Raw genomic sequence first — 285,052 nt, forward strand, 5'->3', positions numbered from 1 at the left:
CTAAAAGTGAAGATGTTTTCTCTGTAGTTTCAGGAAATTGTTTATTGATGTGGAATGTGGAACTGCATGGGGTTCATCATTGGAAAGAGGATTCAGATCAGATCAGATCAGATCAGTTGCTCAGTAGTGTCTGACTCTTTGCAACCCCATGAATCGCAGCACGCCAGGCCTCCCTGTCCATCACCAACTCCCGGAGTTCACTGAGACTCACATCCATCAAGTCAGTGATGCCATCCAGCCATCTCATCCACTGCCGTCCCCTTCTCCTCTTGCCCCCAATCCCTCCCAGTATCAGAGTCTTTTCCAATGAGTCAAGGGGAAAAGCTAACAGCAATATCAAGAACCATGATGTCTTTTATGCTTCTTCAGTCCTGCTCTCTGGCCTCATCAGCACTTGGGACCACAGAAAACAAGGGCAGGAGTCTTGCTAATAGAGTGTGAGGAAGAAGCCTGCCTGCATCATAAAGCAGGAAAACCCATGTATACTGCTTTCAGCTACCACAACTACATCAATGTAAATAAGCTCTGCAATCGCTACCAATGACTTGGATGCAGCAGTTTCTCATCCTTGTTTATAATAATAGAACAAGTAGCTGTGACAATAGAAAAAGAGCATAATCATGAACAAGACAAAGGACAGTGCAAAGCTGAACTTCCTAGAGTTTTTTTCAGAGTCTAGAGAGATCTCGATCTATCTCTTAACCCCACCAGCCCTCTTCTGATAGCCAAAGAGCCTCCCAATTGCATCTTTCATATCCTTATTTCTCAGGCTATAGATAATGGGGTTGAAGAAGGGAGCGAGGATAACAAAAGTGACAGCAATTGCTGTGTCCCAAAACACAGAGTAGGTGGCTGAGAATCGCAAGTACATGACAGCCACACTGCCAAAAAACAGCAAGAACACAGCAAGGTGGGCAGCACAGGTAGAGAAAGCTTTGTGGCAGCCTTCAGCCGAGGGCATTTGCAGAATCACCACAATGATCCGGAGGTAGGATAGGGCGATGACCAGGAAGGAGGCCAGGATCTCCACTGCATGGATGGCATCCATAATGACCACCAGGGATGTATCTGTGCAGGCCAAGCTCAGCACAGGGGTGAAGTCACAGAAGATCTGCTGGATCTGATTGGAGCCACAGAAAGGCAGGGCGCCAATCCATGCAATTTCAGGGAGCACCAGGAGGAAGCCACAGAGGCAGGATCCAGCTGTCAGATGGACACAGAGTTTGGGAGTCATAATGTTTGGGTAATGGAGGGGGTTGCAGATAGCTATGTACCTGTCGATTCCCATTGCTGTCAGGACACAGCCTTCTGTGATGCCAAGTGAGTGGAAGAAGTACATCTGCAGAAAGCAACCAGCAAGAGAGATGGTCTTTTGCTCACTGACTAGGCAGGAGAGAATCTTGGGGATGGTGGTTGTGGTATACCAGATCTCCAGGAAAGAGAGGACACGGATGAAGAAATACATGGGAGTGTGCAAGGCCGCATCCAGCTGGGTAATAATGAATATCATTAGGTTTCCAGTTACGATAAATCCATAGATGAGAAGCAAGAGAATAAAGAATAAGAGGCCACCTTCATGTAAATGCGGGAACATAGAGAAGAGGAACTCAGTCACCCTTGTCTGATTCTCACTGGTCATCACCTGTGTCACCTGGGAAGGGAAGAAAGGAGACCAGAACTCCTGAAATTGGGATGGTGATTACTTATTGAAAATTGCTTTGCTCTTTTCTGTAATCAGTTACTTAACCTGATGCTGGGGCCCTAAACAGGCCAGTTAGAAATCTCTCCAGTTGCACCTTTATGCAGGAACATCTGAAATGTTTGCTTTTGCACCCCTAAATGAATCTTTTTGTAAACATCTTCAAATGATATGAAGAAAACACAAAGCAGCACACAATTTTAATTCTCTTGAATTATTTTCTGGAGGTGCAGTCAATTTTTTTAATTTCTGAGGTTTTTGTCCCACTCTGTGTTTAGCTTTAAAACATGTACCTTTCTTTTTGACTATTGTCAATTTCTGTTATTTAGAAAAGCAATTAAAAAATATAAAACACCATCAGAAACATTTCACTCATTAAGTCTTCAGTTGGTCACTCATACTTTCTAGCTCTGCTATCTAATCTAGGATTGGCTACCTTTATCACTCTGCCTCTCTTCTGTTGGTTTCATAGCAGCAAGTCTATTTTCCATTTAGAACATAGGAACCCAGACACAAGAAAGCATCCCTCCTCTCCTCTGCTTTCTCTGTAACTCCCTCTCCTTCTCTTCTCTCAGTGGTTGATATTGATAGGTGCTCAGATAAAGAGTCTCTTCAGAATCACAGTATATCTGAAAAGTGGCCATCGAATTTTGGACAAACATGTAATTTCAACCTTGCGCATCCCATTCCTCCTAGAAAGACCACATCTAAGAACCAAAGGGAGGAGGAGATCATCCTGACATAAAAAAAAAAAAAAAAATAGCTTCTCGAATAACTTTGGCAATCTTGGGAAGAAAATGTCACAAAAGTCAGCTGCAATAGAAATCAGGCCAACATCTAGTTGTTTGGAAGAAAGGGCAACTAAATTTTTTGAAAGGCTAATTAAACTTAAGTATAGCAGTATGCTTACCTATTAACTATTTTAACATCTTTTTGACTGGTCTTACCTACATGAAGTCATTCCACAGATGAATATTTCTATGCATGGTCTTACTGTCCCTTGTCTTTTCAAAAACATTAAAGGATAAACCCAAAGATCATAGCCTTACAGGTTCCAATCAATTTTTTTCTTTTTCTTACCTTTTATGGATTTAAATTTATTTATTAATTTTAAAAAGTATTGAGGTGTAGTTACTTCATGATGTTGGTCAGTTTCAGGTGTACAGCAATGTGAATCAGTTATACATATACATAGATCCATTATTTTTCAGATTCTTTTCCCAACTAGGTCACTGGAGAGTACTATGTAGAGTTCCCTGTGTTATACAGCAGGTCTTTATTCAGTTCAGCTCAGTTCAGTTGTTCAGTCGTGTCTGACTCTTTGTGACCCCATGAACTGCAGCACGCCAGGCCTCCCTGTCAATCACCAACTCCCAGAGTTTACCCAAACTCATATCCATTGAGTCGATGATGCCATCCAACCATCTCATTCTCTGTTGTCCCCTTCTTCACCTGCTTTCAATCTTTCCCAACATCAGGGTGTTTTCAAATGAGTTAGCTCTTTGCATCAGGTGGCCAAAATATTGCAGTTTCAGCTTCAACATCAGTCCTTTCAATGAACACCCAGGACTGATTTCCTTTAGGATGGACTGGTTGGATCTCCTTGCAGTCCAGGGGACTCTCAAGAGTCTTCTCCAGCACCACAGCTCAAAAGCATCAATTCTTCTGCGCTCAGCTTCCTTTATACTCTTACATCCATATATGACTACTGGAAAAACCAAAGCCTTGACTAGATGGAACTTTGTTGACAAAGTAATGTCCCTGCTTTTTAATATGCTGTCTAGGTTGGTAATAACTTTCCTTCCAAGGAGTAAGGGTCTTTTAATTTCATGGCTGCAATCACCATCTGCAGTGATTTTGGAGCCCCCAAAAATACAGTCAGCCACTGTTTCCACTGTTTCTCCATCCATTTGCCATGAAGTGTTGGGACCCGATACCATGATCTTAGTTTTCTGAATGTTGAGCTCTAAGCCAACTTTCTCACTCTCCTCTTTCACTTTCATCAAGAGGTTCTTTAGTTCTTCTTCGCTTTCTGTCATAAGGGTGGTATCATCTGCATATCTGAGGTTATTGATATTTCTCCCGACAAACTTGATTCCAGCTTGTGCTTCCTCCAGCCCAGCATTTCTCATGATGTACTCTGCATATAAGTTAAATAAGCAGGGTGACAATATACAGCCTTGATGTACTCCTTTTCCTTTGGAATCAGTCTGTTGTTCCATGTCCAGTTCTAACTGTTGCTTCCTGATCTGCATATAGGTTTCTCAAGAGGGAGGTCAGGTGGTCTGGTATTCCCATCTCTTTCAGAATTTTCCACAGTTTATTGTGATCCACACAGTCAAAGACTTTGCCATAGTTAACAAAGCAGAAATAGATGTTTTTCTGGAACTCTCTTGCTTTTTCAATGGTCCAGCGGATGTTGGCAATTTGATCTCTGGTTCCTCTGCCTTTTCTAAAACCAGTTTGAACATCTGGAAGTTCACGGTTCAAGTATTGCTGAAGCCTGGTTTGGAGAATTTTGAGCATTACTTTACTAGTGTGTGAGATGAGTGCAATTGTGTGGCACTTTGAACATTCTTTGTCATTGCCTTTCTTTGGGTGGAAATAAAACTGACCTTTCGAGTCCTGTGGCCACTGCTGAGTTTTCCAAATTTGCTGGCATATTGAGCGTAGCACTTTCACAGTATCATCTTTTAAGATTTTAAATAGCTCAATTGGAATTCAATCACCTCCACTAGCTTTGCTTGTAGTGATACTTCCTAAGGCCTACTTGACTTCACATTCCAGGATGTCTGGCTCTAGGCGAGTGATCACACCATCATGATTATCTGGGTCATGAAGATCTTTTTTTTACAGTTCTTCTGTGTATCCCTGCCACCTCTTCTTAATATCTTCTGCTTCTGTTAGGTCCATACAATTTCTGTCCTTTATCGAGCCCATCTTTGCATGAAATATTCCCTTGGTATCTCTATTTTTCTTTAAGAGATCTCTAGTCTTTCCTATTTTATTGTTTTCCTCTATTTCTTTGCACTGATCACTGAGGAAGGCTTTCTTATCTCTTCTTGCTATTCTTGGAACTCTGCATTCAAATGGATATATTTTCCCCTTTCTCCTTTGCTTTTCACTTCTCTTCTTTTTACAGGTATTTGTAAAGCTTCCTCAGACAACCATTTTGCTTTTTTGCATTTCTTTTTCTTGGGATTAGTCTTGATCCCTGTCTCCTGTACAATGTCACGAACCTCCTTCTATAGTTCATCAGGCACTCTGTCTATCAGGTCTAGTCCCTTAAATCTATATCTCACTTCCACAGTATAATCAATCATAAGGGATTTGATTTAGGTCATACCTGAATTGTCTAGTGGTTTTCCCCACTTTATTCAATTTAAGTCTGAATTTGGCAATAAGGATTTCATGATCTGAGCCACAGTCAGCTCCTGGTCTTGTTTTTGCTGACTGTATAGTGCTTCTCCATTTTTGGCTGCAAAGAATATAATCAATTTGATTTTGGTGTTGACCATCTGATGAAGTCCATGTGTAGAGTCTTCTCTTGTGTTGTTGGAAAAGGGTGTTTGCTATGACCAGTGCGTCCTCTTGGCAAAACTCTATCAGCCCTTTCCCTGTTTCATTCTGCTTTCCAAGGCCAAATTTGTCTGTTACTCCACGTATTTCTTGACTTCCTACTTTTGCATTCCAGTCCCCTACAATGAAAAGGACATCTTTTTGGGTGTTAGTTCTCAAAGGTCCTGTAGGTCTTCATACAACCATTCAGCTTCAGTGTCTTCAGCTTTTCTGGTCAGGGCATAGACTCGGATTACCGTGATACTGAATTGTTTGCCTTGGAAATGAACAGAGATCATTCTGTCATTTTTGAGATTGCATCCAAGTATTGCATTACTCCATTTCTTCTAAGAAATTCCTGCCCACAGCAGTAGATATAATGGTCATCTGAGTTAAATTAACCCATTCCAGTCCATCTTAGTTCGCTGATTCCTAGAATGTCGATGTTCACTCTTGCCATCTCCTGTTTGACCACTTCCAATTTGCCTTGACTCATGGACCTAACATTCCAGGTTCCTATGCAATATTGCTGTTTACAGCATTGGACCTTGCCTCTATCACCAGTGACATCCATAACTGGATATTGTTTTTGCTTTGGCTCCATCTCTTCATTCTTTCTGGAGTTATTACTCCACTTATGTCCAGTAGCATATTGGGCACCTACTGACCTGGGGAGTTCGTCTTTCAGTGTTCATTTTTTTTTTTTTTTTGCCTTTTCATACTGTTCATGGGGTTCTCAAGGCAAGAATACTGAAATGGTTTGCCATTTCCTTCTCCAGTGGACCACATTCTGTCAGACCTCTCCACCATGACCTGTCCGTCTTTGGTGGCCCCACATGGCATGGCTTAGTTTCTTTGAGTTAAACAAGCTGTGGTCTGTGTGATCAGATTGGCCAGTTGTCTGTGTTGTGGTTTCAATCTGTCTGCCCTCTGATTCTCTCTCTCAGAGCCTAGCATCTTATTTGGGTTTCTTTTACCTTGGATGGGGGGTATCTCTTCATGGCTGCTCCGGCAAAGCACAGCCGCTGCTCCTTACCTTGGACATGGGGTAGCTCCTCTTAGCCACTGCCCCTGACCTATTTTATATATTTTTGAATAACACAATAGTACTGTGTCTATGTTAATTCCCATCTCTCAATTTATCCCTCCTGGCCCCCTTTCCCCTGGTAACTATACATTTGTCTTCTATATCTGTGGCTCTATTTCTGCTTTGTAAATAAGTTTATTTGTTCCAGTTTTTGGATTCCACATATGAGCAGTATTTGTTTTTCACTGTCTACTAGTCAAAGTTTTAAGCCAAATATTTTTCTATATGCTCATCAGCTCTGCCATATAGGACCAATTTCCTGCATTTTATTTTTATATCATTCTTTTTTCCATTTTCTTGATCTCTTCCTATTGGAATCCAATTACCAATATCCAGTAAATGGTCCCATTATCATAAAAGTCTCACTAAGTCTCATTGCCAGAAGTAAACATTCTCTCTTAAGAATACTTTATATTTTATTGTTTCATGATATTTAACACATCTTTTTTCCATTTCCCCCTGGTGGCTCAGATGGTATCTGCCTGCAATGCAGGAGACCCACATCAGACAGCAAAGAATATGCCAGCAATGCCGGAGACCTGGGTTTAAGTCCTGATTCTGGAAGATCCCCTGGAGGAGGTAATGGCAATCCACTCCGATATTCTTACCTGGGAAATCCCATGGACAGAGGAGCCTCATAGGCTATAGACCATGAGGTCACAAAGAGTCAGGCATGGTTGAAGCAATTGAGCAGGCATGCATGCATGCTAGGGAGATTATTATTGTTGTTTTACAGGTAGAGAAATTGAGAACCAGAGGGGAAAAGTAATTTCCCAAAGTCACATAGCTAGGATCCAAAGCAATAACTGGAATGTTGGTCTTTGGGCCTTTAGTCACTATTATTATCTGTGCCACACTGGGCAGTTTCGATCAGGGTTCAGCATTCGCTGTATTTCCTTCTCTGAGTCCCACTGTGTGTTTACGACTGCCCTAGGTATGAGATGAGAGAGCTAATGTGTTTTTCCCCAGCTCAGGTCAAACAGAGGTTAAAACAAATGTATTGAAGACTAGGAAAATTAGTTTTAGAAGATGCCTCTTACCTTATGTCTCAAGCCTGGAGGAAGAACGATAGGAGAGCCAGGTTTTGGAAGGGAGCAGGCACCAGTGAAGTAGAAGGGCAGAGGGCATGGACTGAGAAAGGTGTGAGCGATCTGAGTTTTCTCTGTTGGAAGCAGTCACATTTTTGTCTCTTGTGTGTTATCTTTTCTCAGCCTAAAGTCCCAGAGAATGGCCATCCTGAGTAGTCATTATAGAGAACACAGATGGATAAAGTAAGAGACCATGGAGCTATGAAAAGTGGAATTTTAGAGCTAAGTGGCTTAACTAGAGTGACTATTTCTTACTTTGAGTGAGTATCTTCTCACTAGCAAGTTTACATTGTTATCTTTCATCTGTACATCAGTTCAATTACATTCATATATTTATTGATCCTCTGCTAGGTGCCAGTCACTGCTGAAGGTTTGTGCATAAGTGTGTGCTAAGCCACGTCTGAGTCTTTGCAACCCAATCAACTGTATCCTGCCAGGCTCCTCTGTCCATGGGATTTTCCAGGCACAAATACCAGAGTGGGTTGCCATACCCTACTCCAGGGGATCTTCCCAACCTAGAGATAGAACCTGTGTCTTTTACATCTTTTGCATTGGCAGGCAGGTTCTTTACCACTAGTGACACCTTGGAAGCTCACTGAAGCCTTAAGGGCTATATAAAGTTGAATAAAACATTAATTTTTGCTCCTGAGACACATAAAGAACATTTAAGAAAATCCTAAAATGACAGTTAATCAGCAGTGCCCAAGGAGTTCAGCCTAAAGATTTTCATTGTAGAGTAAAAAGAGACTTGAATTAGATTGCAGTCCTGGAAATAAAGAAGTAAAATTCTCTTTAAGTCCCCAGGAACCCACAATTCTTTGGACTTTAAAATTTTAGTGTTGGAAAGACCTTAGATATCATTAGTATCTTCATCTGTTAGATGAACAATATTCTTCCTAATATCCTGTCTAATTTCTTATTCTAATTTCTTTACTTATTCTAATTTCTTTACTTATATAATACAGTTCTAAACATATGAGGTTTTACTCCATATTCTGAGAAAATTTTACCATGAAAGAAAATTTAACTTGAAAAAACAGGTTAATTTGGGTACCAAACGCAGGTTAGCATGCTCCACTGGCTTACCACGTACCTTGCCTGAGACCACAAGAATGGTCCTCAGAATCTCTGTGACAATCTGCCCCTTCTGCTAATTTGTCAGTGAGACTATAGATGTTTCTGCACTCTCTTTCTGGAGTATCTAGAATGGAAAAATTATCTTGCTTGGGAGCTTCTCTTTAGATAACACAGGATCTTTAAAATGTGATGCATCTCATTCTCCACTCTAAGGGACCTATTAGAGGAAGCATGTCACATGGTAACCAGACATTCCTGAGGGGGTCAGGTCTCAAAACTTTCCTGTGGCTAAATAATCTTATCTCTCATAGGGGAGTATAGATCTAGGCACTGGGGCCCAGAATGACAATGGGTGTCAGAACAGACTTCTTTCAAGATCACACCTCTCTGAAACAGACCACCAGCAAACACTACTTTCTTCTCAGCCTTTCACTCATTTTTCACTATGTTTTCCACTTTGGCTGAGATGATGATAATGATGATGATAATAATATATTTTTGAAGTTTTAAATACACATTCATTTAATTCTTTTTTAAAATTTATTGTTTAATTGGAGGATAATTACAAGGTGCTGGTTTCTGCCATAAAACTATGTGAATGTGTCATAATTTTATATATTTGATTGTGGCTCAGATCATGAACTTCTTATTGCAAAATTCAGACTTAAATTGAAGAAAGTAGGGAAAACCACTAGACCATTCACGTATGACCTAAATCAAATCCCTTATGATTATACAGTGGAAATGACAAATAGATTCATGGTATTAGAATTGATAGAGTGCTTGAAGAACTATGGACAGAGGTTCCTAGCATTGTACAGGAGGCAGTAACCAAAGCCGTCCCCAAGAAGAAGAAATGCAAAAAGGCAAAATGGTTGTTTGAGGAGGGCTTACAAATAGCTGAGAAAAGAAGAGAAGTGAAAGGCAAAGAAGAAAAGGCAAGATATACCCATTTGAATGCAGAGTTCCAAGAATAGCAAGGAGAGATAAGAAAGCCTTCCTAACTGATCAATACAAAGCAATAGAGGAAAACAATAGAATAGGAAAGATTAGAGATCTCTTAAAAAAATCAGAGATACCAAGGGAACATTTCATGCACAATGGGCACAATAAAGGACAGAATAGTACGGACCTAATAAAAGCACATGAGATTAAGAAGAGGTGGCAAGAGTACACAGAAGAACTGTACAAAAATGATCTCAGTGACCCAGATAATCACAATGGTGTGATCACTCACCTAGAACCAGACATATGTGTGTGTGTATATATACACACACATATCATCTCCCTTTTGAGCCTCCCTCCCCTTCATTTAATTCTTTAGAAAAAGAATTTGTAAGTTTAAAATGATTAACATGGTAAATTTTATATTACACACTTTTTACCACAATTAAATATAAAAAGCTGTTTGTATGAGATAGCCAAGACAAGAGTTATTCCCATTTTACAGATGGAATAATTCAGAGCAGTTAAAGGCTTGCTCCAGTTCACATAGCCAAAAAATGCAAGGGCAAAATTGAACCTTGAGCCTCAAAACTCAAAATTAGCTAAAGATTAACCTTTCCCTTTGATTGCAACTTTAATTGTTCCCAAATATATATTCTCCAAAATGATCTTTCACTTAACTTGCAGTATCATTTAATAGGACTTGGTTTAACTAAGAAGAAAGGCAGGGAAAATAAGGACATTCCTGGGCTTTTGCTTGACACTTTTCTATTTTCCACTCTATTCCTTGCATTGAACTGTAAGTCCCAGCAACCAAACTGTAGCCATACTCTCACAATGCTATTTTGATCTCTCATGCTTTGGGTTTTTTCCCTATTCTTCCCTCTTCCTGAAATTTCAACCCTGCCTTTCTTCTTTGCACCCAAAATATAGGCACACACTTCACCTCTGTAATTCTTATTAATTTTTCAAGTTTCAGTACATTACCCTCTTCTTCAGGAAGCCTTTCTTGGTTCCCAGGTTGTTTTGGGGGGTCTTCTTTTGTGTTCCTAAAACATCTGGTACATACATATCTTGTTGAAATTATCTAGTTATATGTCCAGATTCTAAGAAATTTAATGGTGATCTATAATTATCTATTCATATTTGAATTTCTACTACACAGCCCAGGGACTTACATGGAACTCAAGTAACATATGCTTAATGAAGAGGATAAACAAAGGTCTAGCCATGAAAATACAAGAACTATGTTTGTAGGATATTAAATATATTTCACTTGAAACAGAGGGCTTGTAGAGTGAATCAGTGGAGAAATGGCATTGGAGGATTAAGTTAGGTAGATTTGGAGATCTAGAATGTCAAGTGTTGGGATTTTTAAAATATGTTTTGCAAGCAGTATGAACTTATTAGGTAATTTTGGAGTGGACATTAATGCACAAAATTGCACTTTAATGTGTAGAATACAGAGAAATTATGGAAGTGACAAATGTAATGAATTTATTTAACTAGCATTTACTCATCACTATTCAGGCATCAGACTCTTTTCTGCAATGGTCTGGAATAAAGGCCTAAATAAGACAGTAATAATGAAGCTAAAAGGATCAAAGGGATACAAATAAATATGAATAATCAAAAAAGTCTGACAACTGACTCTATATAGGGCATGTTGGAAAGAAGAGCATTAAAGAGACAGATTTTAAGTTTGAGTTAGTTTGTCAGGCACCATTATTGATAAATACAGTAATAGCTAAAGCAAAAGCTAGTAAAGGGGGGAAATTATAAGATGAGTTATAGATATGTTATTCTGAGTATGTGGACAAACTTATAAACAGAGATTTCTTATTGCCATTAAGGATGAAGAAGTGGACTTCAAGAGAGATGAAAAGTCTATGGACTTAGATACAAGTGTTAAATAAAGATTATAATTGAACTATGAGGATGCACTAGATAGTTGAAAAACAGTGTCAGAAATAGCAAGAGAGGCTGGAAGATTATAATTGGTGGGTGGAGGAATATAATACATAACTATTATTTACTGGGTTAAGTATGTGCTAAAAATGCACCAAGGCAATTATATATTTCTTATAATTTCAGTATTTTTATAAGTTACTCATTATTATCAACCAGTTTAAAAGTGAGGAAACTAAAGTTTAAATGACTTATGTATCATCCCCATAGTCATGTAGCTAAGAAGGTGACAAAGTCAGAATTAGAACCTAAGTCTATCTTACTGTCTTGTTGCAAAATATCCAGGGAACTAAGAGAACAAAGACACAGCTGTGTCATGAAAATCAAGGCAAAAAAGTACAAGAACAAATAAATGATCAATGAGTGAGATCTGGAAATGATCTAGTTTTATTATTATTATTCCTTATTCTCAATGTCTTAAAGTGTTGGAAGTGTTAGTCGCTCAATCATGTCAAACTCTCTCTGACCCCATGGACTGTAGCCCTCCAGGCTCCTCTGTCCATGGAATCTCCAGGTAAGAATACTGGAATGGGGAGCCATTTCCTCCTCCAGTGGAATCCTCCAGACCCAAGGATCAAACTCAGGTCTCCCACACTGAAAGCAGATTCTGAGCCACCAGGGAAGCCCACCAATGTCTTAAAACCACCTTGGATATATTTGCTGAGTGAATATTTGCAGGGAAAATAAAAACTGGAAAAATGGCAATAAAATTTTGTGGTTAGAGGATCATTGGCAAATGAGGAGTTAATATAATTTTAGCCATATGGCTTCTGCATAGTCTTGGAAGATGAATGAATAAAATTAATACAAATGAACCAACCAATATGGATGATGTTTGAGACATTTGATAACGAACAGATGGGAGAACTAGAGCAGGTAATGTAATCAAGGATATCTTTCTTTAAGTTATAGTAGATATATAGTTTCTTAGACACTATGCTGCTGCTGCTGAGTCGCTTCAGTCGTGTCCGACTCTGTGCAACCCCATAGACGGCAGCCCACCAGGCTCCCCCATCCCTGGGATTCTCCAGGCAAGAACACTGGAGTGGGTTGCCATTTCCTTCTCCAACGCATGAAAGTGAAAAGTGACAGTCACGTCGCTCAGTCGTGTCTGACTCTTAGCAACCCCATGGACTGCAGCCCACCAGGCTACCCCGTCCATACTATGATATAGTAGTAAAATGTGCGTGCTTGGAAGAGAGGGAGAAGAGTCAGTAGTTAAAAAGAAACTAAAGATACTGAACATCAAAGAGATAATAACTAGAGCAAGTCGTAGGAAACTGGGTCAAATAGTTTAATAGTAAGTTTTATCTTGCAGTCAAGGAATGTTAAATCCTGACCCCAGCTTTTGGGGCCATCTGCCTCTGGAACCATTGAAGTCAGTGAAATCTCATGCACGTGAACCCCTCCTTCCCACCACAACTGCTAATGGTCCTTTAATACCCTAGATCCTTCTGCAGAAGTTCTGCTGAGGTGTGCTGCACAGCTGCTGAAAGAATTTTCTACAATATACTTCAGAGTTGTGCTATGCTATCACTGAACTGCTCTGAATCTGTTTCAATGAAGAGTGAAGAAAATCCTTCTGCCTTTGAACCACATTTTGTTAGCTTAGCTCCTCTTGTTCCTTAACCTTCCTCTGTCTCAGCAGACACTTTTTATACAAACAATTCTTTCACAGTTTGTTCAGAAAAGAAACGAAGTATCTCCTTCCTTCTGATTTCTAGCCTGATTCAAAGACCTAACTTCCCATAGGTATGGCAACTCCCTGAAAGGGAGCATGGCAGCAATGTTTTCCTAATTAACCACATGGGAAGTGGAGTTGATTTCCTCCAGGCACTGAGGGAGAACCCTACAGAAGCAAGCCATTCCCTACCCTACTAACTAGTCCCTGAGAACCTAGATTTGTGATTGTGGCTAGAACCTTCTGATTCGCTGGACTGCAGAACAGTAAAAATGAAGACATTTGGGAAATAGGAGGGAGCCCTCTGAGTTTCTGGAAGAGGTAGGTATGGGACGAAGGGTGGGCTCTGTACTTTGGCATATGGGTGAGTGCCCTACATAGGGGAAGAGGCACAGAGAACCAGATTATTTTTCTGTTGGTTTTAAATTAAGACTTGTAGAAGATCTGTTGACATTTTGTAGGCGTGTGAGGTAGGGGGAAGGATAGTAAATAGTTCAGAAATGAGGGATTTTGGATAATGTGTGCTATAGGACTAGAGATGGTCATAAGATAATCTATTAAATTTTTTCTGGTACATTAGCCCTTGAGAGATCATTTTTGTCTGGGCCACTAGAATTATGACTCTTTACCTCTGCTGACTTATTTGTTTATTTATTTAAATTTTTAATAATTGAGATATAATTGACATATAACACTATATAAATTTAAGGTGTATGTGTTTATTTGATGCATTTATACATTGCAGTCTGATTAACATCATAGTGTTATTTATCACTCCTGTCACATCACAAAATTACACACGTCCCATGTACAAGAGCTAAATTATCAGCTAGTTCATTGAAGGCAAGTCTCAGAATTTTGCCAGGCACACAAATATTTACTAACAAGCAGGTACAAAAACCAATATCAAACCTGGTTTTGGAAGCCCAAGGAAGTTCCAACTCTATTCCTTAGTCTCTCTGATTAGAAAGAGTGAAAGGTTCTATCAAAAACAAAATGTAACCAAATTCTCACTGGAGGAAAAGCTAACATGGTGAAATCATGTGCTAGATCCTCTGCTAAGGGAGGAGCACAGAAATGAATGAATCACAGGTCTATTCCACCCTTCCACACTGTATAGACAGCATGACAAGCTCTTATTCTAATGCTACTTCAAGAAACGGTTTAGGTTTATTTCTAGCCAGGCCACATATCTTGGTCACCTGGTTTTTAACTAAAAAAAGAAACCTAAAGTTCCTTATGCTGGTGATTTTCAGCTGGGGCAATTTTTACTCCCACTGTTCCCCTGCAGAAATATTTAGCAATTTCTAGAGACATTTTGTTTATCATGACTGAGGAAAAGGTCTGGGCTATTGATTTCTAGTAGAAGCTAGAACTGATGCCAAATGTTCTACAATGCATGGAAAACCTTTCTCTTCCTCATCCCTAGCAAAAAATTATCTGATACACAATGTTAGTAGTGCTGAAGTTGAGAAAACCTGCCCTATGCTAATTAATGAATCCACTTTCCTGAAGGCTCAACAGTTAATTAATCCACCTGCAGATTTGGTCCCTGGGTCAGGAAAATCCCTTGAAGAAGGAAAATGGCAACCCATTGCAATATTCTTGCCTGAAAAATCCCATGGACAGAGTGGCCTGAAAGTCTAAGTGTTAGTCACAACCCCATGGACTGTAGCCTGCCAGGTTCCTCTGTCCATGGAATTTTCCAGGCAAGAATATTAGAGTGGGTTGTCAGTCCCTTTTCCAGGGGATCTTCCCTACCTAGGGATCGAACGCGGGTATCCTGCATTGTGGACAGATTCTTTACCATCTGATCACCAGGGAAGCCCCTAGAGTAGCCTGGTGGGCTCCAATCCAAAAGGTTGCAAAGAGTCAGACAACTGAGCATCTAAGCACACATGGTGAAGATGCCATTCTGGATACTTAGAACTATCTGCCTCTGGCTATGGACTGCTAATCAAAGCTTTTGAAATGTCATCAAACCACTCCTAGAGTGTGATTTCTCAATTAGTATATTTCAACTATTAGCTAATGCTCTTTACCACTGACCATTAACTAACCTAGATTAAGATTAATTTGCACACAAAGGTATATTGCATGGGTCTAAGCTGTTGTGTTTTAAAGTAAATTGAATTCAGTATGATATTTAGTTCTCTTTACTCTATTTTTCTAACTATGAAGCCAGCAAGGGAAGACAGTACCCGCACTTTATTTTTAAGATACCCATTTAAAAATAGTTTTTACTTTTATCCACAAAGGGGATCATTTTGTCACAACTCATTTTGTGTCTCCAATATTTAATATCAAAAATAAAAATGTCTACCTATTTAAGGTGTTTCTAATTTGCTATTATAATAAATATTCCAGTGAATATCCTTGTATTTGTTTTAATATTTAAAATTATTTTCTTGGGCTATATGGTGAAATGAAGTCTCTAAAAAGTCTCAAAACTCTTAAAAAAGATTGCCAAATTGCCATTCAGGAGAGTTTGTACCAATTTAAATGTCCAAATAGCAAAACTGTTTGCTTAGTTCTCAGAAAGGTTGATAATACAATGTGTTATAATTACTAAAAATGTATTTGCAAGTTAGACATACTCACTTTATAATTTGCAAAGCAATGCACATAAATATTTTCCTTAATTTAATCAACCTCATTTCAAGGCTGATGAGCTGCTTAAAAAGAAAGTTTATATTGGTTATTTAAATTAGGTAGAGTTCTGACTGTTTATATTTGATTTCACTAGCCAAGTGAAACACCTGAAAATATGGATCAGGAGAATCAGACAATGGTGACTGAATTTTATTTCTCTGATTTCCCTCAGTTTGAGAAGGGCAGTCTCTTATTCTTCATTCCTTTGTTCTTAATTTACGTGTTCATTATTGTTGGAAATTTCATGATCTTCTTTGCTGTCCAGCTGGATGCACGTCTCCACAATCCCATGTACAATTTCGTCAGCATCTTCTCCTTCCTGGAGATTTGGTACACCATAGTGACCATCCCCAAGATGCTCTCCAACCTTGTCAGTAAAGAGAAGACTATTTCTTTCACTGGCTGCCTCCTGCAAATGTATTTTTTTCACTCACTTGGGGTCACAGAAGCCCTAGTCCTCACAGTGATGGCCATTGATAGGTACATTGCCATTTGCTACCCCCTCCGCTATGCAACCATTATGACCCCTCGACTATGCATCCAACTCTCTGCTGGTTCTAGCATCTTTGGCTTCCTTATGCTACTGCCTGAGATTGTGTGGATTTCTACTCTTCCCTTCTGTGGTCCCAACCAAATCCATCAACTCTTCTGTGACTTTGAACCTGTATTAGGCTTAGCCTGTACAGATACATCTATGATTCTGATTGAAGATGTGATTCATGCTATTTCCATCCTAACTTCTGTTTGTATCATCACCCTTTCCTATTTAAGAATCATTGTTGTGATCCTGAGGATTCCCTCAGGTAAGAGCCGTCAGAAGGCATTCTCCACTTGTGCAGCCCACATCACTATTTTCCTCCTGTTTTTTGGCAGTGTGACACTCATGTACCTGCGTTTCTCTGTCACTTTCCCACCACTACTGGACAAGGCCATTGCACTAATGTTTGCTGTCCTTGCCCCACTTTTCAACCCAATAATCTACAGTCTGAGAAACAAAGACATGAAAGATGCCATCAAGAAAATCCTCTGTTCTTGGGGCTTCACTGTGGTCCAATGGTTAAGAATCCACCTTGCAATGCAAGGGATACCAATTCAATCCTTGGTCCAGGGAAATCCCACATGCCATGGAACAACTAAGCCTGTGTACCACAACTACTGAGACGGCGCTCTGGAGCCTGTGAGCCACGACTACTGAAGTGTGCAAGCCCTAGAACCTGTGCTCCGCAACAAGAGAAGCCACCACAATGAGAAGCCCACACGCTGCAAGAGTAGCGCCCCGCTGCAACTAGAGAAATCCCTGTGCAGCAACTAAGACCTACCACAGCCAAAAAATAAGCAAACAAATAAGTAAATCTTAAAAACAAAACAAAACAAAACAAAACAAAAACATAAAAAGAAAGTCCTCTGTTCTCAAAAAAACGTTCAGTGTCTCCAGAAGCCAATGAAAATTCACTTTATCTGTTCAAGCATCTATATTCATAAGTTTAAAATGCTAACAAATCAGTTTTTAAAACTACTGGGCATAATTTATCTTTATGTAGTAGTTTGGGTATGATTTCCACTTTTCTAATGTAAGAACTATTGCTTAAGCTGATAAAGGAATTTGTTGGTGATCTACCTATCTTTATAACATTTATAGATTATTATGGAGTATTTTGTACACTTTATAACACCAAATCAATGGAGATACTGAACTAAGTAATAATCATATTTATTTCTTGCAAATCGAAAATTTTCCCTTACTTTTCCGTTTTATATTCACGGTACTCCTATATCATTATTATTATTAATTTATTTATAGAAGATTAACAAGATATGCAGCAGTGAAGTAGTTTAAGGCAGAAGAAGAAACCTGGCTTCCTAACATTCATCTAAGAGACATTTATCCCTCCATAGGTTGTCTAATGATAGATAACAATGATTGTGCAGTCCATATAGTCTTTGACCTTGGGATGTTTGTGTCCTGCTGTTTTTATTAACTTTTTTGGGTTTTGTTTTACATTGTTCAGAAAATTCTCGACCAAGTACTCTTGAAAGCTTGAAGGTTAAATAGACAAAATATATAGGCTTCGGATCAAAAACTTCCCATAAATTATGTAAATATATATAATTATATCTGATGTGCTAATCTAAAAAAATCACTATGACTATATAAATAATGTTCTATGTTATGTTATAATAAAATGCTGGGCCGGTCTCACACCTCAGTGTCCCTCTTCTTATTGCCTTTCTGCTCTGGAATGTTTCTCTCTTTCTTATTTTCTGCCTTGGAACTTATACTCAGCATTAAAAACAAACAAACAAAAAAAATCCACACACACTTTTTTCCTTCCCTACCTCAAACTTATTTATTTTTAATTGAAGGAAAACTGCTTCACAATATTGCATTGACCTCTGTCTAGATCAACATGAGTCAGCCATAAGTATACATGCATCCCCTCCCTCTTTGACCTCTCTCCCATACCTTCCCACCCCTCTTGGTTGTTATAAGAGCCCCAGTTTGAGTTCCCTGTGTCATATAACAAATTTCCATTGGTTATCTATTTTACACATGGTAGTGTATATGCTTCCATGTTACTCTCTCCATTCACCCCATTCTCTCTTTCCTCTCCCCCACCCATGTCCATAAGTCTGTTTTCTATGTATGTTCCTCCATTATTGACCTGTAATTAGGTTCACTGGTACCCCCTTTCTAGATTCTATATATATGCATTAATACACAATATTTGTTTTTCTCTTTCTGACTTACTTCACTCTGTATAATAGGCTCTAGGTTCATTCACCTCATTAGGACTGACTCAAAAAATGTGTTCCTTTCAATGGCTGAGTAATATTCCAGTGAATATATGTACCACTGTTCCTTTATCCATTTATCTGATGTTGGACATCTAGGTTGCTTCCTGTGTCCTCGCTATTGTAAATAGTGCTGCAATGAACATTGGTGTACTTGTGCCTTTTTCAATTTTGGTTTCTTCAATATATATGCCAAGTAGTGGGATTGCTGGGTCATATGGTACTTCCACTCACAGTTTTTTGAGTAATCTCCATACTGTCTTCATAGTGGCTGTATCAAGTTATATTCCCACCAACAGTGCAGGAAGGTTCCTTTTTCTCCACACCTTCTCCAACATTTATTATTTGTGAATTTTTTGATGATTGCCATTCCAACTGGAATTCACATACATTTTATCTTCTGGGATGAGTCCATGCCTTCCTCCTACAAAAGTGCTCTAGTGATTTTAGGGGTAAATTGTCTCTAAAAAAATTTTTTTTTCAGCTCCTGTTGAAAGCAAACCAATCGTCTCAGTGGTATCACAAATAGAAGGAAGACAACCACAGGTGTGAGAAGAAGAGAGGTGCCAGAAAATAGAAACATCAGTAGTATGGAACATCAAAACAAAGTTCAGTCAGCTTCGATCAGGGAGATAAATTCTTAAATGCACTTGGGTTAAGTGTTAAGGTGGAAGACAGTGCTAGCTCTCAACTCTGGATCAGACCCAGGCCCCGTTTCCGCTCATGCCTCATGGAGCCAGTGCTATCCTATATCCCCTCTCTCTCCAGTAACTGCAAATTATCTCTTACATTAATGTGAGCTTTTTGATACCCATTAGAAAATTTTGGGGAGTAAAGAAAAGTATATAGACTTTTCTTGGTTATAAAATTAAAATGAACTTATTTGAGGTTACTGTTTAGAAACCTAGCCTTTAGACCTTTGAACTCCTGGTTTAAAAGCTTAGTATTCCATTTATAAATCTAACAGATTTTATTATTCACTATTAAAGGTGTTTGACAAGTATTTGGTCTGGTTTATAAACTTGGCAATTAAATCATTTTAAATTGCATTTAAATATGGTATACACTGGGCTTCTCTGGTAATTCAGCTGGTAAAAAATTCGCCTGCAAGCAGGAGACCCCTGGGTCAAGGAGTTTGATTCCTAGGTCAGGGAGTTCCCCTGGAGAATGGATAGGTTACCCCCTCCAGAATTCTTGGGCTTCCCTGGTGGCTCAGGCGGTCAAGAGTCCACCTGAAATGCGGGAAACCTGGATTCAATCCCAGAGTTGGGAAGATCCCCTGGAGGAGGGCATGGCAACCCACTCTAATACTCACTCTAACACTCTTCCCTGGAGAATCTCCATGGACAGAGGAGCCTAGTGGGCTTAAATAGTCCATGAGGTCACAAAGAGTCCGACGTGACTAAGCACAGCACAGCACATGATGTATACTATTTTGCTTTTAAGTACTCGATTTTCTGACTCAATAAACAAAGACTCCACAGGTTTTAAAAAACAATCTTTATAATCTTAAAAAACTCTCCAAAACTAAAAAGTAAGTTATAAATATGGCTTATCCTAAATACTTTTAAGTGTTTTAATGCTGTGACAAATATAGTAGGATTTAAATTTTAAATAATAAAGTGTAAAATCTTGATTTAATGTGTGTATTTTATAAACTATAAATTTTTTAAAAAAGTAAAAGGCTTCCCTGGGGGATCAGTGATAAAGAATCTGCTTGTTAATGCAGGAGACACAGATTTGATCCCTGGTCTGGGAGAATCCCACATTCTGTGGAGCAACTAAGCCTGTATACCACTACTATCAAGCCTGTGTTCTAGGGCCTAGGAACTGCAACTCAAGCCCATATGCCACAACCACTGAAGCCCACATGCCCAGACCCTGTGCTCTGCAACTAGAGAAAGCCCACACTGCAATGAAGACCCAGCATAGCCAAAAGTTAATAAATAAAAAAATTTTAGATGTATAAATTAATTGCTCAATTAGAAATCTAAAATTAGAATTACAAAGTAGATTTATTATTCTAATAGGTCAAATTATCTTAAATAATGCAACTGCATAAAATACTGCTGCTGCTACTGCTAAGTCTCTTCAGTTGTGTCCGACTCTGTGCGACCCCATAGACGGCAGCCCACCAGGCTCCGCTGTCCCTGGGATTCTCCAGGCAAGAACACTAGAGTGGGTTGCCATTTCCTTCTCCAATGCATGAAAGTGAAAGTGAAGTTGCTCAGTAAGTGTCTGACTCTACGTGACCCCGTGGACTACAGCCTACCAGGCTCCTCCGTCCATGGGATTTTCCAGGCAAGAGTACTGGAGTGGGTTGCCATTGCCTTCTCCGGCATAAAATACTAAATATATACAAATTCCTTAGTGAAAAATACAGATAATAAGTCTTGATTCTATCAAACATTTCTAAAACCTTGTTGAGTTTAAAAGATACTAACCAACTAAAGAAATAATAATATGATCCATTTTGTTATTCATACAGCAAATGTTTACAAAGGTTACTATGCCAAGCACTGGTTTAGGTGCTTGTGATAAGACTAAAAAAGTTCCCTGTCATTATACAACTTGAACTATGATGAGGGAAATTATCAAAAAAATATTAAAAATAAAAAATTTCCAAAATAGAATAAAATCATCTGGTCTCTATACAACAAAAAAATAAAACTATTGCAAGATAATAGGATTTAGTGTGGGTAGGGAGAAGGAAATGGCAACCCACTCCAGTGTTTTTGCCTGGAGAATCCCAGGGACGGGGGAGCCTGGTAGGTTGCCATCTGTGGGGTTATACAGAGTCGGACACGACTGAAGTAACTTAGCAGCAGTAGCAGCAGCAGGGATATCATAATTTTAAATAAAGTGGCCATAATTGGACCTCATTATAAGGTTACATTTGAACAAAGATTTGAATAAAATTGTGATTCATAGGAATATGAGGAGATAAAATAATGAATAATCTAGGCAGCAGTAAAAGCTAGTGAAAACCTGACTCAGAAAACATGATCAATAAGATAGAAGAACAAAGATAAAGCATTCTGCAAGTCAAGTGAACAGAATACATCAAGAAAGAAGTGATTGTTAAATTCTGCAAAATAGTCAAATAAGGTAAAGACTGAAGGTTGACTTTGAACTTAGGTACTTGGAGATCATTGTTAAATAAATAAGAGAAGTATGCATGAAATGGTGACAGTAAAAGCCTGACTTGAGTAGTTGGATAGAAAAGAATCAAAGAAAAATTGGAAATTTCAATTACAGATAACTCTTTCATGGAGTTTTACTACTACTGAAAACAGAGAAATAAGGTAATAAGGAGCAAGTGGAATCATTAAAATACTTAGTTAAGGGTGAGTCACAATATATTTTAAACCATAATATAGGATACATATATCTACATAAATGTATATTCACATCCATATTTATAGCTAAAACAGTGTTTTTACAAAAGAATACTTATGCTTAATCCATATGGTACCTCTTATCTTTTCTTTACTTCCTTTCCCCATTCTATTTCTTTAAATCATTTTTGGAACTGATTTCACCACTTCCTAATGGATTGTGATAAGTTTGAAAAATTGATGAAATTAGGTCTTTAATTTTTGCTGTCTTTGGATGAGTATTTACTAAGCTGTTTCTATTTTAACTTTGTATTTGCTTATAGTTTTCTAATTTATTTATAATAAAGTGTTGCAATTTATTAAAAAAACAAGTGCTATTTTTAAAAATGATGGCAATTTTAATATGATGAAGAAAATAAATATACACTCTCTGACAGTACTGACATGATGTTAAAATAGTATAATCTTTTCTAGAGCAATTTAGCAATATGCATCAAAAGAATTAATATATCTATTTAGAAGTAGTGACAGAGAGTGCTCTTTTGATGAAGTAGCATTTAAACTGACAGTTGAATACTGAGAAGGAATCAGCCAGGAAAACATATAAGATAAAACAATTGTGCAAATATCTTGAGGTTAGAAATAGCTGGGTTTCTAAGAAAACCATTTTAAAGGAACCAAATGCATATGTGCAAATGGAACTCAGTAAGAGTCATGAGATGAAGATTAGTAGCAAAATATGCAAACTTGCAGCGCATATTATGATATATTGGAATTTGTTCCAACTGAAGACACTGAAGTAAGATATTAGATTCTTGGAATAACATCCCTGCAGTTGTATGAATGCAAATTGTGTGCACGCTCAGTCGCTTAGTCGTGTTCAACTCTGCAACTCCATATGCTATAGCCTGCCAGACTCCTCTGTCCATGGGATTATCCAGGCAAGAATACTGGAGTGGCTTGCCATTTTCTTCTCCAGGGGCTCTTCCTGACCCAGAGATCAAACTCCTGTCCCCTGTGTCTCCCTTATTGGCAATTGATTCTTTACCTCTGAGCCACCTAGGAAACCCATGGATACAAGTTGGAGTACAGCAAATGTGGAGGTGGAAAAGATGAATTATGGGAACACAGTAATGCTTCTCTGTTACAAAACAGTCTGCCCCCAGAATTAGAGCTTGAAACAGAAACTATCTCTCTGTCTCTTAATTTATGGGTTAATTTTCACTGGAGTCAAATAGCTAGTTCTTCTGGTCCTGGTTCCCTCATGCATTAAGAGTCAGCAACTGTTTGGTTGGAACTGACTGAACTAGGGCAATGCTCTGTCTGGCTAAGACAATTATACTCTCTCCCATGTCTTTCATCTTGCAGTAGACTAGCCCCTATTGTGCATATAATGGCTAGCTGGAGTGCTAATATAGAGGCTGAGTACATGGGTTTCTAGAGACTCATTTCAGAACTGGCACATAAATCCTTCTGTTGCATCCTACAGCCAAATCAGTTTAAAAGGGGGACTTGTTCAGTTGCTCAGGAGTGTCTGATTCTTTGCGACCCAGGGAGAGAAATAGTGACCCCCACAAAAGACTGTGCCAGATCTGCCTGTGAGGGTTTGAGGGTCTCCTGCAGAGGCATGAATCAACAGTGGCCTGCCGTGGTGACACAGGCTCTGGCAGCAGCAGTCCTGTGAGGTATAAGTCATTTTGGAGGAGGTTGCCATTAGTCCTACCATAAAGCTGCTACCTGGGTGACCCAGAAACTAAAGAACAATTATCCAAAAGAAGTTCTCACACTGTTGCAAAGGATCTATGTCCCACGACAGACTTCCCAACCTGGAGAACTCTTAAAGGGACTGGGAATCCCCAGGGAATCTGACTTTGAAGGTCAGTGGGATTTGATTACAGAACTTCTATAGGACTGGGGAAATGGAGGCTTTGGAGGGCACAAACCAAACCTTATGTGCAACAGGAACCCAGGGGAAAGGAACAGTGACCCCACAAGAAACTGAGCCAGACTTGCCTGTGAATGTTTTGGAGTCTCTGGCAGAGGCATAGGTAGACAGTGGCCTGCTGCAGGGTCAGGGGCACTGGCAGCAGCAGTCTTGAGAGATGTGGCATGTTGGCATAAGTCTTCTAGGAGAAGGTTGCCATTAGCCCTACCATAGAGACTGTGAAAGTGAAAGTGTTAGTTGCTCAGTCATGTCCGACTCCATGATCTCATGGACTGTAGCCGGCCAGACTTCTCTGTTCATGTAATTTTCCTGACAAGAATACTGGAGTGGGTTGCAATGCCCTTCTCCAGGAGATCTTCCTGACCCAGGGGTCAAATCCAGGTCTCCCACATTTTAGGCAGATTCTTTTCCATTTGAGCTAATGGGGAAGCCCTTATAGAGACTATAGCCCTACCACAGAGACTGCAGATTCCAGGACTGGGTAGCCCCAGGCCAAAATACAGGGTGGGAGTACATACCTACCCATCAGCAGAAAATTGGATTTACTGAGCAGGCCCTGTCCACCAGAGCATGACCCAGTTTTCCCAACAGCCAGTCTCTCCCATCAGGAAGCTTGCATAAGCCTCTTATCCTCATCTATAAGACGGCAGACAGAATGAAAACCACAGTCACAGGAAACTAACCAAAATGATCACGTGGATCACAGACTTGTCTAACTCAGTGAATCTATGAGCCATGCTGTGCAGGGCCACTCAAGATGGCTGGATCGTGGTGGAGAATTCTGACAAAATTTGATCCACTGGAGAAGGGAATGACAAACCACTTCAGCACTCTTGCCTTGAGAACCCCATGAACAATATGAAGAGGCCAAAAGATAAGCCTCCCAGGTCAGTAGATGTCCAACATGCTACTGGGAAAGAGCTGAGAAATAGCTCCAGAAAGAGTGAAGAGGCTGAGTCAAAGTGGAAATGATGACCAGTTGTGGATGTATCTGGTGGTCAAAGTTAAGTCTGATACTGTAAAGAACAATTTTACATACAAACCTGGAATGTTAGGTCCATGAATCAAGTTTGATTTGATGTGGCCAAACGGGTGATGGCAAGAGTGAATATTGACATTTTAAGAATCAGAGAACTAAAATGGATGGGAGTGGGAGAATTTAATTCAGATAACCATCATATATACTACTCTGGGCAAAAATCCCTTAGAAGAAATGGAGTAGCCCTCATAGCCAACAAAAGGGATACCTAGAGGGGGGAAAGAAATTTCACTTCTTGGTAGAGTGAGTAAGTGTCTGAATGCTCAGTCATGTCCAACTCTTTGTGACCCTGTGGACTGTAGCCCACCAGACTCTTCTCTCCATGGAATTCTCCAGACAAGAATCCTGGAGTGGATAGCCATTTCTATCTCCAGGGGGTCTTCATGACTCAGAATCAAACCTGAATCTCTTGTCTCTCTTGCACTGGCAAGCAGATTGTTTACCACTGCATTAGAAAGAGCTGCCAAATTAGCTTGCAAAAGGCATGGATACAGGGAAGAGTTAAGATTGTGTGATTTTCTTTGCCACATAGAGATGATTGGTATCCCCACATTATGCTAAAATTTTCACTGGAACCACTGGAACTAATCCTGTATGTGTGGGCTCAAACTGAAAGGCAGTGGTCTATATTTAGAGCTTGAGTAGAGGAGTATCTTCAGCAAAGTAAACAAGTTTATCATGGCATAGTGTGCTACAATTAACAATTCTATTGCAAATGATATTTTATCTTCCTCAGGGAAATTCAACAGGCCTGGAGAAAGGCCACTATCCTTTCAGAGAATAGTTAAAAACAAAAACAAAACAACAACAAAACACACCACAAAAAAACACACCCCAATTCTGTTGAAAACAATTCTTCAGAATAATGGTATGCATGTGTATTGATTCTGAGCATATCTATCAAAAGTGATCATAGTTAAGGAAGAAGACTCTTGGAGTTCTTAACAGAAAGGAGAACTAATGAGAAAAGACCAGAGGAGAAGGGTTCTACTAATTAACCCATGGGGAAATAGAACTGCTGTTTTTCTTCAGGCATCAGGGGAAATATTTTGGTAGAGAAATATCCCCAAGAAGATTTTAGACAGGTATAACAGACCTACCTGAGGAACTGAAGGGACTTGAACTGCTTAAATGCAGGAAAGGGAAGGGACCTCCTTGTTTCTGCCAAAGGTAAGAGGAAAATGCACACAGTCCAAGATGAGATTGGCCCAATGTTAATGAGAAAGTCAATTTCTTCCCAAGCAGAAAGAAAGGACACTTAGCTAGTGTCCTTCTGTTAACTTAAATACCAATATTTGTGGACATATTTGAGATTGCATGAATGGAATTAGGATCAGATGGGAGGCAATAGATTTAAAACCAGTGATAATGTTATGTTTTATCTGAGGCATGATGGGTTGAATAATTAACACCTTTTCCCTAATTATTATGTTTCTCTGTTTTCACACCTTCAGAGTTTCTCTAAATTAACTCTGGTCCAAAAGTAAGTCATTTTACATACTGGTTTCTGTTCCCAATGAAATGAATATAAACCAAATGAGAACATGAATAAAGAGAGATTAGGTAGGATCAGTAGACTATTACTGAAAGTCATATCCCAGAGTATTGACTCAAATTGACTAGTCTCTAACTCCAGATCAGTTTTTTAATGCATATCTTCCTTTCTCCAATGGAGTTGGGTCAGCTCATTTCTCTTCTCCCAGTCTCCAATAGATAAATTTCATATGAAGCTCTGTAGAGGACAATACTGATTTTGCTAAAATATAAACACCTGGATTCTATTGACTTCCCTGGTGGCTCAGACAGTAAAGCGTCTGTCTACAATGAGGGAGACCTGGGTTCGATCCCTGGGTCAGGAAGATCCCCTGGAGAAGGAAATGGCAATCCACTCCAGTACTCTTGCCTGGAAAATCCTATGAACAGAGAAGCCTAGTGGGCTACAGTCCATGGGGTCGCAAAGAGTTGGACATGACTGAGCGACTTCACTTTCACTTTCTATTGAAAGGATTACTACTAGTCACTTAGAGGAAATAAATAGAGGAAATAAATAGAGATGCTAGAAACCCAAGAAGCCAGCAGCTGTGACTGCTTTAGAGGTCGAAAATGTCTCAGTTCTAAGGAATTAGCAGTAGTCATTTCTCCACTAATTTGTAAACGGAGCTCATGTAACTCTTCTTTGCTCCTTCCCTTAATCTCTTCCTGAGTTCAGCTGATCTAAGAGCATTGAATTGCCAAGTGTCCAGACGGTGGGTTAAAGCAACAACCGAAACAAGTGAGAGTAAAAGTGAAGCTTTGAATCACTTACCGTGAAAGTGTGACTGGAGAAAGGACCAATTCCCCCCATCCCAACCCTGTTTCATATCTCCTATAAAACTGAGCATCAGTCAAGCATCAGGGTTATCAACACAGACTTGGAGGTCATTTCAGTGTTGAAGGGGCTCTGAGCAAAAGACTGTAACATTTTATAGACATTGAAATAGAGGGGAAGTCACAGAGTGAGCTAAGTCAGAGAGGAGAAAAGTATCTCAAAGATTTTTCCTTCTCTTCCCATAAGGAGGCCTCTGTAGAGATACCTGAGGATGACTTTGGTACTTTGGTCCAAGGCTTCAGCTAAAGGGACTTAGGAATGAAAATGCCGGGTGAATGTAAATGTTCAAAAAGCATGAATGACCAGGGGAGACTGGGTCTTTTACTGCAACTCCCTTCAGAGACTGTGATGACCTGGCTGTGCACAAATTAGGAGTGGAAAGGGCATCTATCCCCTGGAGAGTCTGCCGGGAAACATCCGAAGACTCATCCAGGTTTTTCATCAGGAGCCAGTTTCTTCACTGTCCATGTATTTTTGAGGTGGAGGGTAGAGCAAAATGGGTCTTCCACTCTCTTATTATCTTATTCCTGTACATTAAACTCTTAAATCCACTTCCTTTATTTAAAAGTGTAATTCTTTCCTTTCTGATTCTTTCCCTTTGGGTTTTGGGATAGCCTAACATTTCCGTGAATTTGAAGTCAATCTTGTTTCTTTCCTTCTTTTGTGGATTTCTCCAAGACTTTCCTAATATAGCCTTGTTCCTACTAATCCCAACTAATACCATTCCTTCCTATTCTTTCCTATGAATACCCAGCAGCATTTTTCCCTTGGCAAATAGTCTTCTCTGTGTCTGTAATGTCTATTTACCTTCTTGCTTAACTGAAGTGAATCTCTTTTCTAAAAACAATACCATTTTCAGATGAAAGTTGCCAACTCTTCCCACTTCCCTTGTGTTTCTAGGCTGAGAAAAGTTCCACGGAAAATGTTTTATTGCTATTCTCCTTTTCCTTACATTGCTGTTACCTAAAAATTATTTTCTTTGGCACATACTTTAATACCTTCAATCTTAGTTGTGCCATGCAAAGACATTAAAGTTTACAGGAATGACTCAGTTAACAACTTTTCTCATAAACTTTTACTATGAATTTATATGATTGATTTTCTCCCATTCTAGGACTTTCGACATATAGTAATTATTCTACCTTACATATTTTAAACTCTAATATATCTGTCTTTAAGAATATGACCTTTTATCTCATTATTATTTCTGTTATAATTTCTCTTGAATTTCATGGGAGTATCAGTTTCTAGGCCTCCATTTCCACATAATTATCAATATCTTATTGTCTTCACATTCTTATACATCCATCTTAAACCCCTAAATCCAAAAGCTAAGCAATGTATGTCATTATCTTTGAGTTTTTTCCTTGAAGCATTTCAGCCGCTTTCTCCAAATCTACTAACCTTAAAGTTCCAATTCTAATATAATCACCTTTTTTTTTTTTTTTTTGTAATTCAGCTAAGAAAACTGAATAGGGAGATAGTTATTCATTCAGAATCTCTTCTTCTTTTCAATATCTCTAACAGATAGATGTTTTAGGAGTCTGGTTAAAAAGATTTCAAGAACCAGATTCCCAAGAGAGAGTCCACAGTTCACCTACTGGGCCTCCTTCATACTTACAAAATGCTCTAGTGCTGAATTTTTCACCAGTCCTTTCATTCTTTGGTGGCCAATTTCTACTAGATTTACTTTTGCTGCTGCTGGAGTTTTCTACCAAATCTCTATATCGATATGTGTGTCTGAAAGCCTTATTCTCTTCTCTAGCTACACTCAAAGCTGCTCTGTGGCCTGATAAAGAAGCATAATATTGGAAACTGGGGATATTCCAGAAAATGCAAAATTCAACTTTATGATGATTACATCATTGTATGAACTAAAAGTTTTGATTTTTCTAATCTATAGCCAAGAGTCATTAGAGAATTTAGCATGTGATTGATAGTGATTTTGTGAGTTCTTATAAAAATGTGATTATTAATAGTACCCCTAATATTCTACTTTATTGTAGTTAATATGGCTTATAAACATGACATTATTAATACTTTATTTGCTTATTATCTGTCTCCTTAATTAGTATATAAGGTTCATGAAAGTAGAGACTATTTTCTTCACTACTGAACTCAATAAACCTACCGTTGTGTTTTGCACGTGTGTGTGTGCTCAGTCACGTCCAACTCTTTGCGACCCCATGAACTGTAGCCCACCAGGCTCCTCTGTTCATGGAATTCTCCAGGCAAGAATACTGGAGTGGGTTGCCATTTCCTGCTCCAGGGGATCCTCTCAACCCAGGATCAAATCCACTTCTCTTGAATTTCCTGCATTGGCAGGAGGGTTCCTTATCACTGCCTCACCCAGGAAGCCCAAGGCACACACTAGGCACTAAATGAATACTTGCTTAATGAATCAAAGAATGATAGAAGTAAATAATTTACCTCAAGTGTTGTTCTTTGTACTCATGTAAGGTAATTGACCCGATCCTTCACACTTCATCTAGGGAGTGAGTTGCGTCTTTTTACGTATGACAATTAAGGCTGCTGAGACCATGGTGAGAAGTAACCAAACGTCTATGGTGACAGAATTTTTCTTTTCTGGACTTCCCGAGCTTGAAGATGGTAACCTCCTCTTCTTTATTCCTTTGTTAATCATCTACATATTCATCATTATTGGGAATCTCATTGTGTTTTTTGCAGTCAGGATGGATACTCATCTGCACAATCCTATGTATAATTTCATCAGCATATTCTCATTTTTGGAGATCTGGTACACCACAGCCACCATTCCCAAAATGCTCTCCAATCTTGTCAGTAAGAAGAGGACCATCTCCATAACTGGTTGCCTCTTGCAGATGTACTTCTTCCACTCACTGGGCAATTCAGAGGGGATTTTGTTGACTACCATGGCCATTGACAGGTATGTTGCCATCTGTAATCCTCTCCGCTACCCAACCATTATGACGCCCCGGCTGTGCACTCAGCTCTCTATAGGCTCCTGTATCTTTGGTTTTCTTTTGTTGCTCCCAGAGATTGTATGGATTTCCACACTGCCCTTCTGTGGGCCAAACCAAATCCACCAGATCTTCTGTGACTTTGAACCTGTGCTATGCTTGGCATGTACAGACACATCCATGATTTTGATTGAGGATGTGATCCATGCTATTGCTATCATCTTCTCTGTCTTGATAATTGCCCTCTCATATATCAGAATCATCACTGTGATCCTAAGAATTCCCTCTGCTGAAGGCCGTCAGAAGGCCTTTTCTACCTGTGCATCTCATCTTGGTGTCTTTCTGATGTTCTATGGCAGTGTATCCCTCATGTACCTGCGTTTCTCTGCCACTTTCCCACCAATTTTGGACACAATCATTGCACTGATGTTTGCAGTTCTTGCTCCCTTTTTCAATCCTATCATTTACAGCTTGAGAAACAAGGATATGAAGATTGCAATTAAGAAGCTTCTCTGCCTTCAGAAAGTATTTTATGCATCTGCAAGTTAATGCTAGATCCCAAGAATTGATTGATCATTAAAATCTCTTAATTTGATTGTCACTGTAGTGTTCTATATCCTAAAATTAACATAATACTAATTTATTTCCATACTGATATTTTCTGTTTATCCCAGTTCTTCTTCCTATGTACCTGTTTATTACATTTATATGTATTCAATTAAGATATCAATAACTACCTGTATAGACTTGAACAGATAGATAAATAATAGAAAGGAAATACGATGTTTACACCATCAAAATATATTTGAGCATTAATTTTATTGTTATTTGCTTTCTTGAACATTTATTTTATTGTTTATGAACATCAATTTTATTTTTAATATGTTTTAAAATTATTATATTATTATTATAATGTTATAGGCATTAGTAACAACTGAAAGTTATAAAATATAGCAGTTAAAAACATAAGATCTAGAGAAGAGGGTGAGGTCCATATTTCACTAGTACCACATACTAGCTTTGAGACCTTGAACAGGTTGTTAATTAATCACTCTGCATCTTAGTTTCATCATCTACAAAGTGGGTATAAAAGTAATATATGTTGAAGGTAGAACTTCATATAGTTTTATAAAAACTGAGTGAATTACTCTGTGAAAGTAATTAGAATGTTTCATAACATAGGGCGAGTGCAAAAATAAGTGTTAGCTATTACTATTATTTGCCACTAATTACTTGCATTTATTTTGGATGTTTTAAAGAATGCTATAGTAAAGAATGATATATTAGAAATGAAATCTCATACATGTATCTATGATTATTATTCATAGAGTTTTGTTAATATTGTTTTTCTGGGGCCAAGTGGAATCAATCTTCACTTTAACTATTTTGGTTGAATTTGACCAATTTGATTGAATTAGACTGTTTGATTTAATGTGATTTCAAACACACTCTGAAATGATAAAAAGTAGATAGATGATGAATAGAGAGATAATATATATAATTAAAGACACAGAGCTTTCTGAGCTACTTCTCTTGCTTTTATTTTTGTTCTCTTTGTGTTGTCCAAGGACATTCATAAAGGCTATTTTTATACCTTGAAATACCATATGTCACATTCCTTTCAAGAAAAAATTAATATATTTGATTTGAAGTGTCTAAAGGACCAGCTGAATCTGTTGGGTAGTCCAGAAATGATCAAAGTTGTATATATAAAAACTACAGTAAATCAGAACATACAAAAAGTAAAATAATATAAAACCAAAATACTATAAATACTGTAAAAAGATTGCCCTTAATTTATCCCTAAACTTGAATTGTTACCCCAGTATGCATACATACAAAGTCCAATTGAAGACCATACTTATCAACAGATATTGATAGAGGAAATAGGATAAAAGAATCTAGGGATGAAAATGGATACAATTCTACATATAAGCTATGAAAAAAAAATGATCAAAACTTGAAAAAGCAGATGCTGAGAAGTCATGGTGCATTAGGAAGCTCCAGATACAGGAAACAGAATCAAATAGAATCATAGTGGAGCTGTCCCTTGAGCTGTGTTCAGAGAAGTGTATGAAAAGTAAGTCTGAAATACACAAGCCAGAGAAGTGATTAAATATCCAAGTAATCTCCAGCTGCTAAAACAAAACCAGAAATATACAACTTCTCGGCACAGAAACAGTCATCTACAGCTGATGTCAGACTTCATGGCAGATGCTTCCATGTTTGTGATGAGCCATTAGATCATCGACACATTCTTCTCTAGTTAGCTTTGTATCTGTGTATGTAGTCACCTACACGAACACACACAAATATACCCACACACCCAGATTATCCTTTTGTAAAAAAATTACTTTAGTCTTCCCCTACACTGAGTGCTATAAGACCATTAAATGTGTTTAATGCATGGCTCAGTAGTTACTTGAAGAATTACTATAATTAAATAGAGATAGAGATTTGAGGATTGGAGACAAATGAAACATAATAAATCTAATTTAAAAAATAAGTAAAATAATTTTTATTTAAATGTTCAATAAGATTTGTGAAAATAGTATTAATATCTATTAGTAAAAATACGGGCAAATGAAAAATACAAAAATAGAATGTAATAGAAATATTGAATAATTGAATACTACAAAAAAATGAAAATAATGACTTAGAAGAAAGCCTAAAGGACATATTCCAGAAAAAAAGGACCAACATGAAAAGCCTAAGATTAAATGTAAGGAAAGAAATATATATGGAATATATTCACTTATTCTACAAACCATATATTGTTGTTATTGTTGTTCAGTAGCTAAGTTATGTCTGACTTTTTGTGACCCCATGGACTGCAGCTTCCCTGTCTTTCACTGTCTCCTGGAGTTTGCTCAAATTTATGTTTATTGAGTCAGTGATGCCATCCAACAATCTCATCCTCTGCCATACATATGAATATATAAATTCCATAAAGAAACAAAGTAGAAGAAAAATAATAATTGAAATTAAAGGAAATTATTTTTGAGCTAAAGAATAACTGAGTCAGCAGATCAGAAGAGACTGTTTCACATAAGACCTGGGACTGTAAAATTCCTAGAAGAAAACAGAGGAAAATACCCTTGGCATCAATTTTGGCAATGACTTTTTGCGTATGACACCAAAAGCACAGGCAACAAAAAATAGACAAGCAGGAAAAAAAATAGACAAGTGGGACTACATCAAACTAAAAACTACTGTACAGCAAAGGAAATAATCAACAGAACAACAAGGCAACTGACAGAATGTGAGAAACATTTGCAAACCATATATCTGAGGAGGAGATAATTTCTAAAACATTTGTTAGTCACCCAGTCATGCCTGACTCTTTGCAACCCCATGGACTGTAGCTCATCAGGCTCCTCTGTTCATGGAATTCTCTAGGCAAGAATACTGGAGAACACTGGAGTGGGTTGCCATTTCCTTCTCCAGGCAATCTTCCCAATCTAGGGATCAAACCCTGGTCTCCATATTGCAGGCAGATTCTTTACTGTCTGAGCCACGAGGGAAACCCCAGAATATATAAGGACCCCCTCAAATAACTCAGTTAAAATGGGTAAAGGATTTGAACAGATATTTCTTCAAATAAGACATACATTTAGCTAACAGGTATATTAAAAAAATTTCAACATTAAAACATTACAGTGGCTCAGACAATAAAAAATCTGCCTGCGCTTCAGGAGACTTGTGTTCGATCCCTGGGTCAGGAAGATCTCCTAGAGAAGGTAATGGCAACCCACTCCACTATTCTTGCCTGGAGAATTCCATGGACAGAGGAGCCTGGCAGGCTATCATGCATGAAGTCACAAAGAGTCAGATGTGACTGAGCAACTAGCACTTATTAACCATCAAGGAAATGCAAGTCAAAACTACAATGAAATATCTTCTCACACCAGTTAAGATGGCTATTAACCAAAAAACAAAAGATAACAAATATTGGTGAGGTGACAGAGAAATTGGAACCCTTGTATAGTGGGTATGTAAAATGGTGCACAGATACAGAAAACAATATGGAGATTCCCAAACAATTAAAAATTCAAGTACCATATGATCTAGTATTCCCACTTCAGGGTATACATCTGAAAGAACTGAAGTCAGGATCACAGAGAGATATCTGCACTCCTATGTTTATTGAAGCACTATCCACAATAGCCAGGAAATGGAAGCAACCCGAGTGTACATCGTGAGATAACCTGATAAAATATTGTGGTATACATACACAATGGAGTGTTATTTAGTTTTTTAAAAAGAGAGAAACTCTGCCATTTGCAATAATGTGAATAAATCTGGAAGATATTAAGCTAAATGAATCTAAAAACAGAAAGTAAAACACTGTATGATTCCACTTATATGAAGTATATAAAATAGTCAAACCCACAGAAGCAGAGAATACTATTATGGTTGCCATGAACTGAGAGGTGAGGGAAATGAGGAGTTGTTCAGTAAGTATAGAGTTTCAACCATGATACATGAATAAGTTCTATAAATCTGCTGTATAACATAGTGCCCGTAGTTAAGAATATGACATTGGGCATTTCAAAATTTCTAAGGGGTAAATCTCATATTGTGTTCTTCACACGTAACACAGAGAAAACCATAACAAGCAAACTACAAACTAAGGGGTATAAGGAACTTCTAGATGGTATTGGATATGCATATAACCTTTATTGTGATGCTGTCAAGGGTGTTTGCGATATATTCAAACTCATCAAGTTGTACATATTAAATATGTGTGGTTCTTTGTATCCAAAATTTTGTTGTTCAGTCACTCATAGTGATCAAGTCTTTGTGACCCTATGGACTGCAGCACACCAGCTGCAACTTCCCTGTCCTTCACTATCTCCTGGAGTTTGCTTAAATTCATGTCCATTGATTCGGTGATGGTATCCAACCATCTCATCCTCTACTGCCCTCTTTTGCCTTCAATCTTTCCCAGAATTTTTTTTTTAATACAAATTATATCTCAATAAATCTGAGAAAGAAAGATGGTTTCTTCCTATGCTAACTTATTAAAAAAACAATTTTGCCAACTGAAAGTTTTTAACTTTAAGAAAAAATATAAGAAAATAGACAAGGGGGGGGGAGGAGCCAAGATGGCAGAGGAGTAGGACGGGGAGAACACTTTCTCCCCCACAAATTCATCAAAAGAGCATTTAAACGTCGAGTAAATTCCACAAAACAACTTCTGAATGCCGGCAGAGGACATCAGGCACCCAGAAAAGCAACCCAACTCTTCGAAAGGAGGTAGGAAAAAATATTAAAAACAAAAAAAAAGAGACAAAAGAGGGAGGGACGGAGTTCCGTCCCGGGAAGGGAATCTTAAAAAGAGAGAAGTTTCCAAACATCAGGAAACCTTCTCACTGCCGAATCTGTGCCGAGCTTTGGAAGCACAGAGGGCAACATAACAGGGAGAAAAAATAAATAAACAATTAAAACTCGCAGATTGCGAGCCCTACGGTAACTCCCCCAGCAGAGAAGCAGCGCAGACGCCTGCATCCGCCATTAGCAAACCGGGGCTGGGCAGGGAGGCGCGGCGTGGGCTGCATCGCTGAGAGTAAGAATCTGGCCTGAATACCCTGAGCGCTATCTGAGCGAAATAATTTGGGCTAGCAAACCAGACTGTGGGATACCTACCACGCGAAAAGCCAGCCCTAACCTAAGACCGCCAGGCCCGTGCACGGAACAAAGGACTGAACAGAGATAGCCGGCTGCAGACCTTCCCCCTCCGGTGACAGGCAGCCAGAGCCGGAAGGGGGCAATCGCAGCCCCAGAGAGACATTATCTATAAAACTGTAAACAGGCTTCTTTGCTAACTAAAACTTCTTGGGGGTCTGGACGGTCAACATCTGCCTGAGAAGGTGCGCCGGTTTTACATCCAGATAACCGAGTGGCGGGGAGGCGATAAGTCGCAGCATTGGCGCTCGCCTGGGAAGAGCAAATTGGCGCTCGGACCTGGGAAGAGCACAAAACGCAGGCCCAACTGAGTCTGCGCCTCTGAGGACTACCCGAGTGCCTGAACCTGAGAGGCTTGGACCTGGGAGGTGCATGCAGCCCAGGGCCAGCCTCGGATTGTTCCCGGCGGAACAACCTAGAGTCCGAGCAGTGTGGACAGGGAGGCTACACGCGCCGTGAGCCGGGGCAGACCCAGGGTGGCTGAGGCACTGCGAGCCCACCCCAGTGTTATTTGTTTGCAGCATCCCTCCCTCCCTCCCCACAGCGCGACTGAACAAGTAAGCCTAAAAAAAAAAAAAAAAAAAAAAAGTGTCCTCCACCGTGCCCTTTGAGTCAGGGCGGAAACCAGATACTGAAGAGACTAGCAAACAGAAGAAGATATAACAGAGGGAAACGCCTTGGAAGCTACAGGCAATAGATCAAAACCCTGTGGTTACTACGGACTACATAGGAAGGGGCCTATAGATCTTGAGAAATATAAATCTGACCAAGGAACTAGCCAAAAATGAACTGAACCCACAACACCCACAAAAAAAAAACCCCAAAAAAGTCCTAGATATATTTTTATTATTTTTACGATCATTCTTTCTTTTTTTTTTAATTAAAAAAAAAAAATTTAAGTCCTCTATTGTTCCTTTAATTTTCACTTTTATAACCTATTACTTTGCAAAAAAAAAAAAAAAAAGACCCTATTTTTTTCTTCTTCAGCAAACTTCATATATATATATTTTATAATTTTTTGACCTTGTTTTTTTTGTTGTTGTTTTTGTTTTTTTCTTCTTTTCTTTAACATTGTATTTTTGAAATTCCAAACTCTACTCTAGATTTTTAATTTTCACTTTTTGGTATATGTTATCAATTTTGTACCTATAGTTTTTTTTTATATAATTTCTGTGACTTTTTTTTTTTCTTCTTCTCTGTTTCTTTCTCTTCTTCTTTTATATAACATTGTATATCTGAAATTCCAAACTTTACTCTAGATTTTTAATTTATGCTTTTTGGTATTTGATATCAATTTTGTACCTGTATTTTCTTTATAATTTTTGTGACATTGTTCGTATTTGTTTGTTTGTTTTCTCTCTTTATTTTTCTTCTTCTTCTTTTTTTTTTTTTTAACATTGTATTTTTGAAATTCCAAACTCTACTCTAGATTTTTAATTTTTGCTTTCTGGTATTAGTTATCAATTTTGTACCTGTACTTTCTTTATAATTTTCGCGACCTTGTTTGTTTTTGTTTGTTCATTTTTTCTCTCTTTCTTTTCCTTCTTCTTTTCTTTAACATCGTATTTTTGAAATTCCAAACTCTACTCTAGATTTTTAATTTTCGCTTTCTGGTATTAGTTATCAATTTTGTACCTGTACTTTCTTTATAATTTTCGCGACCTTGTTTGTTTTTGTTTGTTCGTTCTTTCTCTCTTTCTTTTCCTTCTTCTTTTCTTTAACATCGTATTTTTGAAATTCCAAACTCTACTCTAGATTTTTAATTTTTGCTTTTATGTATTTGTTACCAATTTTGTACCTTTAAGGACCCAATCTTCAGGACCAATTTTTCACTAGGGAGTGAGATTACTGGCTTGACTGCTCTCTCTCCCTTTGGACCCTCCTTTTTCTCCACCAGGTCTCCTGTGTCTCCTCCCTAACCCCTCTCTACTCTACCCAACTCTGTGAATTTCTGTGTGTTCCAGACGGTGGAGAACACTTAGGGAACTGATTACTGGCTGGATCTGTCTCCCTCCTTTTCATTCCCCCCTTTTATCCTTCTGGCCACCTCTGTTACCTTCCTCCTTCTTCTCTTCTCTGTATAACCCCGTGAACATCTCTGAGTGGTCCAGTTGTGGAGTGCACATAAGGAAGTGACTACTGGCTAGCCCACTCTCTCCACTATTGATTCACCTCATCTCATTTGGGTCACCTCTAACTCCCTCCTCCCTCTTCTCTTCTCCATGTAACCCTGTGAACCTCTCTGAGTGACCCTCACTGTAGAGAAACTTATCATCTTTAATGTAGATGTTTTATCAATGGTGCTGTATAGAAGGAGAAGTTTTGAAACTACTGTAAAAATAAGACCGATAACCGGAAGCAGGAGACTTAAGTCCAAACCCTGACTCCAGGGAACTCCTGACTCCAAGGAACATTCATTGACAGGAGCTCATCAAATGCCTCCATACCGACACTGAAACCAAGCACCACACAAGGGCCAATAAGTTCCAGGGCAAGACATACCAAGCAAATTCTCCAGCAACAAAGGAACACAGCCCTGAGCTTCAAGATACAGGCTGCCCAAAGTCACCCCAAAACTATAGACATCTCATAACTCATTACTGGACATTTCATTGCACTCCAGAGAGAAGAAATACAGCTCCACCCACCAGAACACCGACACAAGCTTCCCTAACCAGGAAACCTTGACAAGCCACCTGTACAAACCCACACACAGTGAGGAAACGCCACAATAAAGAGAACTCCACAAACTGCCAGAATACAGAAAGGACACCCCAAACTCAGCAATTTAAACAAGATGAAGAGACAGAGGAATACTCAGCAGATAAAGGAACAGGATAAATGCCCACCAAACCAAACAAAAGAGGAAGAGATAGGGAATCTACCTGATAAAGAATTCCGAATAATGATAGTGAAATTGATCCAAAATCTTGAAACTAAAATGGAATCACAGATAAATAGCCTGGAGACAAGGATTGAGAAGATGCAAGAAAGGTTTAACAAGGACCTAGAAGAAATAAAAAAGAGTCAATATATAATGAATAATGCAATAAATGAAATTAAAAACACTCTGGAGGCAACAAATAGTAGGATAACAGAGGCAGAAGACAGGATTAGTGAATTAGAAGATAGAATGGTAGAAATAAATGAATCAGAGAGGATAAAAGAAAAATGAATTAAAAGAAATGAGGACAATCTCAGAGACCTCCAGGACAATATTAAACGCTACAACATTCGAATCATAGGGATTCCAGAAGACGAAGACAAAAAGAAAGACCATGAGAAAATACTTGAGGAGATAATAGTTGAAAACTTCCCTAAACTGGGGAAGGAAATAATCACCCAAGTCCAAGAAACCCAGAGAATCCCAAACAGGATAAACCCAAGGCGAAACACCCCAAGACACATATTAATCAAATTAACAAAGATCAAGCACAAAGAACAAATATTAAAAGCAGCAAGGGAAAAACAACAAATAACACACAAGGGAATTCCCATAAGGATAACAGCTGATCTTTCAATAGAAACTCTTCAAGCCAGGAGGGAATGGCAAGACATACTTAAAATGATGAAAGAAAATAACCTACAGCCCAGATTATTGTACCCAGCAAGGATCTCATTCAAGTATGAAGGAGAAATCAAAAGCTTTTCAGACAAGCAAAAGCTGAGAGAATTCTGCACCACCAAACCAGCTCTCCAACAAATACTAAAGGATATTCTCTAGACAGGAAACACAAAAACGGTGTATAAACTCGAACCCAAAACAATAAAGTAAATGGCAACGGGAACATACTTATCAGTAATTACCTTAAATGTAAATGGGTTGAATGCCCCAACCAAAAGACAAAGACTGGCTGAATGGATACAAAAACAAGACCCCTACATATGTTGTCTACAAGAGACCCACCTCAAAACAGGGGACACATACAGACTGAAAGTGAAGGGCTGGAAAAAGATTTTCCATGCAAATAGGGACCAAAAGAAAGCAGGAGTAGCAATACTCATATCAGATAAAATAGACTTTAAAACAAAGGCTGTGAAAAGAGACAAAGAAGGTCACTACATAATGATCAAAGGATCAATCCAAGAAGAAGATATAACAATTATAAATATATATGCACCCAACACGGGAGCACCACAGTACGTAAGACAAATGCTAACAAGTATGAAAGGAGAAATTAACAATAACACAATAATAGTGGGAGACTTTAATACCCCACTTACACCTATGGATAGATCAACTAAACAGAAAATTAACAAGGAAACACAAACTTTAAACGATACAATAGACCAGTTAGACCTAATTGATATCTATAGGTCATTTCATCCCAAAACAATGAATTTCACCTTTTTCTCAAGTGCACACGGAACCTTCTCCAGGATAGATCACATCCTGGGCCATAAAGCTAGCCTTGGAAAATTCAAAAATATAGAAATCATTCCAAGAATTTTTTCTGACCACAATACAGTAAGATTAGATCTCAATTACAGGAGAAAAACTATTAAAAATTCCAACATATGGAGGCTGAACAACACGCTGCTGAATAACCAACAAATCACAGAAGAAATCAAAAAAGAAATCAAAATTTGCATAGAAACGAATGAAAATGAAAACACAACAACCCAAAACCTATGGGACACGGTAAAAGCAGTCCTAAGGGGAAAGTTCATAGCAATACAGGCACACCTCAAGGAACAAGAAAAAAGTCAAATAAATAACCTAACTCTACACCTAAAGCAACTAGAAAAGGAAGAAATGAAGAACCCCTGGGTTAGTAGAAGGAAAGAAATCTTAAAAATTAGAGCAGAAATAAATGCAAAAGAAACAAAAGAGACCATAGCAAAAATCAACAAAACCAAAAGCTGGTTCTTTGAAAGGATAAATAAAATTGACAAACCATTAGCCAGACTCATCAAGAAACAAAGGGAGAAAAATAAAATCAACAAAATTAGAAACGAAAATGGAGAGATCACAACAGACAACACAGAAATACAAAGGATCATAAGAGACTACTATCAACAATTATATGCCAATAAAATGGACAACGTGGAAGAAATGGACAAATTCTTAGAAAAGTACAACTTTCCAAAACTGGACCAGGAAGAAATAGAAAATCTTAACAGACCCATCACAAGCATGGAAATTGAAACTGTAATAAAAAATCTTCCAGCAAACAAAAGCCCCGGTCCAGACAGCTTCACAGCTGAATTCTACCAAAAATTTAGAGAAGAGCTAACACCTATCCTGCTCAAACTCTTCCAGAAAATTGCAGAGGAAGGTAAACTTCCAAACTCATTCTATGAGGCCACCATCACCCTAATACCAAAACCTGACAAAGATCCCACAAAAAAAGAAAACTACAGGCCAATATCACTGATGAACATAGATGCAAAAATCCTTAACAAAATTCTAGCAATCAGAATCCAACAACATATTAAAAAGATCATACACCATGATCAAGTGGGCTTTATCCCAGGGATGCAAGGATTCTTCAATATCCGCAAATCAATCAATGTAATACACCATATTAACAAATTGAAAAATAAAAACCATATGATTATTCAATAGATGCAGAGAAAGCCTTTGACAAAATTCAACATCCATTTATGATAAAAACTCTCCAGAAAGCAGGAATAGAAGGAACATACCTCAACATAATAAAAGCTATATATGACAAACCCACAGCAAACATTATCCTCAATGGTGAAAAATTGAAAGCATTTCCTCTAAAGTCAGGAACAAGACAAGGGTGCCCACTTTCACCATTACTATTCAACATAGTTTTGGAAGTTTTGGCCACAGCAATCAGAGCAGAAAAAGAAATAAAAGGAATCCAAATTGGAAAAGAAGAAGTAAAACTCTCACTATTTGCAGATGACATGATCCTCTACATAGAAAACCCTAAAGAGTCCACCAGAAAATTACTAGAAATAATCAATGACTACAGTAAAGTTGCAGGATATAAAATCAACACACAGAAATCCCTTGCATTCCTATACACTAATAATGAGAAAACAGAAAAGAAATTAAGGAAACAATTCCATTCACCATTGCAATGGAAAGAATAAAATACTTAGGAATATATCTACCTAAAGAAACTAAAGACCTATATATAGAAAACTATAAAACACTGGTGAAAGAAATCAAAGAGGACACTAATAGATGGAGAAATATACCATGTTCATGGATTGGAAGAATCAATATAGTGAAAATGAGTATACTACCCAAAGCAATTTATAGATTCAACGCAATCCCTATCAAGCTACCAACAGTATTCTTCACAGAGCTAGAACAAATAATTTCACAATTTGTATGGAAATACAAAAAAACCTCGAATAGCCAAAGCGATCTTGAGAAAGAAGAATGGAATTGGAGGAATCAACCTACCTGACTTCAGGCTCTACTACAAAGCCACAGTTATCAAGACAGTATGGTACTGGCACAAAGACAGAAATATTGATCAATGGAATAAAATAGAAAGCCCAGAGATAATTCCACGCACATATGGACACCTTATCTTTGACAAAGGAGGCAAGAATATACAATGGATTAAAGACAATCTCTTTAACAAGTGGTGCTGGGAAATCTGGTCAACCACTTGTAAAAGAATGAAACTGGACCACTTTCTAACACCATACACAAAAATAAACTCAAAATGGATTAAAGATCTAAACGTAAGACCAGAAACTATAAAACTGCTAGAGGAGAACATAGGCAAAACACTCTCCGACATACATCACAGCAGGATCCTCTATGACCCACCTCCCAGAATATTGGAAATAAAAGCAAAAATAAACAAATGGGACCTAATTAACCTTAAAAGCTTCTGCACAACAAAGGAAACTATTAGCAAGGTGAAAAGACAGCCTTCAGAATGGGAGAAAATAATAGCAAATGAAGCAACCGACAAACAACTAATCTCAAAAATATACAAGCAACTCCTACAGCTCAACTCCAGAAAAATAAACGACCCAATCAAAAAATGGGCCAAAGAACTAAATAGACATTTCTCCAAAAAAGACATACAGATGGCTAACAAACACATGAAAAGATGCTCAACATCACTCATTATCAGAGAAATGCAAATCAAAACCACTATGAGGTACCATTTCACACCAGTCAGAATGGCTGCGATCCAAAAGTCTACAAATAATAAATGCTGGAGAGGGTGTGGAGAAAAGGGAACCCTCTTACACTGTTGGTGGGAATGCAAACTAGTACAGCCACTATGGAGAACAGTGTGGAGATTCCTTAAAAAACTGGAAATAAAACTGCCTTATGATCCAGCAACCCCACTGCTGGGCATACACACTGAGGAAACCAGAAGGGAAAGAGACACGTGTACCCCAATGTTCATCGCAGCACTGTTTATAATAGCCAAGACATGGAAGCAACCTAGATGTCCATCAGCAGATGAATGGATAAGAAAGCTGTGGTACATATACACAATGGAGTATTACTCAGCCATTAAAAAGAATACATTTGAATCAGTTCTAATGAGGTGGATGAAACTGGAGCCTATTATACAGAGTGAAGTAAGCCAGAAGAAAAAACACCAATACAGTATACTAACGCATATATATGGAATTTAGAAAGATGGTAACAATAACCCTGTTTACGAGACAGCAAAAGAGACACTGATGTATAGAACAGTCTTATGGACTCTGTGGTAGAGGGAGAGGGTGGGAAGATTTGGGAGAATGGCAATGAAACATGTAAAATATCATGTAGGAAACGAGTTGCCAGTCCAGGTTTGATGCATGATGCTGGATGCTTGGGGCTGGTGCACTGGGACGGCCCAGAGGGATGGTATGGGGAGGGAGGAGGGAGGAGGGTTCGGGATGGGGAACACATGTATACCTGTGGCGGATTCATTTTGATATTTGGCAAAACTAATACAATTATGTAAAGTTTAAAAATAAAATAAAATTAGAGAGAAAAAAAAAAAAAGAAAATAGACAAGGAAAATAAGCTTCCAAGTCACAAGAAGAGTTGTTAAACAAAACTTTCAGAAAAAGAATGTCTTCCTATACCAAAATATATTTCCAAAATCTCATATTAGGTCATCTTTTAAGAAGATTACAAGATAAAATCAACTACATTTGGAAAAAAAAAACTTTGAGTTTTCAACAGAGCAGTAGATTAAGTACACAATAATCTCATGAAAAGGATAAGATGTTGACTGTGGTTGACAGGACTAAAGAGAATTGTTTAAGGTTGGAGAGATTCACATACATTTGTAGCATAAGAAAAAAAAATAACATTGTTCCTTCATTTCAATATTGGTATAAAATCCTAATTGCATGATTATTTTAAAATCATCTCATTTTCTATTATATATATCTTTCAAGATGTTTTACTGGTGTCAGCATATTCATTCAAGACTTTCTATATCTCTTTGTTCATGTAATAACAGGACTATAACAAAACTGTTCTTTACAAGGTACCCTGTAGCACAGCTAAGGACAATGATCGTAGGGCTGGAGAAAGTAGCTTCCAATGATCAGGATGATGAGTGCAATCAGGAAATAAATATTTATTGAAAACTTTGACCTGTAAACTAATGAGAGGAAAGTACAGTGGGGAGTTTTCTGATAACTAACCCCATGAGGGAAAGTGATGCTGTCTGCTGCAGTGCAGGGCAGAAGTCCCGTATGGAACCCATTTCCCTTTCTGTTATGCCCTGAGGTACTGGCAAATATAATTGCAAGTCTGCCTTTTGAGGGACTTAAAGGATATCAAGGATGAAGAGACCCAGATAAATAGAAGAGTTTCTGTGGTCTTTGGTAGAGGTAAGTGCAGAAGACTCAGGCTTGGAAAGAAGGTATTCACTCACTGTGCATGAAAAGAATAATCTTATTCCATGAAGATTGCATTATTATATAATATGGATTATTATAGATTGCATTATTATTACATTGAATATAAAAAATTAGAGGCTTTGAATTTTGGTGAGAGGCAATGGAAAGTTTAGAAGAAACTCTGCCTACTGAAATACTAGGCCGAGGTATATGTGAAACAGAATACTCCATTTATGATGCCATCTTTTGAAAGATTACTTTGTCCAGACTTGATTGTGACTCTCATCAAAATTGAGTTGTCATACTTTTCTTTCCAAACATTCCTCAGTTTTCTTTGCTAGATTATTCATGACGGTCCTGTGGGTTTAATCATAATTGCACGTGGTGGCCTTGCTCCAAGTTGATTTATTTGACACCAACTCATATTTTGCTTGTCAACCCTTTTCAGGAGGAACTCATGCTTGAGAAGGTAAAACAACCAAGTTGTAATACAATAAATGATCCTTATGTCATGCCATAAATATATGTAATACAATAAATATAATGATGATCCTTATGTAATACAATAAATATAATGTGGACACTCCAATGTAATGGTGCCCAATATTTTGGAGTGTTTAGTACATTTCTAACATACTTTAAGCATTTAAATATATTTACTTTGTCTATGCTAGGTTTTCTCATTTGTAAAGTGGGGTTAATAATGCTATCTTATTAGAGCATTTTGAGCGTTAAGTGAGAAATATATACTTATGCTAGTCTCAGTTAGTGACTCAGTACTATGTAATACACTACTGACTTTGCACACAATATTCATAACACTATGTAATACAGTACGGCCTTCCCAGGTGGCACTAGTGGTAAAGACGGAGAAGGCGATGGCACCCTACTCCAGTACTCTTGCCTGGAGAATCCCATGGACCGAGGAGCCTGGTAGGCTGCAGTCCATGGGGTCGCGAAGAGTCGGACACGACTGAATGACTTCACTTTCACTTTCAGGCACTGGAAGAGGAAATGAATTCTTGCCTGGAGAATCCCGGGGACAGGGAAGCCTGCTGGGCTGTTGTCTATGGCGTCGCACATAATCGGGCACGACTGACTCGACTTAGCAGCAGCAGCAGCAGCAGCAGCAGCAGCGGTAAAGAATCAGCCTGCCTATGCAGGAGACTCCAGAGACGAGAGTTCGATCCCAGGGTTGGGACGAACCCCTGGAGGAGGAAATGGCAAACCCTCCAGTATTCTTGCCTAGGAAAGCCTAGGAAATGCCTGGGGGAGCTACAGTCCATGGGGTCACAAGGAGTTGGACATGTCTGAGTGATTGAACAATCAATGCAGTAATACAGAATTCACAATATGAATCGTATTATGCTATATTATTTTTATTATGTTTAACCATTCTCAGAAACTTATGAGCTAGTTTCTATTAGTAATTAGCAGACAGGGTGTTATTTAACATAGTCAGATGAGCTTCATGGATTAGTAGAGGAGGAAGCACAAAGCAGAAGTTAAAATAAAATGACTTTAGTGTTATGAATTGGACTTTAGTCAATGCAAAAAGAATACCCAGCTGTGGATGTGACTGGTGATAGAAGCAAGGTCCAATGCTGTAAAGAGCAATATTGCATAGGAACCTGGAATGTCAGGTCCATGAATCAAGGCAAACTAGAAGTGGTCAAACAAGAGATGGCAAGAGTGAGTGTCGGCATTCTAGGAATCAGTTAACTAAAATGGACTGGAATGGGTGAATTTAGCTCAGATGACCATTATATCTACTACTGCGGGCAGGAATCTCTCAGAAGAAATGGAGTAGTCATCATGGTCACAAAGGAGTCTGAAATGCAGTACTTGGATGCAATCTCAAAAACGACAGAATGATCTCAGTTCGTTTTCAAGGCAAACCATTCAATATCACAGTAATCCAAGTCTATGCCCCAACCAGTAATGCTGAAGAAGCTGAAATTGAACGGTTCTATGAAGAACTACAAGACTTTTTAGAACTAACACCCAAAATAGATGTCCTTTTCATTATAGGGGACTAGAATGCAAAAGTAGGAAGTAAGAAACTTCTGGAGTAACAGGCAAATTTGGCCTTGGAATACGGAATGAAGCAGGGCAAAGACTAACAGAGTTTTGCCAAGAAAATGCACTGGTCATAACAAACACCCTCTTCCAACAACTCAAGAGAAGACTCTATACATGGACATCACCAGATGGTCAACACTGAAATCAGATTGATTATATTCTTTGCAGCCAAAGATGGAGAAGCTCTATACAGTCAGCAAAAACAAGACCAGGAGCTGACTGTGGCTCAGATCATGAACTCCTTATTGCCAAATTCAGACTTAAATTGAAGAAAGTAGGGAAAACCACTAGACCATTCAGGTACGACCTAAATCAAATCCCTTATGATTATACAGTGGAAGTGAGAAATAGATTTAAGGGCCTAGATCTGATAGATAGAGTGCCTGATGAACTATGAAATGAGGTCGTGACATTGTACAGGAGACAGGGATCAAGACCATCCCCATGGAAAAGAAATGCAGAAAAGCAAAATGGCTGTCTGGGGAGGCCTTACAAATAGCTGTGAAAAGAAGAGAAGCAAAAAGCAAAGGAGAAAAGGAAAGATATAAACATCTGAATGCAGAGTTCCAAAGAATAGCAAGAAGGGATAAGAAAGCCTTCTTCAGCAATCAATGCAAAGAAATAGAGGAAAACAACAGAATGGGAAAGACTAGAGATCTCTTCAAGAAAATTAGAGATACCAAGGGAACATTTCATGAAAAGATGGGCTTGATAAAGGACAGAAATGGTATGGACCTAACAGAAGCAGAAGATATTAAGAAGAGATGGCAAGAATACACAGAAGAACTGTACAAAAAAGATCTTCATGACCCAGATAATCACGGTGGTGTGATCACTGACCTAGAGCCAGACAGCCTGGAATTTGAAGTCAAGTGGGCCTTAGAAAGCATCACTACAAACAAAGCCAGTGGAGGTGATGGAATTCCAGTTGAGCTGTTCCAAATCCTGAAAGATGATGCTGTGAAAGTGCTGCACTCAATATGCCAGCAAATTTGGAAAACTCAGCAGTGGCCACAGGACTGGAAAAGGTCAGTTTTCCTTCCAATCCCAAAGAAAGGCAATGCCAAAGAATGCTCAAACTACCACACAATTGCACTCATCTCACACACTAATAAAGTAATGCTCAAAATTCTCCAAGCCAGGCTTCAGCAATATGTGAACTGTGAACTTCCTGATGTTCTAGCTGGCTTTAGAAAAGGCAGAGGTACCAGAGATCAAATTGCCAACATCCACTGGATCATGGGAAAAAGCAAGAGAGTTCCAGAAAAACATCTATTTCTGCTTTATTGACTATGCCAAAGCCTTTGACTGTGTGATCACAATAAACTGTGGAAAATTCTGAAAGAGATGGGAATACCAGACCACCTGATCTGCCTCTTGAGAAATTTGTATGCAGGTCAGGAAGCAACAGTTAGAACTGGATATGGAACAACAGACTGGTTCCAAATAGGAAAAGGAGTACATCAAGGCTGTATATTGTCACCCTGCTTATTTAACTTATATGCAGAGTACCTCAGGAGAAACGCTGGACTGGAAGAAACACAAGCTGGAATCAAGATTGCTGAGAGAAATATCAATAACCTCAGATATGCAGATGATACCACCTTTATGGCAGAAAGTGAAGAGGAACTAAAAAGCCTCTTGATGAAAGTGAAAGTGGAGAGTGAAAAAGTTGGCTTAAAGCTTAACATTCAGAAAATGAAGATCATGGCATCTGGTCCCATCACTTCATGGGAAATAGATGGGTAAACAGTGGAAAGAGTGTCAGACTTTATTTTTTTGGGCTCCAAAATCACTGCAGATGGTGACTGTAGCCATAAAATTAAAAGACACTGACTCGTTGGAAGGAAAGTTATGATCAACCTAGATAGTATATTCAAAAGCAGAGACATTACTTTGCCAATAAAGGTTCGTCTAGTCAAGGCTATGGTTTTTCCTGTGGTCATGTGTGGATGTGAGAGTTGGACTGTGAAGAAGGCTGAGCACTAAAGAATTGATGCTTTTGAACTGTGGTATTGTAGAAGACTCTTGAGAGTCCCTTGAACTGCAAGGAGATCCAACCAGTCCTTTCTGAAGGAGATCAACCCTGTGATTTCTTTGGAAGGAATGGTGCTAAAGCTGAAACTCCAGTACTTTGGCCACCTCATAGGAAGAGTTGACTCATTGGAAAAGACTCTGATGCTGGGAGGGATTGAGGGCAGGAGGAGAAGGGGACGACAGAGGATGAGATGTCTAGATAGCATCACTGACTCGATGGACGTGAGTCTGGGTGAACTCCGGGAGTTGGTGATGGACAGGGAGGTCTGGCGTGCTGCGATTCATGGGGTCGCAAAAAGTTGGACACGGCTGAGCGACTGAACTAACTGAACCCTTTCACTAAGCTGCCTGTTAAGCATGTTTTAAGTCTTTTGTAGTCATTAACTTAATCCTAAGTATACCTATGAAAGGGTACTATCATTAATCTCATTTTGCAGATGAATATTTGAGACAGACAGATCAAGCAATTTCCCAAAAGACACATAGATAATAACAAATTTAACTGAGATTTCAATGTAGACTCCAGGTCTACATGCCCTAGAACAGAGATCTCCAAAGAGAAATGTGCAAGATGGCCCAAGGGTGGAAAAAGAAAATAATAGTACTTCTGTTATGTTTATTTTTACTCATGCTTCTTACTTTAAGATATTATGTATTGTTAGATAATGTGTGCATGTGTGTGTGTTAGTCACTCAGTCATGTATGAATCTTTGAGACCCTGTAGGCTGTATGTAGCTCCCCAGGCTTCTCTGTCCATGAGATTCCCCAGGCAAGAATGCTGGAGTTGTTTGCCGTGCCCTGTCCGTCATAATATAGTACATGCACATAGTTTTTGTTTTACATTTTAAAGTCTTTATTGAATTCATTAAAACATTGTTTCTGTTTTATGTTTTGGCTAAGAGGCATGTGGGATCCTAGTGTCTCAACCAGGGTAGAACACACAGCCCCTGTATTGGAAGGTGAAGTCTTTTCTACCTGACCACCAGGGAAGTCCCTGTGCATAACTTTTAAATACAAACACTTATATTAGAAGTTAAGCTAAAAATACTTTTAACTGTTTTTTTTTTTTTTTTAAACCACTAAAAACATTTGGGAAAATCTATTTCTGCAATAGTGACTCTGGTGGAGTAAGTGAAAAAAAATATAGAATGTTGGTCACTTTTTATAAAGTTAGGGAAAAAACATAAAACTTTCAAGTTATTTCTTCTTATTCATTCAAGTTATTTATCAATACACTAAATATTCTTCCTTGTGAGCTGGTATGTTGTTCACTGTTCAGTCACTAAATTGTGTCCAAGTCTTTGCGACCCCATGGACTGCAGCATGCCAGGCTTCCTGTCCTTCACCATCTCCCAGAGTTTGTTCAAACTCATGTTCATTGAGTTGGTGATGCCATCCAACCATCTCATCCTCTGTAGTCCCCTTCTCTGGCCTTCAGTCTTTCCTAGCATCAGGGTCTTTTCCAGTGAGTCAACTCTTTGCATCAGGTGGCCAAAGTATTGAAGCTTCAGCTTCAGCATCAGTCCTTCAGGGTTGATTTCCCTTAGGACTGACTGGTTTGATCTCCTTGAGCTGGTGTGTACCCTTTCCTTTATTCACAGGTAGTTCTACTGGGGATATGGAGATGTGGAAACCTATTAGCAGTGACTGAATTTGTCATCACTTGCTTTCCTCAGATCCAGGAAGGTAGTCTTCTGTACTTCTTTCCTTTACTTTTCATCTATATTTTTACTGTCATTGGAAATCTATTGATCTTTTTGCAGTAAGGCTGGATACCCAGCTCCACAATCCCATGTATAATTTCATCAGTATCTTTCCCTTTCTGGAATCTGGTGTACCACAGCCATCATTCCCAAGATGCTCTACAATCTCATCAGTGAAATAAAAGATGTTCTCTATTAATGGCTGCCTCTTGCAAATATATTTCTTCCATTTACCAAGAAATTCAGAGGAAATCTTGCTAACACCATAGGCATTGACAGATATGTTGCAATCTGCAACCCTCTTCGCTATCAAATGATCATGACTACCCGTCTTTGTGCTCAGCTTTCTGCAGGCTCCTGCATCTTTGGCTTCCTCATCCTGCTTCCTCAGATTGTAATGATTTCAACATAGCCTTTCTGTGGTCCCAGTAAAGTCCATCAAATCTTCTGTGACTTTGTCCCAGTTCTGAGCCTGGCCTGCACAGACACATCCATGATTCTGATTGAGGATGTGGTCCTTGCTGCGGCCATCACCATTACTGTCTTAATCATTGCCCTGTCCTATATAAGAGTTGTCACCATGATCCTGAAAATTTCTTCTGCTGAAAGTCAACAGAAGGCTTTTGGTACCTATGCAGGCCGTATCACAGTTTTCCTGATATTTTTTGACAGTGTGTCCCTCATGTACTTGTGTTTCAATACCCCTTATTCACCTGTTTTGGACACAGCTGTTGCACTGATGTTTACTCTTCTTCCCCCAATCTTCAGTCCTATCATCTATAGTCTGAGAAAAAAGGACATGAAGGATGCAATTAGAAAACTCTTCTGTATTCAAAGAGTGTTGAACACATCTGGAGGTTAACTCTGAGCCACAGATTGCCTTTCACTCTTAATATTTCTCTAACAGATTAAAATATGAAATTATTCTCTCTCTAATTTTTGTCACATTGAGCCATCTGTCTGCTATCCTGATTATTTTATTTTATTATTATTTTATTGGGAAAACACATTTATGTTCTGCCATCGCTATGAAACTTGATGGGTATTTCATCAAGAATTTTATTATGGAGCTTAAAGATTTCCTTCTGAAAAGTTACAAGTAAAGGAAAAATTTCTCACCACTTTAGAGGGTTAGAATTACACTTCAGAAGCTGGCCAAGTGCTTCAAGGCATTATGTCTTTATTCAGGAAATAGACCTTTGGCATATTTTCTATATAATTATGAATTATGTATTACTTGATTCAGTTCAGTTCAGTTCAGTCACTCAGTTGTGTCTGACTCTTTGCGACCTTATGGACTGCAGCATAATAGTCTTCTTTGTTCATCACCAACTCCCAGAGCCTACTCAAACTCAAGTCCATTGCATCACTGATGCTATCCAACCATCTCATCCTCTGTCTTCCCCTTCTCCTCTTGTCTTCAATCTTTCCCAGCATCAGAGTTTTTTCCAGTGGGTCAGTTCTTTGCATCAGATGGCCAAACTATTGGAGTTTCAGCTTCAACATCAGTCCTTCCAATGAATATTCAGGACTGATTCCCTTTAGGATGGACTGATTGGATCTCCTTGCAGTCCAAGGGACTCTCAAGAGTCTTCTCCAACACCACAGTTCAAAAGCATCAATTCTTTGGCACTCAGCTTTCTTTATAGTCCAACTCTCACATCCATACATGACTACTGGCAAAAACATGACAGACCTTTGTTGGTAAAGTAATGTCTCTACTTTTTAATATGCTGTCTAGGTTGGTCATAGTTTTCTTCCAGGGAGCAAGCATCTTTTTAATTTCATGGCTGCAGTCATCACCTGCAATGATTTTGGAGCCCAAAAAATAAAGTCTGTAACTGTTGCCATTGTTTCCCCATCTATTTGCAATGAAGTGATGGGACCTGATGCCATGATCTTAGTTTTCTGGATGTTGAGTTTTAAGCCAACTTTTTCACTCCCCTCTTTCAGTTTCATCAAGAGGCTCTTTAAATCTTTTTTACTTTCTGCCATAACGTTGGTGTCATCTGCATATCTGAGGTTATAGATACTTCTCCCAGCAATCTTGATTCCAGCTTGTGCTTCATCCAATCTGGCATTTCACATGATGTACTCTGCATATAAGTTAAATAAGCAGGGTGGCAATATACAGCCTTGACGTGCTCCTTTCCTGATTTGGAACCAGTCTGTTGTTTCATGTCCAGCTCTAGCTTGCTTCTGACCTGCATACAGATTTCTCAGTAGGCAGGTTAGGTGGTCTGGTATTCCCATTACCTGCTTAGGTTTGTCCAGAAGCACATAGCTAAGAAAAAAGCAAAAATAGTACTTTCAGAAGTAAATTACACTGTGATTTTTAGTTATAACTTGTTTATTACAATAAGCATATATATTTAGTAAGACTAAATTCTCAATATTGTTAGACATGTCCATAAGAAAACTAGAGTGTGGAATCATAGAATTGTAGAGTCACACGCACTGCAACTATTGAAGCCTGCTTGCTCTAGATTTCATGTTCTGAAGCGAGGGAAGCAATGAGAAGCCCACATATTGCAACTAGAGTGTAGCCCCATCTCACTGAAACTAGAGAAAAGTCCACTCATCAATGAAGTCCCAGAACAGTATATAAACAAAATTATTTTTTAAAAAAGTAATTGACTTTCTCAGATTTTCCGAGAATACTATATACTCTGTGAATAGAGGAATTTAAGAAAAGACACATTTTATAAAAGAGCAGGGAGAAGAAATTTTTCTTGCTCTGAAAGCAATGAACTCATTGACATTAGAGAACAAACAGACTGTGGAAGTCTGTCCTTCCACACTGCTGCCACTGATGCCCGTTTGCCACCATTTACTTGAGTTACCATGACAACTCTCTTCAGGATTCAGGCCCACAGTTAAAGCTAGTCTGCTAGGTTAACCAAAGAAGGCACTGTTGTCATTCGATCCTTTTTATCTAGATTTCCTATCACCTGGATAAGGACAAATATAGGCTAATTAATGAAGCATTTCCTTTTTAAAAGCAAATTGTCACTCTCCTTTTTTGTAAATTTATGCTTTTCTTATAGAAATAATTTTATTCCTAAAAACAGTGAACAGATGAAATGTAGATTATGTCTGAAAAAATAAATTTGCCAAATGCTGCTGATTCTAAAAACAGTTTTCATGGAAGAAAATTAGATAATTGCATATTCAAAGGGGCATATAAAATATTTCTTAACTTTAAATTTCTATTTTAGTAGAAATTTAGTAGAAATATCAAGGAAAAATATTTCCTGATTATTTTCAATGATTAAAAACAAACACGTTATGCACAATGGTAGTTAATACAAATTTGGCTTCATAATGTATTCTAATCTACTAAATACCATTATTTGATGGAGGTGAGGAGAGAAGCTCTCTAATCCTTCTTCCTAGCATGACAAATCCTTGAACTGTGTTCACTAAACCACTATTTGTGAATGTGCCCAGGATATGACACCATTGTTATGCTACTCTATCTAGAAATTTCGAAGGCATCTTCCATAATACATATAAATATTAATAGGAAAAAAGTTAATATACATATTTTACAATGTTTACCATAAACTGCAAACCAATTAGCTTGAACCAGTAGCAGCCTCACTTAAACAAAGCAATTTTTCAACATTAAGGATGTACAATTAAAAAATACTAAAATTAAGGCATCAAGTTAACTTTATCAACTTAATTTTGCCTTTTCTTGTCAAAATAGATTGTCAAAACTCAGAATTCAGAAGTCTGGTACTTTCAAAAATTCTTTGCTAAGTTTCTCATATTTTTGCTTGGAAATTGCTGCCATCTATTATAAAGTTTTACAAATTATTCTTCTTGATGCCAATAGCTAGAGTCAAAGAAAATGTGATGTAGATAACAGATTGGAAACCTATCATATTGGAAAACTGCCTGTTAAAGGTCCTTGAACAATAATGCTAATGTAGCCTTGTTCTCCAACCAACCAATGGACACAAAAGGGCCAGGCTGCATGAGAAACATGAGAACCATGAAGAAGTGGGATCTGGGGCCCATTGGAGGATTAATTTTTCTGAACTCCCATAACCACAGGTGCTACATACGTAAGTTGGAGGACCAGGATCCACACAAAATCTAGCTTCAAATCCAAGTCACAGAAGGATGTAGGAACCAACAGACTTACACATGGGACATTTATAATCTTTTCCATCATGTTTTTCTGTTTCTCCCATTATGGTAACAACACACATGGCTACAGTTTAGAAATACCCATGGCTGTTTTCATTGATGTCTTTCCTCTTCATACTAGGAAATGCTAGTGTTTTGAATTCTATAGGGTTCTGAGGTAACACTGAATTGATTTTCTGTCTTAAAACTGAATTTTTCACTACAGGAGGCAGAAGAGGCCTTCTGGAGTATGCCACAGCGATGTTATACTGCAGAGTTGAATTAACAAGACAGCTTATAGCTTATTGATTTCAATTTCCACCATTTTTCCTCTCTGCTGAGCTAATTTGGTATTATACAAAGCTGAGTGCATTTCAACACATTGATAATTCCCTCCATATTTCAGTGCTAGAATCTTCTGTGAACTCATTATGTGGATGCATAACAAAACAGCCATTAGTGGTCAAGCCATTCATCTGCCCATCTGACACCTTCAATATGCCACTCTTCTTCCCCAGAAAGATGTTTTTTGATGAGTCAAATCCTGAAGCATGTATCTGTGATGTAAAGGGAAATTATATTCACATATAATTCTAAAAGCAAATCTTGATATAGTGCTTTGTACTGACTGTGTGTCAGAATTATCAATACTTTTACTCCTGGAACTATATCAGTTATTACAAAATTAATGAGACTTTCAGTCAACTGACCAATCTGAAACATTAATGTTGCTATCATGAGCATATTCAGTTACAGCTGCCTGGACCCAGCACTATGCTATACTGGTCTTTGTGGCTTATTTCCTTTGTAACCTAAGAAGAACAAGCCATAACTACAGTGCTGGGCTTCACTCTATTTGCTTTATATCTTAAAAACAAAGCAAATAAACTTTTCCTTCTTCCTTTATCACCATTTGGGAGACAGTCTTTGCACCCTAAGGCAATGAGTTCACCATATTTTGTTGGTGCTTTGGATGGATGATTTTTTTGATCAGAGTATAACATGATTTGGCTGTGTTTTTCTAATCTTTGTTCACTGATCATGAGCCCTAGGATACTTTTACATTTTTTCATCTACTAGCTTCCTATAAAGGATACGTCTTTAAAGAAAACAAATAGAAACGCTGTATAGAGCAAGGTAGTATAAGGAGGCAGAGTGGGTCATGGATCTTCCAAGCCCTGTCTGAATACACCACTCTCTTAGCCCCTCTGTGTGCCCCAATCTAGAAAATTTATATTTTCCAAAAGGTTCTTAAACAAACCAAATGGAGAAAACCAAGGAAAGTTAATTTGCAAAATACAGTACATTTCTAGCCAGGAAATTTCATAAAGCCTTAAAATTCAGAAAATATGATTCATTCTATGTCACACAAAACTTTTGTGCACTTGACCACAGGAGATCACAAGAAGCACCTCTGCTTCTTGATTAGTTGAGAAAAATGATTTTGGAAATGTAAGCAATCAGTTTTTAATATCTCTGTATTTTGTTTGTTTATTTTAAAGGCACGTATGTCACCATTTCACTCCCCAGCACTGCACTGTTATATCCCTCTGTGTATGTAATAGTGTGTGGCATTTAGGGATATGTGTGTGTTTATGAGAATACTACACTGGAATCTGCATTTTCAGGTATGGAGTGATGGTTGGAGAGAGGTTAATGTACATTAAAAATGGGCATATTCTGTTAATAATAGCAAATATTTAACCATAAGTTGCCCTAAGAAAGAATTACAGAAATAATTTTAAATATTCCAAATTTAAATCTATAAAGAAATTATAAAGGTCTTTTAATGTATGACATGTGCTAGTTTGTTATGGTACTGTTAGTGATAAAAGCTAACTAGATTAATGTTCAGTAATAATATTCAATGGAAGAAATTTAAAAATTGAACACTAGAAAACTAATCTAGAGTTTTGACTTGAGAAAATATCATAAAATTTAAAGAAGAAAAATACAATGTCCTGCAAAATAGGTTACATGGAAACTAAAGAAATGAAATTTTAATGAAACTGAAATTCCAGGAATAAAGAGACTAATACCCTGAGGAAATTGTAAAATTTCTACAGTAGATGATAGAAGAAGTTATCTTAAAACAAAACCAGACAAAATAAATGTTTCTAACTAAAATGGAATACATTGTATTATCTATGTTTCAAAAAAATATAGGCTTACAATTTATAAGACAAAAATTGACAGAATCAAAATTAGCAAAGGAGAAATTCACAATCATGTGGAAGCTTAAAAAACAGATGAACAAAATGGACATAAGTGATAACAGAATTAATACTTGATTTGTGTAGAGTCAGACAAGTATTTTCACAAAGTAAAAATTTATTGAAATATGCATTTATAATTTGTGCACTTTTTTACATGAATCATTTATCATTAAAATATTTTTTTGAATTAGAGCTTTTGTGAATATCCACATAATTAAAATTGAACTTTAATAATATGTTGTCCAAAAAACCAAAACATTTCAATAAGTTGTATTATCACATGATATCCTGCTCTTGTCTGCCTGCACACACATACGAGTTGTACACTAACCTAAATTTATCAATAGTATTTACTGATATGCTGCAAGCTAATATTAAATATCTGAGCTTTTGCCTCATTTATATTGAGTCATGAAAACAATTTTGTGAGCATTCACAGTATGATAAATATGGACTAACTACTCTGGAGCTATTTCTTTATAGCCATGAAGTAAGAAGGAATTATGGGAATTTAAAAAAGAATGAGTAGAAGGAAGTAGTAGACAAGAAATACATACAAATCTTTAATATATTTTGTGCTGAAAAGGGGGAACTATAGAGTTCAGCAGACTTAATAGAAACAATTTGAAGGAAATCCCTGTGTATATTGTTGGATAAAACTTGGGACTCTTCCATCTTCTTTAGTATGGCATACTTCTAACTTACATATTTTCATGAAAATTGATCTATTTTCTATTCATTAATTTGTTCACAATAATTAACATGTCAGTAAGGCTCTTTTGACATCGTCCTATTTCTTGTGTTTTTGAAAGCTGCTGCTGCTGCTGCTAAGTCACTTCAGTCGTGTCCGACTCCGTGCGACCCCGTAGACGGCAGCCCACCAGGCTCCCCGGTCCCTGGGATTCTCCAGGCGAGAACACTGGAGTGGGTTGCCATTACCTTCTCCAATGCATGAAAGTGAAAAGTGAAAGTGAAGTCGCTCAGTCGTGTCCGACTCTTCGCAACCTCATGGACTGCATGCAGCCTACCAGGCTCCTCCACCCATGGGATTTTCCACACAAGAGTACTGGAGTGGGATGCCATTGCCTTCTCCAGTGTTTTTGAAAGGATAAGGTCCAATCAAAGGTGAGTGTACCTTTATATGGTATTCTTCCAATTCCACACCTAAATGGAGGCTGACTGGTTAATTCACAATGATGACAAGAAAAGAGGTAACAATGGTCACCAGAACTTGAAGTCTTCCTTGGAGCACTGATTCTCTTTTGATCTGAAAATATGATGAGAAAAAAGTACAATCACATTCTGATACTGATCCCTGGGAAAAAGAAAGAGTGCCTGTGGAACTCATTTCCCCTTTAGTATTTTTCTTCGGATCTTTATAATAATCCCTTCCAGAGAAGTTGAAAGAACATTTAAGAATGCAGAGACCCAGGAAAAAGGAAGACCCCTACTGTATCTGGCAGAGGTGAGTTGAGGGTCACTGAGGTTTGGGTAGAAACTATTCATTTTTTATGTTCGGCATGAGACACACTCTAAAGATTCAAATAATGAAGACTTGGGCAGCCTTAAATTTTGGCATTGGAATAGAATTTATGTGAAAGTTCCATCTTTGGGGTTCTGGGCTTTTCATGCTTAAAATCAGAAATAATATCTATTATTCAGACTTTACGACTGTCCAAGACATAAATACTTACAAGTTTCCTTCCTACCAGTCTTATTTCTAGATTTTTCTAGCTTTAATATGATGCTGGGAAAGACTGAGGGCAGGAGGAGAAAGGGGCATGAATTTGAGTAAACTCTGGAAGGTAGTGGACATGGAAGCCTGGTGTGCTGCAGTCCATGGGGTTGCAAAGATTTTGACATGACATAGCAACTGAAAAACAGCAACAATATTTTTCTAAGCCTAATCCAAACTTATTCATTAAAAAATGGCCATTATTTTCAAGCGATCAATGCATGCTAGGGTTATGAAACACAAAATGTTGATCCTGCTCTAATAGAAGTTCACAATCTCGTGAAGTTAAATAACAAGTTATAATAAAAACATAGTAAGGATGATGGTAGAAACCCTCTGTAGGATATATATGAGAATAAATGTGTGTGTGTGTGTGTGTGTGTGCGCGCGCGTGTAAACGTAGGGAGGGAGATGAAACCACAGTAACTCTTGTAGGGCTTCTGATAGGGATCAATGCCTGTGCTGAAACTTGAGGAAAGTCTAGGAGTTAGTTAACTGAAGAAGAGTAAGCAGGTCTTCTAGGAAGAGGGTTAACATTCACAAAAGCAAAGATCCAGGAGAAATCAGGGTGAACTCTGAAAACTGTGACAGTGCAGCATGAGAGAGTGGCAGATGGGGTAGACTGCATGTGCAGATTTAAAGTTCAGGAAACATACCTCTGCTGGTGATACAGACTCGAAAGAACTGAAAAACTGTGGAGGGTGTGTGTTCATCAATAATAAGGCAGGACATGATTTTAGGGACCACAATAGGAAACTGGAACACACAGTCTTTTAGGGAATGGGTCAAGAAGGTGAGTTTATAACACATAAAATAAGAAAGTTTTATAACAAAACACCTGAGAGGAAGCTTCTATTCAGAAAGAAGGTAAACCTGGAGAAGGTGGTTTCATGAGAGCCGAGGGAGACAGTCTTCAAGTAGTAGTAATCAGTAGTTTCTAATGCCAAAGTGAAGTTATAAAGACTGAAACTTTTCCATTGTTTTGCAGTTAACATATCAGTGATACATGGGACAGAATGGCTTCTGTATAGGAGAGAGAAAGCAGTCATATAGCAAATAATTGAGGAGTGAAAAGATCTAAATGAGATATTGTTAATATTCTTTCAGAAAGCTTTTCAAGGTAGGAAATTACTAATAAATATTGAGTGATATTAATACTCTGATACATTAATTCTTTCAATACTCATAATTTTGCACTAATATTTTTCCCAGAAGATTCTGAGGTTCAGAGAGAGATTATATAACTTGCTTATTTGCTCAAGTGGCAGAATGAGAATTCAGACTCAGAATGTCTGATTTGAACCCATGTTACTAATCATCATTTTGTATTATCTCTCAAATAAAAAGATTAATGATATAGACAAGTTTTCAGTTATTTTGAATCTGGAAAAAGTCAAAACACAAAAATACCAGGTAACCAAAATACCATTTACATTTACACTGCATTGATTTCCTTCTGTATTAGTTGGGTGTACCATCTTCCTCATTCACAGATAGCTCTTCTGGGGACATGGAAGATGGAAATCTATCAGCAGTGACTGAATTTATCTTCACTGGGTTCCCCTGATTCCAAGATCATGGCCTCCTATACTTTGTTCCTCTACTCTTAATCTACACCTTTATTATAGTTGGGAACCTATTGATCTTTGCTGTAAGACTGGATACCTGTCTCCACAATCCCATGTATAATCCCATCAATATCTTCACATTTCTTGAGATGTGGTATACCACAGCTGCTATTCCTAAGATTCTCTCCAATCTGACCAGCAGTCAAAAGACCATCTCTCATTGGCTGCCTCTTGCAGATGTACTTCTTCCATCCATTTGGAAACACTGCAGGAGCCTTGCTGACTGTCATGGCCATTGACAGGTATGTTGCCACCTCAGCCCACTCCATTACCTAACCATCATGACTCCCCGACTACGTGCTCAGCTCTCTGCAGGCTCTTGTATATTTGGTTTCCTCATCCTTTTACCTGAGATTATGTGGATTTTTACCCTACCTTTCTGTGGTTCCAACTAAACCCATCAGATCTTCTGCTCTGTGATTTCACACTTTTATTAAATTTAGACTGCACAAATACCTCTGTGATCTTGGTGCAAGAAGTGATTCATGCTCTTGCTATTCTAATAACAGGTTTGATTATTTCTCTCTCTTACATCAGAATTATCCCTTCAGCTGAGGGTTGTAAAAAGGCCTTTTCTACGTGTGCAGCACACATTTCCATCTTCATGCTGTTTTTTGGCAGTGTGGCTCTCATGTATCTTAAATTCTTTGCTACACCATTCTGGGACACCACCATTGCGCTAACATTCTCTGTGCTTGCTCCCTTTTTCAATCCCATTATATATAGCTTGAGAAATAAGGACATGAAAGACGCTATTAAGAAGCTCCTTTGCTCCCCAAAAGGTGTTTAATATATCTGGTAAGTAATTTAGACTGCAGTCCTGTATACAAATGGAACTTCTTCACAAAATTTTAAGCCCAAAGAGACTAGAATTTCAAAGAATAATACAATTAGTCTAGTTTTCTTCCCCATGACCTAGTGAACAGACTGGTAAAGAAAGTCTTCTGAGGATTTACAGAGATGACAGCAATATCAATTCTACTTCTGAATTTCTTGAGTCAGTGTAATTTTTAGTATAATACATGCAATTTGATGATAAATATATTAGAATTATGTACTAAAATGTATTATTTCCACTATGTATTTATAATCATCAGTTTAATTATGGTAAACTGCTTCATTGATTGAACATGCAAATTATTTTTTCATTTTGTTTCTCTATTGTTTGCTTCTCTGTATTGTTTTTTAACTATTACCACTGGTGGCTCAGATAATAAAGAATCCCACTGCAATGCAGGAGACTCAGGTTCCATCCCTGGGTGGGGAAGATCCTCCGGAGGAAGAAATGTAAACCCACTCCAGTATTCTTGCCTAAAAACTCCCATGTGCAGAAGAGCCTGGTGAGCTACAGTCCAAAGAGCTGTGAAGAGTCAGACATGACTGAACATGCATACACACATTCTTATAAATATGACAATTATAATTTTCTTGCATAAAGTCCTTTTCAATTTCAAAAACTTCTGTTTCAAGATAAATTTCAAGAAGTTGAATTATTAAAAGCAGATGTGAAAGTATGTTCATAGCTTTTGGTAAAAAATATTGATTTGGTAAATGGTTGCACAAATAATGCCTTAGTGCAGCACTTTTGTTACAACTTCAGTAGTACGGCAACTGAGGTATATATCAAATAAAAGTCTAGTTATTCTGTGAAAAATATCAATCCTGTCACTGGCAAGCTGAACTTGCAGTACAACTATAAAAAGGAAATGTGATAAATTGGGTCATTCGTCCCAATTCTTCACATCCCCGTTACAGATCCATAATTTTGCGATGAATGGATTCATGGTAAGTACCGTTTGCTTTCCTGCCCCACAGATTTGGTTTGGGCTTTTCCTTTAATTGACTTGGGAAAGCAATGAATATTATAGATACTGAATATGTACCTTTACAGTCAGGTTTACTTCAGATAACTGCTCCCCTTTCATCACTGGACTCACACGAAACCATGTCTCTGAGAGTCAGTGGTGCAGAGAAAGAGAGACACATGGAGCTGACCTGAACTGTAACTTGCTTGAAGCCTTGTGTTTGAAGTCCACAACCCAGATCTCAGAGTCTGAAGTTGAGCATAGCTCTCACTATTGCAACTGACTAACAGACTTCTAAGTGTGAGGATAAATGATTATTACTTTAATATCCATGTCTGAAACAGTTAATAAGTTACATACACTGCCGTGTGTGGGCTTTGTCTGACATTGTACCATCCTGAGATTGCAGAAATTAATAACTAATGCTTCTTATCTGTGGCGAAGGCAATGGCACCCCACCCAGTACTCTTGCCTGGAAAATCCCATGGATGGAGAAGCCTGGCAGGCTGCACTCCATGGGGTTGCTAAGAGTTGGGCATGACTGAGAGAGTTCACTTTCACTTTTCACTTTCATGCATTGGAGAAGGAAATGGCAACCCACTCCAATGTTCTTGCCTGGAGAATCCCAGGGACAGAGGAGCCTAGTGGGCTGCCATCTATGGGGTCGCACAGAGTCGGACACGAATGAAGCGACTTATTAGCAGCAGCAGCAGCAGCTTCTTATCTGAATCTTAAAATATTCTTTTGGGTTACAAGTATTTTAACACTGTATTGGTTATAATCTTTTAATATAATTCTATAATTCCCAGAAAGATTATGTACATCAAATGTGCAATTATTTAACAACACTGCCTATTATTTTGTATGTCAAAGAACTTTTACGCATCAAAGGGATTTGAGATCATTTAGACAATGGCACCCCACTCCAGTATTCTTGCCTGGAAAATCCCATGGATGGAGGAGCCTGGTAGGCTGCAGTTCATGGGGTTGCTAAGAGTCGGACACGACTGAGCAACTTCCCTTTCACTTTTCACATTCATGCATTGGAGAAGGAAATGGCAACCCACTCCAATGTTCTTGCCTGGAGAATCCCAGGGACGGGGGAGCATGGTGGGCTGCCATATATGGGATTGCACAGAGTCGGACATGACTGAAGTGACTTGGCAGCAGCAGCAGAAATAAAGCAGGGGCTGAGTAGCGGAATGTAAAAAGATGCAAGGCAGTCATTCTTTGGAAGCTACATTCTCCTTACCATTTTTCTTCATTGTGTGTGCGGCTTACAGGCATCTTGCACCTGACATGTGCTTGAAAAACAAGTTATGAAATTAAATCTTTATGAAATTTTATCTTTCAAGGTGAGATAAAAGCTAAAAACCTCTTTAAACTATGTGGAAAAAACAAAGATGTATTGGTAACAGAAAGAAGAATTTTAACAAGTAGAAAACAAGTCAACTTTTATTCTTGTTACTTGTCATATGTACATGAGCAAAATGTTTTGGGTTAGTCCAGACATAGTACAAAATTCATACTAATTCTATGTGATATTCTTTAACTAGAAATTGCTGTATTAGGAAAATTGGTGAATGTGTCCTTGTCTGAAATTATAGTACCACTTCTTACAGCATATTTATTTAGTTTATTTTGAGTAAGGAAAGTCATTACATTTAAAGAAATGAAGGAAATGGATTGCATTTTGTTAATCTTTTTCATTCTCAGAAATTTTAGTGAGTAAATGGACAAAAATGAAAACAATCTTAATAACAGTAACACTAAACAATTAAATTGACATAATTAACCAAAGCACTGGCTATAAATTTCAATACGGAACTAAAGGTGGAGTATATGGAAGGCCAATCGATTTTCCTAAATTTGGCTGACTGACTTAGAAACAGGTAAGAAATAGGATATGACTATATCCCTCATTTGATTATTTTACCAATCTCCTCTCCTCTACTGCATTCAGTTCAGATCAATTCAGTCACTCAGTCCTGTCTGACTATTTGTGAGCCCATGGACTGCAGCACTCCAGGCTTCCCTGTCAATCACCAACTTCCGGAGCTTACTCAAACTCATGTCTATCAAGTCAGTGATGCCATCCAACCATCTCATCCTCCATCGTTCCCTTCACCTCCCGCCTTCAATCTTTCCCAGCAAATGAGTCTTTTAAAATGAGTCTGTTCTTTGCATCAGGTGGCCAAAGTATTGGCATTTCAGCTTCAGCATCAGTCCTTCCAATGAATATTCAGGACTGATTTCCTTTAGGATGGACTGATTGGATCTCCTTGCAGTTCAAGAAACTCTCAAGAGTCTTCTCCAATACCATAGTTCAAAAGCTTCAATTCTTCAGCACTCAGCTTTCTTTATAGTCCAACTCTCACATCCATACATGACTACTGGAAAAACTGTAGTTTTGACTACAAGGACCTTTGTTGGTAATGTCTCTGCTTTTTAATGTGCTGTCCACATTGACCATTGCTTTTCTTCCAAGAAGTAATCATCTTTTAGTTTCAGTGTTGCAATAACCATCTGCAGTGATTTTGGGCCCCCCAAAATAAAGTCTGTCACAGTTTCCACTGATTACCCATCTATTTACCATGAAGTGATGGGACTGGATGCCATGATCTTAGTTTTCAGATTCCAGCTTATGCTTCATCCAGACTGGCATTTTGCATGATATACTCTGCATATAAGTTGAATAAGCAGAGTGACAATATACAGCCTTGACATACTCCTTTCCCAATTTGGAACAAGTCTGTTGTTCCATGTCCAGTTCTAACTGCTGCTTCTTGACCTGCATAGTAAGGAGGCAGTAAGGTGGTCTGGTATTCACATCTCTTTATGACTTTTCTACAGTTTGCTGTGATCCACATAGTCAAAGGCTTTGGCATAGTCAATAAAGCAGAAGTAGATGTTTTTATGGAACTCTTGCTTTTTTGATGATCCAACAGATTTGATCCAATTTGATTTCTGGTTCCTCTGACTTTTCTACAACCAGCTTGAACATCTGGAAGTTCATGGTTCACGTATTGCTGAAGCCTGGCTTGGGGTATTTTAAGCATTACTTTGCTAGTGTGTGAGATGAGTGCAATTGTGCAGCAGTTTGAACATTCTTTGACATTGCCTGTCTTTGGGATTGCAATGAAGACTGATCTTTTCCAGTCCTGTGGCCACTGCTGAGTTTTCCAAATTTGCTGGCATATTCAGTGCAACACTTTCACAGCATCATCTTTTAGGATTTGAAATAGCTCAACTGGAATTCCATTACCTCTACTAGCTTTGTTCATAGTGATGCTTCCTAAGGCCCACTTGACTTTGTACTCCAGAATATCTGGGTCTAGATGAGTGATCACACCGTCATGGTTATCTGGGTCATGAAGATCTTATTTGTATAGATCTTCTGTGCATTCTTGCCACCTTTTCTTAATATCTTCTGCTTCTATTAGGTCCGTACCATTTCTGTCATTTATTGAGCCCATGTTTGCATGAAATGTTCCCTTGGTGTCTCTAATATTCTTGAAGAGATCGCTAGTCTTTTCCATTCTATTGTTTTCCTCTGTTTCTTTGTGTTGATCCCTGAGGAAGACTTTCTTATCTCTGCTTGCTATTCTTTGGAACTCTGTATTCAAATGGGTGTATCTTTCCTTTTCTCCTTTGCCTTTAGCTTCTCTTCTTTTCTCAGCTATTTGTAAGGCCTCCTCAGACAACCATTTTGCCTTTTGGCATTTCTTCTTCTTGTGGATGGTCTTGATCCCTGCCTCTTGTACAATGTCATGAACATCAGTCCATAGTTCTTCAGGCACTCTGTCTATTAGTTCTAATCCCTTGAATCTATTTGTCACTTCTACTGTATAATCTTAAGGGATTTGATTTAGGTCATACCTGAATGATCTAGTGGTTTTTCCTACTTTCTTCAATTTAAATTTCTTCAATTTAAATCTGAATTTGGCAATAAGGAGTTCATGATCTGAGCCACAGTCAGCTCCTGGTCTTGCTTTTGCTGCCTGTATAGAGCTTCTCCATTTTTGCTGCAAATCATATAATCAATCTGATTTTGGTATTGACCACCTGGTGATATCCATGTGTAACGTCTTATCTTGTGTTGTTGGAAGAGGGTGTTTACTATGATCAGTGCATTCTCTTGACACAACTCTGTTAGCTGTTGACCTGCTTAATTTTGTACTCCAAGGCCAAACTTGCCTGTTACTCCAGGAAGCTCTTGATTTCCTACTTTTGCATTCCAGTCCCCTATAATGAAAAGGACATCTTTTTTTAGGGTGTTAGTCCTAGAAGGTGTTGTAGGTCTTCATAGAACCATTCAACTTCAGCTTCTTCAGCATTACTGGTTGGAGCATAGGCTTGGATCACTGTGATATTGAATGGTTTGCCTTGGAAACGAACAGAGATCATTCTGTCATTTTTGAGATTACATTCAAGTACTGCATTTCAGACTCTTGTTGACTATGATGGCTACTCCATTTCTTCTAAGGGATTCCTGTCCACAGTAGTAGATATAATGGTCATCTGATTTAAATTCACCCATCCCAATCCATATTAATTCACTGATTCTTAAAATGTCAGTGTTCACTCTTGCCATCACTGGTTTGACCACATCTAACTTGCTTTGATTCATGGACCTGATATTCCAGGTTCCTGTGTAATATTCAGAGAACGCAATGGCAACCCACTCCAGTACTCTCACCTGGAAATTCCCATGGACAGAGGAGCCTGGAAGGCTGCAGTCCATGGGGTCACTCATGACTGAGTGACTTCACTTTCAGTTTTCACTGTCATGCATTGGAGAAGGAAATGGCAACCCACTCCAGTGTTCTTGCCTGGAGAATCCCAGGGATGGGGGAGCCTGGTGGCCTGCCATCTATGGGGTGGCACAGAGTCAGACACAACTGAAGTGACTTAGCAGCAGCAGCACCTATGCAATATTACTCTTTACAGCATTGGGCTTTACTTCCATCACCAGTTACATCCACAACTGGGTGTTGTTTTGCTTTGACACTGTCTCTTCATTCTTTTTGGAGTTATTTCTCCACTGATCTCCCATAGCGTATCGAGCACCTACAGACCTGGGGAGTTCATCTTTCAGTGTCTTATCTTTTTGTCTTTTCATACTGTTCATGGGGCTCTCAAGGCAAGAATACTGAAGTGGTTTGCCATTCCCTTCTCCAGTGGACCATGTTTTTTCAGAACTCTCCACAATCACTGGTCCATCTTGGGTGGCCCTACACGACCTGGCTCATAATTTCATTGAGTTAGACAAGGCTGTGGTCCATGTGATCAGTTTGGTTTGTTTTCTGTTATTGCGGTTTTCATTCTGTCTGCCCTCTGATGGAGAAGGATAAGAGCCTACGGGAAGCTTCCTGATGGGAGAGACTGATCGAGGGGGAAACTCTTCTGGTCTTGTTCTGATGGGTGGGGCCATGCTCTTTAATCCAATTTTCTGTTGATGGGCAGGGTTGTCTTCCCTCCCTGTTGTTTGATCTGAGGCCAAATTATGGTGGAGGCAATGACAATAATAGTGACCTCCTTCAAAAGGTCCCATGCATGCACTGCTGCACTCAGTGTTCCCGACCCTGCAGCAGGCCAACCCTGACCCATGCCTCCAGTGGGGACTTCTGGACACTCACAGGCAAGTCTGGGTCAGTCTCTTGTGGGGTCACTGCTCTTTTCTCCTGGGTCCTAGTGCACGCAAGATTTTGTTTATGCCCTCCAAGAGTCTGTTTCCCCAGTCCTGTGTAAGTTCTGGTAGCTCTATGGTGGGGTTAATGGTGAACTCCTCCAAGAGGGTTTATGCCATACCCAGGTCTGCTGCACCTAGAGCCCCTGTCCCTGCAGTAAGCCCCTGCTGACCTGCACCTTCACAGGAGACACTCAAACACAGTTCTGGCTCAATATCTGTGGGGTGTCTGGGTCCTGGTGCACACAAGGTTTGTTTGAGCCCTCTGAGCATCTCTGGTGGGTAAGGGATTTGATTCTAAACTTGATTTCACTCCTCCTACCATCTTGCTGGGACTCCTCTTTTGCCCTTGGACATGGGGTATCTTTTATTGGTGAGATCCAACATTCCCCAGTGATGGCTATTCAGCAGAGAGTTGCAGTTTTGGAGTTCTTGCAGATGAGCACATATCCTTCTACTCTGCCATCTGCATTAACATTCTTCAAATGTGACTCTTGGAATTTCAGCTTTTGATTTATTTAAAAGTTAATCCAATCAGAAGTACCATAAAAAAGAAAGTTAAACAAATAAACAGAAACACACTTATTGCAATATCTCAGACTCCTGGATTATCTCATTTGTCCTGGATTTGAGTTACCTCAGATTGGGCTTCTCCTAATTACCAACTTGAACATTTTTCCTAATTGGAACTATTGTAAGAAGGATTGTTTTCCTACTTATTTTAAATCACTTGTGTATTATTCTCAGGAGAGTCCATCTTCCTATTCTATCTAGGCTTAGGAAGACAGACAGGTGCACACAAAGGGGCAGGATAGAAGGAGAGAGCTCCATAGGGAGAGTCAGATCTCTTTATCACTGGCTGATGAAGGAAATATAGTTTAGGTGGAAGACTCAGGGTATAAACATAGCAGAAGAGCAAAGGAAGCTTGGCTCAGTAGCTCTGTATGGTTGACCACATTAGGGTATGGAAAGATAGAGTCTTCATCCATGTTTATTCCAAGTTCGGAACCCAACAGCAGCAAGGTCAGTAAATCAGCTAATTTGGGGGAGTTGGGAGATATCTAGGGAAAGGAAAACATTTACACAGGACAATAGACAGCCCTAGTGTCCATGTAGAAACTGTAAGTAACTATTGGTAAGCCTGGGCAAGGAGGAATCAGGAACTTCTCCTGCATTGCAAGCAGATTCTGTACTGTCTGAACTACCAGGGAAGCCCTGTTATAAGCAAGTTAGTACAAAGCATAAATGTTTCAGTTGCTAAATTTCCCAAGAAATAGGAGCGATACAAGTGGGGCCAAAGCTTATCAGATAGCTTTAAAACAACAAATGAGCATTGTGATTGATTTCTGAAATGTTTCAGGAATCAAGTGAGATTTCCAGTTTGTTGTGAGGCATTAATATCATTGACAATTGTACTAGACTTTACTGAGATTTGGAAAAGACAGAGAAGTGTTCATTGGGAAAAATCTAAGTTTTTCTTTTTGATTTCCATCTCTCTTATCTTTCTTCTACTTAGCCACATCTTTTCAGCAGAATGAGTAATTAGTTCTGCTCAGAGTCTGGGTCTTCTTAGAGGCCCTTTCTTGAATGAGTAGACTGGTTCAGTTTGTAGGACCCTGTCTTAAAGGCAATAGTCACAATATGTAGGGACTGCTACTGGGGGCATCAAGTCTTATGGGAAAGATCAGATATGTATATGAAAAATCAAGAACACTTGAAAAAACTTAAAAGGAAAAGATATATAGACATAAAAATATTACAGGAAATAGAGTGATTTCTATTATGTGTGGAATTATCTTGTTAAAATTGGAAAAGACACATGTATTGGGCTGGCCAAAAAGTTCTTTTGGGCTTTTCCCATAACATCTTCTGGAAAAATCTGAATGATTTTTTTGGTTAACCCAATAGAATTTGGCTAATTTAAAGAGAAGATAGAACTTGTAAAGAACAAGAGGATATTTCATGCAGGGGAGATTTCTTTCAGGAATTCTGAGACCAGAAACTGAAAGTGACATGCTTGGACTAACAGCAGGTTTAATAAATCGGATTGGAAATGAACAATTTTTCATAGCAACAGTAGACAAAATGGCTTTGTTTTCTGCTGAAATAACAAAAATGTCATTTACAGTACAATACTAAATATGATGTAGTTGAGAGCTTTATGGGCCTTGGTCACATAATTGGGCATCCTGGTGGCTCAGATGGTAAAGAATCTACCTGTAATACAGACACCTGGGTTCAATCCTTGGTAGGGAATGTCTCCTGGAGAAGGAAATGGCTCCAGTATTCTTGCTTGGAGAATTCCATGGAGAGAGGAGCCTGGCAGGCTATAGTCCAAGGGATCACAAAGAGTCAGACATGTCTGAGCATTTAACATGTTCATTTTCAGTCACATAATCAATGAACAAATGCATCTATAGATAATATAAATAAGAGAACATTAATAATGTACCCTTTCCTAACATACCATAACATTATTAATCAATGACAGACAAAAGTGAAGCTAATTTTTTTTCCTTTTGCAGTGATTAAAAATTTTATCCTAGATGATCTGAGATTTTTTTCCTTTTAAAGAAAAAACAATTTAGAGGAAGAACATGGTGACTTAAGTATAGGTATGGAAGGGGAGTCACATGAGTAAACTGATGTTATAGCAAGATCAGTCTTGAGGAAATAGAGGGATTTATGAAAATACTCACATTGGAAGTAGAAACATTTGGTAATCTATTACAATAGTGTAGGCATTATTACTAAGCATCAAATTAGGGGTAAGATAAAAGAAATAAAATGTATTGGTAATATGACAGAAAAAAGTTAAGCAGACTTCGATGATTAAGTTTGAGGCATAAGAAGACAATAGATGCAAAAATGTGTAAAGTTGGTATCTAGAAGAACCAAGAAATAAGAAGGTCAGCAAGGGAAACTGGTTGAGTGCTGAGTATAAGTATGGTATATTAATTTACTAAAGCTTTTATAACAAAGTATCAGACTAAGTGACTTGAACAACAAGAATTTGTTTTCTCACAGTTCTGAAAGCTAGGAAGTCTGACATCAAGATTTTGGCAGAGTTGATTCCTTTCAAGGCCTTTCTTCTTGGCTTGTAGGTGACTGCCTTTTCCTTCACTTTTCTCAGGATGAAGACCAGTAAGCTATGTTTTAACAAGCCCTCCAAGTGATCCTGATGCCTGATAAATTTTGAGAATTATTAATCTAATCTATCGGGTGTGCTTTCTGATTGAATTTTTTTCCACACTCCAATTTTAGTTGTAAGCGTCTATGGAATATGGAATATTCCTTATTCTTCTACACTCCCAAGGCAGGGATTTATCCAGATGCTGGTATTTTGTAAGTGTACTTACTCTATGATGAGTAGTAGACATCACCTAGAAAGTTTGAATGCAATAGGATTTGAAAACCTCATTTCTCACCTGGAGATGGAGAATGCCAATCAAACCACTGCTCATGAGTTTATCTTCTCTGCTTTCCCTTATTCCTGGAGAGATTCTGTCATCTGTTTTGTTCTACTGCTCTTCATTTATGCATTCATTGTTGTTGGAAATGTGGTCATCATCACAGTGGTCCAGCTGAATATTCATCTCCATACTCCCATGTACTTCTTTATCAGTGCCCTTTCTTTCCTGGAGATCTGGTATACCACAGCTACCATACCAAAGATGCTCTCTTGCCTGCTTTGTGAGAAGAGCATTTCCTTAAATGGCTGTCTCCTGCAGATGTATTTCTTCCATTCCACAGGCATCAGTGAGGTTTGTCTCTTGACAGCTATGGCCTTTGACCGCTACCTGGCCATCTGCAGCCCTCTTCATTACCCTACTATCATGACCCCAAAGCTGTGTGCCTGGCTGACTTTAGGTTGCTGTGTTTGTGGTTTTGCCACACCCCTTCCTGAGATTGCCTGGATCTCCACACTGCCATTTTGTGGCTCTAATCACCTGGAGCATATCTTTTGTGACTTCCTCCCAGTACTACGCCTGGCCTGCACAGACACACAAGCTATCCTTATGATTCAGGTGGTGGATGTTGTCCATGCAGTGGAGATTATTACAGCTGTGATGCTCATCTTCATGTCCTACATTGGTATCGTGGCTGTAATTCTACGTATCCGTTCCACTGAGGGCCGTCGCAAGGCCTTTTCCACGTGCGTCTCCCACCTTACTGTATTTCTGCTCTTCTTTGGCAGTGTGGCTCTCATGTACCTACGCTTCTCTGCCACTTACTCCTTATTCTGGGATACAGCCATTGCTCTGGCCTTTGCAGTTGTGTCCCCATTTTTCAACCCCATTATCTATAGCTTGAGGAATAAAGAGATAAAGGAAGCCATAAAAAAGCACATGAGTCAAGCTAACATCTTTTTTTCATAAGACCGGGGACCTCAAATAACATCTAGTGTTTGGGAGTCTATATAATTGTTAGAGTCTTTTTATCCTCAACTCTCTTCCATCTGTCTTTTTCTGTCAGTCTTTGGTTGAAACTGGTTTCCCGAAGGTCATCAATAAACAAAATTCACTAATAACTGAATTCTATAGTTTTTTTCAACCTTTATTCAACTTGATACATTTTGAATCAGACTTTGTTGACTAGGTTTTCCGCTACTCGATTTCTCCTAGATAAACTTAACTTGTGGAAATAATTGGGATAAAAATTTAATTTTAATACAGTCAAGACATATGATTATAAGATATGGTAACTGAGCAACCATCTTCATAAGACTAATTCTCTCTATTGTATTTATAATGAATATACTTGAAGAATAATCCTAATTTCTAATCAAGTGTTCATGTGTTGATAAATAACAGTCTAGATGTTTTTCAGTAGGTCCAATTATGAATCCCTTGTATGATTTTTATCTTGGCAGTACTACACAATATTAATTCCATGTCTGGGTCAATAACAGGGACTAAGGCCTGCATCCAACTATAATGAGCCAATGTGCCAAGTTAGTGGAGATTGATTTATTGAGCACCAAATTAACTTCATTAAAATGATGACCACTAGAAATGAAGAGAATGGATAGGCCTCTTTAAAACTGACATAGACAGAAGCCCCATAAAGGAGTTGGTTGCAGTTCTGTGGTAGTTAAGGACCATGGCAAAGAATCTCAGGCCAAGAAGTTCATTGAAGAAAATTTTAAATGCAGTAAATGAAGAAACAAAAATCTTGACTCTAAGAAAAGTAAAGTAATATAAGTAATCTATTAATTAGCTAATCAATATTTTTTCATGATACATTGGAAAATGTAATCCTTGGTTTCACTGTAATAACATGTAAAGTACTTATTAATGAAGCAGAAATATCAATAAATATCTATTTAGTGAATAAACCAGTATCAGCATGCTGCATTCAGATTGTTCCGGCCAACTGATCTACCATATTGGACAACAGTGCTTCCCTTTTGACCTCTTTTCCCTTGGGTTTCAGGATGCTAGACTCCATTTTTTAAAAATCTTACTCAGCCATTAAAAAGAATACATTTGAATCAGTTCTAATGAGATGGATGAAACTGGAACCTATTATACAGAGTGAAGTAAGCCAGAAAGAAAAACACCAATACAATATACTAACGCATATATATGGAATTTAGAAAGATGGAAACAATAACCCTGTGTACGAGACAGCAAAAGAGACACCAATGTATAGATCAGTCTTATGGACTCTGTGGGAGAGGGAGAGGGTGGGGAGATTTGGGAAAATAGCATTGAAACATGTATAATATCATGTTTGAAACCAGTCGCCAGTCCAGGTTCAATGCACGGTACTGGATGCTTGGGGCTGGTGCACTGGGACAACCCAGAGGGAGGGGAGGGGAGGGAGGAGGGTGGAGGGTTCAGGATGGGGAACGCGGGTATACCTGTGGCAGATTCATTTCAATACTTGGCAAAACTAATACAATTATGTAAAGTTTAAAAATAAAATAAAATAAAAAAAAATAAAACCATATATTCAACATTAAAAAAATAAATAAATAAAAATCTTACTTTGTTTGAGGGCTCTTTGTCTTGTGAATCCTTCTCTTGATACATGCTTCATAAAGGGTGGTTTTCTCCAAGGCCCACACCTCAGTGGTGATGCAATAATAAAGCTGATGACTATGCAAATGTTAATAGATTTTCACTTTTCTGTAGCCTACTTACAGGAATCCTATGGTTGTCAGCCTTACTTCCCCACTAATATGCCACAGCCATGCCCTCATCCTCACTCCTAAATCTTATGATACTCAAGAATCAGACGCAAAGACAAAAGTTAAGGGAAAGGTCTTATGAGAAAAGGCTAATGCTATCTAAAAGAACTCAGATAGAGAGAGAGACCATGAGAGAAAAGTCACAGTTTGGGTCTGGAGAGGTCTTGGTAAAGGGAAGTCATCAGAAAATACATTTGGCATAAGAAAACAAGGAAAAAGAGAAAAAAAGGAAACAAGAAGTGTTCCTGTGATTAAATAGTGTGTCTTTAATATTCTACTTTTACTGTTTTTCATAAAACATGAGGAATGAAATTACAGATTGATTGACTAATTATTTAACTATAATTTTCTAAGTGTAATTATTGTTCCAGAATTGATATACAAAAATTTCAGAATATGAAAGGGTTATGCAGTTTTCTTATCTGTTTTCCCTTTTTGAAGATTTTGTATTATATAATCTATTTCTCAATTAAAGTTCAATTAACAATCCAGTTTAGAAGAGTAAAGAGAATTTTATTTGAGACAAATTGAGCATTATAAGCAGGGAGACAGATTCTCAGAAAGCTCTGAGAACTGTCCCACCTGTTAGAGGTCAGAGGCACAGTCAGATACATCTTCAAGACAAAGGATCATGCATCAAATGACATACTGATGTATTACATAAAGTTCAACAAGGATATATAGTCTAGGTAAGCATTTACAAAGCAAGCATTAAGTCATGACTCTTCAAAGAGTTGGGAAATAAAAATATTTATTTTAAAAGGAGTTACGTTGCTAGGGTCAAAAGAAAGGAAAAGAAGTGATCTTTACTGCTCAGCAGACACTCCCATTTTTGCGAAGTTCTTTTTGACGTGTAATGCAAGTGCACACTGCACATTAGGGAGAGAAGAAGAATGCCCAAATGGACACACAGAGAGAATTTTATGTTGAAATTTTCTTGTTGTGCCTTAAAATATGAACTTTATCACTTTCCTGAAAAAGAAAATGAAAGTGTTAGTCGCTAAGTTGTGTCTGACGACTCTTTGCCGCCCCGTGGACTGTAATGTGTCAGGCTCCTTTGTCCACAGAATGCTCCAGGCAATCATACTGGAGTAAGTTTCCATTTTCTACTCTAGGGGATCTTCCCAACCCAAGGGGTGAACCCGAGTCTCCCGCACTTCAGGCAGATTTACCATCTACTACTTTCCTAGTCCCTCAAATTTTATTCTTGCCATTTATCTTTATCATTATCACTTATTTATCATTATAATTTATAAATTATTTATAAATTATATTATGATTATTATTGTTGTATCATCATTTATCACTTATAAGGTCTTATAAATGACATTTATATATATTATATAAATTACATTTATGCCATTGTCATTTGTCATTGTCTTTAAAAAATTTATGTAGCTGAAAACTTTCACACTTTCTCACCTTCAGTCTGCTCTTCCAACTGAGACTACATTATTTCTTAAAACTTAAATATTATTGCTTTACTACTCTGCTTAAAAACCTTCTAAGATGAAACATACCCTCACTTGAAATTGCAAATGTAATTTTACTAGCTAAACTGTGTATGTGTGCATGCTATTCCAGTGTGTTGAATAAAAACAATTTCAAATTGAGAAAAAAGCTAAAGGAAAAGAAACAGCATACAGCAGGGTCTGATGGTCAAAAGTAAGGACACCATTCAGAAGGTAGATCACTGTGCTGACCTGCTGGTGGAACTTCTTACATGATTTTTTTTTTTTTTTTTCACATTACTGAGGATTGAGCAGTGAGTTCTCTTACACTGTGTTCCACCTCACCAACCTATTTATTATCTGATATTTGGGGAAGATTATATTAAATAAGAGGCTTCCCAGGTGGTGCTAGTGATAAAGAATCTGCCTGCCAATGCAGGAGACCCCAGTTTGATTCCTGGGTTGGGAAGATCCCCTGGAAAAGGGATAGGCTACCCACTCCTGTATTCATGGACTTCCCTGGTGGCTCAGATGGTAAAGAATCCACCTGCAATGCAGGAGACCTGGGTTCGATCCCTGGGTTGGGAAGATGCCCTGGAGGAGAACATGGCAATTCATTCCAGTATTCTTGCCTAGAGCATCCTCATGGCATAGGAGCCTGGCAGGCTATGGTCCATGGGGTCGCATAGAGTCAGACTCGACTGAGCAACTAAGCACAGCACAGCACACCTTTGGAGAATCTGAGGTAATAAGAGTTAAAGTGAATATTGAGGTCTTTCTTTCTTTTTTGGAATGACAATATTTAATATTTTAAATTAGGAGACAAACATTGGAGGCTTCTTAAAATGAGAACTCACTCTGGAGAAGCAAAAATAAAGTCTTAAAAATAAAATAATGATGACCTCTACTCCACAGGAAAACATTTTTTACATTAAAATTAGTGTATTTTTCCTTGTTGTTAAATGAGTTGAGAAAATTGAACTCTAAAATTCCACAGTAAGCATGTGAATTTTAGTGTTGCAAATTGGGGACAGTTTAGAATTTGGGTATATAAAGCATCTCTTGGAGTTTCTGAGTCTAGGAAATGAAGATCTGATAACTGAGAAGAGACTCAGGAAAGCTGGGTAGTGCTGATTAAATGAGTGTGAGAAGTACAGTTCTGTCCAGAGCTGATAACCAAGATCAAATACAACAGTTCTCAAAAGTACTCCCACCCTGTAAAACTGAGTATAAGACTTCTCTTTAATGAAGCTGTCTGTAATGAACTTAGTTTTCCCTGTAATCTCTCAGCACTCATTTATATAAAGGGCTACATACAATTTTAAAGATTGAACATGATTCTTAACCTCCACAATGTCTCTCATACATTCTTTACCTGAGTCTGCTGTACTCAGGGCCTCTATTTTGTCAGTGCTGATAACCATTCTTGGAAAACTGTAATAGTGGCAAGAAGGTCAGAGACCCAAATATTAAGCTACCAGGGTTCAAAATTTTCTCATCATGCCCTTCCATCAATCCGAAGCAAACAGCCTGACCCTTGTACTAATACATTCCCTAAGATTTGTGTTCATGCCTTTAGCACCCAAATTTGATTTTTATATAATGAAACTGTATGAAAATGTAAAGTTAATAGTATACTTTCAAGAACAGAATTTAAAGCTCTCTCAGTTTCTTTGGGTGAGATGATCCAGGGTGAAAGGAAACTAGAAATGTAGAACCTTGGTCTACCCTAGTAGACCATGAATACTATGTTATTCAAGTTGGATCTACAGTGGAATGATATTTGACATGGATAGACCCACTGTTTTTTAGGAGGATCTGAAGGCATCCCAATCTTTTTTTTTTTTTTTTTTTGATATGTTTACTTCATTTCTTAAAAGTTATATAAAAGAATTATGTGTTTGGAAGATTTCTGCTTTATTTTCTCTTCATTAAAAATAATACATACAATAAATAGTATGATTTTATCCCAAAGTTTAGAACTTTGTTCCATTTGTAGATATTTTATGGCCTCATTAGTTTGTCAAATGTTGTTCTTTAGTCACTCAGTAGTGTCTGACTCTTTGAAATTCCATAAACTGCAACACACCAGGCCTCCCTGTCCTTCACTATGTCCCAGAGTTTGCTCAAACTCATGTCCATTGAGTCAGTGATGCCAGCCAACCATCATCCTCTGTTGCCCCCTTCTCCTCTTACCCTCAATCTTTTCCAGCATCAAGGTCTTTTCCAGTGAGTCAGCTCTTCACATCAGGTGGCCAGAGTATTGGAGCTTTAGCTTCAGAATCAGTCCTTTCAATGAATATTCAGGGTTGATTTCCTTTGGATTGACTGGTTTGATCTCCTTGCAGTTTAAGGGACTCTCAGGAGTCTTCTCCAGCATCACAGTTTGAAAACATCGATTTTTCAGCACTCAGCCTTCGTTATGGTCCAACTCTCACATCTGTACATGACTACTGGAAAAGCAAGCAAACAAACATAGCTTTGACTATACAGACCTTTGTTGACAAAGTGATGAGGTATCCTAATTTTTGTTTCACAAAATGCTAATAAGCAAGCATATATCTTACTTCCTTTGGGTTTTTAAAAATCTGATTTAGCCTTACCCTTAATCATTTAAATAAAAGGAACAATCTGTGAATAAACAACCAGAAATAAAAATTTCTTCCTATTTTAACAAAGTCTCTACAGCAAGAATTAGGATGTCTTGTTGCTTAAAGACTGTTAAAAATCTATAGCTGAGTTTTAATGGAGTTGGTGATTTGTATTTCTGAGAGACAGGTTGGAACAAGAACCTATGGATGCCTTGAGTTCTTGTAATGCTGTACAGAGTATGAAGAATGGGCAACCCAGAATTCCTTCCTGATTTATAATTCTCAGAAGTAAAATTTTAAACTAATTGAAGAAACAAAACATAATCTTAACATTGCCCTATGTTACATCTATAGCAGTTTTTTTTCTAAGTTTTCATCTAAGAATTTTGCTTTCATTTTTTTTTTTTTATAAAGTCCTGTTGAAGACCTTTGAGGGCCACAGTCCCTTCAAAGCGCTGAGTCACCCAGCATCTGTGAAAGTTAGCAGCTGCCTCAGCTCAATCTGTCTCCTGAAGATAGGGTAGATTGTAGTTGGCGGGAATCTGGCCCAAGCAAGAGGCTTTTTTTTTCTTTTTGTCTTGCCACATATGTAACATTTCTCTCATCTCTAAGTTAGACTAAACAATTACATGTGAATTGTTTCTCTTTCTTTCTCTCTCTCTCTCTCTTTTGGACACATTTTATTTTGGCAGGTTCTTGACCTTTAGGAAAAGCATAACACTTTCCAAAGGAAACCGTGAGTACAGAATTCTTTATCGGACAATTTGTCACCAATATAATTAGGAAAGCTGTCTCCTTTGAACTTTCTGTGCTATCTTTGACAGGATCACCAAGGATTTTTCTTGATTCTTAAGAAGTAAACAAGCTTAATTTTAATTCTCTTTTTTATGAATGTATCACTTTAAACTGACCTTGAGCTTGTGGCTATACAGCACCAAAATCCAGCAATGACTTGTTTACACAGGTTCACATGGAGAACAACCTGATAACCTGGAGCAAAATAATTCATGATAAATGTTTGAGTCTCCATAGAAGGGTTTAATTCTGTAACCAGACTAGTAAAGGCTACCCACAGAATAACAATTACGTATAGAAGGAGACTAAAGTCTAAATCTTATATTGAATGTTTTTACTGAGGTAAACTAGGAAAAACTGCTTATATCCAGATAAATGAAAGTGTATCCTATGGAGATTTTGCTGGATGTTGTCACAAATAAATTGGATCCCACTATTATTGGAAAATAATATGTGATTTTATTTGATAATACAGTGTTTAACATTGCAAAAGTCAGTTACCAAGATGCTAATAATTTGAAATCTGTGGTAATTAGATTGTAAATGTGCTAAATTTTTGACTTGTATTGTTTGTGAATAAAGAAAATAAAAAAGTAAATAATGTATTAGTTTTATTTTTACATAAATTTTTTTTGGACTTTGGGGTATATCATTTGTCAAAATTAATTGCAAGCCATTTTTATTTTTTCATTAAATTAGGTTTGTCATGATCAGTACATGTTAACACCTTTTAAGTTTTTGAAAGCAATAAAATTGTATTTCTTTTATGCATCTGAAAATGTGATTTTGCTAATTTAAACTTGTTTTCAATTGTCTAATAATGCATGTTATAGAACTTTACTGTTAAGTTTATTAATATGGGCAGATGTTTATGTGAAAAGTTAGAAAAGTATTCTGAATGACCAAGAATTATCAGCCTAAGTTGTAGCTGCATGTGGTTAAAATTATATAAATGTACCTCAGCCTTTCTAAAAAGAGACTTTTATAGGCATAAAGATATCTGAACCTAAATCCAACATGAGTAAATGCCTTGAAGACATTTAAAAAGACAGAATATTAGAGACAGAGAGAGGGGAAAAAAACAAACAAACAGTATACTAGAGACTTGAGAAGCAGCAATAAGTAAACTTTTTAACTTGCAGGCTATGGAGAGTGATGGGTCAGAGGTCCTGGAAACAGCAGAGGAGATCCAGGAGAGGCGTCAGGAGGTGTTGAGTCGGTACCAGAGGTTCAAGGAACGGGTTGCTGAGAGGGGTCAGAAACTTGAAGATTCCTATCACTACCGGGTTTTCCTACGAGATGTTGATGACCATGAGAAATGGATCATGGAGAAAATCAAGACTGCAAGTGATAAAAGCTATGAAGACCCAACAAACATACAGGTTCTTCAGTTTCACTGACTTCCCCAGAGTAGACTCTGAAATCTCTAGGGAGGGAAACATTTTTATAATGTAGGTGTGCATCTGGTAAACTCTAGAGGGATGCTGTAATAGAAGATTAGACTTCGGGAACTGTAATTCTGACTCTAAATAGTCCGTGTCTTCAACTCCTTAAGCCTCAATGTCTCATTTACACAGGAAACTCATTCTAGATAATACTTTATAAATGTAATATTGCTCTGAACTTACACCATGGGCAAAACACTGAGAATTCAAAGAATTTATGATGCACTATGAAATTTCAATATTTATGACATTAAGGATGGAATTGAAGTAAAGAGACATCAGTACTTCTGAACTAACTTCTCTTTGCTCTCCTCAGAAAGATATGATTTAACCAGGGTTTTCCCCAGTTGGCTGTTCATGACTCTTGTTAAGTTCAAATGAGAGATCTCAGATAGAGAGGTTTGGTGAGAACTCCCCCTACTACTTGTATTACAGAATAAGGCGTAGTCAGCATCAGAAGAAAGGCTTGTATGCCTAAAATGCACAATGGATATCAGAAAGGAAGCACCTAGATCAAGAACAAAGTGTTACCTACTAAATGGATCGATCTATATATGACAACAAGAGCATAATTTAGCATGCAAAAACTTCCCACTTAAAATAAAAGCCATTGTTATCATGATAATTTTCCTCATTGTTCACTACTTTCAGTAGGATTTACTTCCTCTTTTCTTAAAAGGAAAAATTCTGTGTTATATTATTTCATTTCCACAGAAGGCAATTAAAACTTTAACATAATATTTATTGGAAATTTCCCCAAGGCAATAAGGACTGAAAAGACTTTCTTCTGTGGGACAGGACATTGGGTCTGGAATCTTTAAAAACCTATATGTGTTGATTCTGCCACAGCCACTTCTTTTAGAATAGGACTCCTCTAGCTATGGTCATAGATTATTGTTTCATCTATGCTGGGAAACTGGTAGTTCTACCTGCAAGAAAGCAGAGGAATAAAAGAACTCTTTTATGGTCCAGGAGACCAGGCTCCATTAAGCCATAAACTCTGATTTCTAATCTTCAGGGGAAATATCAGAAGCATGCAATCCTTGAAGCAGAGGTGCAAGCAAAATCAAGGGTCCTTCCTGATCTGGAAGAAACCAGGGAAACTCGATTTCCTGAGGGGCATTTTGCCCATGAGGACACCAAGGTAAATATACGGTAGGGCTCTTGTGAGAGATGCTTCTAATTGTTGATTAGGTTATCCGAGTTTTCATTGATTACAACAGGTGTGCACCTTGATACAACTGACTTGGAACCATGGTTCTGCCTCTTATATTTTACTTGGATTGTGGAAGGAAAAAATGATGGGATATGCTAGTGTTCCTAGGAGTGGGGAGAAGAGCTATGGCACAAAGCTCTCTTTGAATAGTGTCACCTTCCTCCTTATGCCGTCACAGGATGAGGTGGCTCAAGATCAAATCCACCTCAACCCAGATGAATTGGCTTTCCCAAATGTCCTTTCTGACTAATTCTTCTAAGCTCAGAGTCCTTGGTGCTTAAACTCTCTAAACAAGGGATGCTCTTTCTTTGAATCTTCTCTGAAACCTTTCTCCCTTTGTCTCTGATGCCTCTTTCTCCTCAGAGCTCACATGCTGTGGCTACTATTGTAGCTCTCCAAACCCTTGAACCCTGAAGATCGAAGAGCAGCACCACCATGGAATCCATTATTAATTTATCAGCTTTTTTTCTGAGTTAATTCATATATTCCCCTAAAATGTTTGGGTTTATAGAGTCAGTTCAGGTTCATTTTGTATTAAGTGAAATTTTTTTTACTGTCTAACTGTTTCTAAAATTGTCAAAAGAAATGTGTGTTACATATTTATAAGTTGGGGCTTATATTTCCATATCTAGCATACAAATTCTAGTTCCTTTTACTATCAACAAAACATGGTCAGGCAATACAGACTTTAACAAGAATAAACCTTATTAGAAAAAAGATTCTGTAACAAGAATAACTCAAAGTTTACCTGTTATTAAGTAAAAATGATTTGGTAAAATTGCCCAAAAATCAGTCCCTTACATTAATTAAAATAGTTGAGAAATATCTGAAACATCTTCACCTCTATCAGAATTTCTGAGATTATAGTAATCCTGTAGCACTGCAGGATCCATAGATAAATGTGATTTATGTGCTACATGTTACCTTAGAACCATGAAGTAGTTGGAAAATAGAAGATTCTTGAAGACAACATAAATTATACCTTTAATTTTACAATATATGTAAAACCTGGTCTTCTAAGCTAACTTAGCATTATAGCCCTCAACTATATAGTCTCAAGTTCTGTTATTGCTTTGGTGATCATATTTTCTTTGTAAGTCAGAAAAACTTGTAGCTCTTATCCCTTCTGACAGACAGTCCATGCTAACTTTTTCTGTGCCTTTGTCAGTACTTTGAATACCCTCTCTGTATCTTCTGTGTATCAAAATTCTATCCCTAAAGGTTCAATTCAAATAAGCAACTGTTTTTAAATGAATTTTTATTTCATCCTGTCTTATCATTTGCAATCATTTCATCCTCTAAAACACCCAAATGTTATTATTTATTTTTCTTTATGGAAGATCATATTTTTTTTTAACTTTACAATATTGTATTGGTTTTGCCATATATCAACATGAATCCGCCACAGGTAATCATATGGTTCAATGGTTATTCCCATACATGCCCTATCCTCTTTTAAATATTTTTGAGCAATTAATGCACGAGTTAATGGGATGAGGGATTTTTATCCAGATCCCTCTCTGCACAGGTCTCTGAGTCTATAACTGCTGCTCCACAGCAGGTAACGTGCCTGAGTGCTTTTACTTCTCCCAAAGGGCCATCTGGAGGAACTGAACCGCCTGTGGGACCTGCTGCTGGAGCTGACCCAGGAGAAGGGTGCCTTGCTGCTGCGGGCCCTGGAACTCCAACAGTACTTCCAGAAGTGTGCCGATATCTTGGAGTGGATTGGAGACAAGGTATAGCACCAAACAGCCTGTATATAGGATTTTCCATCCCTCTGGCCCAGACATCCCATAGCAATTTAATGCAGACTTCCCTGGTGGCTCAGATGGTAAAAATCCGCCTGCAATGCGGGAGACCTGGGTTCCATCCCTGGGTTGGGAAGATCCCCTGGAGCAAGGGATGGCTACCACTCCAGTATTCTTGTCTGGATAATCCCACGGACAGAGGAGCCTGGCAGGCTACAGTCCATGGGGTCACAAGAAGCAACATGCAACACAACTGAGCAACTTTCACTTTCACTTTTTGTAAAGAAGTCAGGGTATCTGTTCCTGGGCTTAGTTCCTTGGAAGAAAGAGGAATGTTAGCAAAGATTTAGAGGTATTCTGGAAGTAGGCAACATTATAGGAGGATACGTCTAAATGTATGAATCTGAACATGAAGAAGGCAAGACATACAAAAAAAAATGTGTACTGAAAGATCATCTAGGATTGCCCCCCTTCTACCTTCCATGAGCCTTCACCCCTTCCAGGTTTTCAATCCTACTCTGGTTCCAACTGAGAGAATTGCCAGTTTTTCCCTTAATCCTTTGTCTCTTAGTACCTATAACTAGAGAGGTTTCTATCTCCTATTACTTGAAGAATAACCCTATGGTTAGGACTGAAAATTTACACAGGCAAGCATTCAGCACAATACTTTTGTAAATACTCAGGATGTTGAATCAAGCAGAACCAGGATGGATTTCCTTTTCATGTTCCAAACCACAAAAAGGTTCTTCCAAGGGCATTTTCTGACAATGTCCCTGGTCTTCCCAAAGAATTACCCCAAAGACCACTGTTCCCTGAGTCAAAGTGCCACCTCAGGAAATATGCCCTTGCTCTGACTTTCTTGAAGGGGTTCTCCCAGGTTCCACCAGTATCTCCTTCTGAGTTATCCTGGGAATGTAAATGTAAACAAGGGTTTTGGGTATTTGAACTGCAGGAATCCCTAAACATTTGCTGGTGACCTAATAGACCTTTCTGTGTCTACAGGACGCTCTGGTGACATCAGTGGAGCTGGGTGAGGACTGGGAGCGCACAGAGGTTCTGCATAAGAAGTTTGAAGAGTTCCAAGCAGATATGGGAGTTCGAAAGGAGAGAGTGAATGAAGTGAACCAATATGCCAATAAGTGTGCAGAGGTGAGGTGGGGAATAACAGAGCCAATCCAGGGAAAGGGTTCTGATCTTCAAGAAGATTGCCCGGCCATTTGTAGAAGGGACAAGAAAGATATATTGGACATAGTGAGAAAACAGAGGTATGCCTGTCCCTGGAGTAACATGCCCAGAGTAGCTTTCTCTCATTTCTGAATTCATCCCTTGCCAGTCTACAGAAATAGAGGTGTGAGTGAGTGAGTGTACATGGGTTTTTGTAAAGAAATTCAGTCCACAATGAGGATACTCTTGCACTGTGCAGTACATCAATTTTTCATGTTTATGAAGCACCAGAGTAAAGTGGCAAAGAGTATAAAATAATTATGGCTTCTCATAATATATGTGATATCATTAAACAAATTTTTCTGTGCTTTAAGGGGGAAGGAAAAAGAGGCAGATTTACCTTCATTTACTTAAGAAAGTGCTTAAATAAGCTTTTAATTTCTGAGCATACAAATACTCAGTGTGTGACTAAATACCCTTAACATATGTAAGAACTGGGAAGTCAGTCTGGTTTTATATGTATGTGAAGGAATTGAACAGAAACTACAATAGTTAGCTATCATGCTTTTCCATTTAAAGTTTTATTATCACTGCAGCTATATAATGGGAATGATATTTATGTGTAAATAGAATCAAAATTTCAGGATTAATAGGTACTAGAGTGGGGAAAAGAAACTATTTCTCAATTTTTTCCAGGCCTCATTTCCAACAGTCTCTAAATTTCTCCTTCTAACATGATTGTATTTTTATTATTGTGCAGATTTTTTTTTTTTCAGTTATCAGTTCAGTCGCTCAGTCATGTCTGACTCTTTGGACCCCATGAATCTCAGCACACCAGGCCTCCCTGTCCATCACCAACTCCCGGAGTTCACTCAGACTCAAGTCCATTGAGTCAGTGATGCCGTCCAGCCATCTCATCCTCTGTCATCCCCTTCTCCTCCTATCCCCAATCCCTTCCAGCATCAGAGTCTTTTCCAATGAGTCAACTCTTTACATGAGGTGGCCAAAGTGCTGGAGTTTCAGCTTTAGCATCAGTTCTTCCAAAGAAATCCCAGGGCTGATCTCCTTCAGAATGGACTGGTTGGATCTCCTTGCAGTCCAAGGGACTCTCAAGAGTCTTCTCCAACACCACAGTTCAAAAGCATCAATTCTTTGGCATTCAGCCTTCTTCACAGTCCAACTCTCATATCCATACATGACCACAGGAAAAACCATAGCCTTGACTAGATGGACCTTTGTTGGCAAAGTAATGTCTCTGCTTTTGAATATGTTATCTGTTACTATCTACCAAACCACTACAAAACTTAAAACAGAAAACATTTTATTTTTCCATGGTTAAGTGAGTCAGATTCACTGAGTCAGCTGCTCAGCTGGGCCATTCTCCCGATCTCACCTGATATTCTTAAGTAACTGCAGTTACGCAGTGACTCAGTTGGTGTACAGGATCTAAAACAACCTTCCTCCCATGTCTAAGGATTTGGCAAGGATAGTGCAGGCTTTCTCCATATGCTCTCTCATCTTTCAGTAGATCATACTTTTTAATATGTTCCAAGAAGGTAAGAACAGAAGCTGAAAGACTTCTTGAGGCCTAAGTACTGGAGCTTATAAAATATTATTTCTACTTGTAAAGAAGGAAGGAGAAGAAAATTCTGTCTGAAGAGGCTGAAAAACAGAAATGGAAATAGGAATAAACAGGGATAGGAGGGGTCGGGAGACCTGGTGTATGGCAACTACTCAAAATTGCCAAGTATCTAAATGGGCTGATACTAGCTAGCTTTATCTGATAAACACAAATTTCATTGCTTCAGATAGTCTGCGAAACTGTGTGAACTGCAAAATTAAATTTATCTGCATGTTTATCTAGTTCTGGGAAGAGGAAAATAGCTCCAACTATATTCTCAAGGTGTCAGGGCCCCAAAAGAGCCAAAACTCACAGTACTCGAGATCTGAAAAATTAAGTCAGACTTCATGAAAGAAATTTTCTCTTCCTTGGTTCCCAGGGTCTTGAGGGAAGCTAGCAGCCATCAACATGATGGAGTTCTGAAAATAATGAGGTTGGGCAACCTATGTTAGTAGACTAGTCTTGAGCTGTGGACAGAAGATACAACATCTGGTGGTTTGGTTTTCTAGATTTTGGTGATGTGGATCAAGTAAAAGGGACCAGGGCTAAGGTGAAGTGTAGTATCTGGCTAAATGGCTATCCTCTGCTTAGGGCAAAGTGTGAAATAATAAGTTTTTAAAAGTTTTTTCTCCATTAGTCCAACACTGACTTACTCCCACAGGAAAAGCATCCTGAGCTGCCCTCGATTGAGTCAAAGCAGAAGGAGGTGAATGCAGCCTGGGAACGTCTCCATGGTCTGGCTCTCCAACGACAGAAAATGCTGTCCAGTGCTGCAGACCTTCAGAAATTCAAAAGGTAGGAATCTGGCCACTGAATTGTAGAAAACTGCAATAGCACCAGGCTGGGTATTTGGGTTAGCCTTTGTCTACTGTTAGCAATTAGTGGCCAATACCTTTAATCAAAGAAAATCATGTTCTTGCCTTTAAAACAACAAGGAACACAGTGGTTAAAATTGTGATCCAGTCAATAGCCAAGTGTGTTAAATGGAGCTTAAAGTAATAAAATTAGCACTAGTGAATTAGTGATGGAAGTTCTGCAGGGGCAAAAGCAGAAAGAGAATGGAGGGTGAGGTTGTGAAGAAGGACATTTGTGAAGAGCTAACCCAGAAGTATATCTGGAGGCTCAGCTGACAGGATGCCCATGTCTCTACATCTCGATGGAAACCATAAAAGTAGGAACTCTTTTTAAAAATCTTTGTGCATTTATTCTATTTTTGGCTGTACCGGGTCTTGGTTGTTGTGGGTGGGCTTTCTCTAGCTGAGATGAGCCTGGGTTTACTCTCCAGTGTGGTGGGCGGGATTCTCATTGTGGTGGCTTCTCTTGTGAAGTGCAGACTCTAGGTGTATGAGCTTCAGTAGTTGTGGTGCACAGGCCTAGCTGTCTCTGCATCTGGGATCTTCCCGGACCAGGGATTGAACCCACATCCCCTGCATTGGCAGGTGAATTCTTAACCAATGGATCACCAGGGAAGCCCCCAAACAGGAATTCTTTATGCTATTTTTTGCTAGTGTGTGGGAAGATAGGATAATTTCTGACAGGTGAATGAGGCTGGTCCTGCTGGGTGCTGTTTGCCCTGGAATGCCTGCCTTCTTCCTTTGCTGGAGCTCATGGGGTTGTCTGGCAGGGATGTGACTGAAGCCATCCAGTGGATTAAGGAGAAGGAGGCTCAAGTCACGTCTGAGGACTATGGCAAAGACCTTGTGAGCTCTGAGGCACTGTTTCACAGTCACAAGACACTTGAGAGGAGCCTTGCAGTCATGAATGACAAGGTAAGCCTGTGGGAGAAAGAGCTAACATCCTTGAGTTAAAAGAGCCATCTGACGTTCATCTTGTCTCCATAAGTAAGTGAAGTCGCTCAGTCGTGTCCAACTCTTTGTGATACTATGGACTGTAGCCCACAAGGCTCCTCTGTCCATGGGATTTTCCAGGCAAGAATACTGGAGTGGGTTGCCATTTCCATCTCCACTTGTCTCCATGCTGCTGCTGCTACTGCTGCTAAGTTGCATCAGTCGTGTCCGACTCTGTGCGACCCCATAGAAGGCAGCCCAACAGGCTCCTCTGTCCCTGGGATTCTCTAGGCAAGAATACTGGAGTGGGTTGCCATTTCCTTCTCCAATGCATGAAAGTGAAAGTGCAAGTGAAGTCGCTCAGTCGTGCCCGACTCTTAGTGACTCCATGGACTGTAGCCTACCAGGCTCCTCTGTCCATGGGATTCTCCAGGCAAGAGTACTGGAGTGGGGTGCCATTGCTGTCTCCAACTTGTCTCCATAGAACATAGTAAATTCATTATTTCAATGAAAGAGAAATTTTGTGCCACCTGAATATACCTCTTTATTCTAGTTTATAACTTGTACATGATTCTTGGATATCTAGTATTTTGTTTAAATTATTTTTATTTAAATACACACACATATATATATATTATATATACACTTATGCTTTTTGTAATATATTTCATAATTTAAAACCAAAATAGATAGCTTCATGAATGGTTTCCTGCCTAAACACACCTTCTCTTTTTGGAGATGAACCTTGTTTCTTTTTGTCTTTTACTCAGTAGAAAAGGGAGAAAATTTCTTCTTCTCCTTTTATAATAAACATAGACACTAAAACACTCTACTCAACCCACCTTTGGGTTTTCTTTTGGAAGCTGAAAGACCTCGATTCCTGTACCTATGGTAGGCATAGTCACACTAGAACTTGGCGTAAGCCTCCCATTCTTACTTCTTACCCTCACAATTTTAACCATAACTTAAACTAATTACTCCTCAGCTTTTACAGTGGAGTCAGCCCACAAGAAGATCCCTAGTTACTATGCTTTAATCATAGTTCTATCCCTCGGTCCAGTTTCTGAAAAATATTTCACCAGTCTACTTCTTTTTTCCTTCCTCATTTTCCCCCTTTGTTTTTCTTGTTTTCTAATTATGAGTGATAAAATACCATGACTTAATGAATAACGATAATGAAATCTCATCTTAGACAACACCTGATTATAATTGAATATAGTGGAAGGACTAATGGTAACATGGAATTTTCCCTAGTAACCCTGCTCTTCAGGAATTGTGCTCACACTGGCCTGGCATTACTGGAATTTTCTTAGCAAAAATTTTCGTTAGCAGAAGTATCTCTCTGATTCCTATGGTAATGTTTATGAAAACAGTATAGAGGGTAATGAAGGACAGATATATGTCTAAATATTGCTTCTGATAATGATTTATTGAATGACCTCGGGCAGATAAAATACTTAGCCTCTCAGTTTTCACATACAAGGGGAACAAGAATAGTTTCTGCCTCATGGTCTTATTAAACGGAGACTATAAAACAAGAAAATGCATGTGACATGCTTAGCACAACAAGAGACAAAAAGCAGTCAGTAAGTTATTATAGTTAATATAGTTACATGAATATAATAATATAGATATATCCATATAAATGCACTAATATGTTATTCTTACTTATATAATTATTATGTTACATCCCTCCCATAAAACTTTGTCAGGAGGATCAGAATACTTGGATTTCCCACTAAGTTTATTTTTTTCCTTTTTCTAAAATTATATAGTAAGTTTCAGATGTACAGCATTATCATTAGACATATGTGTGTACTATAAAGTCACCATCTAGCACTATACTGTTGACCCACCTTCACACACTAGGTTTCTTTTTCATCCCAAAGGTGAAGGAGTTATGTTCCAAAGCAGACAAGTTGAAGCTTTCCCATCCTTCAGATGCAGCTGAAATCCAGCAGATGAAAGAGGATCTGGTCTCTAACTGGGAACGTATTCGCAACTTGGCTACCAGCAGATATGAAAAGCTGCAGGCTTCTTATGGGTGAGAAAGCTTTCTTCTCTATTATGTTAACTACCTCTACAGGGTCAAAGTGCAATATTAAAACAGAAATAAAAGAGCAAAAGGAATAAAATAATGAATGACCCAGCCCTCCTGCCTGCTCAGTAGAGACAAAAGAAATTTTAGTTTTCCAGAAGTCCTTTGCAGGATGATATAATCCTCAGAATGACATCTCCTTTCACCTATACCCTTTCTGTCTTCCTCTGTTTGTATAGTTGTGAGAAGCTATGAAGTGGCCCATGAAGCTGAAAAAATATTTGAAGAAACATGTCAAAATCTTGGCCCTAGCTAAGGAATTGGAATTAATTTCCAAGCTGAAGAACAGAAAATAAATCTAGAATTATTTCCTGAATGTAGGTCAGCTTATAAAAAAAAAAAAACCAAACCTTGAATATCATTTCTGTACTTAATTTTTATGATTAGTTGTTAAATCACCAGAAAATAGTCTTTATCGTATTGATATGATTGAAAATGAAATGGTGAGGCTTTGATTTTTTGAACAGGTAATTTTTTTGGTGACTTTTGTCTTCACTGATACGGTGAAGAGTGAATTAAAATATATAAGGGCTCCTAATCCTAACTCTAGCTGCCCCTTATCATAAGGTGCTTCCTGTTGTTTATGTTATGTGATTATTTATTGGCCTCATAGTACTTTATCAAATAGTACTTTACTTCAAGTGTTCCTGGAGTGTGACTGTGATATTGGAGATGTCATGCCCAAGTGCTTCATCACACAAAGACTCATTCACCCTGGGAATATACAATCTAGAGTGAAGGATTCATAGCCAGCATTGCTAAAGGAATAGGGAAGTACATGGGAGGAATGAAGGGGTAGATTTAATGCAAAAAGCATGTTGTACATCTTAGCCCAACCCAACTCTGACTGTTTGTTCAATGTCCATTTGCATCTGGTTCCTCCTTTCTGTCTTTTCCTTTACCTTTTCCCCAGGTACCAGCGGTTCTTATCTGACTATGATGAGCTCTCAGGTTGGATGGAGGAAAAGACTGCTCTGATCAATGCTGATGAGTTGCCCATAGATGTGGCTGGTGGGGAAGCCCTACTGGACAGGCATCAGCAGCATAAGGTAGAGAGGAAGGCCTCCCCAGTAGGAGGAGGAGGGAGGTGACAACAATACCAGAAGATTTCCTGCTTCATTTTAACCCTTTTTTTCTTGTGGTCACAGCATGAGATTGACTCTTATGATGACCGATTTCAGTCTGCTAATGAGACTGGTCAAACTCTGCTGGATGCCAATCATGAAGCATCTGATGAAGTTCTAAAAAAGGTAATCCAGTTTAACAGAATTTGTGAAAGTTTGATATATAGCCTTCACTTAATCTCTTACTGATTGACAATCTCTGAATGGAAAGAGGACAGAAGACATATAAATATTTTAACATAGATCCAGATTTCACATTGCTTCCTTCATATATTGCTTTAGCTAGAGTGAGGCTTTTGAAATTCTCAGAACTTGATGTGTGCTTCCTCATCTCTGAGACGTTAGTCGATCTAACTAATTTCATCACTTGAAAGTGAAAGCATTAGTTGCTCAGTTGTGCCTAACTCTTTGTGACCCCATGGACTGTAGCCTGCCAGGCTCCTCTGTCCATGTAATTCTCCAGGCAAGAATACTGGAGTGGGTAGCCATTCCCTTCTCCAGTTCCCAACCTGGGGATTGAAATTAGGTCTCCTACAGTGCAGGCAGAGTCTTTACCATTTGAGCCAAGAAACCTCCATGCCATCTTGCCTTGTCACATGTGCTCTGTTGTGTCACTTTCCCATGCTAGTCTCTAGATGGTGAATTTTTTGAGGACTGCTCCTTATTCATCTTTGGGTTCCCTAAGGTGCCTAGCATGGTTCCTGGTACATGGTTCCTTTTCTTCTCTCCTCTGTACAACCTCAGATCAGACTGATTTTCCTGTATCTGTGTTTCTGAAATCTTCCTTAAGCAACAGGAAAGCTTTACACACTGCCATCATCATAATCTTCTAGATCCCAAGGGCTTACCTAAACCTCCTGATCCCTGAGACATTTTGCTCTAGTCATAGAGTCATAGGAATTTCTGGGATGATAATTGAAATAAGATTTGCAGGTTCTCTGCGTCTCATTAGCTTCCAAGCACAGCCACCAGTACTATATGATGAAGACTGAGATCTCTGTATTTTCAACTCATCAAGAATCCTATGGGAAAATTATAATATGAATTTTTATTTTTAACAATTTTCTGCAAAGGAAGAGTGGAACTCTAAAACCTTGAAATGTACCTGTTATCCTGAATTCTGAGAATTTGTACCATCTTTTTTATGGAATTATCACAGCAGTTTTAATAAGCTGGGGTTTCTCGGACAGATGCTTGGGCAGAAACAAAGGCTTTCATGAGTTTGAGAATGTCCCTTTTTCCTTGATGGTTCTCATTTGCATTTGAAATAGAAGGCAAACTTCTCAATCTGATCATTTAAGTGCCCTGTGAACTTGAATTTCATGAAATGTCCACTTTTTTTAGACACTGCAGTTTTCTCTGGAGCACTTCGTATAATCTAATGATTACCTGGAATGTGGTATTGTGTCCTCCTATAATCCTGATCTCCACCTCTCTGCCCTTTAAATCTTGGTTTGATACAATAGTTTCTATACTTCTACTCCCTGTGTCTTTGAATCAATTAATCTTTTCTTCTTTATTTGTACATAGTAAGTGTGGTATATCTCTATTATGGTATTTCTCCCATTTTTTCTATACTATAGGGATTTACTTAGTTGTAGTGATGGACAGGGAGGCCTGGTGTGCTGCAATTCATGGGGTCGCCAAGAGTTGGACACTACTGAGCAACTGAACTGAACTGAACTGAGGAGCCTTAAGAGAAAAGCCTGTTTTTCTATTCATTTTTTTCCTTCAAAGGGCCTTGCATTTATTGGATGCTCAGCGACAGTAGGATAAAATAAATTCATTTAATATCTTCCTGGTCTTTTGCTTCTTCCTTTCCAAAGATGTCATTACTTACCTACAACTGGGCGGCTCTGCTGGAGCTGTGGGAGAAGCGTCGGCAGCAGTATGAGCAGTGCTTGAACCTGCACCTCTTCTACCGTGACAGTGAGCAAGTAGACAGTTGGATGAGCAGACAAGAGGTAACACAGGGGCTCAGCAAGTGTCCAGAAGCCATTTCTCTTGCTCCTCATTCACTACTATCAGCATCCTCCCACCACTTCAGTTCACCTGGGAACTAGAGGGTGAGCCGCAAGGAAGAGAAAAGATCGACCCTCTCTGTAAGGCTCTTGAAATTCCCTCATGGATAAATGCACAGGAAAAATATTTAAATACAAAGCACAGAGGTTTTAAACTTCTCCGAACATGCAGCAAAATGAATATCCAATTGTTAAGGGATCGGTGAAAGAAAAATGTGATGAGTGAGGCAGAGCTAACCAGGGATTTTCTGGTGGAGTTGAGTGGTCCTCTTGAGGATTTGAGAACACAGAATCATGCTTAGATTGGTTGGTTCACACACTGAGATGAAGGTAATAAATTTGGATGAGAAAGTTGGGAAGGGAACTCTGAAGCTGAGGTTCTGCTCTTTGAGGTTAATCTCTATCTCCTCTCCTACCTTGTGTTAATTCCCATCTTGCTTTCCATCCCCCTCACCTCCTTTCTTATTCCTTTTCTCAGAGATATTCCAAAGTGAATGATTCTCACTGGTGAGGCACAGCTGGGATGTATCTTTCTGTCTTCTACAGGCCTTCCTGGAAAACGAGGACCTCGGAAATTCCCTGGGCAGTGTAGAAGCCCTTCGTCAGAAGCATGATGACTTTGAGGAAGCTTTTACTGCCCAGGAGGAGAAGATCACAGTAAGAAATGGGCCCTGGTTTGGGCATTGGCTTCATATTTTTTTTTTTAACTTTACAATATTGTACTGGTTTTGCCATATATCAAAATGAATCAGCCACAGGTATACATGTTAATTGGAGGATAATTGCTTTACAATGTTGAGCTGGTTTCTGCCTTACAACAATGTGAATCAGCCACATGTATATATACATTCCCTCCCTCTTGAACCTCCTTCCCACCCTGCACCCAATCCCACACCTCTAGATTGTCACACAGCACCAGGTTGAACTCCCTGTGTTACACACATCTCATAGATTACCAATCCTTAGAATTACTCATAACTATCAGACATGAGAGTTGTTTTAAAAAGAGAAAACATCCAGAAAAATAATCATACCCACGTTTTATCAACACATTTCTTATTCCACAAAGCATATTTAGAAAGTATTTATTTTTAAATTTTTTTTCAGAATTAGGTAAATTTATTTTTAATTAATTTAATTGTAGGACAGTTCCTTTAAAATATTGTGATTTTTTTAGAAAGTTTTTAAAGATTTTGAGCAATTTATATTTTCTGACACAGTGCCTGATTGTCTTATTTTTTTTTCCTGCAGTATAAATAGAAACTATGGGATCCATATCCAATTTGAATCATAACTTAAAATATATTTGAATATATTATTTACATTTTTTAGTCTTTTCCTCTCCAGTAATATCTCCATTTAGCTTTCTTTAGTAATATCTAGATATCTAGGTAGTATCTATTTTTTCCTGTATATCTTCATCTATATGTTTTGCATTTAATGCTGCTATAATTTTCTTGTGAACCTTAAGTTACAGTGTCCCAGAAACTTGTCAATACATAAGCAAGTCTCAGAGAAGTGTAAGGGAGACTTTATTTGTCCAATGTATATATACTATATGTCTTTGGCTGTCTCCTAGGACTGTGCTGGAGTTAGCCAAAACTTGCACATGTGCATGTATACCACCAGCAACAACAATAACCACAAAACTCCAAATTTTCTTTGTTAATCTTAGATCAATTCAGAGCTTGTGATAGTCCCTTCCCAGTTCATATGCTTATTAGGTTGATTTTCATTGGTAAAAGATAACAATGTAAAATAAGTTATTGTTTATTAAATATTATTTGTAATTTCACATCATTTTCCTATTCCCAATCAATTAATTCATCCTGAGCAATTTTGAGAGTTTATGAATGAATATGAGTCAAAATTCACATGTATAATTTGACTCCATTCCCCATATAGCTAGAGATAGAGATGAATTATTAAAAAGTACATATGGTATATGACAGATGGATGAGTGAATAGATAAATAGATAGATAGAAAAAGACTGGCCATTGAACAAGTCTGTATCAACAATGGTTCTTAAAAATTTTTAAATAGATCAAATATTCACCTCATAGTGAAAACAGGTTTCATTCACTGTAATCTAGATTAAGAAGAAACTACTGTGGCATAGAGAAAATAATTAACCTGTCTGAGATTTATATTTTGAAATACAATTTATAACAGAAATCAGAAGTAGGACCCAGATCTTCTGACCCTGAATCTTGTCCTCTTCCCACATTGTCATGCTTCTTCTTTAAACAGCTAAACAAACTGTGGCGACTTACTCAGTGCCAATGAGAGAAAAACACTTTTTTTTTTCCCCCCAGACCATAGACAAGACTGCAACCAAACTGATTGATGATAAGCATTATGATTCAGAGAAGATCGCTGCTATCCGGGATGAAGTATGTGCATCTGCCTGCCTGTGCACCCGGGCCAGGGAAAATGTTGGAGCATTGTTAACCATGGTAGGCAGTAGATCTCAGGCATCCATATTTTATTTTTCTGACCGTGAGTTTGTTTATGCTTTTTGCAGCTGTTGGTCCGACGGGACAATCTACGAAAAAGGGCTGCCATTAGACGCGGATTGCTGGAGGATTCATTCCTTCTGCAGCAACTGTATCAGGACTCAGATGACCTAAAGAACTGGATCAACAAAAAGAAAAAGTTGGCAGATGATGAAGATTACAAGGTAGGCAGGGTTGCAGACCCTGAACATACTCATTGGTACTTAATTTCATGAAACTACAATCTTGGACCTGAAAAGACAATAGCATTCAGCTGGTGAGCCTCATTTTATAGATGGAGAGACAGAATCTCAGAGAAGCACAATGATTCCTCCAAGACTGTATTTCTAATTTCCAATTTTCCAATACCCTGTTTCCCATCACCCCCTTTCCCTGGCACAATTTCCAGTGGTCCTTAACAGAGCAGGGGAAAGCAGGAATTCTCTTTATTTAGCTGCATATCCCCCTTTCTGCTGCCCTATGCACCCTTATAGTAGGAAAATGTTGGGTCTAGTCATAACGTACATTCAGGCTACCAGGAACTCAGAATTAACCTAATGGTTTGACACAATATAGACTTACTGCTTTGTAGCTGGAAAGGAACAATTCCTTATTTTACAGATGAAGAAACCAGGATCTGAATTGTGTAGTGAGTTGCCCAAGGTTAACCGATTATTTAGATCTGTTTAACATAGAGTTAGACACATGAATTCTCTTGGGGGAAAGTAAACACTGGGCTTGAATTCATTCCCTGTCCTGTTTTAGTTTGTGTGACTCTGAAAAATTCCTGAATTATCTTTGAGTCACACATAAGTTTTTTTTATTTTGGTATTATATAAAACACATATTTTTCACTCACAATATAAATTATCAAAAGGCTTCCCTTATGGCACTGTGGTAAAGAATCTGCCTGCCAATGAGGGAGATGGAAAGAGAAGTGGGTTAGATCCCTGAGTCAGGAAGATCCCCTGGATTAGGAAGTGGCAACCTGCTCCAGTATTCCTGCCTGGAAAATCCATGGACAGAGGGGTCTAGCTGGCTACAGTCCATGGGGTCACAGAGAGTCAAACATGACTGAGTGACTGAGCATAATAAACTGTTAAACTATTTTGCACACACACACACATACACACACACATACACTCACAAATTTTTGCATTTACAGTCAGGACTGGAATCAGTCTCTTGATTTCTAGGCCAATATCTATTCAATGTATTTACTTTCTAAATATCATTTAGTCTTAAATGTATACCTCTGATACTCTTGTTCTAATATTCTTTCGATAGAACTTTGAGCATCTAATTTTTAACTTTCATTCTGTAAAACTTATCCCTATGTGCTTGTGTTCTCTAGAGGAGTTATGGTTCCAGTGTATGTAGGGTAAACAGGTCTTCTCTGCTAAAGGCAGGAATGGAAAATAATCTCCATCTTTCATGCCAGCTGTGATCGATTGATAATCCTTACATATGGTGTCATATTTAAAGTGATATTCAGACCATATCCAGACTCAATAGAAATAAGTTCAGGGGGTGATTAGCTATGTCTGCCATTTGTATGAAAGGAGTAATTGGTCATAGTTTCCTGAGCATCCTCTGGCTCTATACTTGGACTAGAACAGTTCTGCCTTATATCCTCTTCTTAGTTCACTTAGATTTATAGTGAAAAAAAAATTCCTGTCCTCAAAATATCTGCCCCTCATTTTTCAAGGAATTGTTTTCTTTCATTGTTTTCATTTTCTCTCAGGAAACACTGAACTTGAAGAGCCAGGTTCAAAAGCAGAAAGTCTTTGAAGAAGAATTGGCAGCTAATCAGATCCGGCTTAATAACATACAGAAAACTGGCCAGGAGATGATTGACAGCAATCATTATGCCTCCGACAAGGTGGCTGATCGTTTGAGGGAAGTTGAGAGCCTCTGGATTGAACTGCAGAAGGCTACAGAGCAGAAAGGTTAGAAGCAGAGTCTTTTAAGAAATGAATTCCTAAATTCTGAAACCCACCTTCATCTTTACCACCTTGAATTTACCCGATGGCCTCTGTGAGAAGGGAGGGATGTTACTCATTTGCCTCCCTGTGTCTTCCTCTATTGGTCAAGAAATTTAAAAAATCTAACCTAAACTTATCACACACAATTATTATATATTAACACAATTCTTCTATATATTAACACAATTCTTTTCTTCAGATATGTAGGTCTTTTCAACTGAAATTGTATTTGTTTTCTTTTCACTTTTCTCCCTTTTTTTTCTTCCTGTTGAATAAATATTCAGATATCGTGAATTCAATATTGACTATACATCTAAAATGAGTGTCCATAATTCGATTATACATCTTTTTGTTCTATAAATGAAGCAACATATTCTGACTCAGGTTACTTAATTAGGCAATAAAATATGGTTGGGGCCACATGTGATGTTCCCATGCTATTTTATTCTTGTGAAAAGGCTTGATGGCTTGCTGTTTCACCTATCTGGGCATATTCAGGTTCTATTGTAAGCTCTTAAAAAATTCCCATGTCTGCTTGACTAGCCTCTACTTAAATTTAACTTCACCTCTTACTTTGACAAACAAATCAATCATCATAATTAACACAAATAATGATGCTTTTTCTGTCAATAGTCCATTTGTTATAAACATTATCTACAGACATGCCTCTGTCCTGGTTATAGAAAAGATACATCATAATGATTTTGTCGGATATCCTGATTTTTGGTTTAGGAAAACAAATCAACTTGACTGTAACAAGAAGTTGCTGTTACTTCATGTCCTAGTAATTGTTTCACAGAAATAATGCAAATGATTGTTATAAAATCATATGATAAAGAATTTAGCTGAGAACAGTGGATAATCAAAATATTTTCTGGAAGAGAAAATTGTAGGGTGTGGTTTGTGATAAAGAACAGGCACTAAGGCAGAGGTGGCTGATGGTTAGCAAAGTTCTGAGGAAGATATTTAGGAAAAAATACTTCAAAATTTCAAACTGAGCTAACCCCAAGTTTTATTTTTTTCTTGGAAAATGACATGTTTATGCTTGAATCCCTTTGAAAGGGAGGTCTCAATAGAGAATAACAAGTGACAAGATAGTTAAAAATCTAACATAGGCCCATACCTCAACAAGAAATGAACATATTGTTTATATCTGTTTTGAGAACACTACTATCTTCAAAAGAAAATCCTATCTGAATACTACAAATTAATGGTAATTTTTTTATGTAATCACATGTTAGACAGTTATATTTTTCCCATTGGACTATCCAAACATTATATTTTTCCTTAAGTTGGTATAACTTGTAATAGCATAAAATGAGGATTAGTTATGATACCTGTCTTACACTTGATGTCTTTTCCTAGGGATCCAGTTGCATGAAGCAAATAAGCAGCTTCAATTTGAAAATAATGCAGAAGACCTGATGCAATGGCTGGAGGAAGTGGAATGGCAGGCTAGATCTCAGGATTATGGGAAAGGCCTAGCAGATGTGCAGAATCTGCTCAGGAAACATGGCCTCCTGGAGTCTGCTGTGGCTACTCGTCAGGTTTGTCGCTAGCTCTTTAACCAATTGTGAGCCAAGTTACCCATATACATTCTGAGTACATTCATCATAATTATTATTTTTAAAAAAAAGTGAAAAAGTGGGACAAAGCAGGAAGCTGTTAGGTATTTAGAATAGGAAAAAAGAAGTCCAAAATGGCGGTGAAGAAAGACAAAGAACAGAAAAAGCCCACGAAAATGGAGCAAAAGAAAATCTGCAGACCGGAGTGAGAAACTCAGGTGAAACAAACACACCCCTTTCTTGGCTAGCCCAATTTGCATAGGGCAGGCTCATTGGGGAGGAGACAAAAAATATAAAAAAAGGAAGCCAAGACGGATTGAGGCCTCTCCTTTGGGGTCAGCCTGCCCTCACGCCTCAAGAGTGTATTATCCTCTGCTTGCCAAATAAAACTGAGCTATAACCAAGCTTTAACACTGGTCCACCATTTCAAATCTTTGCTCCCATGAGATAGAACTGAAGAAATTTACACAATCCCCCAACATATCTGATACCATGACTTGGATGATATACCGGGAGAGCGTGTAATTTTCTCTGTTCTGTCTTGCAGCAGTGGGCAAAGATTTGAAATGGTGCACCAGTGTTACAGCTTGGTTACAGTTAAGTTTTATTCGGCAAGCAGAGGATAGTACACCCTTGAGGCATGAGGGTGGGCCATTCCCAAAGGAGAGGGCTCAGTCCTTCTTGGCTTCCTCTTTTTATATGTTTTGTCTCCTCCCCCTGAGCCTGCCCTGTGCAAATTGGGCGAGCCAAGAAGGGCGTGTGTTTGTTTCACGTGAGGTTCTCACTCCGGTCCACAGATTTTCTTTTGTTTCATTTTCATGGGCTTTGTCCTTTCTTTGTTTTTCTTCACCACCATTTTGGACTCCTTTTTCCTATTCTAATTACCCAACAAAGCCAAAGGTAAAAAATCAAAATGTTTAGTTGGTCAACTACCTCTTTCTAGTATCTCCTTTATCCAGCTATTCTTCTTGGTGCCTGGTGTCTTTTGTCAGAACCCTATGGCTGCTATAAGACTTTATTGACTCTTCTAAATATGACGCTGCACTCTCAATCCAGAAACCTGGATTTTATATAGCCTTATCACTTCCTAGTTCTATGGTGTATCTTTTCACCTGTTTGTACCTCTGTTTACTTACCTGTAAACTAAAAGTTTGGATAAAATTGTGTCTTTCTATCCTGGCATCCTACAATTCAAAACTTGAAATATTTTTAATTGTACTTTTTTCTTTTCTTAAGAAAATTGAAACACAGAGAAATGAAGTGACTTCTCCAATGTCACAGAAAAAATTAACAGCAGGGCCAGGACTATGAAACAGATGTCTAGGCTGTTGGTTTCAAAGTTACCCACTGAAATCACACCAGACTATTTTTTTTAATATAAATTTATTTAATTGGAGACTAATTACTTTACATATTGTATTGGTTTTGCCATACATCAACATGAATCCCCCACGGGTATACACGTGCTCCCCATCCTGAACCCCCCCTCACATCTCCCTCCCTGTACCATCCCTCTGGGTCATCCCAGCGTACCAGCCCCAAGCATTCTGTATCCTGCATCGAACCTGGACTGGTGATTCATTTCATATATGATATTATACATGTTTCAATGCCATTTTCCCAAATCATCCCACCCTCTACCTCTCCCACAGAGTACAAAAAACTGTTCTATACATCTATGTCTCCTTTACCATCATTCTAAATTCCATATATATGTGTTAGTATACTGTATTGGTGTTTTTCTTTCTGGCTTACTTTGCTCTGTATAATAGGGTCCAGTTTCATCCACCTCATTAGAACTGATTCAGATGTATTCTTTTTAATGGCTGAAGGAAATGGCAACCCACTCCAGTGTTCTTGCCTGGAGAATCCCAGGGACAGGGGAGCCTGGTGGGCTGCCGTCTAAGGGGTCGCACAGAGTCAGATATGACTGAAGTGACTTAGCAGCAGCAGCAGCAGCAGCAATACTCCATTGTGTATATGTACCACAGCTTTCTTATACATTCATCTGCTGATGGACATCTAGGTTGCTTCCATGTCCTGGTTATTAAAAACAGTGCTGCAATGAACATTGGGGTACACGTATCTCTTTCAATTCTGGTTCCCTCGGTGTGTATGCCCAGAAGTGGGATTGCTGGGTCATAAGGCAGTTCTATTTCCAGTTTTTTAAGTAATCTCCACACTGTTCTCCATAGTCCAACACTGTAAGAGGGTTCCCTTTTCTCCATGCCCTCTCCAGCATTTATTGCTTGTAGACTTTTGGATCGCAGCCATTCTGACTGGCGTGAAATGGTATATCATTGTAGTTTTGATTTGCATTTCTCTGATAATGAGTGATGTTGAGCATCTTTTCATGTGTTTGTTAACCATCTGTATGTCTTCTTTGGAGAACTGTCTGTTTAGTTCTTCAGCCCATTTTTTGATTGGGTCATTTATTTTTCTGGAATTGAGCTGCAGGAGTTGCTTGTATATTTTTGAGATTAGTTCTTTGTCAGTTGCTTCATTTACTATTATTTTCTCCCATTCTGAAGGCTGTCTTTTCACCTTGCTTATAGTTTCCTTTGTTGTGCAGAAGCTTTTAATTTTACTTAGGTCCCATTTGTTTATTTTTGCTTTTATTTCCAATTTTTTTTCGGGGGGGTGCATAGAGGATCCTGCTGTGATTTATGTCAGAGAGTGTTTTGCCTATGTCTTCCTCTAAGAGTTATATAGTTTCTGGTCTTACGTTTAGATCTTTAACCCATTTCAAGTTTATTTTTGTGTACAGTGTTAGAAAGTGTTCTAGTTTCATTCTTTTACAAGTGGCTGACCAGTTTTCCCAGCACCACTTGTTAAAGAGATTGTCTTTTCTCCATTGCATATTCTTGCCTCCTTTGTCAAAGATAAGGTGTCCATAGGTGCATGGATTTATCTCTGGGCTTCTATTTTGTTCCATTGATCTATATTTCTGTCTTTGTGCCAGTACCATACTGTCTTGATAACTGTGGCTTTGTAGTAGAGCTTGAAGTCAGGCAGGTTGATTCTTCCAGTTCCATTCTTCTTTCTCAAGACTGCTTTGGCTATTCGAGGCTTTTTGTATTTCTATACAAATTGTGAAATTATTTGTTCTAGCTTTGTGAAAAATACTGTTGGTAGCTTGATAGGGATTGCATTGAATCTATAGATTGCTTTGGGTAGTATACTCATTTTCGCTATATTGATTCTTCTGATCCATGAACATGGTATATTTCTCCATCTATTAGTGTCCTCTTTGATTTCTTTCACCAGTGTTTTATGGTTTTCTATTTATAGGTCTTTAGTTTCTTTAGGTAGATATATTCCTAAGTATTTTATTCTTTTCGTTGCAATGTGAATGGAATTGTTTCCTTAATTTCTCTACTTTCTCATTATTAATGTGTAGGAATGCAAGGGATTTCTGTGTGTTGATTTTATATCCTGCAACTTTACTATATTCATTGATTAGCTCTAGTAATTTTCTGGTGGAGTCTTTAAGGGATCATATCATCGGCAAACAGTGCGAGTTTTACTTCTTCTTTTCCAATTTGGATTCCTTTTATTTCTTTTTCTGCTCTGATTGCTGTGGCCAAAACTTCCAAAACTATGTTGAATAGTAGTGGTGAGAGTGGGCACCCTTATCTTGTTCCTGACTTTAGGGGAAATGCTTTCAATTTTTCACCATTGAGGATAATGTTTGTTGTGGGTTTGTCACATATAGCTTTTATTATGTTGAGGTATGGTCCTTCTATTTCTGCTTTCTGGAGAGTGTTTATCATAAATGGATGTTGAATTTTTTCAAGGATTTTCTTTGTATCTATTGAGATAATCATATGGCTTTTATTTTTCAATTTGTTAATGTGGTGTATTACCCTGATTGATTTGCAGATATTGAAGAATGCTTGCATCCTTGGGATAAAGCCCACTTGGTCATGGTGTTTGATCTTTTTAATGTGTTGTTGGATTCTGATTGCTAGAATTTTGTTAAGTATTTTTGTATCTATGTTCATCAGTGATATTGGCCTGTAGTTTTCTTTTTTAGTGGCATCTTTGTTAGGTTTTGGTATTAGGGTGATAGTGGCCTCCTAGAATGAATTTGGAAGTTTACCTTCCTCTGCAATTTTCTGGAGGAGTTTGAGTAGGATAGGTATTCAGTTCAGTTCAGTTCAGTTCAGTCGCTCAGTCGTGTCCGATTCTTTGTGACCCCATGAAGCGCAGCATGCCAGGCCTCCCTGTCCATCACCAACTCCCTCTTCTCTAAATTTTTGGTAGATTTCAGCTGTGAAGCCATCTGGACCTGGGCTTTTGTTTGCTGGAAGATTTCTGATTACAGTTTCAATTTCTGTGCTTGTGATGAGTCTGTTAAGATTTTCTATTTCTTCTTCGTTCAGTTTTGAAAAGTTGTACTTTTCTAAGAATTTGTCCATTTCTTCCAAGCTGTCCATTTTATTGGCATATAATTGCTGATAGTAGTCTCTTATGATCCTGTGTATTTCTATGTTGTCTTTTGTGATCTCTCCGTTTTCATTTCTAATTTTATTGATTTGATTTTTCTCCCTTTGTTTCTTGATGAGTCTGGCTAATGGTTTGTCAATTTTATTTACCCTTTCAAAGAAACAGCTTTTGGCTTTGTTGCTTTTGCTATGGTCTCTTTTGTTTCTTTTGCATTTATTATTTTTTTAATTTTTTTAAAATTTTATTTTATTTTTAAACTTTACATAATTGTATTAGTTTTGCCAAATATCAAAATGAATCCGCCACCGGTATACATGTGTTCCCCATCCTGAACCCTCCTCCCTCCTCCCTCCCCATACCATCCCTCTGGGTCATCCCAGTGCTCTAGCCCCAAGCATCCAGTATCGTGCATCAAACCTGGACTGGCATCTCGTTTCATACATGATATTTTACATGTTTCAATGCCATTCTCCCAAATCTTCCCACCCTCTCCCTCTCCCATAGAGTCCATAAGACTGTTCTATACATCAGTGTCTCTTTTGCTGTCTTGTACACAGGGTTATTGTTACCGTCTTTCTAAATTCCATATATATGCGTTAGTATACTGTATTGGTGTTTTTTCTTCTGGCTTACTTCACTCTGTATAATAGGCTCCAGTTTCATCCACCTCATTAGAACTGATTCAAATGTATTCTTTTTAATGGCTGAGTAATACTCCATTGTGTATATGTACCACAGCTTTCTTATCCATTCATCTGCTGATGGACATCTAGGTTGCTTCCATGTCTTGGCTATTATAAACAGTGCTGCGATGAACATTGGGGTACACGTGTCTCTTTCCCTTCTGGTTTCCTCAGTGTGTATGCCCAGCAGTGGGATTGCTGGATCATAATCTGCCCTAATTTTTAAGATTTCTTTCCTTCTACTAACCCTGGGGTTCTTCATTTCTTCCTTTTCTAGTTGCTTTAGGTGTAGAGTTAGGTTATTTATTTGACTTTTTTCTTGTTTCTTGAGGTATGCCTGTATTGCTATGAACCTTCCCTTAGCACTCCTTTTACAGTGTCTCACAGGTTTTGGATGGTTCTGTTTCATTTTCATTCATTCCTATGCATATTTTGATTTTTTTTTATTTCTTCTGTGATTTGTTGGTTATTCAGCAGCATGCTGTTCAGCCTCCATATGTTGGAATTTTTAATAGTTTTTCTCCTGTAACTGACATCTAATCTTACTGCACTGTGGTCAGAAAAGATACTTGGAATGATTTTAATTTTTTTGAATTTACCAAGGCTAGATTTATGGCTCAGGACATGATCTATCCTGGAGAAGGTTCCGTGTACACTTGAGAAAAAGGTGAAATTCATTGTTTTGGGATGAAATGTCCTATAGATATCAATTAGGTCTAACTGGTGTATTGTGTTATTTAACGTTTGTGTTTTCTTGTTAAATTTCTGTTTAGTTGATCTATCCATAGGTGTGAGTGGGGTATTAAAGTCTCCCACTATTATTGTGTTATTGTTCATTTCCTCTTTCATACTTGTTAGCATTTGTCTTACATATTACAGTGCTCCTATGTTGGGTGCATATATATTTATAATTGTTATATCTTCTTCTTGGATTGATCCTTTGATCATTATGTAGTGTCCTTCTTTGTCTCTTTTCACAGCCTTTGTTCTAAAGTCTATTTTATCTGATATGAGTATTGCTACTCCTGCTTTCTTTTGGTCTCTATTTGCATGGAAAAGCTTTTTCCAGCCCTTCACTTTCAGTCTGTATGTATCCCCTGTTTGAATCTTGTGTTTGTATCCATTCAGCCAGCCAGTCTGTGTCTTTTGGTTAGGGCATTCAACACATTTACATTTAAGGTAACTATTGGTAAGTATGATCCCTTTGCCATTTACATTATTGTTTTGGGTTTGAGTTTATACTCCCTTTGTGTGTTTCCTGTCTAGAGAATATCCTTTAGCATTTGCTGGAGAGCTGGTTTGGTGGTGCTGAATTCTCTCAGCTTTTGCTTGTCTGTAAAACTTTTGATTTCTCCTTCATATTTGAATGAGATCCTTGCTGGGTACAGTAATCTGGACTGTAGGCTTTTCTCTTTCATCACTTTAAGTATGTCCTGCCATTCTCTTCTGGCCTGAAGAGTTTCTATTGAAAGGTCAGCTGTTATCCTTATGGGAATCCCCTTGTGGGTTATTTGTTGGTTTTCCCTTGCTACTTTTCATATTTGTTCTTTGTGTTTGATCTTTGTTAATTTGTGTCTTGGGGTGTTTTGCCTTGGGTTTATCCCAATTGGGACTCTCTGGGTTTCTTGGACTTGGGTGCTTATTTCCTTCCACATTTTAGGGAAGTTTTCAACAATTATCTCCTCAAGTATTTTTTCCTGGTCTTTCTTTTTGTCTTCTTCTGGGACTCCTGGGATTCAAATGTTGGCACGTTTAACATTGTCCCAGAGGTCTCTGAGATTGTCCTCATTTCTTTTAATTCATTTTTCTTTTTTTCCCTCCGATCCATTTATTTCTACCATTCTATCTTCTACCTCACTAATCCTATCTTCTGCGTCTGTTATTCTACTATTTGTTCCCTCCAGAGTGTTTTTGATATCATTTATTGCATTATTCATTATATATTGACTCTTTTTCATTATTTATAGATCTTTGTTAAACCTTTCTTGCATCTTCTCAATCCTTGTCTCCAGGATATTTATCTGTGATTACATTTTGTTTTCAAGATTTTGAATCATTTTCACTATCATTATTCAGAATTCTTTATCAGGTAGATTCCCTATCTCTTCCTCTTTTGTTTGGTTTGGTGGGTATTTATCCTGTTCCTTTACCTGCTGGGTATTCCTCTGTCTCTTCATCTTGTTTATATTGCTGTGTTTGGGGTGGCCTTTCTGTATTCTGGCAGTTTGTGGAGTTCTCTTTATTGTGGAGTTCCTCACTGTGGGTGTGGTTGTATGGGTGGCTTGTAAGGTTTCCTGGTTAGGGAAGCTTGTGTTGGTGTTCTGGTGGGTGGAGCTGGATTTCTTCTCTCTGGAGTGCAATGAAGTATCCAGTAATGAGTTATGAGATGTCAATGGATTTGGAGTGAGTTTGGGCAGCCTGTATATTGAAGCTCAGGGCTGTGTTCCTGTGTTGCTGGAGAATTTGCATGGTATGTCTTGCTCTGGAACTTGTTGGACCTTGGGTGCTGCTTGGTTTCAGTGTAGGTATGAGGCGTTTGATGGGCTCCTGTCGATTAATGTTCCCTGGAGTCAGGAGTTCTATGGTATTCTCAGAATTTGAATTTAAGCCTCTTGCTTCAGGGTTTCAGTCTTATTTTTACAGTAGCCTCAAGACTTCTCCATTTATACAGCACCATTGATAAAACATCTAAGTTAAAGATGAAAAGTTTCTCCACAGTGAGGGACACCCAGAAAGGTTCACAGAGTTACATGGAGAAAAGAAGAGGGAGGAGGGAGTTAGAGGTGACCCGAATGAGATGAGGTGGAATCAAAAGAGGAGAGAGCAAGCTATCCAGTAATCACTTCCTTATGTGCACTCCACAGTCTGGACCACTCAGAGATGTTCACAGAGTTGTATAGAGAACAGAAGAAGGAGGAAGGAGACAGAGGTGGCCAAGAGGATAAAAGGGGGAATCAAAAGGATAGAGACAGATCCAGCCAGTAATCAGTCCCCTAAATGTTCTCCACCATCTGGAACACATAAAAAGATTCACAGCGTTGGGTAGAGAAGAGAAGAGAAGGGGGAGGGATGAGATAGAGGTGACCTGGTGGAGAAAAAGGAGAGTCCAAAGGGGGAGAGAGCAGTCAAGCCAGTAATCTCATGCCCAAGTAAAAATAGGCACTAAAGATTGGGTTCTTAAAGGTACAAAATTGATAACAAATACCAAAAAGCAAAGATTAAAAATCTAGAGTAGAGGCTGGATTTTCAAAAGTACATTAAAGAAAAAAAAAAGTCACAAAAATTATATAAAAAAAAAATATATATATATGAAGTTTGCTTTAAAAAATAGGGTCTCTTTTTTTTTAAGCAATAGTAGGTTATAAAAATGAAAATTAAAGGAGTAATAGAGGATTTAAAAATTAAAAAAAAAGAATGATAGTAAAAATAATAAAAATATATCTAGGACCTTCTCTGGTGTTGTGGGCAGTGTGGGGTCAATTCATTTTTGGATAGTTTCTTGGTTCAGCTTATATTTCTCAAGATCTATAGGCTCCTTACTATGTAGTCGGTACTAACTACAGGGTTTAAATCTATTGCACCTGTCACTTCCAAGGCGGTTCCCTCTGTTTTAGCTTCTTCTGCTTGCTGGTCTCTTCAGTGTCTGATTTCCGCCCTGACACAAGGGGGCGGTGGTGGACACTTTTTTAGGCTCACTTGTTCAGTCTTGTTGTGGGGAGGGAGGGATGCTGCAAACAAATAACACTGGCATGTGCTCGCAGAGTCTCAGTCACACTGGGCCTGCCCCTGCTCATGGTGCATGTGCCCTCTCTACCCACACTGCTCAGGCTCTAGGTTCCTCTGGCAGGAACCGTCCGAGGCTGGCCCTGGGCTACATGCACCTCCCAGGTCTAAGCCACTCAGGTTCAGGCACTCAAGTAGTCCTGAGAGGCGCAGACTCTGTTGGGCCTGCATTTTGTGCCCTTCCCAGGTCCGAGCAGCTCAGGTGATGAGGTGTTTGGCGAGCGCAGTCACTGCAACTTATTGCCTCCCCCATCCCTGCCACTCAGTTTTCTGGGTGTACAACCTGTTCACCTTCTCAGGCGGATGTTGACTTTCCAGAACCCCAAGAAGTCTTAGTTAGCAAATAATCCTGCTTGCAGTTTGGTAGATAATGCCTCTCTAGGGCTGCGATTGCCCTCTTCTGGCTCTGGCTGCTTGTCACCGGAGGGGGATGATCTGCAGCGGGCTAGCTCTGTTCAGTCCTTTGTTCTGTGAGCAGACCTGACGGTGTCTTCCCTGCTAAATCACTTCAGGCATATCCAACTCTGTATGACCCCATAGATGGCAGCCCACCAGGCTTCCCCATCCCTGGGATTCTCCAGGCAAGAATACTGGAGTGGGTTGCCATTTCCTTCTCCAATGAGTGAAAGTGAAAAGTGAAAGTGAAGTCGCTCAGTCCTATCTGACCCTCAGCGACCCCATGGACTGCAGCCTACCAGGCTCCTCCATCCATGGGATTTTCCAGGCAAGAGTACTGGAGTGGGGTGCCATTTAGGTTAGGGCTTTTTGTGTGGTAGCTATCCCACAGTCTGGTTTACTAGCCCAAGTTAGTTCTCTCAGATTGCCCTTGGTGTATTCAGGCCCAGTCCTTACTCTAAGCAATGCAGCCCTCACCTCCCTGCCCAGCCCCCGCTTGCTAGTGGCAGGTGCAGGCATCTGCACTGCTTCTCTGCTGGGGGAGTTACCATTGGGCACATAATCTATGGGTTTTAATTATTTATTTATTTTTCCTCCCAGTTATGTTGCCCTCTGTGGTTCCAAGGTTTACCACAGACTCGACAGTGAGAGTGTTTCCTGGTGTTTGGAAACTTCTCTCTTTTTAAGACTCCCTTCCCGGGATGGAACTCCATCCCTACCTCTTTTGTCTTTCTTTTTGTCTTTTGTATTTTTTCCTATCTCCTTTTGAAGACAATGGGCTGCTTTTCTGGGTGCCTGATGTCCTCTGCCAGCATTCAGAATTTGTTTTGTGGAATTTACTCAGCGTTTAAATGTTCTTTTGATGAATTTGTGGGGAGAAAGTGGTCTCCCTGTCCTATTCCTCTGCCATCTTATGACCGCCTCTAGACTATTTTTTAAGTAAATTTATCCAATAAGTTTTTAGAGTATAGAGGTTACTGAGTCCAAGCTCGTCACATAACAGGCCAATGAATCCAAGAGACGAGATGTTGCGGCAAGGAAGAAACTTTAATCAAGGAGCCAGCAGACTGAGAAAATGGTAGTCTGGTGCCCCAAAATAGCCATCTTATTGGGGTCTGGATGTCAGGTTCTTTTATGGATCAGAGAGAAAGAAGCAATGAGGAACTAAAGTCAAAAGGCAGAATAGAGAGGGAGAGATAGTGGGGAAGTAAATTGAAAGGGTCTTCAGTCTTGCAAAACATCTCCAAGATAATTTCCAGCCTGCAGAAATGATGGGTTAATCTTTTCTATTCACAGGTGGGCAGGGACAAGCTATCTGTCAGTAAGCTGAACAAAGGCACTTTAGTTTACAGTCATGGGAAGGGGCAGGGTCCTCTAGGAAAGCCAAGTATGATTATAATAACAAAAGCAATGAAAAACAAGTCAAAGAAACAGTTTCCAACATGGAGTCAAACTGGTTTCCTCCCTGCAGCAGAGATACTCTATGTGAGTTTCTAGAGAATTCAATGGAAATCAACTTCTAGTTGACTCAATTTCTCATCCCAGGAATCCAAGCTTGTATTGTACTGAGAGCAGTTAATATTATCAAGCCTTATGTTCCAGAAGGTCTGCGGACTACTGCTCATGATCCTCAAGCTAATTTCAAGTTAATTTCTTCTATTTGGTGGTGGTTTTAGCATCTGAAAACTTCAGGAAATATTCATCAGATAATATTATCTGACTACTTCAGAAAGGAGCTAACACAGAAGGTATGGGGGAGGGATTCGTCCCAGGAAGGCGTATAGGGTCCTGCTTGGTTATACTCCTAGTTGTAGTAGAAGCTAAGATACCATGCTTGCAAAAGAAATTTTAGATATGGACTATCAAAGCTGGAAAATGTCATAAATATTCTCTCAGTTCTTTTCAGTTCAGTTCATTCGCTCAGTCATGTCCGACTATTTGTGACCCCATGAAATGCAGCACATCAGGCCTCCCTGTCCATCACCAACTCCCATAGTTCACTCAGACTCACGAACAACATGTGGAGAGCTGGATAAAATAGCAACTGACTCTCAGTCAAGTCTATCTCTTTAGTCTGAGGCATGATGCACTGCCTTGGTTTTCAAATAGTACAGTTCAGTTCAGTCACTCAGTCGTGTCCGACTCTTTGTGACCCATGAATTGCAGCATGCCAGGCTTCCCTGTCCATCACCAACTCCCGGAGTTCACTCAGACGCACGTCCATCGAGTCAGTGATGCCATCCAGCCATCTCATCCTCTGTCATCCCCTTCTCCTCCTGCCCCCAATCCCTCCTAGCATCAGAGTCTTTTCCAATGAGTCAACTCTTTGCATGAGGTAGCCAAAGTACTGAAGTTTCAGCTTTAGCATAATTCCTTCCAAAGAAATCCCAGAGCTGATCTCCTTCAGAATGGACTGGTTGGATCTCCTTGCAGTCCAAGGGACCCACAAGAGTCTTCTCCAACACCACAGTTCAAAAGCATCAATTCTTCGGCTCTCAGCTTTCTTCACAGTCCAACTCTAACATCCATACATGACTACCAGAAAAACCATAGCCTTGACTAGATGGACCTTTGTTGGCAAAGTAATGTCTCTGCTTTTGAATATGCTATCTAGGTTGGTCATAACTTTCCTTCCAAGGAGTAAGCGTCTTTTAATTTCATGGCTGCAATCACCATCTGCAGTGATTTTGGAGCCCAGAAAAATAACGTCTGACACTGTTTCCCCATCGATTTCCCATGAAGTGATGGGGCCAGATGACATGATCTTAGTTTTCTGAATGTTGAGCTTTAAGCCAACTTTTTCACTCTCCACTTTCACTTTCATCAAGAGGCTTTTTAGTTCCTCTTCACTTTCTGCCATAAGGGTGGTGTCATCTGCATATCTGAGGTTATAGATATTTCTCCCGGCAATCCTGATTCCAGCTTGTGCTTCTTCCAGCCCAGCGTTTCTCATGATGTACTCTGCATATAAGTTAAAATAGCAGGGTGACAATATACAGCTTTGACGAACTCCTTTTCCTCTTTGGAACTAGTCTGTTGTTCCATGTCCAGTTCTAACTGTTGCTTCCTGACCTTCATACAGGTTTCTCAAGAGGCAGGTCAGGTGGTCTGGTATTTCCATCTCTTGAAGAATTTTCCACAGTTTATTGTGATCCACACAGTCAAAGGCTTTGGCATAGTCAATAAAGCAGAAATAGATGTTTTTCTGGAACCCCCTTGCTTTTTCCATGATCCAGCGGATATTGGCAATTTGATCTCTGATTCCTCTGCCTTTTCTAAAACCAGCTTGAACATCAGGAAGTTCATGGTTCACATATTGCTGAAGCCTGGCTTGGAGAATTTTGAGCATTACTTTACTAGCATGTGAGATGAGTGCAATTCTGCGGTAGTTTGAGCATTCTTTGGCATTGCCTTTCTTTGGGATTGGAAGGAAAACTGACCTTTTCCAGTCCTGTGGCCACTGCTGAGTTTTCCAAATTTGCTGGCATATTGAGTACAGCATTTTCACAGCATCATCTTTCAGGATTTGGAATAGCTCAACTGAAATTCCATCACCTCCACCAGCTTTGTTCATAATGATGCTTTCTAAGGCCCACTTGACTTCACATTCCAGGCTGTCTGGCTCTAGGTCAGTGATCACACCATCTTGATTATCTTGGTCGTGAAGATTTTTTTGTACAGTTCTTCTGTGTATTCTTGCCATCTCTTCTTAACATCTTCTGCTTCTGTTAGGTCCATACCATTTCTGTCCTTTATCGAGCCCATCTTTGCATGAAACGTTCCCTTGATATCTCTAATTTTCTTGAAGAGATCTCTAGTCTTTCTTATTCTGTGTTTTTCATCTATTTCTTTGCATTGGTCGCTGAGGAAGGCTTTCTTATCTCATTGCTATTCTTTGGAACTCTGCATGCCGATGCTTATATCTTTCCTTTTCTCCTTTGCTTTTCACTTCTCTTCTTTTCCCAGCTATTTGTAAGGCCACCTCTGACAGCCATTTTGCTTTTTTGCATTTCTTTTCCGTCTGGATGGTCCTGTACAATCTCACGAACCTCAGTCAGTAGTTCATCAGGCAATCTATCAGATCTAGCCCCTTAAATCTACTTCTCACTTCCACTGTATAAGCTTGAGGTATTTGATTTAGATCATACCTGAATGGTCTAGTGGTTTTCCCTACTTTTTTTCAATTTCAGTCTGAATTTGGCAATAAGGAGTTCATGATCTGAGCCAAGCCAGCTCCTGGTCTTGATTTTGTTGACTGTATAAAGCTCCTCCATCTTTGGCTGCAAAGAATATAATCAATCTGATTTCGGTGTTGACCATCTGGTGATGTCCATGCGTAGAGTCTTCTCTTGTGTTGTTGGAAGAGGGTGTTTGCTATGACCAGTGCCTTTTCTTGGCAAAACACTATTAGTCTTTGCCCTGCTTCATTCCATATTCCAAGGCCAAATTTGCCTGTTACTCCAGGTGTTTCTTGACTTGCTACTTTTGCATTCCAGTCCCCTATAATGAAAAGGACATATTTTGGGGGTGTTAGTTCTAAAAAGTCTTGTAGATCTTCATAGAACCTTTCAACTTCAGCTTCTTCAGCGTTACTGGTTGGGGCATTACGATATTGAATGGGTTGCCTTGGAAATGAACAGAGATCATTCTGTAGTTTTTGAGATTGCATCTGAATGAGATTACTTCATTTCAGACTCTTTTGTTGACCATGACGGCTACTCCATTTCTTCTAAGGGATTCCTGCCCACAGAGGTAGATATAATGGTTATCTTAGTTAAATTCACCCATTTCAGGCCATTTTATTTCACTGATTCCTAGAATGTTGACTTTCACTCTTGTCATCTCACATAGTACAGTGGTACCATAATCATGACAATTATGATGCTTTAAAATCACTCTATTATACAATGATGTTTTTCGAAGTTAAACTGTCGTAAGAGATGCAAACAGTTGGCTAGCAGAAGATTTTAATTTTAACTCTCTATGGAGGCTTTAATTCTTTATTGAGAAGTGAGTATACACTTTAAGAAGCTATTGATGATCATTGGTTTGTTCCAAATAGAGGAGAGATAGATCAAACCCTGTGTAGGTTGAGCACAGAATGACAAACTAGGATAAGTAAAACCAATGCCTGCTATACATACGTCTTTTAGAATAACTTCTTTTATCATCAACTGCCCATCCCAACAACAAAATGAAACAAGCAAAAAAACAAAACTTCTGGGTACTGTGCTACTGCTAGACAGTCATAGTTGACCTCGTTAATAAAGATGAAATGAATCTCTTGTATCTATTTTACTGTGCAGTGATATGATTAAAATTTTATTTCTAGGAAGATTCTTCAAACTTCTGCTTCTGTTTTTCTCCTTTCTCACGTATAAGTCAAATGGGAACTGTTATTTCCTTAGATTTGTACAACCAATAGCCAAAGAAAAGCCTTTGAATTTATCTTTTTGGGGTTCTGACACTTGCCTTGCAGAGCTACATTTCATCTCACAGGCATTGGTCTTGCTCTGCAACAAACAATAATAGCTCTTTATAAAGGACAAGAAAAGAGTTGGAAGGGGGGTTGAGACAGAAAAAGCCTCCTACTCTCTTCTTTGGGGCCTCGATTTAGCAACACTCCCAATCAAAGAAGGCTTTGTAGTTGTGGTTTCCCTGATTTCTCTGGTGCCCTCTATAAATATTTTGTCCTTTCTAGCACATGACTTCAGGGCTTCCCAGTGGCTCAGTGGTGAAGAATCCACCTGCCAATGCAGGAGATGTGGGTTTGATCCCTGGGTGGGGAGGATCCCCTGGAGAGGGAAATGACATCCATTCCAATATTCTTGCCTGAGAAATTCCATGGATAGAGGAGCCTGGTGGGCTACAGTCCAAGGTATTGAAAAAGAGCCAGACATGATTTAAACAACCACATGTTATTTCAGAACTATTTTTCTATAAATAGCTTTTGGCATAATGAATTGGTTCTTAGTGTAGCAACTTCTCCCACTCTATTTCACTGACTTGATTTAGAAGTTTAAACACAAGCACATATGGGAGCTGATTCTCCTTATCACTCCGTGCCCAACACCAACCCCCCACCCCCACCCCAGATACCAGATACCAAACTCTCATTCTTTTCTTACTAAATGATGGAACTTTCTGACCCCCATTCTATTTTTCCCTTAGGATCAGGTGGACACCCTCACAGACCTGGCAACATATTTTGAAGAAATCAGCCATCCCGATGCTGGGAACATACGGGAAAGGCAAGAGTACCTGGTATCCCAGTTTGAAGCCCTGAAGGAGCGACTGGCCTACCGGAAGAATAAGCTCATTGACCTTTTCCACCTGTACCAGATCCAAAGAGATACAGAGGATGAGGAGGCCTGGATCCAAGAGACAGAACCCTCAGTGGCTTCCACCTACCTTGGTTAGTAAGTCATACAGCACCAGCAGGTAGAGCCAGAAAAAGAAGACCAAGGTCTACAGATGCTTTGAAAGATCAGGGGCACAGCAACTAAGTTTATGCTCAGCTTTTTCCCCTTAGACACTTGAAAAATTTTCAAGCTTTCAAAGACAAAAAAAAAAAAAAAAAAGATTTTATAAAAATTTATATGAGAAGTTTACCTCCTAAAACCAAACATGAAGAATGCCACAGATTTAAGGTCTCTGGGAAGAGCTAAAGTATGACCAGCTTTTTGCTACTTGCTCTAACTTAAGTTATTGTTAAGGTCCTTGGTTGAGTGGTCATGGTTAATGTTTGAGGTACCAAGTGTTTCTGTCTACGTTGTCAGTACTTCCCTTTTATAAGGGGAGTTTTCACAAGGATATATTAATGTATCAGCTATTACAAAGATAAAAGGAATGAAACAGCAGATATAGTACATTTTTTTCCCTTTTGAAGCTATTGGTTTACCATTATTAAACCTAGGACACTAGCATTGAAATAGGTAAAAAAGTGCACACAGATATAATGTAAACTTAATTTACATATATTGGTTACATCTGTGAGAGACTGGACCATGATAACAGGAGGAACTATTCTGGGAAAATTTCCTAGAGGAGAAAAGATATCTTTGAAGGAGAGATGAGCATAGAGATTTGCAGACATTTAGTGTGAAGTATACAGAAAACGAAGATCATGGCATCCGGTCCCACCACTTCATGGGAAATAGATGGGGAAACAGTGGAAACAGTGTCAGACTTTATTTTTCTGGGCTCCAAAATCACTACAGATGGTGACTGCAGCCATGAAATTAAAAGACGCTTACTCCTTGGAAGGAAAGTTATGACTAACCTAGATAGCACATTCAAAAGCAGAGACATTACTTTGCCAACAAAGGTTCGTCTAGTCAAGGCTATGGTTTTTCTTGTGGTCATGTATGTATGTGAGAGTTGGACTGTGAAGAAGGCTGAGTGCCGAAGAATTGATGCTTTTGAACTGTGGTGTTGGAGAAGACTCTTGAGAGTCCCTTGGACTGCAAGGAGATCCAACCAATCCATTCTGAAGGAGATCAGCCCTGGGATTTCTTTGGAAGGAACGATGCTAAAGCTGAAACTCCAGTATTTTGGCTACTTCATGCGAAGAGTTGACTCGTTGGAAAAGACTCTGATGCTGGGAGGGATTGGGGGCAGGAGAAGAAGGGGACGACAGAGGATGAGATGGCTGGATGGCATCACTGACTCGATGGATGTGAGTCTGAGTGAACTCCGGGAGTTGGTGATGGACAGGGAGGCCTGGCGTGCTGAGATTCATGGGGTCGCAAAGAATCAGACATGACTGAGCGACTGATCTGATCTGATCTGATCTGATACAGAAGAAAATTTTGGAGGAAAGAGAGGTGAAGCTTGGGTGGGAGACAGGGAGGATGAAGTAGCTGAGCCAGAGACTTTAGAAGAAGGAGGAAATTAATACTATGTAGTTTTTATTGTGTTTGTTAATGTTAACCAATGGTGAGGCACCTTTTGCAAATTATTTCTAATCCTTACAAAGAAAGTTGCAGAACAGTTACTATTAGTTTAGAGGATTTAATAACTTACTGGTACCCATAGAAATTAGTAAGAGGAAGAGCCTGCTTTTTATACTACAGTGTGTTGAAAGAAATTGGTTGCATGATATATTGAAAGTTTGAGCTGAAGGGTTACTTGCCTTTCTACCTATCATCCAAAGAGAAGAGTGATGTATTCCTCATTTTTTGTAGAATAATAAATTGAAATTTCCTAGTACAAAGAGGCAAGGGGAAGAACAAATCCAAGCAGAGATATTAATTCAGACAATGTAAATTTTAGGAAGCCTGCTTAATGAATTCAATGGGAAGAACTTGTAGGTCCAAGAGTTAAAAGGAAGTAGAATAACATCTTCTTATTCTGTGTACTGCAACAATGACCTTGAATTTTTTTTTTTTTTTTTATCTCTAGGCAAAGACCTGATTACCTCCAAGAATCTTCTGAACAGACACCATGTCATCCAGGCTAATATTGCCAGCCATGAGCCACACATTCAAATGATTACAGAGAAGGGAAACAAAATGATAGAGGAAGGCATGTATGATTCAAATTTAAATGACCTGCCACCATTTTGCCAAATTTATGGGAAGAAGTTTTTCTAACTTTAGAGCTTCATTTCTTTGTCTACATTGATGCTTTTACCTGTATAATTTTCCTTTTAGGTGAAGTTTCTCTAACATTTCCTCATAGTGAAGTCCTGCTAATAATAGATTATCTGGGCTTTTTCTGTAATCTAAAAGACTTATTTTTGCCTTCATTTTTGAAACACATTTTCACTGGATATAAAATTATTGTTTGACTGTGTCTTTAAGTATTTTAAAGATGCTGCTGCACATCCTCTAACTTGCGTAGTTTCTGGTGAGAAGCCTGCTCTCATTCCTGTTTTTGCTCTTTTGTATGTAATGTCTTCTTTCCTCTGATTGTTTAAAGCTTTTTATCACTGACCTTTACCAACTTGGTGTAGTTTTCTGTGTTTCTACAGCTTTGCAGAAACAAAGATCCAGAACTTCTTGGATATGCTTTCTTTTTGTTCTTCCTGGGAAGCTTTTATTCTGGAACTAATTTAGAGGATTCAGTTCAGTTCAGTTCAGTTGCTCAGTCGTGTCCAACTCTTTGAGACCCCATGAATTGCAGCACACCAGGCGTCCCTGTCCATCACCAACTCTCGGATTTCACTCAAACTCATGTCCATCGAGTCAGTGATGCCATCCAGCCATCTCATCCTCTGTCGTCCCCTTCTCCTCCTGCTCCCAATCCCTCCCAGCATCAGAGTCTTTTCCAATGAGTCAGCTCTTTGCATGAGGTAGCCAAAGTACTGGAGTTTCAGCTTTAGCACCTTTCCTTCCAAAGAATACCGAGTACTGATCTCCTTTAGAATGGACCAGTTGGATCTCCTTGCAGTCCAAAGGACTCTCAAGAGTCTTCTCCAACACCACAGTTCAAAAGCATCAATTCTTCGGCACTCAGCTTTCTTCACAGTCCAACTCTAACATCCGTACATGACCACAGGAAAAACCATAGTCTTGACTAGATGGACCTTTGTTGGCAAAGTAATGTCTCTGCTTTTTAATATGCTATCTAGGTTGGTCATAACTTTCCTTCCAAGGAGTAAGCGTCTTTTAATTTCATGGCTGCAGTCACCATCTGTAGTGATTCTAGAGCCCAAAAAAATAAAGTCTGACACTGTTTCCCCATCTATTTCCCATGAAGTGATGGGACCAGATGCCATGATGTTAGTTTTCTGAATGTTGAGCTGTAAGCCAACCTTCTCATGCTCCTCTTTCACTTTCATCAAGAGGCTTTTTAGTTCCTCTTCACTTTCTGCCATAAAGGTGGTGTCATCTGCATATCTGAGGTTATTAATATTTCTCCCAGAATCTTGATTCCAGCTTGTGCTTCTTCCAGTCCACAGTTTTTCATGATGTGCTCTGCATATAAGTTAAATAAGATCATGAACTCCTTATTGCCAAATTCAGACTTAAATTGAAGAAAGTAGGGAAAACCACTAGGCCATTCAGGTATGACCTAAATCAAATCCCTTATGATTATACAGTGGAAGTGAGAAATAGATTTAAGGGACTAGATCTGATAGATAGAGTGCCTGATAAACTATGGACAGCAGTTCGTGACATTGTTCAGGAGACAGGGAGCAAGACCATCCCCATGGAAAAGAAATTCAAAGAAGCAAAATGGCTGTCTGAGGTGGCCTTACACAAAGCTGTGAAAAGAAGAGAAGCAAAAAGCAAAGGAGAAAAGGAAAGATATAAGCATCTGCATGCAGAGTTCCAAAGAATAGCAAGAAGAGATAAGAAAGGCTTCCTCAGCAGTCAATGCAAAGAAATAGAGGAAAACAACAGAATGGGAAAGACTAGACATTTCGTCAAGAAAATTAGAGATACCAAGGGAACATTTCATGCAAAGATGGGCTCGATAACGGACAGAAATGGTATGGACCTAACAGAAGAAGAAGATATTAAGAAGAGGTAGCAAGAATACACAGAAGAACTGTACAAAAAAGATCTTCATGGCCAAGATAATCACGATGGTGTGATCACTGACTAGAGCCAGATATCCTGGAATGTGAAGTCAAGTGGGCCTTAGAAAGCATCACTACGAACAAAACTAGTGGAGGTGATGGAATTCCAGTTGAGCTATTTCAAATCCTGAAAGATGATGCTGTGAAAGTGCTGCAGTCAATATGCCAGCAAATTTGGGAAGTGCAGCAGTGGCCACAGGACTGGAAAACATTAGTTTTCCTTCCAATCCTAAAGAAAGGCAATGCCAAAGAATACTCAAACTACTGAACAACTGCACTCATCTCACACGCTAGTAAAGTAATGCTCAAAATTCTCTAAGCCAGGCTTCAACAATACGTGAACCGTGAACTTCCAGATGTTCAAGCTGGTTTTAGAAAAGGCAGAGGAACCAGAGATCAAATTGCCAACATCCACTGGATCATGGAAAAAGCAAGAGAGTTCCAGAAAAACATCTATTTCTGCTTTATTGACTATGCCAAAGCCTTTGACTGTGTGGATCCCAAGAAACTGTGTAAAAATTTGAAAGAGATGGGAATACCAGACCACCTGACCTGCCTCTTGAGAAACCTGTATGCAGGTCAGGAAGCAGCAGTTAGAACTGGACATGGAACAACAGACTGGTTCCAAATTTAGAGGATTAGTCTAAATTAGTCTAAATCTAGATAGTGTTCTTAGAAGGGTTGTTCCTTGTACCTTATAATACCATATATTATTATATCCTTCCACTTTGCAAAACATTTCTCTGTTGTCTCATTTGGCTAACCTACTGTGTTCATGGTCTCCTTTCCACAGGCTGCAGGGCTGTACTTCCTCTTGTTTCTGTTGTCTGCTCTCTGGTGCGTGAGATTGGTCTAGGGGTTTATTATAGGCTTCCTGGTGGGAGGGACTGGTGCCTGCACTTTGGTTGGCAGAGCTGAGTCTTTTCCCTCTGTTGAGCAGGGCCATATCAGGTGTTGTGTTTTGGCATGTCTGTGAGCTTAGTATGACTTTAGTCAACTTGCTTTTGCTCTTGGGTGGTGCTGTATTCCTCTCTTGCTGATTGTTTGGTGAGAGTTCGCATGCATTTAGTGCCTGCAGGCAGTTGGGTGGAGCCGGGTCCATGTTCAGATAGATGCCACCGAGGGACCAGGAGGCATCGGACCAGCAGTTGAAACTGGAATATGATATCACAACTGTGGCTAGGGACATACCAGCATCACATATGCTCAAAAAGGCAATTTTGACCACTATATGTCTTTCTACTTTGCTTCTGCAAGTTGTTTCAGTTGTATGCAACTCTTTGTGACCCCATGGACCGTAGACTCTCTAGGGAATTTTCTTGACCCAAAGATTGAATTCATGTCTCCTGCATTGGCAGGTGGGTTCTTTACCACTAGCAGCACCTTGGAAGTCCATATCTTTCCACTTTGCTGGGAGCTAATTTTAAATATTCACAACACTTTGTGGTCCTTAGGAGTTTTTTAGTCTACTTCTTTCCAGTCTTATTATTTTTTCCCCTTTAAGAGTTTCCTGGTACATTTCTGCCAAGGAATAATCAGTTAAATACTTCAAGGGACCTTTGCAAATTTCCAAAACACCCTCCCTGGTACAGCAGTCTAGTCAGTATTCTGCTCCACAAGTTCTAGTTGTCTTGTCTTCCCTCAGCTCTCTGTCTCAGCACGTTGTGATTGCTATTGATAGTTCTATAGTACTAATCCTTTTAACACTACAGTGTATACACTGCCCCAGGCCTGAGCTGTGGCATTCATAAAGGCATAGCTCATTTCTTTCCCTTCTCTCAGGAGTCACACTCCTTTGTCTATTGTCTGAAAATCATTATATCTTACAGTCTGTCCTGTTTCCTAGTTGTTTAGGATAAGAGAATAATTCTTGTAGTAATAAATCCTTTATAGGCAGAAATGAAAATCTGCTGGTTGATTTTTGCCAACACTTCACTGTATTTTCTTGATTTATCTGTGGGGGTGCTTACCAAATTCTGAAAATGTACTTAACATGATCTAAGGAAAAATTTTGATTCATTGATATTAAAAAAAAAAAAAAAAAAAAACAGAAATGAAAATTAGCTGATTTTTCTGTTTAGGCTAGAGAATGCATGTTTTTAGTACTCTGAACAGTACCCACATATAGGTATTTTGTTTTCATTCCCTATATCAGAGATTGTACCTTCCAATTCACCACCATACACACACACTCTATCCCTCATTAACCAGTGCTTAATCTCACATATAATATTTCAATTCCTAGGAATTTAGGTAAAATGTCATATTGACTTCATGCAGCATGATCCTCATGGCTCCTTTTCTCTCTCCCAGGTTACCAAAAAGATTAAAGTATAGTGGACATTAATGAGGGTAAAACTCTCCTTTTCTATAACTACCTCATAGGACACTTTGCTGCAGAAGATGTGGCCTCTAGGGTCAACAGTTTGAATGAGAATATGGAATCTCTCCAGGCTCGAGCTACTAGACGGCAGAATGATCTTGAAGCCAATGTCCAATTCCAGCAGTACCTAGTTGATCTTCATGAAGCAGAAGCATGGATTAGAGAGAAGGAACCTATAGTAGACAACACTAACTACGGGGCAGATGAAGAAGCAGCTGGGGTAAGGAGGGCATAGGGAAAGATATTGTCTAATACTCACCAAACTGGTACCAAATGTGTACCTACTTAGAATGTGTGATAGCGTAATATTTTCTTAGATCATTTGGGGTTTCCAGAGTGATAACTTTTGGGCTTCCTCTGCTGGGATAATCTGAATTAACAAAAATCCCAAAAGATATGCCACATTTTCCTAATCCCATAGAAATCCATATTTCTTAAAGATTATCTAACCCCCCAAATGCATGACCAGACATCTTGCAAATTTAGTATCTTTTAATAAGAATGCGGACAATAAGTATATCATAAAACAAGTTTAGTGTTCTTCCTATATCTGCTTTTGATGATTTTCCCATCAACAAATTAAGGCTCTTCTAAAGAAGCATGAGGCCTTTCTAGTGGATCTGAAGGCTTTTGGAAACAGTATGCAAGCTCTTCGGGATCAGGCAGAAGCCTGCCAGGTAAGAAGGACTTAAGTATAACAAGAATCACTTTCTCCACTGCAGAGGAAAAGGAATTGTCGCCAGTTTTTACTTTACATATTCTAGGAAGCAATTGCATCAGAAAATACTGTCTTGTAATCTTTAGGCAGGCACTGTAGCATCTTTGTAGCATTTACAGAGATTCAGAGCAAAAGAATTTCTCAATAAGTGTTATAATTTGTTCATTGGTATATTTTTGTTTCCTTTTTCCTTTTATATTTCCATTTTCTTTTCTTTTACTTCTTTTATTCATATCTCTCCTTTTTATGTTCCTTCCTTTCTTAGTTATTTTTTATACCAACATGTATTAAATGTCTACCATGTGCAAGCATGAATAAAAGAATAATTCTGACTTGAAGGAAAGTTACAGTCTATTAGGTCATGAATTGTAACAAATAACATATGATAGATACATGAATGGGAAAACAATCTCAAAGAAAGAAGTGTTTCATTCTCTTGATATTAGAATGCTGGAGGACAGAAAAATCTTCATAGCTGAGGCAAATCAATTTATCTGAATTCGTTTTGTAAGGGTGGTTTACTATGCAGATAAGGAGAAGATGGGTTCTTCTAGTGAATAATCCATAAGAGCAAATGCTCTGAAGCACAAAATAATCAAGAGAATTGTGAGAATGGCAAGACTGCAAGGTGAAAATAAGTGTCTGGAAGAGTGATGGAAGCAGAAATCAACTAAATGATATGGATGTTTCCTGAGTAGAGTGGAAAGAAAAAAGACACACTTTCACATTCAAGAAATTCTTTCTTATGAGGGGCTCTGAACCCATACACTGCAAGTAGAAAATACATAGGCTTAGAAAGAAAGAAAGTGAAGTCACTCAGTCATGTCCGACTCTTTGCGACTCCATGGACTGTAGCCTACCAGGCTCCTCCCTCCATGGGATTCTCCAGGCAAAAGTACTGGAGTGGGTTGCCAGGCTTACTATGACAATAAGTATTTACAGAGTTTTAGTGCTGTGCCTTCCTCAAGCTCTGCACAGTAGGTGCCTACATAAAAACAGGTGGATTTATGAATTGTAAGTTATGAGGAAATAGTACTTGAAGGATACAAAATCAGAGGGATATATAAGGGGAGGTATATCTTCACATCCCATCTGAAAAAGATGTGGGTCATTACTTATGAAGGGTGATTATATTTGTTCATTCTCTCAGAGATAAGATATCTGGGGGAAATGAAAATCAGAAAGACTGTATCATGGAGGGCAGGTTTCTTGCTAAAAAGAGAAACAAGATATTTGATCTAGGTTTATTTTCTCAAATATTAAAATTCTAGGCCCTCCCTGTGCTGTCGGCCATTCATCTCTTAAAAAAAAAAAAAAAAAGTCCATATTTGGTCTACAAAATACTTTAAAGACCTAGGGAATGGAGAAGGTAATGAAAGAAGTGGATCTTTCACTTTCTCAATTTTCTGAAACATGGATTCATGCAATCCTTTAATATCTGCTTAAGACTGGTGACTTAGAGCATTTAATATGTTTTTGACAAATTAAATTCTTACTTGCTCACTCTATATACATATTTCCCAGTCTGCCTGTCCCCTGAGAAGTGCTAAGATGAAATGATATTTCTAAAGATATCATATTGCAATAGCTCTGTTACTGGCATCCAGGTAAGAGGTTATAACCAGGAGCTCCTCTCTCCTTTGGGTACAGGAACCTACCCACTGTGGGTAGGTTGTACTGAAAGATCTTTCCTATGGGTGACTAGAATGTTCTTCTTCCTATTTTTGTTCAGGAACAACAAGCTGCACCTGTGGAGGTGGCTGCTCCAGAAGAGAGGGTTGTGGCCTTATATGACTTTGAGGCCCTCTGCTCCCGAGAAGTCACCATGAAGAAAGATGATGTCTTAACACTGCTCAGTTCCATCAGCAAGGTGACTTTCCTTTCTACTTTTCTCCCCATCAACAAGGTGGCTCTTGCAGTTGACTCTCCCAACCCTGCCAGATATGGGTATATTTTAACCAGTCAGTATTTTTCTATTGCTCTCTCTCTCTTAAATAACCATAATTTATTGAGTAATATCATCCCTCCAGCTATTGCTTAGGATCCTATACATATCTTTTGAGATTACAAAATACCAATTTCACACTTAATAAAGTGAGGACTCAAGGAGCTTGAGTAACTAGCCCAAACACTTATAAGCCATGAGTGGCAATTCTATAATATGGTTACAGGATTAAAACTTGTCTCTTTGTCTCTGCTTATTCCTATTCTGTGCAAGTGTTCCTAGTAATGGAAAAAATTGACTGAGCTTAAGAGGAGCCTGGTCAAGGAGAGGTTTTTTGTTAACTTGGTTTTTCTTTAGCCTTCATGACTGTGAGAATAGTAACAAAATATTGTCCAATATTTAAAGTATGTTTATCATAGGAGATCACGGAAACATCAAGGTTAATGCACAGCACAGGGAACTATATTCAATATCCTGTGGTAAAACATAATGGAAAAAATATTTTTAAAAAGAAGGTGTATATGTGTATAACTGAGTCACTTTGCTGTACAGCAGAGATTGTCACAGCATTGTAAATCAACTACATTTCAATAAAAAAGTAAGAGTTCAAGTAACTTTTAAAATATTTAATACTTCATTAATCTTCATAAATTGAGAAGAAAAAAAAAGAGAGCTCAAGATTTTTCACTCTGAGGATAAATAATTTTGGGGGGAAGCAAGATTGTCATTATCAAATAAGCTGTGTTCCAGTACTCTTTTCTTTTTGCTCAGTCTTCCCTATTTCACTACATTATTCTCTGAGGATATTAACTCCAGAGTGGTTAGTATAGCAACATTCCTAAAAGACTGTGACAGTCAGGGTGATACTTAAGCATGAAACATTCTTATAGGTGAATTTCAGGCAATGCACAATTTTTAGGGGCTCTAGGAGAAGGATAGGGAAAAGTTCTTATACAATACTCTCATACATAGATGCTCTACCCAGAAGAAGCCTGGTTTAATTCTGTCCCTATAGGTTTTTTAAATGAATTTTCAGTAGACAAAATACCCTATCATGAAGAGAATGACCATTGGGTTTTGAAAACTTCCTCAAAGTTAAGGATCTAATATCAAATATCAGATTCCTTGATTTCAGAGACTTATCTCTCCAATTCCTGCAACTCCTGATTTATCTTCTTTGTAATACATAAAATTTATAAGCAGTTGTTTATTTCTTCTCGTCATCAGTTTGTCCCTTTGCCTACAGACTCGGTTATGAGGGTTAAAACTTCTAAATGTGGCTTTTAAGGAAGGAGTGGGGATTTGCTCTTCCTTTAGGACTGGTGGAAAGTAGAAACTGATGATCACCAGGGCTTTGTGCCAGCTGTCTATGTGAGGAAACTAGCCCGTGATGAGTTTCCTATGCTCCCACAACGGAAGCGAGAAGAACCAGGCAACATCATCCAGCGCCAGGAACAGATTGAGAACCAGTAAGTTCTGGAGGCTGGAGAACTGGACAGTGTTTGGCCAAACATCTCCGACTGGTCAAAGATACAACTCTTGATTCTATTATTTGTTAGATTAAAGATGCTTTTCAAATTCACAGATTTTAAGAGCTAAAAGTAAACAGCGTAATTCAAACCCTTTATTTTTTAAATAAGGAAAGGAAACTCCAGCACCATTATGTAAATTGCCCAAGGTCACACAATATTAGGGTCACATATTCTGACACCCTGCCTGGCACTCTGTCACTCTTTCAAGCTTGTCCAAAGGTCTTCTGACTCCTACGAGCACTTTGTTTGTGTATATTACTATACAAGGCTATTTCCTATCCAGTTGTCAATAGGAATGTGAACTTTTCACTTCTATAGAAAGATGAAGAGGTATTGTCAGTCACACTATTGGGACACTGACATTTTGATTGTTTTTAAATAGAAAGCTTGTGTCTCTCTGCTCTCAATGCCATTTTTCTTCCATTTTTATTTCCTCCTCTTTATTGTTCTTCTTTTGATTTTTCTTCCCTTTCCTTTTTGTCCCTTTTGTTCTCTCCCTTTCTTACCAGTACTCTTCCGTGTTTTCTGTCTCTTTTTTCCCACATTTTCCATTCTCTTTATTTCTCCACTTAGGTACCATTCCCTCCTGCATCGGGCAGACGAGCGCAGACGTCATCTGTTGCAACGTTACAATGAGTTTTTGCTGGCCTATGAGGCAGGAGACATGCTGGACTGGATCCGAGAGAAAAAGGCAGAAAACACCGGGGTGGAATTAGATGATGTTTGGGAGTTACAGAAAAAGTTTGATGAGTTCCAAATGGTAAGAAAGAGCTGTCTCCTCTAGATAGCTTTCTGAGGATTTTCATCATTTCCTTTTACCTCATATCTCCTCCTAAGTAATCCCTTAATTTCATATTTGCTAAATATCCTCCCCAAAGCTAGAGAGTTCCATATTTAAAATATTTCTCTAGGTATTACAAGTGGAAAGAAAATGCAGAGGAAACTAGTTACCTTGATTTTGTAGCCTGCAGTCGCTGTCACTCCTGCATCCTATTGGAAGTACTGGTCTTCCTGAATCTTTACAACTTGTCCTGTACTGGCCTGTGATACTGATGCTCAGGTTGAGATTGGGTGTTGTAAGACTCTTGTAAGGTCTAGTTATCAGGTAGAGGTTTGGATGGAAAGGTGGGAAGAACAATCTGACTTGACAGCCAGACAATTTTTAATTTTCTGCCTACCTAAAATCTTCTCAATCTCTTTTATTCTCTCAGATTTGTTCTATTATGTTAACTAGCAATTAGTATAGACTTCTCCCTTCTTTCCTTTCTCTTCTATATGATACTTTCCTTACACATGGAATTCAGAGCTGTACAAAGCTATATATATATATATATACATATATATACATATATGCAGAAGGTAATGGCAGTATGGAGCTAGTTATGGGAAAGGTCAAAGGAAATAGTCTTTCTCTATATATAGAGAGAGATAAGTAAGAGAAAGGGAAGGGTAAATAGGGTACAATTAATAAAAGAAAACTAAGAATAAGACTTACATGAGAAAACTCATTGAAAGGCCATTGTATCGAGAAGTGAACAATATTGTCACTATAGACATAGTGATGAGTTCCCTAGGGCTGTTTCTTACAACATATCTTAATGTAAGCAAATCATAACCCAGACAATGAAATTTTTCAGAAAGTGGAGACATCTGTATTGGTAGCAAAAACTATTACCTGGCTCAGGCATAGACCCCTCTGATAGTATAATTTAATCAGGGAGATATTTTTAATAAATTTAAGGAAAGAGATCTCTATATTTCATATAAATAACATTTTTAATAGCCACCGAGTATCAGGGAATTTAAAGGTCCTCCTCTTTGTGGCAGGTTGGAGGAGGGCAGTTTGTTGTTTATTACAAGTATGGTTAGCAATATGTTTTAATCCATAGTCAAGTCAGGGCAAAGGTGAGCAGGCAAGAGTGAAAGATTTTTGAGGAGGGAATTTAAACTGCTTTGGTACATTTTCCCACTTAGGATTTGAAGGCAAATGAACCTCGACTGAGGGATATCAACAAGGTGGCTGATGATCTTCAATTTGAAGAGCTTTTGACACCAGAGGGAGCTCAAATACAGCAGGTAACTGTGACTCCTTCTTCCTTCTCACTACCAGGCTGAGTTTGGGGAGCCTTCATCTCACTTAAAAATATTTAACTTCATATTCTGCAGATTAGCTAGAACATGAGGAAGGTAATTGCAGTAGAGAGCTAGCTATAGGAAAGGTCAAAGGAAATAGTCCAGATAGTCTAGCTGTGTATCCATCTTGTTGTTCAGCTGCTAAGTCATATGCCTTTTAATCGATTCAAAAATCCTTAAATTGCCACACCTCCCCCACCCCATCACCATGAGAAATTCAGTGCTCAAATACTTGAATACAAAGACGATGCAGGTAAAGGAGCTATGATAGTGGGAAGTGATTAATCCAGAAAGTGTACTGGATGAGATAGGCTCTGATAATACCTAATAAAAGAAGAATATAGGTAGTAGAGATGGAAGAGAAGACATTTGAGACCTTATTCAAATTTGGACCTGTGGTTCCATAAAATATGTCCGGAACTAATGGAATGTCTAGTCCAGTTATCTGAGTTATCATAAACCAGTGAGGAGAAGCCCTGCCTTCTTTTATGGTAACTGATGTGGGGTAAGAGTGAGAAAGAATGTGCAAAGGAACAATTTTCTTACTCTTCACAGAAAATAGGGTTCTAAGAGACTGCCTGGTTTAATCATTTCAGGACACAAAAAAATACTAGAGGTCATAGAAAAAGGCAATGTCTTCTAGCTACCAAGGCAAGAAGTCAAACTTACACTTCAGAGGTTGTAATGTAGTCTCTGGGGCAGCCAATATCAATTGATGTTCTAAGGTTGTTGGTTCCCACCTGGAACATCAATTTGGGAAGGAATGTGATCCCTTTTTTAACTGCATTGGCATAGCTGAGGCCCAAGCTCAAACTATCCAAGAAAGAAAGAAACCTGTGCAATTTCTAAGGGAGTTAGCATGAAAATAATCAGGATTTAAGCCTCATCTAATCTTCAGACACCACTAAGCTGAGTTAGATCCCTAGCTAAAGTCTGTGTCTGCCTGTTTCAGGAGTTGAATGCCCGATGGAGGTCCTTGCAGAGGCTGGCAGAGGAACAGCGCCAGCTGCTAGGCAGTGCCCATGCTGTCCAGATGTTTCACAGGTGAGAATTTTAACCTTGAAAAGCAGTGCTGCTCTAAAACTAACTTGAGAACCACTGATTCTAATTGCTATAGTAGAACCATAGCTACTAGCTTAACCCTTCTTCCTGGATAAAATAGGAAATCAGATGCTTCAGTAGTAGGTAGATATCTCATTGGGCATGTAGGCTACTCCAGACAACCAACTTCAATTTTCTCATACCTAGGCTTGGGCCCTGGTACATAATTAGCAGTTTATATATGTTTTCATGATAGTGAATGAAAACTGAAGTTGAAACAAGAGGTTTAAGTAATAACACATCTGAACTAGAAGTAGAGAGTAGAGGGAAACAAACATCACATTGACTCTAAAAGATGTTTTTTTTTTTTTTTTTTTATGTCTGATTGCCAAATCTCTATACTAAGAAACAGAATGCACAACTAAGTAAACAAACTGACAACCAAACACCTTTGCTGTGTAAAAATGCATTTTTGAATATTCAGAGAAAGGGAAACTGAGAGGCAGACAAGTCTTGTTATTTAAAATGGTGTAAGGTTGCCTTGAGAACCCCATGAACAGTATGAAAAGCCAAAATGATAGGATACTAAAAGAGAAACACCCCAGGTCGGTAAGTGCCCAATATGCTACTGGAGATCAGTAGAGAAATAACTCCAGAAAGAATGCAGGGATGGAGCCAAAGCAAAAACAATACCCAGATGTGGATGTGACTGGTGATAGAAGCAAGGTCTGATGCTGTACAGAGTAATAATGCATAGGAACCTGGAATGTTTGGTCCATGAATCGAGGCAAATTGGAAGTGGTCAAACAGGAGATGGCAAGAGTGAACGATAACATTCTAGGAATCAGCGAACTAAAATGGACTGGAATAGGTGAATTTAACTCAGATGACCATTATATATACTACTGTGGGAAGGAATCCCTTAGAAGAAATGGAGTAGCCATCATGGTCAACAAAAGAGTCCAAAATGCAGTATTTAGATGCAATCTCAAAAATGACAGAATGACCTCTGTTCGTTTCCAAGGCAAAGCATTCAATATCACGATAATCCAAGACTATGCCCCAACCAGTAATGCTGAAGAAGCTGACGTTGAATGATTCTATGAAGACCTACAAGACTTTTTAGAACTAACACCCAAAAAAGATGTCCTTTTCATTATAGGGGATTGGAATGCAAAGTAGGAAGTCAAGAAACACCTGGAGTAACAGGCAAATTTGGCCTTGGAGTACAGAATGAAGCAGGGCAAAGGATAATAGAGTTTTGCCAAGAGAACGTACTGGTAATAGCAAACACCCTCTTCCAACAACACAAGAGAAGACACTACACATGGACATCACCAGATGGTCAAAATCGAAATCAGGTTGATTATATTCTTTGCAGCCAAAGATGGAGAAGCTCTATACAGTCAGCAAAAACCAGACCAGAAGCTGAGTGTGGCTCAGATCATGAACTCCTTATTTCCAAAGTCAGACTGAAATTGAAGAAAGTAGGGAAAACCACTAGACCATTCACGCATGACCTAAATCAAATCCCTTATGATTATACAGTGGAAGTGAGAAATAGATTTAAGGGATGAGATCTGATAGAGAGAGTGCCTGATGAACTATGGACAGTGGTTTGGGACATTGTACAGGAGACAGGGATGAACCCATCCCCATGGAAAAGAAATTCAAAGAAGCAAAATGGCTGTCTGAGGAGGCCTTACAAATAGCTATGAAAAGAAGAGAAGCAAAAAGCAAAGGAGAAAAGGAAAGACATAGAATCTGAATGCAGAGTTCCAAAGAATAGCAAGAAGAGATAAGAAAGCCTTCTTCAGCGATCAATGCAAAGAAATAGAGGAAAACAACAGAATGGGAAAGACTAGAGATTTTGTCAAGAAAATTAGAGATACCAAGGGCACATTTCATACAAAGATTGACTCGATAAAGGACAGAAATGATATGGACCTAACAGAAGCAGAAGATATTAAGAAGAGATGGCAGGAATACACTGAAGAACTGTACAAAAAAGATCTTCATGGCCAAGATAATCACGATGGTGTGATCACTGACTAGAGCCAGATATCCTGGAATGTGAAGTCAAGTGGGCCTTAGAAAGCATCACTACGAACAAAACTAGTGGAGGTGATGGAATTCCAGGTGAGCTGTTTCAAATCCTGAAAGATGATGCTGTGAATGTGCTGCACTCAATATGCCAGCAAATTTGGAAAATGCAGCAGTGGCCACAGGACTGGAAAACATTAGTTTTCCTTCCAATCCCAAAGAAAGGCAATGCCAAAGAATGCTCAAACTACTGAACAACTGCACTCATCTCACACGCTAGTAAAGTAATGCTCAAAATTCTCCAAGCCAGGCTTCAGCAATATTTGAACCGTGAACTTCCAGATATTCAAGCTGGTTTTAGAAAAGGCAGAGGAACCAGACATCAAATGGCAACATCCACTGGATCATGGAAAAAGCAATAGAGTTCCAGAAAAACATCTATTTCTGCTTTATGGACTATGCCAAAGCTTTTGACTGTGTGGATCACAATAAACTGTATAAAAATCTGAAAGAGATGGGAATGCCAGACCACCTGACCTGCCTCTTGAGAAACCTGTATGTAGGTCAGGAAGCAACAGTTAGAACTGGACATAGAACAACAGACTAGTTTCAAATAGGACAAGGAGTATGTCAAGGCTGTATATTGTCACCTGCTTATTTAACTTATATGCAGAGTACATCAGGAGAAATGCTGGGCTGGAAGAAGCACAAGCTGGAACCAAGATTGCTGGGAGAAATATCAATAACCTCAGATATGCAGATGACACCACCCTTATGGCAGAAAGTGAAGAGGAACTCAAAAGCCTCTTGATGAAAGTGAAAGAGGAGAGTGAAAAAGTTGGCTTAAAGCTCAACATTCAGAAAACTAACATCATGGCATCTGGTCCCATCACTTCATGGCAAATAGATGGGGAAACAGTGTCAGATTTTATTTTTTGGGGCTCCAAAATCACTGCAGATGGTGATTGCAGCCATGAAATTAAAAGACACTTACTCCTTGAAAGGAAAATTATGACCAAACTAGATAGCATATTCAAAAGCAAAGACATTACTTTGCCAACAAAGGTCTGTCTAGTCAAGCCTATGGATTTTCAAGTGGTCTTGTATGGATGTGAGAGTTGGACTGTGAAGAAAGCTGAGTGCTGAAGAATTGATGTATTTGAACTGTGGTGTTGGAGAAGACTCTTGAGAGTCCCTTGGACTGCAAGGAGGTCAACCAGTCCATTCTAAAGGAGATCAGTCCTGGGATTTCTTTGGAAGGAATGATGCTAAAGCTGAAACTCCAGTATTTTGGCCACTTCATGCGAAGAATTGACTCATTGGAAAAGACCTTGATGCTGGGAGGGATTGGGGGCAGGAGAAGAAGGGGATGACAGAGGATGAGATGGCTGTATGGCATCACCGACTCAATGGATGTGAGTTTGAGTAAACTCCGGAAGTTGGTGATGGACAGGGAGGCCTGGCGTGCTGGAATTCATGGGATCACAAAGAGTCAGACATAACGGAGTGAGCGAACTAAAGGTTTTCCATGTTATTCCACAGTTAAGAATGTGCCTTTGCTATCAGGGCATTTGATTCAAATTTAGGGTCTGACTAAATGTATGGCTAGGGTACAATCTTGAGAAAATACCTAACCTATTTTTTTTTTTTTTTTTTGCTACTTAGCCTCTAAGCTTTAGTTTTCTCATATGTAAATGGGACTGGTAATAATAATTAGGCCTCAAGTCATTGTTGTAAAGATTAAATGAGCCTAAGTTCTAACACTTAGTTCTAACACATCCTTAAAAAAAGGATGATGATGGTGGTACTGATGACTACTACTGGTACATGAGCCCAGCTAGTCTGCCTCCAGTTTGTGTTATTATTCTTAAACTTTTTACCCTTATGCACCAGAGAAGCAGATGACACAAAGGAACAGATTGAGAAGAAGTGCCAGGCCCTCAATACTGCTGACCCTGGCTCAGACTTATTCAGTGTGCAGGCCCTTCAACGACAGCATGAAAACTTTGAAAGAGATCTCGTACCTCTGGGGGAAAAGGTGAGATGTGCCTTCAAGCTTTTCCAGCTCATTCCTCTTCACATCTACCCATATTAATGCCCTCTCCTTTGCTTTTATTATCCAGTCTCTTACTTTAGTTCTCTTTATCCTACTCCATTCTTGTTCTTTAACCCTGTCCCGAAAGCTAGTCTACCAAAAGGGCATGCCCAGGGCAATTTATGTGCAGGGAAATGGTTTTAATTTTTTTTAAAAGTGAAATACAGTTGATTTACAAGGTTGTGTTAATTACTGCTGTACAGCAAAGTGATTCAGTTTTATAAATATGTATAAATATATATATATATACATTTATATCCTTTTTATCTTCTTTTCTATTAAGGTTTATCATAGGATATTGAATATAGTTCTCTGTGATATACAGTGGACTTTACTGTTTATCCATTCTGTATATAAAAGCTTACACCTGATAACCCCACCTCCTTCTCTATTCCTCCCGCAATCCCCTCCTCCTTGGCAACCACAGGTCTGTTCTTTATGTCTATGACTCTGTTTCCATGTTATAGATGGGTTCATCTGCATCATATTTCAGATTCCACGTGTAAATGATATCATATGGTATTTGTCTTTCTCTTTCTGACATACTTCACTTAGTATGATAATCTCTAGTTGCTCCAAATGGCATTATTTCATTCCTTTTTATGGCTGAGTAATAGTCCATTATATGCGTATTATATCTTCTTTATCCATTTATCTGTCAATGAACATTTAGGTTGTTTTGTGTCTTGGCTATTGTAAAGAGTGCTGCTGTGAATATTGGGGTGTGTGTATCTTTTTGAATTCTAATTTTGTCTGAATATATGCCCGGGAGAGGGATTGCTGGATCATATGGCAATTCTATTTTTAGTTTTCTGAGGAATCTCCATACTGTTTTCTACAGTGGCTGCACCAAATAGCATTGAGGGAAAATATATTGTAAATGTTTGTGAGTTTGTGAGTTCCAAGTGACCAGAACTCTTCGTGAGTTCCAAGTGACTAGAATGTATAGCAGTTAGTTGGAGATCAGTAGTCTAAGATAAATAGGAGATGATCATACCTGGTATGACCAGACTTATGCCTGAGTGTGATGCAGAGCTTCCTTAGAAGGGATTGAAGAAGCTTAATCCTACTCTGGCCAAAAAAAATGAACTCTAAAGCTTGCCAAATACACTCTGGAATAACTCAGGGGGAGCATAGAACTTGCATTACCATAAAAACCAAAAAGAAGCACAGAAAATGTCTATATTAAAAAGATCTTCATATTAATTGACACTTGCCACCAACCAAGTCACTTAACCACCCTGCCCTATAGCCTTGTTTATTTGTTTATGCAAAGGTTTATTTTTAAATGTATGATAGATTCCAAGACAATACTTCATTCTTCCTATAGGTGGCAACAGATGGTATGTCAGAGAATACAAATGTTTAAATAGGAATGGAATTAAGGATTATCATTGCCTCAGGCACAAGGAACAGATTCCTTTTTGTAAGATTTCTTAATTCCACCTGTGGCCAGGGGACCCTTTCCCTGCAGCCTTTCCTGTTAGCTCCTCGAATTCCTTCTGCTCCTCCTGTTTCTGCTTGAATGCCTTATCTTCCTCTTTAATCTTCTTGACTTGCTCTTTGGGCTGCTTCAGGGGCTTCTTCTTGCCACCTTCACAGCCCAACATGATACCTGAGGCCTCTTCCCTGGACCTTACTACCAGAAGCAGCCTTCTAATCATAAAAAGAAGGATGGTCATGTCAAGAGTGATTACTTTGGGAATTATCATATGCATCAAAAGGGTTTCCACTATCATATAAAAAGTAGCAAGACCTCATTGATGTCTATTTGAGGAAGGAGCACCCTGAGGCTTGAAACTCTTTTGCTAGGATTCAGGTGTGACACCAAGCTGACTGTCAGTGCTCTTGACGCCCTAGGTGGAGGTACTGAGGGACACAGCAGATCGACTCAGTGAATCCCACCCAGATGCCACTGATGACCTGCAGAGCCAGCAGTTGAAGCTGAAGGAGGCCTGGGATGACTTGCAGGGGCTTACAAAGGATCGTAAGGAGAACCTACAGGAGGCCTTAAAATTCTACCAGTTCCTCAGCCAGGCCAGGTAAGGTTCCAGAGGCAGACTTCCACCAGGTGGAATTGGCAGGGTCCATGCCTGGCCCATAAATGGAGCTTCTAGGAGCTGTCTGGGTACAGGTGTTCTTCATTACCTGGTTTGGAGGGTACCTCTTGGTCCAGATTGTACCTTTGGTAAGGAACAAAATTCTCAGGTTCAATATTTCAAGCCATGAAATATTGAATTTTGGAAGAATATGAGGTTATCTAGGCCAATTAAGTATGCTTCTATGGAGTCTATACTATATAGAGAGTGCTATATGAGGAATTATAGAATATTGGGAGTTCCCAGAGGCACTAGTGGTAAAGAATGTGCCTGCCAATGCAGGAGACAAAGGAGATATGGATTTGATCCCTGGGTCAGGAAGATCCCCTGAAGGAGAAAATGGTAACCCACTCCAGTATTCTTGCTGGGAAAATCCCATGGACAGAGGAGCCTGGAGGGCTGCAGTCCATGGGGTCACACAGAGTCGGACATGACTGAGTACACACATGCATAGAATATGGGGAGATAGTCTATTGGAAAAGCAAAGAAGAATACATATAACCGTGGTAGAACATAGAACAGCCCCAAACACACATCCCAACAAATAGATGGAACTATATAAACAAAGGCATGAGAACAGGAAGGTATAGAATGCCCATGATGCAGAAACAGCTAGAGCCTGAGTTTTGTATGTTACAGGGGTGAGGAGAAATAGCAAGAGATAAATTCAGAAATGCTAAGCTCAAATCCTTTTTTAAATTAATTTTTTATTGGAGTTTAATTGTTTTTGATTGTTGGAGAAGTTTCACTGTTTTGGTAAACAGTTTAGACATGATCATGTTTTAGCAAATACACACTTTATCCGTGGAAAAATTTGCACACTCTGCCCCATCATATCAGCCTACATTTAGAATTGAGGGTTCAGGAAGTAACAGCTTGCAATGTAATATTTTTGAAGATAAAAGGGGGCGACTTTGGCAAATGATTGCAAGTGTTCTTGCCAATGCCCTCCCCAATTCAGCATCTCTGGAAAGTTATAGTGTTTCACATAGTATAAATAAATAGCATACATACTCACTCCTCCAAAGCATATATATGCCATATATCTCTGTTTATATAGCTTCTGCCTATACTTCAGATTCCATGTTAAATGCTGACTCTTTCCCTTTATGAAATATTCTTCAACATTGCAGAAGTAATATTAGCACTCTCAGAGCAACTCTAACACCTTATTTTATCTCTTCAGGACAGTCTTTCTTTTTAGGGTTTTTGAAAAAAAAATACCAGTCTCTATGTTTTGCTTGCTTTTTGTTTTCTTCTCTCAGTATAAAGTGTGAACTCCTAGAAGGCACAAATACATCTTTTTCACAATAAAACTTAGTTGTTTAAATAAGTGAATAAATGAGTTTGCAAAAGAAGAGGACTTTCTGCCCTACAGATACAGATTCCTATTTAATAAACAAGAGTAAGGGCACTCTTCATGAGATGCTGAATTTGACCATCATATATAATTTTTTAACTCAATGACATTTACCTTCTGGGACAGATGGACTTTATCCCTCCTTTTCTAATTTATTGACTTCTAAAAGAGTGGCAAATGACCCTGGTTTAATCAGCAGCAGAGAGTAAGTATGTTGTGTATGTGTGTGTGTGTGTGTGTGTGTGTGTGTGTGTGTGTATGTTGGGCAGAAGCATGTACTGGATTCGATTTGGAATAAGAGTAAGAAGAAACACATGCCTCACCTGAGATTCTATGCTAAGACAAATCTTTAAACCCAAAAATCCACTATAAAGGAGTAGGACATGTTAAAAGTAATGGAATATGTACCAGTCCAGGATTCCAGTGTCTGGGTTCTACTCCATCTGTCTGTTTCCAGTTTTAGCACATAGGCAAATCACTTACATTCTCTAGGCCAACTTCCTCATCTCCAAAGTAGAAGGAAAAGAATTCCCAGAATTCTACTCAAAATTATTGCAAGAATCAAAAGAGATAGTGTGTGAAGAAAATTTCAAATGCAACAGAATGCTATTATTAAGTTATACAGTGAAAACAACAAAGCTAAGATCTGTGAAGGCTATAAACCAGAAAGAAAATATAGATCTGGAAATGTTTTCTAGGGGAGAAAAAGTCCAAGGACAGACAATTTTATAGCAAGTTGCAAGGTTTCCTTGATTCAATTTCAGTATGCCATTTCTCTAGGGACTTACAGAATTGGATTAGTGGCATTGGTGGCATGGTTTCATCCCAGGAACTGGCTGAAGATTTAACTGGCACAGAGATCATGATAGAGCGGCATCAGGTATGGTGACAAAAGCCTTAGCCTCTGATCACATAACCTCGCAAACTTCCTGCATTTTGCAACTTTTGTGAGATGTCACTGGACTCACCAGTCTCTGATCCCTTTTTACCACAGGAGCATCGTGCTGACATGGAGGCCCAGGCTCCCGCCTTCCAGGCCTTTGAAGATTTTGGTACAGATCTTACAATCAGTGGGCACCGGGCCAGCCCCGAAATTGAAGAAAAGCTTCAAGCTGTTAGACTAGAGAGAGATGAGTTGGAGAGTGCTTGGGAACAACGCAAAAAGATGCTAGATCAGTGTCTGGAGTTGCAGGTACTGCAAATTCCCAATCGTTAAACAGGCTTAGCTGAGTCTGTTCCTTCTACGCAGTTTCACAGAGTTAATACAGGTGCTTATTTCACTGGAATTCCATTCCAAAATCATAAAGGTATCTCTTGATTATCTGACATTGCATTTTCTGCTTTGCATTTTCTGATCATTGTAGTGTTCTTTGCTCCTTATTCTTGTTAATGAAAAGCTAAACAAAATGGAGGTCAGTCCTAGGGCATGGGGCCCTGAAATTAAGTGGTTATAATTTATTGATATTTAAACTTACTTATTGATTGAAAGTTTTACTGATTGATTTTTATTGATTTTATTGTGTTCCTAGAAACACAAATCAGAGAAGGCAATGGCACCCCACTCCAGTACTCTTGCCTGGAAAATCCCATGGGTGGAGGAGCCTGGTAGGCTGCAGTCCACGGGGTCGCTAGGAGTCGGACACGACTGAGCAACTTCACTTTCACTTTTCACTTTCATGCATTGGAGAAGGAAATAGCAACCCACTCCAGTGTTCTTGCCTGGAGAACCCCAGGGACAGGGGAGCCTGGTGGGCTCCGTCTCTGGGGTCACACAGAGTCGGACACAACTGAAGTGACTTAGCAGCAGCAGCAGGAACACAAATATTAGTAAGATAGTGTCTATTTTCTAAAAGTAGTGAAATTAGACTTGTAGACAGATCATTGGAAAAGACCCTGATGCTGGGAGGGGTTGGGGGCAGGAGGAGAAGGGGATGACAGAGGATGAGATGGCTGGATGGCATCACCAACTCGATGCACATGAGTCTGACTGAACTCCGGGAGTTGGTGATGGACAGGGAGGCGTGGAGTGCTGTGATTCATGGAGTCGCAAAGAGTCGGACATGACTAAGCAACTGAACTGAACTGAACTGAGGCAAATCATTCTAATATATAAAATAATTACTGATAAAATGTGTGAATGTTTTGAGATTATAGCAGAGGGAGTGATTAATGCTCCTGAGGGAAGTGAGTGAAAATGTCACATGCTGTTCTGAAAAGCAGTCTTTGCCAGAGTCTTAAAGAAATAACCAGCCAGTTTTCACCAAGTGTGTGTGTGTGCGTGTGTGCGTGTGTGTGTGCATGCTCAGTAGCTCAGAGTGTCCAACTCTTTTGTGACCCCATGGACTGTAGCCCATGGGCTCCTCTGTCCATGGAATTGTCCAGGCAAGCATACTGGAGCAGGTTGCCATTTCCTACTCCAGGGGATCTTCTTGACCAAGGGATCAAACCCACATCTTTTGCATCTCCTGCATTGGCAGGTGGATACTTTACTACTGTGCCACATGGAAGCCCGTTTACCATGTCTAGGATATGGAAAATAGTACTGCAAGAATGGAGGAAAGCTTATATGAAAACATAAAACATGTTTTCAGAGAAGAGTAAAAGGTCCAAGATAGCCAAGGTTTATTGTGTGAATCTTTCTTGAAAGAATATTGATATCCTTTCAGATCAGGTCAGATCAGATCAGTCGCTCAGTCATGTCTGACTCTTTGCAACCCCATGAACCGCAGCACGCCAGGCCTCCCTGTCCATCACCAACTCCCGGAGTTCACTCAGACTCATGTCCATCGAGTCAGTGATGCCATCCAGCCATCTCATCCTCTGTCATCCCCTTCTCCTCTTGCCCCTAATCCCTCCCAGCATCAGAGTCTTTTCCAAGAGTCAACTCTTCTCATGAGGTAGCCAAAGTACTGGAGTTTCAGCTTTAGCATCCTTTACAGGGTCCCTATTATCAGTATCATGGGAGAGGTGGGAGATCATTTCCTCTGTCTGCCTGGAATGAACATACCATATACATTTAATTTTAACCCCCATAGTTGTTCCGAGGGAACTGTGATCAGGCTGAGAGCTGGATGGTGGCACGTGAGAATGATCTAAGGTCGGATGATAAGGGGTCCTTAGACACTCTGGAGGCCTTGATGAAGAAACGTGACGATTTGGACAAAGCGATTACTGACCAGGTAATAACAGCTAATACAAGAATTCCAATAATAACTATTAGTAATAATGACAGAAATCCTGAACATGTATGTGGTTTTATGATTTGCATGTATTTTAATTCCCATTTGCTTTTTACATAAACTCTGAGGTAGGCCGGCAACATAGTGGCTTAGTCTTAGCCAAGGTGCAAAAGCTATTTTATATGCTATCCAACATCCCATTCAATGCAGGAATCACTTTCTACAATGACCAAGAGAAGTGTCTGTTCTATAGGGAAATCGGCACCACACATGTAGTCCACCTCAGTATCACTATTGATGTTTCTCTTCTTGTTGAGTTAAAAGCCACCTCCCTTTAAGGCATTTACCTTTTGGCTTTGGTTTTGTTGCCCTTCATGAAGCCACAAAGGATATATCTCTCCTTTTCTAGGAGGAAGTCAGATTGCACCAAGAGCCTAATTTCTGGGTCTCTGGGCTTTTTCTCTTTCCTTTATCTAGGATAATAGAATCGCTGAACTAGATCTTTTTGCTGAACGACTCATATCTGAAGACCACTATGCCAAGGAAGAGATTGCTGCTCGGAACCAACGGATACTAGACAGGTCAGTATTGAGCAGTTGTTTTGTGAGCTATAGGAAGATATAGGAGCTTTCCTTGTGGCTCAGCTGGTAAAAAAAAATCTGCCTACAATGCAGGAGATCTGGGTTAGATCCCCTGGAGAAGATACCCTGAAGAAGAGATAGGCTACCCACTCCAGTATTCTGGCCTGGAGAATTCCATGGACTGTATAGTCCGTGGGGTTGCAAAGAGTCAGATACAACTGAGTGACATGCACTCACTTACTCACTCAGGAAGATATAGAAAAGTGACTACTTTACTAGAATTGAGGATGGAGATAATACTTTGAGTTCTCATTTCTGTGCTGTGCTCTTCTAAGCTGCTTCAGTTATGTCTGACTCTTTGCAACCCTGTGGCCTATAGCCCACCAGGCTCCTCTGTTCATGGGATTCTCCAGGCAAGAACACTGGAGTGGGTTGCCGTGCCTTCCTTTAGGGAATCTTCCTGACCCAGGGATCTAACTCTCATCTCTTACATCTCCTGCATTGGTAGGTAGGTTCTTTACCACTAGTGCCACTTGGGAAGCCCATATATGACATATAAGTGTTCAAATAATGAGAATGAGAAGATAAAGTGCAGATAAGCAAATAGGGAGATTCATGGATATGGCATCAAGGCTTGGTGGAAAGATAGAGGGCAGAGAATAATCTAGTTCTGACTTTCAGATGGAGGATTCTCAAAGAACAGCTGACTGCTGAGCGGATGAAACTTGGAGACTATGCTGACCTAAAACAATTCTACCATGACTTCAAGGACCAAGAAGAATGGATCAGTGAGATGCTGCCCATAGCCTGTGATGAATCCTATAAAGATCCCACCAATATTCAGGTAAGTTCAAAGTAAGAATCTTGGAAAACTTCAACATACTCAGACTGATGAACGAATGGTCACCTTCTAACGTGGAAAACTTCCTTACTGTTCAGACTGTCGTCCCTGCCTTCAGGGATTTCTGAGTCTAACGTGGAGGGAGTTCTTCCCAAGAATTGGATGGTATGGTGAGGGAGGTGGGAGGGGGGTTCAGGATGGGGAACACGTGTACACCCGTGGTGGATGCATGTTGATATATGGCAAAACCAATACAATATTGTAAAGTAAAAAAAATAATAAGAAGAAGAAAAAAAAGAATGAATTAAGAATCCTTAATTTTTCCTTTTAAACAGAATTTATCTCATCTTATTTTCTAAATTAGATGGTAATTTAGATTCTGCTTTCCCTTCAGAGAAAATATCTGAAGCACAAGGCCTTTGAAGATGAGGTCAATAGCCGAGCTGAGCAGGTGGAAGGAGTCATTATTTTAGGGAACACTCTGGTTGAGCGGAGGGCATGCGATGGTAATGAAGAGTCTGTGAAGGTGGGTTCTGCTTACAATGGGCTTTGGGCTATCATAGGAAGAGAAATCTTTTATACCCTTTTGGTGTTTCCATGTGTAGGAATATGGAATATATTCTGTTAATGGTCTTCCCTTTGTTTTTTTTCACAAAAGAGGAGGAAAATATGTTGTTTTGGGATTCCCTGATAGCTCAGTTGGTAAAGACTCCATCTGCAATGCACGAGACCCCAGTTCAATTTCTGGGTTGGAATGATCTTCTGGAGAAGGGATAGGCTACCCACTCCAGTATTCTAGAGCTTCCCTTTTGGCTCAGCTGGTAAAGAATCCGCCTGCAATGAGGGACACCTGGGTTGGATCCCTGGATGGGGACGATCCCCTGGAGAGGGGATAGGCTACCCACTCCAGTATTCTGGCCTGGAGAATTCCATGGACTGTATAGTCCTTGGCATCACAAAGAGTCGGACACGACTGAGAGACTTGCACTTTCAGACCTTATCACTCCCATCATACTCAGCATCTTGACCTCCAAGACAGCTTTAGACTTAATTCCTATGTGTTATCATGCTTGCTTATATTTTATGTCCCTACCACCAAGAGTTTTGGCATTTAGGCAATCAGTTTCTGTAATCAGTCCAGAACTCTTTCTTCAAAATTTCTGTAAACACCTACTGTTGCTTTCCCAGATTTAAACCAGCGTAAACAATTATGATTTAAAATATATGACCTTCAACTACTGGAAGATTTTGGCTAGACTCAAACTCCAGAGCCTCCCTACATTATCCTTTCAATTTGTCACAGGACCCTAAATACCATAATGACCCCTCAATTCCAAAGAGGGGGCTGTGATCAAGTAGGGCTTCCCTGGTGGATCAGACAATAAAGAATCTGCCAGCAATGCAGGAGACCTGGATTTAAACCCTGGGGTTGGGAAGATCCCCTGGAGGAGGGCATGGGAATCCACTCCAGTATTGTTGCCTGGGAAATCCTATGGACAGAGGAGGCTGGTGGGCTGCAGTTCATGGGGTCTGCAAAGAGTCAGACGTGACTGAATGACTAACACGCACAGGATCAAGTAGAAGAGTTGGAGAAAAACTGGAACTACTTGCTTGCGGTAACAATTGACAAAGGAGAGAAGCTCGATGAAGCTAGTCGCCAGCAGAGGTTCAACACAGGCATCCGGGACTTTGACTTCTGGCTCTCAGAGGTATTTATACCTGGAAATGGTGTGGGCATGGGAGTTTAATACATGAGCAATTTCCTTGACTTTTCTTGGGAAAAGTTTGGGGACATGGTTGTGAATCTTGTTCTCCTTAAAGACAGTTTTCATCTGGCAGCTGTATTGCTTACCTTTCCATTTCCAGGCAGAGACACTGCTGACCATGAAGGATCAGGCCAGGGATCTGGCTTCAGCAGGAAACTTGCTCAAGAAACATCAGCTACTGGAAACAGAGATGTTGGCTAGACAGGTAAGTAGTATTAGAATTATACTCTTCTGGCCAGAACAGAAATGTTGGTGACTTTTCACTTTCCTGTCTCAGGAGTCCATTTGAGAACACAGCTTTGCAAAGCTTAGCTTAGTATTCTCAACCAGCAGTCATTATAATCAGGTCAAATCCATAGACTTCAGAGCTGTTAACTTTATTATCATTAAATCATAGATTCTAAGATTCCAATAAAATGTGAAAGTAAAACTGTTAGTCACTCAATCATGTCTGACTCTTTAAGACCCCATGGACTGTAGCCTACCAGGCTCCTCTCTCCATGGAATTTTCCAGGCAAGAATACTGGAGTCAGATTCTAAGAAGTAGATCCTAAAAATGGTCTTGTTTACATTTTAACCATGCATATAAACTCACTCTCTTCCAAAGCTGATATATTTGATCTGGCATTTTAAAGAAAATAAAAGTTTATTTTTCAGAACTACTAAAAAAAATCAGATGGGAGCACGTGCAAGGCAGTTGAACTATATGTACATTGTGAAAGTTCTATGGAGCATTTCAGTTGTATCCTAATGTCAAGCAGAGAGGTGTCCTGTGAGCTATGATAAACATTCAGAGAGGTGTTAATTTCACATTGATGGATTTTGTATCATCAGCTTTATTTGGTAACACAGACACAGAAAGAACATGATGTCAAAGGTTTTCTTAGTTTCAGGACTTGATGATATTCTCTTGAACATCACTAGGGGGCAGACTTGGAATGCAAATAGACAGAAGAGGCTGGCTGTGTTCTGAATGTGACTAGCCTGAGAACGTTGCCAAAAGAGAATCTTGGACATTTCAGTCACTCAGCCTGTGTCATATTCAGCACTGTGAAAAGATAACCCTGTTTGGAGACACAGTGCTTGTTCACCAAGGTCTTATTTTCCGTATGGAGAGAGGAAGAAAACACAAGGGAAAACATCAGAAGGCCAAATACACAGTTCCAACAAAGTAGCCATGCTATCTACAATGTCCGTAGTCTTGCCCTTATCCAAACTGAGTTAAAAGAGCATAAGGCCAAATTCATTATCTTCAAAAATGATCTATTTTCCACAGTCTTTGAATCTGAACTAGCAGTGTTTAAAGGTCTACTTAATACCTGCTGCTACTGCTACTGCTAAGTTGTTTCAGTCGTGTTCGACTCTGTGCGACCCCATAGACTGCAGCCCACGAAGCTCCCCCGTCCCTGGGATTCTCCAGGCATGAACACTGGAGTGGGTTGCCATTTCCTTCTCCAATGCATGAAAGTGGAAAGTGAAAGTGAAATCTCTCAGTCATGTCCGACTCTTCTCGACCCCATGGACTGCAGCCTACCAGGCTTCTCCATCCATGGGATTTTCTGGGCAACAGTACTAGAGTGGGGTGCCATTGCCTTCTCCCACTTAATACCTATACTACACTAATCATTGAGGACACTTGGGCTTTCTAGGATGCACTCCAGGACCTGAACACATTGGCTACAGATCTGATCTGCAGTGGAACTTTCAATACTGACCAGATTGTGGAGAAAAGGGATAATGTCAACGAGCGCTTTCTGAATGTCAAGGAATTGGCGGCTGAGCATCATGAGAAACTGAAAGAGTCATATGCCTTGTTCCAGTTCTTCCAGGACCTAGATGATGAAGAGTTCTGGATAGAGTATGTACTGACACCTCACATTGCGTGGATAGTCCAGGAAAATAGATAATCCACCAAACATGTTCTTACTTGATGCTGAAATGAAATAAGTAAAATGAACGTTGGTTTTATTTTTATCAGTTTTTTTCACTATAGGTACACAGAAGAAGACAGGCATGAAGGGACTGAGGAGAAGTTCACATACATTCTGGGAAGAAAATTAAGGAGCTGTATATGTTTGTTTTTTAGACTTCCCATAGCTCAAACGATAAAGAATCTGCCTGAGATGCAGGAAACCAGGGTTTGATCCCCGGGCTGGGAAGATCTTCTGGAGAAGGAAATGGCAACCCACTCCAGTATTCTTGCCTGGAGAATTCCATGGACAGAGGAGCCTGGTGGGCTACAGTCCATGTGATTGCACAGAATCAGACACGACAGAGTGACTAACACACATATGTTTGTTTTTAGATAGTTCATATGTGTTAAGTCCTCTGTCCATGAGATTCTCCAGACAAGAATGCTGGAGTTTGCTATTTCCTTTTGCAGGGGATCTTCCTGACTCAGGGACCAAACCCATGTCTCTTATGTCTCCTGCATCGGCAGATGGATTCTTTACCACTATGGCCACCTGGAAAACCAGATAGTTCATAGAATGTGTAATGCCCATTCTGAATTAGATAACTGAGCATTTACAGCTTATTGGACTGCTTATTATCATGATTCTTTCTGTGTCTTGCGTTATCTAATATGCAACTGAACTCGACACTGGCAGAAAATGTTACATAGTACCTGTGCTTTGTGCTTAGTCATGACAGATTCTTTATGACCCTGTGGACTGTAGCCATCCAGGCTCCTCTGCCCATGGGGATTCTCCAGGCAAGAATACTGGAGTGGGTTGCCATGCCCTCCCCAGGGGATCTTCCCAACCCAGGGATCGAAACCAGGTATCCCACATTGCACGTGGATTCTTTACCATCTGAGCCACCAGGGAAGCCCAAGAATACTGGAGTGGATAGCCCATCCTTTCTCCAGGGGATCTTCCCAACCCAGGGATTGAACTGAGGTCTCTGCCATTGCAGGCAGATTCTTTACCGACTGAGCCACCAGAGAAGCCTACATAGCACTTGCTATGGTATTATCGCTGATTCTTCAGTTCATTTCAGTTCAGTCGCTCAGTCGTGTCTAACTCTTTGTGACCCATGGACCACAGCATGCCAAGCCTCCCTGTCCATCACCAACTCCTAGAATTTACTCAAACTCATGTCCAGTGAGTCAGCAATGCCATTCGACTATCTCATGCTCTGGCGTCCCCTTCTTCTCCTGCTTTCAATCTTTCCCAGCATCAGGGTCTTTTCAAATGAGTCAGCTCTTCACATCAGATGGCCAAACTATTGGAGTTTCAGCTTCAATATCAGTCCTTCCAATGAATATTCAGGACTGATTTCCTTTAGGATGGACTGATTGGATCATCTTGCAGTCCAAGGGACTCTTAAGAGTCTTCTCCAACACCACAATTCAAAAGCATCAATTTTTTGGCACTCAGCTTTCTTCACGGTCCAACTATCACATCCATACATGACTACTGGAAAAACCATAGCCTTGACTAGACGGACCTTTGTTGGCAATGTCTCTGCTTTTTAATATGCTGTCTAGGTTGGTCATAACTTTCCTTCCAAGAAGTAAGTGTCTTTTAATTTAATGGTTGCAATCGCTATCTGCAGTGATTTTGGACCCCTCAAAAATAAAGTCTGTCACTGATTCCCCATCTATTTGCCATGAAGTGAAGGGACCAGATGCCATGATCTTAGTTTTCTGAATGTTGAGCTTTAAGCCAACTTTTTAACTGTCCTCTTTCACTTTCATCAAGAGGGCTCTATAGTTCTTCTTCACTTTCTGCCATAAGGGATGTGTCATCTGCATATCTGAGGTTATTGATATTTCTCCCAGCAATCTTTATTCCAGCTTGTGCTTCATCCAGTCCAGTGTTTCTCATGATGTACTCTGCATATAAGTTAAATAAGCAGGGTGACAACATACAGCCTTGACATACTCCTTTTCCTATTTGGAACCAGTCTGTTGTTCCATGTCCAGTTCTAACTGTTGCTTCCTGACCTGCATACAGATTTCTCAAGAGGCAGGTCAGATAGTCTGGTATTCCCATCTCTTTCAGAGTTTTCCATAGTTTATTGTGATCCACACAGTCAAAGGCTTTGGGATAGTCAATAAGGCAGAAATATATATTTTTTCTGGAACTCTCTTGCTTTTTTAAAATTTTTTTTTTAATTTTTTTTTCTCTTGCTTTTTTGATGATCCAGCAGATGTTGGTAATTTGATCTCTGGTTCCTCTGCCTTTTCTAAAACCAGCTTGAACATCTGGAAGTTCACGGTTCACGTATTGCTGAAGCCTGGCTTGGAGAATTTTGAGCATTACTTTACTAGCGTGTGAGATGAGTGCAGTTCTGTGGTTGAGCATTCTTTGGCATTGTCTTTCTCTGGGATTGGAATGAAAACTGACCTTTTCCAGTCCTGTGGCCACTGCTGACTTTTCCAAATTTGCTGGCATATTGAGTGTAGCACTTTCACAGCATCATCTTTTAGGATTTGAAATAGTTCAACTGGAATTCCATCACCTCCACTAGCTTTGTTCGTAGTGATGCTTTCTAAGGCCCACTTGACTTCACATTCCAGGATGTCTGGCTCTAGGTGAGTGATCACACCATTGTGGTTATTTGGGTCATGAAAATCTTTTTTGTACGGTTCTTCTGTGTATTCTTGTCATCTCTTCTTAATATCTTCTGCTTCTGTTAGGTTCATACTATTTCTGTCCTTTATTGAGCCCATCTTTGCATGAACGCGTCCCTTGGTATCTCTAATTTTCTTGAAGAATGCTCAACCACACAACTGCACTCATCTCATTTGTCTTATTTCTCCCCTGGTTCATCATGTTCATTTTCTATAAAACTGCTGATTCTTGTTCATTATCAGTGAATCAGAGGAAAGGAATGCACATAGGGCACCAAGCAGGACATTTTTTAACCTTTTTGGAAATAGTAAGATATTGTAAAACAACTATATCCCAATAAAAGAAATAGTAAGATATTTTCTACCTAGTCTTTCACCACGCTTCAAGGTGACGTTCAAACATTTTATACGCAGAACAAATCCAACTGCCATGACTGCTTTAATGTCAGTTTTTATGTCTATTTTACCTGAATTAATTATTGATATGGGCTTCCCCTGAGGCTCAGTGATAGAAGAATCCAGCTGCCAATGCACGGAGTTGCAGGAGACCCCTGTTCAATTCCTGGGTCAGGAATATCCCCTAGAGAAGGAAACGGCAACCCACTCTGGTATTGTTGCCTGGAGAATCCCATGCACAGAGGAGCCTAGCAGGCTGCAGTTCACAACGTCACAAAGAGTTGGACATGACTGAGCAGGAATGCATACCATATACATAATTATTGACATTAATAGAAGGTATATAAGCATATATGTTTGTATACATATATAGTGAGTATGTGTGTGTGTGTGTAATTTTCACATTTTTTGAAAGAGAAACAACAGTGAGTTCTTGAGAAAAGAGAAGAAGATACACATGTAGACAGGCAAAGAAATGAATGAGAAGGCTCTTCCAGTACGTTATTTTAATTTGTGTTGCTCTAAGTCCAATATTTTGCTGAAAGGCTCTGCCACTTATTAACTTTGTGATTACTGACACCAGAGTGTTCCAGAATTTACCGCCACCATACCCCCAGCCAAACACATATGCTTAGAAAACCATCTTTTTAGGATGTCCTCAGACGTCTAAAGTCTAAAAGTTTTCTTCTTTGGTCTCAGGGAGAAGTTGGTACGAGTGAGATCCCAGGACTATGGGAGGGATCTGCAGGGGGTTCAGAATTTGCTGAAGAAGCACAGACGCCTAGAAGGGGAGCTGCTGGCACATGAACCTGCCATCCAGGTAGGAATATGAAACCTGAAAAGACAGAGATAATATAATAGTAGCACTTCATGTTATGGATAAATATTAGGTTGGTGCAAAAGATTTATGGTTTCAGACCCTAAATTTTAAATCATTATAACTAGCCTCAAACACATGTTTATTAATCAAAATAGGAAACATTACAATCAACACATTTTTGCCAGTGAGAAATAAGTTTGTATATTCCTGTTGCATAAAAACCCATGCTTCAGAATTCAGTGAACTCTTGGAAGCATTTTCTGCCTCCTGCTGGTTGTGATACATTTTCCCTGCAAAGAGTTGTTAAGGTGCTTGAGGGAGCGGTAGGTAGTCAGTTGGTAAGAGGTCAGGTAGATATAGCAGATATAATTGGGCTACAAAGGCAAAATTTTTAGCCCATTTCATCCAACTTTTGAAATGTTGGTTGTGTGACATGTGGTTGGGCATTGTTGAGGAGAAGAACTGGGCCCTTTCTGTTGACCAGTGACAGCTGCAGGCATTGCTGTTTTCAGTGCATCTCATTGATTTGTTGAGCATACTTCTCAGATGTAATGGTTTCACTGAGATTCAGAAAACTATAGTGGATCAGAGCAGTAGCAGACTACCAAACAGTGACCATAACTCAAAATATGGCTTTGGGAAGTGCTTTGGAGCTTCTTCTCAGTTCAATCACAAAGCTGGTCATTGTTGGTTGTCACATAAAATCCACTTTTCATCACACATCACAATCCATTTGAGATATAATTCGCTGTTGTTGCATAGAATAAGAGAAGATGACATTTCAAAATGATAATTTTTTTTTTTGATGTGCAGTCAACTGATGAGGCACTTGCTTATCAAGCTTTTTCACTCTTCCAATTTGCTTCAAATGTCAAATGACCATAGAATGGTTGACGTTGAATTCTTGGGCAACTTCTTGTGTAGTAAGAGGATCAACTTCTATGATCCTCTCAGTTGGTCATTGTCAACTTCTGATGGGCAGCCACTGTGCTCCTCATCTTCAAGGCTCTAGTCTCTTTTGTAAAACTACTTTAACTGCCATTGCACTGTATGTACATTAGCAGTTCCTGAGCCAAATGCATTGTTCATGTTGCAAGTTGTCTGCTAACTTTTGACCCATTTTGAACTCGAATAAGAAAATTGCTCAAATTTGCTTTTTGTCTAACTTAATTTCCATAGCCTGAAACACATGTAAAATAAATAGCAAGTAATAATTTATTAGCAAAAATCATAAAGCAAAAATTGTGTATTAAAATGATGTATAACTTAACTACATTTATTTAAGAATGTATTCCAATATCAAATGGCAAAGTTCAACAGTGCAAAACAGAAATTACTTTTGCATCGACCTAATAGGTTGAGGCTACAAAATGTGAAGGCAGAGTGCCAAGGTCACATAGACAGTTGGCTGTAGAGTTCACAAGCATTCTACTCCACATTGTGCCTTCTATGAATAAAAGAATCTGTGTAGAAACCCATGTCTTCCCTGGAAGGAGCACCTTTGACAGTCCAGGGCACAGTTGTTGACAATTAGGATGCAAGTTGGGACATCTGGAAAAGCTGTACCTGAGCTGTGCCATGTGGAAAGAGGGCAACTCTGAGTGTTGGCTTGGCAGCAGGGTCACCCTGTGACCATCAGTCAGATCATGGAAAGTAGTCTAGTGCAAATGCCAAGGTATTTGTCTGAATCCTTGATGAAGTTTAGCATGTTAGATCTTACTGCAGCTTTCTTCATTCTCCCAGGATTGTCAGGACTGCCTTGAGTACATCCAGTTTATAAATGAGCCAGAGGGTAGGAAGGGCTAGATACTTTGCTAGAAAACTGTGGATAAATGGGGAGATGCTATGGGGAAATATGACATGGAGGATGTGTGTTGTTCAGAATGTACTGGATACGGCAGAAAGGCTGGGAGACAAGGCGGCCGTGGGGCGAGAGGAGATCCAGGACAGGCTTGATCAGCTTGTTCAACACTGGGACCAGCTCAAAGAGTTGACCAAGGCTCGGTGAGTTGGGGATAGAAGGCCAAATTCTCTTGTTGGATTGCAGGTATTGGGTAGGTATTGAGAAGACACTTAAGTGCCTGCTCAGCATCTCTCCCTAGCTACCAATCTCTTCTAGCTTCTAAGTCCCTGCTCAAATTCCAAGTCTTCCATTGAAGCTTCCTCTATGTACCTCAGGAAGAAATGACACTGTTTCTATGTCTCTATGATACTGTCTCTTTAGAGCTGTGCTTACAGTTACTTGCAGCTGTCTTTTATCATTGTTGCCCTACATATGTTATCCTTTATACCACATTATCTCCCACATGTCTGTTTTACTTTCTGCATCTCCCCAGTTTTAACATTATGTGTAGTGCTTAGTAATAAAATAATGGAGTATTTTTCTCCCTTACACTAATACAGCCAAAATCTTAAAATCTTATAAGATTGTGCCACTTTGCTACACTTCCACTGCTCATTAGTTTTTGTTTTTTTTTTTGTTTTTGTTTTCTTATTTGGGGTGGGGATTACTTTCCTGTTACAGAGGGATTCAGTTGGGAGAATCCCTAGAATACTTGGAATTCATGGAGAATGCTGAGGAGGAGGAAGCTTGGATTAGTGAAAAGGAAGCTCTAGTTGCCCAAGGGGATTCTGGAGACACTTTGGCTGCTATTCAGGTGAGGAACTGGCAGAATGAATCAATTTTCTTCTGTTTAATTTGAATCTTTTCTTAAGTAGTCAACATTTTTACCTGTAAAATTAGAATCTTTCTTCTGGTGGAAGAAGAAACTTTCAGGTTAGTTCTTAGCATAGGATGTTCTTGATACTAAATATTTTTCTGCTAGATGGAATGTTTCCAAGAATTATTATACATACATTTCAACATGGAGAAATACTTTTGTATTAGCTTGATCAATATTCACTCCCAAATCCAGAAGTTTCAAGTTGCATGGTTAGTTATAAACAATATCACATGTATTCCTTTGGCTCTTTGGTAAGACTGCCTTTCTGGGAAGTGAGGAATTTGGGAAGAGAAATTTACTGGCGCTACTCAGGAATAAGTGAGCACTCATGTACTCTGCCAACTTAGTTGAATCATTGCTGGTGAATGGTGTCAAAAAGAATCAGAATGTGAGTGGGACAGATTGTTCATTTTGGAAGTTTTGATTCTCACTGACTCATTCACACAGAGCTTACAAAAGAAGCTCGAAGCTTTGGAGAATGACTTTGCTGTCCATGAGATTCGAGTGCAAAATGTGTGTGCTCAAGGAGAAGACATCCTGAGTAAGGTGAGATATACTCCAGGGATTCCAGGTCAAAAAAAAAGGATCTTCAAAAAGTGATTGGACCAAATATAGAATCATGAACATTGCTAAAATCATGCACAACCTTGGTAATCTCTTCTAAGCTGCCTTTTTGTTATTGTTTCAGCAAACAATTATCTATTTAATTATTGCTGTTTTCTGGAAGCTTTTTTTCAAGGTCTTATAGGTATACTTTTTAGATATTTAAAAAGCATTGGTATATGGCAAAACCAATACACTATTGTAAAGTTAAAAATAAAATAAAATAATTTAAAAAAAGAAAATATTAATAAAGCAAAAAAAAAAAAATCATTCATTGACTCATACTCTATGCAGAATGGGGCTTCCCTGGTGGCTCAGAGGTTAAAGCGTCTACCTGCAATACGGGAGACCTGGGTTCGATCCCTAGGTCAGGAAGATCCCCTGGAGAAGGAAATGGCAACCCACTCCAGTACTGTTGCCTGGAGAATCCCATGGAGGGAGGAGCCTGATAGGCTACAGTCCATGGGGTTGCAAAGAGTTGGACACAACTGAGCAACTTTACTTTCACTTTCTATGCAGAATATGACATTTAAAAATATTTTAAACATGACTTGCTTTGGTTATAAAGTACTGTAAGAATGTGAAGAAATTTCTTTGACCTCTAGAGATGAGGATCCCACTGAAATCTCTTTATAATTTGAGAACCATTCTTTTGTTTAAATGATAGTTTTAATAGAACCTCAATAATCTAAAGGCTGTACAAAGAATCCTAAAAAGATGATTCTGTACCTTTGAGATGTTTATGCCAACTAAGAAGATCACACTTACATGGACAAACAGAAGACTGTCCAAATGCTGGACAATATCATCTGGGTAATAGATATTCTATTATAGATGAATAATAGAATAATTTCACTGGACCTAGAAGAGAGTAGCTATATATTTGGAAGGAGAGAGATGAAAGGTTTTTAATAGTGCAAAGGATTTCACTTTTCAGGCTCTGGACATTCATCAATATATCTATCTCTCCTCCTTTCAATCTCGGTAATACAGGGGGAAAGTCAACATAAAGAGAAGATTTCTAACAAGATACAGGCTCTAAATGAAAAGATTCCTGCTCTGGCCAGGTCATTGGCTGTTTGGAAGTCACAACTGGAAGATGATTATGACTTTCAGGAGTTCAACTGGAAGGCTGATGTGGTTGAGGCCTGGATAGGTATGATGTGTGAGGACCAGTGGCTTCCCAGGTGGTGCTAGTGGTAAAGATCACACCTGCCAATGCAGGAGATGTAAGAGATGCAAGTTCAATCACTGGGTTGGGAAGATCCCTGGAGGAGAGCATGGCAAGCCACTTCAGTGTTCTTGCCTGAAGAATCCCATGGACAGAGGAGCCTGGCAGTCTACATTCCATAGGGTTGCAAAGAGTCAGATACAACTGAAATGATTTAGCATGCACTCATTTGAGGACGATAGCCTCTGGATTTGAGGAAATTGATAGTTCAATTTACTGAATGGATCCCAGGGCTCTGTTGCTCAACATGAGAAGAAAGATGCTCCCTTCATCACCCACTCCTATCCTGTCTGAGCACAATTACAATTAAAGTCACATGTGTGCAAAAATACCCACGCATCAGATCAGATCAGATCAGTTGCTCAGTCGTGTCCGACTCTTTGCGACCCCATGAATCACAGCACGCCAGGCCTCCCTGTCCATCACCAACTCCCGGAGTTCACTCAGACTCACGTCCATCGAGTCAGTGATGCCATCCAGTCATCTCATCCTCTGTCATCCCCTTCTCCTCCTGCCCCCAACCCCTCCCAGCATCAGGGTCTTTTCCAATGAATCAACTCTTCGCATGAGGTGGCCAAAGTACTGGAGTTTCAGCTTTAGCATCATTCCTTCCAAAGAAATCCCAGTGCTGATCTCCTTCAGAATGGACTGGTTGGATCTCCTTGCAGTCCAAGGGACTCTCAAGAGTTTTCTCCAACACCACAGTTCAAAAGCATCAATTCTTCAGTACTCAGCCTTCTTCACAGTCCAACTCTCACATCCATACATGACCACAGGAAAAACCATAGCTTTGACTAGATGGACCTTTGTTGGCAAAGTAATGTGTCTGCTTTTGAATATGCTATCTAGGTTGGTCATAACTTTCCTTCCAAGGAGTAAGCGTCTTTTAGTTTCATGGCTGCAGTCACCATCTGTAGTGATTTTGGAGCCCAGAAAAGTCTGACACTGTTTCCACTGTTTCCCCATCTATTTCCCATGAAGTGGTGGGACCAGATGCCATGATCTTCGTTTTCTGAATGTTGAGCTTTAGGCCAACTTTTTCACTCTCCTCTCCCATACACACACACAAACTTATAGAGACATATGCTGAGAGAATAACTAAGTACTATAATCCCATAGAACATCTTTTTTTTTTTGGAAATTGATGAATTCCATGTGATATTAAGAAAGATAGAGTCATGGTAAACATTCTGGAAAATAAACTCTGTGTTTGATTTACTTATAATTTATGTCTAGGCTGAAGATTTCTGTTGTTCAATGAAACATCCAGAAGTTCTCTTGGTTCTAGCTCTGTTTCAGTCAGTTTATCCTGTATACATCTAGAAAAATAGTTTACTGGCTCCCACTCCCATATTCTAATGAATCATCTACCTAGAGAGTCAAGAGGCTCTCTTGTGGCCAATAGTAAATATGCTGTTCTTCTTTGCCAAGCCTGATATAAAGAAATTCTCTTTCTCTTCTTATGAATTACCTTTGTTCTTCAGCTGAGAAAGAAACAAGCTTGAAGACCAATAGCAATGATGCAGACCTCACTGCCCTCTCCACTCTCCTGGCAAAACAGGTAAGAGCAGGGTTGCCTTGTTCATAAATGCCCGTGAAGTCCAAGACCCACATCACACAGAAGCTTCACACATAGGGTTATTTCATTCCCAAATGTTGTGGTTTTATTATCTGTAGGACCTATAAAATTGTCCCCTTTGTGATAGAGATAATTTGGTAGTTCTTTTTCCTTCATCAGTCTTGCCAGTAAGTGCTCATTTTTATTAGAGAACCAACTTTTGACCATTTAATTTTTCTCTGTTTTATCTTTGTACTATATTCCATTAATATCTTTTTTATCTTTGTAACTTTTAACTTTCTTTGAGATTACTTGATTTAAAAAAATTAAGATAGATATTGATGTTGTTAAATACTTAGTCATTCTTCTTTTCTAGTATATTGATTTGAGACTATACATTTGCCTCTAAGTAAATCCTTAGCTGCATTCCACAGACTTCATGTTATTTTTGTTATCATCTAATTAAAAATATTCTGCTATTTTTTTGCATAATTTCTTAATTGACTCATTATTTATTCTGTAGTGCATTGTTCAATTTCTAAACACTTGGGGATTTTCTAATTATCTTTTTTTGACATTTATACCTAGTTTATTCAACTTTATTTTAAAAACACACTCTATGTTATTTTAGGAGGTTGCTTTATATCCAACAAATGACCTGTTTTGGTGAATAGACTTTGTCCAGTTGAAAAGAATGTGATTTTGCAATGATTTGTATTACCTATCAGAGTCTGTTGCTCATGTTTTTTTAAAAATATTTCAGTTTTATATATTTTAAAGCTAGATTAAAAGTTGTGTTGACATTTAGAATTATGAAATCATTTTGATGAATTAATTCTTTTAATTATGCAAAGTTTTTCTCTAATAACACATCTTTTTAAACACTTCTTAATTTAAAGTTTTTTTTTCACATATTAGTGTACTACACCAATTTTTTTTTTGTTTACTGCTTGCAATGTACATCTATTTCCATTTCTTTTAAAAACATTTCTATGTCTTTATAGTTTTTGTTGTTTATTTTGTACATTCATAAATTGCAACATGATTATCACTATAGTATTAACTATCACTTTCATTCTGTGACATAATTATCATTTTTTTAAGGTGAGAACAGGTAAGACTTGTAAAACTTATGTACTTTAAAGTACATAATATAGGAATATTAACTATAATTACCATGCTGTATCTTAGGTCTCCAGAACTTGTTAATCTTATAAATAAAAGTTTTTGCCCTTTCACCAATTTTTCCCTATTTCCCTCACCTCCAATATATTCTGTTTGGCTTTTTTAGATTCAACATATAAATAACATTATAAAGTATTTGTCTTTCTTTGTCTGACATTTCACTTAGCATAATGGTCTCAAGTTTCATCTAAGTTGTTGCAAACAGCAGGGTTCCTTCTTCCCCATGACTGAATAGTATTCCATATATGTATATCACCTATCTTCTTTATCCATTGTTCTTTTGACAGGCAGTTTGTTTCCATATCTTGACTATTGTAAATAATGCTGCAATGAACATAGAAGTGCAGAGTGTCAATATGTCTTAGATGTGTCTTTTATAAATATTGAATAGTTGAGTGTTGATTTATTATCTACTTTGATGATTTTCATGGAGTAGTGAATCCATTTACATTTAAAGTAATTAATTCATGAGTTTTTATTTAAAGCTATAATTTAATACCTCTGTCCCATCTCATGCCCTATTCAACCCCCACTTTTCTTGATTCAAGACATGATTTCAATTTTGCTGAAAACTAGCCATTTTTCAGTTTGTTCTTAAACGTAGGACCTTTAGAGACTTCAACTAAACCTCTTTCACTAAGTCTGCTCTTACTTGATGTGTCCTGATCTCAACACTGTGTGACTGCAAAAAATTCTTAGATTTCAAGATTTTTTAGATTGTTTATACTTTAGATTCTTAGCTACTGTTTTCTGCTTGACTTCTACAACTTGTATTCAGGAATCTGTAAATGCCCTAAGTTGGACATACAAGGAGATTATCGAGCCTCCTTTTTTGCAGCTCCCTTTTCATGGCTTCCTCAAATAGTGGATGCTTCAGTTTCCCAGAATTCTAGTTTCCATCCTTTTAGCTCTAATGTGATGATCAAAAGCTCTGAGCAGCTGCTTTGTCTGCAACTTCACCCTGCACAGTTTATACTTCAAAGGAAAAAGTGACAGAGTATTACTCTTATTTTGCTACTATTCCCTTTTCCATGTAATTTTGGTACTTCAAGTTATAGCTATTTGAGTTGCATCCTGATCCCTTTCAAACAGCTGATTTTTTTGTGCTTTTATCCACTGGTTAAAATTGTTCTCGAAGGGAGGATTGATCAAATACACACCACCCTGTTAAAATGAAGTGGAACATCTTGAATTTTGTGATTTTGATATCATTTAAACGTACACACACACAGTCACCTGTAAAAGGTTTTTTGTTAATTTGCATACTTTCACAATTTCTAGTAGTGCACATCTATAAATACTAATTAGAATGCAAAATCTAATAAGTGATAGAAAAGAGTCTTAGAAAGTGAGCCTTAAGAAGGATTTAATTTTGATTTGGAAGATTTGAAATATCACATCATGCTCCAAATCTCCTTTAATATTAATTTTGCACCTACTCTAAAAATCCAGTTTTCAAACACTGGAATTTAACCATAATTCCAACTCCAAATGTCTCTAAGTCAAATTTCCTTTTTGGAAAAATTGTCCACTACTCTAAACTCTTGCATAAGTCCAATTTGGTGGAACCCAGGTGTGAGTGACCCCTTGGAATCTGCATTATTTTCTGTTCACACCTTCTCTATGTGTCTTTCTCAGGAAACACTGCATGCCAGTCTGCAGAGCTTCCACCAAGAGAGACTGTCTGAGATAACTGACCTGAAGGATAAGCTTGTGGCTGCTGAGCACAGCCAGACGAAAGCCATTGAGGAGCGCCATGCTGCCTTGCTGAGGCGCTGGGAACAGCTGCTGGAAGCCTCTGAAGTCCATAGACAGGAATTGCTAGAGAAACAGCGGCCCCTACTGGAGGTAAAAAAAAAAAATGATGCACCATCATCTGACCTTGAATATCTATATCCAGAAACAGATACTGGAAACCATGTTTGAATACTATAGACAATTAAGTGAGTATATTGCAAAGAATCAGGAAGACATTCTTATAAACATGAAGCAATTCATTTTTAGCTTGATAAGTTCTTTTTTTCTTGGACTAATTGATCAGCTGACTTATGATGGAAGTCAGACACATATATTGGAAACAAGTAGGTGAGACAAGGATCTTAATTTAAGGCAGAACTAATACTGGCATATAGGAGTCAAGATTGCTCTTGTGCTTTTTCTAACTCAAATAAAAGGAATATTAGACAAGTAAAATTTGTGTTCTCATCTTTCCTAGCTGGGGGACCTTCTATATGTTGCTTAACATCTCTGAATCTTGATTTCTCTATTTAGAAATCTTGATGGATCTATATCACCATCATATCTTGATGGATCTTGATTACTATCAAAAAAGATAATGGACCTGAAAATGCAATATAAACCACTATGTTCTGTATGGATATAGTTATTAAAATGTTCTTTCTTTTGGTGACTGCTAAGATATTGGATATTGATGATAAAATTATTAATAGTAAAAGGAAGTCAAGATGGTTAGTGAAAATACTGAATACTTCTAGACCATAAGATATTGTACCTGACGACAAGTTAAAGTAGAGAATTAAAGGAATCAGGAAACACACAAATAAAAGTAAGACTCTTAATTTTAACTGTGATAAGGGACATATAACCTACAGAAACTAATCTTCAGTGCAAAATTAAAGCAATTAATGGACAACCACATATTATCTTATTTTGTGATTATGAAATCTCTGTAAAATATTCAGTTGATACATAATATTATGAAAATGTATGACATTATTTATAGGTTTCCATGTCCTTCCAGGGTAGGGGCAGTAATAGTTTTTTCTGTGTTGGTCTATTTTGGTGTGTAGATTGCTGAAATGAATACAGCGACAACATAATGGTATACAATACCTTTGCAATCTCCCTTCCATTTGGGTCAGTTTTTTTCATCTTAACCCATTTTGAGATGAAAACTGATTCTCATATCTGTATAACAAAATCTCTTTGAAAGTACAATCGGCTGACACAAATTATATGATGTGTTTTAAATCTAAAACTTTGTATTACCTTCTGTTTGGAAAAATCCATACTATTTCTCTTATTTAGAAATTCACAGTCATTCAGAATACTCCAGAGAGTATTGCATGGCTAAAGATATAGGTTAGAGGGTAAGAAATGGATTTAAGCAGGGAATTTAGGCATGAGATGAGCTCCGAACAAGGTTTAGAGGAAGGTAGGAAGACAACTCAGTATACACAAATAAACATCAAAGCAGTGAGGGCTGCAGATCACAGACGAGAAAGAAGAAATGCCTGTCCCACAAATGATTTTTTTTAATCTAATCATCCATCCATTCATTCACTTAAACTTAATTCATGCATATTATACTAAAAATTCATGGAACACAGACATCAGAACAAGAAATCATGGAATCTTATCATTGAAAACTACCTTTGTCACTTTGGGAATCTTATGACTAAAATAATCCTAGAAGTTACCCAACTTCATTTGTAAGTGTTGGAAGAAAAGAGAAAATGCTTGGATCAGGGCTTGTACCTTGAACTCACATGTCCACCCATCTGATTGCATGGTCTCCATTGGTCTTAGTTCTGTCCTCTTAGAGTATTGGTACAGAAAATATTTGAAGACAGTCATTTTTTTATCCTGTTTTCTTTTCTGCTGATGAACTTTATTGGAAAAGATGGAATTGTCTTTTTTTCTTTATAGACTGAGGTTCTATTCATGAAATTTGCACACGAGGCCTCAGCTTTCAACAATTGGTGTGAGAAGGCCGAGGAGGACCTGTCAGAGCCTGTGCGCTGTGTCTCCCTGGATGCAATCCGGCAGCTGCAGAAGGACCATGAGGCCTTCTTGGCCTCCTTGACAAAGGCCCGAGGAGACTTCAATGATTTGCGAGAGCTAGACCAGCAGATTAAGGCCTTAAATGTGCCCTCCAGCCCCTATACCTGGTTAACAGTGGAGGTGCTAGAGAGAGTCTGGAAACACCTATTGGATACCATCAAGGTAGTTTGGGGCAGAGAAGATACTTCCTTTAGCCATAGTGAACATGATCATTTGATTTACTTTCTGGATTTGGGGACTTTGAGAGAGAAAGGAATGCTGTTAATAATTATATTGCGACAGCAGTCATGAACTGAGTCAATCTAAGAAAAAAGTTGGAAATACGTTCATGATAGGCAGAGCCCTATGCCCTATAGTTTAGACAGTCTCAAGTGTCTGAGTGTTGATCGGTGATTCAGAGAAGCAAACATAAGCTCCAGAAGATGGCTCTAAAAATGTGTTATGAAAAATTCATGAGGCTTGTATATATCTTTGCAGTCTATATGCTCAAAAGCATTTTCTATTTTACACAAACTTCCAAAAGTGCCTTTTAAATGTGCTCGTGTGTAATTTTGTCTGTCTATAGTAATGCTCATTACTGAAGCTATGGAAAATACAAGTTTGCAAAGAAAAATTTCACTATAAACTTACCAATTTTAGATGGAAACTCTTATTATCTTTTCATGTAAATGAAATTTCAACTGGAAAAATACTGAGATGAGGAAAGACTTGCCTTTATTACTAGTTTGTTTTTTACTGGGCTTGGTAACACCTGCAAGTACTTCTGAAAAGTTGGATAAGCTTCTTTCATATTTCTGAGATGAGAAGAGGTAGACTGGAATAAATTTGAGCACACAAGCAATGCCATTGGAAGGCAGGTGAAATTTGGAAGAGGGGAGATGTGCAGATGAGCCTAGGAACCAGTTATTTTATTGCAAGAAAAAGTCTTCAATGTGCACACTACTATCTGTGATTTGGGGTTTTAGGAAAGAGAGCAGGAGTTGGAAAAGGAAGAGGCAAGACAGATCAAGAACTTTGAGATGTGCCAGGAATTTGAACAGAATGCCAGTGCCTTCCTTAATTGGATCTTGGAGACAAGGTTTGCTGTGATACCCCCAAACTCACGATCCTTATGCCGCACATTCCACTCTGGGGATGGAATATATAGCTGAGGGAAGAGGATAATTCTTACAGTACTTATGCTGTCCTAAAATCACCATATCCTGCCTGTGCTTTGTATCTGAAATTGACTGTATTCTAAATCAGTCACTGCAAAATTGAGAAATGAGAATTTCATCTCATTGCCCATTCTTTATTCACTATTTGAAAGTCTCACTTTTTTTCCTCTTGCCTATAATTACAGCCCCAAAATAATAACATTCACTTACGTTTGCCTTCCCCTTTGCACTTTACACTGTAATTTTATAATCCATTATATCACTTAACTTTCAGAATAACCTTGAAGAGTGTACAGCACTGATGTTATTGCTTCTGTTTCTAAATGTGGAAAGAAGTTCAGTAGATAAATTGACTTGTTAAAGGTCACATATGTGTTTATTGGTACAAACAGAGTATACTGTGAGTACTTCATAGGAAACTATTATATTGCTTGACTACTAAAACTGTCATGAGAATCAAGTGAGATAATATATGCTAATTGCTTTTATTAAATGCAAAATGCTCTATACATAAAAATAACATTTGTTATATCTTCTGGGGCAAATGATCTGGAAAAGAGGAGACTTGAAGTGTATAATAAATGAAAAAGTGGTCAAACTTGGTAGACTGTATTCAGCAGGTGTATCAGAATTGTGGAGTTTTGACAGTTTAAAGTGTCAGTTTAGACAATTCATGCTTCTGTTCCTATGAGCTCACTGACAAGGATAAATCAAAGAAGGAACAGAAAGAAATCCTGTATCATGGCTTAAAAAAAAAACATCTGACTGAAGACAAAGGACACACAGCTCACCCTCCTCTCCCTCTGGCTTTGGTCTCTCATCTCTGGCAGCAGGGGCGTGATACTGAGCTGGGCCTGACCCCTGAGCTCTTCATCCTAAAGCAATGAGCTGCACAGAAGGCTCTGGGTTTCTCAGTATGGGGGACACTTTGAGGACAGTGGGTTGAACAGATTCATCCTTCAGGTACAAAGAATTTAGAATGTATCACACATCTGAAGAAAGAAGATTATTGAAATAATCCTTGTTAACGTGATTTTCCTTTTCTCTCTCCTGATTCCTGTTCTGGACCTCCATATCCAGGGACTATTTTCTGGATGGGTCAGTATTTTATGTTATCCTGTTTGTTTTTTTTGTATCACTCTGAAAGAATTAATTAAGGAGGCCTTAGTATTAAAGTATCTTCATCCTACTGCAAATCTGATAAAATATATGTGGGGTAAGAAGGCCCTTAAATAAAACGTGGGCTAAGGAGAAGCATGTATATTATTCTGGCCCTATCACCCACTAAGAGTAATGTAAGAGTAAGAGTAATGTAAGAGTCTTGCTTACATTAGGTTAAGGGTATATTTGAAAATAAGAACTAGGAGAGTATGGAAGCTCTCTTGTAAGCATAGAGGAACCTTACTTTGCTTTTCATCTGTCCAGCAAGGTTACCAACTCAACAGAGAGGATCTGATTTCATGAAAAATTGGCATTGTGATATTCATTTCAGAAAGGCCATATAACTTGGAAGAACTTATAGAAGTGTAGGAGATCTGGGTTGGTCTATTTGTGTAACATACTGACTTCTGATATTATAAGTAATGTTTTCCTCTGGTTCTTAACTAGATCTTTGCTGAAAGAAACAGGAACACTAGAATCCCAGCTGGAAGCAAATAAAGTAAGTAATGTTTATTCATTAGTTCTAAAAATTGCTGGAATTTACAGGAGTTCAAGAACTACTCAAAGGAAACTGGTGATTCCTTTAGGTAAATCCCTGGCCTAAAAGTCAAAAGCCTAAGGCTCTGTTGTCAATCTTGCCAACAATTTGCATTCTAACCTTTGGCCACCACTTCATGGACATGGATGTCAGTTTGCTTAAATCTCAACTTTAATTTCTGTATCTACACAATGGAGTCAATAACATTTACATTATAGATTTACTATAATTATTAAGTAAGGGAACAAATACAAAAGCTCATACAACTTGTAACATTGACACATTTATGTTATTTGATGTGGTAAGAAAATAAAATTGAATATAAATTGTCTCTTAACAATTGGGTGAAGAAGTGGCTAGAACAGTATTTTTGACTTTCACCTTATCTTTATTATTGCTTCCCCACCAGAAAAAATATGTAATTAATTAAATCTAATTTATCCCCAAGGAGAGAACTTAATGCTAAAAAAGATGTTGTCAGGTAGGATTGATTTTTGGAGACCCACAAACCACTGTAATATCTAATATATTTTCACACCTTTCACACCTACCCCCATCATCATGACTAATTTACTTCTCCCTTCTTTAGGATTTCCCTTGTGGCTCAGACAATAAAGTGTCTGCCTACAATGCAGGAGACCCGGGTTCAATCCTTGGGTTGGGAAGATCTCCTGGAGAAGGAAATTGCAACCCACTCCAGTATTCTTGCCTGGAAAATCCCATGGATGAAGGAGCCTGGTAGGCTACTGTCCATGGGGTTGCAAAGAGTTGGACACAACTGAGCTATTTCACTTTTCACTTTCTTTAGGGAAAGATATTTCCCTGTTGACAAAGCATGACCTAAATGCTGATATTTGGCATTTAATGTGCCTGACCGAAGCATCTTGTAGAAGTCTGTCCAAGCCAGTGAAGGAGACTGATGTGTGAACACTGGGAAGTTTAAGTGGGCCTCAGAAATCAACTACAATCAATAATGCAAATCATTCATGATGCAGATCATTGAGAGCTGACGATGCATGGATCCTAGAAGTCCTACCCTTCTCTATTTACAGTGTATGACTGCTAACCCTTAGATTTATATATTACAGATTACCAGAATGACAGAGGTCATATCACTTAAACTTCCCACCATTGGGAATTGAGATGGTTTTCCTGAGTAGTTCAATTTTTACAAAGGACAGGAAATTTCCTGAAGATAATTGAAAAGGAGCAATGAAGGGAAATCTAAACTTATCAGCTTCTTACCTTCCATATTATTCCTAGATTTGGACCTGGTACCCCAGATAACTGCTTCTCTTCTTTGTCTTTTTCCAGAGGAAGCAAAAGGAAATCCAGGCAAAGAAGCATCAACTGACCAAGATTGAGGACCTGGGAGAAAGCTTAGAAGAGGCTCTGGTCCTGGACCTTAAATATAGCACCATCGGGCTGGCTCAACAGTGGGACCAGCTCTACCAGCTTGGGATGCGAAGGCAACACAGTCTAGAAGAACAAATCCAAGCCAGGTATTGAGAACTTGTGGTTAAGGCTGGGCAAGGATGTGGGTGGTGTTAGGTATTAGAAACTTAGTCCCAAGACTAAACTTTGGGGGCACTGGATACAATGGCTGCTTCACTGATAGTGCACTTATTAACTCCAGAACCAGTTTTCTCTCTTTGCTGACCCAGAGAATGACTTAAAAAAAAAAAAAATATGAGTCCACTATAAACTGCAAGACAGTACTATCATACTCCTGGGTCTACTTACCATCCATTTCTCAGAGTCTATGCATCATCTTATATGACCTCTTCAGAGAGCATTCCCTTTTGTAAAATTCCCATTAAAATGTCTGGAGTGAAAGAAATATTCAAAGTATAGAGCAGAAGATAATTTTTTTTCTAAATAAAATATTTTGGCAGCATTAGTTATTTAGACAAAGTTTTTCTGTAAAGATCCTGATAATATTGTAGAATTTGTGAGCCATTTAGCCTTTGTTTTAACTGCTGTGCTGTTACTCAGTTCTGCTGTTGTGAAAACAGATATTGATAATTAATAAATGAATAAGCATAAACATATTCCAGGGAAATTTTATTTATGGATGCTAAGATTTGAATTTCTTACAATTTTTAAAGTTTAAGGAAATATTCTTTTTTTTAATGATTTTCAATCATGTAAAAACTATTCTCAGTTCATTGACTGTACAAAAGTGAGTGATCTCTTGGACCTGGCCCATGGACCATAGTTTGCCAGTCCCTGAACTAGGTGACTTGACTAGCCTAATAGTCACTAAAATTCCTCTATTACTATTATGGCATGTCTATTTATATTTCTCTGTTTTATTTCATGGGTTAATTTTTTTTTCTTTCAGAGACATCACTGGTCTCAGTGAAGAGACACGACAAGAGTTTGAAACAACCTTTAGGTGCGTATAGCTTCATAGCTGATTGTTTTGCATGCAATTCAGAATGAAGTTCCAAATAACTATTTTTTTTATCCCTTGGTGTGGTTTGATCTGATTCTTGGTGAACCTGATTAAATATTTTTTGTTCTTTAGGCACTTTGATGAGAATTTGACAGGTCGCTTGAGTCACAAAGATTTCCGGTCCTGCCTGAGAGGGCTCAATTACTACTTGCCCATGGTGGAGGAGGGTGAACCCGAGCCCAAGTTTGAGAAATTCCTGGATGCTGTTGATCCAGAAAGGTAGGAGGAAGACCAAAGCCCAGAGCACAGCAGGGAATAGGTCTTGGGGGAGGGGGGCAAATGCAGAAAGTAAAATGATCCATAAAATATAAAATTAATTCATCTTGAGAGCAGGAAGATAAAGACTACCATAAATTAATTGGGCAGCTTTTGGTACCCTTTTAGAATACTAGAAATAGAGGCCTTCAGCTCAGTTTGAAGAGCTTGAGATACCTAGAGATGGTGCTAGTGGAAAATTCCCAAATTCTACTTAGAGAGTCAGGCTGAATTACTCATGTGGAAATAGTGACTGGAACTTAAGAAACTATTTATTTGGCTTAAGGGTATGAGGATGGGGATCAAATAAAGGTCATATCCCATTGTCTTAGAGAGCTGAGATGGAACAGGCACTTAGAGGGTTCATCTTATCTCTGTCTCTGAGACACTGAGTAGAATGAGAAAGGGACCTGTCTTCCTCTCTGTCCCGAGAGGGGACAGTTACTGATCTATTTCTCCAACAGAAAGGGCTATATCTCAAAAGATGAGTACATCGACTTCTTGACTGACAAGGAGTCAGAGAACATCAGATCCAGTGATGAACTAGAAGATTCTTTCCAAGCCCTGGCAGAGGGCAAAGCCTATATTACGAAAGAGGACATGAAGCAGGTCAGATTCCCATTTCTATCCACTCTCACTGCACTCTTATAATCATCTAGATTTTGTTCATCTCAGGTCTGGCTCCCTAGTTACTATAGGCAATTACTTTCCTCTTCCCCATATTTTCTCAGATATTGTCATGCACTGGTTATCATTTGCTTTGGTCACTACCTCATGTTGTTTTGACCCAACTCAAAAACGTATAGTCAATATCTAATTATTTCATCATTAATCCCAAGCATGCTACTTGGTTTTAAGACTATTTCTTTATTCTGTTTATTTAATAAGCCAAATTTAAAGAAGGGGGTAAACAGTGCAATCAGAATGAAATGGGAGTCTTCGGATAAGAACTGAGTTGAAAAGATGAGTTGGTCTTATTCATTAGAAATTACAGATTTCTTGCTATAAGAAAAGCACGTGATAGGCCTGGGACCAACTGCTTTTGCCCAAACCTCTCTACTTCCTGAGTTTAGGGCATATTAGAAGCCCAAAGGAACCAGCTATTCTGAATTTCTGTCACGATAATTTTTTTTTTTTCTTTTAATGTTTCAGGCCCTAACCCCAGAACAAGTGTCATTCTGTGCCTCACGTATGCAGCAATATGTGGATCCCCGGGGCCGAAGCCAACCTGCTGGCTATGATTACGTTGGCTTCATCAATTCTTACTTTGGCAAATAAAAGACAGCTTTTTCTGGGTCAGAGAACCTTGATGTTGTGGGAAGTATTGGGGGATGAAGGAAATAGGCAGATATGGAAGATGGGAAGACAGTTGTGTGTGTGTGTGTATGTGTGTGTGTGTGTTACATTTATTGTAGGACCTGAAAAAAGAAATCTCGAGCTTGAGAGATAAAGGCATTAATGACATCAGAGGAGAGGAGGCCATGGGTTTATTTTATATGCAACTATCACTGCTGAAGGGTGTTAAACAAAGTTTCTATTTTTCATTTGTTGGGTTCTATGTAATATTACTTTATTTTGTTCTGATTATAGAATAAAGTATTTCCTTTTTTTTAAAGCATTTTTTTTGCAGTTCTTACTTTTGAGAGGACAATGTGAAATAAAATGTTCCTGATTCAGTTAAGTTTCTACATTTCTGAGAATTGTACTATCATCTAAATATAGGCAGCAAAATATACTGTAAATTAGGGCCTTGGTAAAGTAGATACATAAGATTCAAGATAATTTACAAAGTGTTTCTTGAGCTTGAAATTTGATTAAATTCTTGCATTTGAAAATGGAGATATTTGATATTCTGGGAAACCCTGATATTTTCATCTATAAAATGGAACCATACAGGGAAGACCAGCATAGCACCCATTTTCTTCTGAATCTGTCTGTTTTTCATACTTCCCTATTAAGGTGAATGTTATTACTCTTGGAACAGCCAAATAGGAGCATAGAAGATCTTCCTTTTGTCCTCTATGTCCCTGAATTTTCTCCAAAATTTTAACGTGATAAAAAAGAATCTTTGGGACTTCTTTGGTAGTTCAGTGGTTAAGAATCCTTCTCACAATGCAGGGGATGTGGGTTCATCTCTGGTAGGGGAACTAGAATCCCACATGTGTTGGAGTAACGAAGCCTGCACCATAGCTAGAGAGCTGGAATGCCACAATGAAGCATACTACACGATGCAACAAAAATCCCACATGCCAAAACTAAGACCCAATGCGGCCAAATATTTTTAAAAAGGAATATTTGTTTTCATTTACTTTTATCTATTAGTGTAAGAGTTAGTCGAATTTTTCTTTGTAATAAAATTAAGGAAAAATACACAAGAGGTGGTGCTATTTCCAATTAATTTTCAGCCCAGGTTTGATCTGAACTGGTTTGAATGCTGACATTCTGTCCTGACTTATAAAAATGCATTGTGCCATTTGCTTGTGAGTAGACTTATATCTTTGATCAGCATGAAATGAAACAGCCTAGCCGTTTGTGTATCCTGTACAGTTTCTGGCTTCCAGTCCATGTATATGGTCACTTGATTACCATTTCAAGTCTCAGTCTCATTCTTTGCATAGATATTAGTCCTTGCTAAGGGATAAATCCTGTCACAGGAGCCATTTAAAGAAATTTTAGTTAAAACTAAAAAGCTATCTTTGCTGCTAATAATGTATAGGTTTTTGTTTGCTTGTTTGTTTGTTTTACTGATTTTTGCTTAAACAATTACATATTATGAAAAATAATAAAACATATTTCAAAAATTTTTCATAAATGTCTAAATTGTGTTACCAAATTATGAACTGAAAAATATCATTATAGTTGGAAAAATTCATAGCCTGTTATGTCATCAAAAATTAGTATCATTTAATATCACACTTATTGAGCCTGGAAAATCTAAAAAAAGTGCTTGTTTGTAATAATCAAAGGCAAATGTGAATATGGTTCCATTCTCCCCTTGATCTCTGCCAAAAATCTGGAAGTCCTAAATCAGTTTGTTAGGCATATGATGAGTCTTTAAAGGCAAAGGATCATTAGTAACATCTCAGAAAAGGAGATTAATAATATAGAGGCTAAAGAAGATAGTATTTATCTAAAGAATCAACAAAAGTTAGTTCAGGTGCTCAACTTCTTGTGACCAAACTTTTTTTGTGTGTCCAACTTTTTGTGACCACATGGACTGCAGCATGCCAGGTTTCCCTGTCCATCACCAACACCTGGAATTTGTTCAAATTCGTGTCCATTGAGTCAGTGATGCCATCCAACCATCTCATCCTCTGTCATCCCCTTTTCCACCTGCCTTCAATATTTCCTAGCATCAGGGTCTTTTCCAATGATTCAGTTCTTCTCATCAGGTGGCCAAAGTATTGAAGTTTCATCTTCAGCATCAGTCATTCCAATGAATATTCAGGATTGATTTCCTTTAGGACCGACTGGTTTGATCTCCTTGGAGTCCAAGGGACTCTCAAGGTCTTCTCCAACACCAGAGTTTAAAAACTTCAATTCTTTGGCCCTCAGCTTTCATATCCATACATGACTACTGGAAAAAAACCATAGCTTTGACTAAATGGACCTTAGTTACCAAAGTAATGTTTCTGCTTTTTAATATGCTCTCTAGGTGGTCATAGCGTTTCTTCCAAGGAGCAAACATCTTTTAATTTCATGGCTTCAGTCACCATGTGAAGTGATTTGGGAGCCAAGAAAATAAAGTCTGCCATAGTTTCCACTGTTTCCCCATCTATTCACCATGAAGTGATGGAACCAGTTGCCATGATCTTAGTTTTTTGAATGCTGAGTTTTAAGCCAGCTTTTTTTACTCTCGTCTTTCACTTTCATCAAAACGCTCTTTAGTTCCTCTTCACTTTCTGCCATAAGGGTGGTGTCACCTGCATATCTGAGGTTATTGATATTTCTCCTGGCAATCTGGATTCCAGCTTGTGCTTCATCCAGCTGACATTTTGCAATAATATAGAGGCTAAAAAAGATAGCATTTATCTAAAGAATCAATAAAAAATGCCTTAAAAAGATGGTACTGTTAGAGTTACACACAGCACCTTCTGAAATCAGATTCTGACCACATGTGCACTAAAGCAAAATAAATGACAATATGGGAATTATCATACATAACTTAATTATGAATATAAATATTCAACTTATAATATTACAACAATTAGAACTTGTATCAGTCCAGGTTCGATGCATGATACTGGATGCTTGGGGCTGGTGCACTGGGACGACCCAGAGGGATGGTATGGGGAGGGAGGAGGGAGGAGGGTTCAGGATGGGGAACACATGTATACCTGTGGCGGACTCATTTTGATATATGGCAAAACCAATACAATATTGTAAAGTTAAAAAATAAAATAAAATATAAAAAAAGAAAAAAAGAACTTGTATCAAATTTCCTTCTTAATCTCAGGGTTAGGCTCCACATATTACATAGTCATCATTTCTAGATCTTCTGTTTACTTATTTTAAGCTAGAATCCCTGCTCTACTTTCGGTAATTCTCTTCTTTATAATTTATAGAGTGAAGACTGCCTCTGAGATACAGCCTACACTCTTGATTTTTCTTTCATGATTACTACCACTTGGTTGGGTCCCCAAAATTCAGTCCTAACTGAATTTTCTCCTTAACATTTTATGGGCCTCCCTGATGCCAAAATTTTTCTGGAAGTCATCTGATTCTTTTTCCCTAGAGCCTGACCCATTTCCCAGTACCTACTCCTCTGAGATGGATCTAACTCCATCTTCCTATCTTCTCCAGCCAGGCACTGTGCCAGGTAACAGCATTTTACTCTTGTCTGGTTGTATCATGATATATTACATGCATGGCACTGACTCCTGCCAGCATAAACTAGGTAACAAATGTGTCAGCCTAAAGTGATGCTGCCTAGAAACTTCAAATAAGAATAGATGGTCATGTTGGGTGTTTCATGTATGGCAGACTCTGTTCTAAATATTTTATCTTAATCATCACAAAAAGCCCTACAAAATAGATACTGCTAAAATTCCATTTTGGCATTGTTAATGGAGGCCCAGAAATGTTAATAAACTTCCTCTAGATCACACATCTAAAAAGTGGCAAAAGTATACTTTAAACTCAAGCAAAATGATTCCAGAAACTTACGGAATTAATTGGCTCTTTAAAAAGACATGAGTTTTTTTTTTTTTTTTTTTTTTTTTTTAAAGGGCATATGTGGTCATATTCATATTAGGGGACCTCTGCTTGGCTATGTGTATATGTGTGTATGTACTTGGCAGGAGGTCTTGTTTAAGCATATGGCTGTATTTGTAATCAAGGAAGGAAATTTGAATTACCAAAGGGGTTTTGTAGATTATTTCTGCCTGCCACCCTAGGGCAATTGTGTCAGGATATATGGAGATGGTTCCCAGGAATGTATAGTGGATGATCCCACAGGTGATTTTTATAGCCTTTCATACTTAAGACTACTACATTTAGAAGGTAGATGGACCTTTGAGTGAAAGTGAAAGTGTTTGTGGTTCAGTCTTTCCTGACTCTTTGCAACCCGAAGGACTATAGTCCACCAGGCTCCTCTGTCCATGGAATTCTCCAGGCAAGAATACAGAAGTGGGTAGCCATTCCCCTCTCCAAGGATCAAACCTGCGTCTCTTGCATTGCAGGTAGATTCTTTACCATCTGAGTCACCAGGAAAGCCTGGACTTCTGAGTAATACTTAGCAATTTTTAGAACATCTCTACACATTGTTGCTGAGTGTGCATTTAGGGAATATTATTCTAGATGAACTGCATACATTTTGGAAATAAATTTGCTCAAACAGCCTCAGTGCAATGAGGAGGTTACTTCCAAACTCACTGAAAAGGAGTTTAGAGTACATGGCTTTTCTTCTCTGATGCAAATTCTTTCTACTCAAGTCCTTTCACTCTATTTCTCTACAACTTGTTCTCTTCTCTTGGACTAGCTTTATTTCTTCCAGAATTGATTTCCATTGAATTCTCACTAGAGGATATGCTCCTTCCCTGAGAGCATAGAGCAACATGGATTCCTATCTGCAAAACATTCCCTTAATACACATTCTTCTCTCTCTCTTAAGTCTTGTCCCACTTCTAACTTATTGATGAATCACATGAATCTTACATTTTCAAAATCTCTTATGTCTACCATTTCTGTCAGTTCCCAATGCTTCTATCCTTATTAAAGTCATTTTGCCTTTCTTTAGAATGATGTCAATGGATTTCTTATTGATTTCCTTGCCTCCGTTTTCTGCCTGCTGAGATATATCATCTTCTCTGTTACTAGATTGGAGCTTCCCTGCTGGCTTAGTAGGTAAAGCGTCTGCCTGCAATGCAGGAGACCCGGGTTCGATCCCTGGGTCAGGAAGATCCTTGGAGAAGGAAATGGCAACCTACTCCAGTACTCTTGCCTGGAAAATCCCATGGACAGAGGAACCTGGTAGGCTACAGTCCATGGGGTCACACTTCACTTTTTGTTACTGGATTAATCTTAAATCACTTTCCAGATTCAACTCCACTCTCTGCTCAAAGGTTTACTGCCCAAAACATCAAGTCTGAAGCAAGGTACTCACAATGCCATGAACAAAGAAGTCTTAACCCTAGCTAACTTCACCCATCATTTGTGAGATATTTTTGTCCCTTGGGACAACTCACTGTATTTTGTAACAGGCGTATATTGCCTTGCCACTAAGACTTTAGTTATTCTGTTCTGTCTTCTTAGAATATATGTACTTTATTTCCACTTACTGAATTCAAAATTTACTCACTCTTTGGGAATAAGTTCAAGTACTACCTTAGACATGAAGCCTCCTCTGTTCTTCCATTGAGAATAACCTCCTCCTAAATTAAAAGTGAGTACCAATATGCTTAGCACATAATTATAGAAGCTAACATTTGTTGGAAGATGATTATTAATATGACTCAGGTAGTGCACTAAATAATTTATATTCATGACCCTGTTTAGTCAGCAATGCAAAAGTATGAAGTTATTAATACAACCACTTGACAGGTGAGGATTTTGAAGCTGAGAAAGATTAAGTAACTTACCCAGGGTCCCACTGTAAGTGGCAAAGCCTGCATTCGAACTCCTACCTGACAACTGTGTGAATTCATTCCACCTTTACAGAATCATCCTGCAATGCAGGAGACCTGGGTTTAATCCCTCGATTGGGTAGATCCCCTGAAGAAAGGAACAGCTACTCACTGTATTCTTTTTTTTTTTTTTTTTTGTATTTTTTTAAAAAATATAAATTTATTTATTTTAATTGGAGGATAATTACTTTACAATATTGTATTGGTTTTGCCATACATCAACATGAATCTGCCACGGGTATACATGTGTTCCCCATCCTGAACCCCCCTCCCACCTCTCTCCCCATACCATTTCTCTGGGTCATTCCAGTGAACCATCCCCGAGCATCCGGTATCATGCATCGAACCTGGACTGGCGATTCATTTCACATATGATATTATACATGTTTCAATGCCATTGTCCCAAATCATCCCATCCTTGCCCTCTCCCACAGAGTCCAATCTTAAAAATTAGGGCAGAAATAAATGCAAAAAAAAAAAAAAGAGAGAGAGAGAGAGAGAGAGAGAGATAGAGAGAGAGACCATAGCAAAAATCAAAAAGCCAAAAGCTGGTTCTTTGAGAGGATAAATAAAATTGACAAACCATTAGCCAGACTCATCAAGAAACAAAGGAGGAAAAATCAAATCAATAAAATTAGAAATGAAATTGGAGAGATCACAACAGACAACACAGAAATACAAAGCATCATAAGAGACTACTATCAGCAACTATATGCCAATAAAATGGACAACTTGGAAGAAATGGACAAATTCTTAGAAAAGTATAACTTTCCAAAACTGAACCAGGAAGGAATAGAAAATCTTAACAAACCCATCACAAGTACAGAAATTGAAACTGTAATCAGAAATCTTCCAACAAACAAAATGTCAGGACCAGACAGCTGCACAGCTGAATTCTACCAAAAATTTAGAGAAGAGCTAACACCTATCCTGCTCAAACTCCTCCAGAATATTGCAGAGGAAGGTAAACTTCCAAACTCATTCTATGAGGCCACCATCACCCTAATACCAAAACCTGACAAAGATGCCACACAAAAAAGAAAACTACAGGCCAATATCACTGATGAACATAGATGCAAAAATACTTAACAAAATTCTAGCAATCAGAATCCAACAACACATTAAAAAGATCATACACCATGACCAAGTGGGCTTTATCCCAGGGATGCAAGGATTCTTCAATATCTGCAAATCAAACAATGTAAACACCACATTAACAAACTGAAAAATAAAAGCCATATGATTATCTCAATAGATGCAGAGAAAGCCTTTGATAAAATTCAACATCCATTTATGATAAACACTCTCCAGAAAGCAGGAATAGAATGAACAGACCTCAACATAATAAAAGCTATATATAACAAACCCACAGCAAACATTATCTTTAATGGTGAAAAATTGAAAGCATTTCCCCTAAAGTCAGGAACTAGACAAGGGTGCCCACTTTCACCACTACTATTCAACATAGTTTTGGAAGTTTTGGCCACAGCAATCAGAGCAGAAAAAGAAATAAAAGGAATCCAAATTGGAAAAGAAGAAGTAAAACTCTCACTGTTTGCAGATGACATGATCCTCTACATAGAAAACCCTAAAGCGTACACCAGAAAATTACTAGAGTCAATCAATGAATATAGTAAAGCTGCAGGATATAAAATCAACACACAGAAATCTGTTGCATTCCTATACACTAATAATGAGAAAATAGAAAGAGAAATTAAGGAAACAAGCCCATTCACCATTGCAATGAAGAGAATAAAATACTTAGGAATATATCTACCTAAAGAAACTAAAGACCTATATATAGAAAATTATAAAACACTGGTGAAAGAAATCAAAGAGGACACTAATAGATGGAGAAATATACCATATTCATGGATCAGAAGAATCAATATAGTGAAAATGAGTATACTACCCAAAGCAATCTATAGATACAATGCAATCCCTATCAAGCTACCAACGGTATTTTTCACAGAGCCAGAACAAATAATTTCACAGTTTGTATGGAAATACAAAAAACCTCGAATAGCCAAAGCAATCTTGAGAAGGAAGAATGGAACTGGAGGAATCAACCTGCCTGACTTCAGGCTCTACTACAAAGCCACAGTCATCAAGACAGTATGGTACTGGCACAAAGACAGAAATATAGATCAATGCAACAAATAGAAAGACCAGAGATAAATCTATGCACCTATGGACACCTTATTTTTGACAAAGGAGGCAAGAATATACAATGGATTAAAGACAATCTCTTTAACAAGTGGTGCTGGGAAAACTGGTCAACCACTTGTAAAAGAATGAAACTAGAACACTTTCTAACACCATACACAAAAATAAACTCAAAATGGATTAAAGATCTAAATATAAGACCAGAAACTATAAAACTCCTAGAGGAGAACATAGGCAAAACACTCTCCGACGTAAATCACAGCAGGATCCTCTATGACCCACCTCCAAGAATATTGGAAATAAAAGCAAAAATAAACAATTGGGACCTAATTAATATTAAAAGCTTTTGCACAACAAAGGAAACTCTAAGCAAGATGAAAAGACAGCCTTCAGAATGGGAGAAATTAATAGCAAATGAAGCAACTGACAAACAACTAACCTCAAAAATATACAAGCAACTCCTGTAGCTCAATCCAGAAAAATAAACAACCCAATCAAAAAATGGGCCAAAGAACTAAATAGACATTTCTCCAAAGAAGACATACAGATGGCTAACAAACACATGAAAAGATGTTCAATATCACTCATTATCAGAGAAATGCAAATCAAAACCACTATGAGGTACCATTTCATGCCAGTCAGAATGGCTGCGATCCAAAAGTCTACAAGCAATAAATGCTGGAGAGGGTGTGGAGAAAAGGGAACCCTCATACACTGTTGGTGGGAATGCAAACTAGTACAGCCACTATGGAGAACAGTGTGGAGATTCCTGAAGAAACTGGAAATAGAACTGCCATACGACCCAGCAATCCCACTGCTGGGCATACACACCAAGGATACCAGAATTGAAAAAGACAAGTGTACCCCAATGTTCATTACACTGTTTATAATAGCCAAGACATGGAAGCAACCTAGATGTCCATCAGCAGACGAATGGATAAGAAAGCTGTGGTAGATATACACAATGGAGTATTACTCAGCCATTAAAAAGAATATATTTGAGTCAGTTCTAATGAGGTGGATGAAACTGGAGCCTATTATACAGAGTGAAGTAAGCCAGAAAGAAATACTTACTGTATTCTTGACTGAAGAATTCCATGGACAGAGGAGCCTGGCAGGCTACAATCCATGGGGTTGCAAAGAGTCAGACATGACTGAGTTACTTTCACTTACTTATCCTTAGAAATGTCTCATACCATGCATATTGAGGGTGAAGAATAAAACAAACAGGATAGAGAATTCCAGAACAGATTCTAAAGGATAGTATCCATGCTACGTAGTGACCCAAGTGAAGAGGTTCATACATCCAAGATTAGGAGGTCATTTAGAGAGGAATAGCAATTATCAAGGAAAATAGAAAGTAAATAGAATCCATCCAACTAGCAGAGCTAGTTAAAAAAGAAGGGGGCAAAGAAATAATGAGCCAAAGGTGAAAAAAAAAAACCCTACATAAAAAGATTAAAGACATCTAGTGGGAGACAAAAAAAATAATAATAATAAAAACAAAAACAAAACAAAACAAACTGACCTTTTCATTTAGCAAAGCATTCAAACTGATTTGCTAACCTGATGATTACTGAGTTTCAGATCTTGCAAGAACATTATTGGTGGGGTAGTCTAATTATATAATGATTTTAGAAATCTCTATAGTATCCCTGGAAGGACCCCAGCTGCTTTGAACTTGGGTGCTTGAAACTCCCTTTATCTTGTTTAGCTCAGTTAGAAAATTCTTAATGAACTGAGTTTCAGGAACTACTGCTGACACATGGGAGGCTGGAAATGAAAATTTCAGACTCTCAGCTCAGTGTGAGTTAAGCACAGTAACCAGAGCAGGAAGCCCTGCCTCGGCATTTCCTCAGCAGCCCTGGGGAACCTGTAAGAGACAGGATGGGGCTCTCTCAGGAAATTGGGATAAGTAGGTTTGGCCTAAGACTCTGAACATCTGGCCCACTGGCCTCGATTTCTGGTGTTTGTCCAGCCTACATAAAGGAGACTGTCCCATCAGGTAGCCTTCATCCTTTACCTAGTAATCCCCCTTGGAAAGCATTTCTCAGGGCTGTCTGCACAGCCCTATTTCTTAGGCTATAAATGATGGGATTGAGGAGAGGAGTTACCACAGTATAGGTGACAGCAATAAGCTGATCCCACTCAAGAGAGTAACTGTCTTTGGGTCTCAAGTACATGAAGGAGGCACAGCCATAGTGAATAGTGACCACTGTGAGGTGTGAGGCACAGGTGGAGAAGGCCTTCTTCTGCCCCTTGGTGGAGGAGATCCTCAGGATCGTTGCCAGGATGTAGGTGTAGGAGACAGAGATGAGGGAGAAGGATACCAGGAGAACCAGCAGGCTGAGGATCAGGATTCCCAGCTCACTCAGGGCTGTATCTCCACAGGCCAGGCTCAGCACTGGCGGTGTGTCACAAAAAAAGTGCTGGATCTCATGGGAGCTGCAGAATGGGAGGTGGAAAATGACCAGTGTCATTCCCAGACCAAAGAGGTACCCACTCAGAAATGAGGTGCCAACAAGCTGGGCACAGAGAGTAAGATTCATGCGGCTGGCATAGTGTAGTGGGGCACAGATGGCCACATATCTGTCAAAGCCCATGGCAGCCAGAAGGAAGCAGTTGCTACAGGCCCATGAAGCAGAGAAGAACATTTGGACAGCACAGCCCACAAAGGAGATGCCCTGCCCACCTCTGACAAGGCCAGAAAGCATTCTAGGGATGATGCCCAAAGTATAGCAGGTCTCAGAGAAAGCTAAGAAGGAAAGGAAGAGGTACATGGGGGTGTGCAGACAGCTGTCCAGCCTGATGACTACAACAATGAAGACATTGCTGGTCAAGGTGATAAGATACAGGGAGAGGAACAATGCAAAGAGCAAGAGTTGCAGTTCCCCAAAGCTAGAGAAGGCTAGGAAGATGAAGCCGCTCCAGAAGGTTGCATTGGTCTGCTCCATTCTGAGTGACATCCTGATAGACTTGATTCTTTCCACTTTGCCAGTAGATGTCTAGTTTCTTCTAAAGCCAAGAGGAGGTGGATTCTGGTTTTTTTGTACCTGTTGTAACTAAAAGGATTTAGACAGCAATAAATTTCAGAAACATACTTTATTAGACACACAGATTATGAATCCATTCTCACATACATAGATGTGCATATGTGAATACAAAGATACACAATATACACACACATATGTGACTATATATACTCATGCATTTATATACATGCATATCACATGCAAAGCACTCACACATAATTGTGCACATTTTACATGTTCAAAACTATACACTGCACATTTACCATTAATATCAAACATGCACACACATTGGAAATGAACACACATTTTAAATTAACATATATTCAGGCACCACATATATATGTAGATATGCACACCACACATATATTGATACCAACATTATACACACAATACCACATAATACACATGTGGACACATCATGTTGCCTGTTGGAACTTGAAGTTTGGTAGCTTGATGGACATTATTTTGGAGACTAAGTAACAGAGGCAAGAGGATGGAGTGACTTCCTTGAAGTCATAATAAGCCAAGACTAGAGAAAAAGTGCCTTGTGTTCTAATCAAACATTATTTCCCCCAAACAATGATGACTCCTCTCAGTTACTGTGGGACACTCAGTCACATGATACAAAATTAGAAACAGTTTTGCTCAACAATAATCTCTTATAACACCCTTCCTGCAGGCCCTTGTTCATGTGAGTCTATGCAAAGCATTGAAGGAAAAATCAGGGCAAGTTGCACATCTTTCAGCCCAATGATCAGCTGTCAGGCTCCACTGTCTCTAAGAGATTAAACAAGGGAGGATTCCCTACTCACCTGAAGTGGCAGACAGTGAGGGCAACTCCTGCCTTTAAGCAGCCATATACTAACCTGACCCCCAGTAGACCTGTTTGTAGGAGAAAGGACTTGAGATCCAGCTTAGAAACTCTTATTCTGAGCCAGGGTGATGTTCCCAAGTGATACCAGGGAACCTTCCAAACCCTTGTTCCCAGGAGTGAATCTGTTTCCATGAAAACAGCTTCTTTCTCTGAAGATTCTACAGTACCAGTGGGTGCTGTTTCAGCAAGCAATTTGTGCTTGTCATTAACTAGAAATATTCTTTTGGGAAAAGAAGAAAAAGGAAATGTGAACAAAGGGATACTAGGATTGCAATCAAACAATAATTTATACATCTATTTTGTGTTAAACATGATATAACATGTTAAACATGATATAGGTTAAATCTATTTTAAAACTTAGAAGGAGTTAGAAAGAAACAGTAACAGTTGCATTTAATAGAAGAATAAAGTGACCATGATTGAATTTAAGTGACCAGCCCCATATCACAGACCTTAAAATTGATGCTTTTAAATTCACACTATAATAAGTATAGAAAGAAAACAGGTATTCTCTTTCCATTACTGTTGTCTTAAAAGTATTAGATGACCATTTCTGATGTTCTTTCAATTTTGAGGTCACATAAAAATTCTGAAAGAGATGGGAATACCAGACCACCTGATCTGCCTCTTGAGAAACCTATATGCAGGTCAGGAAGCAACAGTTAGAACTGGACATGGAACAACAGTCTGGTTCCAAATAGGGAAAGGAGTACATCAAAGCTGTATATTGTCACCCTGCTTATTTAACTTAAATGCAGAGTACATCATTAGAAACGCTGGGCTGGAAGAAACACAAGCTGGAATCAAGATTGCTGGGAGAAATATCAATAACCTCAGATATGCAGATGACACTACCCTTATGGCAGAAAGTGAAGAGGAACTAAAAAGCCTCTTGGTGAAAGTGAAAGAGGAGAGTGAAAAAGTTGGCTTAAAGCTCAACATTCAGAAAACTAAGATCATGGTATCTGGTCCCATCATTTCATGGCAAACAGATGGGGAAACAATGGAAACAGTGGCTGACTTTATTTTTCTGGGCTCAAAATCACTGCAGATGGTGACTGCAGCCATGAAATTAAAAGACACTTACTCCTTGGAAGGAAAGTTATGACCAACCTAGAGAGCATATTGAAAAACAGAGACATTACTTTGCCAACAAAGGTCCGTGTACTCAAGGCTATGGTTTTTCCAGTGGTCATGTTTGGATGTGAGTGTTGGACTATAAAGAAAGCTGAGCACAGAAGAATTGATGCTTTTGAACTGTGGTGTTGGAGAAGAGTCTTGAGAGTCCCTTGGACTGCAAGGAGATCCAACCAGTCCATCCTAAAGGAAATCAGTCCTGGGTGTTCATTGGAAGGACTGATGTTGAAGCTGAAAGTCCAGTACTTTGGGCACCTGATGTGAAGAACTGACTCATTTGAAAAGACCCTGATTCTGGGAAAGATTGAAGGCAGGAGGAGAAGGGGACGACAGAGGATGAGATGGTTGGATGGCATCACTGACTCAGTGGACATGGGTTTGGGTGGACTCCGGGAGTTGGTGATGGATAGGGAGGCCTGGCGTGCTGTGTTTCATGGGGTCTCAAAGGGTCGAACATGACTGAGTGACTGAACTGATACCTTCACACTCAAATATTGAGAATATTCTGATCTCCCTTAGTTTCAGTCTCTTCTTGTATATCAATATCTTCAAATGTCTGTCCCACTATCTTCAGTCACATTTTTTAAAAGTAATTTTTACCTTATTTTCATTTTTTTTTTCTCCTTTGCAAAATACTGCAGTATCTGCACTCAGATTTCCAATCTACCGCACTCAGATTATCTTTAAATGTAAAAATGTCCAGAAAGTCTATCTAGGCTAATCATCTTATCTAACTCTTCACTCTTAGCGTGCATTTTCCTCTACTAATACTAATGACATGAATATTTGCATCTCTAATATATATTATCACCCAATTCATTGATTCAGTAAAACCAACAATGATGTGTTATCTTGTATTTCACTGACAGGCTTTTTACTCATTGCTTTTTATTAATTTAACAATCACAGTTAAAGTCATAGTATTTAAAATTATTTAATATTCTCATTTTTCAGACTAAAAAACTTAGGCATGGGAAAATTAAGTAATTTATTAATATAAGACTGCCTATTTGTAACATAGGGGCAAGAGTACCTAAGAACACATTCTCCTAACTACAGTATAATTCCTGGTACTCTGCATTGGTTAGGAGGACCCAAAAGATGAAATGTGGAAACTAGGATGGCATTAGTGTAACTATTGACTTTATAGCAGTTTTCCTTACTATTTTTATTTGTTAGTCTAGAGATTATGGCCTGAATTTCTAAATGCAATCTATTTAAGCTTAATAATGAATTACTTCAAGAAAAATGTAGTAAATTTGCAATGGCATAATTCCATTTGGGCTTCCCTTGTGGCTCAGAAGTTAAAGAATTTGCCTGTAATTCAGGAGGCCTGGGTTCAGTCCCTGGGTCAGGAAGATCCCCTGGAGAAAGGAATGTCCATCCTCTCCAGTGTTCTTGCCTGAAGAATTCCATGTAGAGAGGAGATAGACAAGATATTGTCTATGGGGTCGTAAGAGTGGGACATAAGTGAATGACTAACACACACATATCTGCGCACACAGAGTTCCATTTACTTAATTCCATTAATCCATTGCTATAATTTTCAAACGTGCATATGTCTTGTTAAGGAAATTAAGAGGAAAATTATATTAGTGTATATAATCCTTTATATTTAACCATACATTTACCATTTTCAGTACTCCATTCTTTGCTGTATATCCAAGTTATGATGAATTTCATTTTTCTTCAGCCTGAAGGACTCTTATACTGCATGTTTGCCAGCAACAAATTATCTCTGCTTTTACCTGAAAACGTCTTTATTTTGTCTTTGTCAAAAAATGGTTTACTGGATGAAAAATTCTTGATCAATAGATTTTTTTTTCATTTTCCCATGGCATGTAATATATCTGTCTTTCTCAGTTTCTGATGAAAATGTTGCAAATAATGCATCATATTTTGCTCTATGTAATATGTCAAATTTCTCTTGTTTCAATATTTTCTCTTCACCTTCAGCTATCAAAAATTATAATACGCTTCTGTGTGTTTTTTGTGCTTTTTTACTTATGGTTTGTTGAACATCTGGAGATTGTAAGTCATTCAGTTCGGTTCAATTCAGTTGCTCAGTCATGTCCGACTCTTCGCGACCCCATGAATCGTAGCACGCCAGGCCTCTCTGTCCATCACCAACTCCTGGGGTTCACCCAGACTCACGTCCATCGAGTCAGTGATGCCATCCAGCCATCTCATTCTTTGTCGTCCCCTTCTCCTCCTGCCCCCAATCCCTCCCAGTATCACAGTCTTTTCCAATGAGTCAACTCTTCGCATGAGGTGGCCAAAGTACTGGAGTTGCAGCTTTAGCATCATTCCTTCCAAAGAAATCCCAGGGCTGATTTCCTTCAAAATGGACTGGTTGGATCTCCTTGCAGTCCAAGGGACTCTCGAGAGTCTTCTCCAACACCACAGTTCAAAAGCATCAATTCTCTGGCACTCAGCCTTCTTCACAGTCCAACTCTAACATCCATACCTGACCACAGGAAAAACCATAGCCTTGACTAGACGAAACTTTGTTGGCAAAATAATGTCTCTGCTTTTGAATATGCGTTCTGGGTTGGTCATAACTTTCCGTCCAAGGAGTAAGCATCTTTTAATTTCACAGCTGCAGTCGCCATCTGCAGTGATTTTGGAGCCCCCAAAAATAAAGTCTGACACTGATTCCACTGTTTCCCCATCTATTTCTTATGAAGTGGTGGGACCGGATGCCATGATCTTCGTTTTCTGAATGTTGAGATTTAAGCCAATTTTTTCACTCTTCTCTTTCACTTTCATCAAGAGGCTTTTTAGTTCCTCTTCACTTTCTGCCATAAGGGTGGTGTCATCTGCATATCTGAGGTTATTGATATTTCTCCTGGCAATCTTGATTCCAGCTTGAGTTTCTTTCAGTCCAGCGTTTCTCATGATGTACTCTGCGTATAAGTTAAATAAGCAGGGTGACAATATAGAGCCTTGACGTACTCCTTTTCCTATTTGGAACCAGTCTGTTGTTCCATGTCCAGTTCTAACTGTTGCTTCCTGACCTGCATAGAAATTTCTCAAGAGGCAGATCAGGTGGTCTGGCATTCCCATCTCTTTCAGAATTTTCCACAGTTTATTGTGATCCACACAGTCAAAGGCTTTGGCATAGTCAATAAAGCAGAAATAGATGTTTTTCTAGAACTCTCTTGCTTTTTCCATGATCCAGAAGATGTTGGCAATTTGATGTCTGGTTCCTCTGCCTTTTCTAAAACCAGCTTGAACATCAGGAAGTTCACGGTTCACATATTGCTGAAGCCTGGCTTGGAGAATTTTGAGCATTACTTTACTAGCGTGTGAGATGAGTGCAGTTCTGTGGTTGAGCATTCTTTGGCATTGTCTTTCTCTGGGATTGGAATGAAAACTGACCTTTTCCAGTCCTGTGGCCACTGCTGAGTTTTCCAAATTTGCTGGCATATTGAATGCAGCACTTTCACAGCATCATCATTCAGTATTTGAAGTAGCTCAGCTGGAATTCCATCACCTCCACTAGTTTTGTTCGTAGTGATGCTTTCTAAGGCCCACTTGACTTCACATTCCAGGATGTCTGGCTCTAGATGAGTGATCACACCATCGTGACTATCTGGGTCATGAAGATCTTTTTTGTACAGTTCTTCTGTGTATTCTTGCCATCTCTTCTTAATATCTTCTGCTTCTGTTAGGTCCATACCATTTCTGTCCTTTATCGAGCCCATCTTTGCATGAAATGTTCCCTTGGTATCTCTAATTTTCTTGAAGAGATCTCTAGTCTTTCCCATTAGTCTTTTCCATTCTGTTGTTTTCCTCTATTTCTTTGCATTGATCACTGAAGAAACCTTTCTTATCTCTTCTTGCTGTTCTTTGGAACTCTGCATTCAGATGTTTATGTCTTTCCTTTTCTCCTTTGCTTTTTGCTTCTCTTCTTTTCCCAGCTATTTGTAAGGCCTCCCCAGACAGCCATTTTGCTTTTTTGCATTTCTTTTCCATGGGGATGGTCTTGACCCTGTCTTCTGTACAATGTCATTAACCTCATTCCATAGTTCATCAGGCACTCTATCTATCAGATCTAGTCCCTTAAAACTATTTCTCACTTCCACTGTGTAATCATAAGGTATTTGATTTAGGTCATACCTGAATGGTCTAGTGGTTTTCCCTACTTTCTTCAATTTAAGTCTGAATTTGCAATAAGGAGTGCATAGTCTGAGCCACAGTCAGATCCTGGTCTTGTTTTTGCTGACTGTATAGAGCTTCTCCATCTTTGGCTGCAAAGAATATAATCAGTCTGATTTTGGTGTTGACCATCTGGTGATGTCCATGTATAGAGTCTTCTCTTGTGTTGTTGAAAGAGGGTGTTTGTTATGACCAGTGCATTTTCTTGGCAAAACTCTATTAGCCTTTACCCTGCTTCATTCCATATTCCAAGGCCAAATTTGCCTGTTACTCCAGGTGTTTCTTGACTACCTAATTTTGCATTCCAGTCCCCTGTAATGAAAAGGACATCTTTTTGGGTGTTAGTTCTAAAAGTCTCGGTGCACTAAGCGCAGCCAGCTGCGACCGGCACACTAGTGCAGCCGAGAGGAGCTACCCCACGTCTGAGGTCAGGGGCAGAAGCCGAGAGGACCCCATGACCGAAGGGCGGCAGCCAACAGGAGTTACCCCATGTCCGAGGTCAGGGGCAGCGGCCGAGAGTAGCAGGCTATGACAGCACAGGAACGGCTGAGAGGATCTACCCTGTGTCCGAGGTCAGGAGGGGCGGCTGAGAGGAGCTACCCCGCGTCAGAGGCCAGGGGCAGCCGCCGGGAGGAGTTACCCCGTGTCCAAGGTCAGTGGCGGCCGCCGGGAGGAGCTACCCCAGGCCCCCACGCCCGAGGCCAGGGGTGGCGGCGGGGAGGACCAACCCCACACCCGAGGACAGGGGTGGCGGCCGGGAGGACCAAACCCACATCCAACAAGCAATGGCTGCGAGGGCACAGGAGGGCCTAGAGGAGCTATCCCACGTTGAAGGTCAGGAAGGGTGGTGATGAGGAGATACCCCTCGTTCAAGGTAAGGACCAGCGGCTGCGCTTTGCTAGAGCAGCCGTGAAGAGATACCCCATGCCCAAGGTAAGAGAAACCCTAGTAAGATGGTAGGTATTGTCAGAGGGCATCAGAGGGCAGACACACTGAAACCATACTCACAGAAAACTAGTCAATCTAATCACACTAGGACCACAGCCTTGTCTAACTCAACGAAACTAAGCCATGCCCATGGGGCAACCCAAGATGGACAGGTCAAGGTGGAGAGATTTGACAGAATGTGGTCCACTGGAGAAGGGAATGGCAAACCACTTCAGTATTCTTGCCTTGAGAACCCCATGAACAGTATGAAAAGGCAGAATGATAGGATACTGAAAGAGAAACTCCCCAGGTCAGTAGGTGCCCAATATGCTACAGGAGATCAGTGGAGAAATAACTCCAGAAAGAATGAAGAGATGGAGCCAAGGCAAAAACAATACCTAGCTGCGGATGTGTCTGGTGATAGAAGCAAGGTCCGATGCTGTAAAGACCAATATTGCATAGGAACCTGGAATGTCAGGTCCATGAATCAAGGCAAATTGAAAGTGGTCAAACAAGAGATGGCAAGAGGGAATGTCGACATTCTAGGAATCAGTGAACTAAAATGGACTGGAATGGGTGAATTTAACTCAGATGACCCTCAGAAGAAATGGAGTAGCCATCACGGTCAACAAAAGAGTCTGAAATGAAGTACTTGGATGCAATCTCAAAAACGACGGAATGATCTCTGTTTGTTTCCAAGGCAAACCATTCAATATCACAGTAATCCAAGTCTATGCCCCAACCAGTAACTCTGAAGAAGCTGTAAGTCATTGTCTTCTACCAAATTTGAGAAGCTTCTAGCTATCATTTATTCAAATACATTCTTTTTATCTTTTTATTTCCTTCTGTTATTCCAATTACACATATATTGGGTCAATTGATAATGTCTCAAAAATTTCAAAGAAATTATTCATTTCATCTCTATTTTTTTCCTCTTCAGATCGAGTTATTTCTGTTGATTTACCTTCCAATTAATTAATCTTTTCTTCATCAATTTCAATGCTCTTGGAACTTATTTCATGAATTTTTTTCACTGTAGCTATTATAACTTTTAAGTCACAGAAAACAAATCTGTGACTCATTTATATGAGTCACAAAATCTATGATCTCATTATATGTGGAATCAAAAATAGTCGAATTCATAGAAGCAGAGTAGCATGGTGGTTACTAGGCACTGTGGGGAGGGAGAAATGGGGAGATGTTTGTAAGAGGTGTTTCAGTTATACAAGATGAATCACTTCTGGAGATCTAATGTATAGAATGGTGACTATAGGTAAAAATACTGGACTGTATATGTAAAATTTGTCAGCAGGGTATATCATAAGTTTCCTCACCACATGCACCAAAAAAATTGTAATTTCATGAGATGATGGACATGTTAATAAGTTTGATTTTAATGATTATTTCACAATGTAAACCTACAGCGAATCATCAAGTTGTACATCTTAAATTGTTGTTCAGTCACTAAGTTGGGTCCAGCTCTTTCCAATTGGATGGACTGGAAAACATGCCAGGTTCCTCTGTCCTTCACTATCTCCCAGAGTTTGCCCAAATTCATGTCCATTGAGTCAGTGATGCTATCTATCTCACCTTCTTTCCTCACCTTCTCCTACTTTAAATTTTTCCCAGCATCAGGGTCTTTCCTAATGAGTCAGTTCTTCATATAAAGTGGCCAAAGTATTGGAGCTTCAGCTTCAGCATCAGTCCTTCCAATGAATACTCAGGGCTCATTTCCTTCAGGATAGACTGGTTTGATCTCCTTGCTGTCCAAGGGACTCTCAAGAGTCTTCTTCAATACCACAGTTCAAAAACACCAATTATTTGGCTCTCAGCTTTCTTTATGGTCCAACTCTCACATCCATGCATGACTACTGGAAAAAAACCATAGCCTTGACTAGATGGACCTTTTTGGCAAAATAATGTCTCTGCTTTTTAATATGCTATCTAGGTTTGTCATAGCTTTTCCTCCAAGGAGCAAATGTCTTTTAATTTCATGGCTGCAGTCACCATCTGCAATGATTTGGAAGCCCAAGAAAATAAAGTCTGTTACTCTTTACATTGTTTCTCCATTGATCAGTCATGAAGTGACAGGACCAGATGCCATGATCATGGTTTTTTGAATGTTGAGTTGTAAGCCAATTTTTTCACTCTCCTCTTTCACTTTCATCAAGAGGCTCTTTAGTTTTTCTTCACTTTCTGCCATAAGGGTGGTGTCATCTGCATATCTAAGGTTACTGATATTTCTCCTTGCAATCTTGATTCAGTTTGAGCTTCATCCAGTCTGGCATTTCACATGATGTACTTTGCATATAAGTTAAATATGCAAGGTGACAATATACAGCCTTGACATACTCCTTTCCCATTTTGAACCAGTCTATTGTTCCATGTCCGGTCCTAACAGTTGCTTCTTGACCTGCATACAGATTTCTCAGAGGCCAGTGAGGTGGTCTTGTATTCCTATCTCTTCAAGAATCTTCCAGTTTGTCGTGATGCACACAGTCAAAGGCTTTTTTATAGTGAAGTAGAAGTAGATGTTTTTTTTCTGGAAAAATTTCTATGATCCAATGGGTGTTGGCAATTTGATCTCTTGTTTCCTAAATTCAACCTTTTCTAAAAAATTCAATCCTTTTCTGAATCCAACTTGAACATCTGGAAGTTCTTGGTCAGCATCAGTCCTACTAATGAATATTCAGGGATGGTTTCCTTTAGGATTGATTGGTTTGCTGTCTTTATAGTCCAAGTGACTCTCAAGAGTCTTCTCCAGCACCACAATTTGAAAATATCAGTTCTTCAGCACTTAGCCTTCTTCATTATTCAACTCTTACATATGTATATGACTACTGAAAAAAAACATAATTTTGGCTATATGGATCTCTGTCAGCAAAATGATGTCTCTGTTTTTTAATACATTGTCTAGTTTTGTCATAACTTTTCTTCCTAGGAACAAGTGTCTTTTAATCTTGTGGCTATAGTCACTGTCTGCAGTGATTTTGGAGCCCAAGAAAATAAATCCATCCCTATTTCTTCTTTTCCCTGTCTATTTGCCATGAAGTGATGGTACCAGATGCCACGATTTTAGTTTTTTGAATGCTGAGTTTAAGCCAGCTTTTTCACTCTCCTCTTTTACCCTCATCAAGAGACTCTTTAGCTCCTCTTCACTGTTTGCCAGTACAGTGGTATCATATGCATATCTGTCAGTTCAGTTCCGTTCAGTTCAGTTGCTTAGTCATGTCTGACTCCTTGCAACCCCATGAACCGCAGCACGCCAGGCCTCCCTGTCCATCACCAGCTGCCGGAGTCCACCAAAACCCAAGTCCATTAACTCGGTGATGACATCCAACCATCTCATTCTCTGTCATCCCCTTCTCCTCCTGCGTTCAATCTTTCCCAGCATCTGGGTCTTTTCAAATGAGTCAGCTCTTTGCATCAGGTGGCTTGATATTTCCCATTATATTATATCCTCAGTTGTGTCTTAATTGAAAGTTGGTATTCTTTCTCATTTTAAAAGTTTACAATGTGAAATATAAAGCAAACAAGCAAACAAAATCTGTGAACAGAACAAACGCAAACAAAAATAAACACATAGATATGCAAACAAGGCAGTGGTTATTAGAAGGGAAGCAATCAGGAAGAGGGAGAACTGGATAAACGGGTTCAATTATGTAATAATAGACAGAAACTAAATTTTTGATGGCTACCATGCTATAGCGTATACAGAAGTCAACATATAATGCTGTGCACGTGAAATTTACATGTTATAAATCAGTGTTTCCTCATTATTTCAATAAAAGGTAAATTAAAAACTTAAAAAGTAAAAGCTTGAAATAAAATAATTATTAGTGTTACATCATTTACAGCTGCTTTTTGGCCAGTTATGTAATATTAAGATGAAGATGATTACTCTGGGAAGGTTTTTTTTTTTTTAGAACCCACATTTCTTTAGGTAGATATATTCCTAAGTATTTTATTCTTTTCATTGCAATGGTGAATGGAATTGTTTCCTTATTTCTCTTTCTATTTTCTCATTATTAGTGTATAGGAATGCAAGGGATTACTGTGCATTGATTTTATATCCTGCAACTTTACTATATCCATTGATTAGCTCTAGCAATTTTCTGGTGGAGTCTTTAGGGTTTTCTATGTAGAGGATCATGTCATCTGCAAACAGTGAGAGTTTTACTTCTTCTTTTCCAATTTGGATTCCTTTTATTTCTTTTTATGCTCTGACTGCTGTGGCCAAAACTTCCAAAACTATGTTGAATAGTAATGGTGAAAGTGGGCACCCTTATCTTGTTCCTGACTTTAGGGGAAACACTTTCTATTTTTCACCATTGAGGATAATGTTTGCTGTGGGTTTGTCATATATAGCTTTTATTATGTTGAGGAATGTTCCTTCTATTTCTGCTTTCTGGAGAGGTTTTATAAATGGGTGTTGAATTTTGTCAAAGGCTTTCTCTGCATCTATTGAGATAATCATATGGCTTTTATTTTTCAATTTGTTAATGTACTATAAAACACTGGTGAAAGAAATCAAAGGGGACACTAATATATGGAGAAATATACCGTGTTCATGGATCAGAAGAATCGATATAGTGAAAATGAGTATACTACCCAAAACAATCTATAGATTCAGTGCAATCCCTGTCAAGCTACCAACAGTATTTTTCACAGAGCTAGAACAAATAATTTCAAAATTTGTATGAAAATACAAAAAATCTCAAATAGCCAAAGGAATCTTGAGAAAGAAAAATGGAACTGGAGGGATCAACCTGCCTGATTTCAGGCTCTACTACAAAGCCACAGTCATCAAGACAGTATGGTACTGGCACAAAGACAGAAATATAGATCAATGGAACAAAATAGAAAGCCCAGAGATAAATCCATGCACCTATGGACACCTTATCTTTGACAAAGGAGGCAAGAATACACAATGGATTAAAGACAATCTCTTTAACAAGTGGTGCTGGGAAAACTGGTCAACCACTTGTAAAAGAATGAAACTAGAACACTTTCTAACACCATACACAAAAATAAACTCAAAATGGATTAAAGATCTAAACTTAAGACCAGAAACTATAAAACTCTTAGAGGAGAACATAGGCAAAACACTCTCCGACATAAATCACAGCAGGATCCTCTATGACCCATCTCTCAGAATATTGGAAATAAAAGCAAAAACAAACAATTGGGACCTAATTAAAATTAAAAGCTTCTGCACAACAAAGGAAACTCTAAGCAAGGTGAAAAGACAGCCTTCAGAATGGGAGAAAATAATAGCAAATGAAGCAACGGACAAACAGCTGATCTCAAAAATATACGAGCAACTCCTGCAGCTCAATTCCAGAAAAATAAACAACCCAATCAAAAGGTGGGCCAAAGAACTAAACAGACATTTCTCCAAAGAAGACATACAGATGGCTAACAAACACATGAAAAGATACTCAACATCACTCATTATCAGAGAAATGCAAATCAAAACAACAATTAGGTACCATTTCACGCCAGTCAGAATGGCTGCGATTGAAAAGTCTACAAGCAATAAATGCTGGAGAGGATGTGGAGAAAAGGGAACCCTCTTACACTGTTGGTGGGAATGCAAGCTAATACAGCCACTATGGAGAACAGTGTGGAGATTCCTTAAGAAACTGGAAATAAAACTGCCTTATGACCCAGATATCCCACTACTGGGCATACACACCATGGAAACCAGAAGGGAAAGAGACACATGTACCCCAATGTTCATCACAGCACTGTTTATAATAGCCAGGACATGGAAGCAACCTAGATGTCCATCAGCAGATGAATGGATAAGAAAGCTGTGGTACATATACACAATGGAGTATTATTCAGCCATTAAAAAGAATACATTTGAATCAGTTCTAATGAGGTGGGTGAAACTGGAGCCTATTATACAGAGTAAAGTAAGCCAGAAAGAAAACACCAATACAATATACTAATGCATATATATGGAATTTAGAAAGATGGTAATGATAACCCTGTATGTGAGACAGCAAAAGAGACACAGATGTGTAGAATAGTCTTTTGTACTCTGTAGGAGAGGGAGAGGGTGGGATGATTTGGGAGAATGTCATGGAAACATGTATAATATCATATATGAAATGAATCGCCAGTCCAGGTTTGATGCATAATACTGGATGCTTTGGGCTGATGCACTGGGATGACCCAGAGGGATGGTACAGGGAGGGATGTGGAAGGAGGGTTCTGGATGGGGAACACGTGTACACCCGTGGCAGATTCATGTTGATGTATGGCAAAACCAATACAATATTGTAAAGTAATTGACCCCCAATTAAAATAAATAAATTTATGTTTAAGAAAAACAAACAAAAAACAAAACAAACAAAAAAGAACCCACGTTTATGGAATTTTAGAAATGCATGCTACCCATTAGCTAACAAAGATTTTCATTTCTCTGAAACATTCTTTCTACTGTTTCTGATGAAAAATCTTCCTTCTTCAAATTATGTTTCTAAGTAAGCTGTCATTTCTTTTTCTCAGTGATTTCGAGTTGTTTTCCCACCCCCGCCTTGGCTTTAGTTTTCAGAAATTTGACTATTTGTGTGTTGGTGTGGACTGTCAGGTATTATTTCATTTCTATGGAGTTAGGAGCAAAGGTCTGGGTTTGTAACTGCTTCATGCTAACATAGGGTACTGTATTCTTCAGAAACAACTTTGGAATATCCTTTTAACAATTCAATTAAACTTTGCAATTATGTAGCGTGAAAACAAGGGGCTGTCTCAGACTTTAGTTAATGCACACCTCAATTAACAGAATCAGAATTAGATATACATTGAAACATTATCTTTTCTATCTAAAATCATCCTAATTTTTACCAAATATAGCCAAATTAAGATTAATTTGTGTGCAAATTAAGTCTGATTTCAACAAGGTTGGCCTGGTTACTTATATTGATCATATAGGCTCTTTTAAATTGGCTGTGTTAGAATTTTTCATAAAGAATCTCATATTGAATTTTTAAAAGGCCTCTGAGGGCCAAGAAATCCAAACCAAGGGCTTGTCACAGATTTTGCCTTACAAATTTGGATAAATTTCTCCTTTTGAAGTCCCAAAAAATATCACCAGTCTGGTAGTGACCTTCTTTATTTATTTGATAAGACTGTTGGGAACCTATGAGTTTGGAATTTCTGGAGAGATCAGATACAGCAAGAAGATAAATGTTTCAATTTTACTTACAAAAGTATTATTAACCAAGTTGCTATACATCATAATTAGCTTAAGGGGAAAAGTCACCCTATATCAGAAGACATAGATTAAAAACCAGTAATAGTTCAGACAAAACCAAAAAATTATAATCACATTCATCAGTGTACCCAGTTCCATGTAACTAACCCTTTTTGCTAACAGTTTTATGAAATAAGAGTTTCCATTAGACTTTTAAATTTCTTACCCAGTTCAGCAGTGTGATGTGAAATTTGTCATAGACCTGAATGTTTTAAAAGTCTCTCCTATGAATTTTCTTAAGGATGAAGCACTTTTGACAAAGTATCAGAGTACAATAACTGTCTATAATTGACAAAAGACTTAAAGGTCAAAGTTAAAGATGTGATTAAGATGTTTGACAAAGAAGCTTAACCAAGTTGCTGTAACATAGATTTAAGATAACAACTAGAATTATGACATTACACTAGGACATATCTTAATTTCAGAAACTATATAATTTCAACAATGTCTATACTAACAAAACTCATCCAGAGTATAACTGAGGAAGCTTATTATGCCTTGACAATGCTTCCTATGTAATTCAACATACCAAACAATCTTTGCTGCTACTGCTGCTGCTAAGTCGCTTCAGTTGTGTCCGACTCTGTGCGACCCCATAGATGGCAGCCCACCAGGCTCCTCTGTCCCTGGGATTCTCCAGGCAAGAACACTGGAGTGGATTGCCATTTCCTTCTCCAATGCATGAAAGTGAAAAGTGAAAGTGAAGTCGCTCAGTCGTGTCCGACTCTTAGCGACACCATGGACTGGAGCCTACCAGGCTCCTCCATCCATGGGATTTTCCAGGCAAGAGTGCTGGAGTGGGGTGCCATTGCCTTCTCCTTACTATTTTTCTCTGAGATGCCTTAAGGGCCCTCTGAAACATTACAAAGTTGGTTGTGTAACAGAGCAGGATGAGCACTGAAGAGCACAGCCCTTAGCAAGTAGCTATTGCTGTGCCTCATTATTCTGCACCCTGTTACTAGGCAACAGGTCTTTCTCAGCCACTGTGCCTGTCAGCCCTACCCACAATCAACCAACCGTCAATGAGCACTGAGTTAGTTGTCCTGCTCAGCTATTGGTCAGCACTGCAGTGGGCCCTGCCCACTGGTAACTGTCAATGAGGGACCAATGGGGAAGGGATTCAATCAAATATCATGGTGTGGTAGTCATCAGGTGGAGAGTGAGGTAAGAGGCAGATTCAGGCCTCCTCCTGGAGGTCCTCCAGCTTACCCAGCCTTGGGCTAGTAGGTGAGCTCGAGGGCCCAGGGGAGAGATGGGGGGCTATGTCCTGCTGGGCTGCAGAGCCCTCACTAAAGGGCTCTACTAGCAGTGGCCCAGACCTTGAGGAACAGTGAACCTCCCCCCCCCACCCCATTCCTATCTCTGTGACCCACTAGCAGTGGGTTGTCTTTCTGGGCCACAGTCTGAGACTTGGTTTCCCCATTTGGGTGACCTGAGGAGACTGAACACCATTTGGGTTGGATTCCTGGCTCTCTCAGGGATGACAGCTGGACAGGATATGGGAACCTGGCCCTGAAGGAGCTGTCAACTGAGATCTGCCTCCTCTTAGCCAGAACGGACAACTTGGAGGGTGGAAGTTGTGCCTTGGGACTTTGCCATTTCTTGTCAGGACAGAGAATAACATTCATCTGGTAGAGATTTACAGCAACATCATTACATCATGTATTGAGACTTACTGTGTTCGACAAACTGCCCTAGCCACAGTGAAAACAAAAACACAAAATACATAGGATTTCCTTCTAGGCTACTCACATTCTTCTTATGAAAGACACACATTCACGATATGACATAGCCTAAGGCTTTCATGAATATATGAGAGTACTGGTCAAATAAAAAAATATATATATGCATTACCTAAAAGTTGAGAAGTATGTTTTATTTGGCAGATATACGGAGGATTTAATCCTTAAAGACAGGCTCTCAGGTAGCTGTTCTACCTGTTCTAAAGAGGTAGGGGAGGACTCAGGATATATAGAAGTTTATGCAAAAAAGGGAGTTGGAGTATCCAAAGATTTCTGTTAGTTAGAGAAAAAAGGCACCTCAAGTAAACGAATTTATAATGTTTCTATGTATGAGAAGATGAAAGGGTTTAGTCTCATGGAAACTATTCCTTTGATATGCACCTTAAGTATCTAGGGCCGGTATTCTGTTTTTCTCCTTCCTGAATTCCATTAGGGTGCACCATCAGAGGTTGATGGCTTGGTGACTACAACATCCTCTATTTAATGAATTGACAAGAGACTTTCTTTGTCTACATATTCAAGTGACTCCCTTCTCATAAAGGATTTCTAGAGGGTTCAGTCATATTGTTGCTGAATGTCCCCAGACAAGATGTTTCTACTTCAATATCTCAGCCTCATTTAAAAAGCTCTTTCAACAAGGGGGAAAGGATAACAAACAGTCCTCCCTGAAACAGAGCAAATCTTTAACACTGACCTCAGAAACTATTCCTTCATGCTCCTCTGTCCATGAAATTCTCCAGGCAAGAATACTGGAGTGGGTAGCTATTTCCTTCTCCAGGGAATCTTCCCACAGGGATCCAAGCCAGGTGTTCTCCATTGCAGGCAGATTCTTTACCATCAGACCCACCAAGGAAGCCCATTCCTTCATAGGAGACTGAATTTTGTTTCATTCTTCTGTGGAACAATTTATGTTCTAGGGCAGGGTTGAAAACAATAGAGCATTCAGTAGGCTAACAGGTGCATAAGGCCAAGAAAAGGACATCCAAAGTGACTGTTAACCAAACCATTCACCCCAGAGTGAATGTGGGCATAACTAAGACTCTGCCCCTGATAGGCCACATCAGAGAACTAACACTGTAAAAGGCTGGGAAGGAGAAATTTCACTAAAATAATCAAGATAGTCACTAAACAAATATTAGAAAAAATAACAAATATAAGGCCCAGGGATGTGTAAGGGGGTGGGGCAATAAACAAAGTTTCTTCAATATATTATCTAAAATATCCAGTTTTAAACAACAACAAAAGTAAGATACATGGAAAGCAGCAGAAATGTATCACATATTACCAGAAAAGAAATCAGGCAACAAGAAATTCCTGTGAGTGTGACTAGATGACATACTGAAAAGTAAAAACCTTCAAAGTCATCATTTTATTGAATAAATATATTTAAAGACTTAAAAAAAAGAAGTAAAGAAAGGTATCATAATAATATTAATCAAATATAATACCAATAAATAAAATAGAAATTTAAGATTGCCCACATGGAAATACTTGATTTAAAAAGTACATTAACAGATTTTCTTAAAGAATTTCTTATGGTGGCCACTATGAAGAGCAGTACAGTACAGAGTTTCCTAAAAAAAAAAAAAAAATAGAGCTACAGTATTATTAGCAATTCCATTCCTGAGCATGCACCTGGAGAAAACCATACTTTAAGAAGATGAAAACCTCACAATGTTCATTGCAGCACTATTTACAATATCTAGAATATGGAAGCAACCTGAATGTCCAACAGCAAAGAAATAGATAAAGAAGATGTGATACATATGTACAATGGAATATTGCTCAGCTACAAAAAAATAATGCCATTTGCAGCAACATGGATGTATGTAGAGACTGTCATACTGAGGAAAGGAAGTTAGATACAAAAAAAAGCACGCACAAATATATATTGCTTATATATGGAATCTAAAATTAAAAAAGGGGTAAATGAACTTATTTACTAAATAGAAGTAGAGTCACCGATGTATAATAGGAAAAAAATGTATGGTTACAATCATATGGGAGTTTGAGTTTTCCAAATTTGCTGGCATATTGAGTGCAGTACTTTCACAGCATCATCTTTCAGGATTTGGAAAGATGGCAAATAAGCAACATAATCTTATACCATAAGACATTGTGAGAACAGCAAAGTAAACCTAAAGCAAATAGAAGGTGGTGGTAGGGGGGCGGGGAGTAAAATTTAAAGAAAAAAAAATTTAAATAGTAGGATAAAAGAAAAACTTTTAAGTCGATGAAACCAAAAGCTGCTTCTTTTGATTTTTAACAAGAGATCAAAAAGATCAACAAAATTGATAAACATTTGCTCAATTGATCAAGACCAAAAAAAAAAAAACTCAGATAATTTAAATTATGGAACTCAGAAATGATATTGTTATTGAACTTCCAGAAATAAAAAGAATTATAAGTAAATATTATGAACATTTGCAGACTAATAAATTAGATAAGTTAGATGATATAGACAGATTCCTAAAAAGACAAAAAATTCCAAAACTACCACAAAAAGGAACTGTCAGCTGAGTAGACCTATAGCAAGTGATTGAAAGTATTCTCTCAATATTTTTAATAATAGAATCCTCTGAAATTATAGCAGGGTACACAGATGGTCAAATACAGTAGCTTCTATATTCTTAGCCTCCTTTGTTGCCAAGCTTATAAGCTTAAATGATAGGTGTAACTTCTAGGTTTATCCCTTAAGAATGATGTCTCTCTTTCTGATTTACTGATGGCTATGAACAGAAAAACATCTATTTCTGCTTTATTGACTATGCCAAAGCCTTTGACTGTGTGGATCACAATAAACTGTGGAAAATTCTGAAAGAGATGGGAATACCAGACCACCTGATCTGCCTCTTGAGAAATTTCTATGCAGGTCAGGAAGCAACAGTTAGAACTGGACATGGAACAACAGACTGGTTCCAAATAGGAAAAGGAGTTTGTTAAGGCTGTATATTGTCACCCTGCTTATTTAACTTATATGCAGAGTACATCATGAGAAACGCTGGACTAGAAGAAACACAAACTGGAATCAAGATTGCCGGGAGAAATATCAATAACCTCAGATATGCAGATGACACCACCCTTATGGCAGAAAGTGAAGAGGAACTCAAAAGCCTCTTGATGAAAGTGAAAGTGGAGAGTGAAAAAGTTGGCTTAAAGCTCAACATTCAGAAAATGAAGATCATGGCGTCCGGTCCCATCACTTCATGGGAAATAGATGGGGAAACAGTGGAAGCAGTGTCAGACGTTATTTTTCTGGGCTCCAAAATCACTGCAGATGGTAACTGCAGCCATGAAATTAAAAGATGCTTATTCCTTGGAAGGAAAGTTATGACCAACCTAGATAGCGTATTCAAAAGCAGAAACATTGGCAACAAGGGTTCGTCTAGTCAAGGCTATGGTTTTTCCTGTGGTCATGTATGGATGTGAGAGTTCGACTGTGAAGATGGCTGAACACTGAAGAATTGATGCTTTTGAACTGTGGTGTTGGAGAAGACTCTTGAGAGTCCCTTGGACTGCAAGGAGATCCAACCAGTCCATTCTGAAGGATCTCAGCACTGGGATTTCTTTGGAAGGAATGATGCTAAAGCTGAAACTCCAGTACTTTGGCCACCTCATGCGAAGAGTTGACTCATTGGAAAAGCCTCTGGTGCTGGGAGGGATTGGGGGCAAGAGGAGAAAGGGACGACAAAGGATGAGATGGCTGGATGGCATGACTGACTCGATGGACGTGAGTCTCAGTGAACTCCAGGAGTTGGTCATGGACAGGGAGGCCTGGCGTGCTGTGATTCATGGGGTTGCAAAGAGTCAGACACGACTGAGCGACTGATCTGATCTGATGAACAGAAAACCAGATACTATGGACTCAGCAATGGAAGGCTTATCTTAAGGATGGCAGAAACAATTCACCAGTTTTCAAGGGCTTGTATAACTTTGTGAAGCGAAGTTACCATATCAACCTTGCAAATTCTGGATTGCTTGTCACAAGACTGTTGTATGAGAGAAATAAATTCTGATTTAAGTACATTAATTTTGTATTCAGTGGACTTTCTAAAGGTGATAGGCCAGGATACAATTTTTCATATAGCTCTGTGGAACTTCCCAAAAGGTAAGGAAGAATCCAGGATATATAAGAGTTTTTTTGTTTTGTTTTGTTTTGTTTTGTTTTTTGCTATAGAGAACATGTAGTTGAACATTAAAAAAATTACTGCTAATCACAAAAATACAAGACATCTAAAATCAATTATTTTAGTGTCTTTTTATCTATGGGAAGGACCAGCATCCTGCCTTTCACTGTTTTGCATTTCCCTTAGAGTATAGTTCAGTGGCTAATAGCTTGAAGGTATGATGGCTAGCAACATTCCTTCTTTATCATAAAGGCAGACAATATTCTTTGTTTACTGAAATGGAAGGCGATAGTTTTTGTCCACAGAGGAAGGGAGTTGATGAATAGAGGGAAAGCCTTTTCTGGAGAGTGGAAAAGTGAATGGAATGAGTACTAGTGATGCAGCTGACTTCCCTCTCTGATAAAACAAAACTAATGAAGTAGCGGGAAGCCTTGGTTATGGGTAGAATATGAACTCTGAATGTTTTAAATCCCCAGAGATTCCCAGAAGAGTTTTACTAGTCACATGTTACACAAAGTCCTGCAACTAATAAGAGCAAATTAAAAAGTTGAGTGAGAAAGTTCTTTTCCTCCTTCTGATGAAAGAAGAAAGAAATCCCTGAGAGTCTCTTAAGCAGAACCTAACAAACCTCTAGAGGTCAGGAACCTCAAGCCCTGGCAATTATCAGGTAATATCTCTAAAGTGTTAAAAGTAAAGGCTCTAAGCCACTGCAATTTAGTGAGTGTTGGGAACTGATCATTGCAAATGTGGCCTAACCTCACATGTCATGTCAAAAACTCTGGAGCCATAGAAAACTGATGTCCCCAAAGTCAGGACCACTTTTTTCACTTCCCAGGTCGGGAAACTCAGAAGATGCAAGGGCTTTCCCAAGGTCACTTAACTAACAGTGACAAAGTTCAGAGTCCAGAGTCTTTGACCAGTAATTTGCATACTAAATTGATCTTTGCCTCTTTTGAGTGAAGAACAAAGCATACTTCTAACAACGTGAAGACGTTCTTGGAAGAATATAACTATAATACTGACTTGGCATTGGAGCCATTGAAAAATACACAAGGTGGGAAATTATTCTAGATGGTTTGACTCTCTTTTCTTGATAACTAATCGTCACTACCATTTTCCTCAAATTACCATTTCTCTTTGACTTTGAAAAGGATATATATTTCTTTTGTCAGTGTGGCTCTATATGGCAAACTAAATTTGAGACAGGTTGATTTAGCAATAACTTCGGAGAGAACTTAGAATTGGATGGGATATGGTAACATCCCTCATTCACACATATACACACACGTTCAGAATATGCCAAAAGTAGAAGGAGATTGACATTCCTATTTTAGTCCTGATGGTTAGCTAAGTAGATATTTACTACACAATTGAGTAAAACCTAAATGAGAAAGGACCTGGTCTGGAATTTGTATCAATTGTTCTTTGTATTTTCAAAATGCTTCTGAACTTTAAACTTTGAAAACAACCTTTCTGGGCTGTCTTGGAGGGAATATGGCCTATTGTATGAAATCACACTGTTTTGCAGGTAGTATGACAGAAAAACTTTTGGGCTTTGCACCAAGGAGATCACCTACTAAAACAACTTTGTATTTTGCTAGTATACTTTTTCCCTTTGGGGAACTTAGTGTATCTTTTAATTCCACAATCCATATAATCGCCTTTCTTATAGAGTTATTGTGAAGAGTCATGTGAATTTAGAACCTTAGTGTGTAAATAGCTCTGTTAGTGGAAAGAATTTTTCATAATATGTTAGGGATCAACAGAAAGACCGAGTATTTTCTAACTGGGGGAGATTTTGTTCTTAAACAGCTAGAATCCTTCAGAAAGATGCTTATAGAGAGAAATGAAACAATGATCTACAACTGTGGAATTGGACGCGAAGGACACTCACATGGAGTTTGGGTACTGAAGAGGGTTACTTAAAGGTCTCATGAACAAACCGAAGGGACATTTAGACACTGTCCCTCATAATAAGTTCTTAGGCAAGAAGACAGAAAAATAGTCTACCTTTTTGGAGATAATCGCTCACAGATAAAGTGTAGATACAGTGAGAGAGAGAAACAAGAAAGATGAAAGGGTTCATAGACAAGATTAGGTCAGGGGACTCATGTGTGACTATGAAAGAATGAAGATCTTGTCAGGTCCACGAGGACAAAAGAATCCAAGGGACCTTTAAGGTGGAGTCCATATGTTGTGAACTGTTTATGAAAACATTTGTAATTTAGACCATTTTCCTACTGCCTCTTCTGACTCTCAGTGACCAGCAAGATTCCACCCTGAAAATGCTTAATCTTTGCCTGAACCAAATCTAAGGAACAATGGAAAGTCTCCATCTCTGCCAAAGATACAGTGCTGAATAACAAAGTAAAACATTGTTTTGAGATTCAACACATTTAAAATAACCTGCTCATTATTGGAGTTATTGGAAATCAATATCTTCTTAAAATGCTCCATATATATTATCACTCTGAGAACTACAGACTTATATGACTCGTAGTCTTTCTTCAAGGTGAAAGCATTGATAAACGAAAATCCTATACCACTAACGTTAAAACAGCTTGATTCCGGTTACAGTTGTGACACTTCATAGATATGGTCATCTTATTTTTAAAGTAGGTATTTTTAAAAAACAATTTTAAAATTTTTAAATTTATAAATGTAAAATGTAAATTTTAAAAATAATTACAGCTGCCCTACACATTTTATATTTCTCCTAGGCACTTCACCTATACAGTTTGAAGAGTAAACTGAATAAATATGCAAACAAATTTGGCAAAATGCAGGCTCTATAAATGAGTTATTAAATATGTTAGCATGTGGCTAAGAAAATACATAGTTCAAGGTCATATAAACATAAGGGGTTATTAACTATAAGGACAAACATGGAATTTTAAAGAGGATGAGATTAAATCTGACATAGAATTATCAAGAAATATACAGAATCACTAGAATTTGTCTTTTTTGCATATGCTGAGCTTTACATTGAAGAAATGAAGAAAATGTCTCTTGCCACTTGATCTATAGTTGCATAAAATGTCTGCTTAGTAACATCATCCACAAACTATTTAAGCAAAATTTATCCTAAGGGTCCTTTAGAAGAGAGGAAAGGGAGCTTGCTATTTCTTTTCCTTTAGTATTTCAGGACCTAATTGTCTTTTTCAAGAAGAGGTAATGACTTTGATCTTCTGTTGTAAGTATAAGCCGTTGTTTAAATACAGTCCCCAAATTCCAAACAACTATCAAACTTCACTTATTAGCTGCTTACAGACAATATTATAAGTAGAAGTTGCTATGTCAGATCCTGATTCTGTCAATTAACTACTTGGTAATTTTTTCATGGCTTAGAATCAGATCCAAATGTAACTCACCTTATGCATGTGAATTTCCTTCATCTGGACAGCAATTAGAGTATTTTTTGTTCTTTTTTTACTATCAGCCATTAAACTCCTTTAAAAAATATGGCAGAAAAAGTCACAATAAGTAATTAGTAACGGTGGCTTAATAAAGAAGAAACACATGAAAGGACAACTAAGAAAAGTATTACCTACATACACATCTTGTTTTGCCAAATAAAATATAAAATCAATTGGTAACTGCAAATTTGATTGTCTGTTTTATTCACACCAAAACTGCAGAGAATAATGGAAATTTGAATTTTTTGTTTCCTTGGATTTCAGAACTTCACATGATGAAGATCAACCAGACAGTCCTGAAAGAGTTCATCCTTGTTGGCTTTTCTGTTTACCCACATGCACAGACATTTCTCTTTGTGGTTTTCTTTTGCCTCTACCTTCCCACCCTCACAGGTAATCTGGCCATCATGGGTCTAACTTGGGTGGACAGACGTCTCCACACACCCATGTACCTCTTCCTTAGTGCACTCTCTTTCTCTGAGACCTGCTACACACTGACCATTATCCCCAAGATGCTCTCAGATCTCCTGGCCAAGGACAGAAACATTTCATCCATAGGTTGTGGCTTGCAAATGTGTTTCTTCTTGGGACTTGGTGGCACTAATTGTGCCATTCTTACTTGGATGGGATATGATCGCTTCTTGGCCATCTGCAACCCTCTCAGATATCCTTTGCTTATGACCAACATGGTGTGTGGAAAATGTGTGGCCTCTGCTTGGATTGCAGGCTTCTTTGTCTCTGTGATAGAGACTGCATTGATATTCAGGGGCTCTTTCTGCAACCCCAACCTTGTCAAACACTTCTTTTGTCATATGAGGGCTGTTGTGAGGCTGTCCTGTTTAGACAGTGACCTCACAGAATTCACTGTAACAGTGATGTCAGTGTCAGGTTTGATGGGCACCTTCCTTGTCATCATCCTCACTTATGTGTTCATTCTTTCCACTGTCCTCAAAATCCCTTCGGCTGAGGGCAAGCAGAAGGCCTTTTCTACCTGTGCCTCCCACCTCACAGTGGTCATCATCCACTTTGGTTTTGCATCTATTGTGTATCTGAAGCCAGAAGCATCAGGGGGAGATGACACAGTGATCGCAGTTCCCTACACTGTCGTCACCCCTTTCCTCAGCCCTCTCATTTTCAGCCTCAGGAATAAGGACATGAAGAATGCTTTCAGAAAGATACTTAGAAATTTCTTGAATAATCTTGTACTATCACTGCATAACTGAGTGTTCACAGATGTCAGGAAACATCTACCCTGAAATATCTGGAGAAGCCTTTTCCCAGAGGTTGACATATGGGGATCAAGTGTCTGAGACTTGGACCCGATCCATGACAGGCATTTAGTTAGGATGTTAAGGAAGTTTTCCAACTACTTCCACTATTTGTCTCTGCATATTCTATGCTACTGCCAATCGTCCACTAGATGGGTTTTGTGCCTTTGATAAAGTAAGAAAAGCAAGATGGAAGAAGAAGCAACAACACCTATGACTACTATACTAAAAGATGATTTTAAATTCCTAGGGATGTAAATATTCAAAAAAAATTCTAGGTAATGTTGTGAGGGACTATGTGGTACTGCTAAGGGGAGATAATTATTTCCTATAAGAGATACACTATAGAAATCACAGTCAAGTATTTTTCAATATGTTTCTAGATATAGATAGATAGATTAGATATATAATTAAGACTCATGCCATACTATTTAAAAATTTTAATGCACTGTATTCAGTGGTGTCCTTCCAATGACTGCTAAATGCTAGCTTCTGATTAAAAGGGGTATTTTGGGAAGCTGATTCAAATCAGTAAACAGGACGGTAGAGCCTACATGTTCTGTGACTAAGGGAATCCTTGGATAAGGACTGCAAATAGCCCCCTTTTCTTTAATATGAAAGCAATAAGAGCTAACTTTGAATACAATTTTACAGTATTGAGTGCTTTAACAATAAAAGGTGTTTTGTAATAATTTTGGCACACACATAGTGAGTAATGAAGGAAACATAGCATCGGCTCTATATATTACCCTAAAAAATTAAGAAATAACTATAAAGGTTAAATATCACAAATATGTAGCAACTAATCTTACTGATAATTCCAACATAAAACCTAGAGACTTTTCTGAATCTTTTGCTTAGTTCTGTTGACACTATGTCCTCTCATGAAGGACATAAATACTGTATTATGGGTTTGTATACTCATTGGACTGCAGCCATGAACTTAAAAGACGCTTACTCCTTGGAAGGAAAGTTATGACCAACCTAGATAGCATATTTAAAAGCAGATACATTACTTTGCCAACAAAGGTCCGTCTAGTCAAGGCTATGGTTTTTCCAATGGTCATGTATGGATGTGAGAGTTGGACTGTGAAGAAGACTAAGTGCCGAGGAATTGATGCTTTTGAACTGTGGTGTTGGAGAAGACTCTTGAGAGTCCCTTGGACGGCAAGGAGATCCAACCAGTCCATTCTGAAGGAGATCAGCCCTGGGTGTTCTTTGGAAGGAATGATGCTAAAGCTGAAAATCCAGTGCTTTGGCCACCTCATGGGAAGAGTTGACTCATTGGAAAAGTCTCTGATGCTGGGAGGGATTGGGGGCAGGAGGAGAAAGGGACAACAGAGGATGAGATGATTGGATGGCATCACCGACTTGATGGATGTGAGTTTGAGTGAACTCCGGGAGTTGGTGATGGATAGGGAGGCCTGGCGTGCTGCAATTCATGGGGTCGTAAAGAGTCGGACACGACTGAGTGACTGAACTGAACTGAACTGATATATAAATAAAATGTATTAAAACTCTTCTGCTCATTTTCGAATCATGTTGCTTGCTTTTTTGATATTAAGTTGTATGGGCTGTTTACTTATTTGGATAGTAACTCCTTATCATATTATTTGCAAATATTTTCTTCCATTCAGTAAGCCATTTTCTCCTTTTTTAAATGATTTCTTTTGATATGCTTTTAAGTTTGATTAGTTCTCATTTGCTTAAGTTTTATCATTTTGCTTCAGGAGCAAAATCCCTCCCCCCACCCTACTCCCCCCCCCCAAAAAAAGATATGGTTTATGTCAAAGAGTGCTCTTTTTCTCTTCTTGCAGTTTTATGGCTTCTAGTTTTACATTTAGGTCCCTAATTCTTTTTGAGTTTATTTTTGTAGTAATTAGTGTTAGTAATGTCCTAATTTCATTCCTTTACATGTAGATATTCAGTTCTCCAAAGAGGAAAGGATACACAGTTAGTCCATAGGCAAATGAAAAGATGCTCAATATCTCTAATCATCAGGGAAATATAAATCAAAACCATGCAGAAAAAAAAAATTAAAAAAATCATGCAGAGACATCACCACACATCTGTCAGAATGGCTATATTCAAAAAGAACACAAATAACAAATGTTGGCAAGGATATAGAGAATGGGAATTCTTTTACACTGTTGTTGGGAATGTAAATTGGTGCAGGCAGTGTGGAAAAGAGTATGGAAGTTTCTCAAAAAACTAAAAATAAAGCTGTCACATGGCCCAGTGATTCCACTTTTGGGTATATGTCTGAAAAAAAAGACACACTAATTAAAAAGATACATGCACTCCAATGTTCATAGTCACCTTATTTACAGTTGTCAAGATATGGAAGCAACTTTTACGTCCATCAACATGTTGGGATAAAGAGATGTGGTGTATAAATATACAATTGAGTACTACTAAGTCATAAAAAAGGTTGAAATTTTGCCACTTGCAAAAGCATGGCTGGATTTACTGGGTGTAATTGGAGAAGGCAATGGCACCCCACTCCAGTACTCTTGCCTGGAAAATCCCATGGACAGAGGAGCCTGGTAGGCTGCAGACCATGGGGTCCTGAAAAGTCGGACAGGACTGAGAGACTTCACTTTCACTTTTCCCTTTCATGCATTGGAGAAGGAAATGGCAATCCACTCCAGTGTTCTTGCCTGGAGAATCCCAGGGACGGGGGAGCCTGGTGGGCCACCGTCTATGGGGTCGCACAGAGTCGGACACGACTGAAGCGACTTAGCAGCAGCAGCAGCATGTACGTTAATGGGTAAACTCCGGGAGTTGGTGGTGGACGGGGAGGCCTGGCGTGCTGCGATTCATGGGGTCACAGAGAGTCAAGACATGACTTAATGACTGTACTGAACTGAACTGATGTATGCTAAATGAAATAGGTCTGAGAAAGAAAAACACTGCCTTGTATGTATAACCTAAAATATACAACAAGCTAATGAATATAACAAAAACGAAACAGATTCAGCAATATAAAGAACAAATTCGTGGTTACCAGTAGGAAGAGAAGGCAATGGCAACCCACTCCAGTACTCTTGCCTGGAAAATCCCATGGACGGAGGAGCCTGGCGGGCTGCAGTCCATGGTGTCGCTAAGAGTCGGACACGACTGAGCGACTTCACTTTCACTTTTCACTTTCATGCATTGGGGAAGGAAATGGCAACCCACTCCAGTGTTCTTGCCTGGAGAATCCCAGGGACGGGGGAGCCTGGTGGGCTGCCGTCTATGGGGTTGCACAGAGTTGGACACTACTGAAGCGACTTAGCAGCAGCAGCAGCAGTATTAGGAAGAGAGAGGGGCAGGGGGCAATGTAACTGTACCAACTACATAATGTTGTACATCAACCTTACTTCAATAAAAGGAAAAAGAAAAAAAATGTATGTAGTAAATCTTAACAAAATCTTGGATAATTGCTTTACATTGAAAAAATTTAAAATATTTGATGTTCATAGAAAATATATGTCATAAAATTACAATGGTTTATGATGATTTTTAAAATGAAATATTATGTTCAGTGTTTTGGTGAGACACAGGGATCTCTTTATATAACTATAATATTAATACTTATTTCCATTTTTATGGTATACATATGTTAAATACAAAGTTAGATGTTACAGCTTCTAAAACATGACATATATGATTTGAGACAACCCCATTATATCCTCAATAGTGTCTTACCTATGAGTTGATATTTTTCATTAAAAAAAACTTTTAATATGCATTATTAAAACCCTACAAACAAATGAAATAACAAGAAATGAACCCAAACAAAAATACGTATAAATAGAAACCTAGAACAGAGTAGTGATTATCAGAGGAGAAGCAGTGGGGAGGTAGGCAAATGGGTAAAGGGGATCAATTACATGGTGACAGATGGAAAGTACAATTTTGTAGTTAACCCATTGTGCTGTACACAAGAGTAGACATATAATGTTGTGCACATGACATTTATATAATGCTATAAACTAACGTTTCTTCATTGCTGTTGTTCATTGTTGTTCAGTCGCTCAGTCATGTCCAGCTCTTTGTGACCCCATGTTCTGCCAGCACACCAGGCTTCCCTGTCCTTTACCATCTCCTGGAGCTTGGTGAAACTCATGTCCATTGAATCAGTGATGCCATTCAATCATCTCGTCCTTTTTTGTCCCCTTCTCCTGCACCTAATCTTGCCCAGCACCAGTATCTTTTCTAATGAGTTGGCCCTTCACATCAGCTGGCCAAAATATTGGTGCTTCAGCTTCAGCATCAGTCCTTCCAATGAATATTCAGGGTTGATTTCCTTTAGGATTGACTGGTTTGATTTCCTTGCAGTCTAAGGGACTCTCAAGAGTCTTCTCCAACACCACAATTCAAAAGCATCAATTCTTCATTGCTTAGCCTTCTTTATGGTCCAACTCTCACATTCATACATGATGGGAAAACCATAGCTTTGACCAGATGGACCTTTGTTGGCAAAGTAATGTCTCTGCTTTTTAATAGGCAGTCTAGATTGATCATAGCTTTTCTTTCAAGGAGCAAGCATCTTTTAATTTCATGGCTGTGGTCATTATTTGCAGTGATTTTGGAGCCCAAGAAAATATAGTCTGTCTCTGTTTCCATTGTTTCTCCATGTATTTGCCATGAACTGATAGGACCAGATACCATGATCTTGGTTTTTTAATGCTGAGTTTTATGCCAGCTTTTTTACTCTCCTCTTTCACTTTCATCAAGAGGCTTTTTAGTTCTTCTTCACTTTCTACCATTATGGTGGTGTCATCTGCATATCTGAGGTTATTGATATTTCTCCCTGCAATCTTGATTCCAGCTTGTGCATCATCCAGTTTGGCATTTCACATAATGTACTCTTCATATAGGTTAAATAAGCAGGGTGACAATATACAGCCTTGACTTACTTCTTTCCCAATTTGCAAACAGTCCATTGTCCCATTGTGGTTCTAACTCTTGCTTCTTGACTTACATACAGGTTCCTTAAGAGGCAGGTAAGGTGGTTGGGTATTCCCATCTCTGTAAGAATTTTCCACAGTTTGTCATGATCCACACAGTCAAAGGCTTTACAGTCATCAATGAAGCAGAAGTAGATTTTTTTTTTTTAAATTCTCTTGCTTTTTTTATTACCCAGTGGATGCTGGCAATTTGATCTCCGGTTCACCTGCCTTTTCTAAATCCAACTTGAACAAATGGAAATTCTTGGTTCATGTACTGTTGAAGCCTATCTTGGAGAATTTTGAGCATTACTTTGCCTAGTGTGTAAGATGAGTGCAATCTGAACACTTTTTGTCATTGCTGTTCTTTGGGATTTGAATGAAAACTGACCTTTTCCAGTCCTGTGGCCACTGTTGAGTTTTCCAAATTTGCTGCCATATTGAGTGCAACACTTTAACACCATTATCTTTTAGGATTTGAAATAGCTCAGCTGGAATTCCATCATCTCCCCTAGCTTTGTTCATAGTGATGCTTCCTAAGGCCCACTTTAATATCCTCTGAAGTGGCTCATAAAACTTGGCTTAGTTTACCTGATCTTACCATCCCACAGGGATCCTTTTCTACTATAAGAAAAGGAGTAAATGAACCTTACATGAGCTTGTAGAAAAATTGCAAAATGCCATTGATCAGTGGATTGAAATTTTGGAGGCTCAGAATGTATTAACATTACAATTAGCTTATGAAAATTCAAATGAAGATTGTGAAGGAGTCTTGCAGCCCATTTGTAATTTGCCAACAACTAATATAGCAGAAATGATAAAAGCCTGTCAAAATACAGGAACTGAATTTCATAAAGCTGCTATGCTAGCCACTGCATTAATGCCTCAAAACTGTTTTAACTGTGGCAAATCTGGAGATATGTTAAAAAAAACCTGCCATCTGGTTAAAAGAAACCTTCTCAAAATGTCCTTGCTGCAATAAAGGTATCCATTTGGCTAATCAATGTCCCTTATTATCGAATTCCAAATTCGATAATAAGGGACAGCCTCTGTCAGGAAACTACCAGTGGGGTCAAACCCAAGCCCCGTGTCAGGAACAGGGAACAAACAAAATACAGACTTGGAACGTGAATGCCCCAGAATGGAACCCCAACAATCACTTTCTGAACACCAAGACAGCTTAAAATGAAAAGTAGTCTCAGATTTAAACACTGCCCCAACCAGCTGTGCAGGATTGGACCTTGTTATTACTGAAAGTTGTACTTTTGGTATTAGCGATGAAGTTAAACGTATTCCTATGGAAGTTTATAGCCCTTTACCTAAAGGTATAGTTAGAATTATTTTACATGACTCAATCATAACTATGAAAGGTATTCATATTATACTAGGGGTAATTGATTCTGATTACACAGGCAATAAATAAAATTATGGCTCCCTCACATACTTATCAGACAGTAGAGAAAGGGACAAAACTTGCACAATTATTACTCTTGCCTTATTTTGTGCACCAGCAGATATAGGAAAGGAGGTTTTGAATCTATGAATGCAACTTACCGGACTATGCTAATTGACTCTAACTGCCCCACATTAACTCTAAAAATTCAAGACCTTTCTTTCAAGGGTTTAATAAACACAGGAGCTGATATAACTATCGTCACAAAACAAGAATGGCCCTCTGACTGGTCTTTAGAAAAGGCCCATGGACAAATGTTAGATGTTGGGGGATTCCAAGAAGCTTATCAAAATGCCTTTCCAAAAATCTGTACAGATTCAGAAGGGCATGTAGCTATTATCTGTCCTTATGTCATGAATACTCCAACTTTATGGGGATGAGATATATTTCAACAATATCAATTAAGACTACAAACAAATTTATCCTAGGGACCATTGCAATTATACAACCATTACAAATTATCTATGACTGATGCCCTGCCCCCATCTGGATAGAGCAGAAAAAATTGAGCATATACAAGAATTGGTTAAGAACTATTAGATGCAGAGCATATAAAACATTTCACAAGCCTGTGGAATACTCCCATCTTTATTATCCCCCCAAAATCAAGAAAATGGTGTTTAATTCATGATTTAAGAGCAATTAATGCTTGGATGCAACAGATGGGTTTATTACAATCAGGTATTCCAAACCCCTCTCTAATTCCAGATGATCACACTATACTAACTATAAATCTTAAGGATTGCTGTTTTACCATACCCTTACATCCTGAAGATAAACAGAGATTTGCACTTTCAGTTTCTAATATAAATAATCATCATCTTTACAATGATATCAATAGAAATATTTACCTCAAGGTATGATGAATAGCCCCACCATGTGTCAAAGATTTGTAGATCTAACTGTGCAACCGTTATGACAATTTCCCAATGTCTGTATTTATCATTATATGGATGACATTCTTTTATCTCACTCTTCTCCACAAAAATTAACAGAAATTCTCTCTTCATTACAGACATATTTGAATTCACAGGGGTTGATAATAGCTCTAGAGAAAACCAATAAATACTCCTGTGGAAATATCTTGACTTTCAAATTTTACAAAAATTACTCCTTTTTGTAAAAGGAATAATTACTCCTTTACAAGTTCCTTTCAAGGTTCTAGAACCATTAACACTTCATTCTTTACAGCAATTCTTGGGTCATTTAAATTGGATATGACCTAGCTTAGGCATCCCAACATGTGCAATACTTCTTTTCAATTATTACTGAGAAATGAAGACCCTACCTGTCACCACTGTTTTTCTCCTTAATATTATGCTTTATTACAACAATCAGCACTGCATATGTTAAACATTTCCTTGACAGGTGTTCCTTCACTTCCTTTTTCACTGATTCTTCTTTTTACATAACATACTCCTACGGCAATAATTGCCCTACATACCTAAAGAGATAAAAATCATTGAATAGCTACATTATCCTAATCAATCAAAATATGCTGCTCTTCCCTATCTGCCGGTGAGACTACATTAACTACAGCAAGGATGCTTAGGTCTCTGTTGTCTTATTGACTCAGATCCACAAACAATTTATATGGAATTACCTAAGGAAAATGTAGAATCATATCAAACTAATGAACAATTTCAAATTGCCGTATCAGATTTTACAGGGAAATGTATTTACAACTTGCAGACGGATAAAAGAATTTCTATTTTACAATTAGTGCGCTTTTCTTTACATCGTATTATCTCTAAACATTCTATTTCTAATGTGCTTAACCTCTATACAGATGACAATCAAACTTGAGGAATAGTAACCTGGAAGGAAACCTCAGGATGGAACTTTTTCTTTTACCAGCTCCCAAACTTCCCCACAGCTTCTGAATTAGCTGCTGTCTTGCTTGCTTTACAAACCTTCTCACAAGTTTCCTTTAATCTCTTAACAGATTTCTTTTGTGTTGTTAATATCATCCAACAATTGCCCAATTCTATTTTAAATACCTCAACAGATAAACCATTGCTTTCCCTCTTTGTTTCTATTCAAACTCATTTAACTAAATGACAGCATCCTTTTTTATAGCTCATATTCAAGGACACACACAATAACCTGGAGCTCATTCGCTTTTGGGAATCAACAAGCTGACTTATCTGTTTGCCTTATAGGATCATTGTTTCAGTTCAGTTCAGTCGCTCAGTCATGTCAGACTCTTTGTGACCCCATGTGTTCTCTACTGCCACATGGAAAGATCCTGAAATTCCTGTTTCTACCAATCACTCCACCATTGCAGGGGAAGAATGGCTTTCTCCTCCATCTTCTTTACCTGTGAACACCTCAGATTCTCCTTGGACAATTAATGGTTCACATGTCCCTTCTGCATAACTAATTCAACAAATGCACAGATATGTTCTTATACCAACACTCATTGATATACGAATAATATAATAAGAACCTCCCAAAACAGAATCTCAAATCCTTACCGTTAAACATCAGACCTTTGTGTTTACTGCTGGTTTCTCAGGGAACTTAACATCTGGAATGTCTCACCCTACACCATCAGTCCCTTATCCACTCAAGCCTGGATTGATATGGGACTGTTTGATGGATTTAATCAGCATGTCTGCTGGTCTAACAATTTTTCCACACAGCTCAACCTGAAGAACTGGTTATCCTCTCTAAATCTAAAATATTGTTTTTTTTTCCCTTTCATCTTATTCATAATATTGCTTTGTGTTTTATTTCTAGTCAGAACATTAATTGCTTTATTTTCTCAGCTCACCCACACTGAGGCAATGCTAACACTCTTCCTCCTACAAGAAGATCAAAGAAACATTCATTATAGAAAACAAAAAGAGGGAAATTATGGGAACCACATTTTACTGGTTTCTCAAAAATATCTCCTGGAATTTCATCTTACTCATTCTCTTTCTCTCTCATTGCTTGCTCTCTCTCCTGCCCTTAAGTTAGATGTTCTGGCTGACAAGTCAGCATTGTGAAGTGAAAGTTGCTCAGGGGTGACTTTCATGCAAAAAGTCATGACTCTTTGTGACCCCATAGACTATGAAGTCCATGAAATTCTCCAGGCCAGAATACTGGAGTGGATAGCCTTTTCCTTCTCCAACGGATCTTCCCAACCCAGGGATCAAATCCAGGTCTTTGGCATTGCAGGTGGATTCTTTACCAGCTGAGCCACAGATGCAAACTAGATGGTGTTCTACTTGCACAACAATCCCTCTTATCTTCAAAGATCTTTCCTCATGACTCTGATGTGATTACCTCCAGATCTCCTGGAGGAAGCTTCCTTAATCCCAGAATTCTGGTCTCCATCTTGCTTTACTGCTCTTAAAGATTACAAGGTAAATTACCAATAAAATAAGCGCTCAGCGTTTTCTCCGGGAGTTGCTTCTCTGTGAGCTCTCTGCACTGTCTCTCATAATACTGTGTGTTTGTAAGAATTATTCAGTGCAAAGCTGCCACGGGTGTTTGCTATGACCAGTGCATTCTCTTGGCAAAACTCTGTTAGCCTTTGCCCTGCTTCATTTTGTATTCCAAGGCCAAACTTGCTTGTTACTCCAGGTATCTCTTGACTTCCTACTTTTGCATTTCAGTCCCCTCTGATAAAAAGAACATTTTTTGGTGTTAGTTCTAAAAAGTCTTGTAGGTCATCATAGAACCATTCAACTTCAGTTTCTTTAGCATTAGTGGTTGGGGCATAGACTTGGATTACTGTGATATTGAATGATTCACCTTGGAAAAAAACAGAGATCATTCTGTCATTTTTGAGACTGTGCCCAAATACTATATTTTGGACTCTTTTATTGACTATGTTTTCACTTCAACCATGAAACCACATTAGCTCACAAGGCAGATACCTGGCTTCAGCCAATTTGGCCAGAGGCACACTATCAAAGTGATTGGAGTGTATAATGGGGGAGCCAGAGTAAAATTTAAAAACAATATACCAAAAAATTGTTTTAGGAGTGAAGAAGATGATGGAGTAGAAGGATGTGCACTCATCTTCTCCTGCAAGAACACCCAAATCACAACCAGCTGCTGAACTACCATCGACAGGAGAATGTTGGATGGATCCCACCAAGAAAAGATACCCTGTGTCCAAGGGCAAATGAGAAACCCCAACAAAATGGTAGGAGGGGTGAAATCACATTTAGAATCAAACCTCACACCTGCCAGAGATGCTCAGAGGGCACAAACAAAACCCTGTGCACACCAGGATCCAGGGAAAGGAGCAGTTTCCTCATTATATCAATAAAAAGAAAATTGAGATAGTTTAAAATAAAGCTTGAAATAAGATGATTATTAGTATTAGATCTTTTGCAACTGCTCTTTGGACATTTAAATAGTGTTAACTTTATGCTACTCTTGCCTGGAAAATCCCATGGATGGAGGAGCCTGGTAGGCTGCAGTCCATGGGGTCGCTAAGAGTCTTATACGACTGAGCAACTTCACTTTCACTTTTCACTTTCATGTGTTGGAGAAGGAAATGGCAACCCACTCCAGTACTCTTGCCTGGAAAATCCCATGGACAGAGGAGCCTGATAGGCTGCAGTCCATGGGGTTGCTAAGAGTCAGACACAACTGAGCGACTTCACTTTCACTTTTCATTTTCTTGCATTGGAGAAGGAAATGGCAACCCACTCTAGTGTTCTTGCCTGGAGAATCCCAGGGACGGGGGAGCCTGGTGAGCTGCCATCTATGGGGTCGCACAGAGTTGGACACGACTGAAGTGACTTAGCAGCAACTTTATGCTTACTTTGGAAAATTAGGTGTTTGTGTTAAGTGCTCAGAAATATGGAATCTTGAAAACTCATACTACCCATCAGCTGGCAAAGATGTTCATTTTTCTACAACACATTTTCTTCTGTTTCTGATGAAAGAATCTGTTCTTCAAATTATTTCTCCCCATAAATAGAATTCCATTTTTTTTCCCTCACTGATCTCCAGATTTATTCTTTGTCTTTAGTCTTCAAAAGTTTGACTCTTTGTGTCTTTGTGTGAATTTCTTTGGGTTTTTCCTGGTTACTGAAAAGAGGGGAGGTCTCAACCAGCCTTCAAGGATCCACCTCATACTCACTCTTCTGTGACATCATCCCAGGGAATATGTTAGGACATCTTGTCAAAGCAGTAAAAGTTCAAGTGCTCCACTTGGCCTTTTTTTGACAGGGGTGCAGTTGGTGTCAGAGTATTTTCTGTGCTATTTAAATGTAGTAAAATTTTATCCTGTAAAATTTTTCTTCTTTTTTCATAGGCTGCCTGTTTTCTTGTCCTTTTTACTAGAAGGAGCAGGGCTTTTGTTTATTTATTTTTGCTGGAATAGGGTCTGTATTGATCCCAGAGACCTTTAACTTTTGTGTTTAATGCCTACTTTTTAGTTATAAGTGAGAGGAATAGGGGAAAGTACTTTTAGATCACCTTCTGGAAGCATAGGTCCTATTTTTCTCAGATAAGTTTTTATCACAGTTTCCTAAATAGAATGAGTGAAATCTGTAAATGGAGGGATAGGTACATAGATAGTGTGTTACAGGCTGCTGCTGCTGCTACTGCTAAGTTGCTTCAGTCATGTCCGACTCTGCCATCCCACAGACGGAAGCCCACCAGGCTCCCCTGTCCCTGGGATTCTCCAGGAAAGAACACTGGAGTGGGTTGCCATTTCCTGCTCCAGTGCATGAAAGGGAAAGTGAAAATGAAGTTGCTCAGTCGTGTCCAACTCTTAGCGACCCCATGGGCTGCAGTCTACCAGGCTCCTCCGTCCCTGGGATTTTCCAGGCAAGAGTACTGGCTAAGAGAATTTAATTTAAAAAATCTGAACAGAGTGATTGAAATGAATAGTATTTTCTCTAGATTTGTTAATATAGAAAGTCAAAGTGTTTATAAGTAATAGGTAAACAATTGTGATTGACAATCATTTGATAATAACTGGAAAATTCTACTGTGATAAATTTTCACAAGCTAAAAAGTTAAAAGTTAATGATACACAATGATTTTTTTTACATGTTCAGTAGATGTCACATCATTTTTTTTTAAGAAAAAAAGAAATAATAAGACTGTTCTTCATAAATTATTAAAAATAACTTTCAATGAAAGACCATTAGGCTGCCAATGCTATATAATAGAAGAAATTCAGAAAATTGATCAGTATTTATTTTTAAAATTTGGAATAAAAGTAATCCTGGTCAATTCTGTTTTAGCAAAAAGAAATATTATTCATGGATATATTAGGTAAAGTTTATAAGCATCAGTTGTATCTAGGGATAATTTTACATCCAAATTTTAATTTTTTAATTTAATCAAATTTTCTTTTTTATAAAAATATATATTTAAAACCCTTTTAAAATAAACCTACAAAGATTTTTGTTGTACCAAAGTTTGACAAGGCATCAATTAAAATGTTGTAGTATATACGTATATATCAGCAAAGTTCATAGACAAAATAAAATATATTAACTGTAAGATGTAAGGTAAAAAATTACTGTTGCATTTAAATTCCATTAAATATTTTTTAAATGAACTACAGAACTATACAAAAACATCAATATATGCAGCTTAAAGAATATTTCATATGGAGAGTTTATTTAACCCCCTTATTAAGAATGTGAAACTTCAATATAAAGCACATTTCCTAAAGATATTTTAAATGACCTGAGACAGTGGGAAAAGGAGTCTGGCTTGGCATTTTTATGAGGACTAGGGAGTTAATACAGGGTGAGATTTTTCCATGCAGAAGCTTTCATGGTTGGAGGACTGGTCTTCTTTATCTGCTTCCCAGATGTCTGGCAGAAGGAGAAGAGGAAGGATGTATAGTTTTATGAACTGTCAAAAAAACAAAATATGTTTTTTTTTAAAAATGAATTCTGCCAATAGCACATTCTCTTGATTAATGTAGCCATACAGTAGGTGATAGTATTGGATGGAGTAATTACTTTCATTTTACTCTTCTTTTTTCAAGATTATTGTAGCTATTCAAGGGCTTGTGACTTTCCATATGCAAAATAATGTACAAAATAATCTTGTATTTCTCTACAGAACAAAACAAATGAAACCTTTCTGGGATTTTTAAAAGCACTGCATTAAACTTACAATGAAGTTCAGAATCAATTTTCATCTTCTTTTTCTAGTTTCAAGTTAGAATTTAAATTATATATTTAAGACTTTTCCACCTCTACAGTAAACATTTATTGCTATATATGTCCCTTTCAGAACTGGTTAGATGCACCCCAGAAGTTTAATGAGTCATAATTTTGTTTTGATTCAATTATATGCATTTTTACTTTCTTTGAGTCCGCCTCTATGACCCTTGGATTGTTTAGAAATTGATTGTTTAATTTCCACTTGCTTATATATTTTCCCATTGTCTCTGCTATTGATTTCTAACTTCACTTCATCAGCTTGGAAAACCTTTAAAACCTTTGCACAACTTCCATCCTTTTAAAGTCCTGGATCTTTTTTTTTTTTTTCTTGTATGGGATACTGTTCATCTTGATGTAAGGTGTAAATGGGTTACCCTCCAGGCACTGCTAGCAATGCTATTGTGGGCATTTAGGCCTGGCTGGCTGGCATGAGGTGAGACTGAGTTTGAATCTCAGGTCTGCTGACGCTACAGCTGCAGGCAGATTGCAGTCCCCACTGTCACTGGGTATGTGTCTATTAAGTTCCTGCTGGTTTCCTGATCTTTTTGGACAGAAACAAATGATTTTTACTTCTACTTTTCCTGTACTTTTATTTCCTTTTGTTATTTTTTCTTATTCTCATGGACAGGTTTGGAGTGAAGTTTTAAGGACTTTCCATGTCCCCATTCAGGTATAGATAACATAAAGTATTTGGGAACACACTGTAATATTCTGTGTAACACAATGCATAACATTCTACAAGTCCTAAGATTTCTAGCCAATCCATCTTATCCTGTTCACCATGCAGAGTCATTTTATGAATGTGTGTTGAATTATTTCCAAGTTATTATTATTTTTATTTAGAGGGAAGAACAGAGATTTTTGAATATATAACATTTTGAGGGGAGGTCTGGAAATGGAATAAACTTTTAAAAATATTGATAGAGGGTTTACCAAAATGCCAACATATTCTTTAAACTTTTATGTCTTTGGAGCAGTGTATTAAAGTTCTTTTAAATTTTCACCACCAATCTTTTTTTTTTTTTTTTCCCTTAATTTTCAGACATTCTAATAGTTATGAAGCACAATCACACTGTGTTTTTAATTTGAATTTCCTAATGACTCATAATGCTTAGCATCTTTCTAGGTGTTTATTGGAGAAGGAAATGGCAACCTACTCCAGTGTTCTTGCCTGGAGAATCCCAGGGACGGGGGAGCCTGGTGGGCTTCCGTCTATGGGGTCGCACAGAATCAGACAAGACTGAAGCGACTTAGCAGCAGAGCAGCAGCAGCAGCAGCAGCAGGTGTTTATTACAGATCCTTATATATCCTTTAAATGCTAAAAAATGTCAATGTCATTATAGCTATCTACCTAAATATAATATTTTTAAAATATGTTTAAGCAATTTTACACAGTGATTACATCACTGGAAGTATTGGGCTACAACAAAATATTTTTTCTTAACTGTGAACTAGAAAACACCACCTCTTATTTTGGAAATCTTCACATTTCTCCATGACACCTTCTCTGACAATTCTGGTCCATTTTCTCTTATCTTCAGTTCAGTTCAGTCCAATCGCTCAGTCATGTCCCCATGGACCACAGCACTCCAGGCCTCCCTGTCCATCACCAAATCATGGAGTTTATCCAAACTTAAGTCCACTGAGTCAGTGATGCCATCCAACCATCTCATCCTCTGTTGTCCCCTTCTCCTCCTGCCTTCAATCTTTCCCAGCATCGAGATCTTTCCAGATGAGTCGCTCTTCCCATCAGTTGGCCAAAGTACTGGAGTTTCAGCTTTGACATCAGTCCTTCCAATGAACAATCAAGACTGATCTTCAGGAAAGATTGATTGGATCTCCTTGCAGTCCAAGGCACTTTTAAGAGTCTTCTCCAATACCACAGTTCAAAAGCATCAATTCTTCTGTGCTCAGCTTTCTTTATAGTCCAACTCTCACGTCCATACATGACTACTGGAAAAACCAGAGCCTTGACTAGAGAGACCTTTATTATTAAAGTAATGTCTCTGCTTTTGAATACACTGTCTAGGTTGGTCATAACTTTCCTTCCAAGGAGTAAGCATCTTTTAATTTCATGGCTGCTGTCACCATCTGCAGTGATTTTGGAGCCCCCAAAGATAAAGTCTGACACTGTTTCCACTGTTTCCTCATCTATTTGACATGAAGTGATGGGACTGGATGCCATGATCTTCGTTTTCTGAATGTTGAGCTTTAAGCCAACTTTTCCACTCTCTTCTTTTACTTTCATCAAGAGACTTTTTAGTGCTTCTTTACTTTCTGCCATAAGGGTGGTGTCATCTGCATATCTGAGGTTATTGATATTTCTCCCAGCAGTCTTGATTCCAGCTTGTGCTTCATCCAGCCCAGGGTTTCTCATGATGTACTCTGCATATAGGTTAAATAAGCAGGGTGACAATATACAGCCTTGACATCCTTCTTTTCTATTTGGAACCAGACTGTTGTTCCATGTCCAGTTCTAACTGTTGCTTCCTGACCTACATACAGATTGCTCAAGAGACAGGTGAGGTGATCTGGTATCCCCATCTCTTTCAGAGTTTTCCACAGTTTATTGTGATCCACACAGTCAAAGGCTTTGGCATAGTCAATAAAGCAGAAATAGATGTTTTTCTGGAACTCTCTTGCTTTTCCCATGATCCAGCGGATGTTGGCAATTTGATCTCTGGTTCCTCTGCCTTTTCTAGCTTGAACATCTGGAAGTTCATGGTTCATGTACTGCTGAAGCCTGGCTTGGAGAATTTTGAGCATTACTTTACTAGTGTGTGAGATGAGTGCAATTGTGCAGTAGTTTGAGCATTCTTTGGGATTGCCTTTCTTTGGGATTGGAATGAAAACTGACCTTTTCCAGTCCTGTGGCCACTGCTGAGTTTTCCAAATTTGCTGGCATATTGAGTGCAGCACTTTCACAACATCATCTTTCAGGATTTGAAATAGCTCAACTGGAATGCCATCACCTCCACTAGCTTTGTTTGTAGTGTTGCTTTCTAAGGCCCACTTGACTTCACATTCCAGGATGTCTGGTTCTAGGTGAGTGATCATACCATCATGATTATCTGGGTCTTGAAGATCTTTTTTGTACAGTTCTTCTGTGTATTCTTGCCACCTTTTTTTTAATATCTTCTGCCTGTGTTAGGTCCATATCATTTCTGTCTTTTATCGAGCCCATCTTTGCATGAAATGTTCCCTTGGTATCTCTAATTTTCTTGAAGAGATCTCTAGTCTTTCCCATTCTGTTGTTTTCCTCTATTTCTTTGCGTTGATTGCTGAGGAAGGCTTTCTTATCTCTTCTTGCTATTCTTTGGAACTCTGCATTGTGATGCTTATATCTATCCTTTTTTCCTTTGCTGTTCACTTCTCTTCTTTTCACTGCTATTTGTAAAGCCTCCCCAGACAGCCATTTTGCTTTTTTGCATTTGTTTTCCATGGGGATGGTCTTGATCCCTATCTCCTGTACAGTGTCACGAATCTCACTCCATAGTTCATCAGGTACTCTATCTATCAGATCTAGGCCCTTAAATCTATTTCTCACTTCCACTGTATAATTATAAGGGATTTGATTTAGGGCGTACCTGAATGGTCTAGTGGTCTTCCCTACTTTCTTTAATTTAAGCAATAAGTACAATCATTTGATAATAACTGGAAAATTCTACTGTGATAAATTTTTCACAAACTGAGAAGTTGAAAGTTAATGATAGGCAAAGATTCTTTTTCTACATGTTCAGTAGATTTTACATCATTTCTTTTGAAAACAGTATAAAAAGGAAATAATAAGATTGTTATACAATAAATTATTAAAAACAACTGTCAGTGAAAGACCATTAGAAAGCTATATAACAGAAGAAATTCAGAAAATTGATCAGCATTTATTTTTAAAAACTGGAATAAATGTAATCCTGATCAATGCTGTTTTAGCAAAAAGAAATATTATTCATGGACATATTAGGTAATATTTTTAAGCATCAGTTTTATCCAGTAATAATTCTATACCCAAATTTTAATTTTTACATTTAACCAAATTTTCTCTTTATAAAAAATATATTTGAAACACTTTTAAAATAAACCTATGAACATTTTTGCTGCACAGAATTATGAAAAGATGATCATTAAAAACCTATAAGTATATATATGTATATATGCATATATCAGCAAAGTTCATAGAGAAAATAAAAGATATATTTTAACTGTAAGATGTAAGGTAACAAAATACTGTTGCATTTAAATTCAATTAAATATTTTTAAATGGCTTGAGAAGTATATAAAAAACATCAATATATGCAATGTAAAGAATATTTCACATGGAGAGATTATTTAAACCCCCTTACTAAGAATGAGAAACTCCCAATATAAAGGATGTTTCCAAAGAGATCTTAAGTCATCTGAGACAGTGGGAAAAAGGAGTTGGCTTGGCATTTCTATAAGGACTAGGGAGTTAATACAAGGTGAGATTTTTCCATTCAGAAGCTTTCATGGTTGGCGCACTGGCCTTTTTCATCTGGTTGCCCAGTTGTGTGGCAGAAGGAGAAGAGGAAGGGATGTAAAGGCTTAAGAACTGTAGAAAAAAGAAAAATATGAAGTCAGACTCTTTGATGAATTCTGTCAATAGCACCCTGTCTTGATTAATGTAGCCATACAGTAGGTGTTAGTATTAGATAGAGTACTTGCTTTCATTTTATTCTTCTTTTTCAAGATTACTGTAGCTATTCAAGGGCTTGTGACTTTCCATATACAGTACAAAATAATCTTGTCTTTTTCTACAAAAAACAAGCACATGAAACCTTTCCAGGATTTTTAAAAGCATTGCATTTTATACAAAATGAAGTTCAGAATAAATTTTCATCCTCTTTTTCTAATTTCAACTTAGAATTTAGATTATTTGAGACTTTCCCTCTTTTCTAAAGTCCCTTTTAGAGCTGCTTAGCTGGACCCCAGAAGTTTAATGAGTTGTAATTTTATTTTCATTCAGCTATATACATTTTTACTTTGTTTGAGACCTCCTCTATGACCCATGGATTATTTAGAAATTGTTTAATTTCCACTTGCTTATGTATTTTCCCGTTGTCTCTGCTATTGATTTCAAACTTGATTCCATCAGCTTGGAAAACCGTGAAAACCTTTGCACAACTTCCATCCTTTTAAAGTTCTTGATCTTTTTCTTGTGGTACAGGATACTGTTCATCTTGATGTAGATGGGTTACGCTCCAGGTGCTGCTAGCAATGCTATTGTAGGCAGTCAGATCTGGCTGTAATGCATGAGGTGAGACTGAGTTTGAACCTCAGGTCTGCTGATTCTACAGCTGCAGGTAGATTTGGGTCCTCACTCAATGGCTCTGTGTCTCCCGATTAAGTTCCTGTTGATTTCCTATCTTTTTGTACAGAAACAAATGATTTTTAATTCTGTTTTTCCTTTACTTTTATTTCCATTTTTTTTCTTATTCTTAGGAACAACTTGGGGTGAAGTTTGCAGGACGTTCCACGTCCCCATTGAGTATATGAGACATAAAGTATTTGGAACACACTGTGTAGCATTCTGTGTAACATAATGTGTAACATTCTACAAGTCCTGAGATTCCTAACAAATTCATCTTATCCTTTTTACATTTCACAGTCATGATTATGTGTTGAATTACTTCAAAGTTTTTGTTTTTTTTTTTTAATTTAGAGACAAGACCAGAGACACTTGAATATGTAACTTTTTTTTTGGTTTGGAAATTGCATAGGTTAAAATTTTTAAAAAGTTAGCAGACAGTTTGCCAAAATGCCAACATATTTTTATAATTTTTATATCTTCAGAGCCATGTATTAGTGATAGTTCTTTTAAATTTTCACCAACCAATCTCTTTTCTTTAATTTTCAGACATTCTAATAGTTATGTAGTACAATAACATTGTGCTTTTAATTTGTATTTCCTAATGACATAATTCTTAGCGTCTTTCTAGGTGTTTATTACAGATCTATAAATTTTCTTCAAATGTTTAAAAATTTCAATGTCATTATATCTATCTACCTGGATATAATATTTTAAAAATATGTTTAACCAATTTTACACAGTCAATACATCACTGGAAGTATTGGGCTACAACGAAATAGTTTTTCTTAACTATGAACTAGAATACACCAGCTCTTATTTTAGAAATCTTCACAACATTTCTCCATGACACCTGCTCTGACCATTTTGGTCCATATTCTCTTATCTTGAGTGCTGAGTCCTCAGCACTCTACAATATGATCCATTTTACCCTGGCACTATCATTATTCTATAATCATGTGTCCCTAAAACCAAGTTCTATTGCCAAGTTTATGATTAACCTTTCTATCCAAAACTTTAATTCCTTTTTTATTGTGCATTTGCTCCCTCTTATGATTGAGGAATATCAAAAAAGAGGGTTGTAAGCAAGCAAGACTCTATATCCTAAAGGAAAGACCATCCCCTCAGTGTCTTCTGCCTGCTTCTTCTTTCTTTTTTTTTTTTTTGTTATTTTTTTTGAGAAAAACTTTAGTTGATCAGCCTCTTCTGGGTTACAAAAGGCTGACTCAAGTGCTAATGACTGGAAGAAAGTGAACATACAGAAAGAAAAAAATTAGCACCTGGGCTGGGAGAACTGGTGACAATTTAAATAAATAAATGTAACAGTAACATATCAGAGTCACAGAATCTTTAGTTCCTCCAGGAAGGAATTAGATAAGAGTTTCTGACACATATTTCTGAGTTGTTTTGAGATACTAAAACCCCCACCAAGTAGAAGAAGCTAATTGCATGATGAACATGAACAATCAGCCCCACATTAGCTGGAGCCTGAGGACTGATGATGTTAACACGTGTGACATCATCCTGTTACATCCAGTCAGACAATGGTGAATGAAACCATCGTACAACTTGTAGTTCTTTCCCTCAACTTGCCTTTTAAAAGTCTTCCTTGAATCTATCAGGGATATCAGATTTTTCAGCATTAGCAACCCATGTCGTTGCTCAGCTTTGCAGTAAATGCTGTGCTTTTCTTCATCACAACCTAGTGTCAGTAAATTAGCTTTACTGTGCACAGACCAGCAGACCAAAATTTGGTTTCGTCGCATATCATCCACTGAAGTATAAATCCCTGCAAGAAGAAATCATTCATTATACTTTTCTGAGTTCTCCCATAGTACAGGCTTCAAACAATGTAAGCCCTTCAATAATATCCAGGGAAAGATTACATGATTAAAGGAAAAGTGTTTATGATGAGTGGAAGAATGAATTGAATGAGCATTAGGGATGGACTTCACTCTATTTCCTACCAAAATAAAACTTAAGAAGTAGCAGGAAGCCTTGATTATGAGCAGAATATGAACTTAGCAAGTTTTAAACCCGCAAAGATTCCCAGAAGAGTTTTACAAGTCACATGCTACACAAAGCTCTGCAACTAATGAGAATTGCAAAGTTGAGAGAGAAAGTTATTTTTCCCCTCTGATGAAAGAAGAGAAAATCCCTCAGGGTCTCCTAACCAGAATTAAACCTCTAGAGCTGAGGAACCTCAAGCCCTTATAATTATTAATATCAGTCAATATATCTAAAGGAATAGAAGGAAAGGCTCTAAACTACTGCTGTCTAGTGAGTGTTGGTGCCTGTTTAATAGTACAAGTGGCTTAGGCTCACATCTCATGTCAAAAACTCTAGAGCCATAGAAATTTGAAATGTACAAAATCAGGATTGCTTTCCTCACTTCCCAGGTGGGGAAACTTGGATGCAAAAGGCACAGGTATTTTCCCAAGATTATTAAAGTAGCAATGAAAAAGTTAAGAATCTAGTGTCTTTGATCAGTGCTTTTTCATGCTAAGTTGATCTTTGCCTCTTTGACCAAAAAATAAAGCATGCTTCCAACAATATGAAGGCTATCTTGGAAGAATATACCTGTAGCACTAAATTGGCTTTGGAGCGCTAGTAAAATACAGAAGGTAGGAAACTACTGTTGATGGTTTGACTCTTTCTTCATGATTAATAATCACTACATTTTCTCCGAATTACCATTTTTCTTTGACTTTAGAAAGGGTGTGTATTACTTTTGTCAGTAAATCCATATTGCAGATTAAATATGAGATGTTAATTTAGAGACAACTTGAGAGATAACTGAGGGTAGGGAGAGTATAGTGTTCTCACCACCACCCCCAAATATATATATTCAAAATAAGCCCAAAGGGGGAGTGGTCTGACATTCAGACTGTACCACTGCAAACAAATCAAGTGTTTTGCACAGAATTATTGAAAGAAAATAAAGAGCTTGCCTTGGAATTTGAATTGCTGACTAATAACATTTTCAAAATGCTTCTGAATTTTACTATGGCTTAGAAAATAAGCTTTCTGGGCAATTTTTAAGGAAATATGGCCAAATGTATGAACTCCTGCTGTTTTTCACATTGTGTACTAGAAAAAGATTTGATTATTATTTGTTTTTTCAGCTGGGATATCAGGTATTGCTTTGAATATATATATATATGTATATATATATATATATGCAAAATACGTGGGCTTCCTGGGTGGCACTAGTGGTAAACAATCCTCCTGCCAATGCAGAAGACACAGGAGATGTGAGTTTGATCACTGGGTCAGAAAGATCCCCTGGAGGAGAACATGGCTACCCAATCCACTATTCTTGCCAGGAAAATCCTATAGACAGAGGAGCTATAGGGTTGCAAAGAGTCAGACACAACTGAAGTGACTTAGCACACATGCATGCATACAAAATATATTAACTATAAATAATTTATATATAAATATTAATAAGTAATTAGCATTTACATATATTAGCAATACATATATATGTAATAAATATAAAAATATATATTTCACCTTTGGATACTTATTAATCCTTTAGTTTCACAATCCGTATAATTTCCTAATTATATATTTACTATTAACCATCTTAAGAATTGCTCTCTAGATTTTTCACAATGACTTAGGGATAAAATAGGGGCATGTTGGGACTCAGTGTGTTCTTACTGGGAGAGGATGTCTTCTGAAACAGTTCAGAGTCCTTCAGTAAGCTGTTTATAGGAGAAAGTGCTAAAATTACCTGCAAGTCTGGGATTGGATCACTAGGAGACACACATTGAGTTTGAGTACTAAGGAAGCTTGCCTAAAGCCTCATGAGAAAGCCTGAAGATCATGTGGACATTGTCCCTCATAATATATCATTAGGCAGAAAGACAGAAAAATACCCTAATCTTCTATTTGGGGGAAAATTGCTCACAAATAAGAAAGTGTGGATACAGTGAACAAGGGAAACAGGAAAGATGAAAAGTTTCATAGACAAGGTTAGGTCTTGTGATTCATGTATAACTCTGAAAGAATAAAGGTTTCATCAGGTCTAAGAGGACAAGAGAATCCATCAGATTTCAATGGACCTATAAGGCAGAGTCTGAGGTTGATTAATTCCAGGAAATATTTTTAATTTAGACCATTTACCTGTTGCCTCTCTCTCAGTGACCAGATCGATTCTACCAGAGAGTGCTTAATTTTCAGTTCATTTCAGTCTCTCAGTCATGTCCGACTCTTTGCAACCCCATGAATTGCAGCACGCCAGGCCTCCCTGTCCATCACCAACTGCTGAAGTTTACTCAAACTCATGTCCATCGAGTTGGTGATGCCATCCAGCCATCTCATCCTCTGTCATCCCCTTCTCCTGCCCCCAATCCCTCCCAGCATCAGGGTCTTTTCCAATGAGTCAACTCTTCTCATGAGGTGGCCAAAATATTGGAGTTTCAGCTTTAGCATCAGTCCTTTCAATGAACACCCAGGATTGATCTCCTTTAGGATAGACTGATGGGACCTCCTTGCATTTCAAGGGTTTCTCAGACTTCTCCAACACCACAGTTTAAAAGCATCAATTCTTTGGTGCTCAGCTTTATTCACAGTCCAACTTTCACATCCATATATGACCACTGGAAAAACCATAGCCTTGACTAGAGGGAACTTTGTTGGCAAAGTAATGTCTCTGCTTTTGAATATGCTATCTAGTTTGGTCATAACTTTCCTTCCAAGGAGCAAGCATCTTTTAATTTCATGGCTGCAGTCACCATCTGCAGTGATTTTGGAGCCCCCAAAAATAAAGTCTGACACTGTTTCCACTGTTTCACTATCTATTTCCCATGAAGTGATGGGACCAGATTCCATGATCTTCGTTTTCTGAATGTTGAGCTTTAAGCCAACTTTTTCACTTTGCTCTTTCACTTTCATCAAGAGGCTTTTTAGTTCCTCTTCACTTTCTGCCATAAGGGTGGTGTCATCTGCATATCTGAGGTTATTGATGTTTCTCCTGGCAATCTTGATTCCAGCTTGTGCTTCTTCCAGCCCAGCATTTCTCATGATGTACTCTGCATAGAAGTTAAATAAGCAGGGTGACAATATACAGCCTTGACATACTCCTTTTTGTATTTGGAACCAGTGTGCTGTTCCATGTCCAGTTCTAACTGTTGCTTAATCTTAGTCTGAACTAAATCTAAGGAACAGTGAAAATTCTGTTCATTACCATGCCCAAGGTCATTTTATACACTGCTGAATAACAAAGTACAATAAAAATTGTTTATAGATTCAACACTTAAAATAAATAATTAACTTCCATGGGTACATGGAAGATTTATTGGAAACTATTATCTTCTTGAACTATTTCATATTATCACCCTGAGAACTATAGACTTTATATGGTCATAGTCTGTTTCCTCAAAAAAAAAAAAAAAAAAAAAAAGCATTGATAAATAGAAAGAATATATGACTAAATTTAAGCAGCTGGATTCCTGTTACAAGTATGACACTTCATGGATACAATAATCTTATTTCTAAAATAAATAAAATAATTACAGTTGCCCTATACATTTCATAGTTATCCTAGGTATTTCACCTATATGGTTGAAGAGTAAACTCAGTAAAGATATGAACAAATTTGGCAAAATGTAGTCTCTATAAATGAGCTATTAAGTATTCTGATGTATGGTTAAGAAAAAAACGTAGCTCAATGTCATACAAACATGAGAGAATATTTTAAAGGTAAGGAAAAACAACATGCTGCTGAATTTCAAGGAGAATGAGATTAAATCAGATGTATAATTATCAAGGGATATACAGAATCTCTAGCATTCATCTTTTTGCATGCCAGTCTTGGCTTTGAAGACATGGGCAAAATGTGTCTTGTCATCTGAACTACCATACACGTATTGCAGGTTCAGACTTTGTCTACTTTGTCTATTAAAAACTTTGTAGTCTTTCAGGGTTTAGAATGTGTTCCAAATCTAAATTACCTTATGAACCTCTATTCACTTCATCTGTACATGAATTAGAGTATATTCTTGAATTATTTTCTTTTCCAATTACCAGCCAATAAAATCATTTAAAAAATAGGTCAGGAAAAGTCAAATGTAATCAGTAATTGTTAGCGCAATAAAGAAATGCAGATGAAAGAAAATTTGGGAAAATAAATTACCTCCAAACATATGGTATTTTCCTAAACACTATAAAGTTGTAACTGTAATTTTGATCATTTTATTTAAACACAACAAAAATTTCAAAGAATAATGGAAACCTGAATATTTATTGGTTGTTTCTTTAGAATTTCAGATGTCCAAACCATGAAGATCAACCAGACAGTCCTGAAAGAGTTCATTCTTGTTGGCTTTTCTGTTTACCCACATGCACAGACATTCCCCTTTGTGGTTTTCTTCTGCCTCTACCTTCTCACCTTAACAGGTAATCTGGCCATCATGGGTCTAACTTGGGTGGACAGATGTCTCCACACCCCCCTGTACCTCTTCCTTATTGCACTCTCCTTCTTTGAGACCTTCTTTGAGGAAAGTCCAGTTCCTTGAATGAACAATCTTGGATTATTGCAGCATAATTGTGTGTCCCCGTATGTAACAGAAGGATTTGCCCTGTGACATGTAGACAAACCTGTACCATCTGCCTTTTCCAGAGGTTGACATATGGGAATCATGTGACTGAGTCTGGGACATAAGCTTTGACAAGCATTTTCTTAGCTTAGTTGTCCAATGACTTCTGCTATCTGTCCCTGCAGATTTTAGGATTCTGCCAATCAATCACTAGGTGTTTTGACATTAGATAAAGTGGGAAAAGCAAGATTGACAAAGCCAACACCTATGATCACTACACTAATAGATGGTATAAAATATCTAGAGATATAAAAGTTGAAGAATTTTTCTAGGTAATGTTATGAGGCACTGGTTTGAACCTCCCACAAGATAAACCATTTCTAATAGAAGATACACTGTGGAGTAATCAAAAATTTATATTCATGCATATCTGAATTAGTAACCTATGTTTTTTATTCCCATGCCATAAAAATTATGAAAGGTTTTTGATAACACTGTTCATGACTTTTTCCTTCAATCATTCTCAGATGCTAGCTTCTGAATGTATATACAAGATAATTCGAAATATTGATTCAAATAAGTAGGACAGTAGAGCCTACATGTTCTTTTCCTGGGGAAATTCATATTCAGGTCTAGAAATAACCTCTTTTTTTCTATAAGATGAAAGTATTAAATAACAAATGTTTAAAAAACAAATCATGTCATGCTATTGATGGATAGAGCAATAAAAGTTGCTTTGCATTAATTCTGGCAGATATACAGTGTATAATGAAGGAAACTAGACAAAAACAATATCAAATTTTTGTATTATCCAGAAGAAAATAAATACTCTGGAAATTATGACATATATAATATCATGGGTTAGAAGACTCAATGATGTACAGATATCAGTTCTCTCCATACAGATGTATATTCCAAAAATATCCCAATGGGTACTCCAGTAGTTTCCTTTTTTGTATATGAAAACTATGAGGTATTAATAATTTCAAATGTATATGGATTTGAAATAGCCAAGACATTCATGAAAAACAAGTTAACATGAATTGTTTTACTAAATATCAAGACTAATTTTACAACTAATTATGTAGGAAGTCAAGAGATAAACTGGCAAGTTTGGCCTTGGAGTAGAAAGTAATAGCAAATGAAGCAACCGACAAACAACTAATCTCAAAAATATACAAGCAACTCCTACAGCTCAACTCCAGAAAAATAAATGACCCAATCAAAAAATGGGCCAAAGAACTAAATAGACATTTCTCCAAAGAAGACATACAGATGGCTAACAAACACATGAAAAGATGCTCAACATCACTCATTATCAGAGAAATGCAAATCAAAACCACTATGAGGTACCATTTCACACCAGTCAGAATGGCTGCGATCCAAAAGTCTACAAATTATAAATGCTGGAGAGGGTGTGGAGAAAAGGGAACCCTCTTACACTGTTGGTGGGAATGCAACCTAGTACAGCCACTATGGAGAACAGTGTGGAGATTCCTTAAAAAACTGGAAATAGAACTGCCTTATGATCCAGCAATCCCACTGCTGGGCATACACACTGAGGAAACCAGAAGGGAAAGAGACACGTGTACCCCAATGTTCATCGCAGCACTGTTTATAATAGCCAGGACATGGAAGCAACCTAGATGTCCATCAGCAGATGAATGGATAAGAAAGCTGTGGTACATATACACAATGGAGTATTACTCAGCCATTAAAAAGAATACATTTGAATCAGTTCTAATGAGGTGGATGAAACTGGAGCCTATTATACAGAGTGAAGTAAGCCAGAAGGAAAAACATAAATACAGTATACTAACGCATGTATATGGAATTTAGAAAGATGGTAACAATAACTCTGTATACGAGACAGCAAAAGAGACACTGATGTATAGAACAGTCTTATGGACTCTGTGGGAGAGGGAGAGGGTGGGAAGATTTGGGAGAATGGCATTGAAACATGTAAAATATCATGTAGGAAACGAGTTGCCAGTCCAGGTTCGATGCACGATGCTGGATGCTTGGGGCTGGTGCACTGGACGGCCCAGAGGGATGGTATGGGGAGGGAGGAGGGAGGAGGGTTCGGGATGGGGAACACATGTATACCTGTGGCGGATTCATTATCATATTTGACAAAACTAATACAATTATGTGAAGTTTAAAAATAAAATAAAATTAGAAAAAAAAAATAAATAAAATGAAATAGGGCAAAGGCTAACAGTTTTGTCAAGAGAACACAATAGTCATAGTGTGTTCAAACAAACAACCCAAGAGAGGACTGTACACATGGACATTACCAGATGGTCAATACTGAAATCAGATTGATTATATTCTTTGTAACAAGATGGAGAACTCTATACTTCTGACTCCATCAAGTCAGCAAAAACAAGACCTGAAGCTGCCTGTGGCTCAGATAATCAGGTCATTATCGAAAAATTCAGGCTGAAATTGAAGAAAGTAGGGTAAACCTACTTTTTGATTTAGGTATGACCTAAATCAAATCTCTTATGATTATACAGTGGAGGTGACAAATGAATTCAAGGGATTAGATTTGGTAGACAGAGTGCCTGAAGGACTATGGGCAGAAGTTTGTAACATTATACAGGAGGCGGTGCCCAAAACCATCACCAAGAAAAAGAAATGCAAGAAGGCAAAGTGGTTGTCTGAGGAGGCCTAACATAGCTGAGAAAAGAAAAGAAGCAAAAGGCAAAGGAGAAAGGGACAGATGTACCCAACTGAATGCATATTTCCTAAGAATAGAAAGGAGAGATAAGAAAGCCTTCTTACGTGAACAATGCAAAGAAATAGAGGGTAACAGTAGAATGGAAATACTAGAGATCTCTTTAAGAAAATTAGAGATACCAAGAGAACATTTCATGCAAATATGTGCATAATAAAGGACAGAAACTGCAAGAACCTAACAGAAGCAGAAGAGATTAAGAAGAGGTAGCAAGTAAACACAGAAGAACTATACAAGAAAGATTTTAATGACTTGGATAACTATTATGGTGTGGTCATTCTCCTAGAGCTAGACATCCTGGAGTATGAAGTCAAGTGGCCCTTAGGAAGCATTGCTACAAACAAAGCTAATGAGTATAATGGAATTCCAGCTGAACTATTTCAAATCCTCAAAGATGATGCTGTGAAAGTGCTGCACTCAATATGCCAGCAAATTTGGAAAACTCAACAGTGGCCACAGGACTGGAAAAGTTTTCATTCCAATCCCAAAGAAGAACAATGCCAAAGAATGCTCAAACTACCATACAATTGCACTCATTTCACATGCTAGCAAGGTTATGGCTTAACTTCTTCAAGCAAGGCTTCAATAATATGTGAATCAAGAACTTCCAGATATTCAAGTTGGGTTTCAAAGAGGCAGAGGAATCAAGATCAAATCACTAATATCCATTGGATCATAGAAAAATCAAGGGAATCCCAGAAAAAAAAATCTGCTTCTACTTCACTGACTATTCTCAAGACTTTGACTGTATGGATCACGACAAACTTTGGAAAATTCTTTAGAGATGGGAGTACCAGACTACCATACCTGTTTCCTGAGAAACCTGTATGCAGGTCAAGAAGCAACAGTTAGAAACAGACATGGAACAACTGACTGGTTCAACATTTGAAGAAGAACTACAACAAAGCTATGTATTGTCATTACTTACTTAACTTATATGCAGATTACATCATGTGAAATACCAGGCTGGGTGAATCACAAGCTGGATTCAAGATTACCAGGAGAAATATCACCCCCCTCACATATGCAGATTATATCATCCTAAGTGCATAAGGTGAAAAGGAGCTAAAGAGCCTCTTGATGAGGTGAAAGAGGATAATGAAAAAGCTGGCTTGAAACTGCCTAAAATCATGGCATCTTGTCCCATTACTTCATGGCAAATAGATGGGGAAAAGGTGAAAGTAGTGACATGTATTATTTTCTTGGGCTCCAAAATCACTGCAGATGGTGACTGCAGCAATGAAATTAAAAGGCAATTTCTCCTTGGAAAGAAAGTGATGACAAACCTAGATAGCTTACTAAAAAGTAGAGATATCATTGTGCTGGCAAAGATCCATTATAGTCAAAGCTATGGTTTTTTCAGTAATCATTAACAAAGGTGAGGATTGAACCATAAAGAAGGATGAGCACCAAAGAACTGATGCTTTTGAATTGTGGTGCTGGAGAAGACTCTTGAGATTCCCGTGGACTGTAAAGAGATCAAACCAATAAATTCTAAGGGAAATCAACCCTGAATATTCATTGGAAGGACTGATGCTGAAGCTGAAGGTTCAATACTTTGGCCACCTGATGTGAAGAGCCAGCCGATTCATTGGAAAGGATTCTAATCCTGGGAAAAAGGAAGGCAAAGGAGAAGGAGTTGTCAGAGGATGAGATGGTTAGATAGCATCACCGACTCAATGAATTTAACTTTGAACAAACTCTGCATGATAGTAGAGGTCAGAGGAACCTGGCATGTTGCAGTCCACAAAGTTGCAAAGAGTCAGGCATGACTTAGCCTGAACAGCAAGAATTATGCAACTACTGACCCAGGTGACAAACAAACCAAAAGACAGGAAGAGAGAGCTGCTGAACTCACATGCACACCTGAAAACTTACTTGAACAAATATACCTTTATATAGCAATGAGAAAACAGCAGGCTTTTTAAAAACTTATTCTAGGAAAATAGAATATTTATATACAAAAAAAGAAACCCTATGCATACACAGCAAAAAATCATTTCTGAATATCAGACCCTAAATTTCAAGTGCAAACAATGAATTCCTTAAAGGATGATGTAAAAGTATACCTTCACAATAACATTAGATTCAGAAAAGGTTGCTTAAACTGGACAAAACACTCTTATTTGGGAATGAAAGAAATTACATTGAACTTGAGAAATTTTGTTCATCTAAAAAGCACCATTCAGCAAAAAGATAGATAAGACTCATAAAACTAAAAAGAAATTTAAGAAACTAATGTAAAATTGGGAGTAGTGGTTACTTTTGGAGGATGGGGGACGAATACAGAGGGACACCTGGAGGGATTCCTGGCTAGAAAAGTTTCTTTTCTTGCTTTGAGTTGTATTTATAGAGATGTTTGCCTCACAAAAATTCACTAAGTTATGGATTTATTTGGTTGATGTTCTGTATCTATGTTTTATTTTATAATATGACAAGTAAATAAATACATAGAATGAGAGAAAATGGATGCCTCATCTATTATTGGGAAAAGGCTCTTACATAGTGTATACAAAAATCACTAGCAAAAATAAAACAATCGACAATCCAGTCAATAGTAACAATGGTCAAGACTTATAAATAGATCCTTCATAAAAGAAAATACTGCAATGTCCAATAAACGTGTGAAAATGTGTTTAACCTCATTAATAAGGATGATAATGAACATTAAAATCCCAATGAAATACCACAACACAGCCTCCTATTTGTTTTGAATTTCAAGAATAGATTCACAAGTGAATGAAGCTGTGGACTATTTTATGATTCTGGTGACAAGGTATACTGATCCTGGTACTTTAGAATGCACCATGCTATTATACTTATTTTGTATACTTATACTTATTTTGTAGATACTCTTACCTCATGGCCCAGTTTTCTACTCTTAGGTATACCTTCTAGGTAATTGATGCACAAGTGTACCATGAGACATGTATTATAGTGTTCATAGAAGGAATATTTGCAATAATTCAAAGCTGAGAATTACTCAAATATTCACAAATAATGCAATAGATAGATTGCAGAATCCTCAAACAGAGTATTAGCATATGGCAATTAAATGAATAACTATAACTCCATACTTAAGAATACATGTGAAACTCGCCTTTTCCCCTTTAGACTATATGTTCCTTCAACAACCTAAGAGATGGATCAGGATTAAAAGACTTTTTTTTTGGCCCTGTTTATAATTAGACATTTCAAATTTTTCTAACTAGGAAAGTCTCTTAATGGGAAACTGTTAGATATATACTCTGTCAATAAAGTATTAAAATAAAGAATCAATAAAGGCATTAAACAGAAGATAAGTGGCTTCTGTTCTCCACCTAAATGCAAAAAGTGGCCATTTCTTTTTTCTCTAGATATTTAGAAATAAGTGTTCAAGAATGTGCTGTACCATGGTGAACACAAAGACACAAAATATATAGATTTTACTCTCAAGAAACTCACATTCTTCTTGTGTAGAGACAGACAATTATGATATAACACAGATTAAATTTTTCACAGTTATATGAGAGCACAGAGGAGACTCTGAACTGATAAAAGACTGCTAAAAGGTTCAGTCATATTGTTGGTCAATGTCCCCAGATAAGTCTGCTCTACCTCAATGTCTCGGCCTCATCCAAGGAGCTATCTATATAAAGGAAAGAGACAGGCAGGCGGAGTCCTCCCTGGGTCAGAATAAATCTCAAACACTGATATCAGGATCTAGTACCCCAAAGGGGGCAGAATTTGTTTTATTCTTTTATGGAGAAAATTATATTACAGGGTAAATTTGAAATAATAAAGCAATCATCAAGTTAGTAGGTGTATACGGCTAGGAAAAAGACATTCAAATTGAGTGTTATTAAAACCACTTTCATCCAAGGTGATCATGAGCTTTATCAAGCTGTGCCCCTGAAGAATAACATCAGAGACCTAACACATTAGGAGGGGGCTATAATTTGATAAAATAATCAAGTCAGTCACTAACCAGATATAAAAGTGAATAACAGAAAAAAGGGGAAGTGTTTGTGTGTGTTTGAAGAAGAAGGACCAAAAACCAGAGTTTCTAAGATGTATTATCCAAAATACTCAGTTTTCATCAACAACAACAACAACAAAAATAGGAGACATGGAAAGAAATAAGAAGATACTGCCCATTATCAGAAAAATAAACAAGGTAAAAATAAAAACTGTCCATGAGTATGACTATATTTTAAAGTCAAAAGCTTCCAAGTATCTATTACAAATATACTCAAATAACTTTAAAAAAGCTAAACAAGAACACGATTAAGGAAGTAAAGTAAGATATCATAACAATTTGGATAAACTACAGAATACCAATAAAGAAATACAATAAAAAAAAGGAATAAATGGAAACACTGGACTTGAAAATTATAAGAACTGAAAATTAAAAATCATTTAGACATGCTCAACAATAGAGATGAACTGGTTGAAGAATTAGTGAACCTGGAGTTAGACTGATAAAGATTATGAACACCAACGATTACAGAGAAAAACAAATGAAGATATATGTAGAGACTCTGAGAAATGTAAGACACTGTTAAACATACCAAAATAAGACTATTGAAGGAATCAGAGGAGAGAAAAGAGATAAAGTTGAAGAAATATGACTGAAAATTTCCCCAAATTTATTGAAAAAAACAACTGTACACCTCCCAAAAGATCAACAAATTCAAGTAGGGTAAATATAAAGAGAACTGAGAAATTTCATGGCAGTCCATTGGTGTGGATTCCACACTTTCACTGCTGTGGGATCAGGTTTGATCCCTGGTTGGGGAACTAAGATGCCTGAAAGTCATGCCACATGGTCATATATATGTATGTACAAACATATACATACATACCTTTATGTATACACACACACACACACACACATATATACATACAGATATATCCATAAGATTAAAAAAATAGTATAAAAACATCTCATTCCATTTCATTTCATTACTAAAGTACTTTTTCTTGTTTCTCAACATCCTCTCCTTTCTGAAAATTTCTAATGCCTTGTTTGCTGTTTAGTCGCTCAGTCGTATCCGACTCTTTGCAACGCCTTAGACTGCAGCACTCCAGACTTCCTGTCATTCACCATCTCTCAGAGCTTGAATTGGTGATGCCATCCAACCATCTCATCCTCTGTTGTCCCCTTATCCTCCTGCCTTCAATCTTGTCCAGCATCAATGTCTTTTCTAATGAGTCAGCTCTCTGCATCAGGTGGCCGATGTATTGGAATTTCAGCTTCAGGATCAGTCCCTCTGATGTATATTCAGGGTCGATTTCCTTTAGGATTGACTGGTTTGATTTCCTTGAAGTCCAAGGGACTCTCAAGAGTCTTCTCCAACACCACAGTTCAAAAGCATCAATTCTTTGGTGCTCGGCCTTCTTCATGGTCCAACTCTCACATCCATATGTGACTACTATAAAATCCATAGCTTTGACTACATGGACCTTTATCAGCAAAGTAATGTCCCTGTTTTTTTTAATATGCTTTTTATGTTTTTCATAGCTTTTCTGCCCAGAAGCAATCATCTTTTAATTTTATGGCTGAGGTCACCAGCTACAGTGAATTTGGAGCCCAAGAAAATAAAGTCTGTCACTTTGCATTATTCCCCCATCCATTTGCCATAAAGTGATGGGATTGGATGCCATGATTTTAGTTTTTTGGATGTTGAGTTTTAAGCCACTTTTCCCACTCTCTTTCACCTTCATCAAGAGGCTCTTTAGTTCCTCTTCTATTCCACAAGAACACTCTACTCTGTGATTCTCTTCCTGGCCATTTTTTCCCCTTTCTTTTGTCCACCAATGGACATTTCTCAAGGTCTTGTTCATCTTCTTTTCTTTTTATAGATTATATTCTTCTTGTTAAATCTATCATGTGCTCCTATTATATTTACTAATTTGGGGTACTTCAAAGTTTATAAACTGAAGATGGATATAGAACCCAAGACAATATTTCTAACTTACTGCTGCAAGTGTCTGCTTCTTCTTTGAGCTTGGTGTGTCAAGACTAAACTCGTCACTGATTTTCTCATGTTGGTTCACTTTTCATGTTTCCTAAGAGTTAATATGTCCTCACTCCTTCAGGCTAAAAGCTCAGGAACAACTAATTCTCCTACTCCTATAGCAACATCTAACTTGTTGCAAACACTATCGTTTAAAGCCTGTTATTTTTCAAAACAACAATCTTTATTACAGAGAATAGTGAAAATTATCATTACAGTTCTTTTCCACCCCAATATTGCATCCTCCACAAGATATTAGTGACTTCTCCTTGAGCATTTCCAGTGATAAGGATAGCTTATGGTGAATGGTGCTGGATTCATGGTCTCCAAAGGAGAAGAATTTCTCTGGAACCAAATATGCCATCTCAGTCACTCAGAGAGTTGTGAAGCAGAGATTTTATTAAAATAAAAAGGCAGGCGGTCCTAAGATGGTAGAGGAATAGGATGGGGAGACCACTGTCTCCCCTACAAATTCATCAAAAGAACATTTAAACGCTGAGAAAAATCCACAAAACAATTTCTGAATGCCGGCAGAGGACACAAAGCACCCAGAAAGCAGCCCATTGTCTTTGAAAAGAGATGCTTTATCAAAGGTGCTGTATAGAAGGAGAAGTCTTGAGACTACTGTAAAAATAAGACAAAACCAGAAGCAGGAGGCTTAGGTCCAAATCCTGAGAACATCATAGAACACCTGACTCCAGGGAACATTAACTGATAGGAGCTCATCAAACGCCTCCATACCTACACTGAAACCAAGTACCATCCAAGGGCCAACAAGTTCCAGAGCAAGACATACTATGCAAATTCTCCAGCAACACAGGAACACAGCCCTGAACTCCAATATACAGGCTGCCCAAAGTTACTCCAAATCCACTGACATCTCATAACTCGTTACTAGACACTTATTGCACTCCAGAGATAAGAAATCCAGCTCCACCCACCAGAACACCGACACAAGCTTCCCTAACCAAGAAACCTTAACAAGCCATCTATACAATCCCACCCACAGTGAGGAAACTCCATCATAAAGAGAACTCCACAAACTGCCAAAATACAGAAAGGCCACCCCAAACTCAGCAATATAAACAAGATGAAGAGACAGAGGAATACCCAGCAGGTAAAGGAACAGGATAAATGCCCACCAAACCAAACAAAAGAGGAAGAGATAGGGAATCTACCTGATAAAGAATTCCGAATAATGATATTGAAAATGATCCAAAATCTTGAAATAAAAATGGAATCACAGATAAATAGCCTGGAGGCAAGGATTGAGAAGATGCAAGAAAGGTTTAACAAGGACCCAGAAGAAATAAAAAAGAGTCAATATATAATGAAAAATGCAATAAATGAGATCAAAAACACTCTGGAGGCAACAAATAGTAGAATAATAGAGGCAGAAGATAGAATTAGTGAAATAGAAGATAGAAGAGTAGAAATAAGTGAATCAGAGAGGAAAAAAGAAAAACGAATTAAAAGAAATGAGGACAATCTCAGAGACCTCCAGGACAATATTAAACACCACAACATTCGAATCATAGGAGTCCCAGAAGAAGAAGACAAAAAGAAAGACCATGAGAAAATACTTGAGGAGATAATAGTTGAAAACTTCCCTAAAATGGGGAAGGAAATAATTACTCAAGTCCAAGAAACCCAGAGAGTCCCAAACAGGATAAACCCAAGGCAAAACACCCCAAGACAGATATTAATCAAATTAACAAAGATCAAACACAAAGAACAAATATTAAAAGCAGCAAGGGAAAAACACACAAGGGATTCCCATAAGGATAATAGCTGATATTTCAATAGAAACTCTTCAGGCCAGGAGGGAATGGCAAGACATACTTAAAGTGATGAAAGAAAATAACCTACAGCCCAGATTACTGTACCCAGCAAGGATCTCATTCAAATATGAAGGAGAAATCAAAAGCTTTACAGACAAGCAAAAGCTGAGAGAATTCAGCACCACCAAACCAGCTCTCCAACAAATGCTAAAGGATATTCTCTAGACAGGAGACACAAAAATGGTGTATAAACTCGAACCCAAAACAATAAAGTAAATGGCAATGGGATCATACTTATCAGTAATTACCTTAAATGTAAATGGGTTGAATGCCCCAACCAAAAGACAAAGACTGGCTGAATGGATACAAAAACAAGACGTCTATATATGTTGTCTACAGGAGACCCACCTCAAAACAGGGGACACATACAGACTGAAAGTGAAGGGCTGGAAAAATATATTCCATGCAAACAGAGATCAAAAGAAGCAGGAGTAACAATACTCATATCAGATAAAATAGACTTTAAAACAAAGGCTGTAAAAAGAGACAAAGAAGGACACTACATAATGATCAAAGGATCAATCCAAGAAGAAGACATAACAATTATAAATATATATGCACCCAACATAGGAGCACCACAATATGCAAGACAAATGCTAAAAAGTATGAAAGGGGAAGTGAACAATAATACAGTAATAGTGGGAGAGTTTAATACCCCACTCACACCTATGGATAGATCAACTAAACAGAAAATTAACAAAGAAATACAAACTTTAAATGACACAATAGACCAGTTAGACCTAATTGATATCTATAGGACATTTCACCCCCAAACAATCAATTTCAGCTTTTTCTCAAGCGCACATGGAACCCTCTCCAGGATAGATAACATCCTGGGCCATAAACCTAGTCTTGGTAGACTCAGAAAAATTGAAATAATTCCAAGCATCTTTTCTGACCATAATGCAGTAAGATTAGATCTCAATTATAGGAGAAAAAATAATAAAAAATCCAACATATGGAGGCTGAACAACACTCTTTTGAATAACCAACAAGTCACAGAAGAAATCAAAAAGAACAGCAAAAGAGACACCGATGTATAGATCAGTCTTATGGACTCTGTGGGAGAGGGAGAGGGTGGGGAGATTTGGGAGAATAGCATTGAAACATGTATAATATCATGTATGAAACGAGTCGCCAGTCCAGTTTCGATGCACGGTACTGGATGCTTGGGGCTGGTGCACTGGGACGACCCAGAGGGAGGGTAGGGGAGGGAGGAGGGAGGAGGGTTCAGGATGGGGAACGCGGGTATACCTGTGGCAGATTCATTTCGATATTTGGCAAAACTAATACAATATTATAAAGTTTAAAAATAAAATAAAATTAAAAAAATATGAATAGAAACGAATGAAAATTAAAACACAACAACCCAAAACCAATGGGACACTGTAAAAGCAGTGCTAAGGGGAAAGTTCATAGCAATACAGGCATACCTCAAGAAACAAGAAAAAAGTCAAATAAATAACCTAACTCTACACCTAAAGCAACTAGAAAAGGAAGAAATGAAGAACCCCAGGGTTAGTAGAAGGAAAGAAATCTTAAAAATTAGGGAAGAAATAAGTGCAAAAGAAACAAAGGAGACCATTGCAAAAATCAACAAAGCCAAAAGCTGTTTCTTTGAAAGGATAAATAAAATTAACAAATCATTAGCCAGACTCATCAAGACACAAAGGGAGAAAAATCAAATCAATAAAATTAGAAATGAAAATGGAGAGAACACAACAGACAACACACAAATATAAAGGATCCTAAGAAACTACTATCAGCAATTATATGCCAATAAAATGGACAATGTGGAAGAAATGGACAAATTCTTAGAAAAGTACAACTTTCCAAAACTGAACCAGGAGGAAATAGAAAATCTTAACAGACCCATCACAAGCACGGAAATTGAAACTGTAATCAGAAGTTTTCCAGCAAATAAAAGCCCAGGTCCAGATGGCTTCACAGCTGAATTCTACCAAAAATTTAGAGAAGACCTGACGCCTATCCTACTCAAACTCTTCCAGAAAATTGCAGAGGAAGTTAAACTTCCAAACTCATCACCCTAATACCAAAACCTGACAAAGATGCCACAAAAAAAGAAAACTACAGGCCAATATCACTGATGAACATAGATGCAAAAATCTTTAATAAAATTCTAGCAATCAGAATCCAACAACACATTAAAAAGATCATACACCATGACAAAGTGGGCTTTATCCCAGGGATGAAAGGATTCTTCAATATCCACAAATAAATCAATGTAATACGCTACATTAACAAATTGAAAAAATAAAAAGCCATATGATTATCTCAATAGATGCAGAGAAAGCCGTTGACAAAATTCAACATCCATTTATGATAAAAACTCTCCAGAAAGCAGGAATAGAAGGAACATTCTTCAACATAATAAAAGCTATATATGACAAACCCACAGCAAACATTATCCTCAATGATGAAATATTGAAAGCATTTCCCCTAAAGTCAGGAACTAGACAAGGGTCCCCTTCTCACCACTACTATTCAACACAGTTTTGGAAGTTTTGGCCACAGCAATCAGAGCAGAAAAAGAAATAAAAGGAATCCAAATGGGAAAAGAAGTAAAACTCTCACTGTTTGCAGATGACATGATCCTCTACATAGAAAACCCTAAAGACTCCACCAGAAAATTACTAGAGCTAATCAATAAATATAGTAAAGATGCAGGATATAAAATCAACACACAGAAATCCCTTGCATTCCTATACACTAATAATGAGAAAATAGAAAGAGAAATAAGGAAACAATTCCATTCACCATTGCAATGAAAAGAATAAAGTACTTAGGAATATATCTACCTAAAGAAACTAAAGACCTATATATAGAAAACTATAAAACACTGGTGAAAGAAATCAAAGAGGACACTAATAGATGGAGAAATATACCATGTTCATGGATTGGAAGAATCAATATAGTGAAAATGAGTATACTACCCAAAGCAATCTATAGATTCAATGCAATCCCTATCAAGCTACCAATGGTATTTTTCACAGAGTTAGAACAAATAATTTCACAACTTGTATGGAAATACAAAAAACCTCGAATAGCCAAAGCTATCTTGAGAAAGAAGAATGGAACTGGAGGAATAAACATGTCTGACTTCAGGCTCTACTACAAAGCCACATTCATCAAGACAGTATGGTACTGGCACAAAGACAGAAATACAGATCAATGGAACAAAATAGAAAGCCCAGAGATAAATCCATACACATATGGACACCTTATCTTTGACCAAGGAGGCAAGAATATACAATGGAGAAAAGATGATCTCTTTAACAAGTGGTGCTGGGAAAACTGGTCAACCACTTGTAAAAGAATGAACTAGAACACTTTCTAACACCATACACAAAAATGAACTCAAAATCGATTAAAGATGTAAACATAAGACCAGAAACTATAAAACTCTTAGAGGAGAACATAGGCAAAATACTCTCCGACATAAATCACAGCAGGATCCTCTATGACCCACCTCCCAGAATATTGGAAATAAAAGCAAAAATAAACAAATGGGGACTAACTAAAAATAAAAGCTTCTGCACAACAAAGGAAACTATAAGCAAAGTGAAAAGACAGCCTTCAGAATGGGAGAAAATAATAGCAAATTAAGCAACGGACAAACAACTAACCTCAAAAATATACAAGCAACTCCTGCAGCTCAATTCCAGAAAAATAAACGACCAAATCAAAAAATGGGCCAAAGAACTAAATAGACATTTCTCCAAAGAAGACATACAGATGGCTAACAAACACATGAAAAGATGCTCAACATCACTCATTATCAGAGAAATGCAAATCAAAACCACAATGAGGTACCATTTCATGCCAGTCAGAATGGCTGCGATCCAAAAGTCTACAAGCAATAAAGCTGGAGAGGGTGTGGAGAAAAGGGAACCCTCTTACACTGTTGGTGGGAATGTAAACTAGTACAGCCACTATGGAGAACAGTGTGGAGATTCCTTAAAAAACTGGAAATAGAACTTCCATATAACCCAGCAATCCCACTGCTGGGCATACACACTGAGGAAACCAGAAGGGAAAGAGACACGTGTACCCCAATGTTCATCGCAACACTGTTTATAATAGCCAGGATATGGAAGCAACCTAGATGTCCATCAGCAGACGAATGGAAAAGAAAGCTGTGGTACATATACACAATGGAGTATTAGCCATTAAAAGAATACATTTGAATCAGTTCTAATGAGGTGGATGAAACCAGAGCCTTTTATACAGAGTGAAGTAAGCCAGAAAGAAAAACACCAATACAGTATACTAACACGTATATATGGAATTTAGAAAGATGGTAATGATAACCCTGTATGCGAGACAGCAAAAGAGACACAGATGTATAGAACAGTCTTTTGGACTCTGTGAGTGGGTGGGGGTGGTGGATGATATGGGATAATGGCATTGAAACATGTATAATATCGTATAAGAAACAAATCACCAGTCCAGGTTCGATGCAGGATACAGGAAGCTTGGGGCTGGTGCACTGGGATGACCCAGAGGAATGGTATGTGGAATGAGGTGGGAGGAGGGTTCAGGATGTGGAACACATGTACACCCATGGTGGATGCATGCTGATGTATGGCAAAACCAATACAATATTGTAAAGTAAAAACAATAATAATAATAATAAAATAAAAAGTTAGTGAAAGCTTCAGCAAAAGATACTGGAAGGGGATGAACAGCTGCCTCACTAGTTTAAGCAGGGCATTATATACTTTTCACCTGACTGTTGAGAATAGATAAAAAAGAATGCCTAAAGGTTATGAAAGTTTTGCCAGATCTCTTTTCCCACAATATGTATCTTGAGCTTAAAAAAGATGTCCTTGATCAAGAGATATTGTTCCTTGCAAGGCCTATGTGACTAAGGCAAAAGAATGTGAAAAAGAAAGAATGTTCACCTCCTCATTAAAGGTGCCTTGGAATCCCTATCAACCTGTCTAAGTTAACTCTCTCAATAAGAAGATTAACACATACCCCGAGATAACATACTCCATTTGAGACAGCTCTAGTAGATTGAGAATAAAAGTGGTTGACTGTACATGAATGGCAGTCAGGACACCCAAATTTATAAGAGAAGAAAAATAGATAATTTTCAAAAATAGTTTCTGGTTTGTTCAGGAAACAAGAATCTTAAATTACTCCTCTCCCTATCTTCAACCAACTATCCTGAGTTCTTTCCTCCATGTTCTTTGAGCCTAATTCTATTCACAAAAAGATATTAAAAGAGTCAAACAATAAAAGATGTTTTCCTCACTGGAGCCTGAAGACTTATGCATAGGAAATAAAGTAGCTCTCCCTCACACATAAACAAATACAGTGATATAAATACAAAGGTTAACAGACTCTGACAAATAATAGTTTCTCAACAACAATATTTAGTAGTCTAAAGAGTCTGCAGAATTAATTTATCCATAACTCTGTTTATTAATTTTTTAATTTCCTTAACAGAATTTTAGACTTGAAATATCTTTATATCTATCTACCATTGGGCTTCCCAGGTGGCAAAATGGTAAAGAATTCACCTGCCAACGTAGGAGATGTAAGAGAGGCAGGTTCATCCTTGGATTGGGAAGATCCTTTGGAGTCAAAAATGACAACCACTCCAGTATTATTTCCTGGAAAATTCCATGGACAAAAGAGCTTGGCGGACTACAGTCCACGGGGTCACAAAGAGTCAAACGTGACTGGCACACACACATGTATAAGCAAAAAACTATCTAATGTGCAGAAAATAGCCTCTTTGACACCTCTGAAAATAGGATTTGCAGAAGACCCTGACAATGAACTCCAGGACATTAACCTGCATCCTTTCAGAGATTTGACCCTCCAGATAATGGTCTTTCAATGTATCATGTATGCCATGGAACAAATAGTCTCTAAATGGACTTGGACACAGTCTTGTTGGGTAGAGGTAAAAAAAAAAAAAAAAAAAAATGAGAAATTTGTACGCAAGTCAGGAAGCAAGAGTTAAAACTGGACATGGAACAACAGACTGGTTCCAAATAGGAAAAGGAGTACGTCAAGGCTGTATATTGTCACCCTGCTTATATAACTTATATGCAGAGTACATCATGACAAACGATGGGCTAGAAGAAGCACAAGCTGGAATCAAGATTGCCAGGAGAAATATCAATAACCTCAGATATGCAGATGACACCACCCTTCTGTTTTTTTGTTTTTTTAATTTTATTTAATTTTTAAACTTTACATAATTGTATTAGTTTTGCCAAATATCAAAATGAATCCACCACAGATATACATGTGTTCCCCATCCTGAACCCTCCTCCCTCCTCCCTCCCCATACCATCCCTCTGGGTCGTCCCAGTGCACTAGCCCCAAGCATCCAGTATCGTGCATCGAACCTGGACTCGCATCTCGTTTCATACATGGTATTTTACATGTTTCAATGCCATTCTCCCAAATCTTCCCACACTCTCCCTCTCCCTCTCCCACAGAGTCCATAAGACTGTTCTATACATCAGTGTCTCTTTTGCTGTCTCGTACACTGGGTTATTGTTATCATCCTTCTAACTTCCATATATATGCATTAGTATACTGTATTGGTGTTTTTCCTTCTGGCTTACTTCACTCTGTATAATAGGCTCCAGTTTCATCCACCTCATTAGAACTGATTCAAACGTATTATTTTTAATGGCTGAATAATACTCCATTGTGTATATGTACCACTGCTTTCTTATCCATTCATCTGCTGATGGGCATCTAGGTTGCTTCCATGTCCTGGCTATTATAAACAGTGCTGTGATGAACATTGGGGTACACGTGTCTCTTTCCCTTCTGGTTTCCTCAGTGTGTATGCCCAGCAGTGGGATTGCTGGATCATAAGGCAGTTCTATTTCCAGTTTTTTAAGGAATCTCCACACTGTTCTCCATAGTGGCTGTACTAGTTTGCATTCCCACCAACAGGGTAAGAGGGTTCCCTTTTCTCCACACCCTCTCCAGCATTTATTACTTGTAGACTTTTGGATCGCAGCCATTCTGACTGGTGTGAAATGGACACCACCCTTCTGGCAGAAAGTGAAGAGGAACTAAAAAACCTTTGATGGAAGTGAAAGTGGAGCGTAAAAAAGTTGGCTTAAAGCTCAACATTCAGAAAATGAAGATCATGGCATCTGGTCCCATCACTTCATGGGAAATAGATGGGGAAACAGTGGAAGCAGTGTCAGAACTTTATTTTTTGGGGCTCCAAAATCACTGCAGATGGTAACTGCAGCCATGAAATTAAAAGACGCTTACTCCTTGGAAGAAAAGTTATGACCAACCTAGATAGCATACTGAAAAGCAGAGACATTACTTTGCCAACTAAGGTCCATCTAGTCAAGACTATGGTTTTTCCAGTGGTTATGTATGGATGTGAGAGTTGGACTGTGAAGAAGGCTGAGCGCCGAAGAACTGATGCTTTTGAACTGTGGTGTTGGAGAAGACTCTTGAGAGTCCCTTGGACTGCAAGGAGATCCAACCAGTCCATTCTGAAGGAGATCAGCCCTGGGATTACTTTGGAAGGAATGATGCTAAAGCTGAAACCCCAGTACTTTGGCCACCTCATGAAAAGAGTGGACTCATTGGAAAAGACTCTGATGCTAGGAGGGATTGGGGGCAAGAGGAGAAGGGGACGACAGAGGATGAGATGGCTGGATGGCATCACTGACTCAATGGACGTGAATCTGAGTGAACTCCGGGAGGTGGTGATGGACAGGGAGGCCTGGCATGCTACGATTCATGGGGTCGCAAAGAGTTGGACCTGACTGAGCAACTGAACTGAACTGAACTGAAATCACCATGACAATGTGTCCTAAGGGGTAATATCCTAATGATGAGGTGATAGAGGCTGACTACTTCTGCTCCTGCTTGCTTAAGGGCCCCATTTGTCAAACCCTTTTCCTGCTAGCTCAGTTCAGTTCAGTCGCTCAGTCATGTCCGACTCTTTGCGACCCCATGGACTGCAGCACACCAGGCTTCCCTGTCCATCACCAACTCCCGGAGGTTACTTAGACTCATGTCAGTGATGCCATCAACCATCTCATCCTCTGTCGTCCCCTTCTCCTCCCGCCTTCAATCATTCCCAGCATCAGAGTCTTTTCCAATGAGTCCACTCTTCGTATCAGGGGGCCAAAGTATTGGAGTTTCAGCTTCAGCATTAGTCCTTCCAATGAATATTCAGGACTGATTTCTTTTAGGATAGACTGGCTGGATCTCCTTGCTGTCCAAGGGACTCTCAAGAGTCTTCTCCAACACCACAGTTCAAAAGCATCAGTTCTTCGGCGCTCAGCCTTCTTCACAGTCCAACTCTCACATCCATACATAACCACTGGAAAAACCAAAGTTTTGACTAGACAGACATTTGTTGGCAAAGTAATGTCTCTGCTTTTGAATATGCTACCTATGTTGGTCATAACTTTTCTTCCAAGGAGCAAGCATCTTTTAATTTCATGGTGGCAGTCATCATCTTCAGTGATTTTGGAGACAAAATATATAAAAGGGACTGGAATATAAAAGTAGGAAGTCAAGAAATACCTGGAGTAACAGGCAAATTTGGCCTTGGGGTACAGAATGAAACAGGGCAAAGGCTAATACAGTTTTCTGTGAGGCCACATATATATTACTCAGAAACCAACATGAAACATAAGCTTACAGAAGAATGACTGGTGCTGGCCACACTTGCCCAGAAACAAAAGGTAACCAGCTTATTACTAAGCATCTTAAGACAAGGTATGTGAGTGAATGCAGAGGACTGGCAATCAAAAACTGGTGAAATTCTATGAAAACATTTTCATTACATAGGTTATATACCTTCAGATCCTTCATCAATTCCCTTTGTTTATCTGATCTCTCATAATTTTGGGATTCAGAGAGCAGAGGTTGATGGTAGGAGAGTCAGGGGCCATACTTGATATGTTCAGAGAGTACCACACCTTTGCCTTCAGATCAAGCCCAAAACCTAACCTAGCACATTAAGTCATTATCTGCAGAGGCCAATTTAAATGACATTTTAAAGAATTATTGATTTAGCTTGACTACCATTTACAGATGAGCTAAAAACAAAACAAAATGAACAAATCTCTATTTTTACTTAAAGGATTATACCCGATTTTTTTTTCTTGAATGTTGTCTTATTTCCTTGGAGGAGGAGGTATTAGAAATATTAGAAGAATTACCAAGTTTGTTGTCATTTCTACCTGGCCAGATTAGTTGAGTTTATACAAACTCTACAATTTCATATATATGTAATTTTGGCGGGGGGGGAGTCATTCATCTCTCTTTGTCATTTATACAGAAAAAGATGCTTAACCTTATTGTGTTGTTTTGAGGATCAAGCCAGCATATGAAAAACACTCAGTTATTCTGGTATAAAGTTGGGGTGATCCAAGTCACCCTATGCAATTGTGAAGTATAGGTTTTAGGCTCATATTTTGTCTGATGGCAAATAGTAACTAGACTTATTGTGGTGATCACTTGAAATTGGAAATAATAAAATACTTAGGAATAAATCTACCTAAAGAAGCAAAAGATCTATATATAGAAAATTATAAAACACTAATGAAAGAGATCAAAGATGACACAAATAGATAGAGAAATATACCATATTCATGGATTGGAAGAATCAATATAATGAAAATGAGTATACTACTCAAAGCAATCTATAGATTCAATGCAATCCCTGTCAAGCGACCAACGGTATTTTTCAGAGAATTAGAACAAGTAATTTCACAATCTGTATGGAAATACAAAAAACCTCAAATAGCCAATGCAATCTTGAGAAAGAAGAATGGAACTGGAGGAATCAACCTGCCTGACTTCAGTCTCTACTGAAAAGCTTCAGTCATCAAGACAGTATGGTCCTGGAACAAAGACAGAAACATAGATCAATGGAACAAAATAGAAAGCTCAGAGATAAATCCACGCACCTATGGAGACTTTATCTTTGACAAAGGAGGCAAGAATATAAAAGAGAGAAAAGACAATCTCTTTAACAAATGGTGCTGGGAAAACTGGTCAACCACTTGTAAAAGAATGAAACTAGAATACTTCCTAACACCATACACAAAAATAAACTCAAAATGAATTAAAGATCTAAATGTAAGACAAGAAACTATAAAACTCCTAGAAGAAAACATAGGCAAAACACTCTCTGACATAAATCATAGCAGAATTCTCTATGACCCACCTCCCAGAGTAATGGAAATAAAAGCAAAAATAAACAAGTGGGACCTAATTAAACTTAAAAGTTTTTGCACAACAAAGGAAACTATAAGTAAGGTGAAAAGACAGCTTTCAGAATGGGAGAAAATAATAGCAAATGAAGCAACTGACAAAGAATTAATCTCAAAAATATACAAGCAACTCCTGCAGCTCAATTCCAGAAAAATAAGCAACCCAATCAATAAAGGGCCAGAGAACTAAACAGACATTTCTCCAAAGAAGACATACAAATGGCTAACAAATACATGAAAAGATACTCAACATCACTCATTGTCAGAGAAATGCAAATCAAAACCACAATGAGGTACTATCTCATGGCAGTCAGAATGGCTGCTGTCAAAAAGTCTAGAAACAGTAAATGCTGGAGAGGGTGAGGAGAAAAAGGAACCTTCTTACACCATTGGTGGGAATGCAAACTAGTACAGTCACTGTGGAAAACAGTGTGGAGATTCCTTAAAAGACTGGAAATAGAACTGCCTTATGATCCAGCAATCCCACTGCTGGGCATACACACCGAGGAAACCAGAATTGAAAGAGACACATGTACCCCAATGTTCATTGCATCACTGTTTGCAATAGCCAGGACATGGAAGCGACCTAGATGTCCATCAGCAGACGAATGGATAAGAAAGCTGTAGTGCATATATACAACGGAATATTACTCAGCTATTAAAAAGGATGCATTTGAATCAGTTCTAATGAGGTGGATGAAACTGGAGCCTATTATACAGAGTGAAATAAGTCAGAAAGAAAAACACCAATACAGTATATTAACGCATATACATGGAATTTAGAAAGGTGGTAATGACGACCCTATATACGAGACAGCAAAAGAGACACAGATGTAAAGAACAGTCTTTTGGACTCTTTTGGAGAAGGCGAGGGTGGGATGATTTGAGAGAATAGCATTGAAATATGTATATTATCATATGCAAAATAGATCGCCAGTCCAGGTTCAATGCATGAGACAGGGTGTTCAGGGCTGGTGCACTGGGATGACCCTAAAGGATGGATGGGGAGGGAGGTGGGATGGAGGGTCAGGATTGGGAACACATGTACACCCGTGGCTGATTCATGTCAATGTATGGCAAAAATCACCACAATATTGTAAAGTAATTAGCCTCCAATTAAAATTTTAAAAAAGAAATAAATTACACAAAAAAAGAAATATCAAAACACTATATTGTGCTTCAGGAACTAACATAGTGTTGTAGCTCAATTGTTCTTGGACAAACAAACATTGTCAAAGGAAAATAGATAAGATTTGTTGCTTCCGGAAGTGGGGGTTGGGGATGGGTGAAGACTGCCAAAAGGTACAATCTTCCATTTATAAGATAAATAAATAGTAAGGATTTAATACACAACATGACAAATATGATTAACACTGCTCTATGTTACATATGAAAATTGTTAAGAGAGTAAGTTATAAGGGTCCACATCATGAAGAAAATCATTTTTCCTATTCCTTTAATTTTGTTTCTATATGAGATGATGAATACTAACTAAATTTATTGTGGTAATAACTTTATGATATATGTAAATCAAATCATTACTATTCATCTTAAATTTAAATTTTACTGTATGTAAATTATATCTCAATAAAACTAGAAGGAGAAACATCAATATTGTTTCAATAAACTAACAATGAATTATCTGAAAAGTGATAAAGAAAACCATCCCAACTACAATAGCATCAAAACCAATAATATATTTACTTAGGAATAAATTTAAACAAGAGGTGAAAGATACACTGAAAACTATAAGACACTGATGAAAGAAACTGAAGACCTAGGTAAATAGACAGGTATTCTGATTCACAGATTGCAAGAAATAATACTGTTAAAATATCCAGCCATCTATAGATCCAATGAAATATCTATGAAAATTTAAATATCATTTTCAAAGAAATAGAAAAAACAATCCTAAAATTTACATGGACCCTGAAAAGACCTTGAAAATCCAAAGAAATCTTAGGAAGAGCAAAGCTGAAGGCACCAAAGTTCTTGGTTTCAAATTATATTACAGAAGTATGACAATCAAAACAGCATAAAACAGACACATAGATCACTAAGACAGAATTCAGAGCCCAGAAATAAATGTGCATATATATGGGCAACTTATATTTGACAGGAGAACCAAGAATATTCAGTGGAGAAAAGACAATCTTTTAAATAAATGGTCCTGGGAAAATTGTTTATTAAAGTATAAGAAAATTATAATGGAGTATTGTCTTTATTCTACTCACAAAAACTAACTCTAAAGTGGATTAAAGACTTAAATAAAAGAGAGAAAACCGTAAAACACCTAGAAGAAAATATGAGGGACAATTTCCTCCAGATTGACGTTGGCAATAATTTTTTGGATACAACACAAAAGCAGAAGGAACAACATGACAAACAAACAAGTGAGGCTATCTAAAAATAAAGGCCTTCCACACAGTAAATGAAAGATCAAAATAATGAGAAAACAGAAAGAGAAATTAAGGAAACAATTCCATTCACCATTGCAATGGAAAGAATAAAATACTTAGGAATATATCTACCCAGAGAAACTAAAGACCTATATATAGAAAACTATAAATCACTGGTGAAAGAAATCAAGAGGACACTAATAGATGGAGAAATATACCATGTTCATGGATTGGAAGAATCAATATAGTGAAAATGAGTATACTACCCAAAGCAATTTATAGATTCAATGCAATCCCTATCAAGCTACCAATGGTATTCTTCACAGAGCTAGAACAAATAATTTCACAATTTGTATGGAAATACAAAAAACCTCGAATAGCCAAAGCTATCTTGAGAAAGAAGAATGGAACTGGAGGAATCAACCTACCTGACTTCAGGCTCTATTACAAAGCCACAGTTATCAAGACAGTATGGTACTGGCACAAAGACAGAAATATAGATCAATGGAACAAAATAGAAAGCCCAGAGATAAATCCATGCACATATGGACACCTTATCTTTGACAAAGGAGGCAAGAATATACAATGGATTAAAGACAATCTCTTTAACAAGTGGTGCTGGGAAAACTGGTTAACCATTTGTAAAGAATGAAACTAGAACACTTCCTAACACCATACACAAAAATAAACTCAAAATGGATTAAAGATCTCAACGTACGACCAGAAACTGTAAAACTGCTAGAGGAGAACATAGGCAAAACACTCTCCGACATACATCACAGCAGGATCCCCCATGACCCACCTCCCAGAATATTGGAAATAAAAGCAAAAATAAACAAATGGAACTTAATTAAACTTAAAAGCTTCTGCACAACAAAGGAACCTATTAGCAAGGTGAAAAGACAGCCTTCAGAATGGGAGAAAATAATAGCAAATGAAGCAACTGACAAACAACTAATCTCAAAAATATACAAACAAATCCTACAGCTCAACTCCAGAAAAATAAATGACCCAATCAAAAAATGGGCCAAAGATCTAAACAGACATTTCTCCAAAGAAGACATACAGATGGCTAACAAACATATGAAAAGATGCTCAACATCACTCATTATTAGAGAAATGCAAATCAAAACCACTATGAGGTACCATTTCACGCCAGTCAGAATGGCTGCGATCCAAAAGTCTACAGGCAATAAATGCTGGAGAGGGTGTGGAGAAAAGGCAACCCTCATACACTGTTGGTGGGAAGGCGAACTAGTACAGCCACTATGGAGAACAGTGTGGAGATTCCTTAAAAAACTGGAAATAGAACTGCCTTATGACCCAGCAATCCCACTGCTGGGCATACACACTGAGGAAACCAGAAGGGAAGGAGACACGTGTACCCCAATGTTCATCGCAGCACTGTTTATAATAGCCAAGACATGGAAGCAACCTAGATGCCCATCAGCAGATGAATGGATAAGAAAGCAGTGGTACATACACACAATGGAGTATTACTCAGCCATTAAAAATAATACATTTGAATCAGTTCTAATGAGGTGGATGAAACTGGAGCCTATTATACAGATGCTGGGCATCTAGGTTGCTTCCATGTCCTGGCTATTATAAACAGTGCTGCGATGAACATTGGGGTACACGTGTCTTTTTCAATTCTGGTTTCATTGGTGTGTATGCCCAGCACTGGGATTACCGGGTCGTATGGCAGTTCTATTTCCAGTTTTTTAAGGAATCTCCACACTGTTCTCCATAGTGGCTGTACTAGTTTGCCTTCCCACCAACAGTGTAAGAGGGTTGCCTTTTCTCCACAACCTCTCCAGCATTTATTGCTTGTAGACTTATGGATTGCAGCCATTCTGACTGGCATGAAATGGTACCTCATAGTGGTTTTGATTTGCATTTCTCTGATAATGAGTGATGTTGAGCATCTTTTCATGTGTTTGTTAGCCATCTGTATGTCTTCTTTGGAGAAATGTCTATTTAGTTCTTTGGCCCATTTAGAGACACTGATGTATAGATCAGTATTATGGACTCTGTGAGAGAGGGAGAGGGTGGGGAGATTTGGGAGAATAGCATTGAAACATGTATAATATCATGTATGAAATGAGTCACCAGTCCAGGTTTGATGCACGATACTGGATGCTTGGGGCTGGTGCACTGGGATGACCCAGAGGGAGGGTATAGGGAGGGAGGAGGGAGGAGGGTTCTGGATGGGGAACACAGGTATACCTGTGGCAGATTCATTTCGATATTTGGCAAAACTAATACAATATTGTAAAGTTAAAAAAAAAAAGATAACCTAAAAAAAATAAATAAAAAAGAAAGAAAAAAATTAAATTAAATTAAAAAAAATCAAAATAATTAAAAGGTAACTGAAAAATGGGAGAAAATATTTGGAAGCCTTTAATCTGATAAGGGGTTAAGAGCAAAATATAAGGAACTCATAGAACTCAATAGCAAAAATATAAATAAATAAAACCCACACAAATTGATTTTAAAAAGACAAGCAGAACAGATTTTTTTTTTCTCAAATAAGACATTCAAATGACTAACATGTACATGGAAGCAAAATATTTGCAACCTTTATTTCTGATAAGGAATTACTGTCTAAAATATATAAGGAGCTCATAGAAAAAACAAACAAACAAAATAAAGGGAGACACAAATGACCAAAGGTATAAACGTGTGTTCAATAGCACTAATCCTCAGGGAAACACAAGTCAACATGAAATGTTACCTCTTAGGATGGCTGTTAATCAAAACACAAAAATAGTAAGTGTTGGTGAGGATATGAGAAATGTTAACTCTGAAATACTGTTGACATGAATGTAAATTTATACAGACATTATAGAAAACAGTAATAAGCTTCTTATTGATGCTTTTGAACTGTGGTGTTGGATAAGACTCTTGAGAGTCCCTTGGACTGCAAGGAGATCAAACCAGTCAGTCCTAAAGAAAATCTGTCCTGACTATTCATTGGAAAGACTGATGCTGAAGCTGAAGCTCCAATACTTTGGCCACCTGATGCAAAGAACTGACTTATTGGAAAAGACCCTGATGCTGGGAAAGATTGAGGGTAGGAGGAGAAGGGGATGACAGAGGATGAAATGGTTGGATGGTATCACTGACTAGATGAACATGAGTTTGAGCAAGCTCTGGGAGTTGGTGATGGAAAGGAAAGCCTGGTGAGCTGCAGTCCATGGGGGTCACAAAGAGTCAGACATGAGTGAGCAACTGAACTGAATAAACTTCCTCAATATATTAAAAATTAAAATTAACATATAAGCCAGCTATTATACCTCCATATAAAACTTACATAAAGGAATTTAAATCCCATGGTGGAAAAGATACCTGCACTTCTATGTACAATGCGGCATTATTCACAATAACTAAGATATGAATGTATCTGAATTATACATGATATGATATAAATGTCCATCAACAGAATAACCTACAAAGAAACTGTATACACATCCAATAGAATATTATTTATCCTCAGAAAAGAAGGAAATGCTACTATTTGTGACAACATAATGGACTTGGAGGACACCATGCTAAGTGAAATAAGCCAGGCACAGAAAGACAAATACTTTATGACCTCACTTATATTTGGAATCCAAAATAATCAAATGTATAGAAACAGACTATAGAATGGTGGTTATAATAAGGGTATGTGGCAAAGGAGAAATGGAGAGATGTTATCAAGGTGTATAAGTTTCAGTTTTACAAGATAAGTTCTGGAGATCTAATGTATAGGACAGTGACTGTAGGTGAAAATACTGAATTTCATACTTGAAATTTACCAACAGGGTATATCCTAAGTTTTCTCACTAATACATAAAACATACACACAGACACATGCACAAATGGTAATGGCAATTGTATGAGGTTATGGATATTTAATCGGAGAAGGAAATGGCAACCCACTCCAGTGTTCTTGCCTGGAGAATCTCAGGGATGGGGGAGCCTGGTGGGCTGCCGTCTATGGGGTCACACAGAGTTGGAGACGACTGAAGTGACTTAGCAGCAGCATGGATATTTAATTGATTTAATTGTTGTAATTATTAATATTTCACAATGTATACATACAGCAAATCATTAAATTGTATATCTAAATATACACAGTAAGAAAGAAAAGAAAATAGGTACTCTGTTTTTCTGCAAAAACCTTCAGACTCCACCAGCAGTAGAAAGCCTTAAACACTAGAATGTGTTTAAAAATTTTAATAACAACAAATAAAAGTGTGTGTTTTATTTATGAAAAAGCTAGAACTCTACTCTCATGATCTGTGCATTATGCTGTATATAAATTACCCTGGGACTCCCCTGGTGGTACAGTGGATAAGAATCCACTTGCCAATGCAGGGGACATAGGTTTGATCCCTGGTCCAGGAAGATTCCACATGCCCTGGAGCAACTAAGCCCCTGCACCACAACTACTGAGCCTGAGCTTTAAAGCCTGCAAGTCATCAACGACTGAGCTTGTGTGTCACAACTATTGAAGACCACGCACCTAGAGCCTGTGCTCTGTGACAATAGAAGCCACTGCAATGAAGAATAGCTCCCTGCTCACCACAACTAGAGAAAGCCTTCACACAGCCGCAAAAAACAAATTAAATTAAATTTAATTAAAATAAAATAAATTAAATTAAAAAAAATTTAAACATAAAGGATACCTCAATGTTTAAAAATATATTGACTTCATAATAAAAATTACATATAGTAAAATGACAAATCTTCTTGGATAATGATTTTACATTGAAGAAAGCATTTAAAATATTTGTTTGGAAAAATATACATAATAAAATTACATTGTTTATGATTTTTTTAAGTGAAATATGAAGTTCAATGGTTTGGTGAATCATGGTTTTCTGTTTATGACTATTATTAACTGAATACTTATTTCCATTTTTTATGGCAAGTGTAGTTTAAATTAAGTATAAAAATTGATATGATAGTTTCTAAAATATGATGTATGTGCTATAAAACAATCCCATTATATTATAACCTTAGTTGTGTCTCAACTATCATTTTGCATATGTTCTCATTTTGAAAGCTTTTGATATAAAATATGAGAACAAACAAATAAGTAAAATAAATGAACAAACCAGTCCAAACAAAAATAAACACAGAATAGTAGTTACCAGATGGGAAGCAGCAGCCAAGGGGAGGGAAAATGGGTAAATGGGATGAACTGCATGGTGATGAAGAGAAATTAAAATTTTGGTGGTTACCACACTGTAGTGTATACAGAAGCAGACATAAAGTCGTACACATAAAAGCTATGACAAACCTAGACAGTATGGTAAAAAGCAGAGATGTCACTTTGCCAACAAAGGTCATTATAGTCAAAACTATGGTTTTTCCAGTAGTCATGTATGGATGTAAGAAGTAGACCATAAAGAAGGGAGAGCACTGAAGAACTGATGCTTATAAAATGTTTATAACTGATAATTATAATTGAAAATTTTATCATTATAGTATCTCTCAAAAATTGAAAAGTTGAATATTCATGATAGACAATGAATTTTTTGCAAGCCCAGTAAATTTCACGTCATTGTTTCTAAAAATAATAGAAAAAGGAAGTAATGATACTGTTTTCCAATAAACTGTTAAACGTCACATTTAATGATAAACCATTAGGCTACTAATGAAATATAGTTTAGAAGAAATTCAGAACATTGAGCTATCTTTATTTATAAGAATGGAATGAAAATGATCCAATTCAATTTTGTTTCAGCAAAAAGAAATATTAGTCATGGATATGTTAGGTAAATTTTCAAAGCATCACTTTTATTTAGGGATAACTTTTATATCAAATTTTTATTTACATTTATTAACGTTTCTCTCTTACCCAAAATATATTAAAACATTAAAAAAATTAACCTATAAACATTTTTGTTGCAGAGAACTTTTATTATGATGATCAATTGAAAACTTATAAGTACATATGTAAAATATAAATATGTTTATCAGATCAGATCAGATCAGTTGCTCAGTCATGTCCGACTCTTTGCGACCCCATGAATCACAGCAGGCCAGGCCTCCCTGTCCATCACCAACTCCCGGAGTTCACTCAGACTCACGTCCATCGAGTCAGTGATGCCATCCAGCCATCTCATCCTCTCTCGTCCCCTTCTCCTCCTGCCCCCAATCCCTCCCAGCATCAGAGTCTTTTCCAATGAGTCAACTCTTCGCATGAGGTGGCCAAAGTACTGGAGTTTCAGCTTTAGCATCATTCCTTCCAAAGAAATCCCAGGACTGATCTCCTTATACCAACAAAATTCATAGAGTAAATAAAAGATAAGTTTTAAATGTAAAAATGCAAGGTAACAAATTCCATTAAATATGTTAAATGAGCTACAGAAGTACATAAAATATCAATATATGCAATATAAAAAAAATTCACATGGAGAGATTATTTACCTCCTCTTACAAAGAATGGCGACTCTCAATATAAAGGGCATTTCCCAAAGAGATATTTTAAATGATCTCAGACAGCGGGAAAAGGAGACTAGTTTGGCATTTTTATGACAACTTGGGGGTGAATACAAGGTGAGTATTATCCATGGAGAAGCTTTCATGGTTGGGTCACTGGACTTTTTTATCAGCTTGCCCGGAAGGAGAAGAGAAGAGGCAGAAGTGTGGCAGAAGGAGAAGAGGAAGGGATGTAAAGGCTATGAACCATCAGAAAGCCAAAATATCCAAAATATGGAGTCAGACTCTTCAATTAATTCTGCCAATAGCATTGTGTCTTAAGTAGCTATACAGTAGGTGTTAGTATTGGACGGGGTGATTACTTTCATTTTATTCTTCTTTTTCAAGATTATTGTAGATGTTCAGGGACTTGTGACTTTCAATATGAATTATAGAATAATTTTGTCTTTCTCTCAAAAAAAAACTTTTCTGGGAATTTTGAAAAGCGTTGAATTATATATATATACATATATTATAATATATACATATTATATATATAATGAAGTTGGGAATCAGTTTTACTCTTTTCTTAGTTTCTGTACATAGAACTAGTGGGGGATAAAATATTAATAAAATATTTGGGAACTCATTGTGGTACCTTCAAGTCTTGAAGTCCCTAGACACTTCATATTCTCCTTTTCACTTTTCAGAATCATTTATAGTTATCTATTGAATTATTCCCAAGTTATTTGGCTGTATTTAGAGGGGAAAACAAATACATAACATTTAATCTAGAATGTGAGTAAACTGAACTTTTAAAAAAATTTGTCAAGATGTTCACCAAAATTCCAGTATATTTTGTCATTTTTATATTGACAACAGAAGTCAAGTTATAGATTTTCCAAATCATCACTAATACTGGTATGATAAATCTTTTTTTTTCAAAGACATTTTAAAGACACTTTTTAAAGACATTCTAATAGTTCTGTAGTAGAATTGCAATGTGCTTTTAATTTGTGTTTTCTAAAAATTCATAAAGCTTAGCATATTTTCAAATGATCCTTGATCATCCATATATATTCTTTAAAGGTTTTAAAAATCTCTGTCTCACTATATCAATGTATCTACATATCCATACAACTATGTAGTCATAACATCAGTGGAAGTGTTGGACTACAAAGATATATTTTATTCCATCATGAATTAAAATACCAATATTTCTTATTTTAGAAGTGTTCCCAACACTTCTCCATGGCACCTTCTCCAATTACTCTGGTCCATGTAAGCTCTTAGTCAATACACCAGGAAGAAGTCTTATTTTGTCTGACCACTGAGTCCTTAGCATACTGCAGCATCAGTCAGTTCAGTTCAGTTCAGTCGCTCAGTCATGTCCGACTCTTTGCAACCCCATGAATTGCAGCACGCCAGGCCTCCCTGTCCATCACCATCTCCCGGAGTTCACTCAGACTCATGTCCATCGAGACAGTGACGCCATCCAGCCATCTTATCCTCTGTCGTCCCCTTCTCCTCTTGCCCCCAATCCCTCCCAGCATCAGAGTCTTTTCCAATGAGTCAACTCTTCGTATGAGGTGGCCAAAGTACTGGAGTTTCAGCTTTAGCATCATTCCTTCCAAAGAACACCCAGGGCTGATCTCCTTCAGAATGGACTGGTTGGATCTCCTTGCAGTCCAAGGGACTCTCAAGAGTCTTCTCCAACACCACAGTTCAAAAGCATCAATTCTTCAGAGCTCAGCTTTCTTCACAGTCCAACTCTCACATCCATACATGACCACTGGAAAAACCATAGCCTTGACTAGATGGACCTTTGTTGGCAAAGTAATGCCTCTGCTTTTGAACACTTATATTGGCTCTACCTTCATTCTAAAAATGAATCCCCATAAAACCAAGTTCCTCTGTCAATTTATATTAACATCTCTATCCATAATGTTATTCTCTTTCTTGCCCTGCACTTGTTTTCCCTGAAGACTGGGGAATATCAAAGAAAATGGAAGATTGTAATCAAGCAGGACCATATAGGGTCTTCCCTCCCAGCATGTCCTCTGACTGCTTCTTATTTGCAGAAAAGCTTCCCTGAGTCACAAAAGACTTGGCTCAATTGTTAATAATTGGAATAATGTGAACTTGTAGTTCCAAAAATAATAATTTTGTCAGGAGAACTCGAAACAATTTAAACAATATATTAGCCATATGGCAGAGTCAGAGAATATTTACTCACTCCCTAAAGGACATAGATAACAGTGTCTGACATATATTCCTGAGTTGTTTTACAAATATTGAAACTCCCACCATGTGGAAGAAGTTAATTGCATGATGACCATAAGCTTGTAACTCCCAAACTGAATGGAGACTGAGGATTAATGATGTTAACCTTTGTGATACCACCCTGTCATCTCACCATCAAAAAATCAGAGAATTGTTCATGAGCTGATCACACACTCTGCAACCCTCTCACTCAATTTGACTTTAAAAATTCTTATCTGAAATCCATTGGGGAGTTCAGGTTTTTAAGCACAGCTACCCATGCTCCTTGCTTGGCCTTGCAATAAATGCTGCACTTTCCTTCATCACACTAAAAGTCAGTACACCGGCTTTACTGGGAATGGGTAAGCAGATTCAATCTGGGTCCAAAACATTTCTTACACCAAGATATAAATCCCTCTAAGAAGATACTATTCCTTCTACTTTTCTAATTTCTTCTATAGTACAGTTTTTAAACACTGTAAGCTCTTAGTCAATACACCAGGAAGAAGTCAATGATTAGAAGGAAAACATTAGAAAAACACCTACTTATGTTTTATTGACTATGCCAAAGCCTTTGACTGTGTGGATCACATCAAACTGGAAAATTCTTCAAGAGATGTGAATACAAGACCACCTTACCCCTCTCCTGAGAAATCTGTAAGCAGGTCAAGAAGCAACAGTTAGAACTAGACATGGAACAATGGACTGGTTCCAAATTGGGAAAGGAGTATGTCAAGGCTGTATATTGTCACCCTGCTTATTTTATATGCATAATACCTCATGTGAAATGCCACACCGATGAAGCACAGGCTGGGATTAAGATTGCTGGGAGAAATATCAATAACCTCAGATATGCAGATGACACCACCCTTATGGCAGAAAGTGAAGAAAAACTAAAGAGCCTCTTGATAAAAGTGTAAGAGGAGAGTGAAAGAGCTGGCTTAAAACTCAGCTTTCAAAAAACGAAGATCATGGAATCTGGTCCCATCACTTCATGGCAAACAGATGGGAAAACAAAGGAAACAGTGACAGACTTTGTTTTCTTGGGCTCCAAAATCACTGCAATTGTGACTGCAGCCATGAAATTAAAAGACACTTGCTCCTTGGAAGAAAAGCTATGACTGACATAGCATAAGAAAAAGCAGAGACATTATTTTGCCAAAAAAGTTCCATCTACATAATGGCAAAACCAATACAATATTGTAAAGTAATTAGCCTCCAATTAAAATAAATAAATTTAAATTAAAAAAACAAAGTTCTGTCTAGTCAAAGCTATTGTTTTTCCAGTAGTCATGTGTGAAAGTTGGACTATAAAGAAAGCTGAGCACTGAAGAACTGATATTTTTGAGCTATGGTGTTGGAGAAGACTCTTGAGTCCCTTGGACATCAAGGAGATCAAATCAGTTAATCCTAAAGAAAAGCAACCCTGAATATTCATTGGAAGTACTGATGCTGAAGCTGAAGCTTCAATACTTTGGCCACCTGATGTGAAGAACTGACTCATTAGAAAAGACCCTGATGCTGGGAGGATTAAGGGCAATAGGAGAAGGGGACGACAGAGGATGAGATGGTTGAATGGTATTACGACTTGATGGACATGAGTTTGAGCAAGGACTGAGAGTTGATGAAGGACAGGGAAGCCTGGCATGCTGAAGTCCCTGGGCTCACAAAGAGTCAGACACAACTGAGCAACTGGACTGAATTGATTTGGGATGGACATGTACACTCTGTTATATTTAAAATGGTTAGCCAAGAAGTACCTACTGTATAGCACATGGAATGCTGATCAATATTATGTGACAGACTGAATGGGAGTGGGGTTTGGGGGAGAATGTATGACTGAATCCCCTCGCTGTCCACTCAAAACTATCACAACATTGTAAACTGGATGTACCCAAATACAAAATTAAAAGTTTACATAACAAAAAAGAAGGAAAATATTATGGTGAGTGAAAAAGTGAACTGAATGAGCATTAAGGATGCAGTTTACTTCCATCCTGCCAAAACGAAACTTATAAAGTTGCAGGAACCTTTGGTTATGGACAAAATATGAACTCTGCAAACTTTAAATCCCCAAAGATTCCTAGAAGAGCTTAAGTCACATGTTATACAAATCCCATAACTAATGAGAGCAAATTACAAAGTTGAGAGAGAAACTTTTCTCTCTCTCTCTGATGAAAGAAGAGAAAATCCCTCATGGTCTCCTAACCAGAATTAAACCTCTAGAGCTGGGGAACCTCAAGCCCTCATAATTATCAGACAATATTTCCAAAGGGGTAGAAAGAAATGCTTTAAATTATTGCAATTTAGTGAGTGTTGGAAACTGATCATAGCATCATGGCCTAGCCTCAAAACTCTTGTCAAAAAACTCCAGAATCATAGAGAGCTGAAGTGCACAAAACCAGGACCTCCTTTTTCACCTCCTAGTTGGGGAGACTCAGACTCAGAAGGTACAGGGACTTTCCTGAGGTCACTAAAGTATCAGTGATAAAGTCAAGAATCCAGTCTTTGACCAGTGATTTTCACAATAAGTTGGTCTTTGCTTCTTTTTGAGTGAAGAACACAGCATGTTTATATCAATGTGGAGACTATCTTAGAAGAATGTAACTGTATCTCTGAATTGGCTTTGGAAGTTTGATAAAATAAACAAGGTAGGAAACTATTCTAGATGGTTTGACTCTCTTTTCATCATAATTAATTGTCACTACATTTTCTCTAAATTATTTCTCTTAACTTTGGAAAGAGCACGTATTTCTCTTGTCAGTAGATCCATATCCCAAATTAAATTAGAAAATAATTGATGTAATGAAAACTTCAGAGATAGCTGAGGGTAGGATGAGGTGTATGCAATATTATAAGTACATACTGGAAAAGACTGATGATGGGAAAGATTGAAGGTAAAAGCAGAAGAGGGCAGCAGAGGATTAGATGGTTAGGTAGCATCACCGTCTTAATGGACATGAGTTTGAGCAAACTCTGGGAGATAGTGAAGGACAGGGAAGCTTGATGTGCTGCAGTCCATGGGGTTGCAAAGAATAGGACATGACTGAGTGACTGAAAAACAAAATTATTTTTATGATTACATGTAATAAATGTAAATATATACACAAATTATATATATATATTACATGTATGTGTGTATGTATTTTCCCACTTGGTGGTACTTAGTTAATCCTTCAGTGATTAAATAATCTGAATAATTGCATTATTACATATTTACTGTGAATAGTCATGAGAATTTAAGAACCTTTGTATGTAGATTGCTGTACTGATGGAAGTTTTCACAATGGCTTAGGGAGAAACAGAGGAAAGCGGCATTTTCTGACAGAGAGATAAGTTCTTTTGAAACAGTCCAGAATGCTTCAGAAAGCTATTTATAGGGAAAATTATTTGCAAGTGAAGATTTGTACACCAAGGAGACTCATGTTGTGTTTGAATACTAGGAGGCTTACCTAAAAGGCTGTATTGATGTAGCCCAAGGATGAATTCAATATTATTCAACTTAATATATGCTTAGGAAAGAAGTCAGAGAAATACTCCAGTCTTCTCTTCAGAAGAGAGTTACTCACAGATAAGAAGGTATGGATACAATGAGAGAAGAAAACAGGAATGGGAAAAGACTTCACAGAAAAGATTAGGTCATGTGACTCCTGTGTGACTATGAAATAATAAAATTCTTGTCAGATCTAAAAGGACAAAAGAGTCCAAGGGACCTATGCGGTAGAGTCCATAGGTTGTGAATTATTCATGGAAACATTTGTAATTTAGATGATTGTGCTACTGCCTTTTCTCACGCTTAGTGACCAGAGAGATTCTCCCATGAAAATGTTTAAAACAAAAGCAAAAAACATAATTTTTATTTTATATGGAGTATAGTTGGTTTACAATATTGTGTTAGTTTCAGGTGTATAGCTAAGTGATTTGTTATATATAATTCATTCCTTTTCAGATTCTTTTCCCATATGGTTATTATAGAATACTGAGTAGAATTTCCTGTGCAATTTAGTAGGCTCTTGTTGATGATCTATTTTATATAGTCAGTATATGTTAATCTAAAATTTCTAATTTATCCCTCCCCCTTCATGCTTCCTGTTTGCTAACCATAAGTTTGTTTTCAAAGTCTGTGAGTCTGTTTAATTTTGTAAATAAGTTCATTTGAATCATTTCTTTAAGATTCCACATATAAGTGATATCATATGATATTTGTATTTTTTTGGTATGACATCACTCATTCTGATAATCTCCAGGTCCATCCATTTGTTACAAATGACATTATTTCAATCTTTTTTGAGATTTAATAATATTCAATAATATTGAGTAATATTCCACATATATATATACATAAACATATGTATGTGTGTGCTCTACATCTTCTTTACCCATTTCTCTGTTGAAAGACATTTAATTTGCTTCAATGCCTTGGCTATTGTGAATATTGCTTTAATGAACATCGTGGTGCATGTATCTTTTCAGATTAGGGTTTTCTCTGGATATATGCCAAAGACTGAGACTGCTAGATCATATGGAAGTTCTATTTTTAGCTTTTTTTTTGTTTGTTTTAAAGAATATTTATACTGTTTTCCACAGTAATTGTAAAAATTTACATTCCCACCAGCAGTGTAGAAGGGTTCCCTTTTCTCCACAAGCTCTCCAGCATTTACTATTTGTCGACTTTTTGATGATGTGAGGTGATCTTTTTGGATCAGTGTGAGATGCTATCTTTTTGGATCTACTTTCTAGATTAATGAAAACAAAACAAAATAAGCAAATAGGACCTAGTTAAACTCAAACAAAGGCAGCTCCAAAACCCATAGACAAAATGAAAATACAACCCACAAAATGGGAGAAACTATTTGCAAACAAAGCAACTGACAAGGGATTAACCTCCAAAATATACAGATAGTTCATACAGCTCTATATCAAAAAGCAAGAAATCCAATCAAAAAATGGGTGGAAGGCTTAAATAGACATTTCTCCAAATGAGACACAGATGGCCAAAAATCACATGAAAAGATGCTCTACATCACTAATTATTAGAGAAAAGCAAATCAAAACTATGAGAAGTCTCCTGTGAGAATGCTTAATCTTAGCCTGAACCAAATCTAATGAATAATGAAAAGTCTATTCATCTAAATGACCAAGATCACACACTGTATATTGCTAATAACAAAGTGAAATAGAAATTTCTTATATTCAAAACTTTAAAAAACTTACTTATTCAACAACTACTGTAAATTATTTTCTTCTTAAAATGCTCTCTATTATTCTAGAAATACAGATATATATCACTCATAGTCTGTTTCCTCAAGGAGGAAATATTGAGAAATACAAAGAATGTACCATTTAAGTCAAAACAGTTTGATTCCTGTTACAAATACGATGCATCAGAGATGCAATTATCTTATTTCTAAAAATGAATAAAATAATCACACCTCGTCTATACATTTCATAGTTGTCCTATTTTATTTATTTTATGCTCTGAAGAATAAATTTAATGAACATATGAAAGGATTCACAAAATGTGTGCTATACTAATTATGTTGATGTGTAGTTAAGGGAAAATCACAGGTCAATACAAACAAAAATGAGGAGACGTATTAAATATACAGAAAAATATGTTGTGGAAGTTCAAGGAGGATTAGATTAAATAAGATGTAGAATTATCAAGGAGAAGGCAATGGCACACCACTCCAGTACTCTTGCCTGGAAAATCCCATGGACAGAGGAGCCTGGTAGGCTGCAGTCCATGGGTCGCTAGGAGTCGGACACGACTGAGCGACTTCACTTTCACTTTTCACTTTCATGCATTGGAGAAGGAAATGGCAACCCACTCCAGTGTTCTTGCCAGGAGAATCCCAGGGACGGGGAAGCCTGGTGGGCTGCTGTCTATGGGGTCGCACAGAGTCAGACACGACTGAAGCGACTTAGCAGCAGCAGCAGCAGAATTATCAAAGAACACATAAACTCATTAACATTTACCTTGTTCATATACTGAGCTTGGCATTGAAGACATGGGTAAAATGTCAATTGTTACCTGACAATTATACATATATTCTAATTAATCAAAAATATTGTAAGGGTTTTGTATTCTATCTTCCCTCCCTCTCTTCAGAGTAGAAGGAAGGGAGCATGTTCTTTACTTTTAACATTTAAAGGCCTAACTCTCTTCTCCAAGAATAGCTAATAGCTTTGAACTTCTCTTACAATCATAACCCATTAACCAAATGTAGTCCACAAATTCCTAGGAAGTCAAATATCAACCTTCACTCATTAGATATTTATATACAATATCATATGTGTAATTTATTGTGTTAGACTCTGATTCTATTAACTACTGAGCAGTGATTTCAGGGTTCAGAATCTGATCCAACTCTGAGTCACCTTTGCACATGAATTTCCTTTATCTGGACATGAATCATAGAAGTTTCTGTCCTTTTTAAGTTATCAGATAAGAAAATCCTTTGAAAACTAAGCCAGAAAAAGCCATAATAAGTAATTGAAATCGGTTACTCAACAGAGAAGAAAAAAGTTAATGAAAATTATGAAAATACCCTATGTCTATACACACAGTTATTTTGCTAAACTAAATAAACCAATAAATAACCAATAAATTAGTGCAGCCACTACAGAAAACAGTATAGAGGTTCTTTAAAGAAACTAATATTAGAGTTACTATATGATCGTGCAAGCCCTCTCCTGGGCATATATCCAGAGAAAAAATTAATTTGAAAAGATTTATGCACTAATTACATTAGCCAAGACATAGAAGCAGCTTAAATTTCCATCAACAGAGTAAAGGATAAAAGAGTCAGATATGAGTGAGGTGGCTTAGCAGAACACAGCACATAATTATATGCAATGGAATTACTAAGCCATAAAAAAAGTGAAATAATACCATTTGCATCATCATGGATGGACAGAGATGATCATAGTAAGTGAAGTAAGTCAGACAGAAATGACAAACATAATACGACTTATATGTGGACTCTAGAAAGTGATACAAATTAACTTATTTACAAAAAAAATAAACTCACAAACTTAGAAAACAAGCTTATGATTACCAAAAGGGATAGCAGGGGTGGGGAAGAGAGATAAATTGAGTCTGGGATTAACTTACATTCATGGGCTTCCTTTCTGGCTCAGCTGGTAAAGAATTTGCCTGCAATGCGGGAGACCTGGGTTCAATCCCTGGCTTGGGAAGATCCCCTGGAGAAGGGAAAGGCTACCCATTGGCTTGGAGAATTCCATGGACTATATAATCCATGGGGTTGCAAAGAGTCGGACACAACTGAGTGACTTCCACTTTCACGATTATATGTAAAATTGTAGAGAACAGCAACCTACTCTATAGCACAGGGAATTATACTCAATGTCTTATAATAACCTATGATGGAAAAGAATCTGAATAAGATGTGTTTATATCAATATACATATATATAAAACTGAATCACTTTGCTGTACACTTAAAACTAACATTGTAAATTAATTATATGTCCATTTAAAAAAAAAGAATCAGTTTGTAATTTTAACATCAAACATTTGTCTCATTCATAGGAAAAAATGTCAACTAATACTGGAAAATATAACATTTGTTTGTTGTTTCTTTTAGATTTCAGATGTCCAAACAATGAAGATCAACCAAACAGTCCTGGAAGAGTTCATTCTTGTTGGCTTTTCTGTTTACCCACATGCACAGACATTCCTCTTTGTGGTTTTCTTCTGCCTCTACCTTCCCACCATCACAGGTAATCTGGCCATCATGGGTCTAACTTGGGTGGACAGACGTCTCCACACACCCATGTACCTCTTCCTTAGTGCACTCTCTTTCTCTGAGACCTGCTACACTCTGACCATTATCCCCAAGATGTTGGCAGATCTCCTCGTCAAGTACAGAAGCATTTCAGTCATAGGTTGTGGCTTGCAAATGAGTTCCTTCTTGGGACTTGGTGGCACTAATTGTTTCATTCTCACTTTGATGGGATATGATCGCTTCCTGGCCATCTGCAACCCTCTCAGATATCCTTTGCTTATGACCAATATGGCGTGTGGAAAACTTGTGGTCTCTGCTTGGGTTGCAGGCTTCTTTATCTCTGTGACAGAGACTGGAATGATATTCAGGGGCTCTTTCTGTCATCCCAACCTTGTCAAACACTTCTTCTGTCATATGAGGGCTGTTGTGAGGCTGTCCTGTCTAGACAGCAAATTCACAGAATTCATTGTAACAGCAATCTCAGTGTCAGGCTTGATAGGCACCTTCCTGCTTATCATACTCACTTATGTGTTCATTCTCTCTACTGTTCTTAGGATCCCTTCAGCTGAGGGCAAGCAGAAAGCATTTTCTACCTGTGCCTCCCACCTCACAGTGGTCATCATCCACTTTGGTTTTGCATCTATTGTGTATCTGAAGCCAGAAGCATCAGGGGGAGATGACACACTGATAGCAATCCCCTACACTGTCATTACTCCTTTCCTCAGCCCTCTCATTTTCACCCTCAGGAATAAGGACATGAAGAATGCTTTCAGAAAGGTACTAGGAAAAACAAATTCCTTGAATAAATAATCTTGGTTTATTGCTGCATGATTGAATATTCCTAGATGTCAGTAAGGGATTTACCCTATGATATCTGAGAAGCCTGTACCATTTGCCTTTTTCCAGGGGTTGGCATATCGAGATCAAGTGACTGAGTCTAGGACCCAAGAATTGACTTATCTTGTTAAGGAAGTTGTCTATCTCTTTTCATTCTGCATCTTCTATATCTACTATACTCAACTCTACTTTTACTAGTACTATCAGTTCTTTAATTCTGCTTTGATATCAGTCTCTGAAGATACTAGGCTTCTACCAATCAACCTCTGGGTTTATTGCACCTTTGATGAAGTGGAATAAAAACGATTGTGGAAGGAAAAAATACCACGAGTGACCACTATATTCAGAAATGTTTAAAGATATCTAGAAATGTGAATTTTGAATAATGTATATAGGCAATGCTGTGAGGCACTGAATTGTGTCTCCCAGGAGATAAACCACTTTAACAGGAGGTTCACTATATAGTAATCATAATCTCTTTATCTGTGCATATCTGAATTGACATCTATATTTGTTAAGTACCATATCATACTGATTATTAAAAATTTTTAATAACACTGTTTATGATGGTGTTCCTTAATGATTTTCAGATGCTAGCTTCTGAATTTACAGGATGTGTTGGAATGTTGATTCAAATAAGTCAACAGGGCAGAAGTGCCTACTTGTTTCATTACTGGGGGAATCTATGTTGACAGCTGGAAATAACCTCCATTTTCTTTAAGATGAAGGCACTAAACAGCAAATGTTTGAAAAACTCTCATGGTATTGATGAGTGTGACATTAAAAAGTGTTTTGGAATAATTTTTACAGACATCTTATATGTAATAAAGGAAACTAGATAACACAGCATCAAATCTTTATATTACCTAAAAGAAAGTAAGAAATACTGTGGAGGTTATATATCACAGAAAATTAGCAAGGGATCTTATGGAAAATTCCAGCATACAAGCCTGGGGCCATTGCTGAATCCTTTTTCAGTTCTGCTACTAACCAAATTCATGTCCTCTCATGAAGGTTATAACCACTGTACTTGTGGATTGTATATATAAAATGTATACAAAGTCTGGAGTAATTTCCAACCCAGATTATTTATGGGGATCATGTAAATATAGGTAAGATAATGGATAAAAATGATTATGTACTTGCACTGATTAGGTTAATTCTTGCCATGATTCTCCTTTCTTCCCTGAGACCATTTTTGTAACACATATGCAGGCAGAATATTTACCCCTCCTTCATCTGTGATCACTGCTTCAGTGATGAAAGTGTTCCACCTCTGAGCACTGCTTAGTCAATCCAGAGAAGTTATACATCTTGGACATAAATACTAACAATCTGCTCACTCATAGTGAGTATAGAAGATAAAATGTTAAGTGTAGACTCAAGTTCCTGACTTGAATTTGGGCCAGTTAACCTGCATACATCTGACATGGTGACCATGGCAGGGATTGCTAGGTGCTACTTAGCGTAGATTGTTAAACTAGAAAAAGCCAATTTGAGTAAATAGAATCTAGAAATACCTATATGGTTAGAAGTCAAGAAACACACTTCTAAATAAACAATGAATCAAAATAAGAAGTCCTGTGGCTATTAGAAAAGAAGGTTTGAATTGTAAGAATTAAAAATACTATAGAACAAAGCTTTAGGATATATCTTTTCAGTATTTGGATGAAATATGTAGTGCTCAAAATACATATTAGAAAGGTATATAGAAAGCAAATTTGTAAGATAAACATTTGTCTCAATAATTTAGTAAAGGAATAGCTAAACACAGAAAGATTGTGAAGAAAAAATAAATATAAGGGCAAAGATTAAATATATATTAGTATGTGATTGTTGCTTTCTAATCATTAACCCATGTCCGACTTTTGTAACCCCATGAACTGTAGCCCACTAGATGCCTCTCTCCATGGGATTTCCCAGGCAAGACTACTGAAGTGGGTTGCCATTTCCTTTTCTAGGGTATCTTCCTGACCCAGGGGGATCAAACCCATGTCTCCTGAACTGTAGGCAGATTCTTTACTGCTGAGCCATCAGGGAAGCCACCAGTGGTTCAAAAAAGTCAGAGGTTGGAGTATTGAAAATATTGGTAAATTATGTTATTCTTTGATGAGATTGACTAGGGAATAAAGACAGATGACACAAATAAACAACTATGGGAATGGAATAGAGTTGTTTCTCAGGTCACAGAGACATTAAAGATGAGTGAATACTGTGAATGATTTCATGAATATAAATATGAGGATTTACATAAAGTTGGAAAATTCTATAAGATACAACATAAGATACATGCTAAAACAAACACAAAAGTGAAACATTTAATTGTCAAGAAATTGAATTTTAATTATATTTCACATTGAAAAGTTTGAGTCCTTTAATTTCAATTTTTTCTAAATTATTTTACTAATAAAAATTTTAATGGGAAGAAGCTAGATTTTTTTTATTCCTGTCAATGAGAAATATAGTATGGAACCAATGAAGGAATAAAGTAGGAGGTCAGTGGCTTCTGTTTTCTTCCAAAATGGGAAAGATGTTCATTTTCCCCTCTATGTGTAATGAAAACTTCAAGGAACAAATGCAACTTGTTCTCTCAAGAAATGCACATTCTTCTTGTGAAGAAAAAGACAATTAGTGAGAGTTGGACTGTGAAGAAAGCTGAGTGCCGAATAACTGATCCTTTTGAACTGTGGTGTTGGAGAAGACTCTTGAGAGTCCCTTGGACTGCAAGGAGATCCAACCAGTCCATCCTAAAGGAGATCAGTCCTGGGTGTTCATTGGAAGGACTGATGCTAAAGCTGAAACTCCAATACTTTGGCCACCTCATGCAAAGAGTTGACTCATTGGAAAAAACACGCAAAAAAACATGGTTCAGTTCAGTTCAGTCGGTCAGCCATGTCCGACACTTTGCGACCCCATGGACAGCAGCAGGCCAGTCTTCCCTGTCCATTACCAGAAACATGGAGATATTACCAACTACCAGAAAAAAATATTAGGCAACAGAAGCTACCTTGTGAGTGTGACTAGATTCTGTGTTTAAAAGACAAAAACTTTATTTAAAAAACTAAAAACAGAGTTACCATATAATCCAGCAATCCCACTCCTGGGCATATATCAAGAGAAAAACTCTAATTTGAAAAGATATATATACACACTCCAATGTTCTTTGCAGCAGTATTTACAAAACCAGGACATGGAAACAACCTAAATGCTCACTGACAGTTAAATGCATAAAGAAGCGGAGGAGAATCCTCAGCCACAAAAAAAAAAATTAAACAATGTCATTTGCAGCAATATGGATGGACCTAGAGATTATGATATTAAGTGAAGTAAATCAGACTAAATAAGACAAGCATAATATGATATCACTTAAATGTGGAATCTAAAATATAATTCAAATGATTTTATTTACAAAACAAAAACAGGTTCACAGAGACAATAAGAAAACAAACTAACAAAATTATGGTTACCAAGAGGAATGGGGGACGGATAAATTAGGAGTTTGGGATTAGTAGATATAAACTACTATATATAAAATGATAAAAAACAAGTTCCTACTGTATAGCACTGGGAACAATATTCAATATCTTGCAATAACCCATGGTTGAAAACTATATGAAAAAGAAAAAAAATATATATATATATCTGAATAACTTTATACCAGGATCTAGCACAACATTTTAAATCAACTATATTTTAATAAAAAAGACAAAAGTTCAAAGTAGCCATTAAAAATATTTTCAGATACCTAAAATTAATGATTAAAGAAATAAAGGAAGCCATCATGAAATGATAAATACAGAATATGAATAAAGAAAATAAATTTTTAAAAAGAACTAAATGAAATGCTGGGCTTGAAAATTACAATAACTGAAATGTTTTAAAAATCAGCCTTGGACTCAGCAATGATAACCTTAACTTGAAGATGGCAGAACCAATTCTCCCACCTGTGACTTGTATAACCTTGTGAAGTTTAACTGTCTTGCTAGCCCCGCTAATCATGAGCTGCTTGTCATTGCACTTTTATGAGAGAGCAGTATAGTGTTTCATTTCAGACACTTTAAATTTGGGGTCTTAGTAGTAAGGTTGTAGCTACATTGTATTGTTAAGATAATTAAATGATATATTTATAAAATTTTTCATAATGTGTCCAGTATATTATAAATTCTCAGTAAAAGATAATTAGACATAGTTTTCTCCATCCCCGGGGAGAAGTACAGAAGTATCTCTTTCTGTTTAATTTCTCATCTCCCTCCCCTTTCTGAAACCATCTAGTCGTTCTCCCTCAAGGACACTGTAGTCTTGTGATTCTTTTCTTGGCCAACATTTGGTCTTTTCTTTCTTTGGTCCAGCAATGGCTATTTCTCAAGCTTTTCCTGTTCATATTCCACTATTTTGGTAGATTATGTTTCTCAGGTAAAATCTATCAAATCTGCACTCATTATATTTATCAGTTTTTATGACTACAAGGTTCATCATCTGAAGACAGACATAAGACTCAGGCCAACACTTCTAAATTTCTGTTGCATATATCTGCCTCTTCTTTGAGCTTAATATGTCAAGACTGATCTTGTTATTGATTTTCTCATGAAAATCAATAAACAACCTTCTATGTTTTCTAAGACTTAGCATCTCCTCACAACTTTAGGATAAAAATCAAAACAGAACTGCAGTTCTCCTACTCTTTATAATATCATCTAATTTTTTAAGGTACAGTTGCTTGTAATCCTATTATTTTTTTGTAGAGAGGATACTTCTCCATGGCATCTTCTCTGACCTTTGATCCAGTTCCTCTATCTTGTCTATTCAACGTTTGGGTCTTCAGCTCACTACAGTGCAACCCCCTTTTCATCTGTACTATCTTCTCTCCTCCATCAAAATATTAATCCTTGTAAGAAGAAACTATTACTCATACTTTTCTGATTTTGCCCACTTTAAATACAGTGAGCTTTTCTTAAATGCTCAGGGTCGACTAAAAAAATACACAAGCCAAAAGCTGAGAATATGCTTTATTTGGTGAACTTTCTGAGGAAAATAGCCAGGTTTACAGCTTTTCAGATAGTTTTTAGATATTGTTCTGAAGAGGTAAGAGAGGAGCCAGTATATGTAGGAGTTTTGCTGGAAAAAAATGTAGGTGAAAAATCAAAAGATTACTGCTAATCACAAAGAAATCCCAGACATCTGAAATCAATTTTAATGTTTTTCTGTAAATGGGAAGATGTAAGAGCCTGAGATCAATGAAATTATTCCTTTGGTCTTCATCTTAACTATCAAGGGCCAGTATCCTAAATTTCTTCATTTTGAATTCCCCTCCGGGTGCACCATTTGTGGGGTGAGATTCAGTGGTTCATTACTTGATGATTTGAAGGCAAGAAACATTCCTTATTTACTAAAAAAGGCAGACAATATTTTTTGTTCATACCAGGAGTGGACTCTGTGACTAGAGGGACAAAGTGTGTTTATGGTGAGGGGAAGAGCAAATTGAATGAGTATTAGGGATACAGTTTATTCCACTCTTCAGCAAAACAAAACTAACGGAGTAGCAGGAAGCCTTGGTTATGAGCAGAATATAGACTCTGCAAGTTTTAAATCCCCAGAGACTCCCAGAAGCCAAGTCACATATTATACAAACCCCTGTAACTAATGAGAGCAAATTACAAAGTTGAGTGAGAAAGTTCTTTTCCTCTCTCTGATGAAGAAGAGAGAAATCCCTGAGGGTCTCTTAACCAGAAACAAACCTCTAGAGCTGAGGAACTTCAAACAGGTGATTAGCAGATATCATCTTTAAAGTGTTAGAAGGAAAGGCTCTAAGCCATTGTAATTCAGTGAGTGTTGGGAACTGATCACAGCACATGTGGCCTAACTTCACACCTCAGAAACCCTGGAACCATAGAAAGCTAAGGGGCATAGTCAGGACCTCTTTCCTTACTTGCCAGGTAGGAAAATTTGAAACTGGAATGTACAGGAACTTTCCCAGTGTCACTAAACTAGCAATGATAAAGTAAAAAATCTGGAGTCTTTGACCAATGATGTTCATAGTAAGTTGATCTTTACCTTTTTTGAGTTATGAACAAAGCATTTTTCCAACAATTTCAATACTATCATAGAAGAATATAACTGATACTGAGTTGGCTTTGGAGCCCTGATAAAATACATGAGGTAGGAAACTATTCTTGATATGGTTTGACTGTTTTCTTCATGATCAATTCACTACATTTTCTTCAAATTTACTATTTCTCTTTGACTTTAAATTAGTAGTGTATTATTTTGTCAGTGGATCCATATTCCAAACTAAATTTGAGACAGTTTGATTTAGCAATAACTTCAGAGAGAACTGAGGGTGAGGTAGAGTACCCTCATCCCCTTCACAAACACAAACACCCAGAATATGCCAAAAGTAGAAGGAGATTCTAATATTCCTATTCTACTGAGGATGATTCTCCAAGTAGTCATTTACAACACAGTTGAGTAAAGACTGGATAAGGAAGGGGCTACTTTGAATTTGAATCACTGATTCTTTGCATTATCAAAATTCTTCTGAATTTAACTGTTTCTGTGAAAACAAATTTGATGGGGGGGGCTGTCTTGGAAGGAATATGGCCTACTGTGTGAAGCCAGGCTGTTCTGCAAGTAGTGAGTTAGAAATAGCTTGGGTTTACACCATGGAGCTATTAAAACAACTTCTTATTATGCCAATATATTTTCCCTTTGGGGAACTTATGTAATCTTAGTTTACAAACCATAAAACTGCCTTTGTTGTAGAGTTATTGTAAAGAGTCATGAGAATTTAAGAATCTCAGCTTATAAATGGCTCTATAGGTAGAAGGAATTCTTAACAATGACTTAGAGATAAATAGAAGGACATGGTCTTCACTTTTCTTTAATATTTAGGTCCTAACCAATTTCTCCAAGAAGGGATAATGACAATGGGATTTTCTTATAGTTGTAAGTCATTGTCCAAATATAGTCCCAAAATAGCTAGGAAGTTAACAATCAACCTTCACCCCTTAGATAGTTAGACAACATTATACAGAGGAAGTTTCTGAGTCAGACAGTGACTCTGTCTATTAACTACTTGATAGTTTTTTTCAGGGTTTAGAGTCAAATCCAAAGCTGAGTCACCAAATTCATCTGAATTTCCTTCATCTGGACATGAATTAGAATATTTTCTGTCCTGTTAGTATTATGGGCCATTAAAATCATTAATAAGGGCAAGAAAGAGCCATAAAAAGTAATGAGCATTTGTTTACAGAAACAAATAGTACATTGGAAAAAACATCACCTACATACACATGGTGAATTGCCAAACTAAATGATCTATCAGAAATTGTAAACTTGGACTTCTCTGGTGGTCCAGTGGTTGGGAGTCCACCTGCCAAAGCAGGAGACATGGTTTGATCCTTCGTCCAGGAAGATTCCACATACCACAGGGCAAATAAACCTATGTGCCACAACTACTGAACATATGCCCTAGATCCTGCATGCCACAACAAGACAAGGTACCACAATGAGAAGTCCGTGCGTGCAACTAGAGAGTAGTCGCTGCTCGCTGCAACTAAAAAAATTCCATGTGCGACAATGAAGACCCAGCATGAACAAACATAAATAAACAAAAAAAATGATTTTTTAAAAAATTGAAAATTTCACTATTTATCTATTTAAACCATTTCAAAAAATAATGGAAAGTTTAAAAAAAGGAAAGTTTAATATTTATTTGTCTTTCTTTCATATTTCAGAAAATTCAACAATGAAGATCAATCAGACAGTCCTGAAAGAGTTCATTCTTGTTGGCTTTTCTGTTTACCCACATGCACAGACATTCCTCTTTGTGGTTTTCTTTTGCCTCTACCTTCTCACCCTTACAGGTAACCTGACCATCATGAGTCTTACTTGGGTGGACAGACGTCTCCACACACCCATGTACCTCTTCCTTGGTGCACTCTCTTTCTCTGAGACCTGCTACACTCTGACCATTATCCCCAGGATGCTGGCAGATCTCCTGGCCAAGAAAAGAAGCATTTCAGTCATAGGTTGTGCCTTGCAGATGTATTTCTTCTTGGGACTTGGTGGCACTCACTGTATCCTTCTCACTTTGATGGGATATGATCGCTTCCTGGCCATCTGCAACCCTCTCAGATATCCTTTGCTTATGACCAATATGGCATGTGGAAAACTTGTGGTCTCTGCTTGGGCTGCTGGCTTCTTTATTTCTGTGACAGAGATTGCGTTGATATTCAGGGGCTCTTTCTGCAATCCCAACCTTGTCAAACACTTCTTCTGTCATATGAGGGCTATTGTGAGGCTGTCCTGTCTAGACAGCGAACTCACAGAATTCATTGTAACAGCAATCTCAGTGTCAGGTTTGATGGGCACCTTCCTGCTCATTATCCTCACTTACATTTTCATTCTTTCCACTGTCCTCAAGATCCCGTCAGCTGAGGGCAAGAAGAAGGCATTTTCTACCTGTGCCTCCCACCTCACAGTAGTCATCATCCACTTTGGTTTTGCATCTATTGTGTATCTGAAGCCAGAAGCATCAGGGGGAGATGACACAGTGATCGCAGTTCCCTACACTGTCGTCACTCCTTTCCTCAGCCCTCTCATTTTTAGCCTCAGGAATAAGGACATGAAGAATGCTTTCAGAAAGGCCCTTGGAAAGACACATTTCTTGAATAAGCAATCTTGGATTATGGAAGATTATGAGAACATACATAACTGAATGTTCTCATAAGTCAGGAGGCATTTACCCTGTGACAGTCGAAATCTTTACCATTTACCTTTTTCCAGAGGTTGACGTATGGGGATCAAGTGACTGAGTCTGGGACCTACGCCTTGACAAGCACTTACTTGGCCTGAAAGAAAGGTGTCCAACGACTTCTATTCTCCGTCCCTGCAGATTTTAGGCTTCTATCAATGAATCTCTGGGTGCACTTCACTTTTTGATGCAATGAGGAAAGCAAGATTATGGAAATAAAAAAGCAAAACCTTTGACCATTTCACTAAGAAATGCTTTTAGAGAGCTAGAGATGTAAAAGTTGAAGAATTTTTCTAGGTGATTTGTTCCTTCAGGATATAAACCATTTCTGATATGAAATATAATACATATAAATATTCAACTATGTGTAAATATATATATTTGTTAAGTTCCATGCCAAACTGACTATTAATGATTTTTAACAACTTTGTTCATGATTGTGTCCATCAGAATTAGATACTAGATTCTAACTACACAGGATGTTTTGGAACAATGATTCAAATAAGTAAATTGGACAGTAAAATCTATATGTTCTAAGTCTATGGGAACCTGTCAAAAGCTGAATATAAACTCTACTTTCTTTATGAAGAGGGCATTAAACAGCTAACCTTAAAAAAAAAGCCTCAATATTGAGTGGTTTGACAACAAAAAAGTGTTTTTGAATAATTTTGGCAGACTATAGGTAATGAAGGTAAAAAGGCATACACAGAACAAACACTTATTTTACCTAGAGGAAAATAAATATCGTATAGGTTACATATCACAGAGAGGTTTTTAGTAATCTTAGTGAAATTCCCAACAAACAAGCTTAAGAGTTTTCTGAATCCTTTCTCAGTTCTGCTGCTAACATGTCCTCTCATGAAGGATACAATTACTATACTAAGGATCGGTGTATATAAAATATATAAAGCCTTTGGAATAATTTCTGACCTACATTATTTATGTGAATGTTCTAAAGATAAGTAAGATAATGGGTGAAAATTATTATGCCCTTACTCCAACTCAGGTTATCTATTGCTGTGACTGTTTTCTTCCCTGGGACTAGTTTCATAATACACATGCAGGCAGAATATTTGTCCTTTACATTTGTGCTTATTGCTTTAGTAGTATTTCTCTCCACTCCTAAAAATTAAAACCTAGAAAATATCTAAATGTTTAGAAGTCAAGAAACACATTTCTAAATAAAAAGTAAATCAGTCAAGAAATCCTGTGAATATTAGAAAAAATATTTGAACTGGAGGAAATAAAAATACTTCAAGTCAAAGCTTGTCGATGTAGCTTTTCAGTGCTTGGATGAAATATATAGTATTCAAAATATATAGCATTTAAAATGTTCATAGGCTGAATATTTATAAGATAAGCATTCATCTTTAAAATTTAGTAATAGCTAAGCACAAAAAGACTGTGAAAAATAATATTCCTTGATGAAATTTATGAATAAATAAAAACAGAAGACAAACAATCTTAAGAACTGAAATCTGGATGTTTCTCAGACAGACATTAAAGATAAGAGGATTCTGTAAATTATATTATGTTTATAACATAATTTGAGAATTTGAACAAAATGGGAAAAATCCCATAAAATACATACTAAAACTGGCATAAGAAGAAAAAGTTATTTAATTCTCAAGAAAATGAATTTTAATTAACATTTCTTGTTGAGTTCTGCCCTAAGGCCACAGGTGCAAGGCCTTCCATCAAGGTCACAGAAGTAGAGCCCAGAACCAAGGATTATGTCTGGAACTGACTGACAGCCTCTGTAAATGTTGCTGAAAGACCCCCTCATCATCAACAGCAAGCTTCCTGACTCCAAATTAGCAAAAGTGCCCACCCCAATAGTCACCCAATAGTCCCCTAACCAGTCATCTAATGCCAGTCTCCCACCAGGAACTTTCTTTGCCTTGAGGCTATACAAATTGGCATTGCAGTTGGATTCTTTACCAGGTGAGCCCCCAGGGAAGCCCAAGAATACGGGACTGGGTAGCCTATCCGTTCTCAAGTGAATCTTCCCAATCCAGAATCAAACCAAGGTCTCATACATTGCAGGTGGATTCTTTACCAACTGAGCTATCAGGGAAGCCCCCAAGTTGGATACTAACCCACAAAAAGTGTCAGCTTTCCTTGGTCTATCAGGAGGTGTTGACCCACTGGACTCACAGTGCCCACATTATCTCTATTCTTTGTTCTTAATAAACTGATTCCTTACTGAAATACTCTGTGTCTGGAAATTATTTTCCAACCCATTTTCAAACTGCCCCAATACTTGTCACATTAAGTATCTGGGTCCTTTAACGTCACTGATAGATTCTGCCAAACTCTTAAAGTGGAAATTGCTCCAAACTGCACAAAGAGATTACATGGAATAGATAAGAATAAACACCCTTAACTCATTTTTTTTTTGGCTCAGTTCAGTTAAGTAACTCAGTCATGTCCTACTCTTTGCAACCCCATGAATTGCAGCATGCCAGGCCTCCTTGTCTATCACTAACTCCCAGAGTCTACCCAAACCCATGTCCATCGAGTCGATGATGCCATCCAGCCATTCATCCTCTGTCGTCCCCTTCTCCTCCTGTCCCCAATCCCTCCTAGCATTAGGGTCTTTTCCAATGAGTCAACTCTTTGCATGAGGTGGCCAAAGTATTGGAGTTTTAGCTTCAGCATCAGTCCTTCCAATGAACACCCAGGATTGATCTCCTTTAGGATGGACTGGTTGGATCTCCTTGCAGTCCAAGGGACTCTCAAGAGTCTTCTCCAACACCACAGTTCAAAAGCATTAATTCTTTGGTGCTCAGCTTTCTTCACAGTCCAACTCTCACATCCATACATGACCACTGGAGAAACCATAGCCTTGACTAGATGGACCTTTGTTGGCAAAGTAATGTCTCTGCTATTGAATATGCTATCTAGGTTGGTCATAACTTTCGTCCAAAGGAGTAAGTGTTTTTAATTTCATGGCTGCAATCACCATCTGCAGTGATGTTGGAGCCCCCCAAAATAAAGTCTGACACTGTTTCCACTGTTTTCCCATGTATCTGCCATGAAGTGATGGGACCAGATGCCATGATCTTAGTTTTCTGAATGTTGAGCTTTAAGCCAAATTTTCCACTCTCCTCCTTCACTTTCATCAAGAGGTGCTTCAATTTCTTTTTTTTTTTCTTCTTTTTGAATTATTATTATTTTTTAAATTTTATTTTATTTTTAAACTTTACAAATTGTATTAGTTTTGCCAAATATCAAAATGAATCCACAACAGGTATACATGTGTTCCCCATCCTGAACCCTCCTCCCTCCTCCTCCCCATCCCATCCCTCTGGGTCATCCCAGTGCACCAGCCCCAAGCATCCAGTATCGTGCATCGAACCTGGACTGGCAACTCGTTTCATACATGATATTATACATGTTTCAATGCCATTCTCCCAAATCTTCCCACCCTCTCCCTCTCCCACAGAGTCCATAAGACTGTTCTATACATCAGTGTCTCTTTTGCTGTCTCGTACACAGGGTTATTGTTACCATCTTTCTAAAGTCCATATATATGCGTTAGTATACAGTATTGGTATTTTTCTTTCTGGCTTACTTCAGTCTGTATAATAGGCTCCAGTTTCATCTACCTCATTAGAACTGATTCAAATGTATTATTTTTAATGGCTGAATAATACTCCATTGTGTATATGTACCACAGCTTTCTTATCCATTCATCTGCTGATGGACATCTAGGTTGCTTCCATGTCCTGGCTATTATAAATAGTGCTGTGATGAACATTGGGGTACACGTGTCTCTTTCCCTTCTGGTTTCCTCAGTGTGTATGCCCAGCAGTGGGATTGCTGGGTCATAAGGCAGTTCTATTTCCAGTTTTTTAAGGAATCTCCACATTGTTCTCCATAGTGGCTGTACTAGTTTGCATTCCCACCAACAGGGTAAGAGGGTTCCCTTTTCTCCACACCCTCTCCAGCATTTATTTTTTGTAGACTTTTGGATTGCAGCCATTTTGACTGGTGTGAAATGGTACCTCATAGTGGTTTTGATTTGCATTTCTCTGATAATGAGTGATGTTGAGCATCTTTTCATGTGTTTGTTAGCCATCTGTGTGTCTTCTTTGGAGAAATGTCTATTTAGTTCTTTGGCCCATTTTTTGATTGGGTCATTTATTTTTCTGGAGTTGAGCTGTGGGAGTTGCTTGTATATTTTTGAGATTAGTTGTTTGTCAGTTGCTTCATTTGCTATTATTTTCTCCCATTCTGAAGGCTGTCTTTTCACCTTGCTTATAGTTTCCTTTGATGTGCAGAAGCTTTTAATTTTAATTAGGTCCCATTTGTTTATTTTTGCTTTTATTTCCAATATTCTGGTAGGTGGGTCATAGAGGATCCTGCTGTGATGTATGTTGGAGAGTGTTTTGCCTATGTTCTCCTCTAGGAGTTTTATAGTTTCTGGTCTTACGTTTAGATCTTAAATCCATTTTGAGTTTATTTTTGTGTATGGTGTTAGAAAGTGTTCTAGTTTCATTCTTTTACAAGTGGTTGACCAGATTTCCCAGCACCACTTGTTAAAGACATTGTCTTTAACCCATTGTATATTCTTGCTTCCTTTGTCAAAGATAAGGTGTCCATATGTGTGTGGATTTATCTCTGGGCTTTCTATTTTGTTCCATTGATCTATATTTCTGTCTTTGTGCCAGTATCATACTGTCTTGATGACTGTGGCTTTGTAGTAGAGTCTGAAGTCAGGTAGGTTGATTCCTCCAGTTCCATTCTTCTTTCTCAAGATCGCTTTGGCTATTCGAGGTTTTTTGTATTTCCATACAAATTGTGAAATTATTTGTTCTAGCTCTGTGAAGAATACCGTTGGTAGCTTGATAGGGATTGCGTTGAATCTATAAATTGCTTTGCGTAGTATACTCATTTTCACTATATTGATTCTTCCAATCCATGAACATGGTATATTTCTCCATCTATTAGTGTCCTCTTTGATTTCTTTCACCGGTGTTTTATAGTTTTCTATGTATAGGTCTTTAGTTTCTCTAGGTAGATATATTCCTAAGTATTTTATTCTTTCCATTGCAATGGTGAATGGAATTGTTTCCTTAATTTCTCTTTCATTTTTCTCATTATTAGTGTATAGGAATGCAAGGGATTTCTGTGTGTTGATTTTATATCCTGCAACTTTACTATAATCATTGATTAGTTCTAGTAATTCTCTGGTGGAGTCTTTAGGGTTTTCTATGTAGAGGATCATGTCATTTGCAAATAGTGAGTTTTACTTCTTCTTTTCCAATTTGGATTCCTTTTATTTCTTTTTCTGCTCTGACTGCTGTGGCCAAAACTTCCAATACTATGTTGAATAGTAATGGTGAAAGTGGGCACCCTTGTCTTGTTCCTGACTTTAGAGGGAATGCTTTCAATTTTTCACCATTGAGGATAATGTTTGCTGTGGGTTTGTCATATATAGCTTTTATTATGTTGAGGTATGTTTATTCCTCTATTCCTGCTTTCTGGAGAGTTTTTATCATAAATGGATGTTGAATTTTGTCAAAGGCTTTCTCTGCATCTATTGAGATAATCATATGGTTTTTATATCCCAGGGATGCAAGGTTCTTCAATTTCTGCAGTAAGGGTGGTGTCATCTGCATATCTGAGGTTATTGATATTTCTCCCCGCAATCTTGATTCCAGCTTGTGCTTCTCCCAGCCCAGCATTTTTCATGATATACTTTGCATATAAGTTAAATAAGCAGGGTGACAAAATACAGTCTTGACGTACTCCTTTTCCTATTTGGAACCAGTCTGTTGTTCCATGGCCAGTTCTAGCCTTTGCTTCCTGACCTGCATATAGGTTTCTTAAGAGACAGGTCAAATGGTCTTGTATTCCCATCTCTTTCAGAATTTTCCACAGTTTATTGTGATCCACACAGTCAAAGGCTTTGGCATAGTCAATAAAGCCTAAATAGATATTTTTCTGGAACTCTCTTGCTTTTTCTGTGATTCAGCAGATGTTGGCAATTTGATCTCTGGTTCCTCTGCCTTTTCTAGAACCAGCTTGAACCTTTTTTTTTTTTTGGCTAGTATAAACCATATACTGGGGCTTCCCTGGTGGCTCAGTCAGTAAGAAATCCACATGCAATGCAAGAGACCCAGATTTGATCCCCTGAAAAAGGAAAAGGCAATCCACTCCAGTATTCTTACTTGAGAAATCCCATGGACAAAGGAGCCTGGTTGTTTACAGTCCATGCAGTTGCAAAAGTTGTACATAATTTTGCAACTAAACCACCACCAAACCATACACTGTATCTTGAAATCTCTCCCAGGAACATAGATGTAAAAATCTCAAGTAAAATAAAACCAACCAAATACATATACTCAAGTTCAATTTAGTTCAGAAATGTAAAGTTTTCACATTTGGAAATCATTCGGTGTAATTATCAGAAGAAAAAATACTAATCATGAGATTATTCCTGGTACAAAAACTTTTGATAATATTTAATATCCATTCAGGTGATAGAGAAAAAAGCTTGTAGTGTAATAGAAATTAAGAGGAAATTCCTTAAACTAATGAAGATTATCTAACTTTTTACTTTATGGTAAAATACTTAAATCTGTCCAGGTTAAATTAGGAACAAGACAAGAAAAACTTCTCATCAATCCTATTCCATGTTATTCTAGACTGTCAGTATAGTAAGAAAAGAAAAGAAATAAAATACATTAGCTTTATAAAGAAGACAAAGGGTCATTTCTTTATAATATTGTACGTTATAAAGTCCAAAATAAACTGCATGCAAATTATTAGAATTAATAATCAATATACTGCTGGACACATTAACATAAATCAATTGTAGTTTCTTAAATTAACAACTATAATGTAATATAAAAGTGTATACTACATGTAAAAGCTTTAAAACTATCAAACACCTTGGAACAAAATTCATAAAAGACAAGCAAAGCCTCTACAGAGAAATTTGTAAAGAATTACTAAAATACTTTTTTAAATATGTAAATTATGAGTTATATAATTTCATGGGTTAGAAGACTCATTGTTGTATAAATGTCCATTATTTCCATAAAAATCTATGTTTCAAGAAAATACCAATGGGAATTCTAATAATTTCCTTGTTTGTGTCTGAAAATGAAGTATATTAAATTTTATATGGATTTACAAGTAGCCAAGATATTATTGGCGGAGAAGGTGATGGCAACCCACTCCAGTACTCTTGCCTGGAAAATCGCATGGGCGGAGGAGCCTGGTAGGCTGCAGTCCATGGGGTCACGAAAAGTCGGACATGACTGAGCGACTTCACTTTCACTTTTCAGTTTCATGCATTGGAGAAGGAAATGGCAACCCATTCCAGTGTTCTTGCCTGGAGAATCCCAGGCACGGGGGAGCCTGATGGGCTGCCGACTATGGGGTCGCACAGAGTCAGACATGACTGAAGTGACTTAGCAGCAGCAGCAGCAAGATATTATTGAAGAACAATTTAGCATTATTTGTTTTACCAGATAACAGTTCTCATTATGCAACTGCAGCATGTTATTGGCACAAGTGACAAATACAACAAAAGAACTGAAGAATGAGTCCCCAGATTTACATGCACATGGGTATAGCTGGTGGCTAATTATAATTGTTACTATATTTCTTAGCCTCCTTTGCATCCAGGATTAGCTAAGCAACTAAGTTTTTCCAATCACATGTAAGATGAAATAATGGGTGCAATGTCTACATGTATCCCTTAAGAGCAGCATTTCTCTTTCTGCTTTCCTGATGGCTAGGAATGGGAAACCAGTACTTTGAACTATGAAATAGAAGCCTTATTTTGAGAATGGCAGAACCACTCTGTGACTTGTACAACTTTGTGATGCTAAGCTGCAGTGCCAGTCTTGCCTACTGTGAACTGATTGTCACTGGTGTTATATAAGAGAGAAATAAATTCTCTCTCATTTCAACCACTTTAAGGGACTTGATAATTGAGACTGTAGCTACATTGTGTGAAGATAACTGAGATTTTTCTTAAAACTTAAACAAAGTGTCCAGTGAATGACAATTGTACATATTTTTCCAGCATCCATTGGAAAAAGTATAAAAGCACTCCTTTCTGCTTCACTTGATTACTAAGATACTTTCTCGTTTTTCTCATCTCCCTCTCCTTTC

The 285,052-nt window shown here is 38.1% G+C and overlaps 9 protein-coding genes and 3 pseudogenes across 9 annotated transcripts; 9 read left to right on the top strand and 3 right to left on the bottom strand.

The window, feature by feature from the left end:
• Window positions 1-691: 691 nt before the first annotated feature.
• On the bottom strand, window positions 692-1,713 carry OR6K6 (olfactory receptor family 6 subfamily K member 6). The gene has a single exon (XM_019958134.2). The coding sequence runs from the start codon at window positions 1,637-1,639 to the stop codon at window positions 692-694; it is 948 nt and encodes a 315-aa protein (XP_019813693.1). The 5' UTR covers window positions 1,640-1,713.
• A 14,157-nt stretch (window positions 1,714-15,870) lies between these two features.
• Window positions 15,871-29,111, top strand: LOC109556691 (olfactory receptor 6K3-like). The gene is made up of 3 exons (XM_070779299.1): window positions 15,871-16,783; window positions 19,033-19,094; window positions 29,004-29,111. The coding sequence occupies exons 1-3, from the start codon at window positions 15,871-15,873 to the stop codon at window positions 29,109-29,111; spliced, it is 1,083 nt and encodes a 360-aa protein (XP_070635400.1).
• Window positions 29,112-29,778: 667 nt separating this feature from the next.
• Window positions 29,779-30,729, top strand: LOC109556692 (olfactory receptor 6K3-like). The gene has a single exon (XM_019958135.1). It carries the CDS (start codon window positions 29,779-29,781, stop codon window positions 30,727-30,729), a length of 951 nt encoding a protein of 316 aa, XP_019813694.1.
• Window positions 30,730-44,830: 14,101 nt separating this feature from the next.
• On the top strand, window positions 44,831-51,354 carry LOC109556693 (olfactory receptor 6K3-like; annotated as a pseudogene).
• A 3,024-nt stretch (window positions 51,355-54,378) lies between these two features.
• LOC109556694 (E3 ubiquitin-protein ligase pellino homolog 1 pseudogene) lies at window positions 54,379-55,633 on the bottom strand (annotated as a pseudogene).
• A 4,427-nt stretch (window positions 55,634-60,060) lies between these two features.
• LOC109556695 (olfactory receptor 6K3-like) lies at window positions 60,061-60,998 on the top strand (annotated as a pseudogene).
• Window positions 60,999-71,136: 10,138 nt separating this feature from the next.
• On the top strand, window positions 71,137-72,081 carry LOC109556975 (olfactory receptor 6K2). The gene has a single exon (XM_019958335.2). It carries the CDS (start codon window positions 71,137-71,139, stop codon window positions 72,079-72,081), a length of 945 nt encoding a protein of 314 aa, XP_019813894.1.
• A 7,799-nt stretch (window positions 72,082-79,880) lies between these two features.
• On the top strand, window positions 79,881-166,567 carry SPTA1 (spectrin alpha, erythrocytic 1). Its single transcript, XM_070780490.1, has 51 exons — window positions 79,881-80,117; window positions 81,199-81,324; window positions 82,992-83,132; window positions 84,147-84,293; window positions 86,591-86,724; window positions 87,554-87,698; window positions 89,606-89,760; window positions 90,728-90,863; window positions 90,963-91,064; window positions 92,765-92,902; window positions 93,506-93,616; window positions 95,276-95,353; window positions 95,485-95,640; window positions 97,200-97,404; window positions 98,806-98,987; window positions 114,488-114,731; window positions 116,720-116,842; window positions 121,230-121,447; window positions 121,812-121,904; window positions 123,678-123,815; window positions 125,208-125,359; window positions 125,996-126,182; window positions 127,397-127,498; window positions 128,508-128,599; window positions 132,533-132,677; window positions 134,595-134,776; window positions 136,974-137,073; window positions 137,188-137,385; window positions 139,229-139,372; window positions 139,850-139,953; window positions 140,635-140,797; window positions 141,189-141,320; window positions 142,366-142,503; window positions 142,661-142,765; window positions 144,210-144,418; window positions 148,235-148,355; window positions 150,238-150,359; window positions 150,880-151,012; window positions 151,526-151,623; window positions 152,665-152,837; window positions 154,397-154,473; window positions 157,294-157,503; window positions 159,325-159,621; window positions 160,425-160,537; window positions 161,697-161,714; window positions 162,225-162,276; window positions 163,630-163,817; window positions 164,660-164,713; window positions 164,846-164,992; window positions 165,493-165,637; window positions 166,181-166,567. The coding sequence occupies exons 1-51, from the start codon at window positions 79,881-79,883 to the stop codon at window positions 166,304-166,306; spliced, it is 7,236 nt and encodes a 2,411-aa protein (XP_070636591.1). The 3' UTR covers window positions 166,307-166,567.
• Window positions 166,568-176,330: 9,763 nt separating this feature from the next.
• Window positions 176,331-177,272, bottom strand: OR10Z1 (olfactory receptor family 10 subfamily Z member 1). The gene has a single exon (XM_019958336.2). The coding sequence runs from the start codon at window positions 177,270-177,272 to the stop codon at window positions 176,331-176,333; it is 942 nt and encodes a 313-aa protein (XP_019813895.2).
• Window positions 177,273-201,273: 24,001 nt separating this feature from the next.
• LOC109556696 (olfactory receptor 10X1-like) lies at window positions 201,274-202,221 on the top strand. Its single transcript, XM_019958136.2, has one exon. It carries the CDS (start codon window positions 201,274-201,276, stop codon window positions 202,219-202,221), a length of 948 nt encoding a protein of 315 aa, XP_019813695.2.
• A 64,956-nt stretch (window positions 202,222-267,177) lies between these two features.
• Window positions 267,178-268,137, top strand: OR10X1 (olfactory receptor family 10 subfamily X member 1). Its single transcript, XM_019958137.2, has one exon. The coding sequence runs from the start codon at window positions 267,205-267,207 to the stop codon at window positions 268,135-268,137; it is 933 nt and encodes a 310-aa protein (XP_019813696.2). The 5' UTR covers window positions 267,178-267,204.
• Window positions 268,138-275,872: 7,735 nt separating this feature from the next.
• LOC109556699 (olfactory receptor 10X1-like) lies at window positions 275,873-276,880 on the top strand. The gene has a single exon (XM_019958138.2). It carries the CDS (start codon window positions 275,909-275,911, stop codon window positions 276,878-276,880), a length of 972 nt encoding a protein of 323 aa, XP_019813697.2. The 5' UTR covers window positions 275,873-275,908.
• The last annotated feature ends 8,172 nt before the right edge of the window (window positions 276,881-285,052 follow it).

Source organism: Bos indicus, chromosome 3 (genome assembly GCF_029378745.1).
Source record: "Bos indicus isolate NIAB-ARS_2022 breed Sahiwal x Tharparkar chromosome 3, NIAB-ARS_B.indTharparkar_mat_pri_1.0, whole genome shotgun sequence".
NCBI classification, from domain to species: Eukaryota; Metazoa; Chordata; class Mammalia; order Artiodactyla; family Bovidae; genus Bos; species Bos indicus.

Bases quoted from the DNA above. Each gene is read 5' to 3' on its own strand.
- OR10X1 (XM_019958137.2), top strand. From the start codon at position 267,205: ATGAAGATCAACCAAACAGTCCTGGAAGAGTTCATTCTTGTTGGCTTT.
- LOC109556975 (XM_019958335.2), top strand. From the start codon at position 71,137: ATGGAGAATGCCAATCAAACCACTGCTCATGAGTTTATCTTCTCTGCT.
- OR10Z1 (XM_019958336.2), bottom strand. From the start codon at position 177,272: ATGGAGCAGACCAATGCAACCTTCTGGAGCGGCTTCATCTTCCTAGCC.
- OR6K6 (XM_019958134.2), bottom strand. From the start codon at position 1,639: ATGACCAGTGAGAATCAGACAAGGGTGACTGAGTTCCTCTTCTCTATG.
- SPTA1 (XM_070780490.1), top strand. From the start codon at position 79,881: ATGGAGAGTGATGGGTCAGAGGTCCTGGAAACAGCAGAGGAGATCCAG. The intron at 95,354-95,484 runs GTATGTGCATCT...TGCTTTTTGCAG, and splicing joins TCGCTGCTATCCGGGATGAA to CTGTTGGTCCGACGGGACAA. The intron at 141,321-142,365 runs GTGGGTTCTGCT...TAACACGCACAG, and splicing joins GTAATGAAGAGTCTGTGAAG to GATCAAGTAGAAGAGTTGGA.
- LOC109556696 (XM_019958136.2), top strand. From the start codon at position 201,274: ATGAAGATCAACCAGACAGTCCTGAAAGAGTTCATCCTTGTTGGCTTT.
- LOC109556692 (XM_019958135.1), top strand. From the start codon at position 29,779: ATGGTGAGAAGTAACCAAACGTCTATGGTGACAGAATTTTTCTTTTCT.
- LOC109556691 (XM_070779299.1), top strand. From the start codon at position 15,871: ATGGATCAGGAGAATCAGACAATGGTGACTGAATTTTATTTCTCTGAT. The intron at 16,784-19,032 runs GTTCTTGGGGCT...TTTTTTTTTCAG, and splicing joins TGCCATCAAGAAAATCCTCT to CTCCTGTTGAAAGCAAACCA. The intron at 19,095-29,003 runs GTGTGAGAAGAA...TCTCTTCTCTAG, and splicing joins TAGAAGGAAGACAACCACAG to CTACACTCAAAGCTGCTCTG.
- LOC109556699 (XM_019958138.2), top strand. From the start codon at position 275,909: ATGAAGATCAATCAGACAGTCCTGAAAGAGTTCATTCTTGTTGGCTTT.